At 47.4% G+C, this 288,358-nt stretch overlaps 1 protein-coding gene, 1 non-coding gene and 1 pseudogene across 3 annotated transcripts; 2 read left to right on the top strand and 1 right to left on the bottom strand.

Moving 5' to 3' along the window:
* Window positions 1-33,985: 33,985 nt before the first annotated feature.
* Window positions 33,986-34,059, bottom strand: Trnat-cgu (transfer RNA threonine (anticodon CGU)). Its single transcript has one exon. It is a non-coding gene; the product is annotated as a tRNA-Thr (tRNA).
* Window positions 34,060-68,876: 34,817 nt separating this feature from the next.
* LOC144146940 (4-pyridoxate dehydrogenase-like) lies at window positions 68,877-148,221 on the top strand (annotated as a pseudogene). Its single transcript, XR_013317777.1, has 11 exons — window positions 68,877-69,014; window positions 86,480-86,682; window positions 107,181-107,367; window positions 115,952-116,075; window positions 118,350-118,474; window positions 122,078-122,245; window positions 124,497-124,641; window positions 132,638-132,798; window positions 141,563-141,740; window positions 145,612-145,831; window positions 148,062-148,221. The product of XR_013317777.1 is annotated as a 4-pyridoxate dehydrogenase-like (transcript).
* A 20,214-nt stretch (window positions 148,222-168,435) lies between these two features.
* On the top strand, window positions 168,436-230,100 carry LOC144146523 (alcohol dehydrogenase [acceptor]-like). The gene is made up of 11 exons (XM_077678465.1): window positions 168,436-168,562; window positions 199,477-199,679; window positions 204,181-204,367; window positions 207,239-207,370; window positions 208,455-208,579; window positions 218,806-218,973; window positions 219,666-219,810; window positions 220,195-220,352; window positions 226,519-226,696; window positions 227,423-227,642; window positions 229,965-230,100. Exons 1-11 carry the CDS (start codon window positions 168,436-168,438, stop codon window positions 230,098-230,100), a joined length of 1,779 nt encoding a protein of 592 aa, XP_077534591.1.
* The last annotated feature ends 58,258 nt before the right edge of the window (window positions 230,101-288,358 follow it).

Raw genomic sequence — 288,358 nt, 5'->3', positions numbered from 1 at the left:
TACATCAGCGGCTGACACATATAAAACCAGGAAAAAATGTGGGTGAATGAAATACCACAGAGAAAAAATTAAAAGTGGCATCCAAACTACATTATACGAAGTTATTGTACATTGCACAAACACAGCGTACAATGACCATAGCAATCGGCTGAAGCATCAATTACACAAAAACGTATGAAACAAAGTACAGGAAATGTTTGTAACTATTCACATAAACTGATAAGTTATAGAAACATATTTGTTTCTATAACATTTGGTTCGCCCGGGCCACTTAAACAGATGTATGAAGAGTTGACTACACAAGTATAGCATAGTACATACAACGATTAGCCCGCAGCACTAACATATATGAACATATGAACAACATATGAACACTAACATATATGAACATATATGAACAACATATATGAACAAATGAGAACAGACTCTGTGAAAACAACATACACATGCGGAAAATAACTGAAGAACACGAGAACTGTCGAAATGAAGTTAGTGCGCCACGGCTAACAGCCCGGACAAAAACCGGCCCCCAAGGGGACGGCAAAAAATATCAAGTTCCCCTGAGTGAAGGTTATATAGGCGTTGCAGTCTATCAAGAGGAGAACATCTGCTAAGTTGAGCAGCTGTGTGGAAAGGGTGGTTAAGCCTTGTTGCTTTTTTCGGAACACGAAACCCGATTGCTGCAAGCAGTTCCGGGCATGAAATTGTACCATGAAGCAGTTTATATAAGAAAACAAGATCTGAACGGGTTCGCCGGTAACTTAAAGAGACAGTTATCGGGAGAGGCTCAGAGGGAAAACGATGCATAAATATGGATAAAAATTTGGTTTGTACACGCTCTACACGTTGACAATTAGATGTGCAGGTTCCATTCCAAATGACAGAGGCATATTCAAGTTGAGGAATACAAAGTGCCATAAAAAGTTTTAGGAACGAATGAGGAGACTGGAAGTCTCTTGAAAATCTACACACAGCACCAAGCGAGCGGAGCGCCCGCCGAGTCAGTTGAGTGACATGAGGCGAGAAAGTTAAGGCGCTGTCGAAGAGCAGTCCGAGGTCTTTGATCTCGTCGACTCTAGACAGAAAACCGTCATCAATACTGTAGCGAAAGAAAATGGGGTTCGTTTTTCGGGTATAAGACATGACCTTTGTTTTCGCTGGGTTAAGATTTAGTCTGTTATCTGAGCACCAGTTAGCAAAGGAGAATATATCTTGCTGCAGGGCATCACAGTCTTCGATGGACTTTATACGTCTGAAAATTTTGATGTCGTCAGCATAGAGAAGAAAAGAAGACTTTCTAATTGCGACTGACACGTCATTCACAAAAATGGAGAACAAGAGAGGGCCCAACACGGAGCCTTGGGGCACACCGCTTGTTGATCTATACATAGAGGATGTCTGCCCATTAACACTAACGAAACTGAACCGATTGCTTAGATAGCTACCCAGCAACGCCACGAGTGGTGTATCAATGCCCGACTGCAAAAGCTTATCAATTAACAACGCGTGGCAGACAACATCAAATGCTTTGCTCAGGTCACAGTAGACGACGTCCAGCTGGCCTCGCTCAGAAAGTGCAGCGGAGGCCTGCTCCATGAAGCAGGCGAGATTAGTCGTTGTCGACCTTCCTGACATAAAACCATGCTGTTTACTTGTGAGAATAATAATAATAATAATAATAATAATAATAATAATAATAATAATAATAATAATAATAATAATAATAATAATAATAATAATAATAATAATAATAATAATAATAATAATAATCAATCAATCAATCAATCAATCATGTTTATTTACGTGCCCAGGAACAGCCAGAGGCCTGAGTGCTGGCGCACGGGTAGTTACATGAAAACAAAATACAAGAAACATATAGCAAGAAACAAACAAGCGACAAGACACACACAAATTGAAGTAGTGAAAATGACAGAAATACAGCACAGGCGGAGCCTGGGTACAGGTAAAAAATAAAAAAAGAAGATGCCTATGTTGCTCTGCCCGTCGTAAAGGCCACACGACAGGCAGAGCAACAAAGTTTGACAGTAATACAACAAAAAAAATGGCAAGAGTGTAGAGACAAATGAAAAAACGAACAAATGACAGTAAACAGTTTCAAAAATAGGCAACTATCAGTTGGATAGACACAACCGCAGAGAGATCAAATTCCAGAAAAAAAAAAGAACGACAGACATATTATAGGTGTTTAACATACTGTATTCAACAGCGTTGTACGGTAAACTGTAAAGGATTTCTGAAAGATGTCAAGGCGTTCAAAGAAGCGGTTGTAACAATTCTGCATTCTGCGCACAGGAGAATGATTGGAGTTGCGCGCAGCGGTCAAGAACGGGCGATGCGACCTGGTGGGCCTTTGTGGTACACTAAACTCTAAACAGTTAAGCAGGTCTGCGCAAGAAAGGTCACCATGAACAATTTTGTGAAGAAATGTAAGGTCTGCACGCATACGTCTGCAGTTCAAGGAAGGGATGGAAGGGACTATGGATAAGTCAGAATCAGGATGAAAACTGTGATTGTGATGACGGTGCTTAAATATGGATAAAAACTTCTTCTGCACACGTTCTATTAATTCACTACTAGATTTGGAGATGCCGTTCCAGGCAACAGAAGCATAGGTCATCGTGGCGTTGGCCAGGCAGGAGACTTCACAGCCCGGTAACGGGCGGGGGGCCTCTAACCCTGGTGGCGACAGCGAGGACGACACTGGCCAAGTCTGAAGTCCTAACTTGGACTTCAACCGCAGGCACAATAAATGTTTTTCCAATCCAATCCAATATTCTAACTGTGGTATACATATTGCATTGTATAGCTTTAGAAATGGATCTGGACAAGAGAATTCCTTTGTAATCCGACACACATTTCCAAGGCTTCGGAGTGCTCGCCGGGTGATGAACCTAATATGAGGAGAAAAAGAGAGGGTACTGTCGAAAAGCACCCCTAGGTCCCTAATCTCCTCAACCCTTTGCAGAGGAGCTCCCTCAATACTGTAGGAAAACAGCAGACGGTGGGTTTTCCGGCTGTAGGTGACAATCTTTGTTTTAGTGGGGTTTAAAATTAGGCAGTTTTTCCTGCACCAGACCGATAATTCCGACACATCCCTCTGCAAGGCACAGCAGTCCTGAACACCGCTAATGTGCCTAAATAGTTTGACATCATCAGCATAGAGAAGAAAAGAAGAGTTTGTTAACACTGTTGAAACATCATTGATAAAGACAGAAAACAATAATGGACCCAGCACGGAACCCTGGGGTACACCACTTGTTGCAGGGTAAACACTAGACTTTTTGTAGTTAACATCTACATAAAAGGACCGGTCAAGGAGATAGTTGGACAACAAGGCAACAAGGCTTGCGTCTACACCGGACTTAGCAAGCTTGTTAATTAATAACCGATGGTTCACCACATCAAACGCCTTACTGAGGTCAAAATAAATAACGTCCAACTGGCCGTTTTCGCAAACTGCAGCCGAAGCCTGTGTCATAAAGCTTGCAAGATTTGTGACCGTCGATCGACCCGAGAAAAAGCCGTGCTGATTTGGTATCACAACGTTCTTGACGCAGGCAGCAATAACTTTGTGCAGAGCTGACTTAAAGAGTTTTGAGGCGACACAAAGGAGTGAGATCGGGCGATAGTTAGAAACGGCTGACTTATCACCAGACTTAAATATTGGAAAAATTCGAGCGATCTTCCATGCACGAGGAAATTTACCTAAAAGTAAGCAGTTATTATAAATGGAAGTTAAGACAGGCACAAAAATGTTGCCGTAAGCCTTCATGAGGGCTGCTGGAATTCCATCTGCACCACAGGAAAATGATGGTTTCATCCGTTGAAGGCTATCATTGACAATTTTTTCATCGAACCTAAGTGTGTTAAAATTAGAGTTATTAAACGATAGGCGTTCGTCGTTGCCATCTGGCAGTTGAAAGACAGAATGAAAGTACTGAGCAAAACTGGTGGCAACATCCTCAACCTCTTCACCATCGGAATTAAGCAGGCTAACGTGTTCTTTAGACGCCTTAGAACGGCCGCGTACATACCTCCAGAATTCAGCCGGTTTCTGAGACGCAGCAGCCTCTAACGATTCTATATAGAGCTGGTGGTCACGCCGGTAGAGGATTTTACAAAGTGAGCGATACCGACTAAACTCCGCTTTCCACTTGTCAAGCCCAGAACGCTTGGCCTTTTTATGGGCGCTATCCTTAAGTTTAAGCGAACTTCGAAGTTCTTTAGAAAACCAGTGGGGAAATTTGGAAGGAACAGGCTTATAACAAGGGATATACTTTTCCATGCCACTTCTGACTATTTCGGTAAAACGTCGAACCTGTTCGTCAACATCATTGACATCCAAAACACTAGACCATTCAGCAGATGAATAAAAGTGATACAGCCCAGCATAATCTCCACGCTTGAAAGCATATCGCGGGACTGAACAATTGTCAACACCGCCAGAGCGATGCTGGGTCGCGACCGAGACAGAGACAATAAGAGGGGGGTGAAACTTGTCGGGGTGCACAAGGGATATTTCGGAGGCACACACTTGTACGTTTTCTAAGTTTGAGAAGCACACATCTAGAACATTACCACAAGAGTTTTCTATGCGGCAAAACTGCTGCATGGAGGTGAACGACTGAAAATCTAATAGCATGCTGCAATAATCAATCAATCAATCAATCAACCTTTATTTTTGGTGCCCAGGAACAACCCTAGGGTCTTGGTACTGGTACACCATATACAAGCATTCATAAAAACAAACTAAAATCAAGACAACACAACACAGAAAACCATATATATGAAAGAAACAATAAGGTAAAAATAGTTACAGAGATCCCAGAATGCAAAACAGCAAAAAAAAAAAGGAAGCCTAGTGTTAGAAGCCATAATAATAATAATAATAATAATAATAATAATAATAATAATAATAATAATAATAATAATAATAATCAATCAATCAATCAATCAATGTTTATTATAGTGCCCAGGAACAGCGGAGGCCTTCGTGCTGGAGCACTCAGAGGGGAAAATGCAGCACTGTAGTACATCAACAATTTGCTAATAAACACTCAGTGAGCAAAAAAAAAATGAGAAAAAAAGACAGAAAGACTTACAAAAAACGGCAAAGATTAGTAATAAAATAGTGCAATCCAACCGACTTTACACAATCAAGTCATGCTGGCGCACCGAAAAGGTATAAGACAGCAATGAAATGCATCAACAGCTGGCAAAAGAACAGTGAGCGAGCAAAAAATATGAAGAAGCTACAACTTCAAAGAAGAATAAAAATACCATATTGTAATTTTAGGCAACATTACACAATCAATAGAAACTGTAATGTCTGGTCAATTGCAAGAAGACATCTTACAATAAGCGTAACTATACGGAAGGGTGAGTGAAAAGAAGAAAGTTTTTACAAGATTCGGCAAGCGTACATTTTCAGTTTCAAATGGACGCATGAAGTGAATATGGCAACTTTTAATGATAAAAGTGGCAGAAAAAGAAAAATTCTACGATAATTACAGTCGCAGTATCAGCACAATACACGAATAACAGGAACAAGAACAAGCTCGGTGAAGCCAATGCACACGTCAGGACGATAAGTGAAGAAAAAGAGCACTGCCAAGATGAACCTAGTGTGTCAGAGCTGACAACCCGGCCAAAAACTCCCGAAGAGGACGCTGAAAGATATCGAGCTTCTCGGAGTGAACATTATGCAGATGCTGCATCCTTTGAAGAGGAGAACGTGTGCTGAGAGCTCCAGCTGCTTTAAAAGGGTGGGCGAGCCTTGTAGCTTTTTGTGGAATGCGAAAACTGATTGATTCAAGTAGTTCCGGGCATAAAATAATACCATGAAGCAATTTGTACATGAAAAGAAGGTCTGAGTGGGTCCGCCGGGAACTTAGAGAAACCGTTATAGGGATAGGCTCCGAAGGAAAACGATGCCTAAATATTGATGAAAATTTGGTTTGTACACAATAATAATAATAATAATAATAATAATAATAATCAATCAATCAATCAATCAATCAACCTTTATTTTTGGTGCCCAGGAACAACCCTAGGGTCTTGGTACTGGTACACCATATACAAGCATTCATAAAAACAAACTAAAATCAAGACAACACAACACAGAAAACCGTATATATGAAAGAAACAATAAGATAAAAATAGTTACAGAGATCCCAGAAAGCAAAACAGCAAAACAGCAAAAAAAAAGGAAGCCTAGTGTTAGAAGCCATGACACCCGGCCAGCAAAACGTTGAAGGCACGTGAAAAATTGAAAATACACAAGCAAATACTCAATGCACAAGACGGAGATAGATTATACACATAAAACAAAGGTTTTGTAACAAAATGTCAGGAAGTTTCAAAATGGAAAAACGAAGTTCAGCGTTACAAGCACTGACACTTAAACCGACAGAAATTCAAGCAACACAAAATCAGGAAAAGTGAAAAACAAACAAGCAAGATGATGATTTGCATAAAATAAATACGGAACAGAAATACGGCACATAAATGACATAAAGGCACTTAAGTTACAACAGTTTTCAATTCATTAGAGAACAAAGACAAAGAGCTCTGGAATATATCAAGACGATCGGAATATTCATTATATGCACATTGTATTCTGTAGATGGACGAGCATCGTTTACTTAAAGCATCTGTTCTGAAAGTTCGAAATCTTCGGAAAAGTTTGTTCGGCAAGTTAACATTGATAAGTGCAACCAAGTCATCACACAAAATATCACCATGAAGAAGTTTATAAAGAAAGATAATGTCAGCTCTCATTCGTCGACACCAAAGGGAAGGAATACTTTTGAGACAAGACGTGCTGCCGTTTGCGTCTTCTTGTACATGACGGAAACGATGCCTAAAGATAGAAAGGAACTTATTTTGAACCCTTTCGATGCGGTCACTATTGGACTTGCAAGTTCCATTCCAAACAACAGAACCGTATTCGAGAAGAGGTAAGCACAGAGCCGAATACAACTTTAAGAAAGGAAGAGGACTTTTAAACTCTCTAGAATACCTGCAGACAGCACCCAGACATCGAAGAGAGCGTCCGGTAATTTGTGTAACGTGGGAAGAGAAAGTCAGTGAAGAATCAAATAGTACTCCCAAGTCCCGAATTTCGGTCACCCTCGGCAGTGCAGTGCTTGCTATTTTATAGGAGTATTGCAGCTGTTGAGTTTTCCTACTATAGGAAACAACTTTCGTTTTTGAGGGGTTCAAAATTAAGTCGTTTTTGGTGCACCAACGATGGAATGACACGATATCAGCCTGAAGAGAATTACAGTCCTGAACATTACGCACTTCTCTGAAGATTTTCACATCATCAGCATACAACAAAAAAGAAGAATTTTTAATGGCAGAAGCAACATCGTTAATGAAAATGGAAAAAAGAAGGGGGCCCAGAACGGAGCCCTGGGGTACACCACTGGTTGCTAATAATAATAATAATAATAATAATAATAATAATAATAATAATAATAATAATAATAATAATAATAATAATAATAATAATAATAATAATAATAATCAATCAATCAATCAATCAATCAATCATTTATTTGCGTGCCCAGGAACAGCCGGGGTCGGCCTTTGTGCTGGCGCACGGAAACAGAAACACACGAAACATAATGTACACATCTTTCAAATACAAAATAAAATACAAAATACAAAAAAAAACGAAAGGATAGCTTATGTTGAAGTTACGGAATGAAAGTCATTTGAGTGCATGAACTCAAGGATAAAAGACAAATGCAGAATAACAAAAGTTGGCAGTTACGCCAATACAAACTCACAGACATGTTTGCGAAACAGAGTAGGGCAATCATTAAATATATCAAGGTAATCCGAGTACCGATTGTACGTGCATTGCAGTCGGCACACAGGGCACAAGACACGCAGACAATTGGGGTTGCAAAAGGTATCATGTTTCCTGGTCCACTTTAGCGGCACATAAAGACGAACATGCTGTAGCAGCTCACCACAAGACACTATGCCGTGCATAATTTTAAAGAGGAAGAGAATATCAGCCTTGTTCCGCCTGGAAGTTAAGCATGATAGCGTCAATGAAGAGGGCGATCCAGGGTTATAATTACTACTATCGCCAAAGCGATGGTTGAAGATAGATATGAACTTATTTTGGACCCTTTCTACAAGCTTACGGTTTGTTTTGCTCGTGCTGTTCCAGACAACAGATGCATATTCAAGCTGAGGACGACATATAGTTGTGTAGAGCTTCAGAAGAGAAATCGGCTCCTTGAACTCCTTGGACACGCGACAGACAACGCCAAGCGATCGTAGAGCTCTTCGAGTAATTACCTGAATATGTGGAGAGAAGCTCAGTTTACTGTCGAAAGTGACGCCTAGGTCATTAACCTCTACCACACGTGGGAGTAATTCACCGTTGATGTTATAGGGAAACAAGATGTTGTCAGTCTTTCTTGTGTATGTCATTACCTTAGTTTTAGATGTATTAATGAGGAGTTTGTTGCATGAGCACCAATGCGAGAAGGACGAGATTGCTCTCTGGAGAGCGGAACAGCTGGCAGAGTTGGAAACAGATTTAAATATTTTTACATCATCGGCGTATAAAAGAAAATTACAATCATTAAATATTGTCGCGACATCATTTATAAAGATTGAGAAGAGAAGTGGCCCGAGAACTGAGCCCTGAGGGACACCACTGGTGACCTCATAGGAAAGAGAAGACTGTCCATTTACATGCACGAAACATGACCTATCACATGACCTGGGAACATTAACCTCATCGATGAACGAGGAGAGAGCATATCGGACGTTGCCAATGCCTTTGCGCGACAATTCCGTTCCACTTATGGCAACAACAGTGCAGCTTGCCCCCCTCCACAATCTCTAGGTTACTGTAAAAACTCAGAAGTGCTGGTTTCGGAAAGTCTCGTTTTGAAAGCTCTGAAACAATTGAAATAATAATAAACGTAGTAGTAATAATAATAAATAAGTAGTAATAAACGTTTACTGATCTTAAAAGGCAAAGGTGTAAGGGTGAAAGTAAGGGTGGAGTAAGGCCACGGGCTCGCGGCCTCCTAAGTGTAGGAGCCCGCGCCGATTCCAGGACCCAGTCTAGCAGAGTTTTAGATGCAAAGCATCTTAAGCCCGTTCTACATGGAGCGAAATTTGCCTGCGAATCCGCTGGAACGAACATTCGCACTTGCGAAGTTCGCAATGCCTGGAATTATCGTCTACATGGGGCCTGCGAACGCCGCGATTTTCGCATTTCAGATGTGCCTTGTTTGCAGACTGAATTAAGTTTGCCACCAGCAAAGGTTGTTGTGATTTTATCACGGGCGGTTTTATTTTACTTTCTTGGCAAGTTGTTTCTGCCTGGTTTGCGGTAAATGTAAGTTTATTTGCGGTTTTATATAAGAATCGCCTATTCTTTATCAATATACGCACACACAGGAGAGAAGACAAACGTTTTGGTGTGCCCGCGCTTTTGTCGCGCTCATACAAGCAACGCCATCTGGTTTCCAATCGTGCAAGTGGTGCCGAGCTGTGCTCCTATTGGCCGCAGGGCCGGCCCCTCTACGCCGCACACGCCGCACGAGCGGCGTTTGCTCGACCGCTTCAAATGTTTGGCACTTTGCCGCAGCAACGAAGAAAGGTGGTTTTGCCGCACGAGCGGCGCCGCATCAGCGAATTCGCAGGCGAAATCGCTTCATGTAGTACGGGCTTTAGTCGACCCTCCGTCGTCCGTCGGCGTCCGGCGTCCGCACCTCTCCTCTCCACACCACCTGTGATAACACCACTCTCTGCTCTCCTCCTCTCCACACCACCTATGCGCTACGCGTGGCGTTGGCTACGCGCGCTGCTCCTCCTCTCCCCTCTGCACACCAGGTGTCCAATCACGCGCATGCGCGCTGCTCCTCCTCTGCACTCCCTCTGCTCTGCAAATAAATCCGGTCCGCGCTCCGCTCAGTTGCTTCTTCGGTACTGCGCCGGCCGATGACTGGAAATGGACGCCAACGATTCCGTCAGCGAACTGGCTGGCACACCTTCAACTAGCGTTAGACAGCACACTGTCAGAACCGCGAGCACCTCCGAAGACAAGGCTGCACAGATGAGAGCTCGCGACGCCAAACGTAAACGGCAGCGTCGAGCAGCGGATTCCTCGCTTCGAGAACGAGAAGCCGCTTTGAAACGCCAGCGGCGAGTAGCTGATCCAGATGGCGTTCGCAGTGTGACAACGCTTCGAAACGCCAGCGTCGAACAGCGGATTCCTCGCTTCGAGAACGAGAAGCCGCGAAACGTTCCCCACTACTCGATAAATAAAGAAGACATTTAATACGCTACTACACGTGTCTTTACTCTAACAACCAATTAACACGCTACTACTCCACGGCTTTGCATCCCCTCAGGGTTCCCACGTGGGGAAATGGTGCAATTTTTTGTGGCTCCGGAGGTGAGCTGGTCAGCGCAGACGCCCACTGTCCAGGTGATGATTCGGGGAGGGTTTTGTGGTTCTCTGAGCATGATTGCAACAAGTCGTAGGTAGTTAGAGGGACGTTGAAACTGTGGTAGTCGTGTGGGAAGAAAGATGGAGAAATGTGGAGAGAACAGTGTGGTGGAAGTAAACACCGATCAGTAGCCCGCGCCAGATATGAGCCTGTTGATTACTGAGAGTAGGGTGGGGCGGGGGATAGATCCTTCTGGAGTACAAGTATAGTGAGCTTGACAGAATTGTATTGTAGGTAGGGTTGAGGGGTAATAAAGGGGGTTTGGGGGGGTCGAGCAGCTCGTGGCATTTTTGGGAATATTGTGCCATTTCGGACGTCCATTCTAGTGATATTTAAATTCACGCGGCTTTTATAGCTATTGAAATTGTTACACCAATAGCGCCAACTGCACTAGATAGTTCTCAAAGCTGGGAATTCAATTCATTGAATTCCGCGGCACGAGAATTCTTGCTTCACATTTTTGTAAGACTGCTTCATGAACGCACAGGTGATGAGAAAAAGTGGATGTTTTTTTGTTCTTTTTTACGTAATAATTATTCTGCTGAGGCAGCTTGTTCAAGCAACGCTGAATTCAGTTTACTGCATTGAGGCGTACATGCATGTTCGCTATCTTTTGGTAAAAACTGAAGGCTCAGTTGGTCGTGATATATCTTTCAGGGCTTTCAACATACACGGCACCTGACCTTACACTCTGTCACTGTCTCCGTCCGGCCACTTGGCAATTTACTCCTCATATTACCGAGCTCAACACCTCACTACAGCTATCCCCCCATGAACATCCCACTCACACTACGATCACAGATTGGGATGCCTTCCCATTAGACAGCCACCACATACCACCCCCACAGGGCAGCACAGAGGATGACTTAGAGGAGTCGGTCTCTAACATTCTGCGTACAATACAAGAGCACGATCACCCAATCGATCCGGATATTCCTGCGGAGTATGTGAACTCCAAAATGCTCCACCTTTGGGAAGCATATGGTAGTCTCGAGCGACGGGGGAAGTGTCACAAACACCGCCATCGCTTTCGCCGCAAGTTAAATTTACTTCAGCAGGCAATCACCAAACATGCACCTATGTGGCCAGAATCTGCTGGATCCAACTGTGCGACGATATGGGGGGCAAGCTTCCACGCGTAGCACATAGGCACGACTCCGCCATATCCTCGATCCCAAAAAATCTCGAACGCACCAAAACACTCGTATAACCCAGCTTCTCCTTTCCCAAGAGGCCAGCCTTCGTCAACTCCACACTACATACATTCCGAAGCCTTCTCCTTCTGACTCCACCACTCTTTTCTACGATGGCACCCCCAATTGGGATCTAGATGCTGAAAGTACGCGAGAAGAGGCAGAGGGAGCATTACGCGCCCTTCGCCGGCAAACGGCTCCCGGCCCGGACAAAATCTCGAATAAAATTCTTCGCCATTTCCATGACACATCTATAGACCACCTCACCCAGCTCTTCAATACGCACTTTAACGCTGGTACACTACCTCGGAGTTGGACACACTACGATATCACTAATTACCAAGCCAGCCAACCCTCTCGCACTGCCCGATCTCCGACCAATCTCGCTCACCTCCTGTGTCGGAAAACTTCTCGAACATGTCATCCACAATCGACTATCCGCACACCTTGAAGAACATTCCCTCTTTCCCCCAACCTCAGAGGCTTGCGCTCCGGACTGTCCACACAGGACGCCCTTCTGCAAATCCACCATGACATTCTTAAACACCTTCCCGCCAGAGACTATGCGGCAATCCTCGCCTGAGATCTACATAAAGCATTTTATCAGGTAGGGCACTCCGCCATTCTTAACTCCATCAACACACTATGCCTAGGCGCTCGCACATACACCTACATACGTAGTTTTCTCTCCGATTGCACCGGCACTCTCCGACTGGGCACCGTCAAATCAAACACTTTCGACATGCCCAACAGAGGCACCCCCCAAAGGACCATTCTTTCGCTTCTACTATTCAATCTCGCCATGCTCTCTGTCGCGAATGCTCTAGAAAATACACCGTCCCTATACTCCACCATATACGCGGATGACATTACACTTTGGGTCAATAAAGGGAGCGATTCCCACATAGAGGCCACACTCTCAACAGGGGCTGCCGCAGTCTCCCGACTTGCTGCACAAGCAGGCTTGACTTGCTCGGCCACAAAATCAGCACTCCTGCTCCTTCCTCCACCGAGGGTTAGACCTACTCCCTGGACCTCTATTCAGGTAATGCTGGACGGACAACCATTCCCCCAGGGTCTCCCAGCTTCGCCTTCTCGGCATGCATCTCCAAGCCAATAGGTGAAGCACAGACACTATACCTCTCTGGCACACTCACACCATCCAAACTATTGGTCTCATTAAACGTATCGCGTCTAACAGAATTAGAACGGCTGCGACTTTGGCAGTGCTTCCTGGTGAGCTGTTTTTGCTATCACCTCCCTTACGCAGAGCTCACCCCCTCTCAACGCACCTCTCTCGATGCCTTACTTCGGAGAGCCTATCGCTCCGTGCTGCTACTGCCCCCCCACGCATCCACCCAACGACTTCTCGCGCTCGGTATCATAATACCATAGACGAACTATTCGAAGCCCATCGCTTGGCCCAGCTCACGTGCCTTTCCCAGACCCCGGCTGGTCCGCAAATCTTCGATCGGATTCATGGCAAATGCCGCTTCTACTGGATTCTCCAGCTCACATTCCCAAGCTTCTCCGCGCACGTCTCCACATCTAAGCCGACCCCGCGAGACATGCATCTAGCCTACCACCGCGGATGACGTCTTGCCCGAGCCTAAGCACACCTTTCCCGCTACCCTCCCTCTGAGCACACACTCTACATAGATGAAGCGGCCTACTCCACCCGTCCTGCCTTCTCACTCGCTGTAGTAGGCGCCTCTCCAGCAATCCCTCAGGTCTCAGCTACAGTCGCCACCACCTCTTCGGTAACTGCGGAAGAGCCGGCCATTGCCCTTGCCCTTACTCAATTACCTACGCCTCAGATCGTTTTATCTGACTCCCAAACTGCCATAGGAAATGACACAAATGGCGTCATTTCCGTAGCTGTTCTCAAAAGTGTTCAGAATCCCCATGGTCACTCTGTGATGCTGCTGTGGACTCCGGCCCACACCGGTGTAGGTTGTAATGAGACGCCACAGCAACACTTGCTGCGCTACAGCCTGCCTGTTCTGCAATGGCTGTAGTAAACATGTAAAAAAAAGCTGAATGCGGAATAACTGTCTGCGTACCTGTCTCGGCCTGCCTAAGGGCTCACCATGTGTTGGCACTGTTGAAGAGGCTGGTTGCTTGCATTTGGATATTCTTAGATTGCAGGAAACATTTCCAATATACTTGAGGCATACTCTGCACGCAGAATCCAAGTTATTGGCAGGCATTGTTCAATGCAACAAGAATTCAAGCTTCGCAGAAACTATAAATACTAAAAACATATCTGTACCTAGCCAACGACGACAAATCTGACATCTGATTTCCCGCCTTGGACTCATCACCACAATTCGTAAAATTTAACATGCGTGCAGACTCACCTAAAAATAGTTGTGCCTCAAATTTGCCTCGCTCTATTAACACATGCTCATATAAGTAGCCAATTCTCTCACATGTCCCATATTTTGACTGATGGCTCATCTACGCCTGACTGCAGTTCTTCTGGACTCTTTATTCCATGGACCGGCCAAGCACTCTCATACTGTCTTGAGAGCTCAACGTCGTCCCCATCTGCCGAGCTTCATGCCATTAAACAAGCACTTCGCTCCATTCTCCGCCAGCAGCCACCACAGTTGGTTATCTTTACAGATTCGAAGACAGCGCTACAAACTCTTCGGCGTGCCAGCAGATTAAGCTTTCACAAACATATATACCGTGATCTATCCTACCTAGATCATCTAGTCTGCGTCGCCGGGCACCGCGTGATACTGCAGCGGATCCCTGCACACTGCGGCATCGTAGGCAACGAAAAAGCAGATGAGGCTGCCAAGAGAGGATTACGACTGTGGAACGTGAGGAACATTTTCTTCACGAAGCACGATGCCTCTAGACTAGCAAATGAGCTTGTTTTCAGGGAAAGAATCACCTTCTGGTCTCTCTTGGAAAACCAGACCCATTCCTGCATCATGCCGACCCTACTTTGGCACTGCGGTTACACTGCGGTTATTCCACGTCGGCTAGAGACTTTGCTTCATCGATTACGTCTCAACGTAGCGCTCACAAATACCTACCGGTATCGCCTTGGCCTAAACTGTGGTCCACCGGAAACAGTCTAGCATATTTCACTGTTCTTTTAAGACAATGGCTGTACGCACCAGGCCTATGGCGGTCGATGATGATGCGGCTGTGGCCCCTTCTAAGAGATTCTACATCTTCCCGGCCGGCAAGGACGTGGAGCTAGCATGCTTGTAAAGGGTAGAGACGTTGAGCGGTCAGCCTGGTTCAGTCGGGTAATGGTCATCGAATACGAAGTCAATAGCTGAAGGGTGAAGTTCTGTGCACTAGCATCCTCCGCTGTTTTCTGCGGCAGCATGAGAGGACTCTTTGGTTCCAGGAGACCCCGATGCGAAGAGATCCATGCAGGTTCTCCCCACCACGACGCGGACTGTATCAGCGACTGGGCTCCTATCTCTTTTGCTAGGGTCTCAGTCAGGTTCTCGCTTCCTGAGCAACACTGCCCCTTATCTGGGATCTTAACCAGCTGGTCACGTCTTCGCTCTTCTACATCGAAGTTGTCGGATAGGTCGATGTCCTGCTTCCGAGGAAGAGCGAGTTCGTATCTTGAGTCTACAAACCGTGTCTTGTTCTTTGCGTCTACTGAGACATGATCGTTTGTCGAAGCATGTACCGGATCTTTACTGACTGTGGCCTCCGATTCTCCAAATCGTCCGAAGGCGAAAGGTACACCAGGCAGTCTCGCGTTTAGAACCACGACGTTCTCACTGTGGACTGTTTTCGGTGTAGTCTGAACACGTCCTTGAACTGTCCAGCTCAGTCGTGTTTCTACAGCTTTCATGCTGGGTTCGACTGTTTTTATGTTTTCTGTTACTATGTCCCAGTAAGAAGTCAGAAATCGATATGCCCTTGTCCCATCCTGATCCGCACAATACAGCTGTGGTGTCGATAGAGTGCGACTTTAGAGGATTTATGATCTTCTGGCTGGCTCCCTTTTCATTTATTTTTCTAAGTGGCTGTAACCTATGATAGCTCTGCTGGTGCAGCTGTGTTCCCGTTTTTTATTTAGGTTGTTTTTATTCTTCAGGAACATCTATTTTTTTTTCTTTTTCCTCATCCCCCCTCCCCCCCACCTCTCATCGGGAGCACGCTCTGGGGAGCTCTGACCTTGCAACGCAAGAAACCGTCACGGACAGAGCACTGGACGTCGCTCCGGCACCCAACGTAAAATAAAGTTACCCTACTACTACACAATGGCAACGTTTACGCTCCTTCGTGTGAGTACGTTACTGCGGGGATTTTTCTTACCATAACGTGTCATTGAGTAATTCTTCTATTGCTTGCTAAGCACTTGCATAATTTGAGTGGGAAAACGTTCACCAATGCGCGAAGCATTAAAAGCCCACGTCAGCGTCGGCCTCGGCCACGTCGTCGGAAGCCGAGAACGACTCCCACGCGACTGCGCCACGCATCGCACGAGCTCAGTTTGCATCAATAAGAAAACACACAAGCAAAGGACGAGCTATAGGCAGCGCCCCGTCAAGAGCAGAGAACGAAGAGTGTGGCGCGTTTAACGATATTGGCGGTGAGCGCGAACACAGGCGGCGCTGCGAAGCGCGCCTCCGTGACGTCAGCTTAGGGATAGCATTTGTCGTCTGCTTCACTCAGGATCGCTCTCCCTGCTGTTTCTTTGCGCTCGGTCAACGTCTGATGCTTGTCCGCACCGGAATTGGCGTGTGGGTAAATTTTTATCATAATAATAGGCTTAAAATCGCATACACTAGCTCATGGTGTCAATGAAAGTATAGTTTTGGATACCGCTACGGGAGAAACATTGCCGGCGCACCCCATTCCTTGTGAAGCCGGTCCTGTGCGGAGCGCGAAGAGTCGGAGCTAGGCGTCAGCTTCTCATGTAAGCATTCGAACAAAAGGAACAGTCAGCTGCTAATAACCGACAACAGCTAAAATTGAAGACCAAAACAAATTCTAGGTCTTCAGGGCTGTCGGCTTTGGCAGAAGGCATCACGATTCCCGGTAATCATATGTAAGGTAAAACAGTTTTTGCAACCTTGCCGAACGCTCGAACGCGTTTTGTCACATCACTTTACGTTGTCAAGGCATGAAAGTTTGCCGACATGCACTATAGACAGCAAAAAGTGTAGGTTGAGTTCCAAATAACCCAGTGTGTATATACGCGCGTGCTGATTCTATACCAGGCATCTAACCAGTATGGAGGTTTATTGAGCAAAACGAGTCACGTCTTCGTTAAATTTATTGTAACACATATATGTTTGTTAAGACCTGGAGGGATATTTCGGAGCATTTTTCACAGCCATATCTTCCCGATATTCGGATATGCGTTATAGAAAAACTGCACTAAAGAGGAGGAGGAGGAGTAAGGAGAGGAGGGGAAAACTTTGTTTAACAATTAAATCGATCTGGTTAGTGGGCCGGGTCCTCAGTCCAGGACAAGATAGTAAAAATAATTTTCTTCAAATCATAGAACGCCATCCCGAGTAGAATAGGATTTGTTATTCGCGCCTGGAAGGGTTGAAAAGCAATAAAGAGCTACTTGTAATTCTTCTTCGGTTTCGAGTCTTGTAATATATATATATGCAGGTATACTATTTATTACGTTAGTTAGCGAGTATATCATGCCTTCAACACCATAATCATGTCATCATTGTTAGAGTTGAGAGTCAGTTCGTTATGATAACGATATAATTACGATAGAAATTCGGAGCGCGAAAGCCGCCTTCGGGTACTGTGTACCACGTTGTTTAGGGCGCGATCGCGGTGGCGTAGCACAAACCTTCTCATTGTATTTGCATGTGAATAAACAAAGCACGCTGCGGATATGCACCTTCTTGCACGCAGCCGTAATGAAAGCCAATTTGTGAAGAAGGGAATGTATGCCATACAAAATGAAGGAAATATCCACACGACCTTTGTGAGGCTCCCAAACATCCCGAAACCTCCTAATAAGAAGTTGGTGATGGCGCAGAAAAATAATGCGTTGGGCAGAAAAAAAAAGCAAGAAACAGTAATCCGATACAAGACAACAACGAAAAAAACAGAAGAAAGCCGCTTTATTTCCTGCTGTGCGATGAGCGTGTAGAGGCCGCTGCTTGGTACGTAGTATTACACTGTTCAGTCTTCATAGGAGCATCTCAAAAATACTGCAAGGAAGCCTACGCATTTTGAATACTTATCGAGAAGCTCTGATCGCTGATCCTCGCGAATAAGCAAGAAAGGACGAGCTACACACGATCTTCTGACCGATACTCTGAAGAAAGTTGTTCTCTATCTCTTTGTGTGTTGCAAACTTGTGGGGGATACAGCTTCAAATTATTCAGATGCGTCAGAAGCTGGAAAAATAACTAAGTCGCTAGAAATACGCTTTTTAACGCACTACAGCAACGAAGCGGGCTATTTCTAGCCCAGGCACTGTTGCCCCTCGCAAGCGGAGTGTAGCAGACGACAGCGGCGCGAATCCCTAAGCCGACGTCAGAGCCAGGGGGCGCCACTCAAAGATCTCACCGCCAATATGAATCCCGCGTCCTGTTCACTTTGCGGAGCAGCGCAAAAGGCACATGCGCACCCTGCACAGAAGCACTGAGCGAGCGGCGTTCAAGTGTAAATTAAAGCTTTCGAATTTACATTTCGTAAGATGTGCTCAGGGGCGGTATTCCCGTGTTTTGTCCCTTTTGTGTCCCTTTCAAAAGTGTCCCTTTTGAAGCGAGCACTGATTGGCTAAAAGGGAACACCCGGATGTGACGCCATGCAAGCACGGCGGGGCTATGAGACCTGCCCTTCAGGAGAGGAATTAACCAACCTCTTGGGCGGGTGAGGAGCATCGCTAGGCGGATGTGACGTCACGTTTGCTCGCAGCGTTCCCGCGCGGTATGTTTACATTTTTCCGAGTGCTGCCTACACGGCGTACGTGCCGTAGCGATTCAAGTAGTCGCGTTCGACTTATGCGGTCAACGCAAGAATTCATAAACTGGCGATGGTTGTCGCCCTGTCAGTCGTCGTTCAACAGCTCCAGCGTCTTCTGGCACAACAGCTTTGCAGTTATCTGTTACCATCGGCCGGTTACCAGTTACCATCGGCCGACCAGGTGAGTGTTTTTTGGCGGGTTTGCAATCAGTTCGCATATCTCCTACTGCAAAGCGTGCTTTCTGCTTGCGGCAGTTATATTAGCGACGTTTACGAAATTGTTAACGGCGCGTTCTCACCGTCTTGCATTATTGTTGCTGTTTATGCTGCTCTGTTCGCGTCTGTCGGCGATCGCAAGCTGTTGGCGGGTTGTTGCACGGCGCGGGAACCCGTCTCGCCCGTGGCGCTTCTTTGTCTCTTCTTCAATGTGGCGTCATTAACATCGCTTGTTATCCTTGGGCTAACCTATCTTAATGTTGTAACGAAAATGAACTTGCTGTGCGAACTGAGCGTGACAGAACGCTGTTGGCAAGGTTTTCGTGTGCGCGTGTGGTTCGTGAGGGCGTTGTAACACGCTGCTTTGGCCTCTTGCACCTCTTTCCTGCATCTAGTACTCTTGCTTGCCAGGAGTGCCTGCCAAGGGATGGTTACTTCGTTATGTGTTTTCATATTTAATAGTGAACCACTCAGCGTTCTATAACTGATGCAAATGCAGGCGGAACGACCCCGATAACAACGCAGGGCAGGGGCAGTGCTTGTGTGGTCTTCTCTGTCGTTTGCCCTTCTTTTCAGTCGTCGTAGATTATTTACTGTTGCGTGAACGTTGTTTGATTCTTCACGTTTCATTTTTCTCTTGCAGCATCTCCTGACTGCAGTCGCGGTGCCCCTAGCCTGCGTGCAGCACTCATCCTGCCATTCTAGTGGGAACTGATGTTCGCAGGCCACTTGTCACGACCTAACGGGTTCCCGCCCTTGCCTGGCTTATAATTGATGGTATACTTCAGATACACTGCTGCGTTCTCTCTCTGCATACATTTAAAGCGAGTGTTTACACTAACACAGCAGTGGATAACCATGAAGACAGCAGCGTGTGTACTGGAAATGCCAGTGAAAACAAAACCAAACGATCTACAGATCTATGCCAGCTTGACCATTACAAATCTTTCAGCGAGTGTCAAAGCAATGGACAGCTGGGGATATCTCGTGCGCTAAATTGTGTTCTTCTTTCTGTTTGTTTTCTATTTGCTGGTATAAATTTACGAATTGATAGTATGAGTAAAGTAGACAGAATGTTTTCTATTTGCTGGTATAAATTTACGAATTGATAGTATGAGTAAAGTAGACAGAACAAAGTGATTGCGTTGCTCTTAGAAATGCCTTACACGAAATAAAACTGCTTCCTGCGAGTTCGCACTGCTCAGTGCGGGGAAAAAAGGTTCCGTATAACAAATAATTTGGTGCACCCAAACCCATCTGTGATGAACATATGTCATGCATGGATTATTTAAGGGCATGTTATTAGCTTTGGCAAAACAAGAAAGTGACCTCTTTCTTGTGCAGAAAACTAGTTTAGTTGTAATTTTGGCTCTTATCTGTCCAGTGTCAACAGGAATAGTAGCCTTGATGTGCGACTTTGCGGACACTTTCCTGTCACCTTCCTTCAATGTAACCACAGTGGTGGTGAAGACTCCTGGGCAGTCGAAATCGCATGATGACAGGCAGTTATATTCTACCACGAGAAGCACCCTCCACAAGCCATGAGGCCTTGCTCTGTTTTCAGCTGGGGCTCCTTTCGTTGCCAAGTGCCTTGGTCTTTTGGGGTAAAGCTCCCAAAACAGGGTGGTCTTGTCCCTGTTGGAATTATCATGTTGATCATACTTTTCACCCACAGCTTTCCAGTTCATTTCACTTTTCTAACCCAATTCTAATGTTATTAGTGTAGGGAAATCTGGTGTCCAGCAGCTTGCGTTTCAAAGGGAATAGATGTAGCAACTACATCAAGCACTAGCTGATTCTGATGCTTAGTGGACTTTGCTGTGAGCCGTCCAAAGCACCACAAGGGGAAGCAGTGCTGGTCTTATGTAGTGTACTACTTTGGAGCTGCAAAATTACAATGCACCTTTTTTACCTCAATTTTTTATGCTGCAGTGGAAATCATGCGAATACATGTTTGTAAATGTCCATTCCACCAACAAATTCACGGCATGCCTTGACAGTAGGCGCAGTTTTATGCATCTAGATAATCACCTGTACCCATTTATCACAGGCCTGCAATTTGCACATGGTCGGATTTAAGCACCCTAAATGTGGCAAGTGTAACCGACCGTAACACACAATCTTGAAAACTCTACCTTATCATCGCGAAGGCAATAAGTGGCCCATTGACTAAGAAGCCACTATCCGCTGTCTGTACTAGCACAACAGCTCCTAAACCGGCCGGCAGTGCAAAGAGAGCAAAGAGTGGATTGAGTTCAAAACTTTGGGAAGAGTTCAAACCACATGGGAATCAAACCCAGGACATCCCTAGTGCAAGTCCAGCACCACATCCTTGACACCACTATAGCTCAGTGGGTCTAGCTGACTAAAGGTGGACCCAGGGAGCGCATTATGACCTTAAACTGAAAAAAAGTCCACAGGTACAAGCAACCCGACATACAATGAGTTTTAAATTTCTTGGCAATTCATTAGGCCAGCACATAGCCGTAACATCCCCACTCAGGTGAATTGGCCAGTCACGATGATAGCTGCTGTCAGAAGCTCATGGCTGTTTCACCAATTCCCGTTTGTCTTAAAACAATGCTGCTTAAATTACACACTGGCCAACTGCACCTCATCGAGTATATTTTACGCTCCTAGCATTCTGCAGTAGCCTTGTTTAGTGTTAAAGAACTACGTATTTGATCACATGTGAAGACTGCGATTTCTGTTAGAGCATTTTGTGCTTTCAACCTGAATTGGTTGACGCTCGTCAATTCAACACTGGCTGCAAACTTTTATTGTGGTGTAATAAACATAAAACCTGGATAGAGTAAAAAACCTGAAGAGTAAATTATGCTAGGCTTATACATTGCACAGCGTAGCTGTAAACATCAAAATTCAACTTTTTAGGTTTCACGAGGAAAAGCTCAGCATAACTTGGGCCAGCTATGAAGGGTAACTGCAGTGTAGGGCTATAGGTTAAGTCAGGCCACCTATAAATCTTTGACATGCTTCGAAATCTTGGCACACAGGCATTTTTTTTGTTCTACCTAAACCAATAATTTGGACTTTGGCGAAATGTTTTGTACGGGTTAAACTGCACAATGCAATTGCAAATAAGAATTGAACAAACGTCTGTTGTGTCTATTCGAGAATCCAGTGCTTGCCTAATATCGAAAATTGCATCCAGCAATCGATTCAAGAAATGTACTTGTATGTCCAAGAGACAAGCTCAAATAAAAAGTTACCCTACTTCAACTGCATTCCTTGCATATTTATTTATTTGAAAATATTTAGCACAAAAACAACAGAATGGTACCAACAGGCAGTGCTGTCACTTTTCGTGCTCTCTCTCTCGTGCTGTGTTGTTTTTCCAGTTTATTAATTTTAAAAATATGCCACATTTGCCATTTTAGTTGGTTTTATTTGTTTTGATGTTATGCTGTGTTGCCAACGAAACTTTGTAAATGTCTTCCTAAGAAAAAAATAAGAATACCTAGCATTTGTAAGTGTATGCTTCTTGATGGATAGCAACTCTCACTATATGAAAGTGAAGCCAAGAAAACACCAAAGTCATCACAAACACTGAAGAATGTTTATTGACATGGCATCACATCAATTGCTGGACAAGCAACAAGGCACCATAATGCTGCTCACACAAGAGTGCGAAGTATGCGCCGTGGCTAAAACCACTTGATAAAAATACAAGCAGGCGCTTATCTGCCCCAAGGTGACCCTGAATGAAAATGTGACATGCGCAACACTACTGGAAATCAACAAAAGTTATTGGGTCAGGCATAAGTGAAAAGTGCGGGCAAAAGTCGAGGGCACTTTCATGTGTTGGATGACGAGACTGCTGGCACAAGACAGGAAGGATCGAAGGGTGCTAACTCAGTATTGTATGGTTACAAATACGTGCAGATTGCTACTCACTGGACCAAAAGTGCTTGAAGACCCTGATTTTAAAGCAAAACTTTCTATGTCTCACCAGTGGAATATGCCATGCCAAAAAGGCATTACAGAAAAGCCAACTTTCTCTGACAATGATAATGATCGTGGGTAAAGAAGTGCAGAAAAAAAACGCTTCCTGCAGTCAGAAACAAATCAGGACCCTCGCGGTGTGAAACCAACATCTATTCCGTGACACCATTGCAACATGGTCGAAGTAGTTTGAATCTGGATAGCGGTGCATCGAGATGCAAAATTAGACAAAAATGGGGCACCTCACATTCTAATGACGACGACAGTTTGAACGCGAAGCTTTCGTCGAGCAAAATCAAGCGGCGAAGTTTCAAAGCCACTGCAATCAAAAGTCCAAACAGCATGCAAGTAAGTGATAGCTGAAACAGGCAACGTCCAAGCTCAGATGACAATCTAGCAAGAAATCCCTCGCGAGAAAACTGAGTTAAACTGAAAGACAATTTCTCCTAGACACCCTTCCCACTAACTTAAAACCAAATTCCTTAAATGATCTCTTGCGTCCCTCCTACCACCTAATTTAGCGGAGGCAGTGTGGGACACACTCCTGCATTTCATATACCGACCCACTATTTTTCCCTTGCTATTTCCCACCCATACCCGTCGTGAACTTTAACTAATCGCTACTTCTAAGGGGGTCTGATGCACTAGCAAGAGGCCCCCGGGTGTTTTTTTTTAACAGTTCAAGAAACGTTAAAAAAAAAAGACATTATTGTCGTCAGACAAAAGCGTGCACGTTTTTTTTCCTTGCAATTAATTACAGCAACTAATGAACACATGACAGAACAAGTAACAGAGAGCAATGATGAAACTGACAACCACAGATTTGCACATAACTGTGGAGAGGAACTCTCTGGATAGGAGACTGAGCAATAGAAGAGCACAGTAGCTGCGGCTGAACCTTCCCACGCAGCTGAACAGAGACGAAGAATACGGCAAATGGACAAAATTAAGGGTTGGGAGTCTTAGTAGCCACTGTACTTTCTTATCAACCAGGCGTGTGGCTGGATGGTATAGATGAACAGCAACGTGGGAGCTAGAGGACTGCTTGCTGACGACACTACTACCACCCAGTAGTCTGTACTCCACAGTACACAGTAGGAGGAAACAAACTGGAAGTGGGACTGCGAATTGCCATGATGTTACAAATGAAAAAAGTGCTGCGTGGCTGTCACAAGTCAAGGTCAATCACCCTTAAGGGGAAGTGCCAAAACCCCTTAGAGAGAGGATGAAGACATGACATTTGAATCTAGTGGCTAAAAATGAACCATTCATGTAGCACCCCACCGTAAAAGGGGATTGATCTTCACTCATTTCCTGAAATAAAGTTTAAAAGCAGTTCATCCAGGGCAGTTGCCACCAGCACCCTAGAGTAGTATGGTGGAAACACACCACAATCTTTGCTTTTGGGAGGTCTTTTACCGGGCTGTCTACCAAAAAACTCAAATTCTTTTTTTCTAAGTGGGCACCTGGTCTTAAAAAAAAAAAAAACATGGTTTTTACAGTTAGGACGATAAAAATTGGGTGATGCATGTGGTTTTTCATTGAAATTGTAGATATGAAGTTTGTTTCTGTGTAAAACAACTACATTAAACTTTATTTGGCTTTTATGTTTGATTTTTTGACAGCCTTTGTAAAAAAACTGCTTGAGGGATGCAGCTGAACAAGGTACCGGTGAACTGTGCACAAATCAAGGACTGACTGCCATAAGACTAACATTATCATTCTATCTGGTCTGTAGCAGAAGTGACAGCTGTTTGAAGTTTGGGCCTGGACGGCAACACCAGTTTTCCTGGTTCCCATTTTCTAGGCCCGAACTTCACATGGCTGTAACTTCTGCTACAGACCAGATAGAATGATAATGCTAGTATTATTGCACTCCTTGACTTGTGCACAGTTAACTGGTACTTTATTCAGCTGCGCCCCTCCAGCAGTTTTTTTATAAAGGCTGTCGTAAAATCAAACATAAAAATCCAAATAAATGTGAATAGAGTCGTATTACACAGAAACAAATTTCATATCTACAGTTTCAATGAAAAACCACATGCATCCCCCGATTCTTATCATCATAACTGTAAAAATAAAGTTTTTGATCAAAAACTGGTGTTCCTTTCTAACTTGAAGCTTTCTGGCCAGCTCCGGCCTCGAAGGTCAGCTGCGCCTGATCAAAAGGACTGTCAACGCGGCTTGAGCTCAAGGCATCCTGGAATGAGGACACCTCTCTGAAGCATTTTGCGTATTTAATTAAAGTTTATTCTCGCTCTCTCTCTTGCGACTTGAGTCAAAGTCCAAAATCTAAACTGCTTCGACCGTATCAGAAGGGCGCAGTCTGACAGACAATGGTTTCATAATGCAAGGGACACTGGTTCCATTATGACCATGGAAAGCGTTTTTTCTTGAGGTGCATGTGCTTTTGCTTATCATCCTCATCACTTTGTGAAACTCACTGTGTAAAGTTAGCTTTCCTGCAGTGCATTATGTAGCCACATTGAATGCAATCAGTGAGGTCCTGAAAGCTTCACTTTAACAACAGGAGTTACGTGCTCGTCAAGACCCTCGTCTCACAGCAAATTTCTCTTCACCAGCAGGCACAGGCTAGAGCCCAGTCAGCAGGTGCTGCAAAGACATGATGAGAGTATTTAAGCACGAACCTCAAGATGGAAAGGAGGCGGAGCAAAGAGCAAGAAAAATGCATCAGGAGGAGACTGCAAGCTCTGGGATGAGCAAGCTAGGTGTGGTGCTGTCAGGACACTGATGTCGCAACCCAAGCCTGGGAACAAGCAGAGCCAATAGCGCAGTTGTTCCAGCCTCCTCTGAAACAGTGATTCAGCTGATACGCCAATGACACGCCAACAGTGACACGCCAATTTATAGTTATATTCTATATTTATATTAAATGAAGCCAGTGCACGTGATGCCATCTCCCGAGTTGTGCCATGCTTGCACCGCTCACCCCCTTGCTGGTAGCCATGTGCTCGTACCGTGGTCAACCTCAAGTCTTCACCCCTTTCCTTTGAAATCCTTTGTGTGCACGCACAACTCACCACATGCTGTCGAAAAAGAAGAAATAAAAACGTGCATCACTAGAAAGCATAGCTGCTACCCCAACAACAAGTGGAGGGGGCACCCTTTTGTTTGTTTTGCCCGAGACGACTGTCCAGAATGGCGGATTACCAGCCCGCGCATGTGCAGATTGCTAATAGAAAAAGGTCCATTACCGCAATCTCATGGAGTCCGACGTATCACAGACGCTGCGGCACATACATGGCGGCGCACACACAGGGTCGCCCACTTGTGGGCCACACCAGTGAATACAACCTATGAAGTGCTATACCCACCACCGATATAGCATTATCTAGCTGCAGTCAGCAACACTTTTTTATATGTTTACACGTACTTTCAAGCGTTCGGAGGGTCAAAATGGCTGCTTGTCACTGCTTCTGACCGATCATCCATGGGTCGATCCCACCAATCTGGCTGCCACAAATCACAGTAATAACGCGGAAGTCTTCAATTGTGGGCCGGACTGACACACACGATTCGCGCCAGGGCTGTCAAACTGGCGTGGCAACTTTCTGATCGCGGCGTTAACACGCCACAGTGGTTCGAACACTTGCCCAGTATGAAGGTAGCTATTTCTGTCGTCGTTGGTTTGTCGCATAATGCATGCTTTACTGATGTTTAAGTGCAAGACCTGGCAAGCTTCTCTAGCTCGCCCAGAATTTCTCGATACGCAACTCTGAGCTGACGTGTGAGCACGTCTGTTTGTCGTGTGGTTCCTTGTTAATGAGCCAGACCATGCAACTGAACGGTGCGAATGCAGATTTGATGCTTTCAGCGCACTTCACTCCTTTCTTCGATCAACATGAGAGAAACTGTCAGTAATGCTCGTAGAAAGACGGGGCGAGTCAGAAATGCTGCTTGGACACTTCCTAGTACCATATAAATAGTGTACTTAATCTTACCGAGAGCCAAAGCATCATTTTAGGCTGTAGTGAAGCAGACCAGAAAACACCCCTGCCCTTTTTCTTGTCCTTTCTCTTTGAAGCACTCCTTTGTTTATGTATTGAAAACCAATTTGTGCAGCGGCACACTTCATTAGTTATTTGTGTATATGGCTAATTTTTTACATTTTAACATTTATATGTTCTCATTGTAGTATGATACTAATCTTGATCAGTGCATTTTTGAAGCAGAGGTGGTTTTCTTCAGGTGGCAGTTCCTTTTCTCTACAAAAAAGGGCTTGCTGTAAACAGGATCAAACAACAAAAAAGGAAATCTGTTTTAAGTAAGGAGGAAAAAGGTTCACGTCAATTTATAAGGCTGAGACAAAGATTATGGCAGTCACTACACGTGCTGCGGTTCCCGTAGGGCTAACAAGCGATTTGCAAAAAACTGGACAACACTTCCCATGGTGCGGAAACCGAAGATGTACTCCTGCAATTAAAACACGGAATTATCGCTGCCCCTTCAAAGGTAGATAATTGAGCCATTTTGGCACTTGATCTTTAGAAAGGTTTGATCGTGTATCACACCAGGCTATTTTGTGTAACGTTGCCACTTTCACTCCGTGTCGCCGCACATACAACTATATCTATAACTTCCTTTCGAACCACACGGCTGTTATTCAGCTCGGTGACCTACAATCCGACACTATCCATTTCCCAACCATTGGGACGCCTCAAGGTGCAGTATTATCCCCACTCCTATTTAACATTGCCCTAATCCACCTTCCCAGTAAGCTCGCCGCGATCCCTCGCTTACTCCACAGCATATACGCCGATAATATTACGCTGTGGACCACCAGAGGCAGCGACTTTCAAATCGAGGAGGTTCTCTAACAGGGAGCTGACTTAGTTACCGCCGCCGCGCAAGTTGGGCTTGGATGCTCACCTGAAAAATCTGAGCTTTTAATCCACCCCGCCAAATCAACCGGCAACCCGGCCCAGACACCCACCATTGAGGTCCGCATTGATGGTAGGGATGTTCGCCAAGTGGAAGTCCTGAAAATACTTGGGCTCTGCATACAGCGCAATTTCACAAACATTAAGTACCTAGCACAGCTGAATTCTCAGGTGAAACAGACGATCGCCCTCATCCGCGGGATTGCTGCCCGCAACAAGGGGCTCAAAGAAACGGAGCGTATCCGGCTGATACAGGCATTTGGGCTCTGCCTTCTCACTTACTCCCTCCCGTATCTCTTGCCCTCGCGTACCGAACTCTCTAAAGTCAACTGCCGCATTCGAAAGACCTAAAAAACGGCGCTACAAATCCCTCAGAGCACTACCACTGCCAGGCTCGAGAAACTCGGCATTTACAATACTGCGGAGGAACTCATTGAAGCCCACCTTATCGGTCAGCTAAATAGGCTCTCATCCACCCCCACCGGTCACACTCTCCTTGTTACTCTTAACCTTAAAGCCCCTATCCTCTGTGATGACAGGCCCCCGGTACCAGCCGACATTCATGGCTCCCTCACTATCCACCCTTTACCGCGCAATATCACCCTGTTTTCAACAAGCAGCCTAGGGAACTACGAGCACAAGCACTTACAGAGAAATACCCCATCCACCCCACTACGGTTTACGTGGACGCAGCTTGCTATCGATGGCAGGATGCATACGATGTCGCAGTAGTAATCAACCATCCCAACACTCCTCCTCTTAAATCCCTAACAGACCGCACCAACTGACCGCTGAGGCGGAAGAGGCGGCAATAGATGATCGGTAAAAAGTGCAAATGCTCATGGGTGCATTGTCAGCTCCCGCGGAGTTCTGTTACTTCCGGTTCGAGAGCTCTCCTGGCCTCCCATATGCCGACGGCTTTCACGCGCGCTTGTGCTTGTTGTTTATCTGTTTCCATTGAAAAAAAAAAAAAAAAACGCTCATGCATCGCACATTCAATGTGTAACAACAATGAATTCTACTAGGGGCTTCTCTGAAAGGTTAGCACTCTGTGACAAATAAACAACACGCACACACGCGCGTGAAAGCCGCCGGCGTACGGGAGGCCAGGCGAGATCTCGAACCGAAAGTGGCTGGAGCAGACAACGTACCCATGAGCCTTTGCACTTTTTACCGGTCACCTATCGTGCTAGCCCTTACACATAGGCCGCCCCCTATCACTATCATCTCGGATTCGAAAACGGCCATTCGAAATTACGCCAGAGGCATGATCTCGCCCCTGGCACTCAAAATTCTCCTCAAAAATCCTCCTACCATACAAATAAAGCTGATCTGGAGACTCCGGCCCACATGGGCGTGGGGGGAAATGAGGCAGCACATAGGGCCGCTCGAGAGCATACCGTCCAAGCAGGCCCTAGCCTCGAACCCTTTCACGGAGCCCTATCAGCTTGGGACAGTCTCTTGACCTTCCAAGACATTACGGCACATTACCGCCTCTCACGCCGCCAGCTCCCCCCCGCACACCCGGATTTATCCAACAGGGAAGAACGGCTGCAAGAACTGGTGCAAACCCATATCCTCCCGTGTCGCTACCACCTGCACCGTATTTATCCTTCCGTCTACCCCTCCACCAACTGCACGGCCTGTGGAGCAGTGGAAACACTGGACCATCTTCTTTGGAACTGTCCCCACAACCCCTATCCCCTTTTAGCAGACGGTGGGCACTGGGCTGAGGCACTGGGCAGCTTCGACCTGTCTACCCAGCGGGTGGTGACGGCGAGGGCTGCTGCGGACACCGGTACGCCGGTCACCACGTCCCCTAAGGGGCCTTTAAAGGCTCAATAAAATGTTTGTCCTCCTCCTCCCATGGTGCGGTCACATGCGGTTTTGCACAGATGGCATCTGGCCCCATTTTGTCTGACTGGCAATGAAAACTGCCTGCTTCAAAATAACTAAGACATTTTTTAGCCACATTTATATTCAGGCAGAAAGTGCTGTGCAGCCATTGCATGTAATGTTGCCTAGTATGAAAAATTGTGCTCAATAGGTTTCTGAGGAAAGCTGGTTTCGAGAATTGCATTGTGCCATAGGACAAAACAAAATTAACTATAAATGAAAAACAACACAACAAAAGTCCTGAGTTTTGCCATGCATATTTTTGTGCTCCTTTTCTATCATGTTTACAACCAACATGACCATACTGTTAATTACATTGCACCTTTGGTCTCATAGGTCACCCAGAAAGGAAAACAACTGAAGTCGATTAAGTAGTGTAAGGAAAATTCACTTTATATTGTAAAACAACAACAGTATTAATGTATTCTTGAAAGCGTAAGAAACAACAGCCTCGCCTGGACCTTTTGCAAATGTAAAATAGTTTCTTCTTGTCTTCTTTTTATTTTATGGTGAAGGAATGGGGCTGCTTCTTTTCCTGCAGCTTGTTAAGTTGGCCAATTTTTATGTGATCAGGTATCTAAGCATTCAGGAGTAGACGTGTCCTGATCAGGTATATCTTGAGTCCAACTGAGTAAAGCGTATTCTGATTTTTATCATGCTAAGGGTCATATTCCGAATGCTCCCCATGAGCACAAACGAGTTGCAGTGAATGAATGAAGATAGCACGGAATTCTTTTATCAACACGTAAATGCCTAAGACTAGTTCACATACTTGAGCAAATCACAAGCACCGCATAAACTTAATGCGGTTGCCCAGCAGTTGGGCAACACGCCACTATTTAAACTAAATGCATATGCTACTCGATAGTTTCCCTCCAGCTTAGAGACTGCCTTTTCCATGTATTTTCTAGTTCATAAATATACCATAGAATGCTTGGCTGCAGCAGCTCTCATAAATTACAAAAGGACAAGAATAAGATGGGCATTGCTTCCACAGATGATCCCTTTGTATCATTCCTGACATGAAATAGCCAAGTGAATCTTTGGACCTTGGTAACAAACTGTTTCAAAGCACAGTGCAAACCGTGTTGAACAAACAGCATTGCGTCAGGTGCATAGCCTGCGACACTGTGCAGCTGAAAAAAATATCTATGTCTTTCTGCTTCATTTTCCTGTGTCTACATATGCAAAGTGCCTTTATTAACAATAAAAGCAGGGCGGTAGGAGGGGTGTAAACGTTTAAAGAGCTTACGGCAAAATAATGTGACACGCTTTTTTTAAACATTATGTATGAGCTGCCTCACGTAAGAGGCATTTCTTACAACATTCTTAGCCCTGTATGGCTTTCTCACACAGCTTAGATGTCGTGCGAAAAAGGCAACTTAGTCTAACAGCTCAAGGCGAGGTAGGTGCACCTTCTCCCGTTTGCACTCAAGAGTTTACATGAGAAGGCATTAAGTAATTGCATCATAATCGAGTAAACTGAGGTCACTTCGCACTATGAGGCACAGGGCAGTGTGGTAGACCTCTCAATCAAGGATCTTTAGCGTAAACCAAGACATTGTGTACAGAAGGTTGTTTTTTTTGGCTTTATAAATTCAATGCAGCCCCGGCAGCCAAGAATCGAACCCAAGACATTGTACATCCCTGCAGCCATAGGAAACCATGTGAGATCTGAGCAATCTGGCACTTGAGAAATCTCATTACGATGAATAAAGCTACCGTGCGATATTACTTAGTGTTTACAAAAACCAAGGATAGACAGCATAGGGGCACTAGATACATCCTTGCTTACACAAAACTCAAAAGTAAAATTAAAAAATATATATATATATGACGCGGCCATCCGAGGCACGGTATATCTATGGTGTTGACTAACACCATGTACTGTGCCCTGGCCGACGACGTAATTTATGTTCCTGCCTCCACTGGAAGCTGGAAAGCACTGTAAACAGCCCTGCGGTCAGCCATAACCCATTACACGCCCAAGACTACAGTGCAAACTTTGTCGTGACGGAAACCACGTACGGTGCTGTTTGCACGAAGGTCACGCCAGCCCACCTCATAGATTGTGCTATATCGGTAGTGCATATAACAATTTCTGGTGGGACTTCACTAGGTGGTACATATAGCATCATCCATAAATTTTCAACAGTAAAAAAATGAAGGTAGTAATTAAGCAGTGCATGAGCTATCCCTGCCTCTTCATTGTTTCACTAGCTACTGAAAGACTTGTATTTGAAAATGTCAGGCTGGAATGGATGCATAGACCAGGTTGGTTTTTTGACATTGGCATAAATAACTAAACTTGATTTTTAGTACACACGCTGCTGTCTTCATGGCTATCAACTACCATGTTACTGTAAACCCTCGCTTGAAATGTACACGGAGTGAGAACGCACTGGTGGATCTAAAGTATACCATCAAATAGAAGCCAGGAAAAGTCGGGAACCCGTTTGGTTGTGACAAGTGGCCTGCACTAGAATGGCAGTTCCCACTAGAATGGCAGGATGAGTGCTGCAGGCAGGCTAGGGGCACCGTGATTGCAGTCAGGAGATGCTGCAAGAGAAATAAATGGAACATGAGGAATGAAGCACCGTTGAGGCAGCAGTAAATAAACAATCTAGGATGACTAAAAAAAGGGCAAACGAAAGCGAAGACCACACAAGCAGTGCTCTTGCCCGCCCTGCGTTATCCGGGTCGTTCCCGCTGAATTTCCATCGGTTATTGAACGCCGATTGATGAGATGAAAACACATAACGACGTAAGCATTCCTTGGCAGGCACTCCTGACAGCAAAAGTGCTGGATGCAGCAACGAGTGCAACAGGCTAAAGTAGCGTGTTACAACGCCCTCACGAACCACACGCACACACGAAAACCTTGCCAACAGGGACCTGTCACGCTCCTAACTTCACCAACAGATCGTACTGCAAGTTCATTTTCGTTACAATATTAAGATCGGTTAGCACAAGGCACGTTGTCTAGAAAAAGCGTCGAGGAAAACAAGTGATGTTAATGACGCCACATTAAAGAGACAATGAAACGTCATGGGCGAGACGGGTTTGCAATGCGAGCGAGTTTCCGCGCCGTGCAACAAACCGTCAACAGCTCGCGACCGCCGACAGACGCGAACGAGCAGCATAAACAGCGACAATAATGCAAGACGGGGAGAACGCGCCGTTAAGAATTTCGTAAACGTCGCTAATATAACTGCCGCGAGCAGAAAGCAAGCTTTGCAGTAGGAGATATGCGAACTGATTGCAAACCCGCCAAAAAACACTCACCTGGTCGGCCGATGGTGGACAGTTGAACGCCCACAGATAACTGCAAAGCTGTAGTGCCAGAAGACGCTGGAGCTGTTGAACGACGACTGACAGGGCGACAACCATCGCCAGTTTATGAATTCTTGCGTCGACCGCATAAGTCGAACGCGACTACTTGAATCGCTACGGCACGTACGCCGTGTAGGCAGCACTCGGAAAAATGTAAACATACCGCGCGGGAACGCTGCGAGAAAACGTGACGTCACATCCGCCTAGCGATGCTCCTCACCCGCCCAGAAGGTTGGTTAATTCCTCTCCTGAAGGGCAGGTGGCTATGAGCCGTGGCTACTCGGAGCAGACGATTTGGTGCAGACGATTTTTCTTCGCCTTATTCTTGGTTCGCTCGCGGAACAATAAACACATAAAAGATACTCTGATACGGTTTCAGTTCCTTAAAATGCGTTTGCAAGAACAGTTACGGTATTTAAATCAAATGCCCACTGCTTAACCGGAAGTAGTACGTCACGATGAAAGGGACGCAAAAGGGACGTTTTCAAAAGGGACAGTTACGAGAATACCGCCCCAGATGTCTTCGCAGTTTTTTAACATGCTAATTCATGCTACCCTCAGTTGGTATATTTGGGCAGTCTCAAAACGGCAATGTGGATCTGAGATCGTGTTTGTCGTTTATAACCTTGGCTTGTGCTTTGCCTTTATGGCGTACCTGGATGTAAACTAATCATTATGCTGTGTTAATATTGTATCTTATTTTTTTGTTCAGAAAGAATATGCCGGGGTCGGTCGGTCGGTCAGCTGTTTTGCGATTTCTCGGCGACCAGTAAGAACTGGCGCGATTGATTCAGAAGTCAGCTAGTAAATCGGTAAATTCGTGGGCCTTTATTGCGTGTTCTAGCTACTGAGACGACCACAGAATCTCATCACAAATTCATTGGCCATTTCAAAAAAGAATAGTTGTTCTCCATTACCAGGCCTTGTAGTGAGTCATTGGTAGAGCAATTGTACTGCGGGCTTTGGTGACGGAAATTACGTAAACAAAATATGACCAGGAAGGAAACAGACGTTTCGATAAAAAAAAAAAAAGAACTGCCGCCAGTGAGAATCGAACTCACGACCCCTGGTTTACGAGACCAGTGCTCTGCCGTACTGAGCTATAGCGGCGGACAGGCACTGACTATTTACCGCAGCATATTAAGCGCTCAAAGCATTCTTAAAAAAAAAAATAAAAACACAAATGCTTGCTAGTTATTGTCCATTCGCTTTTACCACATTTGGAGAGCGTAATTGTTTTTTCCATATCTGCCTGTTTTTACGGGAATTTGTGGTAGGCGAAAAATGCAGTGGCTATTTTTTCTGCACTGGTAGTAAAGTGTATCGTGCTTGGGGGAAGAGTAAAAGAATAAGTTCAGTAATAGCCTAAGCGGGGACAAAGTTGTAAGCGCAACTAACTTCTTCGTGTGTTCAAGATGAGTTTATACCCAGCTTGCTCGTTTGTACCGTGTTACCATGATGGCATTTCATTTACCCTTTTGAAATTGCAGCGAGCCCTGTCCCCATCTTCGCGCCTGCACCAGAATAAAGGGAACAAGAGAAAAAATTCACAATCCATTCCACTCCCGTAAGGTGGATGACCAGTGATGCTGAGTTGGAACAGAATTTCGAGCGAAGGTACGAATTTGGAGTGACAGTAGATTTTTTTCTTCTGCTACTGGAGTTGAAGGTGGAACAACGACGACCCTTACCGCAGCACGCGGACCGTACCAGTGTGAAAATTAGCGTCGACGACAACGCCAACGGTGCGGCGCCATTGTCGCTGACGCCGTTTCGGCAGACGTCTTCTTCGGCAGAAAGCAAGCAAGCACGCAAACAAACGAACAAACGCACTCATGGAAGCGTCTCGCGCCATGAAACGCCGATCGCACTTGAAAGAGACGCATTGCCTCGTGACTGTGCTCCGGCGTAGACCGCTGCAGCTAGCTTTGAGGTTCTAGAGGAAATCAGCCTCGCAGGGGATTGAAAAGCGGACAAAGAAAGCACGCGCAGGGTTATTCAAGACGCGGAGCCCTAGCCGTATACAGCTTGGCGTTTAAAAGACGCAGATTTTTTTCCCTGTTTTAGTTTGTGTAACGTGTGTTGTAGCAAACGGTGTTTTTGATCCGTCAGTGATTTGAATGAATCCTCTGTCCAAGTACCCATGGGCCTTGGGCGCAAGGAGACGAGAGGCACTCTAGTGCACATCATAGGGGAGCGCACAAAACTCAAGACCTCCCCCCCCCCCCCCAACTTCCCTTCCGCCCACCCCTATCCCCAGCCCCCTCGAGCGATGGGAGACCTTGCTGTCCAGCCCGCCCTCGCCACTCAGTACGGACTGGTGGCCAGGCGCAGCTGCTGGACACATATGGGTCCAGTGACTAGGGAACCACCCCATCTGGTGCCTGCGCGCACACACCTTCTTTAAAGGGCTCAGTACAAGTTGACTCTCTCTCTCTCTCTCTCTCTCTCTCTCTCTTGGCTGTAGTTCTGGTACTGGTAATCAGAGAGGTCCGGGGTGGAATTCTCAGTTTTGTCAACTTCATGTCTGCTTCAAAGTGTCCGTTTCGAGCGAGCCGTGATTGGGTCAAAGCAGACGATCAGGCGAGACGCAGCACAAGCAAGGCGAGGCGTCGGTTCCTGCGCACGTCATTGGCCAGGCGTCTCGCAAGTGTACCTACGTCACAACTAAAACGGACGTGAATGGGCATTTTTAAAACGGACAAAATCAGAATTCCGCGCCAGGCCAGGATGGGCGGAGTCGGAAACGAACTGCTTACACCCAGTGTGCTCGTTCGCCACCTTTTCAGCCTTCGCGGTTACCTTGCTGACACCGGAGGACGGTGTACTCTTTCCGTGCCGGATGGCGGTGTAGTAATGGCTTAGCGCTCTTGGATTGATTGATTGTAGGGTTTAACGCGCCGACGCAACGAAGGCGATACGGCGCGCCGTAGTGGAGGGCTCCGGATTAGTTTTGACCACCTGGGGATCTTTAACGTGTGCCGAAATGTAGACACGGGCGTTTTTGCTTTTTGCCTCCATCAGAAAAGCGGTCGCCGCGGCCAGGAATCGAACCCGCGACCTCGTGCTCAGCAGCGCAACGCCGCTCTTGGATTCCAAGAAGCGGCAAACGCAGGAACCCTGGAGGGTCTGGCGAGGTATACCTGCGAGCGGATTTCGATTTCCTTTTAAGTGCGAATGCACTTTATAAGCGACCCCAAACCATCCACCGCCGGCGGCGGCGGCGTCCGCAGTGCTCCTCTATATTTAAAAAAGAAACAGCATCCGGCGCCAGGTTTCGATCCGAGGACTTTGCGGCCGCAGCGCGACGCTCTACCGACCAAGCCACGGACGCTTTTTTTTTCTTTAATGCCGGTCTTCGACACAACACAGAAACACAAAACAAACTTATTCACATGAGCAACTCGAGCGACAAGCCACCAACCTATATGAAGGCTGATGTCTCTCTAAAATTCCCTAAGCATAGTCAAGGGTTCTATCCTTGACAGCCACTCAGGAGTGTATGCCTTGCGCTTCTGGACTTCTACGTACTGGGATATAGAATCACGAAAACATTGCCGCGTAGGTCGGGCGTCCACATCACCGTGGAGCCAGGCCATGCGCGAGCGCCATATGCTATGCAAGGCCACCAACATAACGAGGTCCAAGGGCGCCCCCTCCTCGTTTTCGACCGCTAGATAGCGTATGCCATGGGGGCTCAGCGGGAAATCTTTATGAAGGGTCCTCTGGAGGACATCCCACAAAAATACCGCAGCCCAACAATGCAGAAAAACGTGCTCTATCGTTTCTGGTTGTTTACAAATTGAACACTGAGTTCCCCATGGCACAGATATCCCTCTATCCTGCATCCATGTTCCAACAGACAAGGTGCCTGTGTGTAATTTGAAGAAAAAGGTTTTCACACCCGAGTGAACCTCCATTCTTTTGACGCGCTTTAGCACATTTTGGCCTGGCCCAGCACGGTAATTATACCTATACATAGGGACGGGGAAAACAACATCGCAAATGTCCTTATACAGTTTTTTGCGTGTCACAGATGACAGGTACTCTCCAGAAAAACGTGCAAATAGAAAACGGGCCGTCATAACTATTTCCTTCAAATACCCATACACGCCACCTGGCATGCACCATGTTGATACTACATATTCCGGCATAGCACGCGCCAGCCGTACTTGCATGACACTCTACAAGAACGGGTCACGAACATCTCGCCAAAACAAAAACCGGTTTACCAGCTGTCGCACATAAAGGTGCGCCAGCCCCAAGCCACCATCTCGGACTCTCCGAAACAGGTTTGTTCTGCTGCACCTCTCCCATGTTGAGCCCCAAACGAACACCGCAAATACCCGGTGAAGCCTTTGGACGTTGATTCGCGAACAATGCAGTACCTGCATGATATACCAAATCTTCGCTACAAAGAATAAGTTACACGCCGTGGCCCTTGCAAAAATTGACAACCTTGCCCCCTTCCATTTCTCGGCCTTCTCCCTCAACGCCTGTGTCTGGCTACGCCAGTATGGTTCACTATCCCTGTAATATTCCAGTTCAACGCCCAAGTACTTCACTGGAGTGGTGACCCAACTAATATTAGCGAAGGCTGGCGGTGTTGATGACCATTCCCCATGCCAAAATCCTAGGCACTTTGCCCAGTTCACAAAACTATAAGGCGCGTCACTAACACTGATATCACTGTCGCGTCCGTGGCTTGGTCCCGTACAACTACCAACTGAAGAAAGCGTTCAGTTGGTAGTTGTACGGGACCAAGCCACGGACGCGACAGTGATATCAGTGTTAGTGACGCGCCTTATATCTTTAACGCATTCAAACTACGTCGTCAGCGGCGTGCGTTGGCGACTCAGCGGCGTTATAGCGGCTTGATAACTGCGTGGTGTACACGTGATACTACAAACCCGATGGAAGAGATGGAAGAGAAGGCGGCGAGGCGGTGGGCTGCGGGGGCCGAGCGCAAGCGCCGCAAGCGGGCCGACAACCGTGCATTCGCACTTTCACATTCTCCCCCTCGGGGAAATGCGGGGGAATTTTTTTTGTCACTGGCGAAGACGTCGGCTTCTAATTCGCCCAAGCTGATAATCTCCCGGACGCACTTGTCGAGGGACTTCGTTTCGTCGTACTTGATATTGACGGCGCGCGGGTGCGAGCGGATCTGGCCGGTCAGTGTCAGCAGACCTGCAGCTGTGATTGAATAGCAGCCACACCCCTTGTGACGGCCTCAATCACAATGCCACGGTGGCGGCGTAGCTCCTTCATGGCAAGCGGTGCGAAGGCAGGCGACCGGTGCACATGGCCTCGGCACGAGCACAAGCGGTTGACAGCGTTCGATGGCGAGGACCGCAGAATCGGGTTGCTTCCAGGGGATCCCAGGCCTGGCGTCCTCGACGTCTGCGCCGCATGAGGTCACGTCTGCTTGTGGCCTCAGTCTTCCGGGTTTAGCGGGGACAGGATTTCCCGAAAAGCGACTTAGAAAGGGAGCCGCACTTCCGGTCGCCCATTCCCTGCGCTGATCAAGGTCAACTGCCCCGAGCGCGAGGAGCGAGCCATGCCCGTCCCCCGTGCCCGTGCGAGCCGCCTCTTTAATTAAAAGCGAAGCATCTCATGGTCGGGGCTATGTCTCTCCCTCCGCCGTGCGGCGTCCACACCCCCAAGCGCATGCTCGGCTTGCTGAACGCCCGGTGGTGTCTTACCCTTTAAAGGAGTACTGACACTAAATTTCTCGCTTTCAGTTTTTATGCTGTAAAGAATACCTATTGGCCCAGTAATTACGAAAATCGAACCGAAAGCCTTCAGCCGCCATTAGAGAATTAATTATAGCACGTTTATTGCAACCAGTTTCAAAATCGGTCGCCGCGATGGAAAAATGGACGTTTGAAGGCCAGCCTGCAAGCGGGCCAGTCTTACGTCACGGTATCACCCGTGACGTCAGGGACGTTCGCCGCATCGTCTGCTGCGATTTCACATGGTCCGCACTCGCCCGCGCAGTCGACATGTCCTCTGAATCGTTAGACTCGGATGAGTAGCTGCCACCCGACAGGCAGACAGACAGAACAACTTTATTTGGCCAGGCGATTAGGCCGGCGATCTCTCCGCCCTCGTCCATTTTTTAATATCACTGCGGCTCGAACCGGCGCAGACCGTGATAGCAACAGCTTGTCGCCACTCTTCTAATCAATCTGATTGCGTAAAAGTTCCACATGCGAGAAAGTAGATGTTAGTGTGGTGAAAAATTGTGCTACGGGCTGTTATCAGCGCTGAATTCAAAAGCGGCATTCAGATATTTGCCGCGATGGTAAGCCTACGCTGACCGACAGCGGAGGTTCGGCGCTCCGACCCAGCACTACCGGCACCGCGGTGCGGCGAGCGGCCGAAAGATGGCGCCACCTGCGCGCTAGAATCAAAACAGGCCACGGCAGATGTCTTGGTCACCGATCGCTGAAACAGCAATTATCGCCAAAATAAAGCTCCATATGTGAAAGAGGGGATGATAGTGTGGTGAAAAGTTGTGTAAGGGATGGTCATTCGCAGTTGTACAGATACCGGCGATCAAATATTCGCCACGATACTAAGCCTAAAGTTCCCAACACCCAAGCTGACCCGAGCAACGCTGAGCCCGCTGGCTTGGGCGACAGTTCTTGCGGTCGCCGCCGCGCACGAACTCAGTCCACGTTTAGCGCTGCATGTCGTCGCGTGGAAAATAATGCATCTTGGCGTCATCGTCGATTTGCTCGGACAGGCTTACACGACCAGTACTTCGCATTCCGCGAGCTTGCCATAGCACCGCCGCGTCGCCGCGGTGCGCGTCGACATCGCGCACCGCGCAGTTTTCGGCACCAGTGCAAGGGAACACCATGCGGCGGCCACGAACTGAAGAGCAAAGACGTCGAACACGCAAAGTGCGCAAAGTTTAAAAGCATTGCTCACAGGGGTACACCCACGTCTCCTGCCCAAACGAATACCACTGACAGCAGCAGCGCAGGATATCGTTTCCGGTCCCGAAAACGACTATATGACGTCACCCTGAACCGGCTAGACACGCCGGCCAATGTTTCGTCGCGCCGAGAGCGATTTCGCTAATGCTGCCGATTTGTGGAAGCTCACGGCAGGGACAATCAAAATCGATTTTAGATGTGATTCCGGCCTCGGATCGCTGCAAAAATTTCTGTGAGGTGTCTGTACAACCTACTGAAGCCAATTATTTTGACACGGTCGTAGGGAATGAGATGGGCTTTATTAAAGATGGGGCGGCCAGTGAGCAGGGAATCCGCAGGCGGGGAGCGGTGAGCACAGAGCGAGTAGCGCGCAGCACCAACGTCTTTCTCCTCTTTACCACTCGCGGCCGGTCAGTTCGTTTCTCGTCGTCTTCTCTGCAAGTTTCGTTTCTTCCGTTTCCCTCGTAACATTTTCCCCCGGGGAAGACGAAGCTCGCCGAGCGAGTTAAGGGGTGCGAGAGTGACAGCGTTTCAGGCGAGCTACATGCACGACCTGTGTCCTGCTCGAGCGGCGACCATTAGACGTGACTTTGGCGACGACATAGTTGACATCGTTGAAGCGGGAGAGCACCACGAACGGTCCGGAGTAAGTGGAGAGGAATTTTTGGTGCAGTCCTTTCTTGCGCACCGGAGTCCATAACCAAACTTGTTCGCCCAGAGTGAAAGCGACGGGAGGATGTCGGTCATCGTAGCGAGCCTTGGTACGAGCTTGCGAGCTCAGAGTACGAATACGGGAGAGCCGGCGCGCCTCTTCAGCACGGCACAAAGTTTGGGCAAGTGAAAGGTGGTGATGTGGGGAGAAGGGCAAGATACTGTCGAGAAATGTACGTGGAGCACGGACATAGAGTAGGAAAAATGGAGCATAGCCAGTAATTTCGTGTTTGGCGGTATTCTAGGCGTACGTAACGAATGGCAGCACAGTGTCCCAATTCTTCTGGTCGGACGCAACATACATTGATAGCATATTGGTCAGCGTGCGGTTTGTGCGCTCCGTCAGACCATTAGTTTGCGGATGGTATGCGGTGCTATGGCGAGAGACAGAGCCACAAAGTCTCAATAGTTCTTCTAAAACGTCTGCCGTAAACTGTCGCCCGCGGTCACTGATGATAACGCGCGGAGCGCCATGACGAAGGATAACAGAATGCAGAAGGAAGGCTGAGACGTCCTCAGCTGTAGCTGCAACGAGAGAGGCCGTCTCGACGTATCGTGTCAAGTAATCGACGCACACGATAATCTACCGGTGACCTGTCGAAGACTTCGGTAGAGATCCAAGAAGATCTATTCCGACTTGTTCAAATGGTGACGTAGGTGGAGTCACAGGATGCAGAGGTCCCGGCGAAGGGCTCCCAGGGCGTTTATGACGCTGGCATTGCAGGCAGCCGGCAACGTATTGCTTCGCAAGTCGCCGCATTCCTGGCCAGTAAAAATTCTGTTTGAGCCGATGTAGCGTGCGCACAAAGCCAAGGTGACCAGCTGTGGGGTCGTCGTGCGTAGCATGCAAAATGGCGGCGCGAAGGCTAGCTGGAACAACCAAAAGGAAGCGGGCGCCATCCACTGAATAGTTCCTCTTGAACAACAAGCCGTCGCGCACGACAAACGGGCACGATGGCTGCGCTCGCTGCGCTGCATCAAACATGGTTTTTAAAGAACTATCCTTCAGTTGTTCTTCCTTCAAGTTGGAGGCGGTGGGAATTGCAGTCGACAGAGATGCCAGACAGTCATCAAAGTGATCATCGTCACACGGAGGCGCCGGGACAGGAAGGCGTGACAAGCAGTCTGCGTCAGTGTGTCGGCGTCCGCTCTTGTACGACACAGAGAAATCGTACTCTTGTAAGCGCAATGCCCAGCGAGCGAGCCGACCAGATGGGTCCCGCAGGCCAACGAGCCAGCATAGTGAGTGGTGGTCCGTGATGATGGAGAAGTGACGCCCATACAGGTATGGACGAAACTTTTGAACGGCGAAGATCACAGCGAGACACTCAAGTTCAGTAACGGTGTAGTTACGTTCGGCTTTCGTTAACGTTCGGCTGGCATAAGCGATGACGTGCTGCGCGCCGCTATTGAGCTGGACGAGTACAGCACCAACGCCGACTCCACTGGTGTCGGTGTGAAGTTCGGTAGGAGCAGCTGGGTTGAAGTGGCGAAGAACTGGGCTCGAAGTAAGTAAAAACTTTAGTTGCTGAAAGGCGGCTTCACATTCTGGCGTCCGCACAAAAGGGGTGTCTTTCTGTAGCAGGCAATTCAGGGGGTGAGAAAGTTGGGCGAAATCCTTAATAAAACGTCGAAAATAGGAACAAAGGCCCAAAAAACTTCTGAGGTCTTTTAACGAACGTGGTGTGACGAAGCCTCGAACTGCTGAGATCTTTTGCGGGTCGGGCCGAATACCGTCCTTGTCGACGAGAAACCCGAGCACGATTGCTTGACGTTCTGCGAAATGACACTTCTTTGAATTCAAAACCAACCCTGCTTTTTTAATCCTGTCGAGAACAATTCCAAGGCGTTGGTTATGCTCGCTAAACGTCGTGCCATATATTATGATGTCGTCCAAATAGCACATATATATCTCCCATTTAAGGCCGCGCAAAATGGTGTCCATAAACCTTTCAAACGTCGCAGGCGCATTGCAAAGCCCAAAAGGCATGACGTTGAATTCGAATAGGCCGTCTGGTGTCACGAAGACTGTTTTTTCCTTGTCGGATGGGTGCACCGGAATTTGCCAATATCCTGACCTGAGATCGAGAGAGGAGAAATATGAAGCGGAATGAAGGCAGTCGATAGCGTCATCGATGCGCGGTAGGGGATATACGTCCTTTTTGGTGACAGCATTGAGACGACGATAGTCGACACAAAATCGCCATGAGTTATCTTTTTTCTTGACCAAGATCACGGGTGCGGCCCAAGGGCTTGAGGACTCGCGGATCACCCCTTTGCTTAGCATCTCTTGCGCCTGGTCATTGATTATTTTTCGTTCGGAAGGCGACACTCGATATGGCTTCTGGCGTATAGGGGTCGCATCACCGGTGTTGATTCGATGCTGTAGCCGGGAGGCAGGAACGGAAAAGGAATGATCGCCCTGGGCAAAGTCGAAAGTCGAGGCATAAGGAGCGAGCGTTTTCAGTAGTTCGCACTGTTCGACGGACGAAAGGGAGTTGTTGATCATGCGCTTAAAGGCGGCGGTATAGTCAGGTTTTTCTGTCGTGGTATGGTCGGGGTTGTGATTCACCGCTTGAATGGCGACGTTGACTTGTTCGTCGAAGCTGGCTATCTTGAATCCACAGGGAAGGACTACTGGCTCACTGGATGCATTTATCGTCCACACATGACTACGTCCGTCTGTGGCCTCGACCAGAGCTCGGGGCACCAAAATATTTTTCTTGACCATGTTGTTCGCATCGCCTTCAATTAAAATAGTGCAGCTTTTCGAACGAAAACTAGCAGAATTCACCGGAATAAACGAAGCTGCCATAGCTGGTAACAGGGTGTCTTCAGCAACTGAAAGCACACCTGCGCTGGTCTCGCCGGGATCGTCAATTGGTGTGGGCAGAATTTCAGAATTTCACTCCGGAAAGAAATCTCGCCAGTACCACAGTCGAGCGTAGCTCCGCTGTCGCGTAGGAAATCTATACCCAAAATAACATCATGGGTAGCTTGCGCCAGCACAATAAACTCCGTTCGGAATGCCTCTTCACCAAGCGTAACTGTCGTGGAACAAACGCCGATAGCGCGCAGATGCTCGCCCCCGACACCGCGGAAATGAACATTGCGATCACACGCAAACATAACTTTGTGTCCAAGACGATTCTTGAAAGAAAGACTCATAACCGAAACTGCGGCACCAGTGTCCACTAAAGCTAACGTTTCTACACCATTCACACTAACGATCACTTTGTTTTTTGACATTATCACAGGTGGGGGAATTGGTGAAAGCGACCGTCTCGCGACCTCACCCCCGTGGGTCGCAGAAGCTAGTTTCCCAGCGTCGGCGATCCTCGCCTACCCCGCGGCGAGGGTGATCGGGCTTGGTGCGTACGTGGAGGAGAGAAGCTGCGGTCGGACGCGGGCGAGTCATGACGCATGTTGCTTGACTGGCTGGACCGGTAGAAAGTGGAAGTCGGTATAGTCGTGTCGTAAGGCGGGTTGTTGCGCATTGCCGTAGGTGGTCTCGCGAAGTTTCCTTGAGGCTGCCGTAGGCGATAGGGACAAAATCGGGATATATGACCGGGGAGGTCGCAGTTATAACAAACAGGAGGCGGTCGGGGCGCAACATATCCTTGGTAGGGTCGCCTGTGATCATCAGGAGGTCGGCGCGGAGGGTCACTATTGGACGATGCAAACCTCCGAAACGGGGACCGATTAGCCCGGGCTCCAGAGCGTTCATTCCGAAAAGTGGTTGACCGAAACCTCGAACTGTCCTCACACCAGGGCATCGGAGGCTCTTCTGGTGACTCTTGCAATGCACACTGATGGTAGACGGGGCGGACTGGCGCGGGACGATGATGGCAGGGCGAGTCGCGGCAGACGCTTTGCTGGCCGAGCTCTTCTCTGATAATTCTGCGAACCAGTGACGCGATATCTTCGGAAGGGTTCGAATTGAAGTCCACACTCGCTACGGTGGTGACGTTTGCTAGACGACCGAACTTGGGAGCAATTCGCCGCATCTTCAGTGCCTCAAACGCCCTGCAGTGGCGAATCACGTCCTGTGCAGTCACAAGGTCTTCCTTCGTTATTAAAAAGTTGTACGCGTCCTCAGCAATTCCTTTGAGCAGGTGCCCCACCTGGTCCTCATCAGACATGCTACGGTTAACCAAGCGGCACAGCTGGAGCACTTCTTCGATGTACGTTGTGCAGGTTTCTCCAGGAACCTGGGCTCGTCGCGCGAGAGTTTGCTCAGCCTTTTTCTTTTTAGCGCCTGAATCCCCGAAAGACTTCTTAATCTCGGTAACAAAGTTATCCCACGTAGTCAACTTTTCCTCGTTGTTTTCGAACCAAACAAGGGCGGTTTTATCAAGAGAGAAGGGCACGTTGGCGAGCTGTGACGCCGGGTCCCAGTGGTTGTACTTGCTGACCCTTTCATAATGTTTCAGCCAATCTTCCACGTCCTCATCAGGAGCCCCCAAAAACTTGCGCGGTTCCCTCGGGTAGGGCCAGATGCTCACCCTTGATCGTGCAGCGGCGTCAGTAGCTCGGGTGTTCGGCATGCCGGTCTGTCTGGAGGGTAGCCCAGCAATCCGCCTGCTCCGTCAAGAGTCGTCGGTTGTTTCCAGGGGGTGTCGATACCCCGCACCTCCACCAATTGACACGGTCGTAGGGAATGAGATGGGCTTTATTAAAGATGGGGCGGCCAGTGCGCAGGGAATCCGCAGGCGGGGAGCGGTGAGCACAGAGCGAGTAGCGCGCAGCACCAACGTCTTTCTCCTCTTTACCACTCGCGGCCGGTCAGTTCGTTTCTCGTCGTCTCCTCTGCAAGTTTCGTTTCTTCCGTTTCCCTCGTAACAATATCATTTTTTAGGCGTCAAAATTTGGTGTGAGTACTCCTTTAATGGCTCCAGGAGCGACAGTGCTGCCGGTGTCTTCCTGGGCCGGCACGAGACGAGCACGCTTCACGCGCCTTCAACGTTTCATCGTCGTCGGGCCGGGATCACAAGCAGCCCACAAACATCCGGGGAACGTGCATCGACCTCATCTTCAGCAACTTTAGGGTTCATCCACTACAACAGCGCTTGACTTTACATTTCACAGACCATAAGGCGGTCATAATCAAAGTGGAACGTCGACCACAGGTCGACGTCACCTACGTTGAACATGATGATGATAATACCTAAATAAAGACAAACTCCTACCACGTACAACGTCTTTCTTTCTCTCTCTTTAATGCCTCTCCACTCCAACCCCCGCCCCTCCAATAAAATTACACCATCTTCCCGTAGGGGAACCCTGAGTGTATGCGAAGAAGCCATGGGGTCAACGCAATTTACCATTTCGTAGTTCCGGTAAGTGAAAAGTTCGGTAGTTACCATGGAAACCAAACGGTAAATATAACGGTAGCTACGTACCTCAGCCTAACGGAAACGACGAACTGAAAACTAATGGGCACTTGAATCGACCCCATGGCTGCTTCGCATACTACTCAGGGTTCCCCTACGGGAAGATGGTGTAATGTTTTATCAACACACTCACCCCGCCGCCAAGATCCGAAGGTGTAGTGCGAGGAAGCAACTTGTAGGTGGTAGCCGATCACTGTAAATACGCTCATGTCCTATAGACAAAACGGGTGGTCAGTTGTGGTAATACGACTTTCAGGGAGCATGGTGATTACATTGCAGCAGCGATCACGTCTCGGATCGTCGCCATCTCAGACGCACTCGGAAATTGCGGCGTTCAAGACATAATTAACTGAAAAAGCTATCTGTTCACCTTCTCTTGGTCAATGTTGGGCGCAAAATGACTAAACCGTACTATCCGGACTGCGGAGAGGCGTATTGCTCATTAGATCACATGCTCTGGCAGTGCCCTGCAATACGCAACGCCATGTTTAAGTACAAAGAGGATTGGGAGGAAGCCCTCAAAAGCGGCGACTTCTATGTCCAACTCCTGGCCGTCCAGAGGGCCTGCGAATGGGCGGACGGCCACGGCCTTCCTGTCCGTACGTGGGAATGGCCCGCAACTACAATCCCAACGTAGTTCCTCAGGACCAAAAATAAAAGTTATTTGTCTGTCTGTCTGTCTGTCTGTCTGTCTGTCTGTCTGTCTGTCTGTCTGTCTGTCTGTCTGTCTGTCTGTCTGTCTGTCTGTCTGTCTTGGTGGAGCGTTTCTTCGTACCTTGGGCTCTGAGGCCACCACTGTGAGTGTGACTGCCCCTTGCGCCTATTACGTAGCCTAAAACGTAAGCCAGCAGACGGATATATATCTATGAGCACTATGCTGTGGATGTCCGCGGCGTCCGAGTTGAACTGAAAGTCATCGCCTAGCGCGAAAAACGCCACTGTGCTCGATATCTCGAACGTCTTGTCGGTCGAGATAATCCTGCCTGATATTCGGGAGAACATTGTGCCTGTTTCCTATATCTTGGAATTCTCAATCCTGAGGGCGGACTCTGTGTATTCACGCTGGTGACAGTTCTATAGGCGTTCTCTTGTCTTTGGCTGCTGCATTTTCGTGCCCGTCATAGCGCTGCGTATTTCCGTCTATCCTGCGTGGTCACATTTATTACGACCGCCAGCTGCCTACTGCATTCCTCGTGTTGGACCTTGTATACCTACATTACACCTACCATGTATACCTGCTGGGCCTGGCTTGTATACCTACCTCTTTTATATCTACGTTATGTAATCGCACATTGTATACCTACATTATACCTACATTGTATACCTGCTTCTTGCATATATACATTATGTACTCACTCATAATTGTATTCTTGAAATAAACTTTTAACTTTGGACCTTCGCATCTTGGCGATGGGGTAGTGTGTTGATGCTATTAAAGAGGCGGCTCGCACGGACACGCGCGGGCATAGTTTGCTTCTCGCCCTCGTGGAAGTTGGACTGATCAGCGCAGCGAACGGGTGACCGGCTGCTTGGCTCCCGTTTTGTGTCGCATCCGCGACAACAAACAGAAAGCTTGCCCCTTAATTGTTAGCAAAACAGGCGAAATGCTAGATAACCAGGCCGACGCACAACCGAAACGCTTTGAACACGTGTACAGTTCTATACCTTACTAAAACACTTTCATGCAATACATAACATGCTTCCGAAAAAAAGTGTCTACGTGACAACAACGAATGAAACCCGTCTTGATTTCGTGAGTTTTGAGAGTTTCTCTCTAAGTTTCAACTTCATGAGCTGAGGGCTGTGGTGAGCGCATTTAGGCCTTCAGCTCATGCGCAGACAGCATCACGGACACCTTGTAGTGCCTCTCCTCCCACAATGACGATAGGGGCTATGAGAACTTCCTCGGCACCAAAAACTGTGGAAATACGCAGCAAGGCCACTGTGTTTCAATGGAACGCTTGCGGTCTTCGGAGCCGCCTTTCGGACTTACGATGGTTCATACATCTCTGGTACAATACTTACTCGCCGACACTGTTGAAACACTCCTCCACTTATTCAATAGAATATGGCTTTCGGGGCACCTTCCCAGATCTTGGATGGAGGCCATGGTAGTAGCGTTTTTGAAGGAGGGGAAGGACACATCTTCTCCCGGCAGTTATCGTACCATCCCACTGACAAGCTGCCTGTGCAAGCTTCTCGAGAAGATGACAAACAAGAAGCTTGTATACAGCTTACAGTACAATGGTCTTCCCTGGAGAAGCCAGACAGGCTTCAGGGCCAGGAGATCCACAAGGGACCAACTTGTTGATATGAGATAATAAATACATCAGGGATGCCTTCGCGCAGAAATAATATGGTGTTGTGGCATTTTTTGATCTCTCAAGAGCATACGACACTGCGTGGCGCTACCGCATTCTTAGTCACCTCAAATCTTTTGTCATATCGGGTAACATGTTAAACACACTTTGAACTTACTTGCGCGAGAGAAGATTTCTTTTTAAGGTAAGTACAGCACTTTCAGTTCCCGTCCATGACAACGGAGTGCCTGCAGGCGGGATTTAAACTGCGCGCTGTTTAATCAAGATAAACTCAATTCGTAAAGCTACCAATTTCCCATTCTATGTACGTGGACGGGGGCGGCGTCGAAATATCTTCTAAATTGTTAAATTTGTCGATTTGTGAGCGCTCGCCAGTTTCAGCTTGGTGTTAAAAGCTTGCTGTCTGGGCTGAAAAAAAAAAAACGGGTTTAAACGTATTTTTGTGTTGCATTACCCAAAGGCGTTGAATCCGTCCGGGCCCTGGCATAACTTTTCCTGGGGTAGTAATTCTGGTCAGAAAAGGGCAAACTTTTGCGTATAGTGCTTGATGAAAAGCTCACATTTATCTCTCACATAAAACTATTCAAAATGAAATCTTTAATGACTACGAACGTACTCAAATTCCTCTCGCACCAATAATATGTGGCCGATAAAACACGCCCTTTGTTTTTTTTTAATATTTTAGTGATATCATTAATGGACTAGGGGGCGTTGTATACCGCTCAGCTTCGAAGACGGCTTTCAAAATGTTGGATGCAGTCTTACACCTGGGGCTTCGCCTTGCGACTGCATCTTTCGGAACAGGCCCCACTCAAAGCTTGTACGCCGAGGCTGATCAGTGGAGCTTGGAACATCAATGCTATATACGGATTTGATGTATACTGTGAAGTCAACATCCCTGCCCAATAATCCTTGTAAGGTAATTGTGAAGTGCATATCGGGCTTTAATTTATTTTAAATCGTCGATCAATTTATATGGCTTTTTTGCGTGTGAAAGTGCTAACCCAGGAACACGGGCTGGTCTTACACCACTTACAAAGCTAGCATTACAGGCTTTGTTGCCCCTTGGGAGTTGTCTCCTGTTGGCTGCTATACTGTGAACCAGCACACCGACTGCTAGCTACACCTGTCAGCTACGTCAGAAGTTAGCGCCTAAGCCGACGGGAGTCTGAGAGAGTGTGTGCGGCACGCGGCAGCTGGTAGTTCGGATGCTCCTTGAGGCGCCTTGCATTGATAATAAGTTAGTTGTATGCATTCGAGTGCCTTCGTTGCGTCTCGGGAACTCACTGACCCGCGTCGCCACTCACAATACATCTTTCCGCGAAATCGGGAAGCGAAACGCGCCAAGAGGACTTACAACATGTTTTGTACTAACAAATACCCATGCACTGCATTCTACACTGATGCCTCTAAGTCGAAATCCGCGGTAGCATATGCTGTGCATGGCCCGGATTTTAATAGCACAAAAACCTTGAACAGATTTACGAGTGGTTTTACAGCAGAGGATAATGCAGTTTGAACTACTGTTCAAGATCTAACAGAAATTATAACACAAAAACAATTATTTTTACATATTAATTAAGTATTTTCTGGCCTTAAATAGGCGAAATGTAATAAAACACCCTAATAAATTACCTTATTAAAGTGATAGTGCTGACCAGTAGTAAATCCCTTACAGTAATAGTTTGTCCTGCACCTGGACACAGCGACATTTTCGGAAACAAAATTGCAGACCATAATGCCGCTGAACACGCACTCCGCACGATATACATGACCCCAAGTTTTACATGAGGGCGTAAAACCATATGCAAGACAGCTGCGACGCCAGTTATGGCAGCCAGAATGTGCCAAAGAAAGAACAAACCACGTAATAATTCTACTGATTCACGCAACCGATTCACCGAAGCTCCCTTAGCTAGATTGTGGAGAGGCCACCAACATGCGCCACACCCCCACCTAATCACTAGCTCTTCGAGGCCTCTGAGTAGCAGATGTGGACAACATCACGCCTAATTCACACGACAGTAGACTCAGGTTAGAACGAACTCCATGGTTAAGACGAACACTTTTGCTCTCTTGTAACGTCCACAAATTTGTGATAATACGAACAAATGTTCCCGGTCCCTTGGAGTTTGTCTTAAGAGAAGCATGTTGTATAATTCAATGTAAGGTACTCGACACAACACGCCGCAAACACATTCCACAGCTTTAAAAACTGCACCTTCCACTCCACCCATCGTTATATTTAGCCGACAGCCCCACGATATTTTAAAGCAAAACTTTCTACCTCTACCAGCCAACCGTTCTTTCGTGGCATGCGGGACAACAAGCTCCCAACGCGGCGGAGGCGGCGGCGGGGGGGAGGGCGCGGAGGATTGTAATCACGGAGCACACGGTACATGGCGTAGCGAATTTAACCAGCGTTCCCCGCGCGGAAGTGCCTTGTCTCCGGTGGCGGCGTTGGTGGTACGGCCTTGTCGTCTGCTTTAGCGACGGCAGCTTCACGTCTATTGCGCACTGCCTTCGCACGGCTTAACTTGTTCGACAGCACCTCCAGGGTTACCCGCACCCGACGGAATTAAGTGGTCTTACGGCAAGCATACGTTAAGAATTGGTTTGGCGTTGACGATTACGCGGGTGACGTGACTGTTGCAAGAAAGACCGGAAGTGAGTAAGACACCCCAGCATTTGTACGATGTTACTGTTTATAATAGCGTGTCATTAAGGGTGTCGAAAGAATGGCCAGTAATTTTAAACGTGAGAAGTGCATTAGTTTACATTTCTTAGTGTTTAGTGTCATTTTCTATTGGGAGCATTAGTCGGAAACCGCGTCCAGATCTGCTTGGAGTAACACGGTGTCATTAGCGTTTTTAATCTCTCGGTAAACAGCACAATCATCGGCAAAAAGTTTTACGATGGAGGTTAAGTTGCTTGTAAAATCATTATATAAACAAAAAGAGTAAGGGACCGAGGACTGATCCTTAGGGTACTGAAGAAGTTTTTGGAATTGAAGAAGAGTTATAGCCATTGGCATGTACAAATGTGAGCGATCGTTTAAGAAAGATTTAGTCCATGTAAGAACATTCAGGTTAATGTTAAGTCTAATTAGTTTTAGAAGAAGCAAGTTGTGCGGAACTTTATGGAATGCCTTACAAAAACCTAAGTACACACAGTCTACTTCAGAACCACTATCAAGAACAGAATGAACATCATCAGTCAGAATTAGTAGTTGTGTTTCACAGGAATATAATTTTCTAAACCCGTGTGGCGAGGGGGAAAATAAAGACGAGGACTCAGAAAAATTAACTAGCTGAGTATATATGACATGTTCCATGATTTTACAGCAAACACTAGTAATTATATGGGGCGATAATTGGATGTGAGTGCTTGCCTCCGGACTTATGAAGTGGAACCACCATTTCATTTAGAACTTCAATTCAGCCTGATTTGTCCTGCATCGGTATGACTTGGAAAATGAAAGTAAGTTACCAACTTTCCAGTCTTCTGGTCAAGTCCCGTTAAATGATTTTGGATAATTTGACAGAACTATATATTGTAGTATTCTTGAGATCCTTTGTAGTAGTATTATCGGGGCTACAAGATGACGATAGTTTTAGGCGTTCAATGATGGCGACAATACCTGTGTAGTCAATCATGACCGCATTTATTGGAAAGTTTAAGAAGCAGTTATAAACAGGATATGGTGAGCCCGAAACATCCGAAAACGTAGTGCCAAAGGCTTGGTTTAAAGCGTTATCACAGCCACGCGTAAGGATTTGATTTGAATGGGAATCGAAAAGGGATATGTCAGAGTGTTCCTATTCATTAACAATGCTTCAAAATTTCTTCGGATTATTTGTTAACACTGAAGGTAATGAGCTGGTAAAGAAATTGCATTTTACTTGTTTTATTTCTTTCTTGTACTTGGAAACGATTTCTCTAAGCTCGTACCAATGTTCGAGTTTACCATATGATTTGGCTTTTCGGAAATTCCTTTTCTTTTTTTTCGCCATTCGAAATAATGTCTGGTTATACCATGGACACCTGTGCTTTGTTCTTGTGTTTTTGCGGGGAACGTGTAGGTTGAATAGTGGTTGTATTTTATTCCTGAACATGCACCAGTTTGTATCAACCGAACGCAATTCAAAGCCAATGACGAATTTATCCAAACGTTTTTGAAGTCCCTCATTAATAGCAGTAAAATTTGCTTTGCCATAGTTAAAAATCGCTTTTCTTTTGTTTGGTGACGTCCGGGCAGGTACATTTAACGTGATTTGCAGTAAATGGTGATCACTAATGCCTTCCAAATAATTAATCATTGAAACAAGGTCGGGGCATCCGTTAGTAAAAGGTCTAATATACTTGAAGTGGTGCGAGTAAGTCTTGTCGGCTGGGTAACAACCTGAGTTAAAGAAACTTCCGAGCAAAGGGAAGAAAACTGGGAGGATTCAGATAACCTGACATCTGTGTTAATTGTGACGGAATGCCAGTCGATGCCAGGGAAGTTAAAATATCCAAATAAAAAAATAGGAACGTTGGTGAATGTGCACGAACAGCATTTAAAGCATCATGAAGGGCATTACGAAATCCGGCGGGCGTAGATGGTGAACGATAGCAGACACAAAATCCGATCTTTTGGTAGGTAACAGTAGTCTGAATGCAAATAAATTCCAGGGATCTTACAACATCTAATCGAAAGCATTCCAATTTATCAGCCACAGCTATCAATACGCTTGCACCCCGTCTTGAGCAGCGGTCGCACCGAAATACCGAATACTGCCGTTCAGTAACAAATAACTCTGCGTTTTGCACATACTCGCACAGCCACGTTTCGGTGAGTACTATAATATCCTCTACAGTAGTATCAGCAGCAGAAGACGAATCGTCCCGATTCTGGACTGCGCTGCGCATATTAGTGAAAAGAATTGATATGTTCTTGCTTGCGCACGCGCACTGCCATCCGTTATTAGCTATGCTGTGGATGAAGAAGGGCCAGTCTTATCCCCCCGACGTTCAAAGGAGGCACGTGAATTGGACAACTCAGACCAGGCGGCGTTGCTCAGACACAGTATCTTCGACTGGGAATTACTTATAGAATTTTTTGTTTAGAATGAGCTTATTGTAGCGAAGCATGCACGATTCTTTGGGGGTGGTTTCTTTAGCAAATTCTACCAGTTTCTTTCTTGCATGTCGGGTTGATGGACAGAGGTCATCAGTAACTGTAATGTCCGTTCCTTTTAGTGTTGATTTAGCGCTCAATACGTGTTCATTAGTACTGTCATTTGTAAATTTTACAATGATAGGCCTAGTTTTATCTCCATCAGGTGCCCAAATTCTATGCCCGCTTGCTAAACTATGCGTGGGGATATTTAATGACATCTTGTTCACAAGTACTTCGAAGATTTTTTCTTCTGATTGTTGCCAAGAATCGCCCAGCGAGTCAGGAATACCAAAAACACAAGGTTTTTTTTACGGGACCTGTCTTCAAGTTCGTTCAACCAGTCTATTAACATTTCATTTTCTTCTGTCGGCTTTTGAGTGGCTAGAGTGACCGTCGACAATTACGCACGCCATGAATCCAGCATTGTCAGCTTGCTTTCAACCTCCTTCAAGCGTCGTGGAAATAGTAGTCACGGTAGCCTTTAACTCTTCTTGATTTGATGTAATGCTGTTAACAGCATCGATTAGATGTGCTTAACCCTGTTATATTTTAGACAACTTTTCTTTGAGGTAACGCAGAATGGTCAGTATGGCATCACTGTCAACGGCTAGCGGCATCGCCTGGTGTTCAAGATCTTCACAATCACTCTCTGGACCAGGGTACATTTCTACATTCCAGCATTTTTTTGGCGCACTTTGCCCCAGTTGGCCTTGCGCCATTAAAAACCAATAATAAATATTATCACCAAAATATTTAAAATATCCAAGAACAACATGTGGTGTCCACTCCCGTTTGAGCGAAGAAGACCGGTAGACAGCAAGAAATGCTGAACAGAGGATTCCTTTCACCAAGCGGGTGCCATTAACACCAGGAGCCTGTTGTTGAATAAAACTTTATTTGTCATCATGGCTTTATGACGCATTTGTTCAAAAGACATTTTCTTGATGAGAAAAATTATCATATTGTTTCTATCCTGAACATCTGTAAAAATATTTTAGTGATTTGAAATATTGGCATGCTTTCGGCTCTTGAAGACCGATAGCGTTTCTGTTCTGTGCACAAAACGCACAAAACGCACAAAATGTTCAGTGTTCGTTAGAGCGAAGAACCCCGGTAGACTGCAAGTGCTGAACTGAGGACCCCTTTCACCAGGCGGGTGCCCCTAACACCATCAGCTTGTTCTATAAAAAAACTTTATTCATCATCACGGCTTTATGACGCGTTCGTACGAAAAAAAAAAACATTTTCCTGATGAGAAAAATCAGCATATTGCTTCCTTCCTTTATATCTATAAATATTTGATTGATTTGAACTATTGGCACGCTTTCGTCTATTGAAGACCGATAGCGTCTCTTTCCTGTGCACAAAACGCACAAAACGTTCAGTGCACCGGGAAACCAAAAGAAAAAGAAAATCGGCACCAAGCAATGTTCAAGAAATTCATTTCAGCAGTTTCCATTCGATAGAAGGTAGTAAAAAACTTCCAAGCCCCTCACTGACGTAGATGATATAGTTACGCACGCCATGGCCTCAACGAAATTTACGCTTCACAAACCTCACGCTAAGACAGATGGGGTGATTACGTATGCCACAGTGGGCGCCGGAAGTCGTGGGCCTGGGACACAGGGGCGCCTCTTGCGGCCGCTTCCGCTGCTCGGTCTTTTGTGGAGCAGGCTAGCAGGCTACTATACGAAAAAAAGTCAAGGGTAATGATTACATTTTCTGGGTTGCATGGTTCGATGAAGCACGCTCCGCATTGGGAGTGGAATATTTATTACGTTTAAACTAGTCCACATGGCAATGAATGCATGTCGTAAAGTACCGCCGCATCTGAGATATTCCATGCGTGTTTGGAATATACACGTATGGTTCTTTTTGAGGCTGCAAACTACACGTGGGGTTCCAGCTATACTGTCTGCTGAGCGACCGCCATTACAACAGAACAAAAAACTACGCCCACTGATAACATTTTCATAGCTGTATGGCCACTCAAGTTGAATATTTATTACGATTAAGCGCGCCATCATGGCAATGAATACATGTCGTAAAGCAACCTCGCATCTGAGATATTGGTCGTCTGTTCAGCATATACGCGTTTACCTGTCTTTCAGGCTGCAAACCAGCCCACGTGGGTTGGTTTTCACCCTGAAAGTGGTAAGAGCGACAATCGACTCTTGCGACAGGCGCGACAAGACGTCGCTCGGTTAACGCATTGTGCAAATTTTGAAAAGTTCAGTGCCCTGAAGAGGGATGACCAACAAAGCTGGGAGCAGTCGAATGAGTGCGCGAAACAGAGCACATTGCTTTGTTAATCTCTAGCCGAATGAAACTTGGAAAGACTGCGGTTTTTTTCTTAAAGGAGTACTGACACGAAATTTCAAAGCTGAGATAACTATGTAAAACGCTTCCTTTTTATCAGGAGATATCTCCCAGCAAGTTTCAACAGCAATCGTTTAGCGGAACATATTTAAAATCCATTTTAATCTGCGCCCGCACGAGAAAGCCCAGAGCGGGCCGACGTGACATCATCTGCTACATGCCCCAAACTGCCCACGTCGGGGCTCCCGTGACGAAGCCGACGCGCTGGCTGTGGTTGGCGCGCACTGCTCGGGCGTGTGTACACGTCATGGTTTTGGGACTGACGTCATGCTGCCCGGGCCTGTGGGGACGGCGAAGACCTCGGCCGGTCTGGGCGCGCGCGTGCGCTCGCTCGCTCGCGCTTCCAGAGAGGCAGCGATATGGCAAGAATGGTAACGCCATGTGATACATGCTGTCATGGCGGCCGCCCGGCGTTTTTTTGTCGAAACCGAAACTGGCACGAATAAACGACGCCGTAAATGAATGTTTACGCTGCGCTCGACCGTCTAATGTGTCATTCTATGATTAGTGGGCTGGTAGGCACGCATAGCAGCGAAAAAAACGTAACATGAAAATTTCGTGTCAGTACTCCTTTAAGAGGACAAACATGGGGTTATTCCTTTCCGTCCATTAAAAGCGCATGTATATATCAGACGGAAATTCAGTTTTGTTTATAAATTTATTGTGAACTAAGTAATCACTAAAAGTAGACGAAGCTCGGTGTAATGTTTGAGTTGCCTTAGCAGATAATTAGCAGATAATGTGTTTTCAGATAGTGTAGATAGACCGAGAGTTGCAGTCATTTTCTGTCCCCATACTCCCTCCGTAGGTGGACGTGTGTGGACAGCAGACGGCTATTCTGTAGCGTTTGGAGCTCCACTGTGAACTAAATATTTGTATCAAGTAACTGAAACTAGGCGCAATGATAAAGTCTACTTAGCGGAAGCTTGCAGTATGATTGTTTTGAAGATAAGTGCATTAGATTAAGAAGAGAAGAGCATTCACTAGACAGTCGGTTTTGCCGCAAAATTCAGAGTTCTTTGTCGACGCGACTTTGTGCACGGGCACTAAATGGGGAAACCAAGACATATACGGCTTCGCTGTTGAACTGCTATCAAGCTCACCTGCAAAGCGGAAAACTATAGGCCTCGACAAAACGTGTTGCTGAGCTAGTTGGTAGATACTTAAAGAAAGAAGAAAACGTGGCGCAAACTAGACATGGGCGAAGAAAACAAGGTAAGACGCATACAGGCGCCAAAACAAGGTAAGACATACACAGACTTATACAGACATATACAGGTAAGACATATATGTCTAGTTTGCGCCACGCTTCCTTCTTCCTTTTGTAGCCCCCGTGCGCTCGTATGCTGCTGTCGCGCCGCTCCGCATCTTTTGCTTGTTTCGCGCTGAACCTGTTCGCGTATCGCGTGCGCAGGGCAAGCACGGCAGCGTGGGGCAGGCCGCGCGTAGTACTGTGCAGCGGTTTCATATAGAAAGGTTTTGAAATTGAAATATGGTTTCCAAATAGAAAACTCAGAGGAATACTAAAAATTTCTCCAGCTATGACGCAACACAATCCAACACAATCCACTTTAATCCAATCCAATCCAAATCCAAGCCAAGCCAAGCCAAGCCAATCCAATCCAATCCAATCCAATCCAATCCAATCCAATCCAGTCCAATGCCCCTCGCGAGAGAGTGTTCGCTATCGGAGAGGAGAGGGGGTACGTGAGCGGGGGAGAGCGCAGCTCGCGCGGCGTGGAGAATGGGGGAGGGTTGTGGACGGACAACAACAACGCCGTATGGAGGGACAAGGCGAGTGAATGAGATGCAGTCGCATCTAAAATCGCAGCATCTTCACTCCGTGGATGATGGCGAGGGTTCGGAGTACGGGGACTCGAAACGACATCCAAGTTGCGCCCCGAGTGACATCCCATTTGCGCCCCGACCGTCATTCAATTTGAGCCGTGAGTTGATTATTCCCTAAATGAAACTGCAACTCACGGCTCAAATCAAATTTCGCTTGATTTTCGCTTGATGGGGGTGTGCGCACGGATGCACGCGGACGGACATTGGGAGGTCCTGAGGTACTACGCACTGCTACGGGCGAGGGAGTAAGCCGTTTGATTCTCGGGTACTATCACACGATCGTGGCTCAATGGGTAAGACGACTGACAATAAATCTGTCTGGTCTACCAGTCACAGGCTCCAATCCTTCCGGTGCCTGTCTGATTTTTTGCAATTGTAAATGCTATGCGCACAGACGCGGACGGACATTGTGCGATCCTAAGGTACACCGCACCTAAAAAAAATTGCTTCATCCGGGGAAAAAAAGTATACGCCAGAAACCGCATCGGCCCGAATAATGGCGTCTGAAATGGCAAGCGGTATGCCGAAAATGAATTATTTGGACTAAGAGTGCAGCTGAAAGTACGCGAAAAGTATTGAATATAATTTTTAATGTCTCAGTATTTTTTACCGAGTACCCAACAGAACAAATTGCGTAATGCATGAAGTTTAAAAGTTAAAACATTTAAAAAGTTAAAACATTTAATTGTGGTACTAGTGTAAATGTAGATCATGTTCTGAAGGAAATTGAGAAGAAATAAACTGAGAAAGGATAAAACGGACTTGCCATAACAAGAAGTCTACCTTTTTCACCGCCATCACGCGAATAATTCACAAACATTATAAAAACCTGAAAATATAAACACAAGAACGCAAAAACACCGTAAAAAACACCAAATGTTAAACGTTATGCATTTGCACAAAAACGAATAATTAGCGAAGTTAACACATTCATCGTATAATTGCGTAAATGTAGATTACTTGTCTCAGAAAATTTAAGAGTATAAGCAAAGTTAGAAACGAACTAAAAAAAATAAAAATGACCTTATTCGTCGTCTCACCTCACGTTGGTGAGTAAAATATAAAATCAACCCGAAAAAGGAAACAGAAGCACCAAGAAAACGTAGATGAGCTCCAATCTGGCTACAAAAACTCACTATGAACCGAAGCGGCGTAGGAATGCTTACAGAGTAGACAATTTTCAAAATTTGTGTGATTTACTTATATTTGACTTACAGAATCTTTTGTTTTGTTTCTGTATGTATTTATCGGCGAACTCAAGGTGGATTTTTCGAGAAAGCTGGTGTGATGCTGTCTGCCGCGGCTGGTGCTATACTCGTGGCGACGGTGGCTGTTTACGTGAAAAGCCTCGAGCAGATAAAACATTGATTTAAATGTTAGCTCTAAGAGCGCTTTTGAAAGTATTTTTGTACAAATAGCCTGGCCGTGCCAGCACCAGTGACACTCTAGTCCTGAAAAGGTTAAACGCACAAATTCGCGATTGTGGATGTGGTTTTTCTGACGTTCTTGCATGCGAGGGCAGCCACAAAAGAGTAGAACCAGCGTATGCCTTGACAGACGCTGTTGACGAAGAAACGCTGGCATAGGCGTGCGCACAGGGGGGGCAGGGGGGGCGGCCGCCCCCCCTAATCATCTGAAGGGGGCGCCAAATTTGCCCCATGCCTTGCCGATGTAACACATGAAAGTAAAATTTCTGCTCAGAAATATTTTGTGTGTGTTGCAATTCCATCACATTGAAATAAAAATTTTATAACCATCCCTCTTTGCACTGCGTTCGCACCGCAAGGCCTTCAGTGAGAAGAGGTCGGGAGTTGCTCTGGGGGGGGGGGGGGGGGGGGGGCGCAGCGGTAAGACTTTGCCCCCCCAAATTGAGAACTCTGCGCACGCCTATGAACGCTGGAACCACGCGTTCAGGTGACCAAGTCATGTGAGGTGAGGCCTAGCTTCCGCGCTTCCATTAACAACATTTGCTTGGTAACGAACATATTTCATTCTTAAGCTATGTTCCAGCCGACTTTTTGTAACGGTTAAGACATCCGCAAACGCAAAAGTACACATAATTTCTTTCTTTTTTGCACAAAAAGGCGCTATTCTGCTACACCTGGCCCGCTGGCGGCGGCTGGCCTAGTTGGCTCCGAACGAGCGAAAATTGCCGTTGTGGCTGCCAAAGGGCGCTGACTGTGCGGTTCGTGACATGAATGATGAAAAATGGGCCGCGAGAGTGTTTAGGTACCCGCATATGAGGAGCATGGACACGCGGTTGGGACGGAGGACCAGACAGCTGACCAAGCGGTACGGAAAGTCGGTAGGGGAAAGTGGCGTTTACGCAGCAGTTAAAAAGATTGAGGGCAGCAGAGACGACAAAGTGGGCACAGAGAAGAGAATCGAAAAAAAAAAACCCTGGAGACTTATAGGACAGAGAATCTGGAAATTAAGAAGGAAGGATTCTATGGCAATACGACAGGCAGTGCATTGCTCTTCGAAGCACGGGCGGGGTGCCTGAGAACTCGGGCATACACGGGTATCTACAGGCAGCAGGATGAAACATGGGCATACTGCGGCAGTGATCAGTAAACTATAGACCACATTGTTAGGGGCTGCACAGAGATACGACCACCGCGGTGTGAGAGGGAAACGACTGTGGCGGAGGCTTTGGGATTTGGGGTGACGGGGAGCCTCAACTTGAGGTCCATAGAGGTGACGGAGAGGCGGCTGGAAGGGTGGTGGAGGAAAAGTAGGGAAGGGATGGGTACTCAGGCGGAGTACTCATACGGATGAACAGCGGGGGGAGAAAAAAAAAGGGGCTGGGAGCGATGAGAGTTCAAAACAGGGGAGGAGGAGATGGGCGGAGGCAAATCTATTAGGTTAGCTAGGAGTAGGGCAAGTAAGTGGAATAAGACAGGCAAGCCAGTTGCTGATAACCGAGGCTCCGATTCAAAGGGAGAGCTACTAATAATCATCGTCATCATCATCAAGCAGCTGCACACTAGCCACATACGTCTTGGGGAAATGGGAATTCAGAGTAACTGCGGAGTAGGGAGGAACATTGCTTGTAAACGAATCTTTTAATTTGCGAGAAACTTGTTCACATCCGCTTCTTTTGCGCACGTTACTTTTTATAAAAATATTAAACTTAAACCTGGGACTTGTTTCGCAGGTGATGCATTACCCCACACCTATAACTCTATAGGCTTCTGGCCCAGCTCTGTACGCCGCAAAGACCTCCACTTAGCCCAACTGACACGGCTATTTGGCAAACCGACTGGGTGTTTGCGCCACGTTTAACAGTTTAAAGTTCAACTGAGGCATCCTATTCAGGTAGGAAGCAACGCTGTCGGTCTCCGGTTTAACTCTGTTCTATGAAGTGAAGCTTTCTCGGAGATTTCAGGCCACTCTACTACCACTCTTTCTGCTGAAGAAGAAGAAGAAAGAAAGGAAAGGCCGGGAGGTTAACCAGGTGTAGAGCCCGGTTTGCTACCCGGCACTGGGGGAACGGGGCTCAGGGAATAAACGGGCGGGAGAAGAGGAAGAGACAGGAGTGGGAAAGCGCGCACTCTAGTCCCGTTTCGGGCACTATAGTCTTTCACGCGAGTTCGTTTCACTCAGGAAACGTAAAATGGCTTTCTTCGCCTTCTGCGAGGTCGATGGTAAAGACCGATGACTTAGAATATTTTCCACTGTAAATGGCCGATTGTCCAATCGGCTGAGCACGGTGCCAAGCACACTCCTCTCCGACGAGTATTCGGGGCAGCGACACAGAACATGTTCTACAGTCTCTTCCGCCCCACAGGCGTCACAGTGGGTGCTGCTGGCCATCCCGATGAGGAAGGAGTAGGCTTTCGTGAAGGCCACTCCCAACCACAGTCTACAAAGTAAAGTTGACTGGGGTTGCGACAGCCCATACGGAATACGGCGCTGAAGAAGAGGATCCTGAATATACAGACGGGGAACGGTGGAAATCATTTTGTGAGTCCCTCGACCCTCGGAAGCCTTTGTCTTCTCTATGGAGAGTGGTGCGTGACTTGGCGACACCTGTGCAGCAGCGCTACCCATTTAAGGCTTTGGCACTACATGAAAACCATCCGGAGATAGAAGTCGCAGAAGCTTTCTGCGCGATGGTTGCCTCTAGACCTGATGGCAATCGATCTGCATGAACCCGGGAAGTCCCCACGTCACGCGATCAACTCATGGACGTGCTATTTTCCATGGAAGAGTTAGAGGCGGCTCTGGCATCCTGCAGGCGTAGCTCATCCCCGGGTCCCGATGGAGTCTCCTACTCCACACTGTGCCACCTTGGTTCTCAAGCACGTCAAACGCTTTTGGACATCTTTAACAAGACGTGGATGGATGGCATCGTTCCACCGGAGTGGAAAGTAAGCCGTCTGGTCCCCTTACTGAAGCCTGGCAAATCTCCGCTTGACCTTCCATCATACCGTCCAATTGCCCTGGCAAGCTGCCCATGGAGCTGAATGTTTTGAAAGTCGTCTATAAACATGCAGGAGGTCAGGGAAAGCTACGTATGCAGACGACTTCGCGCACACCAGAGCTCCGTTTCACCGCCCACGACTTTGTTTTTATAATGATAACGACTGATTGTGGGTTTAAAATGTTTGTTTAATAATTATTGGGCTTACCAGGGATGATAGTAGCAAGGTTCTGCGTTTCTGCTTCTGCGGAAAATTACACAACGTTTAGTAAAGGATTTCAGTGCTATCCCAGGAAGGCTTCGGCGACGTGAAGCCCAGCTTACGCAACGGTGGGAATTATACAAACTAGACAATTAGCAGTAAAATTCCCACTAACAAATGCAAAAAAAGGAAGCAGATTTGACTTTTGTTACCCGTATGGGCACGTTGTTTCGAATGTACTTGTAGGGCTACCGGAAGGGGAAATCTTGGAATAAATCTTGCGGATCGAAACGCAGCAATCTTGGACAAGGTACGCGCAGAGTACCTAGTCCAAGATCGGGTAAATTCTGAATTTGGCCACCAAGTCGTGGCGAAGGCTGAACGCTTACTTTTGCTGCACGCATTGAAGAATGCAAAGATACTGTTCGACATCCGCTTAATGAGGCCTTCTTCAATAGACGACAACTGGAATTCATGGTGGCAGATGTATTCCATGGAGTGAAACTGGCAACGAACCAGCAGGCTCGCTGCAGGAAGGCAAAACACGAGGCGTCTCAAGGATGCAAGCTACACGCGTTAGTATTGGAGAGTGGGAAGAAGCGCATTAGGCCAAACTTCGAAGTACGGAGCGACAACAACACAAAAAAATGCATTCTGAACAGGGTACCCGTTAGGGTACGGAACCATCAAATCTGTTTTCTTTTATGACTTGGTCAGGGACCATTCTATTGCTAACTTTCTTTTAACCGACCAGACGCTTTTCCGTCGAACGCTGGTCAAAGTAGAGAATTAGGGTTCAGAATATCGGCGGGGCAGCGTATTTCATGTTTTAGGTACCGACAGGAGTCGGTGCTGCGCATAGATCGGCGCACTCACTCGTGAGTGCAATCATTTGTGCGCAAACTCTCGAGTGAGTACGACGACGAGTGAGTACAGACCCAAACGAAAAAAATGAGTGCTATGATGAGTGAATACAGACATGAGTACATGTACTCGTGAGTACAATACTCGTCAGTATGGCACTCGTGAATGCAGTACTCGCGAGTGCAGCACTCGCGAGTACCGCATTCATGAGCACTGTATTCGCGCGTAGTACTCACCACTGCAGTACTCGCGAGTACAGTACACGCGAGTGCATGTTGACGATGCCTTCAACTCCACGACGGTGCGCGATTTATTTGCGGTGGTATCCTGCGCTGCTTGTATGTAAGCGTGTCTCGGCTAGTCTCCCATGAGTTCCCTCGGAAAATTTTGTGATGTGGAGGAGGCGTAAAGGTAAATTTGACGATTGTTGAACTCATGTCCAAAACAATTTCTTCATGTGCCTTTTTTATTCCGCTATTGCACGTTTATAAATACATTAAAAATTAAACGCAATCATCCCCACCTTTCTTAGCTGCGCAGAACTGAGCGTAGTAAGTGCTCAAGCTTTGTGGGGACACTCGTGTTGCAAAGTTGAGTCTATAGCAGCGGGTGGATTGCAAGCGGTTGATTGCGAGTGCAAATTAGTAGAAACACTTTTGAATGCGAGTAAAAGTCAGTACTTCAACAATACGTAGCGTGGTTCCTAGGGATATAGCTGGCTAAATTTGAAAGCTTCGGAAGTTCCCTTTACATCCGGTCACAAGTTAGCGGGAATGGAAGCAAAAATGGAAGTTCAGTGGCATGCCGATCAGCCAGACAATTCACTAAGTCATAGCTTGTCATTAGTCCAGTGGTATTTTCACGAGTATACTATCTATCCTGAAAATTCAACAGCCGTGCTCTATGCAGGCATTACGAAGACGACTCCTGAAACGACTGGTGTGATGACCAGTAGGGATCGTGAGATTTCGATCCACTATACTCCGTATTTAGTGTTGATTACCTTTTATTGCCGTTTCCTTTACAGGCCTACTCATGAAGTTAGTGAGACTGGCCAAATTCAGTCCAACTGTTTATGTAACTGCAAATGGAAGATTGTCAGTGATGCAGCAGGACCACAATCCTTTGCCGAAACTGTCGCAACCACGCACTGGATATTGTGGGGGGCGAGGGGGTTGATACGCAGCAATGGAACTATTGTATTTGATAATTAAATGAACTTCAGGACTAGGTCTTGTCATTTTAAGGCATTTCTGACGCACAACAAACAATCAGCTGGAAGAGGATTTTTATACTCTCCCCTTAGCGTACGTTCCTAGTGCCCCTGCCTTCAACCCTGAAACTCAGCTCTTATGGTCACCCGCAACACTAACAAGGTTTTGCTGCTGAGCTGGCGACAAGAGTGTACGACTGCTAAAACATTTAATGTCTGGCACCAAGCGAGAGACACAAAGAGGGTGAAGGAAATAGTTGGGCGTACTGCCTAATCAGTATTTAGTGGTTACCTTTATCCTCTATGGTTTCTTGACGAATGTCAACATTTTGTGACTACCGTTACTGTTCTATTTCCCCTATACATGAAATACATCGCAGGAACCACACCAGAGGCCCGTAGTCTTACTCGTTGATAGCATTAGGATTAGAATGCTTATTTTACAGGAGTAATAAGAAATGCAGAAGGACGTAGCTGATGGGAAAAATCTCTAGGAAGCAGTGACCGGTAGTGATCGTGCTCATGACACTAATTTGCTGAATTACAGCGTCCGTATAGGGCAATATCTGGAAACTCCTGAAGTTCAGTTGTAAGGTATGTCACAATCTTTTTCAAAATTAAAAAAAATTCTACCGGTAATTTTTATTTCGCATTGGCCTGATAAAGGCCTGTATATTAGGACATTAGAAAGTTAGAAAAAGTAAAATTAATAATATTGATGCTTGTTATTGGCAAAAAACACCACAAACTTGATTGTTACGGGAAAATTCATAAGTATTGAATGGGTTGCAAGAATTGGAAACTTTTTGGCACACAGGTAGCCAACTAACATTACTGTGCAACTAACTAGGATCTTTCCGATACGATATTTAGGAATTACGTTATAGTGAAAATACCAAAGAAAACCCAAAAATGTGTCATTTTTGAGTGCATTCCTTGAAATAAAGCATCACTACATCAAAACTTACCACCCGTTTTTAAAAATCGTAGTTCATTGCACAGTCCAGTAATAAAGAAACGAGCCTGCCACTTTTCATTGAAAAATCGCCATTCATTTTGGAGTTACAACTGTTCACGCAAGAATAAACTGCAAAAAATCGTTTTGAGAAAAACAAGAACAAATTTTTAGATGCGAAGCATCTCATGCTCGGGGCTGTGTCCCTCCCTCCCTCGTTGTCGTTGTCCGCCGTCCGCACTCCACTGCGCATGCGCGTCTCTTCAGCCTCGTCAGCGTTTCGGCTGACGTCAGCGCAGTCCACTATGAAAAGAAATAGTTTGGCGGTGCCCGGTTTCGATCCCACGACTCTCTGGCCGCAACGGGAGGTACGTGGCGCTCTTCCAACTCCGCTGCAAACCGAGACGGGAGCATGCGCTACGAACGCGCCTTATGTCCTTCACTCATTCAAACTACGCCAAGAAGCTACTGATACAACGAAGGCTCGCGAAGCTGAACGTCAACAGAAACGACTAACCTAAAACTAATGGGAACTTCAGTCGACCCCATGGCTGCTTCGCATACTACTCAGGGTTCCCCTACGGGAAGATGGTGTAATTTTTTTGATCCGCGTATGAACCAGATAATCTTGCTCTGGAAAAATAAAATTCACCTGGTTCACATTTAAGGCCGGGCCCTCTTTAGCTGCCAGGAGCTCTTTTTTTGGCCTTTATTGTTGCCTGTATTTTCTTGCGGAGGTTTTTGTCTCACACATTCCTGGCGCTTACCTTTCTTCACGCGGTACTGGTCACTCGTACAACATGCTACGCGAGTGTGGTGGCGAGGTTTGATGCCTGCTTCCCTCAAATTATCTCCTGTACTTCTGTTCCCATCGCTGAAGCGTCACAGAGCATAATATATAACAAAAGTAGAATGAAGAGGCTCATGTGGATGTCTTGGGCAACCCAGGCCAGTTGTACAAAAATAGATTATAGGGTTTTCATAGCTATAATTTTATAACTTTGCAGTAAAGGTGCTCGCAGTGGCACTTCACAGCTGTTCTGTAAGTTCTCAAGCTTTGCAGCAGTATGCGATACGTTCCCGTTCATACGGTCTTGGGTTGGAGCTTACTGCGTATCGATTGTCAGAAAATTTCGCTTCTTTCGCCTCGTTATGCTGGATGTAACTACGCCTGTTTATTAAAAATACCAGACTCTGTTATTACTGTTTCTACTACAAATAATACCGGAATAATGACGAGCCCGGTAGTATTCACAGCGGGATCATAAAGCACGCGCAAAGTAAACAACAGAGACGGTTGTGGTGTCATGCATCCCCGTTATGGACATATAAGGCTATGTTGAGAAAATGTAAGCCTTGAAAATATTCTTTGAATAATCTTTATATGTAACAGACTAGACGATACCAGAAAATTTCCAATATACGCTGCTGATATTCGGTGCGTAAGCAGTTTCTGTTACCGCACCACTTTAGTTTCGTTTCAAGATCCACTCACGAGCTGTTAGAATTTTTGCTATAATTTTGAACTAACTCAGATAAGAACATGATTCTTTCTCCAGAATATTTAAGAATGTTTGCGGGTTCTCAAAATGTAACGAAGAAAAAATAGTATGTTTATAAAAAAACGTCTTTTCAAAGGTGGCGATCCTTTAACTTCTTTAATAACTGCATGAATTATTCACCGCAAGTTTCCCGCAACACAGATTATTGGCTACTCTGATGCAAATGTACTTCCATTTTTCATCGATGTGCACCTGGCAGGAATTCTTTCTGATTGAGTGTAGGGTTTAACGCGCCGACGCAACGCAGACGATGAGGCGCGCCGTAGTGGAGGGCTCCGGATTAATTTTGACCACTGGGGATTTTAACGTGCGCCGAAATCTCGTACACACAGGCGTTTTTGCTTTTCGCCTCCATCAGAAAAGCGGCCGCCGCGGCCGGGAATCGAACCCGCGACCTCGTGCTGAGCAGCGCAACGCCTTAGCCACTGAGCCATCGCGGCGGGTAGGAATTCTTTCTTACGTACGCGCATACTGCTTCTTACAGTACGCATTGCCCCTGTTTTCTTTTTACTTACGATGCCACCCAGGGCATAGCCAGAAAGAGGGAGGGGTGTTGGGGGTCAGAACACCCCCCAAATTTTATAGGAGGCGCATATCCCACCTTTTATCGTTATTTTTTCCGCCTACGCTTTTGTAGTGAAAGCTACCGTACACTACCTCGGGCAGTCTTCACGGGGTGACCAGTTTTGACCTTGAGAGCTAGAGGTCAAACCACACCCCTTCCTGGAGCGCCCGGGTTGGAGCAGCGCCGGATTGGGGGGGGGGGGGGTGGAAATAGGCGAGGCGGGAACAGAGAAACGCGCAGGACCCGTGCCGCCACCTGGCGGTGGAAGGCGAGGACACCGCCGCCTCAGCGATAAGTGCGCGCGACGAAAGAAAACGACGTCGCGACGTGCGCGCAGAGTCGTGTGCGATGGAGTAGGACGAACGTCCAGCTGTAGTCGCTCCTACAGCGTCAACGCTTAAAAAATAACGCCGTGAGGTGAAAAAGACGAAACACGGTACTGTTGTGTCCAGCTTCGCTACCTTCAAGTCCTACGGGATAGTGTGAGCTTCCTCCATTTTCCTACTCACATTATGTAGAATTTTTTTCTGTAAAGACGAAAATACGACAGCAAAACGATAATAATATTGCTTATGCGGAGACTATCTTTTTAAAATTTATTGATCGGTGGGGTATCACACCCCCGAAAAATACCTCCGGTTACGCCACTGGACGCCAGTATTACTTTCGGTGCGAAAGCGGCGTCGCACGGCTCGTCTGGCAGGTATGAATAAGCATATGATAGCTTTTCTAACACGCTAAGGGGTTACATGTTTTCATTGCACAGTAGCGTCACGAAACACCATCCCTACGTTTAGTTAGCTTGGCTGCCAGATGATAAAGTACCTCTTATTGGTCAACAATTGTTCCACATTTGGTTCTCATCCACTCGTGTTTTAGGGCGTTGAAATGAGGTGTTATAATCATCTCTAGAAAGAGTAGGAAGCAAATAACCGCAGAGTCGGTCCGATAAGACAGATTCGATTCCCCCAGAGAGCTTTGGTAGTTGGGTATTTTTGGATGGGCTTGTGCACGCGCGTTTTGCTTTTATTCGCTGGCTTGATTTCGAGGGTGGGAGGTAAACAACTTCCAAAAAACAGACCATCTGCTGCTTCTAATGTTACGTCGTTTCTTTTAATTGTGACCCCGTCGTAGCGGCATTTTCGTCAAAAGATTTATGAATCAAGGCCGAAATACCCTTTGAAAGCGCTTTTGCAATTGCTTTCACTCGAGAGAGAGGGTTACGGGGATCCGACAGTGCTGTAGGTGTGTTTTGGGGTTTATTACTTTAGCACAGATGTAGGAGCGCGCTCACGTTGAACCGGAAGTCGCCTAATTCTGCTGGGTATAAAGCGCGGCTGCTAGCTCATCACCCGCATTCATCGCAACCGGTGGCCACAAAAATAAAAGCACTCATGGCGTTTGTCCAAAATGTGCTGCTTAGTCTCTTGAATGTAGTAACTTTAGTAATGATCTTCGATCTTCCGAGTTTGACCGAATACGACACTGTCCTTGTGGACGAAGAATACGACTACATCATAGGTAAGGCAGAAAATTTCAGTCGGCTGTCATCACGAAAAATCTGGAGGTGCATTGCTTGCATGACGCATGCGTTTTCTACGGCCATGATCGCAAAAATTGCGGTGTCCATTATCCTGGGACTTGTTCCGGTCGGGAAATTGGTTGTTACAGCAAACCCTTATTGTAATAGAGTCCTCGAGACAAGAAGCTATCTTCGTTATAAGCAGCACTTTGTTAAAAAGGGAGACAATTTGCCCTCACTGCACTGCAGTGAGTGTTGTGAAATGCTTTGAATGAAGCGACATTTCGAACCACGCGGTTTTGTTATAACGGGGGTGTACCGTATATTGAACAGAAACTGGATTGTATTTTAACCTCAGTCATTTAAATCAAGGAATTGATCATTCTTGTGACCTGTTGTCAGATGTGGAATATTATGCGGCAGCTTTCCTGCTTCTTGCTACCAGCGGCAGCTACGCAAGCAGCTGACACTGGCGCCGAATTGTTGTCACATATTCCAAAGACAGCAGGGATACGAAAAAATTGAAATATTTTGCAAAACGGAAATGATGTGACGCCTGCAGCCGGCTTGTAAGCAGTGTAGTGAAACAGCACAGATCGAATTCAGCGACGGTTGCAGGTGCACGGGTAACCATTGAAGGACGCGGGAACCTATGCAACTCAAGCATTAGCATCAGCGTAAGGCATTCCGTTTTGCAGAGAACATCCGAGACGCATAAACTGTGCCGTGGTTTTGGTTCCTGTCATTATGCGGCAGCTGTCCCATGCAATGGCCAGTATTCCTTCGGTGGCATGTTGCAGGTCTGCTGACAACTCATGACTCCGTTCTGAGCAGCTATGTATCGGCTCTAGGCTATTTTAATGGAACCAGCATGACAAACATGCATTCTAGAGCGCCAACATTGTAAAAAATTATGTCTGCAACCACCCTGCTAAATAAACAAATAAATAAATAAAAATAAATAAATAAATAAATAAATAAATAAATAAATAAATAAATAAATAAATAAATAAATAAATAAATAAATAAATAAATAAATAAATAAATAAATAAAACCGGTACAGTGCGGCCGGGGAAGTCATAACGGTTTTTCTTTCAAAGCCAGTAAACATACTTAAGTGCACCCCGAAAGCCGTGTTTCGTGTGGCGTGGCTGTATACAGGAGTGTGTACTTGACTGGCAGCGCTTGTCCCCTTGTTAGATTCTCGTCTCTGCCAGGTCGTTTTTGTATTTTTGTTGAACCCGGCGCGGTGGCTGAATGGCTAAGGCGTTTTGATGCCGAGCCCAAGGGTGCGGGTTCGATTCCAGCAACGGTGGCTGCTTTTCTGGTGGCGAAAAAAAGCGAAAACGGCCCGGTGACGGTGCTCATGTTAAGGATTTTCAGGTGGTAGAAATTAACCCTTCAGTACTGCGCGCCTCATAGGCCGCGTGTAGCTTAGGCGCTTTGAACCCCCCAAATCAATATTTTAGTGGAAAGCACGTACAGGTTTGGGGTCTCGCGCCATTGACCACGCGGAATATTTAGCCTCATTGGACACACAACCATTTTCATAAGATAATGTATATCTACACATTAGGCAGCACAGATAGCGATCTATTGTATTCATGAAAATTGGGAAAAGTTTATTTGTATATACACTGATCGATCATATATGCAAGCAAGTCTTGGTCGTCCACGTTCGTATACTGTCATTCAGTCTTCAGAATTTATGCAGCAGTCAAACTTTCACACTCCATATTGTCAACGGTTGTTGATATCCATGCCATCTACTTTGCGCACGCATTCATTACTACAGCAACTTACGCAACATAAATTGGGGATATTAAGGAATTTAAAGGCGTGTTCTGGAGCCCAAAATTTGTTGACGAATTCTGCTCCGAACACAATTTTTGCAAGGCGCACCGGTTAGCACTCGCAAATTAACTCATTTTATTTCTGGGCACATTGTAATGTCTGAAAATTCGCTAGCTCACCATCTTACTGGTGCACCGCCTTCGAGCTCAACGCGTATTGCCCCGCCTTGCATGTGAGGAAGTTCAAGGGTGTACTGGAGGCAGTTGATAGGGCTTATTAGTCCGAACTCAGTTGCGCCGGAAACATCGCGTAAAGTTGTACGAAGTGTACTCCTCGCTCACATATTGCCATGTAGCGAGCTCTCTACACAGGTTACTTTCTGTTACAACGCCTTGCAGTGCCCCGATGTTTATGGTTTGCGCAGGATGGAACATAGCCTGGTTCTTACTGCAACCTGCTGTCTTTGATAAATAAAGAATATAACACACTCCTCACACACCTAGGTTTTTCTAGCTTGATCAACAATGTTCTCGATGTGTCTGAATGCTTCTAGAAAGGACTACACTCCAACATAAATATACATAGGCCAAACTCGGCTGCATTCGATTCACGAGTTCTAGACCGCGCAAGTTCGTTTGTATAACTGATTCTTCAAGATTCGTTGATCTGAGAGTTTGTTTAGGCCGACAGGCTCGTGACAAGAAACTTTAGCAAGGCGATGGACTTGTATGTCGCATTGCGGAAAGAGGCGGCGGCGTCGTATCCGAAAGTTGGTCACACAAATACGTCACCAAGCGTGGGGCGCGAGCGCCGAACGGGATAGAACGAACTATAGACCTTTTCAACTTCTACGCCCTGTAAGCTGCCATTTTATCAGTGGGTTGTGCTAGCGGCCCTATAATTGGCGCAGTCGACAGGAATATGTAACTCCGCATGCGCAACACAGCCCAGGACATGTCCTGATCTTATGAAAGATTAACGAATGGAAAGGTTTATACAATAGCGGAAAAGAGAGAAGACACGTGCGTCAAACTGAAGCGTCTGCGCAGTAAAGAAATGCCACATTACACCGCCACGGGTGCGGCCGCAGTGGCGGCTCCTCCCGCCGAGCTTCTCAATCTGCCGTGGCCTCACCCTGTGACGCAGCAGTTACAAGCGATTCGGAGAACCTTGCTCGGCACCACAACCGCACTCCCTGCTGACGTTGCAGTCGCTTCGGTTCCTCTACCGGGATAAACAACTTTACTATAGGGAGAAAAATTACTCTAAGACATTTAACACGCGGGAACATTATAATTCGTATTTCCTACATGGGAGCAGTGTAAAGTGTCTGCCCCACTGTTGATGGGTACCCAAGATATAGCACTTTTTCAACACCCCTTACACACAGACACACTAAAAATTGGCCGCGTATTAGGTCCTTCCGTTGCAAATATCGACAAAATACGATAGTCTTTGGTCGCCATTTACTAAGTAAATACCTCCTTCGCTTCCCCGCTCACATCTCATGCTGTTCCTCTTCCATTGCGCTCCTCAACACTCTAGAGGTTTTCGTCAGTCAATTCAAATTGACCGCGTTCCCCTGCTCAGGCCGGGTGCATCGATGCCAGCGCTGCCGTACGGTGGGGACGCGCTTGAATCGAGGCACCCTACTTCACCGTTTATAGAACCACGTTGCCCTACTCTACGCGCATTCCAAGCGGAACGTGGAACCTGTCTAGTGGAACCTTTCGTAACTGTTGCCGTTTGATTTCTTAAAATTCCCCCAGAAGCTATGCTGGCGCGGGTGACAGCAGGCGACAGAGTGAATACAATGAATGCAGTATTTAACTTGCTATCGCAAAAATCAATCATCCATAAATTTTTATAGAGGAACACTGAAAATATCACGTATGTATTGATATTCTGCCTCATAGTCGCGTAATGTTTTAGCTTGTTCAACAATGTTCACAGGTGTGAACATTGAAACTGGACCTATGCATGTGCTACATTCAATGGACAATTGGACTGTCGCCCACAAATGCGTCCTGTGTATGTCCAATGGGGCACTAGATAGACAATTTGTTCAACGGCCTTCCGAAGGCCTTTGAAAAAGCCGTGTAGCACAGGAATTTTAAACGTTTATATTTGGCTGTGGGTATATAAACCTATTGAGCAGCTTCTGTGTCGCTATGGCCGGGTGGCTGAATCGAGTCCCAGACCGACCGACAGGCAAACATACAGACAGATCAAAATTTCTGCGTTTAACTAGCTCATGAAAGAGTATCGTCAAGAATACCTGGAATGTTTTCATAACAGTAAAACGTGTCTGCCCAATACTTTGATTAGGTAGCCACAAAGCAACCAAGCAAAAGAGGGAGAGAAAAAAAGTGTCTTTAATTAAACTGAAGATGCTAGAGATTACTGTGTACGCGCATCAGAAAATGTAAAAGCTGGATCAATGATTTTTAAAGCAAAGCTTTTTACCTCTACCCCCCAAGGGTTCTTTCGCGACCGTTGGTGTCACCAGAAAACTCCAGCGAACAAATAAAAGAATTTACTGGCACCGCCGGGAATCGAACCTGGAATTAATAGACTAACAAAGCGAGAGCCCGTTGTCTTACCGATTTAGCTACGAGCCCACGCGAAGACGGGGAAGGCAGGTGGTGTACTCACCAAGCACATCTACGGGTTTACCCCCTGCGTTCTCGCTGAATGCCACGTGAAAGCGTCACGCGACCACTCACGCCCGTCTAGCGGCCCTGTGCGCACCTTGCTCATGTGCTAAGAGTTACAAAAAATAAAGGAAGCGCACCAATGCATGGCATCTCACTTCTAGTACGTCGATGTGCTAAAGCCTGTGGCCTCCAGTGTTCACGTAAAAAATCACAGCTCGTTGTCGTCCGCCCTCACGCCAAACCATGGAATACATTAAAATACTAGTTGATAGCCAGGCCATCACTCCAAGCCGCAGCATCAGGATCCTGGGCCCACATCTCGAGGCTAACACCGAGTGACGTCTCCTTGCAGCGCCTCAAAAACAGCATTAATCAAATCATACACATGATCAGGCGAGTTGCCACCAAGAAGCGAGGCTAAAGGAATCCGGTACCTTTCGATTAATTGAAGCTTTTGCCCTCTCGAGAGTCACTTACGTCAACCCCCTGTGTTCTTCTCGACGAAAAAGACATAGAGATGCTTTATATAATGATTACAAAGGCGGTCGAGCAGGTCATTGGTCTTCTCATGAGTGCGTCCACATAGAGGCTGCTTAGCACGGGGCTCCACAACACGGTGTAAGAGCTGATAAAAGGCCCTCTTTCTAACCAGAAGGTCCGACTCAGAACTGCGATGGGTAACCGAATGCTTCACCAGATTGGCTGGACAGCCCAGAATGTTACTCCGCTTGACGTTCTCCAAGACTCTTGGCGACTAAAACCAAAGACGCTCCCCTTGCCCAGAAATGTGAACCCCTCACATGACGAGGGTCACTGAAAAGCACGGGCTCAAGCGCTAAACACCACCCTCCGTGGGGATCATGCAGTTATCTACACAGACGCCTCCAAACATCGAGGGCAGCAACACGCCATCATCGTGGCTACCTCCAGAACCAACCTCCTTGCGTGTACCTCGCTTAGGACCCAAGAAATGACGGCAGCAGAAGAGGCAGCCATCACCTTGGCTCTCACTCAACCAGGGGTTCGGAGGGTAGTCACCGATTCCCAGCAAGCCTACTGGAATAACCAATCGGGTTGGGTGTTCTGACCTGCACTGCGCGTGATAAAAAACCACTAGCCAAGTGGTTCCATTCAGCTCATCTGGACGCCCCCTCACGCTTCAATGGAGGGCAACAAATACGCCCACCCAACAAGCCTGCGCTTTTACCTCCCGTGCTATGGAGCTGCAAGAGGACAGTCACCCGCTTGTCACGTTCAGGGGGATGAACCAGCATTATCGCCTTCTGAGACAGACCGTACCTTCGCCTTACCCTGACCTTTCCAGCGAACAACAAACTACCCTACGGCTCATACAATCCGGGCTCTTTCCCACAGCCTACGCGTCTTTACTTAATGCATCCGAATCGCTACGACGCTGAATGTAAATTTTGCTCAGAAGTAGGAGCACTCCGCCCCGTAATCGGGGTGTGCGACTTTAGCCCTGAGCACCCTCCTCTCTTTCCATCAACTACCCAACAAGAGCAATGGGAGATGCTGCTGTCCAGGCCCTCTCTACCTACCCAGCTTCAGCGGGTGGACAGAACACAGGCCGCCCGTACTGTCCACAGAAGAAGGAATCACTCCCCAGGGCTGCACTCTGGGCCGTTCAGAAATCTGAACAGAATTATTTCTTTCTCCTCCTTCTCTTTCGCTGCCGCAAATCTCGTCGCCTCCGTCCGCGGCGCAGAGACGGAGAAGTCAGATCGTCTAACACCGGGTTGGAGCTTACTTTAATTTTATAAAAAAAGTTTCCACTCTTGTGCTACACCAATACAACTCAACAAAACACCGTTCATGCATCATGCATTGATTTAACCTTATCAAGAATATCTCTTTGAAGTAATAAATGGTGTGGTTAAGTGCATTTCACTTCTCTCTGGTTTTACTGTTTGTAGAGCGATGTGAGTGAATATAAGTGACGTCGCATGGGTAATTGCTATGGGTGCCGTTTACAGCTTTGCTTTCCAACCACATTCACGGGGTGGATTGGCACGATTTTTTTTGTGCCTTTTCCAGGCTGGGCATTCTTTGTGGGCTATAAGTAGTGATATCGACCTCGTGATAAGATCAACAGGTGTATGGTTACATCTTTCCGCTTCGCAACTGGAAGGGCGCGGGGTGTTCAGTCCCTGTGCCGAAGGAAACAACCAAACCGTACAAGACCACGTTACCGTCTCACCGCCTCACTAAACCTGGTTCGCAATCTGTGATTTTTGATAATACAATCACTGCGGCATGCCCTGATTCCCCCTGCTCGGCTGAGTCAGGATGCTGATATCGGAATTATTCTTCTGAGAGGTACTTGTGGCTCGGCCGCATTTAATTCTTCCGAAAACCAGTTACGTTGTTCCGTTTTTATGGTGCTATATTTCTTTTGAAGGAACTGCAGACTTACAAAATGCTGCAATATTTTCCAGTTATTTTGTTTCCTTAATATGTGTGAGTGCATACTTCAGAAGGGGTAGAGCGCAGATTGTATCGTCGGTATCACCGCTTTTTCTGTCGTCCGGGCGTAAGCTGCTGTTAGGAAGTTTTGGACAGTCGTATAACCTGTAGTGAGTTAATCGCTATCATCAGAATTCGTCGCTTTCATCCACCTGAGTTTGTACAAGAAGCTTAATTGCTTCTTAAAGGAGTACTGACACCAAATTTTGACGCCCAAAAAATGATATCATTAGCTTCAGTAGTTTGTACAGATGCCTCACAGAAATTTTTGCAGCGATCCGAGGCCGGAATCACATGTAAAATTGATTTTGATTGCCCAGGCCGCGAGCTTTCACAAATCGGCAGCACTAGCGAAATCGCTTTCGGCGTGACGAAACATCGGCCTGCGTGTCTGGCCGGTTCAGGGTGACGTCATATAGTCGTTTTCAGAACCGGAAACGATATCCTGCGCTGCTGTTGTCGGTGGTATTCGTTTGGGCAGGAGACGTGGGCGTAGCTGTGTGAGCAATGCTTGTAAACGTTGCGTGTTCGACGTCTTTGCTCTTCAGTTCGTGGCCGGCGCATGGTATTCCCTTGCACTGGTGCCGAAAACTGCGCGGTGCCGGCACCGCGAGGTGCGCGATGTCGACGGGCACCGCGGCGACGCGGCGGTGCGCGTCGCCCAGCTCCCCCAAGTTGTGCTATGGCAAGCTCGCGGTATGCGAAGCCTGTCCGAGCAAATCGGCGACGACGCCAAGATGCATTATTTTCCACGCGACGACATGCAGCGCTAAACGTGGACTGAGTACGTGCACGGCGGCGGCCGCTAGAACTGTCGCCCAAGCCAGCAGGCTCGGGGTTGCACGGGTCACCTTGGGTGTTGGGAACTTTAGGCTTGCTATCGTTGGTATCGTGGCGACTATTTGATCGCTGGTATCTGTACAACTGCGAATGACCATCCCTTACACAACTTTTCACCACACTATCATCCCCTTTTTCGCATATGGAGCTTTATTTTGGCAATAATCTCCGTTTCAGTGATCGGTGACCAAGACATCTGCCGCGGCCTGTTTTGATTCTAGCGCACAGGTGGCGCCATCTGTCGGCCGCTCGCCGCACCGCTGTGCCGGCAGTGCTGGGTCGGAGCGCCGAACCTCCGCTTCCGGTCAGCGTAGGCTTACCATCGCGGCAAATATCTGAACGCCACTTTTAAATTCAGCTCTGATAACAACCCCTAGCACAATTTTTCGACACACAACATCTACTTTCTCGCATGTGCAACTTCTTTTTCGCGATCAGATTGATTAGAAGAGTGGCGAAAAGCTGTTGCTATCACGGTCTGCGCCGGTTCGAGCCCCAGTGATATTAAAAAACGGACGACGGCGAAGACATCGCCGGCCTAATCGCCTGGCCAAATAAAGTTGTTCTGTCTGTCGGGTGGCAGCGACTCATCCGAGTCTGACGATTCAGACGACATGTCGACTGCCCGGGCGAGGGCGGACCATGCCTGTGCAATCGTAGCAGACGGTGCGGCGAACGCATGGAGGAAAGAAAAACGTCCCTGACGTCACGGGTGAGACCATGACGTAAGGCTGGCCCGCTTGCAGGCTGGCCTTCGAACGGCCATTGTCCCGCGCGGCGACCAAATTTGAAATTGGTTGCAATAAACGTGCTATAATTAATCCTGTGTTGGCGGCTGACGGCTTTCGGTTCGATTTTCGTAATTACTGGGCCAATAGGTATTCTTTACAGCATAAAAACTGAAAGCGGGAAATTTCGTGTCAGTACTCCTTTAATATATTAGTATTCGTTGAAGCAGGATTTAAAAAATTCCAGTCATGCCAAATATTAATGCCAATTACCGCTGCTTTTGCCACCGGACAAAAGCAGCGGTAACTTCACTTCCCAAATGAGGGGCGGAAGGGGTAGGGAAAGTCATCGGCTTTGTCAGGGCGGCATTGGATAAATAGTAACTTCGCCGTCAACGCAGCTGAGGGAACGGTCGCCACTTTCGATTGATCAGGTCCTTGTCTTTTAAGGATTGGCCAGTCGACTTGTCGAGAGAAGAAGGAGGAAAGAAATTTATTGAAGCGACAGCTTTTTAAGTGGGTCAGATGGCATTGTGTCGAAAAACTAATGCATTTCCCCATAGACTAGTTGGTCGACGAAAAATCTCAGATAAGATCTCTGTGCACACGGAGCATGCGTGAAACCGGGCTTCCTTGTGTCAAAACGGTTACTTGAAAATCGCGGAAAAGAAACAGTTCTAGATAAGACAATGCACGCATCGAATATGAAGAAGATGTATAGTCATGGACAGATGAAACGCAAGCAAGAAAATATGAACCAGGACACACGAACATCACGATTTCTTTTCATGCAAGTCAACTTGATGCGTGGCTTTATTACAGTAACAAAGTTGGAAATTGTGGCTTTCCAAATATCAGAGCGTGCCATTATTTTGAGTTTTCCTGTATAAGCATTTCATTTGACCGTGACTGTACAATAGTATACCTTTCCCTCATTAACAACGTATCCGTATACATATAGATCGCCCGTGGAAGAGTTTACTTAGTGCACGAAAAATCGCCGCATTGGTTCGTTCTTTTGTTTAAGATGTGGGACTTTGAAGGTTTGAGATCGATTGGACGCACTTTCAGCGAAGGTTTTGACGCACTTTTGACGCAGTTTTGGTGCGAGAAACCTTTCTTTCGCGCTTTTGTCAACCCCCTTCAAGAAGGGATGGTAAATGTTTTGATAATGGTGCTTGGTGGGAGTGGCTGCTGAGGGAGGTGTGCAGTCAATGTGCCGCCTTCGCCAGCGCGGCTCTCTCCACCAGATGAGCCCGGTGGGGAAGACGCAAGCTAGACAGCATGATCTCTCACTGCTCGAGGGTAGGGGACGGGTTGGGGGGTTGTAGATCTGGGTTGTCCTTGCACTCCCAGGTGATGTGACGGAATGCGTCCGGTTGTCCCCAAAATTTACGTAGTGTATCCGCGGTTGAAGGGACAGTCTAGATGTGAAACAGTCTTGTGCAGCCAGAAATTTTTCCTGCGTTATAGAGCATCGGAAGCCATGGGATACTGCGGAAAACTTTCTGGCAGTGAATTCGATGCACAGGAGTGCGTACAGGAGGAATGAGTAACATTACACGCCAGCCGCGGTTGGCCTACTATATTTGCTAGATCCAGTCGGCGTAAAATTGGTTCAAGGCCGCATTAAAGCGATCTACTGCACTACCTGCGCCAACAAACAAAGAACAAACACCGTGCCGAGAAAGTAAAAAGAAATGAGCTATGGTAGGTTAACTCTTGCGGATGTGGTTGCAGAATCATTGCAATACCGGGGATAACAGGATGCACAACGTTGCTCGTTTGACACAGAAATCCCACCTGGTGAACATGACATTTCCAAATGAGAATAGGGCACTGCGCCGCTTTTACTGCACACACAAAAAATCGAAAACAGGTGGCTCGATAATGCTTCAAGGTGGGTTGCGTTTGCTTCATTCGCAGTGCGGCAGTGTCGGCCTACCCAACGGCAATGACTTGTCATTTGACGGGGCGGCGCTCGCCGTGCTATCAATATATGCAGCCGAAAACGAGAAGCGAAAAATAGCAAAGCCTTAGTTCTACGATTTTTGTTCCAGGAACCAGAAAAATGCGAAGATAAAAATAGCTGTGCAACAAAAGTGCAGTTTTTGTTGAACAATCGTAAATAACCATAACTAAAGCCACGAAAAGGTGTGCGTGTGGGGCCGCCCAGTGTGACCATCCATACGGCCGGATTTTGTTTGGAAACCAATTTTTCTACGCTCTACTTCGCCGGCATCATGAAATGGTGTGGAGATCATTATGGTATCGCGATTAACTGGCTAGACGGCTATGAATATCCCCTCTTCTACGGGTACGCGCCACTGCGCCGTCCGGGAGAGAGAGAGAGAGAGAAGAAACATTTAATAGAGCAAACGGTGGTGGTTGAGCCGTCACTCGGTGGGGTGGGTTCGCCTCAGCCCAGGTACCCTTGGGCCTTGGTTGCAGCCCTGGCAAGGGTGACCACAAAGATCTGGTCAGCGTGATGGGAGCTGGTCAGCAGGCCCGGCCCTCCCACTGCTCTGGGGAAGGTCTGGGATTGGGGGTAAGCGATGGGGTGTTTTGACAGGCCCACACCATGTGGTAGGTAGTATTAAGAGTGGGGCAGAAGTGACAGGGGAGGGTGTATTGGGTAGGGGAGATAGCGTGGAGGATGGGTGCGTTGTAATGGGTGTTTGTTTGCAATCGACGCCAGATGACTGCTTCCTTCTTGGTTAGTTGAGGGTGAGGTTGAGGCAAAGTGAGGCGAAGGTTGCGATAATGGTGCAGGATGTCGTGGTAGCTTGATGGAACAGCGGGAGGTGGAGGAGGCTGGACCGTGGGTTCTGTTCCTCAGGGAAATGCCCGGTGTGGAAGGGCGCGGGAAGCGGCATGAGCCGCCTCATTTCCCGAGGGACGAGTGGCCAGGGGTCCAGACGATGTACAGCTCGGGGAGGGGATTAATCGATGCGAGTATGCGTACTGCGGGGAGTGAGACGCGTCCACGTTGAATGTTACGGCAGGCTTGCTATTGTGAGGTATTCGGAGCCAGTTGTAGCGGCGATGGCTATGGCAATTTCTTCGGCAGTGGCGGTTGATGTCGAGAGAGTTCGGTGGGAGGTGAGAAGTGTGCCTTCTGAGTTTACAACCGCCAGAGCATGAGCCTGGCGTGAGGGGTAGAGGACGGCGTCGGTGTAGCGAGTATCGGGGTGAAAGTGGAATTGTGATCGAAGATGCTTAACCTGGGAGAGTCTTCTACCTTGGTTGAATTCTGGGTGCATACTGTTAGGAAATTTGGATACAGTAATTCTGGGACCGGATTGAAGATGGAATGCGTTGAAGGGCTTGTGAAGCAGGTGGGGTCGGGTATCCGAGGATCTGGAGGACGTGTTGGCCGGTGGTGGTAAGGAGGAGTCTGGTGAGTTGGCTGCTGCGCTGTGGTTCCAGGAACCTAGGCGCAAATATCCAGGGAGAACAGAGGAGGATGCTCGATGCTACCCTAGCGCTGCTCCTTGGTGCTGGAGAGAGATAGAGAGAGAGAGAGAGAGAGAGAGAGCGAGGAAGGAGGAGGAGCAGGAGGAGGACGAAGGAAGCAAACTTTATTAATTAAGGATAGCCCGAAGCGGCAGGGAAAGGGGGGGGGGTAGGAAGAACGCTAATAATGTCCAGCCATCCAGGCCACACAGACGAAGCTCCAGAGTGCTGTTAATGTATCCTTGACGTACCAAGAGGGCCGAATCCACTCCTCTTATGAGTGAACCCACTCGCCGTATGAGTGAACTCACGCCGGGTGGTGTTGGGCGAGAAGTGCGACAAGGCCCGGGCAAGACCAGACGAGGTGCGGAGGGTCAGGTTTGGATGTGCCACGGCATGCATAGCAGAGAACAAGGGGGTCTGTGAGAGAAGGGGAGGAACTGGGTGCAGATCTGGTCCGGAGGTGCAGATCTGGCGGGGGACATCAGAGAACCTGCCGGCGGTATGTTGTTGCCTTGCTGGGAGTCGTTGCCCGGGAGCTCGAAGTGAATATGCCGCGACAATGTGGGCGGTTATGGTGAAGCCGGAACGGGCCCGGTTGAGAAAATCCTGTGTACCGCGATTGCGGAGGAGAAAAAACGTTTATTGCTCCAATTGAATGGGAAGAAAGGAGCGCGGGACGGTTCTCGGTCACACATGGTGGGTGGCGTCCCCAGAACGGGATGCCATGGCCAGCTGCAGCTAGAATGGCCATGGTCACCATGCCACGCTGGTTTTCCAGGACATGACTTGTCAGCAGGACCTCCCACTGCTCCGGTGTCGGTGCGATGATTTGTGGTAGTTCGGTGATGCCTTTTCACTCCCACACCTTGTGGTACGGGGTGTTGGACGTCCCAGAGCAGAAGTTGTAGTCTTAGCTGAAGAGCGTGGGCTGTATATATTGGACAGCTGTGTTGCGTGCGGAAATGAGTTTGTCTGCAGTCTCCGGAGTTGTGGGGCTTCCTCCTTGGCTAGCTTGGGGTGTCGCGGCGGGTGTCTTTTTTTTGATAGCCTGTAGGGCTCTAGTATGTCACCAGGTCACGAGTCCTTAGACGGTAATGAAGCGGAAGATACCGCAGCCCGAGGCCACTCACACTGGGCTTCAACCCTCACAGGCACTCGCCACTCGGCCGACAAACACCCGTCCATCCCCAAGTGCAGCAGAGAGGGAGAGAGAAAACTTTATTTTAAAGCAAAGCATTCTACGTCTACCAGCCAACGATTCTTTCGTGGAGTGCGGGATAACAAACTCCCAACGCGGCGGAGGGTTTCACTTACGAAGTACACTATAGATGGCGCGGCGAATTTACCCAGCGTTACCCGCGCGGAAGTGCCTGCTCGCCGGCGTCGGCGTCGGCGGTACGGCTTTGTCGTCTGCTTCACCGACGGTTGTTTTGAGTCGTTTACTGCTCCTCCAGAGTAACCCGCACTCGACGGAATTAGTGGTCGTAAGGTAAATATACGCTCAGCATAGCTTCGCAGTGCGGGAAAACAAAATGTAGAGGTCACATACAGACATCTGGCCTCTAGAGAAATGCCACCTTTTGCGTACTGCTTGCCACGAATGGGACTCCGTTTTATAAATAGGTGAATGCCACTTCGGTTGCGTTTTAAGAGAGAGAGAGAGAATAAGTAAAGGAAAGGCAGGAATGTTAACCAGGCTACGGCCTAGTATGCTATCCTGCACGGGGGAAAGGGGAAGAATGAGGAAAAAGAGGAAAATAGACAAAGAAAGGGAAAGGTACGGACAGAGCGTGGAGTGGTGTGCCCAGCGGTAGGACACTATAGACATTGTCTAAAGTTCAGACAGTTCGTAGAGAGTAGTCTTGCGCTACAGTCTTTTGTGCAATTCCGTCGTTTTGAGGAAACACAGGAGCGCTTTTGTCGCCTTGTCCGCAGACGACGGAGAAGGCCAGTGACCCAGGATTGTCTCCTCAGAGAACGGGCGCCGAGAGTCTAACTTTCGTAGAGTCGCAGAGAGCTGGCTGCGTTCGGTTGAAAACCGTGGACAATCGCAGACGACATGTCGTATGGTCTCAGGTGTTTCACAGACTTCGCACGCCTCACTGACTGCCATTCCAATCAAATAGGAGTAAGCATTTGTGAATGCGACTCCAAGCCAGAGGCGACAAAGAATGGTTGCATCAGATCGTGGGAGGCCTAATGGGAGGGGGCGCTGAAGATGGGGGTCCAGGGCATGGATACGAGCGCTCGTGAACTCTTGGGTATTACAAAAGGCGAATGTAGCAACTAGTTCTGATAAATAGCGATTATAAATGTTCCCTCAGCTTTCTCGTAATTCTCAAATTTACTAAACTAACTAGTTCAAATCGGTATAAATGGGAATCACCAAGCTCACATGCCGAATGGATTCGGTGCCTGCGCTTGTGTCGCGCGCTGAGGAAGCCCCAAGCTAGCACACCAGGATGGCTAGGTTCAACTGCCTTATCCTTCGAAATGCGCTCCTCTCCGTTTTCTTTCTGCCGACGCACGGCCGTGGCCGACGCTGCTGCTGCGTTCGGGACGGCGCCCCCACGAATCCCAGGTAACGGCTGGCAGAATCTGGTTTCACGCTTTGTGAAGGCACGTGTGGGACGTCGCATGAGCAATTGTTGTGGGTGTCGTTTAAAGCTTTGCTTTCCAACCACGTTCACAGCGTGGATCGGAGAATTTTTTTTTTATTTTCAATTGTCGCGGAGGTGGGGGTGGCATCTGTCAGCCGCCTCCTTCGAGGCAGCTGCTGGTTGCACTTCGGATGAAGCTCATCAGGTCCCGTTGATCTTGGAGATTGATTGTATGCGGTGGCCAGCCAATCGTTGATGAGTGTGTTCTGAGTGTTGAGGTGTTTGTGCATTCCCTCAATATGTGTTATTGGTTGCGTTTGGCGTCGCAGTGGCTGCACTTGGGGATGAGGGGAGGTGGGCTTGTGATCTCATGTCGTAGACGGTGTAACCATGCCGGTGTTTGTAGTGTTTTTTGTGCTTGTCTGAGTAGTTTTGTTCTTCTCTGTCCAACAAAAGATGCGGGGGATACTCCATCCTGTTGTGAAGGTACTGTCTCAATTTTATATTACGGGGGAGGGGGGGGCGAATTTCAGCGTACATACATGGTCAGCGGGAGCCCGGATGAGTCCTTTACGGGCGAGTAGATTTGCTCGCTCGTTCTCTGGTAATCCCACGTGCCCAGGTACCCAGTGAATTCTGGCCTGTACTTTTACTGCGGCTTGAAGTTTCAGTGTAGATGGGAAGGTTATTCCGCTTGTAAGCAGGTGACATGCCTTCTTGAAGTCCGTGTAGATTTTTTGAAGTGGGGGGGGGGGGGGGTCGTCATTCGGCTTATTGCGAGTGCTATGGCCAGAATTTCAGCTTCTTTCAGAATGGTACAGCTCGTGGGTATTGAACATTCGTCCTCTTTGAGGTTCGTATATGCTATTGCTCCGGTTTATTTATTTCCAGATACTGCGGACAGCATTGCCGCCCAAGCTGAGATAGGTCCTTTCTTGGCGGCATCCGTGAATATGTGTTTTTGGTGGGGATCTCTCATAACTTTCTTTGGATAAAATGCCGCTCTAATTTGACGTCGAGATGGCTTCTTTTCTTTGTCCATGTGCCGGGGGATGGGCGGCACCTGTATGAGTTTTAAGATGTCTTGCTTGATGGGGGTTGTAATGACCTGGTTAAGGGCTTGGCTGGTATCCGAGTTCTGTGAGTGTAGCTCGTCCCGAGTAACACAAGCGTTATTAAAAAAGCAGGGAGTTGGTCACAAAGCGGAAGCCAGGGGAAGAATACGTTCTTTGCAATTTAGAGGAAGGGGGCATCTAGCGTGTGGTGCTGATTCCACTTGACCAACAGCGGGAGTTTTCCAACGCACCGTACTATGGGGAAGATAAAAAAGGGCATGCGGTACGGGCGGCGGAAGGCGGGAGGCCTTATCACGAAATGCTTGCGTACTGTAACACAAAAAACTAGCCAATTCCCCCCTTAAAGAGAAAAGGGGTGCGCGGGATGCCTGCAATCAGTCAGTATAAACCAAACCAAAGCTCAAAACCCCGAACCAACCCGTAAGCAAACCCAAACCATTCCCAATAAACTGAAATCAATACACATTCAACCACAACCGGACCCCTTACCCAACCCAAACCAAACCTCAGCTGAGCTGAGCTTGACTTGATACTGAAAGAAAGCCATACCACGCGCACACGCCAGACAACGAATCACCTTTCGTCACATAAAGGATCACCTCATCACAAACAGATTCACTTCCCCTGGCGTGTCTGATGTTACGCTATAGTTCTTGGGCACTTTCAAATCGGCAGCCCATCTCCCGGCATGCAGCGCGGCTATCAATGGCAGCGTCCGTGCCAACGGCGCTGCTGTACACAGGAACATGAGTCTCTGGAGCGGTCATTTCAAATTAACCGCTTATTTCCCGCCGTGCATCGCGGCCTAACGACGGCGGCGTCCGTGGCTACGACTCAGTGCAAGGATAACTTCTAACGCTTTGCATACGAATACCGTGTCCGAATGGCGCAATCGAATAGACGTCGGCTTCATAACGCGAGGCACCTAGGTTTTATGCCGACCAAGGGAAGCGTTTTTTTCTTGAGGCGGTTGGTTTTTTGCAACACCATCACGCGCTTTCATGGCGCAAGTCAGTCAATACAGGCTTCGCTTGAAAAGGAACAAAACAAAAGAGTCCTTGCAAAGATGAAAATGAGTAAATGGCTTCAATAGCGCTGATATAGCAGCTGCTTCAGCAGCTTTGCGCAGCGCAAGCTCGAGGAAGATGCCACATAAGTGTATACGGCTATCAGGACAATCGTTGTCGCCAGCGTAGTCAAAGGTTGGGCGAACATCATTCGGAGTCACTTCGAAAGAAATGGGCTGAGAAGTACGGATGCGTGCTCGTGTCTGCTCCATTCAGCTGCCGCCGGCGTAGGTATACGGAGCTAAGAAAAAAAATTATCTTCCCGTAGGGGAACCCTGAATAGTATGCGAAGGAGCCATGGGGTCGACTGAAGTTCCCATTAGTTTTCAGTTCGTCGTTTCCGTTGATGTTCAGTTTCGCGTGCCTTCGTTGTATCAGTACCTTCTTGACCTAGTTTGAATGAGTGAAGGACATAAGGTGCGTTCGTGGCATTTGTTCCCGTCTCGGTTTATAGCGCAGTGGGAAAAGCGCCGCGTACCCCTCCCTTTGCGGCCAGAGAGTCGTGGGATCGAAACCGGGCGCCGCCTAACTATTTCTTTTTATAGTGGACTGCGCTGACGTCAGCCCAAACGCTGACGGGACTGAAGAGCCGCGCACGCGCATGCGCAGTAGAGTGCGGGCGGCGGACAACGACAACGAGGGAGGGAGGGAGGGAGGGACACAGCCCTGAGCATGAGATGCTTCGCATCTATAAGTTTTCTCAGAGCCCGGGCTACCTCTGACAGCGCTTACGTATATGTCGTTACCTCCTCCTGCAGTTGGGGCGGGCTCCGCCGGATGCGCTCTCGCCAATCGGCTGACCGCGGACGGCACTGCACGCGTGCTGCTTCTGGAAGCTGGTGGCCTGGAGGACGGAGCGGTGCAGGTTCCCTTCTTTTCCCCGCTTCTGCAGCGCACCGAAGTGGACTGGGACTACGCCAGTGAGCCGCAACGAAACGCAAGCTTTTCTTTCGATGGCCAGGTCAGTACACTTATCAATCATTCAAAACATTTTAACTTTCTCAATAATTAACAAATGGTACTGAGGGGTTTTTAAACGTCGACAAATTACCTTCAAATCAAATCAAATCAAATCAGTTTATTCCAACACAAAGTGCTGAGGACCGTGAACAAAAAGCCTCAGAAAGGGCTTGACAGGGTCCACGGCCCCTATACAAAGCAGATGCAACCAGAACAGGCATAAAATTTACAACACCTGGTTGATTAGCAGTCATGGTACTTCATAAAATTCACACATTCAGCACATCATAAAATTCACACACACGGTACATCATAAAATTCACATACATAAAACGGATGATACATGAACAGGATTATATACAAGATACATTGTTCAAATGAAATGGCAACTGATACCGTAGCATTTGTTCACCGTAATTCGTTCGGTTCTTCGGTATTAGCCAGCGGTCAACTCGGCGAATATTTCGCGGGTACATTTTAGGCTGAAGTTTGGAAATACTGATGATGATGAAGTGGTTGTTGGGGGGGGGGGAAGGGGGGACAGAGGCCGGTAACTGTCTGGCGTTACGCCGACACCTCAACCGGCCGAACGGAAGCGAGGAGGGTGGGAGAGTCGAAAGAGTAGGTAGAGTGGGGGGGGGGGGGGGGAAGGAGTAGGGAGAAGGTGAAAGGCAGGTAGTAGGGGTCGCACACGCAAATTTCGCAGTACAGTGGGGCAATCGGAGATGACAGGGTGTTACAGCAAGGTTGGTGGGTGGCAATGAGTACAGAATAGGAATACAGGGGGTCACACCAGAGTTAGCTGGTGGCATAGGGAACGGGAACATCGGAACCATAAATAATACCAGAGGGATACCAGAGGGGTACCACAGGAACGGCAGATGACATCGGAAACAGAAAATAATAACAGTGGGATACGACAACAACGGAAGCCAAAGGTAACATGTGAAACTTTCCCATAGAGTTACGGAACAGTTTTGTGACCAGTAAAGCGTTGAAGGACTCAGACAGTACGTTTCCTTTCGCCCGGAGTGCTTCCCTTTGCGTCGTCATGACTCCGCTGGGTAGGACGGCACAAGGAAAACGCTACGATGGAATGCCATCTCATTGTCAAATAGTATGAAAATCGGCGTATGCCCAGCGCATGGTTCGCAAGAAATAACAGCGTACTATGCGCAAGAAATAACAACGTACTATGCAGTATTTCCAAATTGGAAATACTGCATAGTACGTTGTTATTTCTTGCGCATAGTACGCTGTTATTTCTTGCGAACCATGCGCTGGGCATACGCCGATTTTCATACTATTTGACAATGAGATGGCATTCCATCGTAGCGTTTTCCTTGTGCCGTCCTACCCAGCGGAGTCATGACGACGCAAAGGGAAGCACTCCGGGCGAAAGGAAACGTACTGTCTGAGTCCTTCAACGCTTTACTGGTCACAAAACTGTTCCGTAACTCTATGGGAAAGTTTCACATGTTACCTTTGGCTTCCGCATGATGGCGCCTCCATCTGTGTGAGGCCACTCCTCGGGCTTCGCAGCGACGGTCAGGGCAATGAGGACGCCGTCAGTTGTTAATGTTTGATGCGGAAAGGACGTGCAATGAGCTCGTCACACTATGTTCTCTTATGCGAGCTTATCAGTTCTTACAAGAACGATTCCATACACATATTGGACCTCGGGCTGTCGTGCAGTGTACAATGATACTATAAACAAAACTTACACAGCGAAGCAGAGCAGCGTAAGAAATGAAAGCGGGTGATTCCGCGGTAAGAAACTGCCTACTTGAGCTTCGACTCCACGTACATTCGTGTAGACGAGAAACATGTTGGCGCCACTGGCGTCATCTGTGTCGAGGAATTTGAAGTCAAGCGCAAAGCGCTGTCACTGTAGCGTGACCAGCGATTCTGAGGACTAACAACACCTTGAGAAAGTTTGACGGCTTGCCAGCCTGTTTTAAAAAGTCGAAGCCGTGATCCGGGACGCTGATAACATGACGACCAGTAAAATAAAGTCTTCTAAGGTGCTTCAAATTTCTGAAGAGGACGTACATTACACAGTTTACAGCGAACGACATTGTTTTGTACTCGTTGCTCAATATTCGAGCAGTTTCTGCTGCTATCAGCTGCCTTACCAAGGTGGCGGTGGTTGTTTCGTTGGCTTAAACGGTGTCAGCCTGGTTTCGTAAGCCGACAATTGCTCCGCCAGAGCGCCACCTAATGAAATGAGTCAGTAGTATTGCTACTTCATCACGAATCTACCAGTTCCGTCTCCCGAAGGAAGCTAACAAGAATGCACGACACCAACTTAGCATCAATCAATTGCCCCCCTGGGAACATGTCGTGATCCAGAGTGGTGTGTGGGGCTGACAACTTTCGCATCGCTAAGAGCAGTGCCGTCCGTTCTACAGTATGCTCTGGCCCGCACATTACGCAGTGGTGTACATCCTCTAGCACTGCACATGACGAGCACAGAGGTGATCGCACGAGGATCACTTTGAGCAGCCAAGCTTTGGTCCTCGCTGAGGCCGTTCGGATGCGGTACAGCAATGTTGCCTCCGATATTTTAAGTCCCTTTGTGACTCAAGGCTGATGGGGCGCTGTGTAGGCCTTGGGGATTCCAAGGACTTGAAATGGTCGACTACTGCCCGCCCGAATTCGATCCGGTTGTCGCTGAAAACTTTAACAGTCGGTGCAAATGACAGCGTATCCCGTGTCATCTGATCAGCGGCCTCATTTCTCTTGACGCCAACACGGATTGAATCCATTGAGACCGCTCATGGCAACGTCGGCTGCTGAGCTCTTGCACAGGCCGTAAGGAACGCTGGCAGACCCCTTTTGTGGGGATACTATGCTGCTAAAGTTGCAGTGCTGCTTTTCAATTTGTCGGGTTCACGACTACCTGCGTCTTAATTTTTGTATGACGTAATTTTCCTCAAAGCAGACCGATGAGAATTTATTCGGTTTTGGTGGAGACACTACGTGGCCCAGTTGTGTATCCCAGGAACCCTTCAATTCTGGAATGACAAACACCGCGGCACTAGGCCCCTTCTGCTGATAAACTGCGCCATCCGTAAAAATGTCGAGCTGTTTTAGGTTAGTTTTCTCCAGATGTTCAAGCATCAAGGATCTGGCTGTTTCTAACTAGGGTGTCTCTCTTGATTCGTATGTGAGGAACGTGTAGCTGACACTAATGGCTCTTATATAAGACCACGGCGACATTGAGGTATAATTTTTTTCCCGGCTGCTGATGGCACGAAGTTCTCACAGTGTAAAGAGCAGTGTGCGCATGAGAGGCGGTCCTTTTGAGAAGCCGCCTTATTATTGCTCTTCGAGCATTCGTGTACCCTAGACACATTATTTGCGTGAGTAACCTTTGAGTCGAGAGCAAGTGGAGTGTAGGAGACTGGCTCTCCCGTATAACCTTTTTGTTTGCCGCTCCCTGAGAAAGTCCAATTGCTGGCCTCAGCCCTTTCCAGCGCAATGTTTCGAGGCACCCATACCGGGAATCGGAAGAGAAAATCATGGGCAGCTGATAAAGAATCCCACTTAAAATTAGTGCTGAGTGCAGTTTAATCATGGCAGCCAGTTTAATCAAGGCACCAACTTAGCTGCCGCTATTCTCATCGAAGTGTTCACACGGCGAATCATAGTCGAAAAAGTCGCATACGCTGTCCTTCGCCAATACAGTCTGCTGTCCAACCCCAAGGAACCGCTCGCGAGTGGCTTTACGGATAGGCAGGATTCCTAATGGCAAATTAAGGCAGGTAAACCATCTTGGCTTCCCAGGAAAAAAAAAATATGATTCTCGGATGAGAGCGTCAGGCCGACGGAGGACGAATATTTCTGCATGGTGTGAACAGTACGTTGAACCATCACTTCCATTCGCTTGTATTGGTAATCAGAAACCCCTATGCAGACATTGCCAGCGTACAGAGATACATGAGCTAGTCGTCAGTCTTCTATTAGTGCTTCAGGTAGCCCAGTCATGGCCACATTGAAAAGAATAGGGGACAAGAGACTACCACGAGGCAGACCGATTGAGACGCTTCTTTCTTCGTACAGTGCTCTCTCCAACCGTAATTGCATGTACCGGTCTTTGACAAAGTCGTGACCAAACCGAAGTATGTTTCCTGAAATCCATATTGCATGTAGTCTCTCTACTATTGGTCGTCTCCAGGCGGAATTGTACGACTCCGAAACTTCGAAAAACAGGACAGCACTTGACAGTCTACGCACGCGGTTTATTCGACATGGCTGATGCGGTCCACGACGCTATCCTGGGCACGCAAGTGTCGCCGGAAGCCAGTAATGCAGGAAGGTAGTTTATGATGCTCTAGCCACTAGGTTAACCTCAATCAAGGAAGGTTCTCCGTCAATTTCGCCACACAGGATGAGAGGGAAACAGCCGGTATGAAGACACCGCCGTTTGGTACATTTCAGGCTCAAGAACCTGCACCCCAGGCGAGTTTTCAAGAAGGAGGAATGACACCGCTCTCTCAAAGGTAGTTGAAGTACAAGAGGAGGTATTTTGTGTGTCCTGCCGGCAAGTTGTACGGCATTTGATTGCCGATTCCGTCAGCACCTGATGCACAGCGTTTCCGTAAGGTACCTGGCGCAGTCTCGAACTCCCGAAGAGAGATTGGGGCATCCAACGTTGAAGACAAAGAAGGCAATAGGAAAGAGAGTCCCCCATTCATTGTCGAAGGGCAAGCCTCCGCAGATATTCAGTCAATTGGGAGATCGCCACATCCTTCCGCAATGTCAGGGCCACAAACGGCCTTATCGGACGCCATTCACCAGGAAGGGATTTCACGATGGTCTAAAAAAAAGGCACTGGTGCGAACACCCTTAATAAAAAGCAAAACGTAGCCCATTGGGAGCGCCATAATATGATCGTACAGAACCGGATAGCGCAATTCAGTCGGTTGAAGGTGGTCTTCAGGGTTGCACCACCCTTTCTTCGCCTAAGCTGCCGGCCTGCTTTTCGCCTGGTGGCACACCGGTTCTTCAGCTTCAAGTCTGGAGCTCGGAAGTGGCACGGTAGCTATAGCGTTGTTGCATTCTTTTCTTTGCTCTCTGACATATCTTTGAACAGATCACCTGACGCAACCCTCAGCTACGGGCAATTTTCACTTCGCTGTGGTGAAAACCAGCTGCGCTAATGAACATAGGAAAGTGGTAGCTGCCCATGCGGTCGGGTGCTGTGCAACACTGGATTTGTATATCACTTGTGTGGAGAGTAAGATCAGTAGTGCTTGCCGACGCAGGCGGTCGGAAAAACGTAGGAGCCCCATAAACCGCAACAAACAGGTTCAAGCGGTCGATAGTGTTGACAATACGGTTTCCCCTGGTATCCGTCTTTTTGTCGCCTAGGGAGTCTACAGTCACGTGTACGTACACTGATAGCTCAGTGACGGCTACATCACAGGCGAAAGAGATTTCGATCCCTTCGTCGCTCACTACCATCTGCGCCCCACTCCGCCACAAGTCATCGAAGACAGTTACTGAGCTGGCTGGACTGTGCGCTGCTTTTCAGCGCGTTCTAAAGCACAAGTAAATCAAAGGGCTGCCTTTACAGACTGCAAGTCAGCATTCGAGAGCTTAAAATTGCTACCAAAAACAGCTTGCCTGGGAAATGAATCTTCTGCACCTACAAGGAAATCTGCAGTGGCTCCCTGCACACTGTGGAGTGGCAGGCAACGTAACAGTTAACAAAGCCGCCTCATCTGCCCACAGCCCCCGTTTACAAGCTCTGCCGACCAAGTTGAGGAAAAAGGATGCGGCAATAGCCGCATCACCGAGCGTATGGAAAACGCAGATGTCTATCTGAACGAACGCAAGGCAGCAATATGCACCAGTGCACCTGATCGACCCCAAGTGCGCTTACAGGATGCCACCAGGGCTTAGCAAGCGCAATGAAACCGTCCTACATCGACTGCGGTTGAATGTGGCTTACACATGACATCGACTGTACAAAATCCAGCAGCAACTTCACCTGTTGAGCGCAAAATTGAACAGGTACGGTGTAAAAACAGGACAAACGTGCGCTTGTATACATGCGCACAAACGAACGTTGAGGCACCTTCCAGTGTGGCCTATACAGGAAAACTAACATGTCACAGACGTACATAAACAAATTCATGAAAAGTAGAGCGCTGAACTTTACAGGACGACCACAGAATAAAAAGGAAACACGAAATGGTACAATTCGATACCAACAAGCCCAACACCAAGCTTTATTTACCATAAACAACGACTTGAAAGAATTTAACAAACTTATTCCGGTGCTTGATGCTGCACTGTTTTTATTTCTTGGATAGGGACCGGTGAGCGGGCATAACTTTGATAGCTTCTCAGGAGTATAGAGGGCAACGTCAACACCTGTTGTCTTTTACACTTTCCTTAAGTTATGCGATATTCATGGAGATTACAATACAACAGCGACTCTGCCTTGCCCCCTGGTGTGACGTAGATTGAATGGGCGGTCCTCTGAAGGGGCCCCGCATCTGGTCGCAAAAAATGGGTCCCCTTTTTGCAAAACGGTGCTTAAGGCTGTCCGGGCGCTGTTGTAGCAGCTAGCTGTGAGAAGAGGAAGGCTGGCCATCGCGGCAGTCGCGGCACGGGTTAACACCCACGGCAGATGTACGAAATTGTCGTGGTCGGTGAGGTTCTTATATTCACAAGTTGTTCAAGCTTTTCCCGAAAGGAAACCTGTTGCATGGGTGACCGTCGAACTTGGTGTCCACGTTAGGGAGGCAAGCGTCATACGTGATAAACGAGTTTTAAAAGCAGAGGAGGCGGAGTGTGTGTGGTGGTGATGGCGTTTAGTACGTCACCATCGCAGATTGAAGCTCTCCCGCCGGTTCCTCACTGTGGACTAGTGTCACTAGATAAGGTTACACAGTATCGGCACTCTTTTCTCCGATTGTTCCGTGGCGCCGCCGTGATCATTGGTCAACTCGCATTGCGTAACATTTGCTTGTACTTGTACGGTTCATGGGCACCGCCATTTTGTTGCTTATGCGTTTTCTGTTGGTCAACTGTGGTAATCTCAGCTTGTACTCCATGCTAGCGGCGGCGTCCGACTGGAGTCGTTCCGAACGCGAGTCAAAGATAACGCGCTTCGCAGCATTTCAGCTGCAGAAGTGTGTACGAAGATGCCGTGTTGCGGCGTCTTCGGCAGTGTTGCTTACAAATGAGCGGGTTAAAGTAAGCGGTGAGGCCGCATAAGCGGTAATCTCGCAACACTGATGGTCGCCGTTGCTCACTTGTGTGGTTCAGTGACGGTGCTGTGTATCTTATCTAGTGACACTTCTGTGGACGTCTTCGTGGTCGTTTGAATTGTCCGACCCGGCGGTACTCGGCTTCCAAATACGCGTTTGCAAGGAGGGGAATAATAGAATTAGTATAGCGTTTGCTGCCTTTGCGTACTCTAAACGTTAATTTTTGCGGCACGCTACGTCGGCACCGCGAGGAGAGGTTTAATGCAGCGTTTCGTGAGAGAGAGAGAGAGAACGAGAGAACGAGAGAGAGAGAGAGAGAACGAGAGAGAGAACGAAAGAGAGAGAGAGAGAGAGAGAGAGAGAGAGAGGGAGAGAGAGAGAGAGAGGGAGGGAGAGAGAGAGAGAGAGACTCTTTTATTGCCCCAAGGGCTAATTCGGGAGAGGGGTGGGGACCGAAGGAGGAAGGCCCCAGGTGACTTTGGCTGCCCGAGCGGAGATGGCTTCTTGCACCGCCGAATCCGAGCTGCCCAACGCCCTCGCCCAGTGCTCACCTTCTCTCAGATGCGGTGTCGTAGAGACCAAGCGATTCTACACGAGCGGTGGCAGCGCACTGCGGAATCCTCAGCGCAGTCTTGTACACTTTTCGAATTAGGCAGTCCAGCTTTTTGAGTTCCTTAGAGGACGGTGCTAGGTAAAGAAGAGAGTGACTTATGACTAAAGCCTGTATCAGCCGCAATCTCGATCTCTGCCTCTTTGAGCCCTTCGTGGCGGGTGGCGATGTGGCGGAAGAGATTGATGGCCTGATTGACTTGGGACGTTAAGTGAGCGAGGAATGTGGTGTTGGCGCGGTTCTGTTGTATATTGAGCCCTAAGACGTTAAGGCATGGCACTCGGGCAACGGGGTGATCATACAGCCGGATGGTAATGTTCGGAGCTGCACGGCGCGTTTGGGACTGTTGGGAAAGAGACGCAGCAGCTCGGCCTTCTCGGGCGAGCAAGTCAAACCAACATCACGAGCATAGGCAGCAGCACAATAGTGACACGCTAACGCGCTTATTATGTCTTCTGTTAAACCGAATGCGAAGAGACTCGCTCATCTGATGGAACAAGCACCTGGAATTTCGCGCGACTACCCAACTAGTGAAACCATATACCTCCCGTACACAACATGATGCAAAACGTGCACGGCATGATAGAAATATTCACCTAAATAAGGACACTCTATAGATGTCGAACTGAAGCCCGAGGTTACTTGTTTTGGCGATCGCACGCAACGTGCAGGATCAAAGGACCGGGTATTACGCATGCATTTTACTAGACTCGAAAACAATCCAAAAATTAATTTCGAACAAACTCGACGTAAATGCAACTACGTACAGTGGGGGGCGGAAGCACAAAAGTAAAGCGCGATCTTTTGCATCCACCTCATCGTAGACTCACTTCACACGATTTTCGGTGCCCTGCTGCCCGACGGAGAAGACGTCGGCGGCCTTATTGCCCCAACTGAGGCCAAATGAAGCTGTTCTGCCTGTCAGGGTGGAACAGCAAATCGCGTCACTCTCGCGCAAGGTGAGAAGGAATGACTAATTCCGGACATAGCAAGCACAGTCCACCCGCAGGAGCACACCGTCGCCTTCCACTCTGACGCGAACGCGTGAACAGCTCACACAGAGCTTTGGACGCCGGACTTGAGGGGCTTTGTTCAGGCAGCCAGCAATGCCACGTTAGTTTCGCTCACCACGAGTGAAACGTGGCAATTACGGGACTTATTTAAAAAGAATGGAGTGAGAAACTTCTTTTATAAGATGCCAATCACTGCTCACGGAGGAACGAAAGCGTTGAGGTGCTCCGCTCTACTTGTCGGCATGTTGTAAACACAGGTATACGCGATGCAGGGCCGTAGCGTACGCACGCTACTTTGCTAAAGTAGCGTGCGTTCGTTTTTCGAACGCTAAACACAAAACCATCTTCCCGTACTGCGCATGCGCAGTGCAACCAAAGCAAGGGAATAGCGTACGCTAACACTTTGCGTATGGCTGAAAACGCTATGCTAAAACTGTCTAACGTCTTCATCGTGGCCCTAAGTCACAGAGCATGACTTGAAGGCTGTCGTGTTAATTGGGAATATCGGCGTTTGTGTAGTTGCCGGGTGAAAGTGTGGGTTAAACTTAGTTGATCATTCGCGTGAGCTGGGTTCAGTCGGCCTGGCGCCAGTGCCACAAAAATTTCATAACAACCAATGCCATGAGGGGGAAAGAAAACACCAATTATTTTCAAGCCCCTTTCGCTACATTCTTCGCCGTTCCTCTATCACATCCTTGCAGAATGTCTTTTACATTTATTATAAACATCATATATCGAGGTTCCGCTCATTCCTTGTGCATCACATAAACGCAATATAACCAACTCTCTGGTACAAACGTGTCTTCGTTTTGTTACTGCTTCTGCTCGGGCAACGTTAGAGTCACAGGCAGCGATGGGTTTACGGGATCTCTACTAGCTGGCGTAGGGCTGGGTTATGAAAAATTGCCCGCATTTTTTCGCTATCATTGCAGGAGCCCTAACAGGTTGCTTTTCTCTAACTATTACAATGTGATTTCTGGGACCAACATTTGATGCTCGCGGTAACGCTGGTCTTCAGAAGTTTGTCAGGCCTAGTGGCTAGGTTTCGCGCACGATACAGCAGGAAGCTTGCAGTAATATCGCTGCAAGGTCATCGAGGAGCCAAAGAGCCCGACGTAACTTGTTAGTTTGTTTCCGGCAGCTGCGCGCATTAAATTGTTAAAAAAGAAATGTTAGCCATCCCAAAGACAGGATGCTGAAGTTTGGTGGCTCGTTGTGTGGGGGCGTTGTGTGGAAAGCGAGTAGTGGTAACAGGCTCAATGATACCAGATCGCCAGGTGGGGAACATCCTCCAAGAGGGTACCCGCATTCTATCACGGCATCCGGTGGACGGTGTCAGGAGAGTTGCAATAAATTATAAGATACAAATGTCACGTTTTGGGTCCCATGTGTTCTGTACTTTAAAGCCAGCCACCTGCCGCAAAATCATTTGTAGTTTATTTTGCACGAAACGGATACAGAAGTTTTTGTTTTCAAAGCAAAGTTGGTTTCCGACGATTTCGATTCGCGGCATCCGGCAAGGTATCGGAATACCGAACCAAAAAAGTCACATTAAAAGAAAGTGCGAAGTACTTACTACCTCAATACGCTTATCAGGCGTGTCATTTGAAAGCGTGAGCACTTCGACCTTCGCCCTGGAATTTCTTTCGTCACCCGGCGGAAAGCAGGATGTGAGCCAGATACATTGTCACATGAGAGAGGAATGGCGAGGCAAGTGCATCTGAAGTGGCTATGGAGAATGAAAATATGTTGCCAAGACAGGGGACATGCTAAACATTAAGGCACTTTTATACCTTGGTTTTACACACCGATAAACTTGCAGGAATACACCCAGGAAGGGATAAAAAGTTGCAAACAACTACTATCTCACGAAAATGCCATCGAACCTGGTACGCATATAAAGCTTGAGTTAAATTCCACTGAATTTTATTTTGAAAGAACGCACCTCAAAGTTTACTGAATAAAATTTGCGAATGCAGGGTAAACTTGTACAAGGCGGAGCTTACAGCTTGCGCCTAACCAAAGCAGCGTGGATAAACTATCACCATTCACGAGACATGATTAACATGGACAAAAATAAGACGAAGGTAGTATGTATGCATCGATTCGATAGCTATTATCCAAAGGGAGAAGCGCACTGTGTTAGAATATTCGACAAAAAATTGCAACAAAATATATTGCGCACATGAAAACATAAAAATAAAACTGTATAAAATGTAGTTAGACCTGAACTGTAAGGTTCTAGTGAAACAAAAATGACATAATAAGATAACGCGCCAATGACGAAAGATTACTTTACAACTTTGAAAAATGTGTTCCCTTCCCAGCTGCATTTTATTATGGCTTATGGTTCTTTTATGGGCATTTAGTGTTTCCGGAAGAATATGTGATAATGTCTGTACGTTACACTCGGTTCGGAGATGTGGTTTGTATTTTTTTGTTCGTACTGGTTAGATCGTATTCTAATGATTCCTAGAAAATTACTGAACGATTTTCGGGAAAGTACAGTGTATTCAACCGCCGGAATGTGTACTTCTGATTATGTGAGCAACTAGCGTTAGTACCCGGTGATGCGCGGGTGGGCCACTACACTACTGACACTAATAGGTATAACACGTGTTGAAATATTTCTTACTTGTCATAACTAGTTCACCGTGCAGTTGTACACAATTAAAACTCCCGCCTGCTGTCAATGCGGGGGCCCTACCAGAGTCGTACGGTTACGGGAAACGAATGGAACTGGTGTCTTATTGGAACTATCCTGAAACAAATTGTTCCAAAATTATGTGCTCAGACGACTGTGTACTCATGCCGCTGCGGTGAAAGGGCCACAGTCCAACAGCAAATATGGGCTGAATGTGCAGAAGACCCGTTCCTTCGTATTAATTCCCCTGACCAGTGAATGAAGGCACTGGAGCGCTCCGACCGCAGCTTCAGAACGAGCTCGTTACTCAAGTGGCTGAAGTCGTTGTGACCCTTAGGGTGACGCCCTACGCGCCCTAATTCCTCATGTCCTTAAAAATTAATTCATTTTCTCTCTCTACCCATGGGAAGTGTTACCTCACTAGGTGTGATGAATAAACATCACTTACAGGTTTATAATAAATAACACGGGCTCCTACGGGAGGCGTGTGGTTACAGAAAGTCCAGAGATAAAGCGCGCGCTATACGAAAGCGCGAAAATCGAACTGATTTCTCTTCCTGAGGGGTGTAGTTTTAAAAATCCTGCTGGCCTCTTTATACAGTCGAACACGGATATATCGAACTCCAAGGGGATCGCGAAAGAATTCGATATATCGATAATTCGATATACAAAATACGCCTATCTGAAGATTATCTGACAACTCCGCACATGACTGAGAGTTTTCTGAAGTCGTGGAAAACGGTAGTTTACCGTTTTGACCCTCAAAGCACGGAAAATCCGAACCGCAGCATGATGACTACCGCACTTTATTTATCATTGAAATGTCTTTGAGCTTCGCTTGTTTTTTTCTTCTGCGTCGTGAAGTTCGCCAAATTGTCTTCAAGATTACAAACACGCACGAATGAGAAAATCAACGCTGTACACTGTTCCAAAACAGAGACAAATAACGCTGACGTACCTCGGCTGCAGTAGGCGGTTGGGAACGTTGTCAGGCACTGAGTGCCGTTATCTTCAGTATCCGAACCGAACACCTCCCCCATCTCGAGGCGTGCAACGAAGTCGCTTTGCACCCGACACGCTCCGGAATAGCCGGGGCGGGTTGTGCTCCATTCGCCTTTACGTCAACGTTGATGCGTGCATCGCCCTCAAAACTACTGCGAGGAATTCCGAACGCCTTTTCAACCAACATCTTTTCAGCAGCCTGCATGCGCGACGAATTCCGGCCTTCGTTCCTCCGAAATGAATGCCTTGGACAAAACCAACATACAACGCCGCATCCGTCCCCCTGCACGAGCCACCAAACAGCTCAATCACAGAAAAAGAGTGCCTCTGGTCAATTTTTTTTGCTCGTTTATGTCCTTTCGCCCCAACCACTATCCGCGTTCTAGCTATCATGGAGCTGCCCCTCGTGCTAGCGTGAAAACAGCTGTTGAAGGCCATCGAAGCGACATAATGCCGCGGACGCCGCCTCTGTCTCACCAAGCCAGGCAGCTCCTGTGATGAGTCAACATTATCATCAACTCCACCCCATCAGTGGAAGCAAACTTTCAGGGGCACCTTCGGCGCAGAATTCGATATATCGAATTTGCCCGTGATCAGGAGTTCGATACACGCGCACAACAGCCCTATTCGCCCCGAGCGCGAACACAGTCGGCGCCTGGCGGCGGCGGGACGAACCGCTCCTAGTGTGGATGGCGCTCTCGCGTCGTCTGCTTTTTCACGTTGCGTGCGGCGCAAGACGCGTGCTGCACACGACAAAACAACCAATATGTGTGCTCGTTTGGCAGTAAGCAATGACGTATAGTTACCTCTGCTTGCGCATTTCCTCTAGAAACGCAATAATCAGCGGCCGTTGCGGGTTAATGCGCTGGTTTAATTCCACGAAATATCTTCGCCGTGGTCACCGCTTGAGTGTGAAACGTGTTATAAACATTGCTTCCACACATTGCACTTTTCTTATTGTTGAGTGCAGTCGTCTGCTGTTTCGGGAACGTCGAAGGGTGCTGTCCTTATAGAAAGAAGAAACAAAAACATTTACACTGCACACGACCCGTGCGCTATCGCCCATACATTACCGGACACGTATTTCACACCCGCAAGCGCCTGTGTGATTGTGTCCTTCCCGTACCTTTTCTAAAATAAATACCATTTTTGGACAGTCATTGTTTATACTAAGGAGGAGGCATAAACATTTATTCCACTGTATCGAGTTGCTAATTTTACGTATTATTTAAAATACGTTTCTATGGATGCGCAAGAGTATTTAGGGGGGATTTTCCGGCAAAATTAAGCAGTTGTGAGTTTGCGTCTGTCATGTGGCATTTCGTGTGTCATTTTCATATATATCATTTTCAAATCCGACATGAATCCCCTTATCCAGAAACGTGTCTCACTCAGCATAACCAAATGCCTGATATGGTCACGTCTTAACCTCTTAAGGTGGACCTAAGTTTAAAGAAAGAGGAGAAAACGCGTAATATAATGCATGTTGTTGCCCACATGTGTGAGGGGTGTGTGCCATGACTCGCTGGTTTTTTTTTTTAATTTTTTTGCACAATGATTGCTTTCAATACAATTTTGAAAAAGGCGAGCCACAATTCCTGGACAATCTCGGACAAAAGGGGGTTAATCAGTTTTGAAAATACGTGTAGAAGTACTGCTTTTTCACCGCTACAGAACACGACGCCTAGTGTAGTTTCAATTGTAAGTAATAGTGATAACCATAGTTTGGCTTTTCGCGTTACATGCGTTCTCTTCTCGCTGCTCTTGCAACGTTGGCAGGACCCCCCCCCCCCCCCCCTTCTCGAAAAAAAAAACGCATTGCACAGAATTTTTATTTTTTAACCAATCCTCAAGAAGTAAAAGCCAAGACAAAGGCGATATTCAGTTTACAAAACGAAGTAGTTACCGGGAACCCGTTGCGCTGATTCGCAACGAGAAATAAAAAGGAAATGTTTTACTACATCTGCAACAGCGCAACTTCATTTATTGCCATCTTTAGGGTTCGTAAGCGACCTTATACGCAAGAATGCAAACACATCTCGCTGTAGCAGGCACCTGTTACATTTTAAAAGGAACGCAAAGGGTCAACAGAGCAGCCGTAACAGAAAATTTGTGCTCGCTGTGAGGTGTAAACCGGCTTGTCACTTTGCGAAAACATAGCTAAACATGAGATGTTGATTGTACTGCGTGCGTTGACAATTCAATTCACAAGTTCACTTGAGACGAGAGCCGTAAATAAGTGATCCGAAACCGTTATTCATCAAACCCTCGTCGCTAAATTTTCATTTAAAGGAGCCGTTAGAGCGGTTACATTTATATCTCTGCACTGATCAAAATTCAGTAACTTTATGTTACCATTTGAACACACAAAAAATATCGTAGGCTGTTAGAAAGAATTTTGGGGCAGTTAAGTCGTGTTACCCATTAGGGCATCCCACAAACGCAAGAATGCGTCATGCTACCAGTGAAAGCGATTGAGATTGCCGTTGTAAACTGAATTTCAGAGATCGAGGCTTCCTGATTTGTTTCTATTTATGCTTTCATTGAAGGCTCAAAGCCATAGTCTGGAAAGATCGAGCTTGCTACGAGCTACAGCGTACAAGTTCATTGTCACAATTACGGCCATTCTGAGACTCCCGATGAGTCGTCGCTATTTTTGGCGTAGTAATGAAAACTGACTGCCGCTTCCATGCTATACATTCAACGCTGAGGAACCGAACTACAGCATACCACTCTTGTTTGCACCTTTCGTGCGCACATACGGCGAGAAAAAGGCACGAAGCGCGCCCACAGTGTGCATTCTTACGGGCCGCTCAGCGGAGCATCCACACTAGCAGCGCGACGCTGTCGCCACCTACATGTCGAGCTCGCGGCGAATAGTTTTGCATGGGATTTTCAAGGGGATGTTTGCACTGTTCGATATAGACAATAATTCGATATATCCGTGTTCGATATATCCGTGTTCAACTGTATTCTTATTAGGGCGACATCGTGAAATGGGTTTTTGAGTGTTTGTTTTTGCGGCATATGTGAGCAAGGATGAATTCAATGTATCAACGTGGTGAATAGTTACCGAGAAATGTGTAAAAAACGCGTAATTTCTCAAAATTTTGATGCTCACTATCAGGTGTATGCTATATAAAAATCCTGTAAAACAGTTTTTAGACGTTTGTATGCGTTACCTAAAATAAAAAAAAAACCTGTTAGACATCTCGACGGGCCTGCGATAAAAGTAAAAAAAAAAACTGCAACGAAAAGAAAAACTGCAACGAAAAGAAAAAAAAGAAAAAGAAAAGAAAGCCACGAATTAAGCTACGCTTTTTAAGTGGCTGTAGGTTACGTTAGGCCACTGTCGTTCTTTCCCAGCGCGAAGCGATGGAGGCGTTTTCACATTCCCGCCGGTTGAAATAGCCCACTACAGAGCAGCACGGCATCGCTACTCTGTCCGGGGGCCTAAAAACTCACTCTCAACGTGTCATACAGCCGCACTGTGCTTCGAAAATCACGACTTATAGAGCGCGCGCGCGGCAACACAGAAGCACCAAAATGTCTGCGCCCATGGGATAAACAAATGCCACGTGACGCGGTCCGACCAATGGCCGCTGTCGGCGGCATAAAACAATGACAGAAAAGAGTGCCGATACTCTGAAACTTGATCTGGTGGTTCTAGCTGTCCAAGCTGCCGAAACCACCTGCGGCTTCCCTCAGAGCCGGAAACGATGAATGGCTGCAGAATTTGATGGAACCCACCAATAGCGGCGCCGTACTCTCCAGCGCGAGCTGCGTCATAGAGGCTACGTCAGAGGCAAAAAAGCTACGTTAAAGCTCCGTTGATTGGTGTCATGACTTCACATGTAAACAGGGAAAGAAAAGCAGGCTTATCTAGGGATAGTGCACTTGAAATGGCGACCTATTCAAAGCCCGTTTAACGGTCAAATTTGCCAGAACTGTAATACAGTAGACGCCGGTTAAGACGAACTCAAAGGGACTGTAAAAATTTGTTCGTATTATCAAAAATTCGTCTTAAGCGGAGGTTTTTTGCAATTTAGACGTTTTAAGAGAGCAATGTAGAGGTTTCAAGAGAGCAAAAATATGGTTCGCCTTAACCATAGTATTCGTCTTAACCGGGCTCGTCCTAATGACAGTCCACTGTATTATTAAGTTGTCTACATCTTGTGGGAATCCTGACGCCCGATCGATTGCGCAATCGCTGTTCCCGCCTAGTGCAATGCTAAGGTTATGTGTATTGTGAGGTAGGGATACCACAACCTGAACCAGTTGTAAGCACCGCGCTATCATAAGCCGTAGAATGAACTGAGGTATCAAGAAGTAGTGGAATGAAATGACAAAATTTGGTCTTAGACTGACACACACTGAGTTTGATTATTGAGATAAGATTCGAGCAATTTGCAAGGGTGTTCCCTCCTTATGATTTTACAGAGAAGCTGTACACGTCTAACTCAATACGTTGCTTCTCATTCCGGTGAAGCCGCTTTACTCGCCTCCGCCCCTCACCTCCTCTTCGCCACCACCCAAGCCTCTTTCTGAAATTTTAAACCACTCACAACCACCGATGGCTTTTTCAAAAGTTGGGCAATCGGTTGATAACGGCGCTAGGGACCTTATCGCAGTGCACTGTAAACTATTATACTAGCTATATAAGACAGACGCGTCTCGCTGACTCGGCGGAAGTGGAGGGGAGTGGAAATGACTTCATTTCAATAAAACCTGGTGTGGGCTTGAGTCTGTTACGATCCCCGCCCCGACGTGGCCCACCGTTGCATCTTCTCTGCGGCCCTACTAAGCGCTAGCCCCTTTGCGGAGCCCGTGCCTTTCGAGCGCAACGAAGACCTGCTGGATGGCCCAAGCTTTATCCGTCTTGTTGGTTGACTCAATGGCTCTTTGTTGTTCCGCCGCGTACTCTTCGAAACTTGCACCGTCTGGGTCGGAGGCACAGTTTCACATAACGTGCCATCTGTTGGCCGGCCCTTTCTTACACACGCTGCATTTGGCATTGGGATATTCGTCGGGATACATGTGGTGTTGCGCTGCCGGTGACGTGACCGACGCCGTCTGTAGCCTTATGAGATACGTTGCCTCTTCGCCACCCAGCGCCCGGTGGGGCGGCAGATACGCTCTTCTTATCAGCCGCATGTTGTTGAGTGCTTCGCCGTAACCCCTGGGTCTGTCTTTAGTCTCCACCCACCATGAACACTCGGGACGACTCCCCTCACTGCGGGCGCGGTGTGTTATTGCGCGCGCCTTCATGTGGGCTGTCTCGTTGTGGTTCGCTGTGTACGGTGAGCATTAGCCCGCGTGTCCGGGATCCATCCGATTTCTACTCTTTTTTCTTCTTGGACACCCGTCTCCTCGACGATCTTGGCTGCCTTGCCGCTCACTTTGGCCATTCGCCATGTTGCGGACGGCCTCTTGCGAGTCGCTCAGGATCGGGTCGCAAGGGGCTTCGGACATCGCCAGGGCTATGAGCGATCTCTCCTGCCTCGGTGGCGTTCTCGCACTTTGCGCTCGCTGACTTGGCCACACTTCCCGTTCTTGCGTTAAGAAGAGCGGTAATTGAAGGAGCGTCGGAGCGTACAGAAGCGCGAATAGGCGCAAAAACAACAAAGTGGCGCTTCCATGGAACGCGCAGCCCCCGCCGTTGCCGCCTCAAGGACCCTCACGGCGTCAGCCAAGCTCGCGCGTGGGGCTTGAGCCACGTGATGAGCTCGCAAAAAACTACCAAGAAAAAATCCCGCCCGCATCTTCCCACGGGGGGAACTCGAGTAAATGCGTCGCAGAGTGGTGGGGGTATCGCGTGAATGTTGCGTAATTGGGTATGGTTTGGGAATGCTTAATTGTTATTTCGTCTTTATTATTCTTATTTATTGAATGAAGGAGAAGCCAAGGCAAGGAGTGTAAAGTTAAAGTATGTCTTTATTGCTTGGTGCCGTCGTTGTATTGGACGGAGAGGATGACTGCTTTGTGGTCGCTAAACTGCACTGTCAAGGGGTCTTTGAGGAGCGGTCGTGCGATTGCGTAACTGGTGAAGGCGTTGCTTCCATCGTATCTACTCGAGTCAAGCGAAGCGTCAAGTCAAGCGAAATTCAAGCAAAAACGCCCTTGACTGAATTCCGAATGCGCGCTCCGCCGCTTATATACACACCGCCCGCGTTCGAGGGAGAGCAGTACGGGGGAGAGACGCGCATGCGCACACTTCCGTACACAAGCGCGCGAACTTTCCACGCACCCAACACGCCGTTATCACGAGTACACGCCCTGCCGCCGTTACTATTGAGCGCGACGCAGCGCACGGGTAGCTACGACGCATGCGCGCACAGACGCGCTCCCCCCGCACCGCCGCAGCTGTTGTTGAGAGTGACGGAGCGCACGGGGTACACGTGCTCCTCCCGCACCGCCGCACCTGTTGTTGAGAGCGAGGAGGGTACGGGGGAGAGACGCGCACCTGCGCCTCGACGCGACGCGCATGCGCAGTGAGCGTGTGGACGGCGCCGACGCCGAAGCGCGACATCGTGCGGCTAAGAAATGCTCCGCATTTAAAAATACAGAGCGCACGTCAGCGTGCGCCTCAAAAACACTCTGCCCAACGTTCGTTGTGTGATCTCTTCCGAGATCATCTGCTCGCCAGTTCAGCTGCTTTCGCGCCTCAAGTGGGAAGCCCGGACCTCGAGTTGGCGACGCCACTTCGCGCGACTTCTAGCACATGCTAATGGTGTGCGCTTTTGGAGAGATGTGAAAGGCTGCACACAAAACGATCCGGTCCTGCCAGTCATGGAGAACTTTAAACAGCAAGTTGGGAAGTTCATGTGAGCTGCAACAGCCGAGTTTCCTACCAGGGGAAAGGGGTAACCAGCACTGCTGTTTCTCCAGCCTTGCACCACTAGTTCAAGCAGCACCAATTTTGTTTCCATGAGAGTTATCAAGAAGCAACGTCTACACATGTGGTTGGTTGAATTTTAAGGCAACCGCTTAACCAATGACTTACAGAAGGAATTTTCCCATAAGTTTAAAGACTACAGGTGGAAAGTTTCAGGAAATCAATTTTTTCCGACAAAGATTTACTCCAGGACATTCACTGGGATATTTTATGTCGAGCATGGCATGAATGATTCCCCTAAATATCTGAGCCGCGTGCTTTTGAGTATATAAATTGTATCGAACTTTGGGTATAGCCTTCAGCCTTTCTGCGCTTGCGTGAAATCATGTATTCCTTCATGAAAAATTGTAAAAGAAGGTAGCTTGCTGCTTTAAGATGTTGCAGCATTAGCAGCAGGGAACATCTCACATTTTTGAACAGGTCCCAGAACCGTCCTCTCCTTTGCAGCCTGCTGAAAGGAGTACTGACACAAAATTTTCGTGTAAAGTTTTATTTGCTGCTATGGGCGTTTACGAGCCCACTAATAATAGAATGGCGCAATGCACGGTCGATAGCAACGTAAATAATTATTTACAGCCTCGTTTATTTGCGTAACTTTCGGTTTCGACTAAGCTAACACAAAGCCGGCCGCCATGGCAGGAGGGCGCTCGTGACGTCACCGTTCTCGTCGCACCACTGCGCTGTTGGCACGCGCGCGCTCACGCGCACAGACCGGCAGTCGCCTCAACCATCTCCACGCTCCGGACAGCCTGACAATCATCCCAAAACCGTGACGTGATACACACGGCGGAACAGCGTGCGTCAACCGCAGTCAACGCATTGGCCACGTAACGGGAGCCCTCTCGCCGGCTGTTTGGGGTTAAGAGGAGTAGATGGCGTCACGCTGATTCCAATTGCGAAAGGGCATGCGTATGGAGCTTTCTCGTGCACGCTAAAATATGTTATACTGAACAGTTACAGTTAAAACGTGGTGGGAGATATCTCCATATACAAAGAAATCCGTTTACGTAGTCACGAAATCTTTAAAATTTCGTATCACTACTCCTTTAAGGGTGAGGTATGCTTCTGAACATAGTGCCCACGACGCGTCTGTTTCCCCCGTTTTGCAGGTTAATCGATATCCGAGGGGCAAGGTGTTCGGTGGTTCCAGTTCCATCAACCACGTGATATACTCCCGTGGGAACAGACGAGACTACGACAACTGGGTGACTAAGTACAACGCCACGGGGTGGTCTTACGAGGAGGTGTTGCAGGACTTCAAAGACATAGAGACGTCTCATCTGGGAATCGACAACGGTGAGAAGCAGAGCTTGTCGCATGCGTACTACGCACAAGACACTGCACTCCGACTAGCAGAGTGGAGTGAGGGGCTTATGCACCTGCGAGATGCCTTGTGGTGGTGCGTGCTTTCTTGCTTTTATAATCATGAGCCATTTCATTCTGTGAAGGTGGTTGACTAGCGAAGCGAATTGACAGAACTTTGATTGCTTATGTGGTTTAACACGCCGAAACTATACAGGTTACGAAGCGCGCCGTAGTGGGGGGCTCCGGATCAATTTCGACCATCTGGGGATCGTTAACCTGCGCCACAATCTCGAACACAGCGACGTTTTTGCTCTTCGCCTGTATCAGAAAAGCGGCCGCCGCGACCGGGAATCGAACCGGCGTCCTTGGGCTCAGCAGCACAACGCTTTAGCCACGGAGCCACCGTGGCGGTTCAGAATTTTGAACAGAGGCACGAACTCATTTTTTGTCTTGATCGGTGGTCATCATTACAAAATATACACGCTCTCGTTTGTTGTCTAGAATTTTTAGTTTATTATACATTGGCGTGAGCGACTACCGCTGTCCCAAGGAGCCGGACGAAACAGGCACACGTCACATGACTACGTGCCCGTCAACCGGTGACGTACTCGCCGCTATGGAGAGCGCACAAGCAAAGAAATCTTGGCGCACATGTGCAATAGAGCGATGATATCCTTAGGGTTAAAGCAAACTCGGCGTAATGAGAGATCCGTCTTAGTAGGGCAGTTGTCATCTAATTGTTTTTGGATAGTTTCGATAAAATGACATTTGCAGCCAATTACTGCTGGGCATTTGCAATAAATTTTGTTTCACTGCAAGGTGGTTTCTCCGCCTAAGATGCGTTGCTGGACACAAATAATCTACGGAACCATATCTATAGACAGCTTCGGGATAAAAAACATTCACGCCAATCCATCCCGTGGAGGTGGCTGGAAAGTGAAGCTTAGACGACGCCTAGAATGATTACCCATGGGACGTCACAGATTCACATACGTGGCTGTACGAAGAGTGAAACTGGGGACAAGTGAAATGCACTTAAAGGAGCCATGAAGACAAAATAGAAGTTGGATTTATTAGAAAGACTGCTTAGTCCCGATAACAATGATACCAATATCATCGCAATCTTCGATATAACGGAGATATTAACGAAAACGTGTGAAGCAGTCGCGACCCCTTAGCCAATTTCCCGCAACTTTTCTATGACGTCCCGGAACCTTGTTTGTGCGATTGGCTGACCTGTCGCGGTGACACATGACTGGACGTCTGTAATGGGGCCTCTAGCTCCATTTGACCGCATCACTTGAATGCTAACGTGCAGTTAACGCACTGAAAATTATGCTTTATTGTTGGCCCGTATGACGTCATTCTTTCTCATAACACGTCAATGTGGCGCAAAATTTGAAAGTTTTTAATTACTTCTTGCTTTTTTCCGTAAAAAGCATCTTTTGTGGCTGTAATGGAGCTGAGTGAGATACTGAATCCTAGTTTTTTCAAATTAAACGAAGTTGTATTTTCTCTTCATGGCTCCCTTAACAACGCCGTTTATTACTTTAAAGAGTTCATTACTTCAAAAAATGTTGAGTTTAAATCAATGCATGATTCATGAACGGTGGTTGGTCGAGTTGTACTGGTGAAGCACATGAGTGGAAACTCTTTCGTAGCAAAAGCTACACTACGCAACCTCGGACCCTCTTCGCGGGGTGACCAGTTTTGACCTTGAGAGCTAGAGGTCAAACCACACCCCCTTCGCACGTGCCCGGCAGGGAGCAGCGGCCCGATGGCGGGGAGAGATAGGCTTGTACTTCGATGAAATCAGCGCGAATCTAAACAAAGATAAAGGAAGTGGAACGCAAGGACAGCCCCTGGTCTGAAACCTAAAGTGTAATATCAATAAGGGTGAATTATGAACACTTAACCCCCCCCCCCCCTAAAAAAAACATTGTGCATGCGCGAAACAAGTTTACAAAGCCACGGTGATAAGGCAACTAGATTGACTCCGGCTACAGTCAAGGCCGACGCAGATATGTATTCTCTTTGGTATGAAAACGCACGCTTGCTTGGCTGACAAACTTGTCTACTCTTTCTGCTATGTGGAACGCTTCCATAATTTCGCAGAGCGTTTCTTGATGGTGCCTAATTAAATTTCAGAGGCAAGAAAATTAGATTTATAGCCGCGGCACTTAGTACAATGTGAAGCAAGATGGGATGATGGGGAGCTCTTTAATTACAATTGATGCTCTCAAACGCACCTTGATACAACTTGTGTTCCACTTCCTTTGTCTTCGTTTAAGTTCGCGTTGGTTTCATCCAAGAATGTGTCTTTCCAACTAGCCCAGCCTGCTACTCTTTTGGCGAGAGATAGGCGAGGAGGGAAAGGAGACGTGCGCGGCACCCGTGTTGACACCTGGCGGAGCGTAGGCAAGGAGCAGCGGCCCGATGGAGGGGAGGGATAGGCGGCAGGGGAGAGATAGGTGTGTAGGGAAGGGCGACGTGCGCGGAACCCATGTCGCCACCTTGTGGAGGAAGCCGAGGAGGCCGCCGCCGCAGCGATAAGCGCGCGCCGCAAAGGAAGGCCAGAAAGCCACGTGAGGCACAGAGCCATGTGCAATGGAGGAAGACGAATATCCAGCTGTGGTCACTCGTACAGCGGCGAGGCTAAAACGCCATGAGCGAAAGAAGATGATGAAAAAACAGTGTATTCATTGCGAACATGTCTGTATATCATTGTGAGGCCACACGTCGACCACACCTCGACAATGGGCCTAGCCAGGGCAGTGAAGCTTTCGCTATCAACTAGGGTTAACCAGGCTAAAACACAGAAAATTTTGTTTTTGGTCTGGCCCGAAGGCGGCCATTGAGATTCAGAGAAATTGCGGAGAAAAAAGCATCGCTTGTCGCTTGAGTATGTCGACGTTCGTGGCGCTTGTCGGTCAGCTGATAGTGGCAAAGGGCTCAGCAGGTAACCGCGGCAGTGTGCGGGACGTGGTGTGGTCGTCTCAGATGAACCGAAGAAACAGTGCGTTGTGGTCGAATGTCCGGGTCACCAACTGTGGGAAAGTAAATGCTACGGAGTTCCACACATGTATTCCCCTAAGAGAGGAACGGCCGACGAACCGACCGTGGCTAGCAAACGGCTGCACAGCACATCTGGCCCTGGAAAGAGAGGTAACAAACTTTATTGTCCGCAATCAATTTATTGCGGGCAAATAAATAATTTACTGTCCCCAATAGGTCTTCAATTCACCGGGTCCACGTAGTGCTGAAGAATGTTCGTGCGGATCCGGTGCACATGTTTACAAATAGCTTCCTGGGTAACAAAAGCTTGATGTGGGGTGTTGGTACATTATGCTCAAAAAATTACTCGGCGCTAAAACAGGGACGAAGAAGAAACACGCAATACACACCGCAGTGCCGAACTTCCAACTAGATTTTATTGAAAAAAGACGCTGCTTAAACGCACAAAACTAAAATACTAAAAGCATTGTGACGTCAGAATGCATGATATTTCTAAAAAAAGATACTTCTTTATCTGACAGTGATATGGACGGAGTACTAACACAGTTATCCCCTGCCTGTCTGATAAAATGAGCTTTAAGAATTTCGCGCTCAAGCCTTCCGCTAGCATAGTGTACGACGAAAGTGTACATAGGGCAAACGGAAACGTGTTTCAATGAGAGGGCGAGGGAGCATAACTGGACAGTTGCAAATAATGCTGGTGGCCACCTTTCTGAGCACTGCAAAAGATGCAATTTAGCCCCCTGCTACATAGCACAAAGTTTTTGCGAAGATCAAGAGGGAAGCGGGTAGACGTTTGCGTGGCACTTTTCCCGCCACATAAATTGCTAGGCCTGTGCCGAGGGAGTAGTGGAGCCCCCAAGCAACCTCTAGGATGTCAGACCAAGCATCAAAATCATCACGTGAAGTGTGTTAAATGTATCGTGTAACCGTATTCCTCTTCCATGTGGAAGTGCTATGTAGGCCAGAGCGGCCGGTGCCTAAATGACCGCTGGGGGGAACATGTTTGCAATGTGAAAGGGTGGCTGACAGCATAGAGTTTCTTAGTAAGTATACTAGAGAGGAAACTGCGCCTCGTAAGCCATGTCATCATGGGGGTTCATGGGAAGCCATCCTTTTTGGCTTGGGCTTGGCATGACAACTGGATTCTTAAGCGGTTTTTGGGATTTGCTTTCTTCACTATGCATTCACACGTTTACGAGCTACAAGGAAGCCGAAGTCCTCCCGTTTCTGTGGTAGCCGTGTTCAGTGAAACAGCAGGCAATGCGTGATCGCACCTGACGTTGCTCATGCCGCAGTCGAAGGACGTATGACTGAGCGGGTAATACGCCGCCGCAAAATTAGTAACTGACGAAAAGAAGAAACAAAACGTACTTCGACGAAGACAAGATACGGCAGATACGGGCGCTTGTATGCGTCCTATCTTGTCATCGTCCACGACTGTTTAACGCCACGTTTTCATTTTAATTGCAGAGCATTTCTTTAACTCACGATGTCACCCGGCGTTGTCGGCGTGCCTCGGCGCCCGCAACAGCCGTTCCAGGTGCGCCCTCTCCCCCACTCCTCCTCTCCCGCATCACGCTACCCTCCTCGCTCTCAACAACAGGTCCACACCCCTCCCCCTACGCTATATAAAAAAATAATACCGGCGCCTGGTTTCGACCCCACGACCCTGCGGGCGGAACGCAAGGTACATGGTGCTCTACCCACTGCGCCACAAAGCCGACACAGAATGGAAGGCTACGAACGCGCCTTATATCCTTGACTCATTCAAACTACGTCAAGAAGCTGCTGATACAACGCATTCACTACCACCAACTCCCCAAACACTAAACGTCAACGCAATACACCCACCCCCTATGCGACGCATTTACTCGAGTCCCCGTCGCGGGGAGATGGGCCCTTTTTTCTTGTTAAACTAGCTGGCGGTCGCGGTGCACCGGTTCACCACGAAGGCAACGTTTTCATAGGCACGCTCAAAAAAGTTTCGAAACTCTGCAAACAACCTATTTTTTGAAATAATGTTTAAATTAATAAAATCACAGTCTCTAATGAGTTACCCCTCAAATAATAACATTGTTCGTAACTAATTGGCCTGCGGAATAGCAGGCACAACCGTTCCGGCAAAAATACGCTTTACTTTTTTTTTTCTTAGTTTTAAAACAGCCTGTTTTTATTTTCCACTTACATAATTAAACACAATTCTTCGCGTTTTTGTGGCACTTTGTTTAAATTTGCGGTCACTAAAACATTTCAATCCAAGCCAATGATGAAACTAAGGCGAGCGCGATGTATAATGGCGGTCCATGACGACACAGACGACCTTGATGTGAGCCGCATAGACGCTAGCGCCAGATTCCTCTCTAGTGTATACTGTAAGAAACTCTATGGCTGGCAGGGCACTGGCAGCGCATTGTCGGCATCACAAGTGCTTACCGAAGTTTGACGAATGCACGGTGTTGAACAGAAGTTCCAATCAAACTACAAAGAAATAATTGAAGCAGAAGAGATTGTGCGGTTAGGGCACGACTGCGTCAGTGTTCCTTCAATCTACGTAAATGCGAAGGAAATAGTTTACTTAAACGAAACACGTGTTGGCGCTGGACAGTAACGGCGGGCGGATAAACCGTAGCGCGTTTGATATCTTTGTTATCTTGCTTATCTGCTTTTAAGCTGTTGTGTCACTATATCTTTGCATGTGCAAATGTTTCTCGCGCTAATAAAGTTTCAATTGAAAGTCAGCGCTACGTACGTCCCTTACTTGTCCGTGTGTGTGTTTTTATTGCACTGTAATTTTAACATGTGGAACCAACTAGCCCCCAGACCTCAACCTTACCACCACGAAAGGTTGCCCTTGCCTCGAATAAACAACAAGTCTGGGGAGGTGTCACGTTCGACTGAGTTGCCGCGGCTTGTCGTAAAGGATGTATCATCCAGGAGATAAAACCAGCCTTGTGTACTTCTTCAGCGTGCCCGTACACTTGTTCAAGTTGGGCTGGCTTTAGTAAACCCTAGAAGGAGGTGGGGGAAATTGAAGTCCCGAATAGCAGCGTAACTTGATCCTTGGGCGGAGAGCGGGCAAAATAGGGTGAAAGGGAGGGTCGCGGTTTGTTTGGGCGATGATGGACGTTGATTATTTTCATGGCATGGACAGAATTTCGGCCAGGTTTAATGAGGACGTCATGGGCATGAAAATGTGGGGTAGTGTAGGAAATTAGGTCTTCGGTGGTGTAGATGAGGCGTTTGGGAATAAGCGTGATGAGATTGAGGGTGGCGGGATCGTCAGCAACGCCTTTTGTGAGAGGTATCGTATCAGGAAATTTTGGGGAGGTGAAAAGCTTGGTGAGGAAGAACCAGGTCCGGCTAAGGCGTTTGTGAGGAAAGGAGGGCTCTGAGAAGGGGAGTTTGCGGTGGAGGCCTCGGCAGTCCCACTGCCATGAAAGGGGAAGATGAGACAGAATTATAACTGATCTCCGGTGTCTGACGTGAAACTAACGTCTCGGGAGCATGGTGGACGGGGCTGTTCTTGATGGGTGGGGGGCGTTTAGAACGGGTCCGGCAGCGAAGGGCCTCCACGATGGTGTCAAGGTGGCAAGGTGGCGACCAGAACGCGACAAAAGATAGATAATCAGAGCATAAAGCTCAGGGATTGTCTGGCGCGGTGTGTGGTAGCGGTAGGGTAGAAGAGGTGGGAGGACCAGGCGGAGCGACAGCGTGAGCGATGACGTGATTGGCGTGGCAGGGGGAGGTGCATGATTGGTAGGTGCCTCGAGGTCTTCCCCTTCCTCTGTTTTGGTCCCACCATAAAGGCTATTCAAATACTACCGTATACTGCAGCCGTTGTGAATAGTCATGACGCTGCGGTTATATGGGTACATGAGAGGGTGGATGTTAAGGAAGCGGAAAGAAAAACAGGATTGATTAGCGTAATCATTGCATTTGTGAGCACAACAATTAAGCGATGTCGCACGTGCAGGCGGATATCTGAAATTCTTTAACTACGACCAAACCCTGCCATTTATAAAGCGATGTATTCATGCATTCTGTGGTTCACCCCCAGACCTTACGAGGGAAGGGGCACGCACTGTGAATATTCACAGCATGGACTTCATATGGATTTACTTCCGGCTTAGCTATCACTGCGAAACGCTTCTGTAGCTGGAGTAACTATTGGCTAACGGTGGACCGATGCTTGCATTGAAACCCAGACAATGCCTCTGTACTTGTTTAAGGAACCGTGCCGCAAAGTTTGGCTCCACCAAACTAGCTGTATTGTCATATGTTGTAAACATGATCTGAATCCTCCACATTATCACTGACTTGCCAAGCTTCCCCCGAGTCGCTTGAATGGTTATACATGTGATCAGCTATGACCAAGAGTCCTTTGCCGAGTATGGCATAAATGCTCGGTAATTATGCAAAGTATAATATTTTCACGAATAATACCAGAAAGGGTCCAAAACAGAATAAAGGTGAATAGTGTCTGTGATATGATCTGTGGTGTCTGTGATCTCATCTGATCTAGTGGCTTGCGCATCTAGACGGCGTCATTCAGTTAGCAACCCAAGCCAGGCTGTCCTTCGTGCTCACGTAGCTCGCAATCGCTTGGCTGTTCTCGTCCTGGTAGGTGGACGGGGCAGCGTTACTGGTGGCATCTTTTGCACTTAAGCATTGTGTTTTTGCCTCTCGATGTCAAAAATGACGAATAAGCCGTGCGAACCAAGTTGGCGCCACTGGTCTTAAAGGGACCCTGCAACGCTTTGTGAGCAACGCAAGTAAACCTGCGCGACGTTTAGATTACACTGCCAGGAATAACTGAACCAAATATTACACGTCACGTGAAGCGGTGAGCGCGTAAAAGACGCGCAAAAAGCAACCGCGCTCTCTTTAATTTTCCTTTTTATGCACCCCTGGCGTGGCCCAAACAACGTCATTGCGGCCATGGCTGTCCTAGTGGCTGTCGCTGGTGAACTTCGTGGCTTATTTCTAGCATTTCCTGGGACGATCCGCCGCTGTCGGCTTTGTGTACCAATCTCTTTTATGCATGAACATGTACTCACAGTTTTGGCGTTTCTTTTCTGTTTTGAGGGCACGCGGAGATTGAGTGACCAACTCAATACTTTCCTTTCAACGAGACCACTCGACAACAAACGTTTATTGCTTCAAAAGCGCCCTACCAGCCTGGGCACACGCTTGTGAGCAGGCAGTCATGCCTGCTTTTTTGTGGCACCAGACTGGACCCCTCCACGTTGCGGAGAAAAGGAGAAACTTCGCGGCCTGTGATATATCGAAGGCCGCCGAAGAGAACGCCGCGAGCCGCCCCCCTCTCAGGGAGAGAGCGCGCTGCTTTCGTCGCGTTGTCCCCCGTCGAGTTGAGAGGGAACAATTATGCGTGATTTCTCATCGCGCGTAGTTTCGGTGATACTGAACGGATTTTTATAATTCCTGGGGGAGGAGACTGTTGGTACAATAGACTTTACCGGAAAATACATTCCGAGCTGTCGATGTTAAGTGCTGCAGGGTCCCTTTAAGAGCGGAATTTTGTTGTTATAATTTGCAGGTTTCCATGGGAGCAGCGGAGAAGTACCAGTCACTTTTCCGACATTTCATACGAAGGCCAGCGATCTTTTTCTGGAGGCAGGCCGAGAGCTTGGCTATAGACTACAATGGCCCGAACCAAACAAGTGAGTATCCTGAAGAGGTTAGTGTGTGCCCATGTCAGAAACACTGATGAGTGGACAAACACCCTACGGAAGATATTTGCCAAAATACACAACGGAACCTTTGCTGAGGAGCATAACATGGGTGCCAACTTAAATTGGCTGCCTCGCAACCATCCTACTTGGTGCGTTTCTTTGTTTCACTTTTACATTGGGTAACCAAATGAAACACATCTACTCGTAAAAGTATACAGTATGATTTCAGGGTTTTTTTTTTGTTGCGGAGTACCTTAGAACCGCATAATGTCCGTCCGCGTCTGTGCGCATAGCATTTACAATTGCAAAAAATCACACAGGCACCGGAAGGATTGGAGCCAGTGTCTGGTAGACCAGACAGATTTAGTGTCAGTCGTCTTACCCATTGAGCCACGACCGTGAGTTAGTACCCGAGATTCAAACGGCTTACTCCCTCGTCTGTAACGGTGCGGAATACCTTAGGACCTCCCAATGTCCGTCCGGGTCCATCCATGCGCACACCACCATCAAGCGAAAATGAAGCGAAATTCGATTTGAGCCGTGAGTTGCAGTTTCATTTGGGGAATAATCAAGGTGCAACTCACTGCTCAAATCAAATGACGGTCGGGGCACAAATCGGATGTCACTCGGGGTGCAACTTGGATGTCATTTCCAGTCCCCGTACTCCGCACCCTCGCCATCATCCACGGAGTGGAGATGCTGGCATTTTATTGTTTGCTAGCTTCCCAAGTGTATCGCATAGTATTGGTTTGGCAGAGCTCTCGCACTGAAGTAGAATTGTCAGCGGAGAAGCTACGTCAAATCTCAAATCCGTTTATTTAAGGCATACTCTAATCACTTGTTGAGATGCGCAAAAACAATCCTGGGCCATCTCCACTAACGTAAAATCTGGGGAGGGCTGAAGCACGCAGTGTACAAGTCTTGGCGTCTTGGAGTCTTTACCTACCGAGATGAAACAGTTGGGAAGTAGAGGTATACAGCTGTGCTGTAAAAGTCTCTTGCCTTTGAAGCCCGATGCCCTTCAGCGCAAGACGTAAACGGGTGTCCCAGTGTTTTTAGATGCAGAACATCTGATTCACTCGCCTTGTCCCTCCGGCGTCGTCCTCGTTGTCGTCGTTGTCGTCGGCGTTCTCCATCCCTTCCCCATTCTCCTCGCCGCGCCAGCTGCGCTCTCCGCCGCTCACCTCCTCTCCTTTCCGATAGCGAACACTCTCTCGCGAGGGGCATTGGATTGGCTTGGCTTGGCTTGGCTTGGCTTGGATTGGATTGGATTGGATTTGGATTGGATTGGATTGGATTAAAGTGGATTGTGTTGGATTGTGTTGCATCATAGCCGCGGCACGTTGCGTCATAGCCGCGGCAGACGCGCTGGGGCCGGCGCATGTGCAGTACTACTCTCTCTTCCGCGGTTTACTCTCCTTCGGGCGCGCTGCGCATATAACCGGTGTGCCGTTCTCCGGCGAAGCAACATGAACGCTTGGCTCAAACACCTATAGAGTCCACGCTGCTTTACAAGTACGCCAACGTCGTCATCGACTGGGACCGGCTTACGCAGTCCCCTCAACGTTATGCGCGCTATAAAACGCGGTCCCTTCGCCGCTTCGCCTATGCGTCGCATCTACACAGGGGTTCCCTCGAGGGGAGGTGAGAGTTTTTTTTTAGTACGCGTTCCGTTCTAGTGCGAGGCGTAAACGAGTTTCCCAGTGTTTTAGTACCGCGACTACATGAGGCGACGATTACGACCACAACCTGGGACGCCAACAGCCCCAGCCCCTATGGGGCTGCGCCCCTAATAGGCATTCACTAAATAAATGTGGGGCATACAACAGCGGATAACGTAAAACAGCGAATCACAGTGATGCCGCGATACGAACTGTAAGAAAGACTGGCGTGAGAGATACTTTCAGTGGTGTGGCGTTAAAGATTTCAGGCACTTGGCTCATAACGTGGGCTGTAAACGACAGCCGTGTTTTTTAATTACATGCCATGAATCCTTCTACATGAATCAGCCGTGATCTGCTAACGGCGGGGGTCAGCGTAACTGGTCAGTTCTCTCGTATGGGTTGGTGAGGATGTGGGGTGCTTATTTTCGGGTCACCGCCAGTGTAGAATTGGCTTATCGGGCGTGAACTTTTGACAACTTGTCACCGTCGTTGGCCAAGTCGCTTGAGTGATTGTACACCCGGTCACTTTTCACGTTTGATGCTGCGCATGTTTTTGCTTTACTAAAATGTTCATTCGTTTGCTCTCTTTCTCTCTCAGGTTATTCTCGGGTTCAAAACAACATAAAAAATGGCGAGCGCTGGAGTTCAAGCAAATCATTCATTCCTAGCGACGTTCGCAGCAGAAAGAACCTCGATGTGGTGCTTTATGCTTTCGTCACAAAAGTAAGTACGCCATGACCTGGGCCTATTCATTGGTGCAAAGCATAGCCTGTTTGAAGACTGTTTAAAAAATTTTGGAATCGTCGTGAAATTTGTTGGCGATGAGTTTTGTAGCGAGAGCTACAATGGCCGTATTCTCGCCGTTTCGCTGTGACCGGTGGCCGCATCTCGGTTCCCTAGCTGGCAGCGGTTTCTAGGAAACCTGCGGCGGCTAGGGAACCGGCTGGCAGCGCCGCTCGCCGCGCCAAAAATAAAATAAAATAAAATAAAAAAGAGTGAAAAAATAAAAATAGGAAAATAAAAATAAAAAGAATAATGCCATAAAAACCGAAAAAAATTGTTTTTGTACAACGGGTCGCTTGGTTGGATTCGTCGTCAGGCTTCGTCTCCGGAACGAAACCAAGAGAAGGCAGTGAGCCGAGAGACGGAGGAAGAACGAGCCGCAAGCCTCGAGAAGCGTAGTAACCGTAGAGAGAAACAAGCTAAACAATAGAGAGTTTTAGCATAGCGGCTCCCGTACGCTACGCTAAGGTTAGCGGGTAGCGGGACCGGACTGCGCATGCGCGCGCGGGGAGTGCGAGAAGGTTGCCCCTCAGCGGAGGGAAAGAGCGGGCATGGCGAAGGCAGGCCGCGCGCAACTAATCCACCCCACCGTGACGAATTTGCTCTCCCCAGTCGCGCCCCGCTACCCGCCGCCATAGCGTTAGCGGACGGAGCACGCTATAGCGTGCTCCGTCCGCTAACGCTATAACGCTAACGGTGGGGTGGATTAGTTCCGTGCGGCCTGCCTTCGCCATGCCCGCTCTTTCCCTCCGCTGAGGGGCAACCTTCTCGCACTCCCCGCGCGCGCATGCGCAGTCCGGTCCCGCTACCCGCTAACCTTAGCGTAGCGTACGGGAGCCGCTATGCTAAAACTCTCTACTCTCTATTAACATTAACCGTACGTACCGCTCACTACGCCCACCCAGGCATAAGTGAGTTAAGCAACAGCCAAGTTTTTTGGATTTGTCATTGATTTTAAATTTACAACCCATAAGGGGTCAAGAATTTTAACTATTGTAATTAGCTCAAGGACGGCCTCGCTCTACCAATTTATATGCCCTGGCGCAACAACCTAGTGTTACTGGTTGATACTTTAGTGTTTTTTGCCGGCCATGTTTGCAATATTTATCGCTCGCACACCGGCAATGAACTGCTTCCGTATTCATCTGCTGAGTCAGAGACAGTCAAGTGGGCTGTAGCTAATTTGGCTGTCGGGTTTCTACTCTAGACAGTCCCGTGAAACATAGAGTTTCATACCAATATTAACTAGAGGGAAATCTGGCGCCACTGTCTAGGGGAGCCGCGTTTCGGCGAGCGTTCTGTTATGTACCGGCAGGCACGTTCCACTTGTCCTTGGCTATGGCTTATAAACAGGCTGAAAAGTTGCCTCTGGCTGCAAAAAGCAACAATATTAGTGAAGAAGGTTCATCAAATTTGTTTTGTTATCAAAAATTTAACCCCCAGAAAGATTAATTTGTCAGTTATCGTGTAGAAGCTTCATGCAGGATGAAGAAGACAAAAAATGTTACCCTTTTTTTGTTGCTTTTGGCTTCGAGACAAAAAAGAAGCCATGTTGTTAGCTAAGCCAAGTGGGCGAAGATCGTCGCTAGCGGCAATGGCGCCGCCCACGGCAGCTCGCATGTGCAGCGACAGATTTCCCTCTAGTAAATTATTTATTAGTATGAAATGCTATGCCGTGAACATGACGTGGAGGAGCGATTTCACTCTCAGTCAAAGCGAACCCGTAGCTGGCTATCTGAATTTTATTTTGTTGTGCGTAGTTAAGGCCTTGATTCGGAATTTTAAGGGCATGTACGCCAGGAACTAGCGGTACCATTCTAGCGACACCTTCGCTATCGTCTTCATCAGCATCATCATCATCAGCGGTGCCAGGACGGGCGCGACAGCTGTGGCCACGGAAGAAATGGAACAGGAGTGCACACCTGGGCGGCCGCTCATCTTCGGTGCTCTCACTTCTGCTCGACCGTGCGCTTAAATAAATGCAGGGAGTCGCATCCCCTACAACCGCGTCGGCTTCCTACAACATCTTAGACGATGGCTGATGGACTACCTTATATACAGTCATGGACAAACGAAACGCGATCATAAAGCGATGAACCAGGGCACTGAAATGGCGCGATTTCTTTCCACGAAGGTCAAATTGACGCGTGGCCTAATTAACGGAATCGGTATATAGGAATCGGCAAAACTCTAAAGTCAACATGTGCAGCGAAATCTGCAGCGAAAGGAGCATGATTTGCGGCTAGGCGGCTGTTTTGTGGGTGTGCTTAGCGAGCGACGTCCTGCTGGCGGGTGGCTTCGGCAAAGGTGCGACCACTTCGATCCTGCTCCGTGGCGGGTACGACAGACGGTGGCGTTGCGACGAGCTCAGCTCTTGGAACGCGAGAGGCAGAGTTACTAGCTTGGACTGTGAACACGCGAACGCATTCCGCTTCCTGCTGCCGTTTCTCTTCGCACCAAATCAGTCACGTTCGCGGCATCGCCAATCGGCGTCGTTGCCTTTTTGCGGCGCGTAATGCAAGCTTTCTTACGCGGGTTACCGGTTACCCTGCCCGATCGAGGCGCCAACTGTCGGCGCTCGTTAGCCTCATGACGCACTACTTTGCTTCACCTCTCGTACACGGCCGCACCATCCGCGTCAATGAAACTTTTCCCACCGTTTCTCCTGTGTTCGTTGAACTGGCGTAATTTTCGTGACAGGTATGACGTCAGTGAAATCTTAGTGTACCCGGCATAAAACAGTTTCGCGCTAAAAAGCCACAAAGCAAAGCAGAAACGGCAGGAGCAATAATTCTGCTGAGATGAGCAAATTACGCAATGCTTCTCCGTGCTTTTGATAACTATAGCTTTGTTAATGCTTCCAGACGCGAAGGAAATAGTGAAAGCGTTTATCGGATGTGTTGCAGAGTTTCTTTAACTATGGATACGTACCCGAACATCATCATTTCCTTGTTCGTGCCGACTGCCCTTTCGTCCCGTGAAATTAACTTTGGCGTTACAACGACAGCAGATCTCACTCGTGTACGCCTGCAGGTTTTTAGGCGGGAACCCCATGCGAAAGTGTAAGGGAAGCGAAGAGGCCTCAGATTGCTGTTTCAGATGACGGCTGAATGAGTAACGCGGGTGCGAGGCTTATTTTGAACCCTCAGGACGGCAGTCTTGCAATGCAACTGAAATAACTGGGAAAATACAATAAAGCATTTTTTGGGTATTCCAGTGTTGAGAACACGTAAAAGCCAGCCGAGTGGCCCCGATTGTGCGTGCAAGAAATTACGTGAAACTAATTAGTTCACGACGCGGCAGGTGCTGTCGGACAGCTGTAGATCTAAAAGGGAATCTGCGGGGGCTATCCCATATTCAAGGGCCCTGGGAGCCAATGAGTATAAAATCTGTAGTGCGTACCATAGAAAGTTTTTAGACTACTCGTTCCAAAACGGGCGCATTAGGGTCTTCGTATTGCTCCGTTCCTGATGATGTAAACGCTCTGCAGCAATGACGCTTAAACGATTGCCTTAAATTCACCGAATGATGCTTGTTTTGTAGATCGTCTTCGAAGAGAAAAGGGCTGTAGGAGTGGAGTACAGACGCAACCTCAACACAAGCATAGTTCGGGCCAAGCGGGAAGTTATTCTTTGTGCCGGCGCCATCGGTTCAGCGCATCTTCTGCTGCTTTCTGGTATTGGACCTCGGGAGCAGCTGGAATCCTTCGGGGTGAGAGAACGCCTACTGCACGTCTCAGAAAAATGAAACACACGGGTATGCTTCAAAAGGGTCGCACACACAGTCGTGTGAACCCACGTTCATAAACGTGCGTTTTCTTAAATCAGCGTCAGCTGTTTTTTTATCGGCTTGAAATGTCGGAAACAGTGTCTTAATGCGTGGGTTTCGCTCCCGCTGTACTTGGTTCAGTTCGGGAGAAATGCCCCGTTCCCAGATTCACGTACCAAGAATGTGCAGCCAAGAGTCATCAGCAAAATTTCCATTTGCTGTGCACGCGGGTATGCGCTGGTCTAACGACCCCATTGCCTGCGATAGGTCATGTGGCGGATGGGAAAACGGCCATGATGAAAAAGGCGAAATATAGCCAGCACAATTGCTAAGCGCTCCCAAAGGGGGGAAACGCGGGCATGATCCTCCATGACGTTAGGCCTAACTTTATGCTTTTCGGTCCATGACGTTATAGCAGCGTTAACCGGAGCCTAAAGCTTCTTGACGTGTAACCAGTTTGACGTTGCATGGAACGCCGTCAGGTTGAATGTTTTGTTTACGGAATGTTCGGGCTGAATATAGGTCTAACCAGGGCCATTCCATGGGCAAAGCTCTTAGTCGTACTAACGGAGCGAGCAAAGGAAAGAAGCAAAAAAAAAGGATGATGATTAAAATATGGAAATATGGTCGGTTTCTCTTTCTCGCGTGTGCGCCGCATTGTGCAGGCAACAACTAAAAGCTGTGCTGCACGACATTTGAAGTAACTAAACGCAGTGACATCACTCGCAAGACAACTCAGAGACAAGTGATGCTCACGCTTTCCCACATCATAACAGAAGGCTTAGGCGCGGAAATTTTGAGTGCGGGTTTATAGGTGCGGTCATTGGAATACTTTTATCCCGAAAAAGAAACAACATTTTAATACAGACATTACTTACATACAGGGTGGTACATCGATACATGGGCGTCTTAAAAAAAATTTCTGAACGAACCGTTGCTGTGTTCGCGCTAAAAATATACACGAAGGTCGCATTTTGAGGTCTTTTTTGTTGAACGTCCAGAACACAAACGGCGCGCACGTACTCATTTAAAAAAACAAATAAAAGCGACTTGTGCTGATGGGAAACCTGGGCTTCATCTTGGCAATTTCGACCGCACTGTGGCGCCACGCCGCGTATTCAGCACAAAACACCCAATGCCGGTTCGCGGAGCATCGGGTGTTTTGTGCTGAGTACGCGAAATGGCGCCACACTACGGTCAAAATTTCGAAGACGGCCCCGAGGTTTTCCATACGGTAAAACTGCTTTTAATAGTTTTCTAAATAAGGAGGTAAACACCATTCTGGTTCTTGGCGTTACACAAACTAGATCACAAAATGCGACCTTCGTTTAAAGTTTGAGCGCTAATAGACCGCCGGTTCGCTCAGAGGTCCTGTAAAAGACATCCGTTTACCGATGCACCACTTTGTATAATAGTGATGCCAAACAGTAGCAGGGAGCTAGAATTAACATCTGATCTTGCTAGCAAATTTGTCGATGAAAGCCGTAAAGAAGTGTGTCGACAAGACAAGGCAGCTAAACGTCATTCTCTTTCACTGTTTACAACTTCCCTTCGATGGTTAAGAAAGGCGGTGTGGGTAATTGCTGGTCATTTGAAATAAAAAGGTTATTTTAATGCCACCTTGAATCTTGTTGAAAGGCGGTGTGGGTAATTGCTGGTCATTTGAAATAAAAAGGTTATTTTAATGCCACCTTGAATCTTGTTGAATATCATTAGGGTAAATTTGTAGTGGCAAGAAAAAGGGAGAAAAAGAATATCGAAAACAAGTAAGTATCAGTGAGATTAGTTAAAATAACACTTGAGGCATTCTGAAAGGGTTATTTAAAAAGGAGGCTGGGGGGTGGTGCTGCAAGCTTATTTACTGGTGTTCTCAAACACCCTTATTAAACATAAGAATAGTTCTTTAGGTTGGTTACACGCTTATGTGAACGAAAAGGGCAAATATGGATAGGAGCACATATTAAAAAAAAATACGGAAGCCCAATAGGACGACCCTTTCCCACATTACGGATAAGTAGCCTAATAAGTATATTTTTTCTCGATAAATTATCTTTGGCGCTGTGACCGTATAAAGATACTAATCCTCAGTAACTAGTTTTCTTCAGAAATAAACGTGTTTTACTATTTCCGTTCGTTTCGTATTTCTGCCTTTTAACTTTTACTCGCTGCGTTATGTTCTTTTTCGCCTTTGCAGATAAAAGTCGTGGCAGATCTTCCCGTAGGAGAAAATATGTTCGACCACCTTACTGTTAATGGAATTGCAGCGACTGCAAAAGAAGACATAATTATCAACTATTACTCGCTGTCTACAATTACACAATACGCCATTGACGGAACAGGTACAAGTATCTGGTCATACTTATCAACTATCACGCGCTGTCTACAATTTCCGATTAGGCGCTTGGCAGAAGAGCTACAAGCCGTCATCGATGTCTGAGGCGAGGCGTTCATTGCCGCCTGTAAGCTAGTCGCTATCGTCTTTCCGCTTCCTTCTCCTGGCGCTTAACTGGCCGAAGCCGGTTCTTCACTCGTCTCAGGCTGCCGCTTACGTTTCTTAGGTACTTACTTACGTGCCGCTTACGTACTTACGTTTCCGCTTTATCTCATTAGCAAGCCGAGCGGTTTCTGCAGGATGGTCTGACGCAGCTTGTCGCTTTCGCCGCTGGAACCGCGCAGGCAACGCAACATTGGCACAAATGGACCAGTGTCCTCACTCCCTTGTTCCCCCTGTGGCTGCACTCGCCTTTTTTACTGCCCTACGCCCTCTTCTCTTCCCCACTCTCTTTCCTTCACACCACGGCGTGGTATACAGGAGGGCGAAGGAGCGGCACTCGAATGCCGCACACGCGGCGAAACTAGCTGGAGTAGGCCAATATTGCTTAGTAAATTAAAAGTAAATAGCCAACTTTGACGGCAACACATCGCACCTCTAAGTATTGCCTTCGACGCGTTTTAGCCGACCATTCGCAGTTAATGGATCAATTTGCAGCGAACTTCTTGATGGCTATGGTTGCGTGCATTATTTATGCACGTGCGCAAAAACTCTCGGCGCTTCATCTGCCTTTAAAACACGAAGTGTTCTGTAGCGTGAAACGTCTCTGTTTACTTGCGTGCTTTTGGTTTGGTTCGTACTTGCTTGAACGCGAGAGGTTTTCTAACGATATGCGCTTTGCAACCAGTGCCAGCCATTATCTATACGCTCGCACCACCCTCTCTTTGTCATCGACCGAAGAGCCGGATGGCCTCGTTTTAAAGCGAAAGCTTCTTTAGTGGGACCGATGGCGTCCTGTCAAAAAAACTAACGCATTTCCACATAGACCAGTTGGTTGACCGAAAAGCTCTGATAAGACCTCTGGACACACGCAATTGCGTGATACCGGAGTTCTATTGTGTCGAAACGCCGGTTACTTGAAAATCGCGAAAAAAGAACGGTTCTAGAGAAAACAATACACACATCGACCATGAACAAGAAGTACAATAGACGCTGTTATCTCATTAACCGCGTATAGGTATACATTTACGTCGTTCATAGATGCGTTTACTTAGTGCGCGAAAAATTGTCGAATGGGTTCGTTTTTCATTTGCGATTTAGGACTTTGGAGGTTTGACTATCGATGAGACGCCCTTTCAGCGAAGGTTGTACACAATTTTAGCGAAAATGTGAACGGACTTTTGACCTAGTTTTGATGCAGTAAGCTTTCACGCTTCTTTCAAACTTTTTTTTAGGATGGAATGGCAAAGATTTCTATCTCCTATCTTATGCTCTCTGAACATGACAACAATAAAAACTGGCACCGACCAAGAATGTTTAAAAAATCAAAAAAAGACGTTTCGGCTATTGTACGGGTGCCTTGGTCACAATTCACGGGTGCCTTGTTCACAAGATTGTAAACAAGGCACCGCTACGGGAGCCGAAACGACTTTTTTTTTTGATTTTATAAGCATTCGTGGTCAATGCCATGGGCTTCCGTCCAACCCTCCATTTCCTCCCCTAACATGTTGAACATTACCCGTGCATATTTTGGTCGGGCTCCTTGGTACGGCACCAGTCATCTACGCGAATATATATACGTGTGATGCGAGACAGACAAAGCACTAAATTCGAGTGCATACATTTCGTCGTTGTGGCCATGGATTATGAAAACAAATTAGTTCCCATATTTGTTCGAAACTCTGTCTCATCTCAGCATCCCTGCTGATCCACCTTAAGTGAGGGGAGTGGCTCACTATATTTTTACAAGTACCTCTGTTGTTTCCGCTAAAAACACGTTAAATAAAAGGCGACTACTTTTTTTCAGTTGAAGGTCTGGCTAAGCTGGTCTATATTCAAGGCAGGAAAAATCCATAAAAATGGTTGCGTCTCTTTTTGAAAAAAGTTCGTAGACTTCCATAAAGGACCAGGATGCCTGTATAAAAGCTCGCACGTAAAAATGCGCCTAGAATACGCACTAAAAGAGTTTTTTTTTCGGTTTGAAGAGTCCCCGAAATGGAATGCTGCCGACGAGGCAAAATAAATCCTTATTTTGCCCTTAAAAGTAAAAACCGAGAAAATTAAAGCAGTTCAACTCAACGTCGAAGCTGTCAAGGGCGGAGCAGTGATTTGCCGAAAGGGCTGTGACGCCCTCTCTCGACTAGTTTCAGTATCAGCCTGTCGTTGATGTCGAAAGTAGTCGAGCGAAGCCGCCGTAGCCCATGAAAACGCCTGTCAATAGACACTGGATTAAGCTTCGATTAATGTTGGCTAATTAATGCGATAATTTCTGATTTTTAAATTTATAATACTGTGTACTCACTTGCGGCCTAGCCATGGCAGCCTTTGTGCGGCAACGGCGGAGCGCGAAGATCACCCCAGTACTTTGATTAACATGTGCCTCTGTGGCGCCATGGGATCGACATCGGCTGCTTAACGCGAAGTGGCCAGGTTACATCCCGACCAGGGGAAACGTTGACCTTTTTCGAAGCCCCTGTTGGACGAGTATTTGCTTGCTTCTCTGCAAATGTCTTCGAAAGACGATAATTGTCTGTCGCTGCTGGCGAGTAATCTGTTCTGCGCTCTTGTCCACCGCCCCTCATACCATTCCCCTCGCTGTTCCTCTCCGCCTTGATGAATTGAACTCACGTTTGTTCAACGCAATTCAATTTTCCCGCCTTTGCAGTGCTCGCGCGCCTTCTCCTGAGACAGCTAGCATCCTTTTCTTTATCTTTTGTTTCTTGTTCTGCCTGGAACAGCATGCGTGAGCAGGAGCACGAGTTCTGTTCTTTTAGATGCGAAGCATCTCATGCTCGGGGATGTGTCCCTCCTTCCCTCGTTGTCGTTGTCCCCCGTCCGCACTATACTGCGCATGCGCGTCTCTTCAGCACCGTCAGCGTTTGGGCTGACGTCAGCGCAGTCCACTATAAAAGGAAATAGTCAGGCGGCGCCCGGTTCCGATCCCACGACTCTCTGGCCGCAACGGGAGGTACATGACGCTCTACCTACTGCGCTACAAACCGAGACGGGAGCACGTGCTACGAACGCGCCTTATGTCCTTCACTCATTCAAACCACGTCAAGAAGATACTGATACAACGAAGGCATGCGAAGCTGAACGTCAACGGAAACGACGAAATGAAAACTAATGGGATCTTCAGTCGATCCCATGGCTGCTTCGCATACCACTCAGGGTTCCCCTGCGGGAAGATGGTGTAATTTTTAATTGCAGAGCATTTCTTTAACTCACGATGTCACTGTTCTAGTTGTCCATCGTAGTCCGCACCCCCCCCCTACACTATATAAAAAAATAATACTTACCTGGTTTCTATCCCACGACCCTGCGGGCGGAACGCAAGGTACATGGTGCTCTACCCACTGCGCCACAAAGCCGACACAGAATGGAGGGCTACGAACGCGCCTTATATCCTTGACTCCCCCTACACTATATAAAAAAATAATACTTACCGGCGCCTGGTTTCGATCCCACGACCCTGCGGGCGGAACGCAAGGTACACGGTGCTCTACCCACTGCGCCACAAAGCCGACACAGAATGGAAGGCTACGAACGCGCCTTATATCCTTGACTCATTCAAACTACGTCAAGAAGCTGCTGATACAACGCATTCACTACCTGTGGGCGGAACGCGAGGTACATGGTGCTCTTCCCACTGCGCCACAATAATCAAACCCACCTGCTAATAAATGATGTCACGTGACCACGTAATTACGTCTCCTCATTTAATTACAATACAACAACCAACAGCAACAAGTGCAACAACATTAACGTAACGCAAACTACTTAACGTCGTGCGCCCCCGGAAATGCTCTGCATTTGATCGCGCCCCTCGCGAGGGGGATGTTTACTTTCCGTGCCGTACACTTTCTGCGGTGAGATTTGGCCTTGTAGCTAGTTGCTTTTTTTATTCTTGCTTCAATCTCGCACACGCTGGAGCCTTTCTGCGCCATTTTGAACGCATCTTTTTTTCTTCTACGGCCAATTTTTTTCGTTTAGTATCGTAAAAAACATACCATCGGACATTACTAACCTAAAGAATGCGGGAAAGGCCGGTTAAGTACATATATTTTGCCTCAAATGTACCTACAGTTTCATGTGCGTTAAATAATGGGGACATGTATGACCAGTGCCAGCATTTCCTGGAGGTTCGAATGGTTCTGCCTATAGAAACCTCTTGTTCAAGTATTCCTTTACCTTTTGCACGGAAGGCTGAATCAAGAAACAAGCGGGTATCTTTTCGGAGCCTCTGTTTAGGTACAAGTGAGAGAAAAAGTAAACGGAGCATGGCATGGGAATTTTGTGGGGTTTTCTCCGCCATGAAGTCACTTGGAGGTGCACGTTCTTCAAAATAGTTCTTCAAAAGCCCTTATGAAGTAAAATCCAGCCGCTCATAGTGTATTCATGCTGGCAGCTGCACAAAATAGAAATTATTCTGCTTTCACGAGGAGGAGGAGGAATAAACGTCCCTATGAAGAAGTTCGCCTTGGGGAAGAGTCCTTATTCCAGGACCCCTTGAGACCGTCCGGCTTCTTGGGCTCTCTTCACCAGCCAAAGCTGGTCATCAGGGTCCGAGCTGGACAGTGCTCTCTCCCAGTGCTCAGGGGAGGGGAAGGGCAGAGGGGGTAGGTCAGGGTTTTTATCACAGCCCCACACAATGTGGTAAAGCGTGCCCGGAGCCTCACAGAAGCGGCATTGCGAGGAGTAGAGGGTGGGAGCCAGAATGTGGGCTCTAGTTGGGTGGGGAAAGGTATTGGTTTGGATACCTCGAAGGTGGTGTTCTTGTTCTTTGGTTAGATTTTTGTGTGGAGCAGGGTACATGGTTCGCTGCAGGCGGTAGTGCTGCGTGATTTCCTTGTAGGACAAAAGGGGACAGTCCCGCCGCTGCTCGCCGAACTCCTGACTAGCCCGGTGTGTCAGATCGCGGGCATGCTGATGGGCAGCTTCGTTGCCAGGCACGTCGGCATGGGCGGGAGCCCAAATAATCCTTACGCGGTGTTGTGGAGGATTCTGCAGCAGAATTTGTGTGGCGGGGGGTGAGACGAAGCCGCTGGAGAAAGTTCTGCATGCTTGTTGGCAGTCCGTAATAATGATCTCTGCAGGGGTTTGAGCAATTGCTAGGGCTATGGCCGCTTCTTCTGCCTGTTGTGCATGGGTGGTAAGAATTGATACACTTGTGAGGAGGGCTTGAGCTGTAGTCACAACAGCAGTCATAGCTCTCCTCCCGGGATAGGAGGCTGCGTCTGTGTATACTGTGGTGGCGTTTTGGCCGTACCGTTTGAAGATAGCTTTAGCTCTGGCGTCTCTGCGATCCTGATGGTGCGTTGGATGCATGTTCCGGGGTAGTGGGGCCGCTGGGCGCTGTTTACATTTTGTTGCCCCTTTGCGTGACGCCGCGTTACGTGTTACTACGGTGGCTTGATACCGCAACCACGGATGAGCTACGTCGGTAAGCCGGTCCCCTAAAGTGATCCGCATTTAAAAGAAAGTGACCCCAAAGAAGAAAGCACGTGAGAAAAAGGCCGTGAGAGTAGGAAAGCTTCACCTCCACCGAATTTTAAAGGTCAATGCGGCGCCTTCCACTTTTAAAGCGAAGCTTGCTATGTCCCAGGCATGGTGTCCAGGAGCGCTTTCTCTGGCGATGATGATGTTCGTGGGTGAAACGGACACGGTCAAAGCAGTTTGGACTTGGAGAGGGGCGAGTGGACCTGCAAAATTGGAAAATGCACCCGTTCGTATAGCGACGACGATAGTTAAACGCGGAGCTTTCTTCGTGAGAAATCAAGCTGCGAAGGGCCAAAGTCAATGCTGCTGCTATAAAAAAAATGTCCAAACTGCGTGCGAGTCAAAGTCAAAGCTTAACATGCCGAAGCAGTAGGAACCTTCTGCGAGTCACAGTTCCAATTCAGACGACCGCCAAGGAATCCCTTACGAGAAAGCTTCTCGTACAAGCATCGCCGTGTTTAGACGGAGGGTTGCATGATTGCAGCCGTAATTGGGATGAAAATTTCGTGACTCAAAACCTCGCTTCGGAAGATAAAGATAAGCCGATGATGTTCTGGCGTCGGTTTTTTTCATGGCCTCTTTCTGAGCGCCACAAGTAGACGCTGCCGCCTATTTCATAGCTAACGTTAACACACGAAAGCCCCTGAAAGCTTCAGAAAGGAATCAAAGCCGTCCTCTTTTCGTGAGGTCGTGAAACGGGCCACTGTAACGGCAGCTCCCGCAGTCCCGAACGTGCTGTAGGGAAGCCGCATACAAACAGTGAAGCAAAAAGAAAAGAAAACAAACAACAAGAAAAAAAAACAAGTAATGCCGTGAGCTATTGTGTAGATCAATTACTTTTTTTGTCCCGTCTTTGTGGCACTATGGCAACCTAAAGTGGTTTAGACCGCCTTCCGGCGACCTATGTTGCTCATCGCACCAAATTACCAAATTTTATTTCACATTGCCGCGAAATATACCTTCTGTGTTGTTTTTTTGTGGATTTTGTCGTCCGCGGCCACCTATTATCTCAGACGTGAAGCGCGCGTTCTCGTTTATTTATTTCGTATGCCCCGATCGAGTGTATCGCCTGTCGTCACTATAATAAGAGGTTCGTCTTTGATCGTTAATGTTGTAGGTCTGATTCGATTGTTCTCGAAGTATTAACGCAGAAGGATAAATGCTCGCAAGGCAAAATTAACACCGCGGAATTTGATTCGCCGACAATCACCTGTGCGCGTTACGTTGTTGAATGCTCCGTCGCCGCTTGTGTAATCTTTTTAGATGCGACGCTGAGAGGAGAAAAGCGAAAAACGCCCGTGTGTACGAGATTTCGGCGCACGATAAAGATCCCCGGGTGGTCAAAATTAATCCGGAGCCCTCCACTACGGCGCGCCTCATTGCCTGCGTTGCGTCGGCGCGTTAAACCGTACAATTAATCAATCAATCCCCTTACACTCAAAAAATACACAGGCGGCGTTACAGCAGTCAAGAAAATGACGTGCGTAGGCGAGCGTCGAGAGTCGAATGCCACGGCATGTGCTCTGCGGGAATTTATCACTCGGCGCTAGGGTTTCCCGAATAGTCGAATTGTATCCAGAACACTGTAGATCAACGAAGATTATTCTAGGCTGTTCACATTAGTTGGGAACGCTGTCCCTATCAGAAGAGATATCACATGCGGCACAGAAAGAACGGAACTCGCGTCTCCCTTGGCACACAGACAACACCGATAACACAGACCGGCGCAGCCGGGCGGAAAAAGCAAAACACAAATAAACAAACACTATTTATGGTTCGCGGCAATACGATAGTGTGTTATTCCCGGATACACGAAGATTTCGTTGACGTCATATCCGTCACGGAATTGACGCCAGTACAATGAAGCAAGCGGCCTGTAAAGGGTGCACCCTGCACACAGGGTCTTCTTGCGGAGAAGCAACCTTTAGAAATAAAGAGTACGCTATTCTTAGGGTTGTTCGTTTTGAGGTTTTTTATTTTAACAGGATAGTGTTTTCACTTTCGTGTTTTACGCCGGGATACCCCAAGATTTCCCTGATGTCATATCCGCCACGGAAATGACGCTAGTACACCTGTAGTGAAGCGACCCGCCTGCAGGACGTCGCTCCTCAAGCACACCCACAAGACAGCCGCTGACCCGTAAATCTTGCTCTGCTGCGGATTTCGCTGCACATTTCACTTTCGTGTTTTACTGATTCCTGGGACAAAGGAATCAACCTCAGTTTTTTTCACCAAACGGGGCCGCCAAAAAGGCGTATACCTTTTTGTGTAACTTCTACAATGCTCGGAGTACTGAAGCGAGATGGGGGAAGTTTAACAGCATCTTTATGCATGTTCTCTTGCAGGACCACTGACCCGTGCATATGGAGTGGAAGGCGTGGCTTTTGTGAGCACGCGAAACGCAGAGCCCGATTACCCGGACATACAATTTCTTCTCGTCACACTGAACCCAACCACCGTCGAAGCGGAGTACTTGGCACGCAGCGTAGTGGGAATATCACAAAAGGTCCGTCTGAGTTTAGTTCTCTAGAAGTGCGTATTTATCTCGATACAATTGCAAAAACATGCCCTTTATTACTTCCGTAACGCCAGTACGAGCGTACCTGCTTTCCTGCCGTGGGGCGTGGCTGTTGAAAATGTATTAGGGGTGAAATACAATCGGCTTTTGTTAATACGACGTCCAACGAAACCGCAAGAAACCGCAAACTAACCGAACTTCCAATTAAACGTAAGGCACAATAACTCATCGCCGTTAGTCCGCAACACTCTTCCCGTCTTGATTTTGTTCATAATCTTGGCTTTCGTCGAGTGTACGACACACTTTTGCCGTGGTAGTTAAGACTTATCGCGAAATTTGAAGCCCGAATCGTCCACCACGCACACTGGCGTGGGCAACAAAGAAGGTTTAGGACCTACAAAGAAATATGCGTACTCTGGCGCAAGTCTCAACTGATCTGCCGCTTTATCGACTGTGCGCTGCCTCAGTTGCCATGACGCCGACATAGTGCAAAGCACGGAGGGGTTTTGGTGCTAAAAAGTTTAACTTTTGTTGAGAAATAACGTCCACCTCGATGCTTTTATTCGAAAGAACTTCCATTTAACCGAAATACAGTAAACGCTCGTTAATTCGAAGTCGAAGGGGACCATAATTAAGCGGAGTTCGAATTAGCGGGCGGGCGCTTGAATGGATGGAAATAACGCCACATTGCGCGGGGAGAACAGAAAGAAGCCACCTCTGGACTCGTTATCACGAATTAGGCGCTACTACTTGTTTGTGGGAGGTGATTTTGTAAATAATGTTTCGTAAATAATCGTGGCATGCGCCGGAGCACTGGCGCCGGTGGCGCGGTGCCCTCTGAGGACGCGAAATAAGCTCTAGTAAATTTGCTTTGCTTGGATGTGCAACACAGTATCATCAGTCTGGGCCGACTTCTTCTGCCAGGAGCGATGGAAACCAGGGGACCATAGTTCGAATTAACCGTTCTGGATACCGACGCGTTCGAATTATCGTGAGTTTCTCATTTAAATGTAGAGGGCTGTGCCGGGACCAGGGCGTGAGTTCGAATTAACCGGAAGTTCGAAATAAATGGAAGTTCGAATTAACCGAGTTCGAATTAACGCGCTTTTACTGTAACGGGTGCTAGCTTGGAATAATCGAGCGGTTTCCGTCATTTAATTGCATAATAATTGCCGGACCAGATAATACCTTCCAATTCAATTAACCAAAAATTCCAATTAAGCACGACTTCGAATGATCGAGCGTCGACTGCATTGAAATGACAATTTTTTTGAAGAGGAGGGACAAGGGGGGGGGGGAAGGTTGGGGGGGCTTCCGCGAAACGCACAAAAAAATGTATCCGCACCGGAAAGTAGGATATTTATATGGGCAGCATTCTGGGCACGTTGGCAGTGCATTAAGTGAGTACGATCGCGCAAAACGAGAATACAGACGAAAGAGTTCCATTTCTCTGCGTGTGTCCGCTCTCTATTTCATCCGTATTTACCGTATTGCGCAATTTTACTCAAGTTAAAGGGGCACTGACAGAATTTTGAAGGCGAGATAACTTCGGAGATAGATTGGTGGGAACACATATACATCATCTGCAAAATATAAGCGGCGAATACAGCCTAGAACATATTTAAAATCAATTTTAAAGTGTGCGAAACGCAACCGAGCAGCCAGCAGAGGACCAGGCGCAATGGACATCCCGAGGATATTGTGTAAATAAACAACATCTAAACACGTCACGAGTTCGTGTTTGCCGCTTCCGCACTGCCGGCGTTTTTCGCCGGCTCACCCGGCTCGCCGCTCCAATCGGAGGGCCGGAGGGCGGAGCTTCTGCTCTCGAGAACGAACGACCCGATCGTTGGCGGCGGAGGCGCCGTGATTTCGTCAGCTCATCGGGCAGCTGGCCGCGACCAAAGTTCTACAGCGATTCCAGGCACTCTGTTTCTATTACTGTTTATTACCATTGGATGCGAAAACGCGGCGGAGGCACGAAAAGCCCACTGAGGTAGCCGCACGGTCGCTGTGCAGGCGGCGGCCACGGCCGCGAAGTGGCCCAGGCCGGCGCACGTAGCTCGAGTGATAGCTTGTTACCGCTGCACGAAATTGTCCCCAAGTCCCGACCATGGTGGCTTACATGAGAAAGGAGTTAATGATGCGATGGCGGGTTGCATTAAAAATTGTCATCTGCACCGCTTATGAGAGCGGCACTCGAATATTCGCCGCAGTGCTAAGCCGAACACATCTGTAGGCGGACCTGTAGGCAGACCGGCTGGCTGCTCCTAGCGCATGCACCGTCTCGAGCGTCGCGCGTCGTTCTTTAGCCGCGGTAGCATTTGCACTCGCACGCCTGCGTCACACCCACGGTCGCTTTTTAATTAAGCGCCTCACGAGATCAGTACGTGGGGGCATTCGGAGAAACTGCCGTCGATACGGATTCGACAGTGCTACGGCGTCTCTCTCTGTGATATCCCTCCGACGGTCACGTGGCCAGCTTTGTTCACACAAAATCCACAAAATCCATCGTTTCGCGGCACTCGCTGAAACCGAAACTGCGACTGGCCGCATTGAAAATGCCTCTAATTAAACAACCGTCGCACGCTGAAGCAAATGAGGTTTCTACAGGTTATAAGTAGGTCACTAGCTACTTATCGCAACAAAAAAAAACAAGATGCAAAATTTTTGTGTCAGTGCCCCTTTAAGACATTGGTTCGAGCATTGGAAGTCTTAACACAGGTTAAACTTCTTCTGATGCGTAAATATTTATATACATAAGAAGGACTCCAGGTGGCCTTTCCTAGACAAACGGATTAACTTGATGGCACTATGAGAAAACGGAAATTGGTAGAGCAAACTAGGAGCAGGAAATCGCTGAAGCTTTAAAAAAGTCCGCGATTTAATCATGGTGCGCGCAGTTGGTATGTGTTCTGTAGATATATTTTGCGTGGGTGTGGGACATGTACGTTTAGGACGTGGGAAGCGTCAAACATCCAAAGCTAACTTTAGAAAACGTGGATTTATTTCTTCATTTTCTTAGTGTCTCAATTGTTCCCTTGTTTTGCCAAAAACGCACTGCATGAAAGCCAGCCTACACAATGGGTTTCGACAAAGGCGCACCAAGCGCCACAAGAAAAATTACCCCACCTTCCCGCGAGGGGAACCCTGTGGAGATGCGACGCCACAGCGAGCATCGGCTGCTCGCTTCAACCGTTTGCGTTCGGTATCACGTTTACGAAGTTCGGAATCGGCTGCTCGCTTCAATCGTTTGCGTTCAGCATCACGTTCACGCCGCTTCGCAGCCTTGTCTTCAGTGGTGCTAGCATTCCTGTTATCACAGTGATCGGTGCTTGTTACGGTTGCGCGGGCGATAGCAGAATTGTTAGGCTCCATTCAACGCATCGATGGAAATCGGAACGCCGGTGCTGAACGAACGCGGCTATGACGCAACGTGGCGCGACTATGACGCAACACAATCCAATACAATCCACTTTAATCCAATCCAATCCAAATCAAATCCAATCCAATCCAATCCAAGCCAAGCTAAGCCAAGCCAAGCCAGGCCAACCCAATCGAATCCAATCCAATGCCCCTCGCGAGAGAGTGTTCGCTATCGGAGAGAAGAGGGGGTGAGCGGCGGAGAGCGCAGCTCGCGCGACAAGGAGAATGGGGGAGGGGCGGACGACAACGACGCCAACGCTGCATGGACAAAGGCGAGTGAATGAGATGCAGTCGCATCTAAAAATAGGAGTGGCTTAGCTAGGCTATGCCAGGATATACGTAGCGTGAGCTAAGGTTCAGCTGGTTATTCTTAGCTTTCCCGGTTACCTAGGATTAGCTTATTATCATGCTTACGGCTGCTAAAACGATTTCCAATCCAATTCAATTCAAATCAATCCAATCCAACCCAATCCAGTCCAGTCCAGTCGAATCCAATCCAATCCAATCCAATCCAATCCAGTTCAGTCCAATCCAGTCCAGTCACTGCTCCTCGCGCATGCGCAGCACGGCTCCCCAGGAGCTACGCGGAACGGCTATCACGCGGCTCCGGCGCAGCGTCAGTCTTGGCTACTGCGCAACGGAGGCGCACAGCTGGGCACGCACCGACGCCAGTGCGTCTGCCACGTCTATGACGGCACTTCTCTGGAATGCGCAGACCGGCGAATGTGCGGACCCAATTCTCTACACACCCGTACTCCAATTGGATTGGATTTTCAATTCGATCCAATCTAATTTATTTCAATCCAATCCAATCCAGACTTAACCAAATCCAACCCAATCCCATCTAATCCTATCTAATCCAATCCAATCCAATCCAATCCAATGCTTCTCTCGCTTGCGCAGCACGGCCCGTCAAGGGTCACGCGAAACTGCTCATCCTCGGCCTGTGTAGCCTACGCTACAAAAGAAACGCTTCCCGTGGTCGGAATCGAACCTGGGTCCCTCGCGGTGTGAAGCCGACGTGTGTCTGGTTGCGACATTCTGACACGCTCAAAGCAGTTTGGATTTTGTACTCGGACTGACTTTGACTCAGGTAGCTCGGGACGAAGCTGTGCGGTTTAACTATCGTTCTCTTCAGAAACGGGATTTGATTTTAAATAGGATAGTTTTTCGTGGGCTACTTAACCGCAGAAATTTTGGTCTGTCTGTATGTCGATCTGTCTGTGACTAGATTCAGCCACCCAGCCAAAGTGAAACAGAAGCTGCGCAATAGTCTTTTGAAACACACAGCCAAATCTAAACGTCTAAGCCCGGGGTCAGTGTTCATACTTGCAAACACTGTTGAACAAGAACAAGACATTATGCAAATACAAGCAAGGTAGAAAATCAACACATAAGTCATATTTACAGTGTTCCTTTATTAAAAAAAATCATGGATGCTTGGTTTGTGCGATAGCACATGAAATACTATAAACGTTGTAGTAGGGTGCCTCCGTTCACGCGCGTCTCCGCTGTACGGCAGCGCTGGCATCGAGACTCCCGACTTAGAGCAGTGGAAGTCGGTAAATTTAAATTGACTGGAGCAAACCTCTAGCGTGTTATCTTGGGAGTAACGAGACCTGAGAGGAACAGCATGGGAGGTGAGCGGGAAAGAGAAGGAAGGCCTTTCCTTTGCAGGGTCGCCGGTCGACTATCGGCTTTCGCCGACATTTGCAACGAGAGGAGCAGATACGCGGCCATTTGTTTCACTCCAGATGGCGCTCGTAGTGTCACGGGAACTTCGAAAGTATCGCCATTAGCGAGCGGTTGTTGTTGCGAAGTTGTTGCGAAGTTCGCTCTAGTGCATGTGGCGTGCCGTTTGCTTCGCAAACAAGTGGCGATCGTAGCTGTGATATGCTTCAATGGGGAGCGCTAGGGTTAATAGATAAGGTTACAGAGTATCGGCACTCTTTTCGCCACCTGTTCTGTGCCGCCGCCATGATCATTGCTCAGTTCTCATCACGTGATATTTGTTTACATGCAGCGGTTGATGGGCGCCGCCATTTTGTTGTTTTTGCGTTTTAGTCGGTCAGCTCTAGTAGATTTAGCTTGTCCTTCCTGCTCTGCGGCTGCGCCTGACTGGTGGCGTTCTGAACGTGAATCAACGATAACGCGCGTAGATGCATTTCTGCAGTAGTGTTCGAAGATACCGTTTTGCTGGTGTTGCATTCGGGCAGCTGTTCCCGAGCCGATCTCTGTCGCCTTGAGCGTGCGGGTGGTAGCGTGGTGGTTGAGCCCGGCCAAGCAATGCTGTTGCGTTCAAGATTACAAGAAGCCGAAGGAAAACTTAACTGGTTTACTGCATGGCGAGAGATGAGCCGAAGAAAGATAGGAAACAATGCCCTGACGGGCGAGGTTACAGTACAGGGGTGGTATTCGAGAAGGCCCGAGATTAAGCGGAACTCGGGAAACACTAGCTCTAGCGACGCCCACGTAAGGTAATGATAAGGCGGAGTTCAAGTGCTTTAAAAATGAAATTCATGATATTTGCTGATTATTGGGCTGACGTAACCGGTCAAGGGCAGCGCGTTCCAAGGAGTCGCGACTAGGGCGTGCCGCATCTTCCACTGCGTTCTCTCGCTCCACTGCTGCACTGGTGGCTACTGGGGGCAAGCTAATCCAAGTACATTACTTTATCGTGGTTTTATTTTATTAATCTGTATTTCACTACAAAGTTCATTTATTCTTTCTTTTAGGCGTTCTTATGAGCTTTTTGTATTTAATTTGACGTCCTAAGAAGCAGTTTCTCTCCGTTTGTGCCGTCAGTAGCAGACAATGCAATCACGTGACTAAGGCCGACTGGCAAAAAAAAAAAAAAAGCGGGTGATGGAAACGCGCCACATTAAAAGAAATTTCTGCTCAGTGTTATCCAAACCGGCCGTCTGCTTTCAGATTCAAATTTCCGCAAGGGCACTTAAGTCTGCTTACGTGATTTTAACGCGAAAGCTTGGCGATACTTGGTAACAAATGATACATTGTACTTGCGATACTTAACAACTCATAATTGTACGTGCAAAAATTCTTAACTGATATATTGCACTTGCCAATTTTTTCTCGCTGTTATTTCTTTGTCTTTTGGCATGACTTTTGGCATTACTTCGACCAGCTTGTTTTCTGAAATACCGTGTTTGCGTCAGCCTCTTCTCATTTATTTCGTAGTCAACTCGTCAGCAAAAAGAATGGCTCACACCACAGCCACCCTATAATCGGGGTTCTGCGCGGCTGGTATGAACCTGTCCTACTCCCTTGCCATCACGTTCACGTGTCACGCGGCACGCATTGTTCCACAACTGCGCCGATGGCTCAGAGGTACAGCACCCGCCTCGTATGCGGGAGGTACCGGGTTCGAATCCACGTACCACCGGTCACCCACTGGTTTTTGTAATGGGTACAGACGTCCCTGGTCGAGTGCGGACCTTTGAAAGGGTAATCCACGTCTGGAAAGCTGCCTTTACCCTTGCGAGGGGCCCCTTACCCTTGTCCATCTGGCGGGGCCCCGGGCCATCATTCCGTGTTGCACCATTTACAGGGTCTAAGTAGTTTGGCGGATGACCTTCCACAGGCGGTTCTAAGTTGAGCGTCCACCGTGCACTATGTGCATTCGTGTGCCTTCGTGGCTCCGGGCCCCTACCGGTAAAATAGGTACAAGCGACTCCCCGGCCTGGCGTTTGGCCCTTGTATGGGTATACAACGCTTGGGAAGTTCACCCGTCTTGTACGGGAAAGCTCCTCTGTGGAAGGGGTGGCTGCACATATGCAGGAACTTTTTTTTCGAGTTCACAGTTTTGTGAATTTTTGAAAACCCATTCGCTCCTCAAAGCTCCCAAGTGCGGGCAAGCCACGCAATTGGGCATGTGCTACGAAGAAAGAAATATCGAAAAACACATCTTTTCAAATTCGTTTCTTTTATTTCACTTTGCTCTTCACAGCTCTTGTTCGACGAAGCCCACTACAGACGTTTCCCTGTTTTTTTAGAAACTCTATACCTTCACGCTGCTTCTCGCGTCACGCTGTTTCTATCGGTCAAAACTCTTCCCTTCACAAGCTTTGCATGCTCCACTTCCTGCCACACGACAAAGACGCAGGACAGAACCCGTTGAAAGGCTTAAAAATGCGCGCTAATTCACCCTGAGAATGTGCTTAGAAAGCAAAGCTGTAAGCGGTACCCACAACGATTACCCATGCGACATCACTTAAATTCACTCACGTGGCTCTACAAATAGTGAGAGCAGAGACAAGTGAAATGGACTTAGCCACACCATTTATTGCTTCAAAAAGATATTATTTACTAAGGTTAAATCAATGCATTATTCATGAACGGTGATTGGTTCAGTTGTATTGGGGAAGCACATGAGTGGAAATTCTTTTTTTATACAATTAATGGAAACTCAAAGCCGGTGTTCAACGATCTCACTTCTCCGTCCATGCCGTCGAGGACGCAGGTGACGAGATCGGCGGTAGAGACGGATGAGGGGGAGGAGGAGGAGGAAATACTTCTATTTAGATTTCTGATCGGCCCAGAGGGCGGACCAGGGCAGTGGTTGGAGCCCATATGCATTCCGCGCCGCCTCTGCTCTACACCAGCTGAAGCTGGGTAGGCAGAGAGGGGCTGGACAGCAGCATCTCCCATTGCTGTTGTTGGGTAGTTGACGGGAAGACACGAGGGTGCTCAGGGCTAAAGTCGCACACTCCGAATATGTGGGGGAGTGTTTCTATTGCTCAACAAAATTTACATTCAGCGTCGTAGCGATTTAGTAACGTTTACGTTAAGCCTTACGCTGGGCCAGCCAACGGCAGGTCCGCACAAGGACCGGCGGGTACCGGTGGATGTTAAAGTTCGAACATTTAAACTAGGCCTCACTTCGGGCGTTCGGATACCTGCGTCGTCCATCTGTCTATTGCGCCGTGTCCCTTTGCAATCGGTACCGGCTGACGACAGCTGGCGATAAAGAGTGTTGTTGCGCCTGACGTCGTATGTTTAGGCCCAGTATTAAGTAACTTTCAAGTTCGTACTTACGGCGTGGCAAGCAACGCCTAGCGTCAGGCCGTCGAATGCGCGCGTCGCACGCTCCCTCTACTGCGTGTTACCGTTTGCGCCAGTGAGTCATAATCTGGAAATTGCGGGTGCGGTCATAGAGCGTCACGCCTACATACGTTACAGTTACACACTTACGATTGTGCCTGAAAAACGGGTACACTTAAAGTTGTCACATGGTGTAAAAGCTTTCGTGAACACGCAAATACATTCTGAAGAGCAACTATGCTTCGTGTCTTCTCTCTTCTCCCAGACCTTCGATGGATACTACAAGAAAAAACGCGGGAAATACGTATTCATGATAGTACCAATACTTCTGCACCCGAAATCACCGGGTTTCGTAAAGCTCAGAAGCGCGGACCCTGATGAGTACCCAATCATCGACCCACAATTCCTCTCCAATCCTGAAGACCTTGACACTTTAGTTCAAGGTGAGTAGTGGAGCGTACCTACGCTATATTTCACAATTCGTTAGCAACCTGGTTCCACTTTCACTCCAGAGAAGGGGAAGTCATTTGCAGAGTGACTGCGAGCGCGAGATTTTGGTGAGCATAAAGTGATTTCAACTGCAGTCGTTTTTGGTGCATTCTTTTACAAATGAAGCGTCAGTTCGTTTTCATCAATATATTTTTATGCGTGATTGGGGCTACTCTCCAATGAAATAAAAAATATGAGACTATCTGATGCAGATTTGGTCTACGGGAGCAAGCGAGCTTCCGGTTGTCCATTTGCGTTGATAGAGGGGTCCCAATGATTTGTTGCTCTACAGTAGATGTTTCAAAGTACATGCCTGGGCATGTAGAGCTGTGCTATGCTTCAGACCGTGCACACAGAGTTTCGAGTTCACCCCCAAATACATTGCGGTCCACCCTCCCAGTGTTCGAGGTCTAATTTATTGAGTGACGGATGGATGGACCTTGTCGACTGACTTAAATGACTGTGTTAATCAGCTGTTTACATAGCGTTGTCAGATACCTTCTAAGGTATGCGCTACTGTGTGGGTGTTTAACGTTGGGTTGCGCTTTAAATTACGGGCAGGGATTTTTGTGTATGAATTGCGTAGTACTTGAGCACTAAAATGACTGTTTCTTGATATTGCTAGTAGGCAGCACTCAGCACTTTTGGTCATTTGGTTGCTGTACCAGCGACCAAACATGTCTCAGCCTCAGTCATGTTATAAGCGCCTGCAGATGATTCATAGCAAATGACTGCGAGCACCCGAAACGGTGGCCGCTTAAAGGCGCTCAGAGAACTTTGCGGGACTAAATGCAGGCTTTTCAACGTCGTGTAGCGGAACTTGTGACAGCTGGACAATATATGGGAAGTGAAAGCTATTCGTCAAAGGTTGGAATCTCGCATGTACTGCAAGTTGCGGTTGCTGATTGGTGCAATTTACCATCTGGCTATTCCTGTGTTCGGCAGACGGCACAGTGCCCCTCCCCCAATTGTTTGTTCCTATTACAAACGGCAACATTTCGGTGGTGGAAGCAAAAATGACGCAGTTGGTGACAGTTTGTGTTTGTGCGGGCGCGGCTGTTTTCTCTTTTTTCAGACCTAGCAGTTAAATTTTGTAAAAGCGTCATGTCCAAAAGCGAACTAATTATTATTGAAACCAAAAACCGATGCTCTTGAACAAGCGCGTCACTAAAGTCTCGCAGCGGGTAGCCGCAATATCGTCGGGCAATAAGAGAACAAAATCAAAACCCCCGAAATACTAACATCAGACCGAGGTAATGCCTTCACTGCGCAACAAGACATTACATCTGAACACAACATGCAGCTTCAAAGGCGAGCTCTATGGGTACGGTACTAACATCTGCCACGGAGAACCACCCTGTGCTAAATACAGAAAAACTGACCATTTCGCTGGAATCTGCCCAGCGACATCCCAAACTTAAATCTGCAATGCACCCCACCCAGCGTGCTTCCACTCTCATAAAAAGCTTCCACTCTCTGTCTCACCATCAGAAGAGAGGTTGTAGCAGGAGACATAAATGAATAATCTCAAGGTAGTCCAGGTCTTATTGTCAAAATGGAGAAAAAAGTTTCACCGAGCTTCTCTTGCCTGTTTCACGAGCCTGCCGTAAGGCGGACCGGTGTATGTATTGTCTGAGTGAAGACCCAAGTCCGCGAGGGTGTCTCGGGGGAGGGTGTTTTTTCCGAACGTGTTTTTCGGCATTTATTTCTTGGCAAAAGTTCTGTGCTATCGAATACTTTTGCCATAAATCCACAGTTTCTCGTAAATCCGAAATTTCAATTCGTCTTTCTCAAGTGGAATTTCAATTTGAATTCTCAGTTCTTATAGATGAACTTATACATAAAACGACACGTTAGTAGTTGATTTGATTTGACTTGAGCACAAACGCATAAGAACACACAAAGTAAATCCTAATTGTCTGGAAAATTCGATGGCAGGTACCCACAAAACAGAAGCACTTGACTAAAAATTAAGTACGTTTGTGCGCAGTACATCCCTAGAGCTTGTCGTAATAGACTCCCCCAAACTCTTTGATTTCTTAATATAATGGAAGCACTGCATTTTTACTGAAGATTCTCAGCATTGAATATGCCTTTTAACGTCGCCGCTAGAAACAGAGAGAGTGAGAAGCATCAGCGATTACGAACAAAGCAGTAGACAGTGAGAAGGTTTCAGAGGTTTATTGAACGTTTCGAAGGTTTATTTTATTCCAAAAAAACTCTGTCATACATGCGTATATACAGGCGAGGGTCCCGAAGCCATACAGCTAAAACGGGACCCTCGGTGATTCATTACGAAGGTAGAAAATCGCAGCGAAAACAAAATTGTTTTTCACAAATAATGACGGAAATAAATGCAACACTTCAAAGTTTAGCAATTTCAACAATTCAATTTCACAAATCTATAAAGTGAATTTTTAATACCTACTAACACCTTAAAAACTACTACAAAACATTAACTCCTTTCAGTAAAAAACCTTGTACCGTGTCTTTTTTCATTTCACACCAATGAATAAAATTTGAGAAATACGTAGGTTAGAAAAAGTAACAAAAATATCTAATTGCGCCCTAAGAAAACAACCTTTAGTGCTTTTTAAATGCAGTTAACGACATGGATGATTTCATAGTAAAAGGCAGACTGTTCCAGAGTTAAATAGCGCTGAAGTGGGTACTTTTTTTCCTGTTATTTGTATGAACAATCGGGAGTCCCCGAAACGACAGGGATTCAGCAGAGCTTGGTATTTTATAGTGCTGCTTGTTGGCAAAATGACCCGAGCTCCATTCTAAAGGGAGCTGGATACATAATATGAGTTATGTACCTTGGCAGAAGAGATAAAGTTATCATCCTGTTGTCATGCCTTCTGCTCTTGCAAGGAGGAACAGATGCATGTTCCCCAGACTTCTGGCTGTTTGCACTTATCCTACAGTAGTGTCAATGACCAGCGGTCTTGATAAGATATCGAACATTTTAACGTCAGAACTTCCGCCATCATTTTTTTTCACCGTGGCCTCCAAAATTTGTGCTTATCTGATAATATTGATTAAAAGAAAAATTCATGCGGTATGCCGTTTTTTTATTTTTCAGGCCTATCATAACGCAGGGCCGCACAGTCACAGATGAAGCAACATCTTTACGGAACAACATGTCTAACCAGAAACCAAAAAACAAGTTTAAGATGCTCACAAAAAGTAGTGCGCGAGACTCCTAAGTAGTTCTTGTTCATAACGTTTTCATTTTAGAATCCTTTTAATGTAACCATGGCCGTAGAGTATTTCAGCTCTACTGAAGTCTGAGAAATTTGTTCATTTCGGTTCAGCGTGAGTGGTAAACACTGCCCCTTTTTTGTTGTATTGTACATTGTATTTCGGAAAAGGCGTGCTGTTTCATGGAGTCGCTCACAGAAGTATACATCGGTTTATTTATTTTTTATTCATAGAAACCTTACAGGCCCTACTGGAGGGCATGGAGTAAGGGGGGCGTGTGAAAACGTAATAACAATACAAAGCATAAATTCAGCACATACTAGCACATACTAGCACATACTAGCATTGAGGTTCTAGCACATACACCCCATTCATGATTTATATAGTTTACACCATCTATATTTACGATTTCCTGTACTTGCGTAGCATAAAAAATAGCGTTATTTCGTAACCTTTATCGTAAAAATGAACGCCGCTTGAAACTTTTGCGAACCTTTATTTTATGGCCGTTAGTGTAGTTATATCTGAAGTGCTGCATTAAAAAACAAATACTACCATGAAGGAGACGCTTCAAAACCGCGGTGCCACGGGTGTATTAAAAATTAGGCTCATTTATTTCAGGCTCCCAGATCGCCGTACAAACAATAAGAACTGAAGCCATGAAGCGAGGAAATGTGACGATTTTTGACATCCCCCTGCCTGGATGTGAATCGGCCGGTCCATTGTGGAGCCACTCCTACCTGCGCTGCTTCGTGCAGCATGCCACACAGAGTGGTTGGCACCCTTGTTGCACGGCTCCAATGGGAACTCATGCTGAAGCGGTGCTCGACGCCAGGCTGAGGTGAATTTTGGAGCTTGAACTAATTTCATTTCCTTTCAGTGTTCAGTTTAAGGTGCCAGTTTCACTGAGCTTCGTTTGTTTTACCTTTTGTTTAGTCAGCGTAATTTAGACAGATGGACTTATTTTTGTGTTCAAGGCGCATAAGTGTTAAAAAAAAACTGCAGTGCGAGTAAATTGGTTGAAACGAATAAACGAGAAAAGGGCTAAAAAGGACGAAAGAGTAAAAACTCGGTAATGCAAGCGCTGCATTGACAAGAAGGCGTAGCTTAAACACTCTGTTCTGTAGCTTTCGGATTTCTGGAAAAAAGAACCTTTTTTGTTGCCTTTGTCAGCACGTTTTAAACGGCTTGTATGTGTCCCATTTAGCCGTTTCAATGTGCTGCACATGTTCAAGTGTCAAGAAAAAGAGGTAGGTCTGGGAGGCCCTCTATAATCCTAAATTTCGGAAACCTGCGACTGCAAAAAGTGATTGGTATTATTGCAACAGAAATGAAACTTCCTGGTGTGAGTTAAAATAGGAATGGTCATAACAAGGTATATGTTTCTGCGAGCTCGTATATCATACTTGAAGTTTGAATGCGCAGTAGTCAACGCGGAAACTCTCTCTTTGTGACAGCTATGTTCACTTGTAATGCTTCAATTGAAGTTTGTGTGCAAGTACATTGCCGTTCCTTGCCAGCCAACTTACAGTTAGCAACGAAAGTACAAGCCCAGTGCTTGCGGTTTAACGTCTTTGCTTTTTGTGTGTTTCCTCGTTTCGCGCACTGTTTGGAGGGTCGAACAACTACATTTAGCGGAGTTATCAATGATAAAACTTTTAGCAGCAAGCAGCATCGTTCTTAAAAAGATGCCTGACATTGCTGCACCGATAGTGCAGAAAAATGTTCGTTGTCTTGAATGTGCGTGGTACGTGGCTAAAGTGTTATCAAGTTTGTAAATACCGTTTTAGGTATCCTAGCTGCAACTAGGCTACCAGACACGGCGCAGTTAAGGGCTATTGTACATTAAAAACACCTTCAGTGTGTTACATGAACAGCAATCTCAAAACAAAGTTAGAGCATTGTGTTCGGCATGACAGGTAACGTGACGGCATTTGAGCAGAATATGTGGCCGCGAGCAGCGAAGAGCTTTCATTCTGGAAAAGCTGTCGCGTAAATGATCGAAATTCTGTCTGTAGAAGTAATTGGCAATGAAATAAAGCGAAGAAATGCGCGAACACTTTATGGCAGTACAGAAGTCTGATTATCGCTACGATGTCTTCTTTAAATGACGCGAGCTTGTAGGACTTTTTGTGTATCATACAGCTGAACTGTCCATCCACCTTCGCAGAGTGAAATGCCTGAGAATTTGTTTTTTGAAGTGGCGTTACACGAGCTGCAGATGGCTTTCCCTAACCCATCGTCGTGAGATCGTCTTACTCTCCACTTCAGTCAATATCAGTCTCGAGTCGCCAGAGGGTCATTTACGTGCATACCGACGTGGGAGTACTGGAGGAGAATTTTAAGGATGTGACACATCATTACTAGTACAGACGCAGCACGATTCCCTTGAGTGCTGAGCCCACTATGCAGCTCATGCCCTTGTTTAAAGGGACCCTGCAACGCTTTTTCTAATTTTAATTTCTAAATATTTAATGCTTTCAGAAAGTAGTCAACAAACACAACCGGTTCTTAGAATAGGTCGTCGCAAAGTACCTCAGCCAAAAATTGCTGCTCCATGCATATAACTTGAAAATATGCTCAAAAGATTTATCTCTCTCGGAGTCCTGGCTTTATTTCAGCGCTTGAATTGCGTAATTACAGCAATTTAGCGGCCATTGGACGCTTCTGTTCTGTTGCAGCAATAAACGCATTCGATAGCCACTTGAGAAAAAAGCCACAAAGCAAATCGGAAACGGACGGCAGATAGTTCTGCTACTACGAGTAACCATCCAGTGCCGCTTTGTGCTGTGGGTAACTATAGCTTTGATAATGCTTCCAGACGGGGAGGAAAGAGTTAAAGCTTTTATCGGAAGTGTTGCAGAGTCCCTTTAATGGCCTTTTAAAATTGCTGAGTGGGTTGTTACCTCGAGTTCATGGCTGGGAAACTCTAGCGCAACCAGGCAATCGTTCATTGGTAAGTATAATATTCCGCTTGCTTTCTAGATTGTTTCTTCCGAAGAGAGGTTGTCACCCTGGATGTGACTCCATGGTTTGTTCATGAAAAGCTAACCGAACATTTTTTTCCGCAGAGTCCTTGGTGGCGTTGAAGGATTACGGGTCGTCGACGCTTCATCGATGCCTTATCTCCCCACGGGAAACCTGAATGTTCCCCTGATGATGATGGGGCATCGAGCAGCAGCTATGATCATCGAAGACAATGCGCAATAAAAGATAGTTCGTATTCATTTACTATATCGTCTTGTAAAGACATAGTGCGTCTTTTTTTCGTCCAGGTATGACTGCATTATCTGTTTGCGGATTTACGACGGGATTACACGCGAGTTAATTCGAGTTCTCGTTGCAGCTGATAAAATAGTTGACGAGCCTAAAATAGTTTATTGCACAACGCGCACAAAATTATTGTGGCACATTCTGAGGTGTACATGCTATTATTATTATTTCCAACAAACGTATTTAGCACTCCCCGCAATCGCGTTCCGACGACAGGAACAAACCGCCAAGACCAGCTGCTGATGTAAATTAGTAACCATCCCTTAAATAAGTGGGATTCTTATATTCGTGGCCATTTATTTTTTTGATGTTTCAATTTCGAAGTTGTGGCGGAAAATACAAAAAGTATTTTCCGTGGCCAGTATGATCTGCAGTGCTTTGGAGATATAAAATGCAAGAACGCAATAAAGACCATGTGCAATGATCCCTCAAGCTTTTTAGGTGGTCTAGGCTACGTCATTTATCAATGTAAGAAACAAGAAACAAGCACACGCACATGTAATTATTGTAGGAAACGGTATATTCCACGTAGCATCATGCTTAGCAATATTCGAAGGAGATGACGCACACAGCCTGTCACAGCCGTGGTCGTGCCAAGAAGGCTGCACCAATTGAATGCATCTCATCATCTACTATGGTTCTGTGTCGCCTTCATCGCACCTTCATATAACAATATTAATAAAAGCCCACAGGCCTAACATAAAAGGTCGCTCCTTTGATAGACTTGAAATTAGTTTAAGCAGGTTGCAAAATTTCGTAGAAGGTGAAGTTCCTAGAGTAAGTGAAGTGAGTAAGTGTGAGTGAGTAAGCGAGTAAGTGAAACTTCCCGATAAATAGAGAGAAAGCTGAACGAGACCACGAAATAACCGCAGATCTTAATGAATGGGACAGACATTTTGCTGAGCAAACTGGGAAAACCAGTGTCGCTTCGAAGAAAGTGAGTGGTAGGTGTGATTTTATCTAAAAAAAAATTTCAGAACGGATGGGAAAGGTCTGTGGTCTGCCGTTTATACCCAGAGCTCGCCTTGCTTCCCAGTCAACTAAGTACCCCCCCCCCCCCCAATTCCCATTATTTATGTTTTAAACTTGAAAGGAAAAGTAAACAATAAGCACCGAAGACATTTGCAAGAAAATTGTCTAGAAGGGGCATATTTTTTCAAAAATCAGCGGGCAGGTCCCACTCACGCCATCTGTCAAAGTATAAAAGCCAGTAGGCTTGCAAGACTGCTGATCTTTCTTCAAGCCAAAAACATTGTTTTTAAGGATTCAAAAAGCTGGTGTGCACAGGTACCGCATGCTCAATTCGCGAGAATTTAGGAGCAGAAAATCAAAGTTTTGTAATGAAGATACTTTGCCACCATCATCGAACCTCTGGTGAAGCTCTTCAATGGATCCTGTAAAGAACTTGTCTACTGGTCGCCTGCCTGCGAAGCAGCTTTTGTCTTTACGGCGCTGGCTTACATCGTCCACAATACTGCTCAATTTGTTCCCCCACCTGCAAACTTAGGTACACACTGACGTTAGTGGTGTCGGCCTTGGCGCCGTCATCGCTTAACGCAAACAAGGCGTCCAGGAGTACGCAGTTGCATATGCCAGCCGTACTGTCACAAAAACGGAGAGAAATTACTCGGTCACACAAAAGGAATGTTTGGCGATCATTTGGGCTATACACAAATTCCGCCCTTACCTTTATGGACGCCCCTTCAACGTCGTCACGGACCATCACGCGTTGTGTTGGCTGTCGTCACTAAAAGAGCTGTCCGACCAATTTGGCCGTCGGGCTCTTCGCATCTAAGAGTACGACATTCTCGTTGTGTGTCGATCCGGACGCAAACATACGGACACTGATGCCCTTTCTGTATGTCCCGTGGAGTCAGAAAATTATTGAATTTCCTCGATGGACTGTGCCCTGGCGTCACGTAAAATACACGACATGGCTGCAAAGCAGCGCCAAAACCCCTGGATCGCTTCCACTACCCTTCGAGTCCGTCCTCAGTTTCAGCGTCCCGTGCACTGCATCGCCAGGCTTCACATTGCGCCGTTCGGGACGAAATCCTGTACCAGCGCAACTATTTAGCAGGCGGCCACAAATGGTTGCTAGTCATTCCTTGTCATTTGAGTTCTGCTATCTGTTCAACCTACAACGCTGATGCGCAATGCGCCCACACTGGCGTCCTCAAAACATATCAGCGTCTCCTCATACGGTACTAGTGGAGCGGGATGTCCGCTCTTTGTCCCGAATGCCAGCGCCGCAAGTCTCTGCCGCAACATCCTACCGTACCTGTGCAGCCAGTACCAAGCCCTGCGTGCCCTTTCAATCGCGTTGGAATCGACATCTACGGACCCTTCCCCAGCACAACCGAAGGAAACCTTTGAATTATCGTTGCAGTGGATCACCTTACCAGGTATGCGGAAACAGCCGCACTGTCCACCGTTACAGCCTATGAAGTGTCAGAATGCCTGCTGCAGAGGTTTATTTTGCGCCACGGCACGCCCAGGGAGATCTTGAGCGACAGAGGACGCGTTTTTTGCCTGATGTAGTACAAGCCCTGCGAACCCAGTGCCAAGTCGTTCATAGAAAAACAACCGCGTATCACCCGCAAACCAATGGGTTGACCGAAAGATTTAACCGCACGCTTGGCGACATGCTTTCTATGTAATTCTCTCCGGACCAATGAAACTGGGACATAGTTCTGCCTTTTGTCACGTATGCGAGTAATACGGCGACACAGACTACGACGGTCTTCTTGTCATTCTTTTTACTTTATGGGCGTGAGCCTTGCGGCACCCTTGACACCATCCTGCCCTACCGTCCTGACATCTCCGTGTGCAGGCCCGTTTCCGAGATAGCTAAGCATGCCGAAGAGGGCCGTCAACTGGCACGATCCTTCACCGCTGCGGATCAAGGGCGCCAAAAATCTTGTCATGAAGCTTCAGCCACCTCCCCTACCTATGCCACCGGATCCCTCGTGTGGCTGTGAATTCCGTACTTTTTCCGCAACTGCAAGCTAAATACCTTGGCCCCTACCAAGTTATCAAAAAAAAGAAAAAAACGTCCCCCGTCGGTTACGTGGTTGAGCCGATAACGACCACAACCGACCCTCGCCACCGTGGGCGCGAAGCAGTTCACGTGCAGTGTATGAAGCTTTTCTGTGAGCCCCTCGCTGTCACATCGCCCTGGGTTGCCAGGATGGCTGCTCTCTTGGCTGAGGAGTGATCTTAAAGGAGTACTCACACGAAATTTTCGTGTTACGTGTTTTTTTTTTTGCTGCTATGCGTCCTTACTAGAGCACTAATAGAATGGCACATTCGATGGTCGAGCGCAGCGTAAACGTTCATTTACGGCGTCGTTTATTTGTGCCAGTTTTGGTTTCGACAAAACGAACGCCGAGCGGCGGCCATGACAAGAGGTATCACCTAACTTCACCATTCTTGCCGTACCGCTGCCGCTCTGGACGCGTGCGCGAGCGAGCGCACGCGCGCGCCCAGACCGGCCGAGGTCTTCACCGCCCCCGCGCGCCCGGGCAGCATGACCTCAGTCCCAAAACCATGGCGTGTACACACGCTGGAGCAGCGCGTGCCAACCGGAGCCAGCGCGCCGGGTTCGTCACAGGAGCCCCGACGTCGGCAGTTTGGGGCAAGTAGCAGATGATGTCATGTGGGCCTGGTCTGGGCTTTCTCGTGCGGGCGAAGATTAAAATGGATTGCAAATATGTTACACCGAACCGTTGCTGTTGAAACTTGCTGGGAGAAATCTCCTGATAAAAAGGAAGCATTTTCCATATTTATCTCAGCTTTGAAATTTCGTGTCAGTTCTTTTTTAATGAAGATACTACCGGCAGCAAGCACTTTGATAAATGCGTAAGTGCAGTACGCGTCTCAAGACAAAGACCATCTATGTGCATGGTTCTCAAATCAAATCAAATCGAATCAAATCAAACCAGTTTGCTCTAACACAAATTGCCGAGGACTGTGAGCAAAAATCCTCAGAAATGCTTGACAAGGTCGACGGCCCTATACAGAGCAGATGCGACCAGAACAGACGTTCAATATATAAAATTTACAAGCAGTAACGCATGGTTGATTAGCAGTCATGGTACATCATAAAATTGACACAATCACATATCATAAACATTGTGGTGAAAAAGTGCGCAAAAACCAGGACAGAAGGAAGAGGACAACAATACGAGCGCTGACTATCAACTGAAATGTTTATTACACAGTGAAAAAGTATATAAGAGCGTGGTGACTATACCAATCTTGACGTATATCTCACGTGTGCACAGAACAACCACTGATTCAATATCTGTCCAGATAGGCTACTTCGCAGTCCAGTAGCGATATGGACGGGCAACTAATACAATCTTCTGAATTCTTTTTCATATAAAAGGCTTCAGCTATCTCCCTTGTTCTCCTGTCTTTGTGAGTCTTCAAAACATGGTACTATTAAACAACGGATTGCAGTCGAAACTTCTACAATGAGATGATAAATGTGACGTGGGCGTGCCCTTGAGGGTGTTTTGATATTCGCGCAAGCGCTCATTGAAGCATCGCCCCATTTTCCCGATGTACTTTCTTTTGCATTTCAAAGGAATGCAGTACACGACATTGCATCGGAACTCAACAAACGAGCCTTGTGCTTAACACCACAACCCTTTCTTTGGGAATCACCTTTTCTGGACAGGTTATTGTCAGTTCTGCGTATGAGCCTCTCTAATTTATTGCTCGCCGAGAATACCACATCAACATCAAACTTGCCTGCTATCTTTTTTATTCTATGCGAAATTGCAAGAACATAGTGTATAACCGCACAGTGTTTCCGCGATTCTTTTTCAATTGCAAATCTTCCTTGATGCCTCAACTTTGTTAAAACCCTTTTGGCAGCAAAACAAGGGCATGATCAAAGAAACCAGCTTTTTTCAATCATCCATCTGACGCGCAAAACTAGTACCTATGGTGTGGACGTAAGACTTTGTAAGAGATGAGTTCAGGCTATTGACAGCAATACCGGTTTTTACCACTTTTGAGTGGCAAGACGAGTAACTCAACAGAAGCTTGTTAGACTTCGTGTCATACATCCAGCAGACGCGCTTATCCTGGAAAGTTCAACAGGTTTGATGACTCACAAAGACAGGAGAACGAAGGAGATAGCTGAAGCCTTTTAATTAAAAAGAATTCAGAAGATTGTATTCGTTGCCCGACCATATCGCTACTGGACGGCGAAGTAGCCTATCTGAACAGATGTTGAATCAGTGGTTGTTCTGTGCACACGTGAGATATACGTCAGGATTGTTAAGGTCACACGCGCTCTTATACACTTTTTCACTGTGTAATAAACATTTCAGTTGATAGTCAACGCTCGTGTTGTTGTCCTCTTATTTCTGTCCTGGGTTTTGCGCGCTGTTTCATCACAATGAGTCTCTACCAACTGGCGCAGTTCTCGATACTTTTGAACACATCATAAAATTCACACACATGGTACATAATAAAATTCACACACATAAAATAGATCATACATTAAAATTCCTGCATACTTGGCAAATTGTTCAAACGAAATAGCGACTAATAACGCAGCATTTGTTCACCGTAATTCGTTCGGTTCTTCGGTATTTGCCAGTGGTCGAATCGGCAAATGTTGCACGGGTACATTTTAAGCTGAAGTTTGGAAATACTGCATAGGACATCGTTATTTTTTTACATTGGTTGGTAGCGTTTCAGCAGCAAGGATTTATAGAAATGGGTCACTGGTAATTAATAACTTCATATCTTCAAAAAAGGAGTCTGTATGACTATCGCATGCTTTGTTTCAGCCAAACACCCAATATGGGCATGGGCCTGAATATGGGACAATCTACCACGAGTGGGAATGTGCTTGGATCTGGGCTAGGCAGCCCCATCCAGAGTGCTGTGGGCGAGACCGGCTCCTAGACCCGAGCTCACTTCGACGCGTTTTGACTTCAAAACAGTCAAGCCTTGCTACAACGTCCTCCAGAATAAAACCTACTATAGTTTGTACAGTACACGGGCAAGGGTCGCACAGATGTTAGAGAGGAAATAGCACTCGAGGTGTTCCTTTAGATGTTGGCAATAAAACTAACAAACGGATGTTACCTATCACAGAGGTGGGATAATAAAGTTATTTTTAATGGCTCGCGGTTTGGTGGCACTGAACTCCGGAAGTTTCCTAGTTTCCTCCCAATTGTTTCCTGGGGCCCTATTCTCGACTGCACAAATTGCCGGCATTTCGCCCATGTTTTTTTGCGTAAGCACGACGTAAGCAATCAGTGACGTGCTGCACCTATAGCTATGACGACATGCAGTGTAATTTGACCAGTCACTCATAAAGATCGCTACCATGGTATCAAATATTGTGCAAGAAAGATATAAAAACACTTTTCATGTACTATAAAAATTAAGACGGTAGCTGAGGCTGACAAGAAAAACACATTTCTGGAGGTCAAATTTGGCGCCAACACCACAAGGCGATCGAGTAACGTTGATCCAAAAGCGAGCGAAAGGCGGATGTAGAGCTAAAGAACATCACACAATTTTTTTACCGTATCAATTTATTTCTTTCAATCGCTTTTATTAACATAGCTGGGCTCTCTGCTTCAATGCAAGCTTTGTTGCGTTATCACCTTCCCTGCGACCACCGCCGCCACGCCATCGTCTGCTGCTATGTTGTAAGTTTATGGCGTGATCACAGAAAAAGACGGCCGCGACTATCGCTTCTATGACACATAAGAGCAGCGAAGCGCTACGCCTGATAACCGCGGAGCACACCGATGTCACCGATTCACTCATTCGTCAAGCTCGACTGCAATCAGCGCTGTAATGAACTAAATAGTCACTTTTCATTGTTATTTTTCTCTTGAGTTCGATCATGTGACCCAACAGCTTACTAGGACAAGTATGGACAAATGCCATGCATTGGGTTCTCTTTGTCATGGAGAGGCTTGTACTGCCCTCTTATGTTGCGGTTACGCCAAACAAATATTTTTTATTTCATTGCCAAACATAAAAGCAATATACTGCATGTTATTTGTATGTCGCATGATCGCTGACTTGGAAGCAGTTGAAACTATAATTTGTTTGGGTAGGAAACATGCTTTAAACAGCGCGCATGCGAAACTGCGCCTGCTGCAAATTGCCGCACATTTCGCGGCGCCGTAAGCCGGGGCAATATTGTGCCCTATTTTGCTTGTATTTTGCGACAAAAACAACCGCCATTTTTATGCTGTTACGTAGCATTACGTCACTTTTACGCAGGCTGAAGTTGCCAATGCATGACGTAATCGTTCCCGCCAACTGTTTAAATTACGTCACGCCTTCTCAGCCAATCACAGAGGGGGTGTGTATTACAAGCAGTATTGTTGTTGAATAGCAAAGACAGGCTTACGTTGTCATGTCCGCCGCATTTTGTCTGGTTTTTCATTGCCGGCCAAGAATTATGCGCCTTTAGTAACGAGAAATAAGGCAAACTTTAGAACTGGTGTCCGTTGACGACATGAAACGTCAAAATGACGACACCACACACAACCGCTTTGTCAGCCGGAAGCACGTGACCAAAATTGAAAGCCAATCAGAAAAGACTTCCGGAAAATTGCCTAAATTGCCGGCAATTTGTGCAGTCGAGAATAGGGCCCCAGACATGATCTCCAGGTGGCAAACATTCTCTGTGAGGGCGGCTTCATTGTCACCTTCCGGTACAAAAAGTTGCGAGAAACTCAATAAAAGAAAAGAAAGAAATGCCGGCGTAATTTTTTCCCTGCATCGGTTCGTTCGATTTCAAGCTTTCCTCTCACCGCCATATCATTTCAAAGATTTTACTAAATAAGTATGGCTTATATAACGACAAACTGAGCAAGCTGGTATCTGTTGATAGTGAAAAACTGCGCGAAAATAGAAACACTTCAGTAAGGAAACGGACAACACAAACGCAGACTATCAACTACAATAAAAAATGATAGTTGATAGTCCGCGCTCGTGTTGTACGTTTAATTTTTTGAAGTGTGTGTGTTTTCGCGTAGTTTTTCGCTATTTACTAAATAAATTAGTAGGTGTTCTTGTATTCCACAGATTGATGGTCAAACGTCCGGGCGATGTAAGCTTTCTTTAACTCACACAGATATAGGACGCAAAATATAAGCAAGAATCAGGAAACCAAGCAAGATCCATTACCATTGGGGGTCCAAAACCCGCGTATCAAGCAGCTTGGCATACGAGACCGTTGCGGCTTTGCCGATACGCTAGGATTGCTGACAAAAAGCAGGAAGGTGTCACACTTCACTATTGCACAGAGGGGCATTTGCGCGGGAGGAGAGAAAGGCGAACCTGAGAATGTAAATTGGCTGAGGCGGACAACCCGTTTTGTCGCAAGATGAGGGACGCAGAAACACTAGACGCTGGTGTAAGCTTCAGGGCCACACACCTGTAATGCTGTGGCCACATAACGTGGCAGGGGTGGGCCCGGTAAGGGATATCGAAACACCAGTTACTACGTGATTCCCAAACAACGCCGTGCAGCGTGGTGCACTAAAAAGTTGATTGATTGATTGTAGGGTTTAACGCGCCGACGCTACGCAGGCGATGAGGCGCGCCGTAGTGGAGGGCTCCGGATTAATTTTGACCACCTGGGGATCTTTATCGTGCGACGAAATCTCGTACACACGGGCGTTTTTGCTTTTCGCCTCCATCAGAAAAGCGGCTGCCGCGGCCGGGAATCGAACCCGCGACCTCGTGCTCAGCAGCGCAACGCCTTAGCCACTGAGCCACCGCGGCGGGTTGAACTAAAAAGTCTGACTTGTGTAAGCGGTGGCATGGTAAATAAACGAGCAAATTAGAAATTAACGTGGCACAGACTTGCATGCCGTCTGAAGAATCTCAGCAATATTGATTCATACTTCCCTTCAATTATAGAAGTTTAGAGAGAGGTTTTACGTACCGAAGTGCACTTGTATGGTAGGAAATGCCGAAGTAAAGGGATATAAAATAATTTGTATCAGTTGAAGATAAGAAAAATATTTACGCTTCCTTATGTTTCGCTGCGAAAGCTATTGCACGGATCTTAACGAGCTCTGGAGGGATAGAATGTCCGGTGTCATCAGGAAACAGCACCTGTGGAGAGAGTAGGACCGGGTGTGAGAGGAGGCTGTTAGAAATCAGCGCGAAGTACTTCGCCGTTGCCCTCTGCCCGCGAAATACTCCGGCTACAGCCACGTTTAATGCATGAATGGAAAGCTCCCTGTGTGGGATGAAGCCACCTTTAGAAGGATACAGAGCTTTCAGTGGCTGCCGCGCGGCCGCTGTGGGCAAGTGAGCCGCTGTTGCAGTTGTGGCGAGAATAGGAACAAACATGGCCCAGCAAACGAGAGTTCGAGTTAGCCTTATGCACACTGAGGCCGCCTGGTCGACTCCTCCCTTCCGCTGCTCCTACCGGCGCAGCGTGCACCGGCTTCTAGGGAGACCATCACAGGACCAGCTGGTGGTGTTCGGTGTATTTGTAATGGCTCGTGCCGTGCACAACACGCCGAACACCTGATGACGGTTGGGGTTTCAGAGTAGACTAGGTCCGCGATAATTCAAAGTCGAAGGGACCCCAGGATTTTGTTTGAATGATTAAGTTCTCATAAATATGACTCGGGGCAACATAACAACTTGGGTTGTAATGAAACGTTAACATATATTTATTTATACAATATTCACACACAATACTAAAATTTAATTCACACTTGGAGATGAAAATAACAAATGGATGACTGCTTTGCCTTTGCATGAGAGTTCAAAACAAAGTTTTGGATGCCAGAAAGGGGTGTCAGTTTATTGCGAGAGTTTCATGCACTGATCAATAACTGGCGGATCCAAGCAATGGGCTGAAATGGTGCAAACGGGCAGCTAAAAGTAGCAAACTCAGATTTTCCGGTAAGGACAAGCAAAAAGTACGTGTCAATCAAATGTACGCTATGGAGCAGCTCGAATTAGGCGGCTCGAAAATGCATTGAAAACATAGCGGGCCCACCAAAATTTTAAAATCTGTTTCAATTAACCGAAAGTTTGAATTATCGAGCTTGAATCGTCGCGAATCTTCTTTATATATTCTCGCCTTTGCGCGTGCGGGTCAGGACGTTTTAGGTCTGTGCGCAGGACGTTAATCTGGGCTCTCGACTTATGTTTTGGTACGCCGATGGTACCGTACCGCTCTTTTCTCTACTCGCCATGTATTAAAGCGTTTTGGCTTTAAAGGCCTTTGGCTTTCCGTAGTCGGAAATGGGGTAGTTATCTCTGGGAAGCCGCTGACCAGCCACATTACCGCGACATGATGCGGGGCTGCACTCCTACGCCGTCGTCCTGTAACAAGGAGCTGGGCGAGGTGAGTGAAGGCGGGCCTGAGGTGTTTTGGAGAGGTGGAAAGCAGCAGTCGAGTGGTGATGACTTCATTTCAGAGAACTTTCATGTTCGAAAAACGATAAGAGAAGAAGCTTTGCAAACACGTATGTATTACCCGAAACACCACATGAAAACTCAGCGGACAGACAACAAACTATGGGGAAGTGTGGCAAAGCGGTAGCGAGTGCGGCAAAGATTTTGAATAAAGGGGATATTGTTAAGTCAACAAGTAAAGAAAAAGTACCGAGTCGGTGAGTTTCACCTGCACGTTTTGGTTCCTGATAGTCCCCGAGCACAGTCGTGGCGTGGCGGTGTCACATGGGCAAGCCACCTCTTGGGGCACAAGGGGGTGCAGTGCACTCCAAGCTCCCGTCGCTGTCGTAGTGAACGCAGCTCTCCTGGAGGCGCGGCTGCCCGCTTCGGAGTGCGGTGCAGTCAGCGATCTTCGGAAAGTGGAATGCAGCTTCTGGTTTCCAGTCAGCCTTGAGGTCTGGGTCAGGTTTCAGCATTCCGTTCCCCCCAAAACAACCGTTCTTTTTCTTTGGCGCCAATGTGTTGCCTTGATAAAAATTCAACCAAGCTAATTCTGTTCGAAAGCGGTTACCAAAAGCATCGAAGGCCTCCGCAATTATCATGGAGGCCTTCCAGGATGTTTATTGTCGTCGCCGAGCAGTAAGCGCGTGTCACGCTTCGTCCACTCGCCGGGGCTTCGTATTTTCGGCCTTCGCCGGCCATGCGCGCCCAGAGCCCTTGGCTTTGACTTAACTCTTTCGCTACCGCGCCTATCAAAATCGATCAATTTGATCGATACTTTTGGGAGCGCCTTTTCATAGCGTTCCAGGCGTTTCTTGAACAAGTAAAGCTGTTCGGAGTTAGATCAGAAAATGGCCTTTCAAAATCAGTTTTGTTTTCATTTTTGCAACGAAAACGTGATTTTTGACACGCTTTTGAATCACCTGGTTGTGGAAAAGGGGCGTGGTCATCGCGCCTCAAGGCTACCAACGAAGAATGCGTGCAACTCCTAATTACTCTGCACCAGCGCTTGTTTTTTGCTATCAGGGCGTGAATGGGGAACTAGCAAACGATTTTCAATCGTCAGGTTCACGCTCTGACAGTAATAATCCCAGAAATCGGCTGAAAATGTCAATCAGTGCCTGGTTGCAAAGCTACTTTATGATTTTAGGCAGTTTTATTGCCTTTGCGCAAGTTGTCCTAAGTACTCTGGTAGTTCTACTTACCCCAGGACCATTCCCAAACAGTTTACAACAGTTTCGGTTTCGTTTCTGCATCGCGAAATTCATATTTACTGCAACTACGCAGTTACCCAACTTCAAGGCTAACTGCCATGGCGCCTGAAGCGTCCGCGACTGATCCTCGAACAAAGCACGCCGCTCCTCATTTCCCCCCACCCTAACCCGATTTCTGCGATAAGAACTTCAGATGCAAGTCAAAAGGTCACACCCAGTCGCCAGATATCTGTTCCGCCGAGGACAGCGCTTCAAACCGGCCTTACACTGCCAGCTGTTCGCCTTCCAGTTTCGTTTTCATGCGAGGGTATATCCGGGTGTCTAATGTTGCTGCTTAGTTGAACTGTCTATTCGGACGGAGTCTCTGATAAGTTTTTGTACTGTTTCATTTGAAAAATGTTAGGTGGCGCTGCAATAGAGGAGGCTCGTTGTGCTGATCTTTTTTAGCGCGCGACTGCTACTCGGCCAAAGATCGCAGGGGACGATTCTAGCTCATCGTACCTCATTTTTGCGAGCAAGGCTACATTTGCGAGTAAGAAGATGATAATAAAGCTCAGCTTTATGTTTTGAGAGATAACTGACCGTGAACGACAACAAACATCAGCCACGGCTTTCCGTTTTCAACTTCATGCATGTTTTTTTTTTCTGCATCGCGTGCCTGTCCCAAATATTGTGCTCGCTGTAAATGCAAAGTCAGCCATTGACAAGATGTTTTTACGTTATGTGGGGGCAAATTGGTGCCTCTGATAATGTCAAACCGCCAGATTTATTCCAAGGAACCACCCAAAATTGCACAGTTTGAATTAGAGGTTGGGCTTCACCGCATGACACGAGCACCGTGCGTGCTAACATTTTTTTTTTATATCTGAAAAACTGTTCCGCGCAAGTCGACATTTTTTTTAGGGTGTGCTTTTGAAATGTTTCCCTGCAAAATGTATATTCTAATTTTTTTCTACTACCGGTGGTTTGATATACACAACTCCTTTTTTATCATTTTTTTCGACAACTTGACAAAACTTTTGATTTTGATATTTTTTTTCACAACTATGATATATGAAAACCTTTAAAAAACTGGTGTTATTGGAAAGGCCGTGAAATAATCTGCATTTTGTGCTCCTGCAATTAGTGCCTAAATAATTTTTTAGCAGAAAAAAAAATGTTTTCTTGGACCCCCCAAAATTGGTCAATTTTCTGCGGTAGCGAAAGAGTTAATGCCATGGGCGCGGGGCTGCGTGCGGCCCTCGAGCTCCAGCTCCTGCAGGCGAATACCCGTTCATCTGCTTGAGATGTTTCCCAGCAATCTCGGAGGTTCGGAATTACAGTGGACAGTTATCCACTTCACAAGCTCGGCTCGTAGTTTCATGGTTACCGACAAGACTCAACCCCGGACGCAGCATAGTGCTAGGCCAATGATCGTGGTGTGTACTGTGCGTGGCAATTTCAACCATTGTGGCAAATGCCATTTACATTTTCAACCCTTTATGATCTTTCCTTTACTCTGTTCTATCCTGTTCCCTCCCCGTTTTCTAAACCCCGCACTCACATGAATGCCAGCGAGCTCTCACTTGAGCTCAATAACATCCTCAGTGCACTTCCTTCCCTCTCCATTTCTAACCTAGTCACCTTCCCTCTCTCTCTCTCTCTCTCTCTCTCTCTCTCTCTCTCTCTCTCTCTGACACCAGATGTTTAAAATTACAGTTATTACCATTCCCTTCGTGGGCACTTGGCTTGTGTCGACAAGGTCGCAAATCTGCGATAGGTTTTCGGAGTTAAATAATGAACGCTGGCTGCATTTCTTAGGTTCGTTTGGAAGATCCGTGCGTGAAAAAGGACAGTTATCACAGCCAGGATTTTTCAAATACGACATAAGTAAAGCAAGCTTGACAATGCCCGCAGACGACCGAGCTTGACATGCTAAACAGTAGACGCCATTTCTGTGTACTGAATTGGTGTGATCGGGGAGTGCCGCATTTGTAATTTGCATTCGGGAGGTCGGTGGTTGGAATCTCACCCGAAGTTTATTTTCTTAGAGAAAATTTGATACGCTTTTCGTTATTTCGCTAACTTTTACCAAGACCATGCGCCTCTTTTCTGCCTTTTTCTTTTCGACACACGCTTGACGTGCGACTGAAACCTGAATAGCAAGGTGCCACTGCTCTTGGTTTCACACTTTAAACTAAAAAGCAATCGGTACACAAGTGACTGCCCCATTGAATTGGCTTGCATTACCTCAGGGCTTGGAACCGAAGTAAAGCGTGCCTATGAATTTGCTTCTTGGTCTCATCACCGTTCGAAGGCTACGAGTACATGTAAGCACGGTATGCAATGTTCTGGTCTAAAGTGCATTTTCTGTAGGCGCGTTAATAACATAATAAGCGTTTAGGTCCGGCTGTCCTCATAACACGGGCACAATGTGAAACAATTTTTAAGGCCCTCTTAAGGTTGAATAACGATTTGTTTTAACTCTAAGATCCTGCGTTTTGTAAATATCTCGGTTTTTGTTCAATGACTCACGATGGCTTGTTTACAAAAAATGAATAATAAAGGTGGCATTTCCCTCCGCGGTCACACTTTCATTGTTTTTGCGACGTAAAGGACCCAGAGCGATCTGAGTGGGATTTTGCTCCATCGTCACCATCTTCCTGCAAACCTGTCCTCATTGGCTTTCACTTTCGTCGCAGAGAATCAGAAATGATCATTTCAGTGTGGTGCCATGCAAGCAAATTCGGCCACCAGGTGCGACGCTTTATGGGCGGGGTTCGTCGCCGCCGGAGGCCCTTAACAGAAATGCTCAGGGCGCCTGGATGCACACGCTCACCAACAGAGCGGCGGCGAACGCATGCATCCAGACACCCTAACAATGCCCAGGCCGTGCTGCCACCTGGCAGCAGGAATTGAAAATGCATGTGCAGTTGAGCAAGTAAATTGACGGCTGTTTCGTTGCATGTCTGGCCAATGAATATAAATGTGCTAGTGCTCAATAACTACGGTAGACCATTGCGTTCACCCACATCCACCCGTCTTTGGCTGCGCCGAAACTTCGAGCCACGCAACAAATACTAAACCTTGTGGTAAACCCGGAGTCCCGGCGCTTTCCCCATTCCTCGCTGCCCGCCGCCGGGGCGAGAGGGGAAGGTTCCCTCTCTCTCTTTGGCTGCCGCGCGCTGCTCGCCGGGGCGCAGGCGTGTCGCGGCGGTGTCACGGCGGGCCCCTTTTCACGTGACCCGTTTTTAGGGGGGTCCCGGGAAGCCGGTCCGGGAGTGCGGCACAGGGGAAGGGGTTTTTGGGTTGCAGCGGTCGGGCACCAAAGACGTGAGTACCGGAGCTCCGGCTTTGCCTTCCTTTGTATGCCCCCATGGCGCCTTTCTCCTGATCTTCGCCAGTCGGCTGGGCCAGGACGAGCGAAGAGTCGAACTACGTTATTGGAGCACCCAATAAACGCGGGTTTGGCCATTTCATTGTGTCTTGAGTGTTCGTTGCTGTTCTCGGCCGCTACGCCGGTGGGCGGTCCGTGGCGGAGTTCAGTGGAGCAGCTAGCCTTGCGGCCGTCTCGAGTGCGAGATAGGTCGCCGTAAGAACCGCGGTACCCATAACCTAAATACCCATAACCCATAACCATAAGCAAAGCCGCGCTGAGTAACGTTTTTGTGTGCTGGTTTGCACGTCTTTAAAAACCGCATGACGTGCAAAAGCTCCCACATACATCTATTCAACATTTACGTGTTTATAACGGCTCAGTGTTTGTTTCAGAAAAAAAACTGGCGAAACTTGCACTAAGTCGCGCAAGGCTTGAACCATAGCGAAGCTGCAGGATTTCTTCTTACGTAAGCACTGAAAGATACATCATATCGCATTTGTACAAATTAGAGATTGTTTACTAGTTCGAGATGGTCACTTTGCACTGTGGTAAAAGTTGTCATCGACCCGCCACGGAGGCTCAGTGACTAAGGCGTTGTGCTGCTGAGCAAGGGGACGCGGGTTTGATTTCCGGCTGCGGTGGCTGGTTTTCTGATGGAGGCGAAAAGCAAAACGCCCGTGTGTGCGGGATTTCGGCGCATGTTAAAGATCCCCAGGTGATCAAAATTAATCCGGAGCCCTCCACTACGGCGTGCCTCATTGCCTGCGTTGCGTCAACGCGTAACTCATACAATCAATCACATCAATAATAGTAGTCATCGTCATATACATCGATATCGTCGTGTTCCACATGCCAAGCATCACATGCGCGGTAGCGCTTGACCACAGCTGGGGCGCAGCGGCGGCGCGTACATGCACGATGCATGCGCGGCGTTCCTGGAGTCGTGTCGAGGTTACGTGGAGGAAGTCTTGCGCCAGCTGCGGCGTTGTTGGTTGCTAGACAACGCCAGGCGCTCTTCGGGGTTTTCGCCAGTGTTTTCTTGCTAAAGCCACAGCGCGAGCCGTGGATGATCGGCGGTCGCCGCGAAGCACTGCTCACGGGCACTCTCGGCATTTCGCCACACATCGGTCTTTTGGCAACTTTTTTTTTGTTAAAGCCACTGCGGGTGCCTGGGCGATCGGCAGTAGCCGCGACGAACTCCGTCACGAGAGCTCGGTACTTTATTGGCATTTTTAAACCATTATGCATTACAGGCCTTACCTTACGGCCAGCTACAACAGCTCCGCTGCTCAAAAATCAAAGCCAGCCTGCACAACGGTGGAAGCCTGATGTCACAGTAGAGCTGTTTTCGTCTTACTAAGCTAAACTGGACTAGCGCCATATAAGACACTCGGAACCATTTACCCTCTGTATATATATGACGCTCGTCAGAAGAACAAAACAAGCGCAAAGTATATACGTGTTTTATATGTGCAGTGCCCTCTTCAGTCCCCGTATACTTCGTCGTCTACCACCGTATAGTTTCTCCGATCGCTCCCTCGCCTTTTAAGGCCTGCACAACGTCTTGTTCTTGTTGTTGTGGGACATTGCGTTCTCACCTGGAAGCGTGGTGCGCTTCCTCATAAGCTGCTTGTTACTCGGGCGTCCGGATCTTCTTTGGTCGCCCCTTCCCACATTTGCACGGTACAGAGTCAGATAGACTTCTGCCGCCGCGGCCACGGCGGTCCGAGTTGAAACGGCGCAGGTGGTCGCCCCTAGCGATGCGGAGCGAGATGTCAGGAGCAGACGACAGTCGTTTTGTCGGCGGAGCTGTTTGCTCAAACGCTGGCTGGCACGTGCGCTCGATTTTTTCTTTTCTTTGTGCAAGCCCCTCACGTGGCGGAAGCCCACGCGCGAGCCTGGATACGTATCTGAGACTAGCCGCCTGCTCCGTTAGCCTTTATTGTTTTCCGGTTCAAAAAAGGTAATTCTTTTGTTCCAACCTCTACATCCGATATTTTCGCCGATTCACCCAAATTTGTTAAACGCAAAGAATTCCAAGAGGCAATGTGCGCAGTTGAGAGCTCTTGAGGTTGCGACTCACAAACAGTCACCCCGTGCAGCCAACATATGTAAACCGGCAATGCATGCATGCACGCACGCACGTATGATCGAACGTATGTATGTATGTATGTATGTATGTATGTATGTATGTATGTATGTATGTATGCATGTATGTATGTATGTATGTATGCATGTATGCATGTATGTATGTATGTATGTATGTATGTATGTATGTATGTATGTATGTATGTATGTATGTATGTATGTATGTATGTATGTATGTATGTATGTATGTATGTATGTATGTATGTACAGTCGCGCTCACTATGACTTACACCGCTCATTAGTATTCAGACGATTATATCGTCAAAACAATGACTATGGGCATATACGTTAGGATAAGGCTTGATTCATTAGGACATTGTTCTCCTAATGCGCACTTGGTCTTTAACCCCGGGTGCCAGACAAAGGTCATATAAAGCTGTGAATGCTAATGACCGGTGTAGGTCATAGTGAGCGCCACTGTATGTATGTATGTATGTATGTATGTATGTATGTATGTATGTATGTATGTATGTATGTATGTATGTATGTATGTATGTATGTATGTATGTTTCTGCCCCTACGGGGCAGAAACTTGGAGGCTCACTAAGAGGGTTCAACTTAAATTGAGAACGACTCAGCGGGCAATGGAGCGGAAAATGATAGGTGTAACATTAAGAGGCAAGAAGAGAGCGGAGTGGGTCAGGGAGCAAACTGGTGTTAAAGACATATTAGTAGAAATTAAGAAGAAGAAATGGACGTGGGCAGGGCATGTAATGCGAAGGCACGATAACCGCTGGTCATTAAGGGTAACAGAGTGGATCCCTAGAGAAGGCAAGCGTTGCAGGGGGCGGCAGAAAGTTAGATGGGCAGATGAGATCAAGAAGTTTGCGGGGATAAATTGGTCACAGTTGGCACAGGACCGAGATAATTGGAGAATAATGGGAGAGGCCTTTGCTCTGCAGTGGGCGTAGATAGGCTGGTGATGATGATGATGATGATGATGTACAAGAAAACTTCGAACAAGGTAGCGACCACGATTGTTGCCAACGTTTCAGCTAAAAGGCTTGCCTTCGTCAGGGCGATGTATGTATGTGTGTGCGCATGTTCCACGATTCAGCCGCGCGACCAAAAGTTAGAATGATTTTTCAACGAGACGTTTATATTGGCAAAAGATAAATCAAACAAATAAAAAGATCCCACCAAAAGAAGTCTTTTGATTGCACTAGAGATGTAGTTTTTATGGTTGCCTTGAACTACAAAATTCATGAATTTTGCAACTACTATTTTTTTAATAATAAGGTTAGCGCAACAGAAGCTGCTCGCCATGTTGCGCTAAGCCTCCTTCTCAGTGCGAACAAACTAGCGCAACACCGCATTTTATTGTTGCGATTTGAAGCAGTGAACCTATTTGTTGCGTTCCGTAGTCGAACCGGAATGAAATAAAGTAGCTCGAACCAGATCCGTAAGCGAACCGCACTTTGCACGTCCATGTGTGTGCGGGTTCGTGTGTTCTTGTGCGTGCGAGTGTGCGTGCGTGCGCGTATGTGCGTGCTTGCGTGCACCACACGAGATTCAGGCTATTTGATGCCGACTCGTGCGTCGAATGCATTCCACATATGAACGAGATCACGAAGGCCAATGCCACTCGCGCTTAAGGAAAACTGGTGTGGCCCGCGAAAGCCGGGTGGCATGAGACCTGATTTTTTCAACACCGTCATTAGTTGAAAGATTTGAATTCACGGACAATTACGTCGCATTTTGGCATCTAGAGCATTTTCTATTTTTCTTAAATGCAACCTGCACGTGGCAGTTGCAATCGATACAAGGAGCTGTTGTGCGGTATGTAGGCATCACAAAAAACAACCCAAAATTGAAATGCGGAAACTATAGTTGGGCGGCACGCGTTAACAATAACAATAAATTACCGAAACAAATGCACGTACCACATTAAAAAAACATTAAAAAGTGAAATAGGCATCAGCTTACGAAAAGTCGTTAAAAGAGCAATAGGGCAAGTTCTGTGAAGAAAAGTATGACAAACTCATTATGGTGGGAAATAGCAAAGATGCAAAAAAAATTAAAAAAACGGAGCATCTCATGCTTGCGCCATAGCTTGTAACATATATGCTCAAGTTTTAGGAGTCATATGCTGCGTTCTCCTCAGGTAACGAAAGTGGAACATTTTTACCCGAGACAGAGTAACAGAACGCGCACAGAAAGTCATAGAGTATTTTGCACTGTCTGTCTTACTATACATGCCAAAAACGTAAATAATTTAAAGGTAAATTATAATTTAAGCGTTTTTTAAAAGCGCGCTGTTTTGTCGATCTGCCGTTTCGAGACTTTGCTCTTTGCCCACTGTGGCCTTTTGTCGCCGTCTGCTTTTGACGCGTGCTCTTTTGACGTCGTGCTGTTGTGTCGTACTGTTTAGCCGCGTGGTTTCGTGTTGCCGCTTTTTACCAGAGGTAACTTCAGATTTATTTAAGAATGAGGAATATATGTGTCAGATTGCCCACACCTGGCGCATATGCGCCAGCACTTTGAGGCTCCTTGTCAGGATGAGGGGCACGTTCTCAGTACCGGCCTTTTTCCCGCATTACCCGTCGTCATCACTTCTCCCAAAGGCCATCTTTACGTTTTAGATCACGGAATTTACACATCTACTGCAACTTTTCCACTGGCTACATGCACACACAGTATTTGAGACAGGACCGGCACTCCAAATGACCCCACCACTTAGTTGGCACGTTTTGCTGCTGTCATCGTCCCAGAAAACAAACACGTGTCATGATCACTGCGGTTTATTGTAGTAGCATTTCCGCCGTAAGCGACAAAAACAAAGCTGCTTCGCTTAGTATGGTTGAACGCCCTGCTGTCAAATCGTATTAATAGCTACTTTGATTTGGCCCAGAGAGTGCGGATTTTACGTGCTTCTGTTTGCGCTCTAGGTCCGTTTTCTGGACTGACTCATTGCGGTAGATATAGCTACGCACATATAAAATGAAATCTGTTGAACCGGATGTTGACATTTTGGAGTGAGTATAAAACGTCTCGCATTCCTAGAAACCGCTAGGCAGAGAGAACAGAGCCCTCATGGCGCTAACAGGAAACGTGTTCCTTGTTCTCCTGAATGTAGTAACAGTAGTGGTCTTTTTCGAATTGCCGAGTTTGACCTTATACAACACTGTATGTGTGGACAAAGAATACGACTACATCATAGGTAAGGTGGACAAGTTTAGATATCTCACCACTTAGTTGGACTGTATACTCAATACGCGTGCACTGTTTGCGGTCATGCATAAGAAATTGGTGGTGTGCCTCCTACGAGCTCTTTCTTGCCGGAGAACTTGCTATACAGCATAAAGGTGGTTACTTTGTTATTCTCAGGGAAGCAATTGCCGGCACGGTGCTGCGAGAAATGGAGTCAATTTTGCAGCAACTATCTTGTTCACTGTGTCGCAGCTCCCTTCGCCTCACTCGAGAGGCACTCGCCGCACTGATGTATCAAAGTAATGCTGGCAGAAATGATCAGTTTTATCGCTTTAATGGCGGCTACAGACGGAGCTTGCTTCAGAAAAGTTGTTCAGTGCGAGTACATTACAAGCAGCAGGCGCAGGAGGAAAAGATACACATTGCAAGCTGAAATACTCTTAGTGTTTGGGTGTGGTAGGAATATAAACAAATAACCTTCTAACAGCAATAAACACCGATGCGACCATTTCATTCCTGCTGTCCAATTTACCGAAATATGAGATGCACGAATATGTTTCCTATTTTTCTTTTTATGTATCCGACTACATTATCAGAGCACAAGCCGCAATCTAGTTAGCGCGCTAAAAACACCTCTAGGTCTTATGTGATTGTAAATTTCTCTTACAAAAAGATTAGCAATAAGAAATGAAATACCAAATACTATGAACATTCAAATACGATTATGGCGACTCCTTGTCTTGTATGTGTCAAGAACGCGAACTTCTAAATACGGGAGACGAGTCACAATGCATAAGCAAATTGATTCGTCCAGATGCTCGTAAAATTTTGAATATTCCGTTTTAAACAGAACGAAAGAGACAGAGAATGCCCTTCGATAAGACTTACGAGCTCAGCCTGGGAACGACGCCTTGCTTGCTATTCCAGATGGTTAAAAAAGGATGAAAATCAAGCCAACAGGAACAGCAATCCCAAAAACCCAGCAACTGTAGGAACTGGGCGCCTTTCCTGCCTTTTACTGCCGTTCAGCGCTAGGAGAACCGTATTTATAATTGACTTAAACAGCGATCTCTTTCCAAGCATTTATTTACGTCGTAATTGGATATGTGGCATACGAACGGACCGCAGATATGGCCGAGGCTGCCGTGTGGGAGCCTAAAAGTCAACACTTAAAACTTACTTTTCGTGGTCGGCGTCATTGCCTTTAATTCCTCAACGTGCGGCCCATGCCACACGGGCATCTGATTTCAGACTGACCACATCTAGCACACATTTCCCATCGAGGATCCCTCGTTTGCCAATATCAACCGTGCGTAGCTCGCCAAATCCCCGTAAACGTGTGCCCATAAATGTGCGGGGTTGTGGAAAACTAAAAAAAAAAAAAAAAGATTCAGAAAGAAATGGGGACGGCCGTGTCGGCGGTTGGTAACTGTGCTGTCGGGAGGGGTAAGGAAAACTTGTTCCGCCACATTTGTGGGCATCGTTGGCACGTTTTTCAAGCTGTAAACACCTGCGGAAGTACCGAGAAATGAGCCCGCAGATTTACGCAGTACCAACACACTGGCTGGTTGAGCGGCGGCTCCGGCCGCTGCGGTCTTGACGGGGATGGTAGAATTACGGCCCGGGGCGCGTGACCCTTAGGCGGGAATAGATGGTGTGGTAATGGGTGCTGCGGACAGAGGTGCTCTCCAAGCGACTTCAGAACAAGCAGAGTGGATGGGGGAGCGGTAACTTGGGGGCGCCCACCCGGGCGTAGACAGGTGAACAGCTCTATAATGATGTTTCGCTTATTCGGTAAAGCTTAGTAGTGAGAAGCCGCAGAAGCACACGCAGGGGTGCAAAATAAATGCCCGTACCGACGTCCGGAGGTCCCCATAGCCCATACATCGATGTTTCTTGTTGGAGACAGATAGACTGAAGGTTGTCTAGGCGCTGACAAGTAGTTGTCACATCACGAATGGTTCTTGGATTCTGAATGGCAAGCGTAGTGAAGACAAACCGTTTGATCTCTTCCAAGATGGGGTAAGCCTCTGTCGGGTCTTTGTGCACCTTCCGGTACAGGGCGAGAATACTTTAAACGTACGAAGTGTAGATCTCACAAGGATGTTGAATGCGATCGTAAGGTATCTTTTTCACGATGTCACGTTGATCACTGTCCGTGTATGGCCTTGCCGTGAAGCAATTGTGTGTAAATTCACTGCGAGCTCCAAACGCTAAAACCTACTCTTTGCCAAAAAGGGCGAAAAAAGGAGTAACTGCCATTAGTCCTCGTGACCGGCCGTAGCTCCTCAAGAGAAGTAGCTCTGGGAGAGTGTGTGCCGCGGGCATAATTCGCGGAATAAATGTTCGTCCCTGCCGATTTAGCGAGCAACGGGAAGACTAAAAGCCGTATTTGCTGAGCAGTTAGTCCCCCAGTAATGGCGTCACCGCATTGCGATCTGGGGCATGTCTGTTCACATTTTTATGATTTGCAACCAAACGTAGTTGTGAATAGAGGGTCTATTATATAGTGACATAGAAACAAATCTTAGTTTTGAAAATTAAAAAGGAAGCCCCTTGTCTAGGTGCAGACGCGGCTCGTGGCAAGGAGTGGCGATGTGTGATAGACAAACGCCTCTTGTTCAGGCTGATACGCCGTGTCATGCTGATCTCGGATCGATAGTACAGACCAAAGAAAGACTCCGTGCACATGACAGAGTGAGGCAGCTGTTAGCAAAAAATTGCGAACGTTACTCACTAAGTGTGAATACACTTGGTAAATACACATGTTTATACCGGACGACGTCAACAACAACAACAATAACGGCAAATTTTAAGTGCCAACCTCAGCACTTTGTTGCTAGCTTTCGTTAGCGGGATATAAATGCCTTGCACACAAAAGCAATGGCAATTGGACGCAACTGCCGTAAGAGCCGGCTGCAGTTTCCAGCCAAATAACAACGCCAAATTAAAGAAGGCAGCAGCGCCGAACTTCGTTTCTTCTACGCAGGAACATACGCCCTGTTTCCCTAATTTCTCTCATGCAGACAACCATAAAGCCCTGCATATGAGACCAAGGACATTTGGGATAAGTTGCCAACATTAAACAACTTGTTAGGGGCGCTTACTTTTTGCCGAAGTGCGCCGTTAGACCACTCAGCCTCCTGTCACGATGAGGGCGGTTGGTATTCTTTTATTTTACGAGGAAAAAGTGTACTTGTGAGCGTCTACGTGCAGTGGAAGCCCAGCATAATGCCTGGAGTTAGCAGAGCGTAAATTACAAGCAGCTGCATCATTAGAAACTGCCGATGCCAGTAATAAACGCAACGACGCTTAGTGCAGAGTACGGCCGGTTTCAGACTGCCGCCGCAACTGTCGTAATAGCTATTACGTAATTTCACGTCTGAGCCCCCCGAACTGCGTTACACGCCGTATTTTTACGTCCATAGATCACGATATGGCTTCTGCGCCAGTAGTCTGAACATAGCCTACCAAACGGTTTGCACTTGACTACCCAATTTCTGCCCATTTCCCCATTTGGCTTTGTGGTCTAGCAGGTAGCGTGTCCGATTCGTGTTTCTGGCGCAGGGGTTTGATTACGACACAGCTGATATTTTTTCCGCCGCTCCTAGCTCGTCTCCGGGGGCGTATCAGAACGCGGCAACGGTTTTTCTGCTAAAGACGAATGGTGGGGGAAGTAACCGTTCGTCCTCACGCACTTACCCGCGCAGGGAGTAGTGGTTGTGGCAGCGCCGTTCGTCCCCCAAAGGAGAAATGACACTCCCCAATTGATCACTCCCCCGTTGAACTCCCCCGCTGCTGGATGCCTGTTTCGGGTGTTTGTTTAACCTGTAATCAATAAACAACTACCATCCGTCGTGTTTCATTTTGTCACCCCACGTTCGGTACACAAGCTAAATTATCTCTATCAGCTGCATGGTCGGTTTTATTACAAGAAGGCTTAAAAACACTGAAAATAACTTGTGTCTTGAGACAAATAAGGTGGAACATCAGTTTTTCAGGAGAAAAAGGAAGAGATAAAGGGAACGTCATTATATCTGCCAACATGGGTTCGGAACAAAAGCAAAGTTGCCGCCATGAAAATCTTAAAAATGATTGTAGTTCATCGCTCGGTCACTTGATCAAAGTCGTGTCTCCAAAAAGAAAAAGACCGCTCGTAATGACGTGGTCGACGGATAGATGGGCGGAAGATATTTACAGCCGCAAGTTAGTTCGGCAGTAGCGCAGCAAGAAAAAGGGCTGCGGGTTAGCTCAGCTAATCCGGGATATGCCAAGCGAAACCTTGGCTTAGCCTTGTTAAGTCTTGGTTGCACTTGGTTAACCTTTGGTTGACATTGCTAACTTTGGGGAACCTTGGTTAACCCTTGGTTAACTTCGAGCAGAAAACGGCAGGCTCAGTGTAAGAATTGAAGAACTCGATAAGCACTCGCGAGCTAACAACTTAGAACTAAAGGGAGTGCCGGAGGATGGTGACTTAATAGATGCGCTCAGAAGAATTGGAATTCACGTACGCGAGCCGATAGCAGATATCGACGAATGCCACCGTGTACCGACTTTTCAACCGACTGAAAAGAATATAATTGTGCGCTTTGTTCAGCGATCGAAGCAAGATAACTTTCTTCAGAAATGTAGAAAGCAGAAAGTCACAATGACCGACTTGACTATCGCGGCAACAGCACGACAGTGTACGTAAATGAATACCTCACCCCATCGAATAAAAAGCTGCTCGGCACAGCAGTCGCCCGAAAAAAAAAAAAACTGCCGGCTGGAAGTTCGTCTGGAGCACTGGGGGAAAAATCTTTGCTAGAAGGATGAGGACTCATGTGCTCTCAGAATCGCGCGCCTGGGCGACATTGAAAGGATGGCAAACTGAGCAAAAATAAATACCCCTATAGCGTAGTCTCCCGAAAAGGCCACTATAGACACAAGTTTTTGCTATTATGATAATGAGGCTTTAAACAAAAAAATTGGTGACAAAAGATAAAGTTTTTTTCGGGCACTGAATCTAAACATGCAAAGTGTACGAAATAAGAAAGATCATCAAGGAATGCTCTTCAGTTGTTTCACTACAGATTTTGATTCAATTTTACTTACAGAGACTTGGCTGACAGATGCAGACCTCACAGGCTAAAACAGTGTAACTCTGAACAGATTAAATAACAGAGGTGGTGGTGTAATGATATATCTGAAAAGTAATCTACAATACCAGGTTATTGACGATATAACAAAAACAAATGAAAATGTCGAATGTAGGTTTATTATCACATCTAATGTTGTTGTTGGCGCCTTGTACGGGCCAACCTCGGGCAATGTGTGTGAATTTATTACATTTCTTGACTGCGGATTTTATTGTCTTCATCCTATGAATGAACTGTTTATGATTCTTGGAGATATGAATATTGATATGTCAGAATGCCGTTCTGCAAGGGAGTTTAGAGACGTTATCAACGCCCATGCCTGTAATAACGTGATCAACAAACCAACTTGAATCACCCCTAACACTGCCGCATGTCTTAATAGTTGCATAACTAATATAGATATTGTGACTGTTTCAGCAGGTGTTCTGCTAAATGGTATTAGCGACCACCTACATATTTTCTGCCTCGGGTACTTGACAATCAAAAATCATTCCCCCAAAAGGTGCTAAGTTTTGGGTACGAAGTTTAAACGAGGAATCATTAGGGCATTTCCTTTGACTCATAGAACAAGTAAATTGGAATTGTGTATATGCAGAGTAGTGCGCGAAACGTACATACAAATCATTTTTCACAACGTTTCAGGAATGTTATGACTGTGCTTTCCCTCTTAAAGAATGAAAAAGACAACACAAAAAGATAAGGAAGCCGTGGATAACATTAGCCGAGGATAAAAAAATGATGGAAAAAGAATGTTTCGTAATTTTCTTCAGTGGCGTGATTCTGCACTGTTCTAGGAGTTTAGAAAAGTGCGGGATAAGATAAATTCTGATTTACGAAAGGCGAAGAGCGATTACTATCAGAGCAAATTTTTAAATGTACAAGGAGCCCATATGAAATTATGGGATAGCGTTAACGACTTATTGAACAGGAAGCAACAGCAAGGCTCTGTGCAAGAAATAAATATAAATTCTGGTGAAGATCTCGGCGACACAATGAACAGGCACTTTAAAAGCGTTGAGATAGATAGTGGACAAATTCAAAGCCGGGATTACCCTATCGAATACAATAAACCTCCAGACTCAGTTTTTCTTCCACCAGCTACATATGTTGAAATTGATAGTATAATTGACAGCCTTGATAATGATGCAGCCGCTGGAGATGAGGGAATGAAATCCCTGCAGGTATTCCTGAAATATAATTAGCCCAGTGCTAACGCACATAATAAACAGGATGCTTGAGAAAGGCAACTTCGCTGATGAATTAAAGATATCCGAAGTCACCCCCTGTACAAAAGAGGCGGCAAAGCCGAGATTAATATTTATAGGCCTATTTCAGTTCTTCCCATTTTGTCAAAAGTATTTGAAAGGTTTGTCAACGATAGGTTGAGCCACTTTATTGAAAAACATAACATAATAAGCCAAACTCAATGCGGCTGTCAGAAAAAAAAGTCTACTGAACTAGCTCTCGTGCACATTAAGAAAAAAATAACCGAAAATATTGAAAATAAATTACTCATGCTCGAAATTTTTCTGGAGTTGCCAAAAGCCTTCGATACTGCACAACATGACATCTTATTAACAAAACTCCAGAGAACAGGCGTAGGAGGAATAGCTATAACCTTACTTCGAAATTACATCACAAACCGGTACCAGTACGTTCAGATAGGCGATCAAACCTCTTCCAAAAAGAAAATACAATACGGCATTCCACAGGGCTTCATTTTGGGACCACTGTTATTTCTTGTTGATATTATGATGTTGCGATAATAACATGTTGTTCTAATCTAATAATGTATACTAATCTAATACACTGTATCTAATGTATCTAATACACTGACGACACAACCGTTTTTTTTCTCGGGACAAACAAGAGATTTTTTAGAAAAAAGAGCTAACGAGTATCTTCTGAACTTATCGTACTCGCTGCAGCAAAATCACTTGAGCCTTAATACAACCAAAACGAACCATATTTTTTATACCAGTATAAAAGGAGAATACACGGACATCGTTGTAAAATATGAAGGTATCTCACTTACACAGGTTACACAGTTAAAATTTTAGGTGTGTTGTTTTATGCATATACCTATCACATACCGTTCAAGTTTACAAGCTTAAATCTGATTGGATGTACTTATAAAATACAAAACCTGGTACTAGCTGTATTGTTTGTCGCCCGCAGTTTGTTCCTATTGGTGGTGGCTTTCTTTCTTGATGACGATTTGCTTATGTACTTACATTTCCAGTTGACATTTTGTGAGTCCTCTTGTTGTCTATCCATTGCATGAGTTTAAAAAAGTAGACTTGGTCTGCTTTCAATAAAAGATGTGTCTTAAAATGTGGCCCCGTTCTTAGATTACGTCGGTCCCCTTTGTAATTCTCAAGTATACGTAGAATTTTCTTTTGCAGGATAACAAGGTTGTGATAATTATAGGCCGTAGTAATGCCCCAAACCAGCATTCCGTAACTTCATTTGGAATAAAAAAAGGGAGTAATATAGTACCCGTTTAAGTCAGGTATGGAGCTCCGAGCAGGACGCCTGGATTTGACAGTAACTGGTGAGCCGGTGGGTGACGCAGCAGCATCTTCGCGAAACTCACCTGGTGGAGCGCGATGTGTAGTCTGCCTACCCTCTCCCGCCAGCTGCGGTGGCGCGTCGCGTGTGGAAAGCACGTGTCATCTTTTGCTTCTCTCTTGAGGATGTTAGGCAGTAAAAACACGTTTATTTCAATGTGTTGCGCGTGGGAGCTACAATGAATGAGCGTAGGGTTGGCAGGAGTATTTGTAGAGGCGAAAGGAGGAAGGGATAATTATCGCTCCGTATACTGTGTCAGCGGCCTGGTGAGGACACCTTGATCGCGTAAAGTCAGAGCCGTCGTCGGCTCCTGCGAATCGCCGCATAGCCAGTAACCAACGATTGGCGCTGCAGGAACTGAAGGTAGAGTAAGAGCGCACGTCACAAGAAAGTAGTGTATTCAGAATAAGCTTTGGGCAGCGGGCAAGATCAGTACTTGGGAAGTGTGGGCTACGGCATCGCCTCCTGTATTTTACAATGCCGAACGCATCGCTCGCTTTCTAATGGGAGTGAGTGGTACGCCTGAAGTGCCCACCTGTCGTAAGGTGGAGCCCCGAGCTGAACCGCGATCACCAAACCGTAACTGAATTCGAGAGCGGCTTATGCTTGGTTGCCAAGGCAACCGATATTTCTGATTGCCAAAGTAATGGCGCTCGTGCCAGCGTTAGAAAACTCAGAGGCGCGTGGAGCACGTTTTGCCAATGTTACCGCTTTCCACCACGCGTTACCACCGAGATAAATCGGTCACGTGACGGTCAGGCACGTGCTCGGACGTGACGGGTTCGGACGTGGCTCGTTCGGCTCCTGCTTTTTTGCAAAGTTTCCGGAGATTTTTTGATAGTGTTCCCCTGAACTTTCTGCATTTTTGGATTCGTGAAGTCAAGAGGAACACGCTGATACCCGACTTTTATGGGTGGGTGGACGCTTGTGACTTTTATGGCCGCTTTTCTAGCGACCACGCCGTGACTGTGGAAACGCTAACCGCGCTCGTGCGGAGAGGCATCGCTCGCCTGCCTTTTCTCGCCGGGAGCTTTTTTCACGGACTTTGTGATGGAGTGCGAGGTGGAAGGGGAGCCCTTAGCCCCCGAGAACTTTACTAAAGACTTCGGGTGGCAGCACGTTGTCTCCCGACGTTCTTCAGTGCGAAACTCGGCCATCAACCAGATTGGCGGCAATGCGAGCGGGCTTAAGCCTAACGCCGATTCGAACGCTATGGGCCGCGCCGACCGCGCCGACCTTAAAAGCAAGATCATTCGAGGGGGCAGGATGCCTCCGCTGCCCAAAGAAGAAGCGAAGATCGTCGTGCGGCCCCGGGGAGGCCTGTGTATCAGCAAGGTCGGACCTACTGTCGTCGCCGACGCCATATGGCAAGCTGCCGGGCTCGGTCTGGCGACGCGGGACACCGACACGATGTGTCCCAACTTTCAACAAAATATCAGGGTGATAAGCACACCCAGCAGGGACAACGCTGCATGCTACGTCGGCATCGAGGGCATCACCGTCACCGGTCAACGCTTCGAGGTGAGCGCTTACGAGGCAGCACCCCACTCCACGTGCAAGGGCGTCATTCGAGGCGTTCCTCTTAGCGACGGACCCGCGGAGATCGAAAAAAAGCTGGTGAATTCAAGAAACCCCGCGGCGCTCGGCGCCAAACGAATCAAGAAAACTACCACCGTAGTGGTCCTGTTCGACGGGTACAGGGTGCCTAATTTCGTCTCCTACGGCGGCACAATGATCAGGTGCACTTTATTTCGCAAGCAAATGGACGTGTGCTACAGCTGCGGCCGCCTCGGGCACCGCTCCGATGTCTGCCCTTCGCCTAACGATGCCGTCTGCAGGGGATGTGGAGAAGCAAACCCCGACGCTCAGCACAGATGCTACCCCAAATGCAAGCTGTGCGGAGGCGGTCACCTTACGGCCGCAAAGGAGTGCAAGCGAAGATTCCAGACACCGTACCTGGTCAGGCGCAGACGGGGGGAACGCTCCCGCGCCGCGGAGAGTTCGAGACAGACCGTCACATTCAACGACGACGATTTTCCGTCCATGGAGACCTCGAATCAAGCTCAGCAATCACCGTCTCAACGCCCATCCGCCCGCAGCCGCTCCCGGTCCAAGGGGAGATCCAGATCTCGTAGCCGCTACCGGGGCCGTAGCAGGAGCCGTTCCATCTCCAGGATCCGGTCCAGGTCGAGATCCCGAATCCGATCCAGTCCCAGGTCCCCATCCGGATCCAGGGGCCGTTCGGTTTCCAGAACCCAGCCAGCATCCGGACATCAGCCCGTCTCTACACGTGGCGGGAGGCAACCGTTCCTCGCTTGGGCCGATTTGGTGCGTCCCAACCCCAGCGCCAATACTGGGGCCGCTCCGGGCGCTCGTAACAACCCGCTCCCAGAGCAAGCTAGGGACGCGGAAGTCATTCGTTTACGCAAAGAGAACGACGACCTTAAGAAAATGATCAACAGGGTAGTTAATGAAATGGCAGAAATCAGAAAACTCGTTTCGAATACGTCGGGTAACGGTGAGGCAGTCAGGGCCACCGAGACTCCAGTCGCGGCTCCGGTAGACGGTACTGCAACATCCTCCAAACGCAGGGCAGTGGTCGATCACACATGCGAGTCGGGAGTGTTGACTGCAGAAGTTGGCGAGATTAAGCAAACGCTCACTGCGCTCGCAGACGGCCTCAAACAGGTCACCGCTAACGTCAGCCTTCTTAGCGACAGCGTTCGGCAAATTCAGGTTGCGCTCGGGGATCCCAACAGGGGCCTCGGAGCTCTCGCAGATCGCATCGACGCCAATGAGGCGCGAATGGCTTCACCTGCCACTGTCGTACATCCTCTAACCGTTCCCACCGTACTGAGGGAAGCTACGCTTAAGTATCCCACCAACGCGGTGACAGAATGTCCCATTTTTAGCGCAACCTTAACTGCCCCGCTAGGCGGTAGTCAGTTCGATCAGCCCCATAATGGCTAGGTCCAAAGAAAGTTTTCGCATTTGGCAATGGAACTGCAGGGGGTATTCTACCAAGAAAGCCCCTCTGCAGCAGTTTTTCAGGTCTTTAGCGGTTAAACCTCAGGTCGTCGCACTCCAAGAAACATTAGTCTCCGCCGCATCGCTTCAAGGCTACAGAGCCGTATCGGGCCAGCCTGGTGGCCGTGGTATTTGTACTTTGATCGATAAAAGGCTAACTCATCTCACCCACGACCTCAAGCTGGCGAGCGGTAGACTCGAATACGTCATGGTGGAGGTACTGCTCGACGCGCCACAGCGGAATCAGCGAAAAAATAGCGTCTTCGTCCTCAATATCTATAGCAACCCTAGAGACTCGCGCCAACAGTTCAAGACCATCCTCAAAAAAGCGACCGACCTGGCCAGCCCTCGACCCTTGGTCGTCGTAGGTGATTTCAACGCCCCGTACGGCGTCTGGGGTTATGTCTATGACACTACCAAGGGGCGCAACTTGTGGCAAGACGCCAACGAGATGGACCTTACTCTGGTAACAGACAAGGCTTTTCCCACACGCATCGGCAACTCCGCAACCCGAGACACTACACCCGAGGACGTGGGATGGGAGAACACCGCCATGGAGTTCGGCAGCGACCACTACATTCTCGAGACGCATTTCAAGGTCGCTCGGAGTAGGGTCAGGGAATTCACGTTCGTCGATTGGGACCATTTTCGCAAGATTCGGGAAGAACCCGGGAGAGCGAGTGCACCTGCCAGCCTCGAGGAATGGTGTGAAGGCATCCGCAACGACGCTTCCGCGGCCACCAAGAAAGTGGTAACCGATCTCGACGTCGAGCAAATGGATAGTAGGCTTGCCCACCTGATCGCGGCCAAAAATGCCCTGATCCGCCGATGGAAAGGCCAAAGACTCAATCGCAGACTTCGAAAGAAGATTTCGGAGCTCAACAAGGTTATTGATGACTACTGCAAAGTGCTGTGCAAGCAGCAGTGGGACGAGCTGTGCGAATCCATCGACGGACAGATACGTAACGGCAAGTCCTGGGGCATGCTGAAGCACCTTCTCGACGTAAGCGGCCCCAAGTCAAACCAGAAGCACACATTGGCCCGGGCCCTTCACGAGGCCACACGGACTCACACGGGCGACGAACTAGTCTCCAAACTCCTTCAGAAGTACCTGCCCATCCGGCACAACGGGGATGTGGTGACGCAACTCCCGGACTAGCGAGGCCCCCCTCGCCCCGTACTGGATGAAGACTTCTCCGTTGCCGAGGTCAGACAGGCCATCTTTGCGCTCAATCGCAAGTCTGCGCCGGGTCCCGATGGGGTCACTAACAGAATGCTGCGAAACCTTGACGCCCCATCGATTGCCTTTCTGACCGACAAGATCAACGAGGTCTGGAAGAATGGCGTTGTTTCTGCAGAATGGAAAATGGCCTGCACGGTGCTCATCCCAAAACCCGGCAAGGCCCCGAACATCAAGAACCTCAGGCCGATTTCTCTAACGTCTTGTGTCGGCAAGGTAATGGAACACGTCGTCCTTAATAGGATTAACAGGTACCTCGAAGACAACGGGATTTACCCGTTCAACATGATTGGCTTCCGAGTCGGACTCTCGACGCAGGATGCCATGAAACTAATCAAGCATCAGATCGTGGATGGCCGTTCCAGGGACGTAAAGGCCCTGCTCGGCCTGGACCTCGAGAAGGCTTTTGATAACGTGCTCCACACCTTCATCGCCAAAACAATTTCGGACCTGGGTCTCGGTTCCAGATTCCACAGGTACGTTATCTCTTTTCTAACTGACCGGAAGGCCACGCTTCGCATTGGAGACTTCCGCTCCGACGAAGTGCCCCTCGGAGGACGGGGAACTCCTCAGGGCGCCGTAATCTCCCCCATGCTATTTAACATCTGTATGATTGGCCTTTCGGAGAGGTTGGCACGAGTCGAGGGCGTCAAGCATACCATCTACGCCGACGACATCACCATCTGGTGCTCCGGCGGCTGTGAGGGAAGAGTTGAAGAAGCTATGCAGGAGGCGATCGATGTGACCGAGCAGTACCTCCGCCCCACCGGACTTCGTTGCTCCCCCGCGAAGTCGGAGCTTCTGCTTTACAGAAAGGAGAAGGGAGGCAGACCCAAAGACTGGAAGCCAGTCTCCGAAAGCAACATCACTCTTCGCACCAGTGACGGGGGGCTGATACCCAGGGTCGACGTCATTCGGGTCCTGGGCATGTTTGTCGAATTCAATGCCGGGAATGGAACGGCTCTCCGCAAAATCATTGCAAAGACGGAAAACGCTTTCCAGCTCGTTCGAAGAATTGCAAACCGACACCGGGGCATGAAGGAGGACAATCTCCTCAGGCTGATCAATGCCTTCGTACTGTGCCACTTCACGTACACGATTTCCATGCACAACTGGCTCAGAGCGGAACGAGACAAGCTCAACGCTCTCATCCGTAAAGTAGTCAAAAGGGCTCTCGGATTGCCCATCAGGACTCATACAGAGGATCTCCTCAAGCTGGGGTTACACAACACCGCCGAGGAGATTGCCGAAGCCCGAGAACGCGCACAACTCGCTCGCCTGAACACCACAGCAGCAGGCAAACGCATCCTCGAAGAGCTAGGCTACCCTTCAGCAGGATACTCGAGGAGCAGTACCCCGATCCCTAGGTGCATTCGAGAGAAGTTCATAGTGGCTCCCGTGCCCCGAAACGTGCATCCTGTCAACAACGAGGGCAGACGCAAGGCAAGAGCAGCAGCGATCCTCAAACAGATCAAGCAAAAAAACATTATAGCAAGCTTCGTTGACGCTGCGGAGTACAGCAATGTGAAGACCTTTGCCCTCGCTGTGGTCGACTCCAGCGGAAATATTTCTAACTGCGCTTCCATTCGCACATCAGACCCCCAAGTCGCTGAGCAAGTCGCCATCGCCCTCGCCCTGCTAGACGGTCGTGGGTCAGAGATCTACAGTGACTCCAAAACGGCAGTGAGGGCTTTTCAGAATGGCCGCATAGCTGAGCAAGCTGCTCGCCTTCTTAGCGTTTGGCGTACAGATGCTCTCACGCATCATTCAATTCACTGGTTCCCCGCTCATGTAGGATCTCTCGCAGGTCCTCCCCCGAACCTCAATGAGTCTGCTCACGAGGCTGCGCGCGACCTCACTGACCGCGCTTCCTCTGTAAGGAGAGCTGACTCGCCCCCCCCTTACGGCCACAGGGATGCTCCCGCTACTTATAACGAGGTCACGAAATTTTTCTACATGTCTAGAAGGGTCTTTCCACCCCCTCACCCCAAGTTGAATAGGGCGCAAGCCGTTTCCCTTAGACTATTACAGACCTGCACATATCCGTGTTTGGCAGTTCTACACGAAGTTTACCCCGACGTATATCGCGACGACACCTGCCCGTCCTGCGGACAGACCTCTACTCTAGCTCACATGCTCTGGGAGTGCGGGTCCGCACACCCCAAGTTCAGCAAGGAGGAGTGAGACTCTCTTCTGCGTAGCCCCGCTCTAGACAAGCAAATCTTGGCAGTCCAGCGTGCCCGCGACCGGACCAGTGGGCTAGACCTGCCGATCCCGACGTGGGACTAGCCGGGTGCGCGACGAGCTCGCGTCATCGCCGGACCCTCAATAAAGTTCTTTCACTCACTCACTCACTCACTCACTCACTCACGTGACTAAAGCGCTGGGGAGGTTACAGATTGGGGGAGAGTGACCGGAGTAGAAGGAGAGGGTTTGGTTGGCTGGTCCGGGCTGATGTGTTTGGCATTGTAAAAATACAGGAGGCGATAGCTACGGTCCCAGTCGCTCGTTGGTTCCTGTAGTATCATTTGTGCTTCGTTTTCTTTAAGTCCCCTTTGCTTTAATTGTAATCCTTTTACATTTTCGTTCATAATTTGTGCACCTGGAAGGCCGTACGTAACACACAATTTCGGTTTTGGCTACAACGCGGTGCACAACTTACTGAATACCGTGGGTAAACGACATAACACAGCAACTCCAGTCGGCAACACAGAACAAATAACGTGTGCGAGGGAAATGAAAAAAAATGAGGTAGTGTGACTGAGCACAGCGCAAGTGGTAGAAATGGGCATCTGTTGTCGACCTCGCTCCTCCATCGAGCTCCTGGGGCGGGTAAGAGTGTATGACAGGATGCGCAAGGTTGCTTGCAGTTAATGGGAGCATCCTGTTTGAAATAGATATTAGCACACTGCCCTGGTTTTAGAGCACAGATGCCGACAACACAGGTGGGTTGAGTTTGGGCGAAGTTGTTTGCTCATGGCAGTCGCTGTGCAGCAGATGTAATGCCGCAGGGGAATTGTCTTATTACGTCAGACTGTGTCATTTTCCACGACCTTAATGCGACCAATACGAGTAGAGGGACGTATTCGGCAATATTGTCGCAATGCGCAACCGAAAATAACAATGTAAGTGCTATTGCTGGATCCTTGTGAATCCGAGAGCATCTCATCCCTGTCACTGGCGAACTTCAGGCTCGCACTAACGCCCACGGCTTGCTCCAATTTTAGTATCCCGTTACAAGGCATATCTCATACGCCCCTCAGACCCGGAGACCACTGCACTTCGCGTTCACCCGCAGGGAGCATCTGTAAAGCAGATGTTTGCGTGTACTGTGCGACACCACGGACCCCGAGCACCCTCGTTTAGCCGTGCGTGGCAGCGCCGTGGCCGGGGAAAACAGGGTCCTGGTGGTTGAGCCGACGGCGAGTGCTTGGACCTTTAAGGCCCCTTGGCGAAAGAAACACACCACTTTGGCCTCCGCTTCTTGTAGCCGGCACCTACGGTCTGACCCGCCCGGGGGAAATCGCCAGTTGCCTTTTCCGGCCCTCCCCTTCACCTTTCGCTTTCCTGTCTCCTTTCTAACGACTTTACTGTCGTCTCATTCTTTCTTCGTTTCCTTTTTTCCTGGCGGCTGGGGTTAACCTTGTGTGGCGGATGACCCTGATTTCAGCCATATTAGGTTATAGTCGTGGTGTACAGCTGGCGTGGGCAGGACTTGCTCGCAAGTTCCTGTCCCGTCCCCTTGTTGGGATCCATGGTGGGCGGCTGGCACCACGACCGAAGAGATTTTTCATTTTATGGCTTCTTTTTTTCGCGTAACTGATCCCTCTCGTTAAAGAGGGGGCACCGACGTAACTGCTAAGTTCTTCGGAAAAACGTCAACAACTTCCCTGGGTTCCACGTAGTGCACAGCAATCGCGCCGAAAAAACCGCACGACTCGTCTCACCATTTGTAGTTACAAAGACTCTAACATCCACCATAGGTGAAGGCTACAAAGTAAAAAAACTAGCCACCCGCCGTGGTGGGTCAGTGGCTAAGGCGTTGCGCTGCTGAGCACGAGGTCGCGGGTTCGATTCCCGGCCGCGGCGGCCGCTTTTCTGATGGAGGCGAAAAGCAAAAACGCCCGTGTGTACGAGATTTCGGCGCACGATAAAGATCCCCAGGTGGTCAAAATTAATCCGGAGCCCTCCACTACGGCGCGCCTCATCGCCTGCGTTGCGTCGGCGCGTTAAACCCTACAATCAATAAAAAAAACTAGCCAATGGAGACCTCCTACTCAAATTGCTGTACAAACACCACTGTGACATACTGCGAGGACTAAAGTCTTTTGGTTAGATTCCTATCGGTGTAAGTGAACACCGGTCGCTCAACAACGTCCGCGGAGTCATCTCCAATGACGACCTGAAGTACGTGTCTGAGGAGGAACTTCTGGAAGGTCTGAAAAAAAAACAGAATGTCACAAATGTGCATAGAATCAAAATCAAAAGGGAAAACAATGAAATCCAGATTTCCCTTTGCATCCACCATACTTCCAGAATCCGTGGAAGTAGAATACACAAAAATGAAACTGAGACCGTATATTCCAAATCCTAGCCTATGCTACAAGTGCCAACGATACGGTCACGGCTCGCTAAGCTGCCGGGGGCAAGACACCTGCGCCAAATGTGCCTCCAATGAAAACCTTGCTGAGAACTGTGAATCCGAACAACTCTGTGTGAACTGCAAGGGAAACCACGCAGCATACTCTCGTGTTTGCCCGGCGTTGAAAAAAAAACAAGACATCATCACACTGAAAGTAAATGATAACCTTACATTTCGCGAAGGAAGGAGGCGAGTGACACCAGCGCATACCCGATCCTACTCCGTTGTGGTGCAACAGGGCGGGGCATCACAGCTGTCTTCGGCGCCTGCGGAAGCCACACAGAGGGAGACGGAAGCAAGGCCTCCCGCGCCCCCAATGTAAGTAACTAACTCTGCTCCAGCCCTCCCCCCCCCCCCCCCCCCAAAGCGGTCTGCACGGACCCGTGGTTTGGCAGTCCCGAATGCCTCACCCCACACGGTGAGGTCCAACTCTTCAACACCCGTGCATCCAGCACGAACCTCCAGCGTATCTGAAGAGACAATGGACACAACTGAGAGAGGTTCTCAGCCATCTACTTCGGTGGTGCGGCGGAACTCCCTAGATAATGGAAAGAAAGGCAAAAACCGTATCACGGGACCGCAAACATAGTTTTAACCTGATACAAATATAACATGGCATTCCTAGTCCACTGGAGTTGTAGAGGACTTTTAAATATTTTAAATGACGTCGAAGAAATATTCGCAACTCATTCACCAGTAGTCTTGTGCATTCAGGAAACGAACTTGGGTCCTAAACACAAGAACATACTTAAAGGATGCCAGGTCTTTCGTTGTGACCGAGAGCAGGCGAATAGGCTGGTGTCGCCATAATTGTTCGAAATGGTATTGCAGCACAACAACACAAACTGAAAACTAGGCTAGAAGCAGTGGCTGCCACCATGCTTGTATTCAAAACGATCACAGTCTGCTGTGTGTACTTGGAACCACAACTCAGGGTAACACTGCTTGATCTTGAAGACTTAGTAAATCAGTTACCAGAACAGTTCTTAATAGTAGGTGATTTTAATGGCCACTCATCTTTTTGGGGAAGTAAAAAAAACTGATGTAAAAGGCAAGATTGTAGAAGATTTGATTTTGACCAATAATGTCTGCTTACTGAATGCTGGCAAGCTTACATACTGCTCCCCAAGCTCAGGAAAGCTGAGCTGCTTAGATGTATCCTTTAGTTTACCATATGTTTTTAGCGATTTTAAATGGGATATCATAAATAACCCACATGGGAGCGATCATCTACCTCTACTCATTAGCGTAACATCATCACCAAACATTATCCCGACGAAACCACGCAGGTGGAAACTTCAGTTTGCGGACTGGGGACTTTTGACTTCCGAAGGAAATTTAGACCAAGTTCTTTTAGACACTCTTAGTATTGACGAATTGAATGAAGTGTTTACATCCCGCATTGTTAATGCTGCACGCATAGCCATCCCACAGTCCACGGGAGTGGTGAGGCAAAACCACAAAGTATGGTGGACCCAAGAATGTAAGGAGGAAAAAAAGCAGCAAAACAAAACAGTCTTTAGAAGGTACCCAACACAGCAAATTTAATAAATTTTAAAAAGGTACGAGCTAAAGCAAGGTACATTCGCCGCAAAGCTCAGAAAGCCCCATGGCAAAATTAAGTCTCGTCCATAAACAGCTCCGCATCATCAAAGAAGGTATGAGAACAAATTCATAGGCTAAAAGGGACGTACTCCCCTTACACACTTCCCTTGTTAACAGCCCCGCATGTGCAAACAAGCATAGAAGAACAGGCAGATATACTGGGTGAACACTTCGCCAAAGTATCAATTTCCCCTTACTACATACAAGCTTTCTTAAAGTATAAAAACACCGCTGAGAAACAACGACTGCCAACATGCGGTGGCAAAAACGAAATGTACAACACTTTAATTACAATCCAAGAATTAAAAAGAGCTCTTTTGGCTGGTAAGCAGACCGCCCCCGGGCCAGATGATATACATTATGAAATGATCGCTCATCTATCTGGTCTTGCTGTAGAAGCACTTCTGAAGCTTTTTAACAAAAGTTGGGTATCGGGAAAAATGCCGGGAGCTTGGAAAAAGCTCTTATTGTAGCATTCTTAAAATCCGGAAAGCCGCCAACCTCCCCTAGTAGTTGTAGACTAATAGCCCTTACGAGCTGTCTGGCCAAAACATTTGAAGTAGTTGTGAATATCAGGTTAAGTTTTGTTTTACAGTCAAATGAACTTATAGTCATTCACCAGTGCGGCTTCAAAAAAGCATGCTCAACACTTGACCATCTTGTCAGCCTCGAAAATACCGTACGAGAAGCATTTGTCCACAAACAACACTGTCTTGGTGTCTTTTTTTATCTTGAGAAGGCTAATGACACTACATGGAGGTTTGGAATAATGCGGGATTTAGTAGAATTGGCATCCGTGGAAGAATGCTGAACTGCCTGAATGACTTCATGACAAATCGTTCATTTCAAGTGCGCCTGGGCTCAACCCTCTCGAGGAATTTTGTACAGGAGAACGAGGTCCCTCAGGGCTGTATTCTTAGCACAACACTGTTTATCGTAAAATTGAACTCCATATCCAAAATAATTCCAAGGTAGATTATGTATTCTGTTTATGTTGATGACCTTCAAATAGCTTGCACATCATCCAATGTAACGACATGCGAGAGACAAGTACAGTTGACTATAAATAAACTGACAACATGGGCAGACAGAAATGGTTCAGTTTTCACCACACAAAAAAGTCGCTATTCTTTTCTCACTAAAACGAGGCCTGCAGACCGACCCCACCCTACACCTAAAAGACAAATTTGCCCATAGAAAGTGAACACAAATTTCTAGGCATAACATTTGACAAAAAACTTACTTTCCTGCCTCACATCAATATCTTGAAAAAGAAAGCATCCCGAGCTTTAAATATACTTAAGGTTCTGTCGCGCAAATACTGGGGCTCCGACTATCTACAAGTTTATCGCTCCGTCGTGCGCTCTTGCTTAGACTATAGTTGCATTGTGTATGGCTCAGAAAGGCAGTCCTAATTAAAACGACTGGATCCCGTGGATAATTTAGGTTTACGACTCTCATCTGGTGCATATAGGATATAATTGATTAGAAGTCTGTATATTGAAGTCAATGAACCTCCACTTACATACAGAAGAACCATGCTCACGTGCTGATATGCTCATACATCCTAAAGATCCGTTCACTACCGAAGCATCTGTGCTACCTCATAGTTATGAAATGGCCGTCTAGGACACTGTTTAATAACAAACTACAAGCTATTCGACCCTTTCTCCTTCGGTTTGAAGAGAAATGCCAAGAACCTAGTATGCTGGACACATTACCTGGGACTGCCCAAAGAACAAAACTACCACCTTGGTATACATTCCTTTCTGCGTGCGATTTTACACTGACACACTTTCAAAAAAAAAAAAAAAGAAACACCGCGTGAACACATAGTATAGGAGTTTTTGGCACTGAACGAAAAATACAAAAGCTACACCTCATTTTACACAGATGGTTCCAAAACATCATGCTATGCTGGGAGTGCAATAATACAAGGTAAATGGGACAAGGTGATCAGACTACCTCAAGTGCGCCTCGGTTTTCACAGCGGAGTCTTATGCATTTGCTGTCGCTGTAGAAAGAATAACGAAGGAAAGCATTCCGAAAAGTGTTATCTACACAGACTAGCTCGTCGTGGTTTGACCGTAAATTAATCGAAAAGGTTAGTGATGCGCAAGGGCAAAATTACTCTGGAAAATTTGAAAGGACAACGTAAAAATGTGCCATAACAGGGCGCTGTGCTGTATATTAACCGGTAAAACCATGGAGGAAAGAAAAGCTTTCCAGATGCCCTGATATCAATTCTACTGCCACCGGAAGCGCCATTTCTGTAGGCCACCCTTTTTTTGCTTGTATTTTGCTCGCACGCGCCACCTCCTCTGCCTTCGCTCACTCCAGTGCCGTCTGCTTTGTCTTTGCCCGCCGACCATTGGCTACGGGCTGGCGCGTGCAGTGATGCAGGGCCTCTGTGGGCCGGCCTTCACCGGCGTTGCTAGGACGCGGTTGCCGTCGGCCTACATTGGCCGCTGAAAAACTACGTCACTTTTTCTACACTTCTCCAATGCGCCTGTGGCTAGCCGGACCTCTCCTAAGCCTTCTTTCCTCCATAGGTGAAACACAAGGGAAAGTTGTGCCGAGCGGAGAAGCTGCGAGATGCAGGCCCGGCCCATCCGACAAAGCAATTACGAGGGTGCTAGCTGAAGGGGGGAACTGATTAAAAAAAACAACAAAAAAAAAACATCACCCCTCCGTCTAACGACGACGATGGTCGAACGCGAAGCTTTCTCGTGAGGGATGTTTTGGTTGTCGTCTCAGCTTGGACGGAGATACGAGCATGCTGAAATGACGCAGTCGGATAGACACCGACTTTATAATGCGAGTGACCCAGGCTCAATCGCAACCTCGGGAAGCGTTTTTTTTCTTTCACTTCTTCTGTGGTTTTCGCGCTTCAGAAGCCAGCGGTGAGAACAAGAAATCTTCGCTTTAGTAAAGGCACGCTTAGCCTGAACGAAAAACGTGTTTATTGCAAGTTTCTTGCCCGACACGAATATGACGGCAGTGCATGTTTGAACCTGCTGCGAAGGGACTGATGGAGGGGTCGCAAGTCCAGCAAGGAAAAATGGCTATGTCCAATCATATTCAATTCAAGCCTCCGGTGGCATTTATTCTCGCAAATCCTTAGCAACTTGCCGCAACGGAAGCGGCGTTTCGGACGTTTTCGCATCGTGAGTAGTCTCGCCTCGAAATGCGCGGTGAAACAAGTCTACGCGTTGGTCACCTTTATGGGCGACAAGGCACAAGGCATCCTTACCTGATTCAAGTTGACAGAGGAACAGAAGAACAGCTATAACGATGTTTTGCAGGCGTTCTAGAACCACTTCGTAGTTCGAAGAAATGTCGTGTACGAAAGAGCGACATTCTTCAGAAGAGAACAGCGGGAAGGTGAAGGTGTTGAAGAGTTCGTCAATGAACTACACTGACTGGCCAAGTTGTGAAGTTTCAGAGAACTGCATGACAAGATGATCCGGGACCGGATAGTATCAGGGACCGCAAGCTGTCGGAACGAATCCACTACTTAGAGCTGCTGTTCCAAAGGCCACCACCATGGCGCGACAGTCTGAATTTGTAAAAGGACAGGCTGCTATGCTCCACAGCCACAAGCAAGAAAACGTAGATAGAGTCGGCCAGTCTGATAAAGCAAATTTACCTCCGAGAAATTGAAAGGGGTCTGGAAGGGGTCGAGATAAGTAGCCGCCTAAATCCAATGAAAAGCAGTTCATATTCTAGGGATACTCGCAGCACCTTACAGGGAAGTGCTCTGCAGAAAAAGCGACGAGTAACAAGTGCCGCCAAAAGGGGATTTTCGCCCGTGTCTGAAAAAGAGCACCAACCGCGAGATCGCCAGTAGCAAAGATGCATTTCTCAGAGCCGCCACATCCAAATTCGACAAGTGGGTGGTCATTAGGAACGTCAGTGGGTTCACCGCCATCTTCAAAGAGGACATTGGAGCTGATGTGTCTGGGACTCTTTTCCAAACGTAGCGGATATATTTCAAGGATTTCCATCTCTAGAAGCCAGAAAAGGTTTTGGAGGGGCCCAATGAGAGAGAACGTCTTGTTTACGGCGTGATAACGGCAAGCATATTGTTGAGTGGCGGCAGGACACAGGAAATGAACCATTAAAGATGCGAGCGATGTATTTATACTATGAACGCGATGTCGGCCATGAGGGAGCCCGCGCAGCTCGGTCTTCCTCTTCTCCGGAGGCTGGGCCGGTAGCTCTTTTCTTCTTCTTTCCGTGACACATCCCCCTCGTCAAAAGCGATCGTCCCGGTCGATGCCGTAGCAAGTGTACAGATGCGGTGACGATGAGCGATGAGAGAAAAAAGGGTGTCCCCGCCGCCACGGATGAGGATGATGGTGGTGGGGAGCACTGGCCCCGAAACAGCAATGTCGGCCGACGCAGTGAAGCAACGTCCAAAGTCCTCGAAGGCGCGCCGGAGTTCAGGGCAGGGGAACGCCGTCGTCTTCTGTTCAAGTCGCGGCTGGTCACGTTGGTTGGTCTCGGCATTCATAGGCTGGGGACACGGGGCTAGGGAATGGTGCGTGCATGGCTCACCGGGGCTGGGGCGGGCCAACGCGATCGAAGAGCCTTTGAGCGATGTTCAGAAGCCGAGACGAAGGGAAGCTGGGGCCAGGATGGGGAGGACCTCCGCAACATCCATCAAAACACGTTACGTGGTGGCAGGACACACAAAATGAACCATGGAAGATGCGGGCGGTGTATTTACACTATGCACACGATGATGATCATGATGATGATGATGTCCTCAAAGATTTTGGCGCGTATCCACAAGGACGGATTGGCCAGGGCTAAACCGGTTGTTGAAATACGTGGGAACCTCAAAATACTAAATTATTTCTGGAAAGAGGCCGCAGAAGGTATCTTAATTATGACTAAAACCCGAATTACCTGTTAATTAGCATCCTTCAGTAATTCAAACGACCTGAAGCAGAAAGGAAATTTTTAATGCAATTATATATATATCCCTTTTTCAAACCCTAAATTTGATGCGCCAGTAGATAATTTCATTTCATTTTCATTTTTATTTCCTTAAGGACCTCACTGCGGAGTATTACATAAGGGGCATACACAGGAAAAGAAAACATTTGAACACATTAATTTCCGCAGCACGGGTGATTTGTAAAATTGGAAATGAAGGATGATGGACAGGTGGTTAAAACAATGGAGAAGGTAAGGTCGTTCCAATCCTTGACGGCGCGGGGGAAAAAAGAAGCGGAAAAAGTGGCAGTTCTGTTGCGATAACGGGACACTTGAAGTGGATGGCTTGTGCAGTGTGAAATGTATGTCGGGGGGAGGATGTAAGGAGCTGCATTGAGGGAAGAATGAAAAAATTTATAAAAAAGGGAAAGGGTGGCGATACGGCTGCGAACAGAAAGGGGTGATAAACCGGATTGTGCTTTCAAGGCTGAAACGCTGATGTCGTACGAGTACTGGGAGTGAATGAATCGAACGGCGCGATTTTGGACAGATTCGAGGTCATTATAGAGGTATGTTTGGGGCGGGTTCCATATGGGGGAGGCATATTCGAGTTTCGATCTGATTAAGGACTGATATGCAAGCAACTTCACATGTTTTGGTGCATGACGTAGGTGACGCTTCAAGAAGCCCCGAGTTTTATTTGCCGATTAAATGACGTTAGTAATATACGCATTCCAAGTAAGATCGCAATGCAATGATACACCTAGATACTTGAATGATGGTTGTGACGGTACAGGGACGTTGGCGATATGATATGAAAAAATGAAAGGATTTTTGCAGCGGGAAAACGTAACAAGTTTGCATTTGTTAAGGTAAGAGACAGAAGCCAATTATCGCACCATTCTTGAATGTGGTTAAGATCTTTCTGGAGAAGAGTTTGGTCGTGAGTGTTAGGTACTGTCCGATAGATTACACAGTCATCTGCAAACATGCGGATTTTGCAGTATACGCTGAGGGGTAAGTCGTTAATATATATTAGAAACAGGAGGGGGCCAAGAACGGAACCTTGAGGTACGCGTGATGTTACTTTGAGATACGCGGAAGATTTATTATTGACATGCACGAACTGAGAACGGTTAGTTAGAAATGCTTTGATCCAATTTAGCACACATGGGTCTAAGTTTACCTGGGATAGTTTTAGCATTAGTCTTTGGTTGGGTACTGTGTCGAATGCCTTTGCGTAATCTAGAAAGATTGCGTCAGTTTGTAAGTTGTTGTCAAGGTGAGCATGCAGATCGTGAAGAAATATTGCTAGTTGTGTTTCACAGGAGAATCCTTTCCTAAAACCATGCTGGCTGGGGTGAAAAAAAGTTGTTAGAATCCAGAAAGGTTACAATCTGAAAGTAGATGACATGTTCCATGATTTTGCATGGGACGCTTGTTAAAGGAATGGGACGGTACTTCAATGGACAGTTCTTATCACCTGATTTGTAGACGTGAACGGCCTTCTCCGGTCATCTGGAAGAATGCCTGTGGAGAGTGACTGCGCATACATCAAGCACAGAAATGTGCCGATGGTGTCATGGATGTTCTTTAACACTTTTGAGTTAATATCATCGACGCTACCTGATGAGGACAGTTTCATGTTTTGAAGAACACATGAAATACCATCTGCGCAAAACACAATTGAACACATACAGGTTGTCAACAGCACCGGGGCAGGAGGGGAAGGTACGCTAGATTCGTTAGCAAATACAGATGAAAACGCGGTGTTAAAAACATCAGGACATTTATTATCTGAAAGCACGTGACCGAAGTAATTAGTAATGTGGATGGTGCTGGTAGACCGAGGGTTCACGATTTGCCAGAATTTTCGTTTGTTATCGGTTAGCATGCTTGGTAAATCCTGGTTCAAAAACGTGTATTTCGCGTGACTAATAGCGGTGGTATATTCTTTTTGGGCTGTGTTGTATTTCGCCCAAGCGTCAGGCGTTTCTTGTGCTTTTGCTGTGCGAAAAAAGGCGCTTTTTTCTATTCGCTAGTCTCTTCAGTTTGTTTATAAACCACGGTTTTTGTGGCGTGCTACGGAATGATACTGTGGGGATAATTAAATTTGCCAGTTAATTCATTGATCTTTTTAAAAAAATCTCCCAGTTATCGTTAACAGATCGGGAATGAAAGCTATGTTCCAAGCCTGGAAAGAAGTTTTCGAGCTCGTTGTTTATGGCCTCATAGTTACCTTTATCGTATAAGGTAATTGTTTTCTTGAGTTTGTCGCGCCGCTCAAGAGGGAAGGAAAACTCTGCATGTATTACTTTGTGGTCACTTATCTCGGGTAGGTATGAAAATGACGATAAGGAATCCGGACGGTCGGTTAGGATTAAATCTAGGTTGTTAGCACAGCCGCCTGCTATGCGCGTGGGCTCTGACATTAGTTGAGATAAGTTAAAATTCAAACAAACGTCTATAAAAGCTCTCGTTTCGACATCGCATGCCGACGAGGGTGCAGGGATATGCCAATCGATTTTCGGAAAATTAAAGTCACCAAAATGTAATATGTGAGCGTTAGGGTAGGTGGTCGCGAGTGTGGTCATTATATTGTTTAAATCACGTGAAAAACCTGTGCTGGTGTTCGGTGGCCTGTAGCACACCCCGAGTAGGAATGTTTGAGGGGAAGCGTGGCAAATTAGCCACAAAATTTCAAGGTCAGATTTTATGTCGACAGCAGAACAGGGTATTTCTGGGCAAACAGCGATTAGCACACCACCTCCCCGGCCGCGTTTGCGGTCGGTGCGAAATAAGTGAAAATCTGGTAAATCCGAGAGCACTTCGGCGTCAGTAACTTCATCGGTTAGCCACGTTTCTGTTAGTACCAAAATATTGCTGTTGGAAGACGCCACAACGTCAGACACGAGTTGGAACTTCGGCATGAGACTACAAATATTAGTAAAGACAACAGAAAAAGAAACTTCCTTTCGTGATTGGATTTGTCGGTGGTGCGGTTTAATCTGCGGGCGCGGTGATCGCTATGCGACTTCTGTGACTGATTGTGATGCTTGGTGAAAAATGTGAACATCTTCGACAGAACTCTGTCTGGTTGGGTTAAACTTAAGAGGCAAATACACCAACCAAGGGCGTTTATTCAAAGCGGTCCCAACGTTTCGGAGCCAACTCGGCTCCTTCATCAGGGGTGACTATGTACGACAAGAAGCAGCGGTTATATAGGTGTCTTCTTCTTTTTCTTTTGCACTGTTTGGAGCCCATGTGCAAAGTTTTGAAGCGTATCTGGAATTTTTCTGATTTCCGCTTGGCGAAAGCAACGAAATGATGACGGGCAGTACGAACCGAGAGGGAATAATCTTCGCCAATGCTAAAATCTGTTCCTTTCAACTTTTTGGCATTTGAGAGGGTGTTTTCGTTGGTTTTGTAAAATGTGAACCTGACAATTATCGGGCGGCAACGATCATTGGTGTGGCGGCCGAGGCGGTGCGCTCGGTCTACCTCTTTCGGGTCAATTTTTATTTCCAAGTGTTCGAGACAGTGGTCAATAATAAGTTCTTCTGTTTCAATATTTGTTTCTTTGGCGTTAGTATCTGGAAGGTTATAGAAGATTAAGTTATTGCGGCGAGACCGGTTTTCTGCGTCATCCAGCCGTTTTTTTCAAGTTCGGAAACTAAGTGTGTGTTTGCGGTTGTACCGGCTTGACTTGCGGCGATGTCAGCTCGTATGGGCAAAATATTCTGGTAATGGCGTTCTAGTTCGGTCATGCGCTTCCCCAGATCTGACAATATTTTGTCGGTTGTTAGGAGCTGCTTCTTTATTTCTTCGAAATGGGATATTAGTTTGTTTTGTCCAGCGGTAATTTTTCCGAGTTCTGTGAGGATTTCGTTCATTTCCGGACCAGGGTTAGTTTTAATGTCGCCGGATAACAACAAGAGTACAGAGTAAACAGCATGTAAACACTCGGCAATGATAGCGACAAGACACTGTGGGCCTGGCAGCTGCACTAGAAAGTAATCACTTGATTTTTTCGCGTAGAGACTGCTGTGCTAACTAACCTGCATTCTCGGGATGAACGGGTAAGCGAACTGCATTGTATCACAGCTGCCAAGCCCACAAGCTGGCGCCGGTGACCGTTAGCGATATATAGGTGCTCGGAGTGGTGATGCTGACTTCGATGGGGCTGTCCAAGGTGAAGTGGGGGAGAAGTATTCCGGCCACGGCACTGGCAACAGTGTCGGAGCGGTGGCGGAGGGGGGAGGGCCAGTGCCTGATTCGCCATTACCAGGCAGGAAGGTGTATTCTGACGATGGGTCCACCGGAGTGATTGCCAGGCCAGGCAGCAGCAGGCGATAACGACGGTTACAAGGAACACCTGCATTGTTGGGATGAACGGGTAAGCGAACTGCATTGTGTCACAGCTGCCAAGTGGAATAAAAAAGTGAACCCCGAACGCTCAATTGGGTCCTTCAAAAGCAGTTGTCTAGCTGTTGAGAAATGGCGACAGTCGAAAAAAAAAATGTTCGACTGTTTCAGGGACCTGGCACCCCACACATAGTTGTTGGCCATGAGGGGAGCCCGCGCAGCTGGGTCTTCCTCTTCCCCGGAGGTTGGGCCGATAGCTCTTTTCTTCTTCTCCCCGTGACAATATCATACCGCGACACGTCATAGAAAGGAAACATATACTTCGTGGATGATCTTGAGATGCCTCTCTTGGCAAGGAAAGCTAGCAAAAACTAGGCATAGTGAAACGTCTTGATGAAGACATCATTCAGAAAAGCAAAGCTGTTAGCCCAAAAAGTTAGTTTACGAAGCTCTTCTCCCGCTTCGGTTAAATTAGGCTCGCATACGGGGTTATGCCTAAAGAAGATGCTGTACCATTAGCGTTTACCACTCCTCAAAAAGTTTCCGTATTAATCAATGGGCATTGAAGCCAAATAGAAGTTGCCCTACATCGGTAAATAAGCTCACAGAGAACACGAAGATACCACTCTTCCACGTAGTGTTTTTTTTTTGTAAGTGAAGGAAGCTCACACGAACGCGTAAGACTTGAAAGCGGCGACGCTGTACGGAATCTTCACGACCATCACGACGGTTTAGGTCCACGATTGCACCCCATTTTGCTCTTCGATGCCGCAACGGCCTTTACTCCATCATTGTTGCAATTTTTCGGAAGTGATAATTTTTGGACATCGCCTTGGAGGGGCGCAGCTATGACGCGTCTTACTCGTTCCGAGCAAATGGTGTCATGATTACGGTGAACACTGGAGTTTTTCTTTTTCCGTGCAAGTGTTGTTACGATTACGGCGGACGTCGGAGTTTTTTGTCCAATCTTGGCCAATCTTTCTAAGTGGGTATGCTTAGCTTGACAAATGTGCGCCGGGGATATTGGAAGGTCACCCCGAGGAACACACTCACTAGCGCTCGGCATTTTCTTGTTTTTTTAACTACCAGGTGGTCGCCGGAATTTGGCATATCTTGTTATGTTTTTATGCTTACCGTGACAAACGTACGGCGGACACGCTGGGCGCGGATGCTGAGCGGTCGCTCGCACGCATGAGCGGTCGGTATTTTTGTCTTTTTAACTGCCACGTTGTCACCGCGAGGCACACGCTCACGTGCGCGCGCTCACATTCGATCGGCATTTTCTTGCTATTTTTAACTGCGGACATAAAAAATAACGACTTTCTAAACAGCTTCACTGTTGAAATAAGGTAGAAAACGAAAACGTGAAGAAATCTTCCGCCGCCTCTAGCTATACCTCGCCACTTGCACCGGAAGTCCTTAAATCATCTGGAGAGCTCAACAACTTTCCTGGCTGCCAGAGGATGGCGCAAGTCGCCATACAAGGGTATTACTTTTCGAGGAAACGTACGAGCTACGCGTGAGCGTGTGGTTGGAAGCCAACATTCGCAGTGCCTGAAAGAGTGCATGTTTTTCTTCTACAAAGCGTCAATTCTGACCATGGGTCCAATGAGAGAAAATTTTGCTTAGGGGCCGGGAGCTGCAAAGGACGAGGGAGGTGGGGAAAACATGGCTTATTTGACCTAAACTAAAAAACCAGTCTATACGTGGTAGGGTTTTATTCGGTCGCTTCTATAACGCTATACAGAACGGCTGCCTCGCTTTCTTGCGGCTCATCGTGACGCAAACAGCGACTACAGTCACTATTTTCTTCACGTTTGATCAACGTTTTATTCATTATTTCTCAGGAATTAAGGCCTCTTGCGGCACCGAATCAACGCTAAAATGGCTATGGCATAGTTACACTTTCGTTTGAAAACAACTGTGTGGTTACCTTAATGGCCCTTTAAGGTCGAAGACCCACGCAAAACTTAAAGAAACGGTTGCGCTTGACGTTATCAAGCCAGTCGAGGAGCCAACACAATGGTGCTCTGTAATGGTCTTTGTTCAGAAACATGACGAAGGTGTACGCATATGCGTAGACCTGACTCAGCTAGGCAAGATTGTAGAGCGAGAGGTTCACCCTCTGCCTGTCTGTGAATATGTCCTTGCGCAACTTGCCGGAGCTCAGTCATTCTCCAAAGTCGAAGCCAATTCGAGGTTTTGGCAGTTGGAGCTTGCGGAAGACTCCCGAAGCATGACCACGTTCATAACGCCATTCGGCCGATACCGGTTCAAGAGACTACCGTTCGGAATCATTTCAGCGCATGAAATCTCCCAAAGGAAGATGTTGCAGTTTCTGGGTAACTTAGAAAGCGTCGTGTGTAGCACGGTGAATATCCTGATCTACGGCAGGACGCAAGTAGAGCGCAGCGCCAGTCTTAGAGCGGACCTGAAAAGATTAAAGAAACATGGCGCAGGTTGAAGAATGAAAAGTGCGAGTTCAATGATCAAAGGGTAAAGTTCTTGGGCCACATTGTTGATAACCAAGGACTTTATGCTGACCCTTAAAAAGTGCAGGCTATTTGACATGAGGCCACCGTCAAGCACTCAGAAGCTGACGAGATTTCTGGGAATGCACAACTACCTGGTGAAGTTTGTCCCGAACATTACAGAAATAGCCCACCCCACGAAATTTACTCTCAGCACGAAAAGCGCGAGGGTATGAAACCCAATCCAACAAAAAAGCGTGAAATTGTTGAAGAAAAAAAACTGTTTGAAAGACCTGTTCTATGAGCATTCGACCCAGAGAACATGACAGTAAGCTCAGCGGATGCCTTATCGTTCGGATTTGGTGCAGTTCGGTCAGAGAAGCAGAAAGACGGGGCTATCGACTGGTTGCGCTCGTATCCCGTAACCTGTCAGAGATACAAAGGAGATACGCTCAGATTGAGAAAGAACTCCAGCCCAACTTTAGGGGACCTCAGAACAGGGAAGACAAAATAACGTGCCCTTAGCACGACGTTCCTTGCTACCGCGATAAAAAAAGGGACACGTGAAAGAGCTCTTGCAAAAAAGAAAACGAATGCATTGTTTTCACTGCGCAGCTTTCGCAGCAGCTTCTGCTCGCTTGAAGCTTGACGGAGATGTAGCCATCACTGCATCGGCTATCAGTGCCATGGAAAACTTCAGCGCAGAGCCTGAAATGGAGAGAGCAATGCACGAAGACTTCACGAAAGAGATGGGTTGAGAAGTATCGGTGCACTTTCCCCGTTGATATTTGAATTTGAATCGTGTGGTCATTGTGGTTACCACTGGTACGGCTGCGCCACGCGGCGACATTGTTCAGCCACCAGTCATGCGTTGCAGTTACTTGTGGCAGCACCTGTACGCGTCGTTACCCTCTCCTGCAGTCGGGGCAGGATCGGCAGGATGCGCTCTTGCCAATCGGCTGACAGCGGACGGCACTTCACGCGTGCTGCTTCTCGAAGCTGGCGGCATGGAGGAGCCGGCGGAGCAGGTACCCTTCTTTGCCCCGCTGCTGCAGCGCACTCACGTGGACTGGGACTACACCAGCGAACCACAAAAGAATGCAAGCTACTCCTTCGATGACCAGGTCAGTTGACTATACACTTAACCTAAGTTAAAAAATTCAACGTCTTGCCCTTAGTTCCGAAAGAGGTAAATGGACACTGTCGGTAGTTAACGTCACCGAATTGCATTTGTAGAATGAAGTCTACACTGCGGAAATCTTGTTAAGTCTTCGCGACCAACTTGCATAAATTTTGAACGACACATTAAAATAGATCAAAAATACTGTTTAGCTCCCATCATCCGCCCTACCTGTTAAGGGTGGCGGGTACGACGACAGTCTTGTAATGCCAGATGCAAGTTCAGCGTACTGTCGACTTGTTCAACCCGTCAAAAATCTGCTACAGTAAAAGAAAATATTTGAGGAATAAAATGAGTAAAAAAACGCTCAGATAGCATAAAAATGCATTGCACACAAGCGCAACCTAATTGATACGGCGCCATAGGCCGGTTTCAGGACGTTTTCACTTCTGCTGTATATTAGAGACAATGCAATGCTCCAGGCTCCTGATAAATAGTAAAGTAGTAAATTACAAAGTTTAAACAGAACAATAAAAATGTGTATAAAGATGAATACCCTTAATCAGTGCCCCTTTACCTTGCAACTGATTACACCTGTACGATAGCTGTATTATAGCTGAGAGCGAACTGAAAGGACTGGCCGCCAACATAGCCTTATTTGTAACTACAATGGAGAGAGAAGAGTAACAATAATTTGGGCAGCTTACTTCTGGGGAGCATGCAATAAATGAGTAAAATTTGTCTGCGCTATAATGGCACATTTGTTTGCAATTCGCTCTTAAACTGGAGTCACTCGCGTGTTCCGGAATTCGATGCGGCTGCATGAAAAGCTATGGGACTGTACCTTGCGCTTAAACGGGCACGAAAGACTTAGTAACGTTTTGTTCCAAATGACGGATCGTGCTTTCTGCATCCCTCTCAGCATTTGTTCGACAGCCAACGATTCCTTGTTTGCTGAGAAATAAATAATTAGGACCCGCGTTGCCATCTGCAGTTTCCGGTCCATTTTTTCGTGACGGTTAGGAGAACGTCAAAAAGCGGCCCGAGCGAGCCGGGCCCGGTGTTCGCCGATGTTCCTAAACAACAGAAAACAGCGCACAAGACAGGATACAAAGCAAGAAGCTACACACACATAGTGCTGTCAAAAGAAGTGTTTATTTGCCTCACGGCAATATAAACAAAAGGCTGCCCCAAGATAACAGCGAAAAGAGAGAAAACACGCAAAAAAAAAAAAAACATTTATTCGCATGCAAGCTTTTGACTGCGCTTGGACGCAAAATTGAGCATTCCAACGATATCGAAACTGAAACACAACTGCCGTTGGGGCAGTGAAATAATATTTTGGATGTTTGCGTGCATCAGTTTGTGTCTTTTAAAAGCGCGTGACTATAAAGCCTTCCCGCATTGATTTATTTTGCATTTATATATCCTTGCTGCCTACGCGTTTGTTTTAGAAAACGCGTAGGCAACTGCACCAATCCTCTATCACCATGCATTCACCGTGTTTGATGTCACTAAGTGTAGCGCGGGAACGTGGATAGGGCATCACACCGGTTTTTACGCTTTTGGCATTTATTTCGTTAATTAGGAAGCGCCGCTGCAGCGAGTGGTATATTAGCATTCACAACACTCCCGATGTACCGATAAAGCCAACGTGCTTTTACACTTTGGTTTTCCTTTTGGTGTGGTAAATCGGTGGTCCAGCTGCGTCGAATGAAGGGTATTTAATTTCTGCCACGATGAAGGGACTCGAATGTCAACATGTGGGAAACTGTGGCGGGCCGTAAATCCCTTTGTTTTGCGCCCCGTGGAATCGAGACTGCCTGATCCGAGGACCGCATGGTGCAGTCGCTGTAATATTTTATAGGACGAAAAATGAAATGGTTATTTACATATGATAACCGAATATCGTAAAATTTGGGATGGGGAAGAAGAGTTCTGCAATGTCCGGCCATTTTAGTGGTAGAGACAAAGGTAAAGCGCGATGTCAAAGTGTGTTACCGTTAGTAAGTAGGGCAGATTAACAGGCGGTGGAAGAGAGAGAGAGTAAACGTGTTTATTGCGAAAAGCAATGGGGAGGAGTCCTCAGTCCAAGACCCCTTGAGCTTTCCCCGCCTCAACAGCTCTCAACACCAGCAGGCGCTGGTCATTGAGGTCGGAGCTGGTCAGAGCTCTCGCGGAACGCACTGCAAAAATAAAGAAAGAAGAACCACAGAAAAATCACCCCCTTCTATTCTCTCTTACACTGAAAGGTTTAATTTTCAGGAATTACTTTAATCGACATTGATGTGCCGTAAGCGAAGTGTATTTGCGGAGCGCGGTAATGCGAAACCATTAAAGGAACCCTGCAACGCTTTCGAAAACACCCACTTTTTCCTACGTGTCGGGAGCATTGTGAAAGCTGTAGTTATCACCAGGAGGGAGCGGCACTGTGATTTGCTCTTCGCACGAGAGCCACCTTCTGTTACTGCTTTGCTTTTGTGGCCTTTTTTTGTCAACTGGCTATCGAAAGCGTTTATTGCGGCGACTGAAGGAAGCCGGCCAAAAGCATCTGCAATGCTGTATTGATGAAATTCGAGCGCTTGAAGAACCACTCGGAAAGAGAGAGAAATTCTTTGAGCAAGTTTAAAGTTATCTGACGTTTAAAGCCGTCATGTTTGGCTGAGGTACTTTGTGACCCCCTAATCTAAGTACTAGATGTGTTTATTGAGTACAACCTGAGAGCATTTTCGACCTACAAAAGATTAAGGAAAGTGTTGCAGGATCTCTTTAAAGGCCACATTACTCGGGAAGAGGGGTCCGGCATTAAGATGACCGAGAGATTGTCTAAAAAATGGCCGAAAGCGCCAACAGAATGAAAGCAACGAAAAGCAAATGTAGATTGCCTGAGATTCAACACGGTTCTTTAAAAATGCGAGTCCAATACAAGTGCCCTTTACCATTGTCCAGCCTTGGCTGCAGCCAACAAAACATGGACTCACTGAGAGCGTGCCGCCTTTCACATAGAAACTGTGGCCAAGCATAGCTTTATGGCCTCTAGTCGAAAAGCGATACGGCACCTGGTTCTTTTCGGAGTCATACACATTCGGCGTGGGGCGGCCTCATAGATGTTATTTAAAAGGTGCGCTGGGTAAAACGATGTTACGATGCATGTGCCCGATTCGATGACATGACCTTCGGAGCGACGGCCCGTGAGAAAAAGACGTTTATTGCTTTCAGGTGTGTGAAGCGCGCATCCAAGGAACAAACAATGTGTACGACTATTCAGAGAAACTAGTTGTTTCATCGCTTCGCCACTTGAAGCAATTAAGCCATGATTCGGCACAAAACGTCCGTCAGAGACATGTTTTGGGCCTGCAGCAGTAATCTGAGAATGCTTATACAGAATTAGCAAAGCACAATAACGCTAACTGTGGATATTTAGTGCTTACAAGGGTGAAGAGGGTGAAAACGAACAACACGAAAACAATAAATTTCTAAGCTACACGCTGGTACCCTAAATAAGAAGAAGGAAACCAAAGAGCAGACTAAAGATACGGTAAAAGAAAAGGATAATGATAATGGTACTGAGAGGACACGTTCTCATCACTGCAGGCGTGCGAGGGGGCTTGCAGCATGCTAAACACAAGAGCAGCGGAGCAGAAGCGTATGTTTCCGCTAATACGTATATGTAGGGGTAATATGGGTGATTGGCCGGGCCTTCCACTCCAAGTAACATAAGGGAGGAAACGAAGCAACCGAAAAAAAGGAAATGACGATGGTAATCGGACGACGCAGTTGCAACACTAAACACGATTAAGCTGTCGCTTCTGCCTATACGGCGATAAAATCTGATGCGTTTACGGAAGCGGTAGCAATACAACATCTTGAAAGTTTGCACGCCGTTGCCAGACTACGTGCCACGAAATCGTAGCTGCCTGATGTTGAAGAAGCTTGGTACAATGTACGCCAGCAAACTTCCCAGGATTCGCATAGATACGACTCACACGTAAAAGTTTTTTTCATTTATTGTTTTCAGGAAGGCAATTCACACGTATGGCTGGTTGGCGTTTTAGGCAACCACCAAACGAACGTTTGAAGCAGGTAAAGCTCGAAAACTTGAGCGACAGGCATGGCTGCGTAGCGAAAGTTAGTCCGATATAAAGTTTTTCGTTCAAAGGGTTACTTTGTACTATTTATTGGGCTGATTTAGGTTGAGCCTGGAACATGTTTTCCCCTAATGTTTGAGTTATATGTACTTTTGATTATGTGACGTTTTATCGATGGTTGAGTTGAACGTTTGAAGTCGTACCTTTGTGGTCTTTGTTGCATTTATTGATGCGTCGGAAGGAACTCACACAAGGAAGGTAGCTTACTTAGACTGCGCCCATGACACGCCAGCAGCAAAAACAAATCTCACTTTGGGGAAAAGGTGCCATGATGGTATTCGCGCCTGCATGCTGCTTAGAAGTGAGTATGCTTCGTGACATTCTGGTTACAGGTGTTTTGTTTTACTCGTTTTGCAGGTTAATCATTACCCGAGGGGCAAAGTGTTCGGCGGTTCCAGCTCCATCAACGTAATGATATACTCGCGTGGAAACAGCCGAGACTACGACAGCTGGGTGACGAAGTACAACGCCACAGGATGGTCGTACGCAGAAGTGCTGCCAGACTTTATCAACATCAAGACGTCATACCTTGGGATCAACAACGGTGATAAAACGAGCTGGTCACTAAAATAAGACACAAAAGACCCTGCTCTAGGACGTCTGGATGACAGTGAACCTGTAATTTCTGCACTAGAACAATGGCTGATGGTGCATCATATTTAAGGGGGGATGAAGGGCAAAACCGACTAGAAATTGGATTTTTTTATTTTTGTCCCAAAATGTTCTAACACTCTTCGCGAACGTACCCACGAAGTGGCATCCGCAGATGCACACCAGAAGTCATTCAAAAATGGCGCCAAACGTGCCCTCACGTGACCCCGCCTTGTCACTGCAAGTTTTGTGTGGCGCAGAGTGGTATTTAGATTGTTATATTTTCCTTAAAAACACGTGATAACGTTTATTTTTATAATTTCCTAAAATTTAACGCATAGGGACTTCAATTTTATTGTAGTTCATTGTATGCCGCGATGCCGCTGCGTTAGTTGAAAGAACATTGCACATGCACTGAGAAATGGTTGTGTACGTACAGTAAAGTGGAACTCCAATAATACGACTTTCAAAGGACCGCGAGAAAGCGTCGTACGACCGGGGTGCGTGTTAATACCGTCCTAGTAGACGGCCTCACGCGACAGGTGGTCTAAGAAATTACTTAAACTACTATATTTCGCGTGTTCTCGCGTGATTTTCGAACCCTTAGCTGAAATCCCAAATTAAAAAAAAGTCCCGCCTACGTTGTGGCCCCCTCCCTTGTACGGCGTTCAGCTAGCCTGCCAGCCAAGCGCAGCGGGCTACGCGACACTCATGCCGTCCGGCGATATATGTATAGCGCGCAAGCGCCACGTCTTGCGCGCATGAGATAAGGCCGACGTGGTCGAGCAAAATGAGAGACGAAAAGGCGAGTGTGAAACTGCCAAGGGCAAGCGAAACGATAATACATAGCGGAGATGAGCAAAAAACGGCATTGCCCTACATGGTGGAGACAACGTTTGATTGATTGATTTTGATTGTAGGCTTTAACGCGCCGACGCAACGCAGGCGATGAGGGGCGCCGTAGTGAAGGGCTCCGGATTAATTTTGACCACCTGGGGATCTTTAACGTGCGCCGAAATCTCGTACACACGGGCGTTTTTGCTTTTCGCCTCCATCAGAAAAGCAGCCGCCGCGGCCGGGAATCGAACCCGCGACCTCGTGCTCAGCCGGAGACAACGTTTGAACGGTCCATTGCGGTCGCTATTGGGTCATAGGGCTCAACACATAGCCGTTTTCGTTTTCCACAAGACCCAGAAACCTGAAATAGAGAAGGCGATTCAATCTTAACGAGTAAAACGTATTGTGGCGAAAATTTTAGCGTGGTCTTGCTACAGGGACCTGCTGCGGTGGCCAGCGAGTGACCCAAAATGGCGGTGCTAATGGGTACGTGTCTCCAACCTTAATACGAAAGCGCCTGAATTGAGGTACTCTAGCAAAGAAAAGGGCGGAGTGACAACGGGGCTTTGAAAGACACTGATAACCAGAGAGCAGAGATATAGGGAGAAAGAGCGTCGTGAAAGGAGAAAAAAAACTTGGATCAAGAGGGCGGGGAAGTGGCTGTTCGGTCATCGCCGTGGGGTTACGTGACCGGGGTGATACGTTGTAAGAAGCGGGTCATGATAAGTCCGGGGGACGTATCAGTATGGTTCCAGTGCACCATTGTCTCGCTTTTCTCAGAATCCGCTCATGAAGCCACAATTCGAAAAATAAAGAAATGAAACGAGAACATTGAAGCGCTGTTTCTCGAAACACCATTTCCGCCGAGAAAAGGGACATTTTCTGTTAAGCTATTTGACTTTCCGAAACCATTTTTTTTTGTGTTTTTTATCAGCGATATATACATATTTTGAACCAGAATAAAACTTTTTTCACCAAAATTTCTTTTTTATTCACTCTTTTTCCTTTTAAAAATGAATACAAGTTGTGTTTGTGCTTTGTATATGCTTTTTTAAAAATAAGCAGTTAGAGCCACCGTTATTATTTTGGTTCAGATGAAAGCCTGAGGCATGTAACACATATAGAAAATGTTAGAGCCTAGTGCCTCTAAAATGATTTCTGAAAATGTTCCTTAAGCCAAGAAAAAACAAACTCTGGATTCTTATTGCAAGAACTTTTACATATTCGTCTATAAAATTTCGCCGACGGTCAGGTAGATTGCTCAAAAAACAGCGAAGTTAGCCGGAGACCTAGTTGGACACCTACGTCTGCTATCCATCCCCCATTACAGCAATTACAGCAAAGCTTTACTAATCTCCCCGAGCGGTTTTGCCATCGCGGTAAATTTGACCTTCATTTGACCGCAGCTGCGCCGTATCCTTGGCACCGCATTACGTGACTCGCCGGGCCGCGTTTGTCGCTATTGTCGCCGCTGACGGCTGGACGCAAGCGCTCTACGCAGCTAGTTCGCGCCTGAGCACATGACTCGCCGTGTGCACGCTAACGTGCGCATGAATGAGAGCGAGACAGGGCAGTCTTCGCTGAGCTTTGCGTGGGAGCTGGAAGCTTTTAGTCGTAGTCTGCAAGCGCGTCTGACTAACCACGGATACAGCCTGGCGAGCCGTTCGGCAGGAAAAACGCCGGAAGCGGGACCACCACCGTAGATAAAGGCAGGCTTTGGACGAATAATATAAAAAAAATACAGTTAAATTATTCACGACTCAATTTGAACGGTGTCTGTCTCGGGTAGCTAGATGCCTCTATTCATTTAGACAGCGTGACGTAGCTCACCAACGCTTGACTGTCCTCGGTTTGATACGCGGAAGAGTCCACGTTGGTCATGATGGCTCACTTTATACCTCCGTTGCACTGAAGCATGCCAACGAAGCATACACTGAAAGGTGTCAAAAAGTCAGTGAACCAATTGTTTAACTTTTCAACTTTGCAGGTTTCCATGGGATCAGCGGAGAAGTTCCTGTCAGTTTCCCGACATCTCACACAACGGCAAGTGATCTCTTTCTGGAGGCAGGCCGCGAGCTAGGTTATGGCAATGGCGACTACAATGGTCTCAACCAAACAAGTAAGGTGTCTCCAAATAGTATAGTGTTTACTAACGTCGCTAACAATGCTACGTAGCGCAGCGTCTTCACCTCAGAGAAAAATATTTACCATACTTCCAGGTAGAGAAGCTGCGTTGAAGTCGTGTTCTCGGCATGTACAAAGTGTTCGTCCACTCAGATGCTGATGCCACAAGGTCATGTTTTCTGTAAATAATTGCCGGTATAGAGGAAGTATACAATATATTGATGCCGCCGTACGTTATTAAATAATTACTGACGTAGGCAACAATTTAAATAAACCTGGCACCACTTTTATCATCTTTTTTCGAAATTTTAAATGGGTGCCGAACGTAGTCAACACACACACATGTAATACCTTTATTAGAGAAAGAGAGAGACAACTGTTTAATATGGGCTGGAGAGGTCAGCTTTGTTAGCGGCAGTGCCTGCTTCGCCAGATGGTGAAGATTATAATGCAGTGAGGTGAATGTGATAGACAGACAAGCCATCAATTAGAAAGTAAACACATAAAAATGACACGCAATGAAAAGCACGAAATAAAGCTCTAAATAAAGTTGAGTAAAAATTTTAGGCGAATGGTGGCGAGGGAGACGGGGTCGCAAAGCACGTTGGCCAGAAGATGCTCTATGCCCATCAAATAACTTTTAAACTTGCTCGAAGGTTTCCCTCTTTCCGCTGTTGGCGTCGTTCGACCGCTGGACTTACGTCATTAAAGAGGCGTAGCGGACATTGACCGGCTTTCCTTCAGTTCCAGGAATGAACGCATTCTATAGCCACTTGAAAAAGAAAGCCACAAAAGCAAAGCACAAACGGAAGACGGATCTGTTACGACGAGAAAATCACGCAGTGGCGCTCCGTGCTGGCGATAGCTGTAGCTTTTGCAGTACTTCCAGGCGCGGACGAAAGAGAGAAAGCGTTTATCGGAAGTTTCGCGGAGTCCGTTTAGGACAAGTTGGTTCAAATATTTCAATTTGATTTTTAAACAACTGGGCAGATCACAGGACGTGACGAAGTCGAAGCAAATAGACCCTGAAACAAGAGACCTACGTTAAGCTATGTTTTATTTCCCCCCGTGCCCCCCAGGCTATTCTCGTGTTCAAAGCAACATCAAAAATGGCGAGCGCTGGAGTTCGAGCAAATCCTTCATTCCGAGTGACGTTCGCAGGAGGAAGAATCTCGATGTGGCGCTTTACGCATTCGTCACAAAAGTAAGTACGCTTTGTATCTCACCCATCATTTGATGGGAAGCGTAGGCTGTGTGAAGAGACACAGAGAGATAATCTTTATTTCGGCAGGGAGATTTTAAGTCAAGTGGAGGAAGTGGGCGTACAATGCGGGTTGTTTGTGGCCTGGCACATCTTGAAGGTGGACAGTTTAAGCAGAAAGAGGTGGGCTGCTTGAGAAGGCGGAAGAGGCTGCGTGGGTCGAAGAGAGCACGCTCGCGACTCTGATGTGCTCGCGCTAGACCGCGTTCTAGAGCATAGTGAGCAGTTAAGGCCAGCGTAGGGGGTACAGTGTATTGGCGCCGATTTGGAGGCAGGTTAAGGGGTGTTTCAAAAAGACGCGTTTCTTGAGTAGTATACTTGTTGTAGGGGTTTATCGTGAGTTCATATTTATAGTTAAGTAATAAAAATGTTGGGCGAATGTTTAGATATATACATGATGAGTGAGTGGTTTTAAAGAGCAAGTTGCTATCGACTGCAAGACGCGCGAAGGTTATTTTGTACTCTTGTATATAGCACGGGAAGGACCTCTTAGAGACGTACGAGCTTCCTAACAGTGATATCGTACTGTTCTTAGATTTAGTTATTGAAATTTTGTCCTGCTGTATTTGCTAAATATATTACCCCCAAACCTACAGGCAATTGCTCCCGTATGCATTTCCCCTTCCTAGACAGTCAGAGGGACTAGAGCTTGAGTCGTGCAGCTTGCTGGGCCAGATGGTACATTTTGAAGCTTGGGCAAACAAGTGAATAATGACGGAGAAAGAAAACGAAGTAGAGAGCAGAACACACCCGCTGGACAAGCAGCCGATATATGCTTGAAAAGACCGATGTAACCTGCGAACGAACCCAACTAATGCATGCACCAAGAAGCACACATGTTATAATAAAAAAACGCTGTCCTTCTACATAACCTATTTTTTCTTCTGAACAGCCTTCCAGGAAAGCTGATCTCTTTATCGCTGAGGGAGAAGGACTGAACACTGATGCAATTTCCTTCGTGCTGTTCTCCGATTTAGAACCCTTCAAGTATTTCCCTCTCTGCTTTTGTCCTGCCTTTTCCCAGAAGCGCCCCACTTCCGAACAATGGCTCACGCTTTACCAGAGTCCTTCAATGCTTCTCTGGTCATGAAACTCCCGGCCAAGTTTTGTACGGGGACAATGGCTACCGCGAGTGGCGCAACCGCAGATCGGAGGGCATCGGGCGGCCGCCGCTGCTCTGTAGCCAGAACGACAGGCAGGAACCGCAGTAGCAGAATGCCCGTTCGCAGAAAATTTTCTCGTCACTCACAAATGGATTAGTCCATTTGAGCGGCCCACGACACGTAAAGCGAAAGCGCACTGCTGATAAGGCGGCTAGCGTCTGTTTTATATCACTCCGTGGTCCGTTGCCTGCCAAACGCGCCCTGACCACGCCCCCGGCTGCCCTCCGATCAACACTAGCGCCGCGGCACGGCAGCGTACAAAGCTCTCCCATAGCGTGATGGCGAAGTCAGGAGGAGGGCAATCTCCTGACTGAGGAAAACGAAGCAGTGTTTTTTTCGGCTCTGTGCTCGGAACGCGTTTTTTAGATTCCCAGGCTACGAGATCGCCAACCACCACTACGATCCATCGCCGGAACATCTCAAGCATCGTCGGTGAGCGCACCAGTCTTCTTTTGAGGCCATGCAGTTGTTTCGCGGGACTCCGATGTGCGGTTAGGCTTAGTACACGTGCTGGCTCAGTGTACTTCGCCTAGCACGTTTTCCCCTACAAATCGGGACTCTGGACAGGACCTCTTGTCGACTATAATATGACTTCCGGGCACTCTCCTACGCTCCGCTCTACATCTCGAGGCTCACTTGTAGCCGGCGACAGCGCGCTGCTTTCTCGCGAGCAAGGATCTTTACCAAGAGACAATCCCCTTGATACTCATCATGAGCTGGAGGGGGACAATTCCCCACGGGGACATGCCTCAGCTGGTACCAGTGGCGGTGGAAGTTCTCCGGTATCTTCAACACACCTTTTGGAGGGATTATCCACAGAAAAAGAGGAAGATACCTCTCTTCTATGTGACAAAGGGAAGCTACTAATTAATATCCTCAGCGACAGCAAGCACAAAGTGCCATGTCCCTCGCGTGAAAGAATCATGGAAGTGTTCTTTGACATTCAGGCAATGTTCATGGCGCTTCGCACAAAGCTTTCTCGTGCCGAAGGAACAATTGACGAACTTCGTTCACAACTAGCTGAGTGTCGAGAGTGTGAAGCCACCCAACAACCTTCTATGCCGCGGCGGTCCTATGTGAACGCTGTTAGAGACCACCAGAATGTCTTTCCTGGCTCTCAGGGTCCCGCACCATCGCTTGCTCCTCCTCAGCCCAAGAAACAACACCCAGATAACGCCATCAGCTTCGCCTCGGATCCGAATCATGTACTGCACATTTCTCCGTTGCTTCCTTCTGTTCATCCCGGCTCCGAAACTATCACATTGTTAAAAGCGACTTTCGGAAATGATCCATCAGGAATTGGCGTCAAACAGGTGAAACTTATCCCCAACCGTTCAGGGCTCACAGTGATATCTGCAGACCGCGCATCCATTGACAATTTGGAAAAAGCAATTGAAGGAAATGTACAATTGAAAGCTGCAATCAAAGTCACCCGCCCTCCACGCCGCCTTCCCCAGTTTAAGATCAGTGGAGTTGACCCAAGCGTTGTTCCCGGCCTACTCCGCACAAACATCAATGCTCGAAATGGATTAGAGATCCCAGAAGAAGACTTCAAACACAGGACTTATTTCAAAGACCGCACGGGAACAACGTACATATCGTGGAAGTTTCGCCTTCTGTGTGCAACATCTTGAAAAGGAAGGACCGTCTATTGGTTGGATGGACGTCATGTCCCATAAAGGAAAATTTTTACGTGGCAGCGTGCAGCCGCTGCTGTACTTACGGTCACGTAGCGGTACGATGCAATTCAGAAAGTGTATGCTGCACATACTGCGCCGAAGAGCACGCCACTGCAGACTGCACTTTGGCTGACAAGGAAAAGGTTGTTTGCAGGGAGTGTCGCGCAGCGGGGCGTCGTTCAGATCACGTCTTCAATGCGCCTTGCTGCTACACTGTAGAATCGAGAGTCTCACGCATGCGTCAAAAAACCATTTATGAATGCACCCAGGCACCTTGCTCTTCCCCCGTTGTCTCTGCATAACATAACATTTTGTTTCCGGCTCACTGTCACAAGAATATATCAAATGACTTTCTTAAAATTTATTCAGGCAAATTTGGATCACACCCGTGCAGCTACTTCTCACCTTGTTGATTTCATCGAAGCGGAGCACATTGATGTGGCTATTGTGTCTGACCCTTACGCTCGTGGATCAACAGTGCCCGGAGTCCCGCCCAATTGGCTCTGTTTCCTCAACTCAGCCACCCCACGTTGTATGGTTCTCATACCTAAGCGCAGATTCGACGTATTCCCCTTGGCAGTGTCTCCATACATCGTGGCTCTCCGACTTCAGCACCAGGAGTTCACCTTTCTCCTAATAGCCGTTTACGCGGCTCCATCTGTACCTCTTGACTTTACGTTGTCCGGTATTGAAGACGTTCTTCAGCGCCACCGAGTACCGAACTTGCTGCTGGCGGGCGATTTTAATGCGAGGAATCCTCTTTGGGGCGGCACCGTTCTAAACTCTCGTGGCATTCAACTTGCTCATTTCATTCATGGGGCGCAACTCCGAATATTAAACGACCCCATGTCCATAGCCACATTTCACAATGCATATTCAGAGTCTTGGATTGATCTCACCCTCGTTTCCGGAACAATCTGGGATGGCAACCCCTTGTGGGAAGTTCGAGACACACCAACTCTATCTGATCATAAATATGTGGTATTTGGTCCCAGAATGGTGCAATTACCGCAGAAAAAACGCTTAAGCAAGGCCGCATTACAACATCTGGTTGAAGAATTAGCAAGTGATGACTGGGTTGAAGGTTTCACTCATCAAGATATTGCTACACCAAGCGCCCTCAACTCGTCATTGGAGAGATTTTACTCTAAGCTGGACTGTCTCAAAAGAAAGTTTGAGCGGCTTCCGAAGCAGCACAAGGGAAACATGTGGTGGAGTGACGCCATTGCGAGAGAGAGATCAGCCGTGCGAGTGTTGCGCCGCCGGTACCAGCAGTGTCGCGACCCCTTTTTACGAGCGGATTACAAATTCATTTACTATCGGCGACTTGCTGCGTACAGGGAAAAAATTCAGCTTGCAAAAGACAAGGCTGTGCGACAGGCATGCTCGAGAGCGTCCGGCAAGAACCTTTTTGGACCACCTTTTAATGTGGCGTTTAACCAGCTTAGAGCGCCCTCTGTTTTGCCTTCACTACATGTGACGGACGACACTTCGACAACATCCACAATACAGTCGGCGGATCTGCTTATGCGGACTCACTTTCCTGTTGATGAACGTGATGACACCCTGGCCCACATGGCAATTAGAACCATAGTGGCTTCAACTCCATACCCCGCGGAAGAACAAGATGATGCATTCACGCTAGAAGAACTGCAATTGGCCTCTCGAAATTTAAATGCTAATGCAGCGCCAGGTCTCGACGGTGTCACAACTCCCATGGTTCGTCTTTTCGTTCATCATATTCCTAATTTTTTACTGTGTCTTTTCAACTGTTGTCTCGCGAACGGTCACTTTCCCCCCCACTGGAAACAAGCACGTGTCACCTTTCTGTTAAAACCAGGACGCTCACCCACTGCACCTTCTTCGTACCGGACAATATGCATGACATCTATGATTGGCAAGCTTTTGGAAAGAATGTTAAATGGCCGCTTATATTATTTCCTACAACGATCTCGCTCACTTCATCCGCAGCAATATGGTTTCACTATCGGTCAAAGCACGACGTCTGCCTTATTTGCTTTACGCAATCGACTGCAGCAGCATAAAGACAGTGGGGGACTTTCACTCGTAATCTCACTAGACTTTACAGGCGCATTTGATAGCATCTGGCATCCCCGATTATTATATTTTTTCCGATCTCATCATTGCCCCCGCAACATCTACCAGCTCCTGGAATCGTTTCTAAAGGGTCGCACCGTCTCCTTTGACACATTTTCAGGAAGCACTACCCATGCCACTTCAAAAGGCTCTCCTCAGGGCTCTCCTATCAGCCCACTTTTGTGGAACGCATATGTGTATGATATGCTTTGCCTGCCCATGCCTCAAGATGCATACATCCAAGCGTATGCGGATGACACCGTGATCATTATTCATGGTCGTACGCGTCGACAATTGGAGGCGACTGCTGACGTAGCCCTCTCTAGGATAACTGCTTGGGCCGGAGCCGCAAAATTAAAGTTGAACCCCGCTAAATGCTCCTGCCTTCTTGTCTCCAAAGGTGACCGCGGGGCTATTAGGAAACCAACCATCAAGCTCAACGGCGCAGTTATCAAGCAGGTGACGGAAATGAAACTCCTCGGAGTGATTTTCGACAGTCACCTCACATTCGTTGCGCACACAAACCACTTGAAATTCACAGTTGAAAAGATGGCAGTTTCGCTCACAAGATTTGCCCGCATGCATACCATAGTCAGTCGATCTCATCTCCGTCAGTTACATCACCTTGTGGTCCTTCCAGCAGTCTCATACGCAGCGCCTGCATGGTGGCACATCAACCAACACCATCTGCTGAAAGCCCGCGTACACTCGCTGCTAAGATCTTCATTATTCGCCGTCACCGGGGCGTATACTACCACACGGACCGCCGCCCTAGAAGTCCTTGCCGATGCGCTTCCGCTTCACATCCACCTAGACATCACAGTGCGCATGTTTCTATTGTTTCATCACCAGCAACCAGTGACCTTCAACACGGCATCGTTCGATCCTTCTGATGTGGACCTGCCCATCAAGGTCGACACACACCCTGCGCGACGACTTCGTGTCCGTTACGACCGTCTCACCAGAACGGAAGCAAACCGCAGGCTGTACTTCTCCACTCTGCACGCCTTCACAGACGGATCACACACGTCGACTGCATCAGGAGCAGCCTTTGTTATTTTGAATGGGGCAGACCATGTGTATGCGGTGAGGAGGTTCCGTCTGGCGTGTCCAACCACCTCCTTTGATGCCGAGGTGATTGCCATGCAACAACTCGTACTGTTTCTCTTGGACGACAGACCTTCCTGCCCCGTCAGTATCTACTCAGACAGTCTTTCGCTTTTATTGGCTCTCAATAATCCATTTAATCAGTCCGCTACCATTCATCGCCTAAAAGAGAATATTTCCCTGCTCTCAAATTTACTGCCTGTATCTATATACCACGTGCCAGCTCACTCTGGTGTGTGGGGGAATGAGCTTGCGGATACTGTCGCCCGCAGTGCTGCCACAAGAGGAGAGGAGGTTCGTGGAAGGTGGTCGAGAACCAGAGTGCGTTCTTTGCTGATGAAGGTCGGTCGCTTGGTATGGCAGGAGACGTGGAGTACTAACAACTGCGACACTGAATTATATCGATGGACTCCCAGTGTATTGGACCTTCCTTCCTATTTCCCGCCTTCCAAGAAGCTAGCTCACCTGATAACTGGACACGGTCGATTTCCTCATTACTTTCACCGTCTACAACTCACGCCAAACTGTCAGTGCTTCTGCGGTGCGCCTGCCACTTCGGTTGGGCACTATTTAACAGAATGCCCGAAAACGGCCAGCTATATTCAGAGACTTCGTCGGCTGTCGAATGCACCGTTACAGCCACCACAGCTTCGTCACCTTTTGGACAGTTCAACAGCCGTGAAGATTCTCATGGACCTCACCGATTTTATTTCCCGATCTATGCCCGAGGTGTGACGCTTACGTGTGTTCAGTGTTTTTTGTTTTGTTTTGTTTTTTCTCTCAGTGTTTCTTTTATACCTTCACCCCCGCTTGCCGCCTTTTTAGTAGAACTAACACCTAGATACGTGCCATCCATGGACTGCACCTCCGCGATATTGTGTGCCCAAGGTCCTTGTGCTACAGCGTGTGACCTGGTGTCTGTGAGAGTTGATAATGCCGCCTCAGCTCTGACTCGGGCTTTCTTTGAGGGTGCTGTACACACTTGAGAGTGGAACTGCTACGTTGTGCGATCTTTTGTGCCGAACTGACTTGAGAACGTTCTTCCCTATGCTTTGTTTGATGTTCCTTCGCGCTTAGTTAGTCTTTTAAACTTTGCTTGGTTGTCCTACTGTTACGTACGTCGGGGTATTTTTTTTTTAATCATCAAATTGGTTTTTCTTAAAAATGTTTGTTTGGCTTTTCGCCCTATTTGTTTATTTTATATTGGCTTTAAACCTGCCATAGCCTAGCTGGAGCAGGTCTTGTTCCCCACATTTTTTTTTCTTTTTTTTTCTGACGGGGAAGGGGGGGAACATGGAATTGGAATTGGAATTGGATTAGTCCATTTGAGCGGCCCACGACACGTAAAGCGAAAGCGCACTGCTGATAAGGCGGCTAGCGTCTGTTTTATATCACTCCGTGGTCCGTTGCCTGCCAAACGCGCCCTGACCACGCCCCCGGCTGCCCTCCGATCAACACTAGCGCCGCGGCACGGCAGCGTACAAAGCTCTCCCATAGCGTGATGGCGAAGTTTCATGACCAGAAAGGCATGGAAGGACTCTGGATTTACTGACAACTGTGAGGGGAAAGATTACGAGGCCAACGCGCGGTGCTCCCGTAACCAGTCATTGATGCATCGGCCCGTTTGGCCGATTAAACACTGCAAATGGTTCATTTCTCACACTCTACGTACACCTTGACACGCTTTTTTTTGCAGGCGCGTTTCTTTTACCGCGCATTTTCAATGCGGGCGCACAGTTTGAACAGCTTATCTGGCGCGGAAAGCACTACTTGGACACCATACCACGAAGCAAGTTTCTGAATTTTGTGCGACACTTTACGAACAAACGGCATCGCGCCAACCGTTCTTTGGACCCGTGCGCACTTTGGTTTTGCCTTTCAAGCTCCACATGGAAGCACTGAGCGACTGGTGTAGAAAAACGCGCTGCAGTTAACCTCTGAGCCTCACAGTCAAGGCTTTCCGAATGACCTGAACGCAGCTTTTGTGTAGTGCACTGGCGAAATATAACGGGTCTACGCTTGTTTTTACTATAAAACGGGAGCAACGCGTTGGCATGGTTCATTCGCGGGTTGTATCGGCTTTTTCAAGCAAATGTCAGTTAAGCGTCAAGCGTGGGCGTTCTGTTCTCCACTTTTCGTTTTTTAGCTGGTTTTTCAACCGACTACAGCTTACTTGACTTTTAGATCCGCCCCCCGAAAATTGGGTGAAGACGCCACTTGGGCGCGCTTGGACTCTGAGTTACAGCACCTGCGGAGTCCTGGCTACCCGAGGTTGATCTTGGTTGGTGTAGTTGAGGCGTCGATGCAAAAGTTTAAAACTGACAAACGCCATAAATTAGTGGCCAGTCTGAATGTTTGAATAAACCCAGATTTACAGCCGTTTTTTTGACCGTTTATTTTGCCGCAGGGCGTGGATGAGAAGTTCTAATTAATGAGAAAAGTTGATTAGATGAACACGAAAATATTCGCCTACCCGAAGAAGTTTTCTAGTGGGAGTTTTGCGGCCCCAGATTTGTTGACGAACGCGAGAACTCCACGGAACCATAGTCATCAACAGGTTTGCTGTAAAACTGTGGAACCCGTGACGTTGGGGTGGACTGCAAGATTTCCCTTTACTGCGTGCAGGCCAATGGTGGCCGTAACGGGCAGATACGTCAATGACTGGGCGCGTGATTATGAAGGCGAAGTTACCAGCCAGTAGTGAACCGTGCAAGCTCGAGCGTTTCTTTGACCGTATGAGGATTTTGGGCAGAACCTCAAACCTTGTGCCGCGAGAGCTTTCACAACCATTATTTACCATATAGGAGGGACCACATTAGATTGGCAATTCGTCGGTGCTGTTGCGGGTCAATCAAGTAAAGTGCTCATACATTTTGCTTGAGTTAGGCTGGTTGACTTGCATCGAATGTACTTGTATCCAATGTTTAACTGATTGCAACCAATCAGATAAACATGAGGTTGATACCACATGGTAGCTCCATCGGAACCATTTGCCTGTCGAGCGTCGCCCCGTCCTTCCCTTTGCTCGTCGTTACTTCTTTGGCTCTAATTAAAACAAATTACGTGCGTACACATCTGCAGGAGATATTGTAGCCATATCCTTTTTTGTTGGTCGTTTTTTCTCGATTATACACGTGTAAACTGATGTCCTACCCGCACAGATTAAACACAAGGCAGAAAAGCGGTAGAGCGAATGTTTCCCCCCGCCACTTTGCCTTGCACTGTTTCACGTAATTTATATCCAGCCATGGAACCTGTTCCCGAACTTCTGCGTAGACTTTTTGGCAGCCGGGATGCAGTGTTCTTAGATTAATAAAATTACGGGGAACACAGGTGAGGTAACGCCCATCATATGCTGTGTTTCTCTCATTACCTCTAATAAGCCGATACACTTTTCCCTGCCAAAACTTACTGTGGCCTTGCAGCAACACCAGACAACAACAGCTGACGCTGGGAAATATTTATGTTGACACCTACGGGATAAAAGGTTCGGAGAGGGGAGGGGGCAAAACCGATATAGTAAGTCCATCCATCCTAAACGACGCTTAACAACACAATGACGTTGTGTTGTTAAGCGCTGTTTAGGATGGACGGATACCACCTAGCCCGGCTGTCGATTCTATAGTAAGTCCATGTTGAAGCCCGAGGCGTCAAGAGCTAGCGTTGTGAACGGCAACATTTCCTCGCAATAACATATTGTTTCGAAAACACTGTTACGAAAACACTATTACGAAAACGCTGTTATAATTTTTGGAATTTTTCAACACACGTGAAAGCAATTCGCGCAGCTCCGAAAGTCACTCGCGCGAAACTGATGTTTAGAAATATTTGAACGCCTTCGCCTTGACTCGGCAGATACACAACTGTATTTAACAGTGACGGATCTCAGAAAAGTAGGCGGGCTTTGGAAGTTCCTATGGCAACGGCTCTATAGCCCTCCCACTGCCAAATCTCTAGTGCATACTATAGTAGCCCCCCTCCTACCCAGACAGGAATGTATCCGCCCTCCGTTTAGCCAGTCAAAAGGTCACAAGAACTCCGCGTGTAATTTTCGGAAGCTTTTGTTGGTGCAATTGAGTGAAAATATCTGCCTGAAGATAACTTAATGAAGCTTTTGTTCCAGATTATCTTCGAAGGGAAAACGGCCGTGGGGGTGAAATACAGACGCAACCTTCTAACACGCACCGTTCGGGCGAAGCGGGAAGTGATTCTTTGCGCTGGTGCCATAGGTTCAGCACATCTTCTGCTGCTTTCTGGTATTGGACCTCGGCAGCAGCTGGAATCTTTCGGGGTGAGAGAAAACCATTCGAGGTACAAAAGCTTGAAAATAAATACTGTTTGTGCAAGCATTTAGGCAACAATAGATTGAAAAATATTATTGATAGAAGGAGTTATATTGCAACGGCTAAATTCAAAGTATTTGCGAGCCTTCCCATTTGTGTTATGATGTACATATAAATTGAATGATGATTGTACGCTTTAATGCGCTGACGCAACGCAGGTGATTAGGCGCGCCGTAATGGAGGGCTCCGGATTAATTTTGACCATCTGCAGGGAATTTTTATCGTGCACCGAATTCTCGAACACAAAATAAATAAATTTAATTGGCTATAACACTCCGCAAGCTTGTTCACACGTTTTCAGAACGCCATTTCCGAACTTCAGAATTGATGGTGGTTGTATGAAACCTAGACGGCACTCAATTTAAGGACTACGAAGTTCAACGTATAACGCTTCAATGAATGAAGCAAACATCAGAACAGTATTAGCGGAGCCTGACTTACTAAATTCCTAATAGAGATATGCGGCCAAATTATCTCAATATATTTCAGTTTTCTTGTGCTCGGGCTTTTTATAAGGTACGAGCTAGCAAGGCTAAAGATAGCAAGGTACGAGCTTGATAACGTTCCTTAATGGTTTGAAATGGTTGAAAATTGGCCCCACGATTTTTCAGCTGCAACATATGTTAACTTGTCTTTGCAGATAACAGTTATCGCAGATCTCCCGGTGGGAGAAAACATGTTCGACCACCTTACTGTCAATGGAATCGCAGCGACCGCGAAAGAAAACATCATAATCAACTATTACGCACCATCTACAGTTCCCGAATACTCTTTTGACAGATCAGGTACAAGTATCTAGGGACAAGTACACATCGTTATTTGAACTCCGTTAGCAGAAACCTACTTAACATTTGTATAACGCTTTTGTGATATTTTAGGATACATTGCGCATAGAGTATATGGCATTTTTACGAGTACCTTTCTCACTCGCTCAGAGTACTTTGGCGCCGTCGCAAAATGAAGTTGTCGGGACGTGCTCTATGTTTGCACTTAAGTTCTTTTTCATCCAGTGCTTCAAATTTGCATTTCGCATAATTGCACCAGCATTTTTTTGGTAAAAACCGTGCCGGCATAATAGCCAGAGTTTTTTACTCTCAATTGAGCCATGCGTGGTTTTTTGAGCAAGATTACCATGGTTTTACAGCCTCTTTTTGTGTGTTCGCTTGCAGGACCGCTGACCCACGCGTTCGGAGTGGAATGCGTTGCGTTTGTGAGCACTTCACACGCAGACCCCAGCTATCCGGACATACAATTTCTTCTCGTCACACTGAATCCAACTACCGTTGAAGCGGAGTCCTTGGCACGGGGAATAGGAATATCCCAAGAGGTTTGCTAGATTTTTATTTGTACAAACATATCTCTATCTATTCACAAATCGTGGCAGATTTATAATGTCGGATTTTGCAGCCTCGTTTCTCTTCGAAATCGCTGGGTTCCCTTGACGGTATTAGTGCGAACCTCATGGGGCGTTTTTTTTACGCGATTTGCGCGCGCCGGCGTTGCACGTGCGTTTTTTCGACGCTCACGTCGACGATTCCGCGCCCGCGGTAGCATCTCCCTTGGCTGGATTTTGACGCGCCTCGCGCGCGGCAGTGGGAGCAGCCTGGCGACTTGCGCCAATGGAAACGCGCGCCTCATGGCGGCGGTTTCGAAGCGCTCGAGACAGCCGGCTGGCTCCACCGGGGATGTTTAGGCTTGCCACCCCAGCACATATTGAATGGGCGCTTTCACTAGCGGCGCGGATGATGTTTTGTGGTACCGTTTTCACCCACATTATAACCTCATTTACCGCACAAGCAACTTCGTGCGTGCCTTGAGCGGCATTTTAGAGAGCGCTTAGAAGCGGTCGCTTGAGCTCCCGACACACCACTTCGCGGCCGAAGCCGCCGCCTTGTTGCCGGGGCCTGCCGTGCGCGTGGCTCCGCGGCAGCGTCAGGGCGCCTGTGGCGTGCGCGGCGCGTTTTCGCGAGCAGAAAACGCTCCTTGCGGTTCACGGTTTAGGCAGCCGGGTTTTGTTTTTCGGCACTGCAGTGCTGGAACATGAAGTCGTGAACTATATGCAAGTTGCGAGTACCGGAGAGCCTATAGGTGCAGGAAATATCAGTTGACTGGGAAGGTCGAGAATCTGACGTCGTTGGGTCATACCAGGGCGATGGCAGGCAGACGAAATGGCGATTTGCACGATGAGAATAGAAGTAAAAATAATGGCATGGAAAATAAAAGACTACAGGTACTCATAGCACTCTTGCCGCTTCAGACGATACGCCTCCGCCTTACGAGTTAGCCCTAATTAAAACAGCCGTTTTTCATCCTGTCACGTCACCGTCTTCCGTCATGGGCGGCGGTTTCTCGGGCGATTTCTCGCCGAAAACAGCGCCACGTTGACGGGAAGCCGAGCTGTACGTTTCCGACGGGACCACGCCCCGTGCTAACCAGCCAATCAGAAAACAAATTTTTATGGCTGAATTTAGTGAAAAGTGAGCACACGTTAAAATCTAAGCCATTTTCTTTACTTTTCCCATTAAGCACGCTCAATTCTAGGCTAAACTGATCACCAGGCAGACGACCCTGTACAATGACCGAGAGCTCAAGTACGAACGCTACTTCGTTTACTTCTCCTTCGCGGTTTCTTGATGTGATGGTGCCGTGACGGAGAAGGTGACGGCTGTGTGAACGAGGGCTTAGGCATCATTCACACAGCCGTTTTTCTCCCCGTCGCGTTACCTTCACGTCACCGACTTCCGTCAAGGGAGACGGTTTCTTAGGCAGGCGGTTTCTCGGCGAAGAGGGTGCGACAGCGACGGTAAGCCGAGCTCCACGTTTCCATTCCGTCAACGCGACGGGAACACGCCCCGTGGTAAAGCAGCCAATCAGAAAACGCTAATTTTTTCGGCTAAATTTAGTGAAAAGTGAGCACACGCAGAAATCTAAGCCAATAATTGTTTTTGAATTACAACAGTTATGGTCACCTTGTATCGTATATATTACGACATTTTCTTTGCTCGTCAGATTAGGCGCGCTCAATTATAGGCTAAACTAATCACTAGGCAAACGACTCTCTACTCTGATCAGAGAGTTCCAGTACGAACCCTACTCCGTTACGTCTCCGTCGATGTTTTCTGACGTGACGGTGCCTGGACGTAGAAGGTGACGGCTGTGTCAATGAGGCCTTGGACGGCTTTGATTTGTCTGTTTCGCTTTGTGGCGCTGCTCGATCCCGGCGCCATGTAATGCGAGAGTTAACGGAGGCGGAAGAGTTCGCTGCCTGTCTGTTGGCTCGCTGGGCTGGGTTTTCTCTCCCTTATTTCGTCTGCGGTTGCTGGCGTGCACGGAAAGCTTCCGCTACTGCCGAGTTGAAAAGCGTGCTAGAAAACACTTTGCGCTAGGAAGCACTCAAAAGTGGTTAATGAGCTGTTTCTGTATTACAGGCACCGGCGCTGGCATCTTTTGCTCAATCGCCGTTTGTACGTTGAATAAAAATGGCGGCGGCTTTCTTGGGAATAACAAGAGGTCCGTCGAAGATTTTGAGGTGCTGGAAGAGGTTAACGATGGCAGGGAATTGTAGCTAATGTACTTTTCAGCCCTGCCTAAGAGGGCCGGCGAAACACAAGGGGCATCTCTGTACTCGATATGCGTCAGTTTGTACCAGGGGCTTTGTTCGTGTGCGTTTGGACGTCGAGCTTCCGCCGCGTCGTAGCTAAGCCCTGTAGACAGGCTTGCGGTTTTGGAACTCGCTAGAAAAAACAGTCGAGGTATAGGCATGAATTCTAGCCAAAATTTGACAAACGCACGATAGGCCTGAAACCTTACGCGCCTCTAAATAAATCATTTTTGGGGACTGTGAATGTGTAACAATAAAAATGGTGCGAAAGTGACGCCATATCCTAAAGTATCACGATGTCATTGCCTGATGTGATTATCGCTAAATTTTTAGGACGTCAGTTGCAGGAAAATAGATAAAAAATTCGCGCACTTATGCCAAATGCACGGCTCTTAGTACGGGTAAACCTCACAGTAAACCAAACAAAAGGTACTCGCCACAACCCCCTAGCTACGCGCACTGTTGCAATTTGGTCGCCACGTCCCTGGCGTAGTTTATTGTGTTCTCCAAGAACCAACATCCGAAGGTGCAGAGCGGAGGAAATTTATGAATGTGGTGCCAAGTTGTTCTTTGCGTACTCCCCGAATAGGTTATAGCAAGGTGAAAATAAAGTGTACGTCTCGCTGTTGAAAAGGCGGCACGCAACATCGCCTCAGGGGAAGCCGCTCTTTTCCGCGCACTTAAGAGAAGCACCTGCGATCGACCAAAGCGTGTGGAGTGATACTACGCTTAAGGAAGGAACCTCAGGCTAGCGCATATAGAAGATGGGTCGGGGGCCCTGGAATGCATATGCGCGGAAGAAAATGAGCGAAAGGACAGCCTGTGTAATGATCATATGTGGTTTGTATGTAGCAATTCAAGCAATAAGGCTTGAAAAAATAGCCGCTGAAGCAACAGCGCCGGTGCATTGGCGCCCGGCCACTGGTGTCATTACACTTTAGTTCAAAAGCTCGGAAGGAGGAGCGATGCATGACATCCAATGCATTCGTTCCTTACACTACATCACCTTAAGCAACAGCGCCGGTGCATTGGCGCCCGGCCACTGGTGTCATTACACTTTAGTTCAAAAGCTCGGAAGGAGGAGCGATGCATGACATCCAATGCATTCGTTCCTTACACTACATCACCTTTCTTTTTGACGCTGCTTTATAACGGGGCGCAACAGCTGTTTTGCGTTGGCGAGTAACATAGTCGGAGGCTATTTTCGCATTGAAAAATACGTTATCAACGGCACGAATTCATTACTACAAAAACCGCTGGATCATGGGAACATCGGGGATATCATCTAAAATCTGGTCGCCATTCCGCCCTGCCAAAGTGAATGCCCAGCGAAGCTGTCGTAAACCACTATAAATGGTTTCTCGTCGTCTCGGCGGGCGTGTTGCTTGCACTCGGTTTCTGTGGAGGCAAATGCTGTCTCCTGCCTAGATTTTGAACAGAATATCCGGCCATAATCTTTACCAGGAACACATGCGGGGAGGGGGGGGGGTGGTGAAGGGAGGTTCTCACCATTTATAATGCAGGTTTCGATGCTTGTTTTGTGGTTCTTTTGAAGGATGTGAAGGAAGGAAGGAAACAAACTTTATTTTCCTAAGCACCCAGTCAAGTTCTTCCCTTCTCTTCTTTACGTTCGCCTTGCTGGTTGAGCGGCAGATGGGTGCCGCTGACATGGGGAATGAAGACGAACTCGTTATCTGCTGGCACCTCGAGGATCAGACAACCACGACATCTGAGAGAAGAGAGTGTTTAATGCGTCTCCTGCTCTATTTACAATGCATTTACAAGAGGTTATATAGGCTTTCTAAACACAAAGGATTCCCTGCATCCCAATCAAAGAACAGCACTTTCCCTTTCGTGAACTTCCCATTGGATGCAGACGAAATGTCCGGCCCGTGTTCCTTTCGGCCAATTATCCGATGCACAACCGCCTCTCTCAAGGCGATCATTCGTCGCTTGCGGTCTTGCACGGTTCTTGCCTATTTCTTCGTAATTGACAGGGCCACCTCCTCCGCAATGTGGTGCACTTTCCCATTGTGGTGGAAACATCGCGCCGCCTGCGAAGGCGTCATAACACACACCTGCGTGCGCTGGCATTGTTGGCCACGTAGCTCCGCGCGATCTGTTGGGATATCGTATGTCTAGGGCCGCTCGCACGAGTTCCTCGCAGAGCGAAAACACTTCATGTGATGCTAGGTTGCGCGTGGTTCGGCTCTGAGTGGCTACTCCGCCTCGTGGTCGCCGCCGCTTAGTCGATCAGTGTGCAATGTAGAGGCAATGATGAAACCGCACATTCTTCAAGTGGTTGCGGATGTTTTCGAACCCAACACACCCTTAGTCCAGGGCGCCATATCGGGAAGCTGTGGCTATGGCTTCCTCCGCTCTGGACGACAGCAGGAGCTCTGTCGCAGCGCTGGGATCAGCCAGACTTGCCTCCCAGGATGCCGGAGATGTATTCGGGATGCGGGTCAACTTTGGATGTCGATCACAGGCCCATATTGTGCGGAATATGATTAACCTCCGCAGAACGAGCAGGTGACGCGCTCGTTTCGACGACTACGGTGACGAAAGTGCGGCAACGTGACTATGACGGGATTGCCCGCATCCGGTCTTGCCGAAGGAAAAGAAGTGGCAAGTCACACGAGGGGAGGACGTGGACCAATAAGAGGCGGGCAGAACAGAAGAGCTAGGGAGGCCAGGCGAGAACAGAGGAGAACGCCGGGAGGAGTGGAAGAGGAAGGTTCAAGGAGAGCCGTGTCCAGGCGAAAGGTCTTGAGCTCGCCGGGGTTTTTGGACCTGAGCTATCGAGAGGTCTACTTGACGCCCTACGTTCCTGCGGCCCCCGTCCGGTCCTCCAGAATCCTGGCCCGCGGCAGGTGCACGCAGCCATGGTCTGCCCTGCTCCTGTCCCGCTGTTTACCGAGCGTCACCTAGGGCCATCTGCCAGTTGCCTGCTGTTCGCGACCTGCTGTCGCTGGGCACCTGGTCGTTGCCGGGTGTCGAGCACTATTGTAGCTGCAGGAGCTATGACGGGTTGACCTCGGTGACGACTCAGCACGTGGGACACAGCTATTGCTGTGCCTGTCGCGCCCTTCACGGCACGGAATCGCATCGCCTCGTAGCACCAAGCGCCGACCCCCTGACAACACCTCCCCGTCATGTTGAACGTTTTCCATAAACTTCTCTAACTATGCTTTCTTGATAGTGTATTTCGTGGTGTTGAGTGGTTTGGTTAGTTTTACCGTTTGTCATTCCGTATGCAGTCTTGTTTCATTTCCTGGTGCTTGTTCAAGAATATATGTTTCGTTGTTCCATTACTAAGCGCTCTCGTCCAGTGACTCTCGTCCAGGTGACTGGGACTGGCACTGTGGCCAGTCCCAGTCACCACTGAAGTCCTGAAGAAAGAACCTGCGGGCGGGTTTCCCTCACAAAGGAATACTGCGCTCTACGTCGCATGCCAGATTAGCCTGAGGCATGCACTCGGCGTGTTAGGCGAGCAGTTCTGGGTCCTGCCTTGTTTTTTTTTTGTTTGCGACATGACATGTTTCGTTGAAATAAACGCTAGCAGCTTGGCTGTCGAAAATAATCCGAGAGCCTATCTATGGGGGATCCCATAATGCCAAAATGAGCTCCGTCCACTTCCCCTGCTTCTACAACGGAAGAATGTTAGAACTATCCTGCAAGACAGTCAGCTGTACGTCGTAGAACCATAATCTCGACTGGTGAGACTTAGGTCTGGGTAAGAGTTTATTTTTCGAAGTGTCTAAGCAAAGTGTGCACAGAATGCATCCTGCTGGCCGGACAGTTTTATATCTCGCACGGCGTAAAAGCTCTCGCGAAATATGCAAATATACTGGAAAAGAAGCTGGGTGTCATGCGTTTGGTTTTCTTTCAGATGTACGACGGGTACTACAAGAAGAAACGAGGCCAATATGTATTAATGATAATACCAATACTTCTACGGCCCAAATCCCGGGGCTTCGTAAAGCTCAGAAGTGCCAACCCCGACGAGTACCCAATTATCGATCCACAATTTCTCTCCAATCCCGACGACCTTGACACTTTAATTCAAGGTAAGTTGTCGGGTATGGTTTTGATACTTTTTCATGGCTCTTTCAAACTTGGTTCCACCTTCGCTCATAAGGAGGCAGTGATGTAGAAAGTATCCGCAAGGGGGCTGCTGTATTCAAAATAGGCTGATGTCAACTGCACGTTCCTTCACGAGTTTTGAAATGCTTCTTCCTGAGTAATGTATTTCTACGTATGACTGACGCTTTTCAGTTATAAAAAAAGTCTCACGATCTGTAGCAGTGTCTTTCGTGGTGCGCATGCAAGGCTTCTTTGGGTAATTTGCGCGTTTGTGTGGGTCCAAAAGAACCTGTTCTCCGTCAGCGTGCCACTCTGTGGATATTTACATTGTACTTGGCTTCATAATTTGTTACAGGCTTGAGATTTTCGCAGAAGATTTCTTGTGCCCGACCATAGTAGGGTTTCAGACCCAAATTATTAAGTAACTGAGTGGTTGATGGAGTGACTGAAATTAATAAATTCGTTGACGGAAACCAAGGCACAGCGAGGTTGATTTTCATAGTTTTGCGTGCACACGCACTACGCGTTATGTCTCTCGAAAAATGAAGGCGGCCTGCAACAGTTACGAAAAATTATTGCTCGGTCCTGAGTTTAGTTATAGGTCATCATCTCATCAAGAAAACGAAACAGACGCTAGAATAAAGAGTACGCTTCAAAACCTAAAATAACTGTGCCAAAAAGAGTGAGAAATCGGTCTGTTATTTTTTCAGGCTCCAAGATTGCTGTGGAAACATTCAGAACGGAAGCAATGAAGAAAGGAAATGTGACACTTTTCGACATCCCCTTGCCTGGATGTGAATCGGCGGGCCCCTTGTGGAGCGATTCCTACCTACGTTGCTTCGTGCAGCATACCACGCAGAGTGGCTGGCACCCTTGTTGCACAGCGCCAATGGGAACTCACGCTGAAGCGGTTCTGGACGCCAGGCTAAGGTGAATTTTGGAGTTTGTTTCGATTGCATTGTAGCAATTTTTAGTCCTATTATTCTACGCAAGGATAAAATTTGACTTAGCATAATTCATTGAAACTTTTTCTCATGGATTGGTAAAGGAGAAAAGAACTCACATTGCGTAAAGCAAACCTAAGTGTGCAAGGCCACAGCAGCGTAGGAGAATTGGTGCAAATGCATTTTTCGAAACAGAGCACAAAAGCCCGACATGGATTAGGGGGAAAGAGGACTGACAGTCGCATCCGCTGGAATAAGGGCAGCGCGAAGCTGAAGCGTGCGGGCAAGAAAGCTCGTAAGTCACGCGAAAACGGAACCGTTTGTTGGTGTTGGTAGGGCAAATGCAATGTGTGGGGATTTACCCCGAAGTTAGTTACAGTAAATGCCCTGCCCATGGAAAAGGGCCAGAAAGGAACAGGGCACATGGAGACTTATTTTTATGAGGTTTTGTAAGTTTGCGGCAGCCAGACGGCAGTAGTACTACATAAAAAGAAAGGCGCGTTCTGATATAACTTGAAACAAGTATTGCCAGCGTGGCAAATATCTGTTTTTGATATCTATCGCTCGATTGTAGTTTTGATGCCAGTCTTTAAATTTAGGTAAAATTTTGTTCCGTGCTAGGAAAGCTAATCCAGCCCAGCAAATGCCGTATTTTCTTTTTTTTTCCAGTGAAGTTTATTCACCTTCTCTGTACGCTGGTAGTTCGGGGTGGTTAGAAGAATGAATGGGCAAGTTTTGCGCAGTAATCAACGATGAAACTGATAACAGTGTCCTTGTGGAGAAAAAGATTAAGCAAAATCGCTGCAGGCATATTAAATACAATTGTTCGTCTTTATTATGGGTCGTATGTCATAGAATGTTAAAGTACGTTCAAGGAACCGAAGTTAGCCTGTGGTACCAGGCACTCTATGGAATATTCTATGGCATATTTTAGAAAACCGTTCAACCCCTGATGTGATACCTATTAAACATATTGTTCTGTCACCTCCATTTTAGGATCATCATACGGATGATGATGATCAGCTGTCCACATACTCTGTAGGGCGCTGTCTTAGAGACTGAGGATTGGGGTCACGTAGAAAAGTTCTTCCACTGGCTCACAATAAATTCCAAATGTGCGCGTATCATTTTTGGCTTGAGAAAGCGGTCCACGCGAGACGTTCCGAAGTCTGAAGTACTGCTTATGCAGTCGTGTAGGACGCGTGTAAGGTGTGCCACGCAAACAAATCGGAATAGCACGTGTGGCCGAAACATTTAGTAACTTCAAGTTTGCAAGTGAAGTCGCACCACCTGCTACTCTAATAAAATCCAGTTTTATACAAGCAATTGAGGGGGCTCATTCCACAGCGTCCAAGCAACCATGGAAATTACAACTCATCACGCGCAGACATGACCTAGCATCAACTAGGGCTGGAGCACCCGCGCTTTATTTAATCACCGATTTGAAATTACATGATTAGCCCCCTTTTTGCAGCAGGGCGTAGGAGCCGCTGCTTATACAGTCATCACCGAGTGTGGTTTTATTTTGGAGGGAACATTGCACCAGGTACACGCGTCTCTTGCTCATTTGCCGTCATTTCTCTCACTGCATCATCCAGTTTACTCTCTCATCGTTGGGTAGGACCATATGCTTACTCCTATACTGACATGAAGTTCCCGGGGAGTATTCGACAAAAAGTTTGCATTTACTCATACCCAGCTTTCTCGCTCAAAATTCCGACCATTCAGGAACATAGCAAAACCACTTCAGGAAAGTGATATTTGGAATAAAGTAAAAAGTCAACGTGAAGATGAAAACACGGAAATATCATTCCAAGATTCTGAATACTTTTTGTGTAGGTCGCTATCAAAGCTTACTCCCCACGCATTTTTATGGGACAGTTTCTATGGCTCAGGAACTTAGTCGCCCAGAGTGCGAGTATTGAAACTGTGCACAAAGCAAGTTGTCACCCCCAATATTAGCTGCCCAAAAAGCTTTACATCTCTCTAAATAACTACAGAGTAATCACTGTTGAAAGGACTGCCATAAGCGGGAAAGCTGCACATGAATACAGGAATAGCAAAGCTCCATTTTGTACGGAATCTGCGTTTTAGAACAGGCCCTCACTAAATGTCAACTGCCTAATTCCTTCGTGGCTGTTACCTCGAGTCCGATACTTTGGAACATGAGCGCTAGCAGCGGGTCGTGTATTCACTAGTGCGCTTGTGCGCTTGCTTTCTGGGTTTCTTCTTGGGAAAGAAATATTCCGCCTTTAATAGGACTATACAGTTTACTCATAAAAAGTCATCAAACATTGTATATTTTCAGAGTCCTTGGTGGCGTACAAAAACTGCGGGTCGTAGATGCTTCATCTATGCCTTACCTCCCCAATGGAAACCTCAATATTCCACTAATGATGATGGGGCACCGTGTGGCCGCTATGATTATCGAAGACAACGACTAATAAAAGATCGTTTATCTGTTTATTGTTGATCTTTTTTTAAACATAGTACGTCTTTGTTTCACCTCTTTATGACTGCAGTAACTGGTTGCAAATTGGCGACAGAATCATACGAGCGTTGTAGTAAGAGAAGCTTTAATAACAAACTGTAGTAATGGAACCCACCAACAAGGGAGCTTGCGACTTCAGGTGGGGGCAATCATACGAAGTTTAAAGGGATGAAGCAGGATTAAGGTACGGTGTAAATTTCTTGGTATAGAAGAAATATGAGTCAAACTAAACCATCGCTTTTTCAACCAAGACGACCGCTAGGCCTATCGTTATTTACGAAAAATTCAACCGGTCGGATCAAACCTCCAAGTGCTAAACACTAGTGGGGGCATCTTGTGCCTACCTTGTCAAAATGTCTCGTAAAGCGGCAGCGAACGGCATTACTGTCCCTTTATATTGGACTCCCGTAACCAGGACATTCAGGACAACTAGACAGCTAACGAGGTGGCGCTCGCACTCTCCCCCGACAGCGTCACCCGAGGTCCCTCACCACGTCCTGACCCCATCACACACGAGGTGACCATGTCCGAAACGACATGTCACTCAGGGAGGACACGAAGAATGGGCAAGAGCCCAGGTAACAGGAAATTACGATCCACCATTTCTCTATAAGCGCGCACGGACTCCCTCAAGGGCACCCTAAGGCTGGGAAGTTGCTCCTGCACACACTACGTTCAGGATTGGCCCTCGTGCTCGAACTGGGGCGCAATTACCAGCCACAATCGGGACGATGAGGCCATCATCTCCTTTTTCATGCTTCTAAATGTTGGCCCGAGACATACGACCCGTTTAACTAGGCCCACTGGGCCACTCAGGGGGATCGCATAAAACGATCCGCAGGAGGGGGACTCCATTCAGCGGAAGAGGGGTGTTTCAAGCCTGAGGCAGGCCCGAACTCGTTTGCCGCCGCCGGGCCAGCCTGAGGCCGGGCGTTCGACAGCAAGGCGATATTCCGTCCGGCAGATCAGCGCTGCACCTGGCTTCAGCAGCATGCCAGCCGGGAGATGGGGCAAAAGAGGCCCCTGCACCGAGAATTCACCATGGAAAACGAGCTGCTTCCACGTGGCTCGGACACGCCCCACTAGGGCCGAAGAGTTCCGAGACTGTCGGGCCTATTCTACGCTTTGATGAAGTTACCTACGGACGCTTCAGTTGTCGTCCTATAATGCCTGGACCCGGCCGCATCAGGCTCACAGGACTAAGACTGGGTCATCCTGGAGTCGGTTCCAGCTTTCGTCGAAGACACGGGCCTCTTAGAGATGCTGTAATTTTTCTCCCCCTCCCCTTCGGTTCTTCGTTTTGACATCGTGCTTCCATTTAAAGTAACAGATTTCACAACACTTGAAACAGAACATTATTTTGTGTTTAGGGAGAGGAGTTCACCAAGCCCTGGAGTCTTGAAAAATAACAGGGATATTTGTACACAGCGCAGCCTCATCATAGTTACTGTAAGCTACAAGGACGGGAGTAAGCCTAAATGCTGCTTCTCGTGAAACTTGCAAAACTGCTTCAGAAGCGGTTGTACATTCCCTTGAGGAACGCGGGAAGTAGCAAAAGATGGGCTTACTTATCGGTTCACTGATGGGCTCCCTAATGTCCTCACGTATAGAGTGTCCGAACCCAACGATTATTTTATTGAACTTGGCCTAAGCAGGAGGCTGCTGGCGATTGCGAGATTCAGTCTCTGGCGCTGTGGCAATAGTGGCCAGATCGCGCGGAAGCCGAATATTGCGCTTGTGGTCCATCTTATTGAGGACCCGACCAAGCTGAGAGCTTCAGTTTCTTTCCAAGGTAAAATATAGCTGCGTATGTTCTCGCTGGGAAATTGCATTTTCAAGGGTGTATTGTACGTCATAGATGTCTCTGGCCGCCGTATCAGAAACGGCGTTGACCACCATACGAGAATGACCGGTAGGCACTAAAGGAAAAGTTAATGCTTTCGTGCGCTCTGCACTTTTGTTCAATTCATTCATCCGTTAGCCATTAGGACGGCTTATTCTGCGCTTAAAATGGTGGTCGAGAATACAAAAGATTACACTCCGCCTTCTACAATTCCTTCAATATAAGGGCTCGCTGCTCCGACAGCTGCTGCCGCAGTCGTGGTGGACGGTGTTTTGCAGTGGAGATTCCTTTTAATACAACATCCTGCCCACAGAATTCACGCATAGAATTCCGAAGGGGTTTATGTGAATTATCAGTACACTTTGGCTTTGGTCTCGATAAAGGGGGTCAATATGCTAAGCATGAAATTGTTCAAGGTCGACGCTAGCATAGGTGACCTTTCGCGTATTTTTGGTACCGTGATGCAGACAGCCCACAATGTGGACACGCACGGCGGAGTATGAAGTAGGTTTGGGTGTACATAATTAGCCGGGAATACAAGGCGGTGGGCACATGAGATGTGAAAGTGCCAGCCAGGAGAGGAATTCCAGTGACTGTAGTGTGGGACACCCGGTGCTTTAAACTGCAGAAACAATAGCCAAAAGATCTGACGAAGCAACACAGTCCAACTAACGGACGCTAACTTCCAACTAAAGTTTTATTAAAAAAAACAACAACAACAACAACAAAGGTTTATGTGCATAGGAAAGGGAATTAAACCGCATGCAGTCGAGTCCAGATGATTTTCTTATTGCATCAACAATGAATCCCCTTATCGGCAACCGCCAAAGACAGGGAGCTAACGCGCTTGTCACCGGCTCTTGCGTTATAAAAAGCTTCCAGTATCACCACTCTCAAGCGTGTCACTGGAACGTGCAAGGAACTTCGTATCGAATAGGTTTTGTCACTGGAAAGTGCAAGGAACTTCGTATCGTTACGACTCGGTTTCCACTTGCAGCGCTGCAATGGTCCGCCAAATGTGCCCCAGCATTATTATTAACTGCCCAGTTCTGTTGACGTGCCCTTTCATTGTAGCAACGGCCAGCTTGCTCAGTATAAACACGTTGCAGTTCACTGGGATTTCATAAACCACACTCCTCGTTCACTGCCTATACTGCACTGCGTATTTTTTATAGCAAAGAAAACCTGTTGACAGGAAGAGTGTGCATTTGATCCCGTATTGAAACAGCGTATCTCACAACCTCAAGTAGGTTGCACGAAGGCATAACGTTAATGTTGTTTTGCAGTGCACCGTGAATATTGGCCAAGATATGCCTGATGATGAGCAAGGGCAAAGCCTTTGCTTTAAAAAACACGCAGTGCAGTACATCCAGTGTACGAGGAATGTGGTTTATGAAATCCCAGTGAACTGCAAACGTGTTTATATTGGGAAAGTTGGCCTCGTGTTTATATTGGGCAAGGGTGACAAAGGAAACCTGTACAGTGGGCAAAAGGCTTGTCTATAAGACTCGAGCGGCGTACTCCGGACTGCGCAGGAGACATCTAGTGATAACGCCTGGTTTGAGACCGGTAGAATGTGAGCATGCACGACCCGCATCAGCGCGATGACTGTTTTCCTTGTCGCTGTGCCCGTCGACTTGGCTGTCGTACCTTCTTTCGAAGTGAGAAGCGCTGTCTGCGCTTCCGGGCCGGGAAACAAAAGCGGAGATTAGCGATTGTTAGTACAGCGTTGGCCGCATTTACGTGCAACGCCGCATAATATTCGCAGCGCCATATGGAATTTAGACAGGAATTGTTTTTTCTGTATGCGAAAAAACGAACAACAATAGGCGAAAAAAAAACGCATCGCTACCGGCGTTCTGAAGTGACTAGATATCGGTCCGGGATCGCTTGCGCAGTGAATTAAGTATTGTGGCGTTAGCCCGTGAGCAGTGACGTGAAAAACCAAGCGCAGAAGCCGTGTAGTGGTGCACGCGGTATTCATGCAGTGTATTGGCAGAAGGATGACGTAATGAACAGCTGTGCGTCAAAGCTTATGCAGCAGCCGCGCTAGCGCGAGTAATGTTCCCTTTCGTTTTCCGGCCGGGCAGCGCAAGCATGCAGCGCTTATTACGGTCAAAGAAAGTAAGGAAGCCAAGGCGACAGGCACAGTGAGGAGGGACACAGCCATCGCGCTGATACCGGCCGCGCATGCTCACATTCTACCTATCTCAAACCAGGCATTATCACTAGGTGTCTTCCAAGCAGTCCAGAGCACGCCACTCGAGTTGTTACAAGCCTTTTGCCGATTGTACAGCTTTCTCAGAAACTTCGACCTAAAAAATCCCGCCATCTCCACGAAGTTAATGATAATGAGAGGGGCGAAGCTAAAATGCGTATCGGTAAAACCGTGAAACATTCGTCCGCACATCATATAAAGACTGGACACGTCAAGCTTACCGCCGCTCCGTTGACAAGCCCGTCGACGACGTCGGTGTTTGTGGTGATTATGTAGGGCTTGTTTGGGACGATGACAATCTCCGTGGGTAAGTTGGCGAATTCGATGTGTGACATTTTAGCCACCTTGGCCGTCGCTTTCTGCAGACCGTCTTCTATCGCGTACCCCCAGTAGGTGTCTTGAGGTCGCAGGCGACGAAGGACAACCTCTTCTTCTTCCTCTCCTCCTTGTTGGGTAGCAACGAACGCGTTGAACGTTTTGACCTCTTCGGCCAATCTTTGGTTGACCAACCCTTACGGGAATCCTGCCACAATCATCATTAATGTGCCGGATACAGCAGCAACGAGGGACGGGACAGGGTCCGAGCAAGAGGAGCTTCGCCCCTAAAAACTTCTATTCTGAAGCAGGACGAATTTTTCGTCGTCTGCGAACTTTATGATAAAACTGGAAAGCTTTTCTTTGAGGCCGTAAGACTGCATTGAGGCGCACATCAAATAACCCCCACTCACAATTATGAGTCTTTTCAAACGTCTTTACGAAAACATAATTCTTCTGGTCCAATGCATTATCTTCTGACTGAGCAAAGATGCTTTACAAATCTGGCATGCGCTTGGTTAGGATGCAATGTGTGCCTAGGACGAAATGAATGTTTAGAAACCAACGAGCGTCGCAGCGTTCCACGAGTTTCTCATTACCACAACCGCCCATTTGTTGTACATGCTATGATTGGCCGAAAGGCAGGTTAAAAGCGAAAGCCTGAAATGGCAAATTACGCGAGCAACTGGCGTTCGGTGTCGGTGTGGCTAAATGACTGGCAGTGCAAGAAACCAAAGTAGAGGAAAGAAAACTCGTGGGTATGAGATGCGGAATGCGAGACAAAAAGTAACCTCTGCACCACAGCCGCTTCGTGGGCGCTTCTGACAAGAGATGAACCTAACTGATGCGTTGCGGACTTCTATATGCAGACTTGTATAGTATCGCCGACTGCTCGCGCTTTCCTCCTCTCTCACCCTGTCAAACCCCTCTCCCAGCTGCTGTTGTCTGGTTACACCACTTATGCGCGCTCTCCCAAACACCAAGGTTAAATCGATAGAACAGCATCAACAACTGTAGATTTTAGCCTCGTGCGTCAACATTTTTCGGACGGCGGAGTTTCCGATGCGGTTCCAATTAATTCGTATCCTTTAGCTGCTACATTGCTTACAGTCCAGGTGTCTTCGATCCCACAAAATACCTAAGATCTTTATGCATTGTTTAAAGGACAAATCAGAACTGCTAATTCTTTTCACCACCTTCAGCGCAAGTCCGTTCTGGAAATGTTTTTACACCGTACCACTGCTCGAATGTGCAACCTTTTTGAAGGAAAGCCACATTGTCCTCCCTGATGCCGTTGTACGCCAACACGCTCTGCAGAAAAGTCAACTTTCTGTGACGATGGTGATGAATGATCGTCGGCAAAGTGAAAGAAACACTTGCCGCTGCCGTATTCGAACCTGGGTATCTCACGTTATGGTATCCGGCGTCTATCCTATCGCGCTATTTCGCCATGGTCGAAGCGAACGCCAAGCAGCAGGTACCGATTCACGCAATACATCCCAAACCCAAACGTTGGGATTACGGAGTGCACACCCGAAAGTTGCTGTGGGTATTCTAGAAAAGAGGTGCGTACCTCCAGAGTAGCACATACTCGCAGTGTTGGATTGGTCAACCAACGAATCCATCACGAGGAAGCTTCGCGTTGTCGTCGTAGAAAGAGGGTGGCAAGATTTTGCGTACCACGCTCGACCACTTCGCTTGAGGGGTGGTAGTTGTTGGAACCAGTATATATGATTCCACTTGGACACCCTCCACGTCATGTGAGCCCAATAGTCCGGTGTGTGGCACCGGAAATCAGAACTGTGTTTACTTTTACTTCCCCGTCTCGGTACAGCAGAGTTTCAGTCACTTCAATTACACATGCCTCGCGTTCACCTTGTCACGTATCAATGTCGCTCTCCGTAGACGTTTGGTATATGTAAGACCTACCTACTTTTTGTAAAAAAGACTCAGCAATCTAGCGTAGTAAGCGAAGGGCCAAAGGTCTTGTATAGAAAGCTGAATACGTGGATTCGATCACCACTGCATATCTCCGTCCTGTTCTGATGCTTGCTTTTACTTTTCATTCCATATCTGTGTATAACTCCACGGCTCGGACTTGAGCTTCCGAATAATGTTTCATCTCTCTCTCTTCTCTCTCTCTCTCTCTCTCTCTCTCTCTCTCTCTCTCTCTCTCTCTCTCTCTCTCTCTCTCTCTCACTCTATGCTTAGTCTCCTCCTGAATGTGGTAACAGTAGTGGTCTCCTTCGAGCTACCGAGTTTGACTTTATACAACACTAACATTTTTGACGGGGAATACAACTACATCATGTGTAAGAAAAAAAAGCATCTTATGGCATGTCATCTTTGATTTGCATTTGCGATGCCTGCATGGCGCGTGCGCTTTCTATGGCCTTAGAAGAGATATCTGTGGTGGACACGTCGCTCGGACTTGTCCCAAACCGTTACATGCGTTCTGATAATGATTTTATTTTTTTTAAACACTGTTATTCCCAACAAACAGGTTGTTTTTAGATTGGTGCCAGATGTGGAAAATTATGTGGGCTGCTTCTTTGATCCAGTCGGAAGCCATTCCTAGGAGAGGATTGACTTGTTTTCTATTAGTCCGATTAATTAGAAACGGTGCACGAGCACGGAGACTGCGAGGTGGATGTACCGTGCATATGGCACCGCAAACGTAAAATTGTATAGGGACCGGGCGGCCGTTGTATGGCACCACCGACGCTTCAGCGAACAGCGCCGCTGGTGGCGAACCGCCAGTCAGTGGAATGTCGGTGCCGGTCACCGCAACGTAGTGGTGCATGGCTTTTTGCATAACTACGCTGCACAGCGCAGCGTAGTTTTGCATAGAGTAAATAATCAGAAGGACTTTTTCAGATCGGTAAATCTTGGAAGTAAAGGCCACATTTACGAGGCATGCTATGTCTGTGATTTACACCCATACCGAGTAATTGCAAATAGCAGACGACGCTCAATGCACCAAGCTGGAAGTCAAGCTGGAAGTGCAAGTCCGTTCCTTCGTGCAAATGTTTCATGCCTGAATGCAGTTTGGCGTATCGAGGAATATATTGTGGCTAAACGCTCGTACGAAGCCGGTGTCTGCACCCAATAAAGGAATGCTGCGACGCTGGCCCTTGGCAGTTGATGACGAAACGGCGTAATCCACAAGCGAAAGAGAAAGCTGTGGGTGCCTCCTAAGATTTACCCCAAAACAGAAATTGTGAAGGACGACGCTCCGTACCTTGATTAACAATAGTAGAAACGTGTTTAAGTTCATAGAAATATGTTTACTACAATCATCGGGAATCGCGATAGCAGAGCGTGATTGCTTGTCATGTAAAAGCATTGCTTTACAAGACGTGCAACGATTTCCTGCTAGTTGGTTAATGGATTGTCAAAAAAAATCCTCGTGGGTGAAAGACGAGTGAAAGGAGGGTGCCAGAAATATGCCCTCAGTTCCACAACTGAATGCTGTGGTCGAGGTTTACAGGCTGACACCTACGCTTGGAAAATCATGCACTCCTCCGTCTAACGACGATGATGTTTTATCGCAAAGCTTTCTCGGGAGGTTTTCCTTGGCTGCCTTCTGATATAAGCTTTGACTAGTTCAGCTTTGAACTTGACCAACGCGGAGTTTGGTCTTTTGGTCACAGCGTCTTTGACTTTGACCTTGTGCCCTTATCTTTCGCACGAAGAAAGCCTGGAATTCAACCATCGTCGTCGTTAGACGGACGGCTGGATAATTTTGCACTTCTATGCACTTTTCTCCAAGTCCGAACTGCGCCCATCGTGTCGGATATGCGTTTGTGCAGGAGTACTCGGGCTGATGCACCTCTATTTTATGCGACCCGCCACGGTGGCTCAGTGGCTAAGGGCTTGTGCTGCTGAGCAAGAGGACGGTTCGGTTCACGGGCGCGGCGGCCGCTTTTCTGATGGAAGCGAAAAGCAGAAACGCCCGTGTGTGCGAGATTTCGGCGCACGTTAAAGGTCCCCAGAAGGACAAAGTTAATCCGGAGCCCTCCACTACTCCGTGCCTCATCGCCTGCGTTGCGTCGGCGCGTCAAACGCTCCAATGAATCATCAATCAATCTCTGTTTGAGGCAACTAGTCACGCGTTTCTGGTTTCTTCTCAAGGCATTGCACAATTTTTTAGGTACTCGGCAAAGGATACTTCAGCATCAAAAAGCCGAGGCAGACGTTAAGGCTCCGTCACACATTTAACTATCGGTACCGACCTTTATTCCACGCAGATGGTAAAATGGAAAGGGGAAGGGGGACGGTGGACAGCTTGGTCTCTTGGGTGGTTGAATAATTTTTGCACTTGATAAAATGACCACTACAAATGTGCGAGTCCCGCTTCGGCTCTCTGGCTCCAATGCTCTCAGTGTCAGTCACAAAAACGGAACTCACGGTTACAGAAAGTGTAAACTGCCGCGACGTTTCCACGGACACACGGTAATCGATCTCGTACGTAAGTGCCTTTCTTTTCAAAGCACACGTATCGACGTACCCCATCGTTAAGCCTGGCATGGGAACCGTTGTCATTGAAACGAGTGAATATAAGGTGGTGTAAATGAATAATAATATTAATAGTTTTATTCCTACTCGGATCGCGTGGAGCCAGGCGCCCAGCGCGGCGAAAAGCGCTGATGTAAACGTAGCCCATTCCCCACATAAGAAGCGCCTAATATGTTTGCGTAGCCATTAGTGCATTTAAGAAGAAAGGAATACAGTAGAACCCGGCTCTTGCGTTCCTCCATCATCTCACTGTGGTCACCCAATCTGGAGTAGCAAGCCCTACCGTGAGTGGGGCCGACCTCTTCAGCTTTCATTAAAGCTTTCCTCTCTCTCTCTGTTGCATTTTCCCGGCTGCTACGTTGTTTTTGTCTAGTCGCGGCGCACCTCACATAGAGTCCCATGCATTAAAATTGCTGTTACATCGTGGCTCACAGTACGTTCCCGGATCATTCGTCGCCATCTGACACTCCAAACCCGCCCGGGAAACATTTGCGGACCGCCATTCTGACGTTTGACGAGCCTTGCCTAGGCTTGGCTGCGGAACTGACTGCAAGTAGCCGCACGCGGGTGCGAGTCGGCACCACTAGATGGCCCTATGTTATTCTATGCTATCACCATCATCACTGCGCTTACAACGAAACTTTCACTTCGGAATGGCGGGAGTGCGCGCTTGCCATAAAAGAACCACCGCAAGAATACCACGCGCTCTCGTCGTCATCGTGCGCTTCAAGCTTTGAAAGCACCGTTGAACTTGCACTTTTCGTGCCTTGATGGCGTCGCGAAAACGGGAGGCACCTCCCCTTGAGGAAACGCTTGACGTACAAAACGCAGTAGACAAGCAGACAGCGCGGAAGAGAGTCGACATCGCTAGGGACCTTGCATTGCCACGCGTGGTGTTTTCCAGTGGTCGCAAAAAGCGGCAATCCTACATTCTCCAGTTTTTTAAGGTTCCAAAGCCGAAGTTGCGGAAATGCATGAAGTCAAAGCTACGCTGTTCTCGTTCATTTTGGAAGGTTTCCTCCCTGCAGCGTTCTCCTGGTTGTTACGCTTCGTTTTCGCGGTGTGGTGAAAAACTTATACTAATAATAGTAGTTTTATTCGTACTCAGTTCGGGTTGAGCCAAGCTTAGACCGCTGCAAAATGCCCTGATATCATTGTAGCCCATTCCCAACTTTAGAAGCGTCCGACAAGTAAGAACCCAACACATCGGTCTAGACTTCGTTTCACCGCAGAAATCCGCTCACAACACCACGAAAACATTCAAAACACCGAAGCAAACACGGCAAAAGCAACCGGGGACTGCGTAGTGCAATGCAGCGGCTCATTCCACTAACGAGGGGAACGCCGACTGGTGGCACCACCCGCCCAACTGCCCGGTTCCTATACTTGTTGCATTTTATAATTCATAAGTTAGTGAGGGGTATATGATGCTTTTTCACATTGACATCAGACGGCTTACATTACCGCTGGTAGAATGTCGTCGGAGAAGTGCACTTCTGTGTATTGGTGATACCGACTTTAGAGAGGCTGGCATATCAGAGCGGCTTGAAAGAATATTTGCGCATTAGGGGCTACGACACGAGCGCTTCATGACGACGCTCTCGGGCATCGCGTAAACGTGCGTAGAACTGCGCGCTGCCACGCACTACGTCTGCGGGGGCGAGCAACCCCGTGGCAGCCGCCGTGACTACGCCGACCGCCGCACGGCCTTGGCCTAACTCGACGGATCGGCTTCAAACGATGCTTGCTGACCATTAATCGCATCCGCACCCAGAATGACATGACCAGTAATTGGTTTTGTATGACAACCTGTTTTCGCTATGGGAAGAAATGCGTAGGGGATACAGCAATTTTAGTTCTCGCTATCACATGCACCAATCAACCAGCCGTCTATTCATACGCAACGGCAGAACTTGTTTCAACGCAGGGGGGCGCATGTGTAGTGCACGCATATGTACCGACTTCGGCTCACCATACGTCAACTAATGCATTCGCCGTACGCTGGAGAACGCCCATTTTACGTGCACTTACGCCATACTACGTCAAGGCACTAGCATGTCGTTATTACGGGTCCGTATGCTGGGAACTTAAGTCAGGAATCGTCGGACTGTTGGTAGCATTTTTGTCAGTGTTACAGGGTTTAGGTAGAATTATTTTTTTTTCTGGGCGAAAAAGACACTTTGTTACCGAAGTCTCTTAAGTTATTGGTTGACGCTATTCCTTTCTGTGCGGCGTCTACATACACGCAATGTCTAAGACATAAACGGAACCGTGAAAACAAGATACAACCTTGCTTTGTGGCAAAGGAGTAGCCTTTGGAAACTTGTTCAACTCTACCCCGTCCTCGTAGGGCGTCGGTTTCCCACCAAACGATAATAAGTAATATAAACCGTCCCAGTTTCATGCTACTCAATATCACCAGCGGTATAATATGAAAAAGCAAGGTTATGAGTGCGTTAACTTCATTTTAGCACTCAAGCTGTTCAATCAAAGGGTATTGGAGGGCGCACTGAATATCACGATACCGACTCTGTTTGGTCGGCGGGCGCATAGATTTATGCTAATGATGTAATAAGGACTGCGCAAGCGCAAGAAGTTTAATTTCCCGGATTATCTAGCCAGATTGTTTAAATTTGGCTTTTAAACTAGTATCCTTGCTATTGGGACAAAGCTGTCTTCTGAATAAACCAAACGCATTTTTGCCGTAATTTCTTCCGCCTACACAGTTCATTTTCCCTACGTTTTAACTGTTTTAATGCAAATTACCGTGTCGGGTAAAGAACAGGTTCAAAGTGCTTATAGACCGGTTCGCGAACCGGTTCGGTAGGTGGTTACGTCAAACCTGAACCGAACTGGTACTTTTGACGGTACGACACACACACGCACGCACGCACACACGCGCACACACACACACACGCACGCACGCACGCGCGCGCGCACACACACACAAACACACGCACGCACGCACACACACCAAACGCGCCACACACACACACACACATGCACACGCTCACGAACACACACACACACACACGCACACGCTCACGCACACACACGCATGCACGCACACACACACACACACACAAACACGCACACGCGCACGCACGCACACACACACACATGCACATACACACATTGCTGTTTCGGCGCCAGTTGCGATATTGAAAAAAAAGGAAATTTGCAGAGGACAAGAAATTTCTCTAACTTTAGGCTTTGGCGCAAAAGCGGTTGTTCGATCCTTCTATATTACAGCACCATGTCATAATACGGGGAAACGTTTTCGTGTAATGTTTCCACAGGCGTCGGTGTGCCGCGCGGCGCGTAATAGCTCGGCGGTAACTACCTGCGGCGCTGGTGGGGTACCGGCAGGATTGCGAAGCTGGGATGGAGGAGCTTGACGAGACAGCTCCGGCAGCGAAGGATTGGCCGTTCCGGCACTGTGTAGGCGCAAGGCATGCTGAAATCACGTGTCCTCTCTTTTCCATTGATCTACCATTAGTTCTCTCCTTCAGTATTTCTTGAGTCTTATTTTTCCTAATGAATGGAACATTTCTACCAAAATTTACATCAAGATAATGACTTCTTTGTGTACGAAGAAGTAAAAGGTTATACACTGCACACGATCCGTGGCAGAGCTCAATGGTTGCGAGTCAAGGCGGGGTCCAATTGACCCCTCCCCGTGAAATAACAAAACAAAAGCAGCTCTCATCAGTGAACGAGGAACGAAGATAGTGGGAAGATGAAGGAAAGAAGTAAGATACGTCAAGTTGGCTCCCGCGCAAGTTGTTCAGAGGCATTGCATTGTCGAGCTCCTTGCTCTATTGACCTCCTGGGCGGATGACCGAACTCCCAAGGTTGCTAGCGACTAATGGGAGTTGCACCTGTGGAGTCTCACATTGCCAACACATGCGAGCACACTGCCCTGCTTTCTTTACACGAAGGACGAAGCACAGGTGGCTGGATATTGGGCCAAGCTGTGTTGTGCTCGCCGTACTCGCTTGGCAGCAGCTGTCCGCTTATGTGTGGCAAAAGGCTCAACACATCACGCTGTAGAACGTTCCGTGGTATCACTGCAACAAAAAAGGGAAGGGGTAGAGGGCTTTGTTGTTAACATCTTTTTCACGAAAAAAAAAGGAAAACTGCCCCGTGCCAAAACACTCATGTTTATGTCATGAGTCCTAATGAATGTATATCAATCGATAAAAAGACCGGGTACACCATGAACATGAAGTGAACCAGCCTGAGAATAAATGGAGAATAAAGCGCACCACAGCGCCAGCAACAAAGAATCACCACCACAAATATTAAAATGTTGCATAAGACCACATCCCTCTGCGCACAGGGTGTACACTTCACGGGTACCTGTGTGTTGTTTTCTTTGCACCGCAACACTTTCGAGCCCCGTTCTAAATTGTGGATGCGTATTATGGCGTCGCACGAACGGATTCTATAGGGAAAGAAGAAACAAGTTGCGGTGACCCCTACCTCACCACCGTATTTCAGGCCACTGTTACGTGACCTAGACATTGAATGTAGTTTTTTATGTAAGTAGTATTTCTGAGATGAAAAACCACATTTAGAATTCTTGACATCACGGCTGTATACACGAAAATGGTAGAAGCTAGAGCTCTGGCTCCGCTGATACCCGAATTAGTACCAGTCGTTCCAAGAGCTTAGTTGTGCCAGGGCTTCCTTAGTTAAATTTTTCCCGGTACATATTCAATTCAATTCAATTCAATTCAATTTTATTTAACATCACACGATGTTGGGAGGTACGGGTAAAAAGCCATAACGAGGCTTGACTGGGCCCGTACCCCCTGCTTTGCAAACAGTACAAAGTTACACGCGATACATTATTAGCACGTCTGCGGTACAGTGCATAAAAGAATACAGATTCGGATTCCGAAACAGAAGAAAAAAAAATCTATACAGTCCGATTGCTGAAATAGGGTGAACACATACAGGGAAAAATGCGCAACTTAATCTGTACGATTTTCAGCAATATACATAATAACTGACTCAGCAAATTGCCATGAACAACAACTCAAAGACCGAAAGGAAGGAAGCATATCAAGCGAAAAGAAAAAAAAGAAATAAAGAAAGAAAAAAACGAAAAAAAAAACAGACAACAAAAAAGTGGGAGAAAAAATTCCCGCATTTCCCCGAGGGGGAGAATGTGAAAGTGCGAATGCACGGTTGTCGGCCCGCTTGCGGCGCTTGCGCTCGGCCCCCGCAGCCCACCCCCTCGCCGCCTTCTCTTCCATCTCTTCCATCGGGTTTGTAGTATCACGTGTACACCACGCAGTTATCAAGCCGCTATAACGCCGCTGAGTCGCCAACGCACGCCGCTGACGACGTAGTTTGAATGCGTTAAAGATATAAGGCGCGTCTAACACTGATATCACCGTCGCGTCTGTGGCTTGGTTCGGTAGCGCGTCGCGCTGCGGCCCGCAAAGTCCTCGGATCGAAACCTGGCGCCGGATGCTGTTTTTTCTTTAAAGAGCACTGCGGACGCCGCCGCCGACGCCGGCGGTGGATGGTTTGGGGTCGCTTATAAAGAGCATTCGCTCTTAAAAGAGAGAACAGCTCAGACACAAGAAAAAGTGCGCACATGGCAAAGAACTTGGCGCAACGCAAATTCATTACAGTCATACGTCGCAAATAGAAACAAGTAAAAAAGTACGTTTTTGCGCAAGCGCAAAGAAACTACAAGAAATTTTCCCGCAAGCGTTTGAATGAGATGAAAGCGATATCTGAGTTGCTTTCACGTGATAACTTATTAAGAATGGACGGCAGACGATGTTTCAGCATCTGTGTGCCATAATCTGTTCGGCATGTATCAACATCGTAAGGTTCAGGATGGCGAGTGCAGTAACTTGGATCATTTATTCTTAGGTTAGCTAATTCAGTCAAAGTGTGTTCTCTTTTGTTCAGTTCAGTTTTGTAGCATCGAGCCCGATTCCTAGAATTTCCCAGCGCTACTCTGATGAAGGCGCATTTCAATGCCAATTCTCTCACAAGCCCCGAAGGCACATCCCAGCTGCGCAAGGAGGCGTTTGGGAACAGAAATGCCTTACCCACCTAAAGAAGCTCAGCCTAGGAAATTTATGGGGCTTTGGCAACAGCGGTGATGGTTTGAACGGTGCTTCAGGCCAGTGATGTTGAGCTGCGGGGTATTTTCTCTGTTTCATAAAATTTCCGGCTGTAATTTTGGCCAAAAGGAAAAAAGAAAATCTTTAAATGATGCAGGGAATTTTTCGAAATGTGGAAGCAAAAGAAAAAATAATGTCGATAACCCGGACCTCGCATCATTTCTTAATTTGTTTTTAAGGGAGCCATGTGTCCAGGATGCATCCTGGACCAGGACGAATTTTTCTTCAACTGCGAAGTTTCTGAGTAAGCTGTATAGCTTTCCTTTGTAGCCGTATGGCTGCATTTAGGTGGATGTCAAACTTTCCTTCAAAGATGTTTATGCGAGAATATTACCTGTTTCTTAAGACATTCACAAAACATGAACCATGCTCTAGTATGCTACGCACGATTATGTAGGCTGAATTGTTGACGTTTACTTTAGCGCTCCTGATAGTAGAGAACCGTTAAAATCAAGGTCATTATGACGTGCAAGTTGAAGACAGTTCCACCCTATGCCTCAATTGATAGCTTTGTGTATGAGCCTGTAAACGAAAATTTTAGGGGAAGCTCGATCGTGGCTGATCGCACATGCAAATAAGTCAAGTTATACTCGATTGTGGTAGGCAAAATGATTGCCACGGTAGCAGAGAGGCAGATAGAAGAATTCCTGCAGCTGAAGGTTTAAAAAAAAGGTAGCCAGAGTCACCCATGGTACGCATAAAAAACACCAGGCCAATAATTGGCCCTTCTTTACGGGTTAGAATATTTAATTAAACAGGCAATAGCCCATTGCTATATAAAAACAAAAAACCAAATAAAAAAAGAGAAGGTACCGAGTAGTTCATGGATAAGGAGCAGAGGCTTTAGGGTGGTGGCACCACGTGATTTCCAGCGCGCCTTTAGAGAATTCAGCAGGAGTGCAGGTGATGAGATACATCCAGAGCCTGTGTTACGAAATGGCTTGGTTCTGGTATAAAAGAGGAACACATATAACAAACTTCCTCCATAGAAATGAATCAATATTTTTTCATAGTGCTTCATTCACGCCCTATTGAGCAAATTTTGTACACTTGAAGCTTGAGGTAGACACAGCCGCAGGGCATTGCCTATCAGCACCAATGCGGTCGCGAGAGTACCAGCTAAAATGAGGCGAGCAATAATCGCAGCCACACAGACAGATATCCGTCGGACTGCACGAATCGGCTGTCTATGTCAGCTTGTGGAACAGGGTCCGAAACTGTGACTGTTCGTATGCATTTATAATGGTAGAAGAACGCAAACCTGACTAAGCGAACAGAAGATATCAGAAGCACCTTCTTGCAAATGAAGATTTTTCAAAGAGCGGAAAGCATATGCAGAAGCGCGTCTACACATACCACAGCCGAGTCGTAGATAACGTGCGACACACACTCACCCCTCAGCCAAAAACCCCCCAAGATCGTGTTGTCGAGTCGGGAAACTTCACAAACAACCAAGGACACGGAGCTTGCACTAATACAGGTACCAGAAGTATTTCCTATAAAAAGGGGGTTTCTGAAATTCCCCTGGTGGACACATCCTTGTTTGTAAAAGGAACAGTTCAATAAAACTAGAGTAACAGCCCCATGCAGAGCAACGCGCCGAAAGGTGGATCATTGGGGTGCCCTTTACCGTATTTCGATGTTCACGCCGCCGTACATTGATGCACTGCCGCGTCTTTACTACGTACATATTTTCACGCGACAAACGAATGGAATTTACTATGTTGCTTTTGCATCAACAAACTGTCTGTACCTCAGGGTAAAAAACCATGTAATACTGCTAAGCGGAGCTTTGACGAAGTTCTGACACCCTCCTCGCGTTCTTGTTACGTGTGAAGACGCCTGCGCGCGTAGCTGCCCCTGCTTGCAGTTGGGGCTGGTTCCGCTGGATGCGTTCTAGCCGACCGGCTGTCTGCGGACGGTACTGTACGTGTGCTCCTCCTCGAAGCCGGTGGCCTTGAGGACGTGGCTACGCAAGTGCCCTTGTTCTTGCCGCTACTGCAGCGCACGTCGGTGAATTGGGGCTACACCAGTGAGCCACAGAAGGACGCAAGCTTTTCTTTCGACGACCAGGTCAGGTGACGGTACATTTATTATAGATTCACAACATTCGAAGTCTTCGCCCTCAGTGATAATTATGGTAAAGGGGCACTGAATTTTATTGATTTATTTATTTCTACAATAATTCGGGCCATGCGCGGCCCAAGCAGGAGTGGTTTGTTGATGTGGTTGATGTGGTGAACTCGTTGTAAACAATAAGAGAAAAAGAACAAAAAAAAAACGCAAGTAATAATGAAGCAACGAACACTGGAAGGGAAAACAAGGGAATAGGCATACAAGTCCATATGATAAATGCAATACTAATAACATGGGAAACAGGAAAGTCAAAGAGCGACTCCACAAAGCACTCATCCCTAGCATAATTACGTACATTTTACACAATAGTAGAGAAGCGGGCCCTACCGAGGCCGAGCACGGGATGCTAACATCGTAAGATTTTGTTTATTGAGCGATTAATCAACTGATGTTTGCTATAGGGAGGTTTCGACCGGCAAGACATTCCGCTCATTTATTTCACGGGGGAAGAAAAAAAAGTTGAACTGCTTCGTGCGCCTAAAAAACCGAGCAAACTAACGTAGTTGATATTTAGTTTTTGGTAGGTTAGTTGTAAAAGTAATGTTAGTTTTTTCAGATTGGTTTACACGCAATTTTTTACTATACTACCGCCCCCCCCTCCCAAAGTATTGCTTACCTCACACCACCCTTCCCACCAATCCAGTGGTGTCGGATATGACTACACACTTGGAAGTATGGCGGACAAAATTGAACGTACTGCTAGCACATTTACACTTTACACCATGCGAACTGAAATGAGAACTGAAATTCTGAATTCTGAGATGGCGTGCAATTATGTCGAAATGAGCGTTACATGATGACGTTGGCTAGCACGGTGGCCACAAATATACCAGGGCGCTTGCGCTTCTACCGGATGTTACTCTAAAAGAGGGTTCTGGGCTTCGGCGAAATGCCACAATAATAAATGACAGAGGCTGGACTGCACAAGGCAGCCACAAATAGGACTTCGCGGAAGTAAGTTCAGTGTCCTTGTACCCCAGCGGGCCATGTAAATGTACCGCACGTGTGGCGACCTAAATGATCTGGGTGCCGTTGTAGCCTTATTTATAACGAAATAGAAGGCAGATGTAACACAAAGTTCGCTCCTAAATTCGCTGTCAAATCCAAGGTGCTTGCAATATCTGGAACTCCACGCGGCCGCATTAACGGCTTGCAATTGTGCATAGGGGTGTTATGTGCGCCCGGAAGTTGAACCAAGCGGCGGTCCGACTACGTCACGTAAAGGAGTTCATTTCTGTGTTACGCTGACGTGAGTCAAACGCCTAGGACTGCTCAGAAGCCCGCCACTGGCTCCAAGCTCTCTTTCGCTGCCTGTTTCACAGAGTGCTTGAACTCAGGCCCTCACACTGTAGATATAGATGGAAGGAAGGATCAGTCTTACAGTACGGGCGATCGAACAATGACTTTAAGGAGACGCTGTTAATAGCGTCCCGCCATGGCAGCGGTTGAGTATAATGCCAAGAATCTGTTTCAACCTTTTTGATTTCAAACCAAATATAGCATCGCACCGCTGGGGCTGCCGACAAGCCTCAGAATCGAACCCAATGTTAGCCAAACAGGAGAGCGCCGCCGCCTAGGAAGGCGCGACAGGCAACAGATATTGCAGGGCACTACCGCAATGTGAACCCCTAGTCCACCAAATAGAAAACGAGGCTTTCATTCATTCAGTACCGGTAGGCAACACAAACTAGGTCGATTCCGGGTATGCCGATGTCGATTACGCAGTGGCGTCATTAATATATGTAAAAACTTCGACCGAGGGCCCACTTTTATCATGTGGGCAAGTAGTGCCTGTTCGTAATGTATTGTGGCTGAGTAAAGCTCTTTTCCTAAAGTACTTCGGCATCTTTTTTACCATCTTCTTAGTTTGTAAATTATTCTATCTCACGCACAATCCCGAGCGCAAGTCTGAAGTCCTTTGCCTGAAAGCAAAAGGAAAGCCTGTCAAGATTTCGTCAGGCTTTCCTGTTGCTTTCAGGCAGCGTAAGCAGACCCGAACTATTTTGGTTACTATCATTTTTAAAATGCAAACTGAACAAATGTGCGTGCATGGATCGACAATTTTCCTGAAGCAGTCTGCCTTGGTCATAACTTCTCATGCATAGCGATAACATATATATGGCCGCTTCAAATCTCATGAACAGGTCTTAAGCGTGCAAACAACCATACTATTTTTATCAGCCGCACATGAATGCATACATGTATGTTGGGAGTAGGGTAAGGGCTGTTGTTACTTTGTATGGTGTTTTTGATACTGCCCATGGGGAATATTTCTCTCTTTACCCTGCCCTTATGAAAATTGACTCTGGGTTTTAATAGACTCCCTATTGTGGTTCTATAAAGTCAATGAAAAGTAAATTAAACGCATTGCTTATAGACTGTGCTCGTTATGAAGTCAACAAAACTTTTACTGCATAAACGCAACCAGCATTTTATGGCCTTCAAGGCATTGGGTTTTATTACACTTCATATCCCGGTTTTATAGAGTGAACCAGAACTCTCACCCTAATAACAACGGCCAATATAAAATCAATCGACTTTTTATTGCAAAAATGCAGCAAGCATTTTATTGCCTTCATATATTGAGTTTTAACAGACTCTGTATTGTCTTTCTTTTGGGACAATCGAACTCCTAATTTGTGAGCTGTTGTCATTCGACAGGCAATAAACTTGGCATTACGAACACGCGGCAAGCATCTTATGGCTTTCATTGTGTTGAGTTTCAATAAACTCTGCATTGGGTTGCTGTAGCCCACCCCCGGAGGTCTGGTGGGGTACTGTGGGGTACTATTGTATATGTGGTATATGTCTATACCATATATACATATACCATACACACACACACACCGATATATATATATATAAATATATATATATATATATATATATATATATATATATATATATATATATATATATATATATATATATATATATATATATATATATATATATATATATATATATATATATATATATGGTCTAGTGTATATGGGGTATATGTGGGGTACTATTGCGCCGCGTGTCCCGCCGCATAAACTGAGACCACGCGATGGACATACCGTCATTTCGTCTTGGATCGCCGGACAGTTCAAGCCGCTAAAAAGCGCCGCTGTTAAAACCTTCCAAAAACCCTGACTCGCAGGCAACAGGATATTACGACTATGCTCAATAAGAATTTTATAGAAAACTAATTGACATAATTTTAATAAAAGCTCATCAGCAACTCTGTTCAAGCTTAGCTCATATGCAGCAGGATGTCATGACGTGGCACAAAAAGGATTTTATAGAAATCTAATTAAGATACATTTAATAAAATCCCGTCAGAAACTGTGTGCAAACCTGACTTACACGCAGCAGGAGGTTACGAGGATACTCAATAATTTTAAGAAAGCTAATTGAAGTATATTCATTAAAAACTCTTCAAAAAGTCAGTCCATTCCAACCTTATTCAAACGCAACAGGATGTTACTACCATACTCAATAAAAGTTTTATAGAAACTAATTGCGATAAGTTTAACAAAAACCCGTCAGAAGCTACATTCAAACCTCAACGACACGCAGCAGGCTGCTACGACAATACTCAGCAAGAATTGTATAGATAGCGTATTGAAATATTTTTATAAAAACCCCACAAGAAACTCATAAGAAATTACATTCAGATCAGGCAACGTGTATTGACATGGCTCTGTAGACTTTTGATGAAAACGCGGTGGTCAATTTTAGTGGAAACTCAATAGAAATATTCTACAAAATGTCAAAATGTTTGTAGGATTCTTTGGAACAATCTTTATAACAAGTTTATTAAGTCACGGTAAATATTTTTATGGGGGCTTGTTTCACAGAGCCCGCTTTACTGTTTACGTTGCTTAATCCTTAAAGGCAAACTGCACTCAAATTTTCGACAACGTAAAAATAATGACACCTAATAATACACATAAAAAGAGTGCGAAATGCGAAATACTACGTTTCAAACATGAACGCGAGCGACGCAAACGGATCACGAAATTGGCGTTTTCGGAACCAAAACTGAATAGAAGAGGCGCGGCCATTACCGTCGGCCGGCCGCGGCGTACGTGATAGAACGGAAGCGGACGCGCTAGAACCGGTGGCCGCTCAGAGCCGCCTTCAAATGAGCGTGGTGGCGTGGCGTTTCGCACTGGTATTTCCACAGAAGAACTCCCACTCACGTTTACCCAGCATAATGGAGTTGGGCGAAATTCCGACATCGCGTTGCTATCAATCGCAATTAAGTAGACCGTACGACAGTTATTTTTCTATCAGAAGAACTGCCGTTATAGCAATCCTTGGCACTGCGAGTAAAAAAGCCGACCCTGATTTACAAAGCTAGTTGCTCGTACGATACCGAAAGAAGTAAAGCCGTTCCACTCATGTGGAAGCTGTCGGAAGTGCAGAGCAGTGATTCGCCGTAATGGTCTGTACTGCCGTCATCCGCTCACTGCTACCACCCAATGCTATTCAAATTTGCCGCCTTCGCAGCACTCGCGCGCCCCCTTCCTCAAACTGCGCAAGCAGGAGTTCTATTCTCCTTGTGCTTTTCTTTCCGCACGTGCCGGCGTTTCACTGCCACATTTTGCGTTTACTATCGTAAAAACCAACCCAACGGGCGTCCTTAACTAAAGGAACGCGGGCGCTGCCGGTTAATTACGTATATTTTACCTCAAATGTACCTATATATAGATTTCTCTGCGCTAAACAACGGGAAGATGTGCGAAAAGCGCGAGGGTTTCACGAGTTTCGAACGATTACGACTATATAAACCACTTGGCTTTCAAAGCCTCTGGGGTACGCCGCGAACAACAGCGTTACCCCGGGACGCCGCCTTGGTGCTCTATATACTTGGGTCGAGCGAGCGAGCTAGGACGACAAGGCGAGCACCTAAAGTGCTCTGCACTTAAAACAGCTTTGGTTAGCCGGCGCCTCGGCTGTCACATTGCTCTTTCTGAAGGGAGTAAACCGCGGGCGTCTGGCGATCAATTAATATTTTTACTATACATTACGTGCAAACAGCTTCGTGAATATCAGCCCGGGTATTTTTGGCATTGCTGCACATCGAGAATAAAATTATAAACAGGATCTAAAAGTTTAAGCTGGCTTCCACAGCTAAATGATGCATTAAAACATGAAAAAAAGTTGCCTATCTACCTCTGTTTTCCACTGTCACCAGAGACGTGTGCTGTTGAAAACATTTTACTTTGAAGTAAACGAAATATAGCGCTCTACAAAAGTGAATACTTCATTTGCGAATTGAAAAAAAATCAAGTTGATTGTTTATGAGAGGAGCAGTTTTGTAGATTTCGCACGTCGCGATGACGACGGCCGATATTTGTGTGGATGTATTTGTCACCACGAGCAAAGCTGCATTTGGTTCATTAGCGAGTGAGGCAAAAGTCGTACAAATGTTTATATCCGCGTGTACAACTATAGTTAGGTCGCAAAACTTTGGGCAGGTCTAAGGGATGGAGGTGGCGTTGGCCCAGCCCACAAATTGCAAATATTGGACGCGGAAGTGCAAATGGTCAAGAATTTATAAAGCATCCTTTTTTTCTCTGATAGATGGAATACGAATGGCAGATGTAAGGCAAGTGTGCGTGTCGCACTACTTTCTTTAATAGAAACATTTTTTTCAAGTAAAAAGAGTATTGCTAGCTCCAGAATGTTCGCAAGCTCGCGTATAGTTCGTAGGCTTCCAATCTCTTTTATTGCACTGAAAGAAAAGGCGGATGTTGCTGCCTATGCGGTTAGTTTGAAACACGTGCTGGCAACGGTGCTACAGCGCGGTCGAGTAGCAGAGAAACCCCGGGCGAACGCGTCCCTGAGCCCAGTGGAGCGCCGTGCAAGTCGCCGGAGACGCGCGAGCTCCACGGGACAGGTTCCCCAACCTCAGTTACAGGCCGCTCTGAACTTGTTTCGGTGACTCTCCGCCAGGTGCAAACGTCGTCTACATGGAGCTAGTTTGAACGACGGTATCTAGTGTGCTGTGTGCTTACGAAGCTTAGGATTTCGCGAGGGTGATTTTAAGAGCTTAGAATGCTTATTTGGATCAAGTTTTGACAAAGAAATATTCGAGTGCAGTTGGCGCATTTATGCCTGTTAAAAAGCCTGTGGCCGCTACCAGCAGCCGTCCTCTGGTAGGTTCGACTGCTTCCTCTTTCTGGAGTACCCCTCCGTGCAGGAATACCACTGATATGAAAATATAGCGCAGGAACCGCTGGGTGCGAATGACTGGTAAATCTACTGCGTAGCATTCACGTTGTCTGCAGTAAAGGACATTTTTACGCGACTCCTCGGTGCTTAAACATCCGAAATTATGCACAGCGTCAGACACCACTGAATATTCCGAAATCGCTCTCCCTACCCGCGTCGCCCTTTGCCCACCACATTTCTGCAGCCCATTTGTTAACCCCTTTATTACACCGCTCGCACAAGGTACGGGTTTGTCACGGTATATATAGAAACGCTGTAGTTGCAACGGTCAGGTACACACGTGCTCTGCTTGTCTGATTTTTCCCAAGCCATGTTAGAAGCACGAATAACAAAAACTGACGCTCCACGCGCTCTTGTCGCTGGCGTGGGCAGAGTTCATGGAAACTGGGCCGCGCGCACCTACTATCCCCGCACCAGCTATCACAAGTTGCTTTTCTCAACCACCCACAGCATGAGTTATCGGTCCAACATTTCAAGTTTACGCTGAGAGTTGCCTGTCAAAATTGGGCACAACAAAAGCAACTGTTTATGTTAGAATACACGCAAGAAAGGTCGCGTATATATCAATGCAATGTCACGTGCTGTAGTCGACAAAGCACTCAATTTATTAGCCTGTCAACGTTCGCTTGCTGTAGGGGCGGGCGTTGACTTTTTGTCGATTCCGCCAGCAGGATGACGGGGTAAATATTTCTGTTTCGCTCGTGGTTGGGTGGCCTTGTGCGCAGGAAGCGCAGTTCTCAGGGACTCCGAGATTCGCCACCCCCTCCATGTGGTGAAGATCCTAACTCAGGGTACCAGGGTTGTATCCCGCCACAGTGCGATTGAGTTAAGTGAACAAGAATGAAGGAAAAGTGCAGTTGTGAAGGCTTGCGTGCATCTGTTCGTGCGCTTTCAATCCAGCCACTCGCAGCAAAAATATTTTGATTTTTCATTCCCCCAAGAAAATTTTTGAAACACCTCGATAACCAACATTTCCGACGCTTTGTCTTAGCTACAGCTGATACAGCTTGGGGGTGCGACATCGAAAGATGCATTGGTAATGGTGATTGAGCCCATGTCACCACTGTACTATATGAGAGCCTTAGATCTTGGACCATTCGATTAGTATTGACTTCGTCTATGGGGCAAGTACTGGACGGGGACACATTGTAGAATACAGCTACGGATCGGCACTTGAACATAATGGAGGGGAGGCCAGTCAGGTGCATCGTAACTGGCTGAGGCAGAGGTAACTTTTTAGTTCCTTTAAAGCGGATGTCATAAAATAAGCGGATTCTGAACTTCGGTGCCACACACCAGTGGGGTTCTGGAAATAAACGTAAGAACGAATGTATAGGCATCAGAACTTATGGCGTCGCGAACAACGCCATTTAGCTTGCTAAGAAGAAAAGTGGTTGCATTAAAATTCGTTCAGGTTTATTCAAAAGCAATGCACCGAGGGGTTACTTCCACAAAAGTTGCAGGCACCATTTGACGAGGTCCAGAAAACCTGAACATCTATGACGTACAGCCTGCCTGCGGCCAACCACCCACCGAACGTTTGATGCCCGAAGTTTCCGATAAGCTTATTTTACGGACAGCTTTGAAAACTGAAGCGGAAAAGCGCATTTGGGATTTGTCAAAATTTCCATCCGAGAAGCCGAGCTAAGGGCCATCCTGCTTGCTTTCACTGATCATCGGCCCTCCCGAACGCATAATAGTTTACACAGACTCAATGGACAGAATGCGAGCCCTTGGTTCACGCAAAAAAACTAGCCCCACTGTCCGCAGAATTAAGAAATTTATTGCTGAATGCCAACAGAGTGGCCTGCCATACCAAATCCGATGGGTCCCTGGACATGAAGGGAGTGAAGGCAATGAAGAGGACCACAGAATCTCCCAGGAGTAACTTCGTATTCGCCCCGAGTAAGACTGTTTAGAATCCGCTGATTGAGATGCGGAGGTCGACATCGACACAAAAGACGGTGGGGCTTTGGCGAAGGCTGAGCGGAAGGCCGTTTTTCGAAACAAAGTTCCTCAATACTCCAACCCGTTGTCACCCGTATTCAGCCGTTGGACAACGGTACGGCTAAGGCGCATAAGAATGGGCACGGCCATTACCCCTAGTACGGCTCACTACTTCTTGGTGCGTGGAAACTCGCACAGAGCTCTTAGCTGCCAAATGTGGTACCGGGGCCCTGTGCAGTGCGCGACACTTCCCGTGGGAATTTTCGGCACGCAGTGTTCCTAGAGAACGCTGCCTAAGGGCACTTGGCCCGCTACGACAGGGAAACTACGAACTTTGGGCAAATCCACTTGGAGCCCCACCTCATAGGAGGCACCTGCTGGACAATCTGCTGATATTCATGAGAGAAGCGGGCATTGAGTACTGCTTGTAGCTGCCTTTATTTCCCTGTTCTCCCTACTCCTTACTTCCTATACCATTTCTGACTCTTGACCGAAGCCTCCGGTCTTGTCAAGGGGAGTTCTGTTTGTCTTTTTTTTCAGTAAACGTGTGTTTATTCATATATTAATTTGCAGCAATGGCCGCCGACAGAAAGTCACTTTTCAAAAGATTTTCCAGCAGAGGTATACTTCGCGATTTTATCTAGACTGTTTTATGTTGAGGCTGACAAAACTTCTTTCTTATATGTTCGAGTTATGTGCAGTTTTGACCTAGTAAATGGCGATCCAGGTCAGGTCACAGCTTCCTAGAATTGGCCGAATTCAGAGATGAGCCTGCGAACTTTCGCAAAAACGATGTACCATAGTTCGCGGCAGCTGCTGAAACGCCAGCGGCAGAAAACAGCTTCCGTTTGTTAACACGTGCGGTGATGGGTATCTGAGCTGTACGCCGTTTGGAGGTTAGGGATGCTTTCGGAGAATGCAGCTTCAAACTGCCTGCTTTTCTCGTTCTGCAGGTCAATAGATATCCAAGGGGGAAAGTATTTGCCGATTCAAGTTCCATCAACCACGTGATATACTCGCGTGGAAACAGGTGAGACTACGACAGCTGAGTGACACAGTACAACGCCACGGATGGTCGTACGAGGAAGTGTTGCCTGCTGTCATCGATATAGAGACGTACTATCTTGGAATAAACAATGGTGAGACGACAAGCTCGTGTCTCAACCCTTACAGAGAGAGAGAGAGAGAGAGAGAAAACTTTAATGAATACGGCTACGCTGTACCAGGATGGGAAATACCGGCTTATTTTTCCATCAGCCTTATTCCTGATCATGCGCAGTTCTTTTAGCTCTTAAAACGTTGTACCGTCTGGCCCCTCAGACAATGTGATGATTACCAGGTGCGAGCGAACTGGCTCAGCTCCGGACCACATTGGACTCATTAAAATTACTTGAACGCATTGAAACATTTTAGAAAATTAGGGGAAGAAACAATTTTCCAAAAAACAAATGTGCAGAAATTCGCGCAAAATTTATACCGTGGTATTATTTAATTTGACATAATTTACAAATAATTTAGATTCATGTAGCTTTCCGAAAAAAAGACCTGTTTACAGGGTTAGCGCATAGAGGTGACTGTAGAGAGGAAAAGTACAGTATTTTGGGTGGCAACGCCCGTTCTATGTTGCTATTTTCTGTGTCAATAAAGGCTGCTGCTATAGCAATCTTTACCAGCAATAGGTCATCTTAATTTCTCCCTAAGTACATTTAGCCCTAATCTACCCTTAATTATCTAAGAAAGAATTAGGGATAGCCTAAGAGGTCTATGAGCACGTTTTTGCTCTGGCTTGCTTTCCTTTACTGGCTACGGAAGTTCGAATTCCAATTAGCAAAGCTGATTTTAATCGTTATCATTTCTGTACATTTTCTGTAAGTTTAACAATGAAATTCGGCTCACCTGCAAAAGACGGCAATGACACACAGGGAAAAATATTTGCTGTACCACACGTTTATTCGGGCGCAAAATGAGACCAGCCAGACTATCACAGCATTTGGCGATACCTATAAAGGCGCTCACCAGAGCATGCCAGAAGAGAGGTCACGAAGCAAAGTGTTGAAGTTAATATCATTTGGCGGGGGCGCGAATCGGACAGGGTTGATTTCGCTTACGGTATCAGTGCATGAGCAGTGCGCGTATAACTTTCGGGTAATTGCAGTTTGATAAAACACAGCGAGAAAGTTTGACCACCGTAGGCTTCAAAAATCATTCGCTTTTTCCGAGTGACAGGTGACATCTCACCCTAAATGTACTCGCTTAGCAATATGCCAGCTAATTTCTTTGTCAAAATATAAACTTTAGCAGTTTAAGGATGCGTTTTTGTGGATAGTACGCGACTAATCGGCGGGCGTACGATATCAGGATATCTTTTAATTGCTATCTCAAGGCGCGAACAATATTGTAGTCTAATTATCTGACTCTGGCCATGGTAAGGACGAAGAATGAGGGCTCGTAAAATATTGAGTCATATTTTTTGAAACTCTACTGACGATGTCATTCTATGAATTTCCATCGTCTTATCAGTGCGCGTTCTGCCGGATGCCAACTTCGAAACATTGGTTATGGTGCCATTTTATAAACTTTTCGAAAAGGTCGCAGAGCACTAACTTTCAACCAGAATCGGCCCTTGATTCACAGTAATTAGCAGGGCTTCATGCCTGCCCTGTCTGTACATTAGGACCTTGCCTTCTTTCTGAATGCCGCTAGCAAATCCGTACTCTCACGTCAACAAGTCGATGCCATCTACTTCGACTGCATGAAACATAATCGACTCTTTCGTAAGCTCCCTGCGTACGGACAACCTCTGGTTTTTTTTAAGTGGTTGGCTACCTACGGGGAAGTTATAACAATGTTATGTACCGCGGCGCCTAATCTCACAGCGGCGTCTAATCTCACAGTAACGGTGCTCCCTGGTGCGCCATGTTCAGGGCCTTGTGCTCTTTAACGTATTTTTACTATTGGCATACAGTTACTTTAAACGTTTCTATCTCCTGCAATGTACTCGCAACAAGTAACTATATCGTACTCTATAATCGCATGTGTATTGTGCCCAGCTTGAAAGCGACATACACACGAGTTTTTCCCGTAAAAAACTAACTACCTGAACCTGAATTGTCCGAGAGCTGCCGCTGTGCGTATTACCTCGCGCTAACCTCCAATTCACGTTAAACACCGCCAGTTGTTCTGGAAAGGTGCACTAACATTCGCATGCATTTTTTTCTCTATTACGTTTTTTTAATCAAAGCCAGTGTAAGTTTGCGTTTTTATCGTAAAATGATTCCCAAAAGCAAGAATAATCGGTTTCCATTTTGTTCTGCGAAACTGTGCATCAAAAATTGCCCCCTACTTCGTACTGGCTTGAACATTTAAGAATACATCACAGCATTTATACAAATTAGCGGTAGCAATCTCAATGCTTTTTTTTAAGCCGGAGAAACGGCGTATAGTAGCGATAAAGGTGGCAGAGGCAGGGCCCTTTATGGCGTACTTCGTAATGGTGTCTGATCGCTGGAGTGTGGAGAGAGACATAAAAATTGTTCACGCTACCGTTATCTAACTACGTCGTGCGCCGTTCCCATCCAACGCATCTGCGAGTTCAGAAGGAAGGAAGGAAGAAAACTTTATTAAGAAAGGATGGCCCGAAGCCGCAGGGGAAGGGGGAGGGCAGGAAGGATACTAGTAATGTCCAGCCATCGAGGCCAGTTCAGATAATGGTAGCATTAACAAGCGTGAAACGCGGCGGTGGGCCCAATCAAGAGGCTCGTACGTCAAAGGATACTCTTTCCACACCAAGGTCGAACACGCATTCATGTAAACGTTTCCATACTGTGCATACGCGGATCGTCGCCCGGATGCGCAGCAAGTGTTGAAATCCACCCACTACGTGTTTCGTAGTTGAATGCAGCTTGATACTACGTCTGTACTTGCGTAACAAAGTCATTCCCTCAAAGTTCATTGCTGCTTGTGAATGAACGCTCTGGCTAATGCCGGGTTCAGTCAGTTGCCGCGACTGTCGTAATAACTTTAAAGAATAACGCCATTTCACGTCTCAGCCAACCAAACTACGTGACGCGCCGTTTTTTTTTACGTCCATACATCACGATATGGCTTTTGCTTAGGTAGTCTGAACATAGCCTAAGCCGCAGTAGCTGAGGCCCGATTGCCCTAGACTCCCTAGACTGCTACGTCGACGATCCTCGGGGGTTGCCAGGACAAAAGAGATTTCGGCTCCTGTGTCGACTAGCAGGCGTGAGTTGCTTACGCGGTCGACTACGAAGAACAGGCGTCTGGGTGGAGGGCGGATGTCGTAAGCCGCCGTTAACGACTGGCCGGAGCGTTTCCCGGAAACGAGCAAGGTTGAGTGCAGCGGCTAGCACCCGTCCCGAAACGATGCTGGTACCAGCAAACTTCAACCTGTCTATCTCGTGACTGGCTTCTGGAAAAAACTTGGCTCTCTTGAACGGGGTCGGTTGCGTCGTTGCTCGCCCTGTTGGGGAGCGCCAGGCAGCAAACGTTGCTGCATGGTCTCGGTAAGTTGTTGCATTTTCTCCTCAAGGCGCGACAGTCGATCTGGTTGTTCGTGTGTTCTTGCACCAGCTATGGGCGCGAAGTTTGGAGCAGAGTATTCCGTGATGCGATCGGCAAGTTCCGCCAGTCGATCAAGGGATGTCTCATCGAACCGACGAGAACCACGCGCACCGACTGGGGCAGCCGTCGCAGAAAAAGTTTATGAAGAAGTGGGAGCTGGCCGTCCTGACTCGCATGCACACCGAGTAGTTGCCGCATCCGGTGCAGCAGTTGGGAAGGTCGTTGGTCGCCCAGCTCTTCCCGACATAAGAACTGCTGAAGTCTGATTTCTTCAGGTGCATCGAGGCGGTCCAGCACCGTCTGCTTGAGGGTGTCGTATTCCCCTTGTGTGGGGGGTGAAACCAAAATGTCGTCGATAGCGTCGGCGATTTCTAGGGGCAGAGCTGCGACGATGTGAAGGTACTTCGTCGACTGCGAGGTGATGTGCCGGAGCTGAATACGGGCCTCCACTTGGCTGAACCAAACTCTTGGATTTTTAGGCCAAAAATGTGGTAGCTTCAGTTCTGTAGCGAAGACAGTGTTGTCGTCGGAGCTCATCGCGGCGTGTTCGTTGAAGCGTTGTTCGGGTGACCAATTTTGTAGCAGCCCGGAATGTTGGCTGCTCAAGGAGGCGAGAAAGCAGACGTGGAGCTGGTTTGCAGTTTCAAGACAAGACTATTTACTTTCAAAAGATGCGTACGCGGAGAGCATCCCCCGACAAGGGAAAGAAGGGGAACCCCCGCGTTTTTTAAAAAGACAGGAAAAAGGCCCCCCAAGCGAGCAGACGACAACGGCGCCAGGACTAATGCCAGGACTCGGCCGGACAAGAAGTTATGCCTCCCCCGACGACGACCGTTGAAGAGGGCGGGGGATGACCAGCGCACTAAGCCGGCCGTGACGTCGCCAATATGCGTCTTCCACAAAGACGCACTGTCATCAAGCCGGCGGCAGACCGGAGAGAAAGGCAAAGCCCCGTCTCGCGGGAGCCCTTGCGCTGGGGTGCCGAGCAACTTCCGCTACAACGCTGAACCCAACCCCCGTCGAAGCGGAGTACCTCGCCCGAGTAATAGGAATATCTCAGAAGGTTCGGGAGAGTCTCTTTTCGCAGAAATGTTTCTTATTCGTTTGTTTACAAATGCACACATATTTTCAACGAAGGAATGCGTATTGTACACGTATTGTATAGCGCCGCTAGAAGTGTACAAGCTTTCGTTAATTGGCGTGAAAGTGTTCAAGTATGAATTGACAAAATGTGAATTTGTGAGCACTTTATAACCTATTTTGACATATGTTATGTGGCTTCCGTAAAATTCATAAAAAATACGCCAGGATGAAACGTCAAGTTTGTTTAAACCTGCAAAGGGAACGCCGAATAAGTTGCTTCAGGATATGTACATTGAAAATGATAAATTTATAACCTGCACGAAGGGTGACCAATATTGAAACAGCAAAGCAGCGGCAAGGATTCACAAAAGCTTACAGACAAAGAGTAAGGCGGGAAGTTCGGATGTGTTCTTCGGTATTGCCCCCGTGGGTATGCACTGTATCTAGGTACGCGTGATGGCCGTATACGTAATTCTTTAGATGTGCCTGCCTCCACGTCTTTGTATCATACCGTCACGGGAACATAGAAAGTCGTATCAGGGGGAATCGCACGGGCAACATTCGGTGGTTGTTGCCTAATTCGGTCCAGCGCAGCGGGGGCATCATCTCCTGCACATTGCAAGTGGCAAATATGGGTTTGACAATATTTCATGCTCAGCGTTACCTGTCTTTTTGCGGAAAAATCGTACCATCACCACAAAGATGTGGCACATGAAAGGCACACAACGTTCCATCGGCAGGGACGCTTCATACGATTGTCTTGGGTGCTGCCTAGCTCGCGATTCACTAGATGGCAGAAGTGGGCCGGAAAAACTGAGCGACATAAACCAATGACCTACCCAGCGACAAGTAATTCCCTCGCGTTTCTCTTTTTTTAAAAAAAAATTGTTTAGGTGAGGTGATAGTGCTTAGTCTGAATACACCACTAACTGTCCCCGCAAACTTCGTTTTGCCTTTGTTTGTGTGAGTCCTCATGGAAACTAGTGGAAAGCAAAAGTGACAGGCGTTTTGGCTTCGATAAGCGCTGAATGGCGCACTCCTGCTTGTATCTCAGAGTTGTTCGACACTCCACCAAAGGTGTGTGCTTATTAAGGTGGGTACACGATAGTCTGCTACGGTTCAGCTAAACACACCGGGTTCAGGGGACGATAACATATTTCTTACGGTTGATACTCTCTGTGGTTTTCTTTACGTTGTTGATTGATTAACTGAAATCTGTTCACTATCTTAAATAAAAAGTGATGAATCAATGAGGCGACAGGACTGTTGTACTAGCCCGGAAAGCGCTGTTTGGAGAACAGAGCTGGTTTACCGAATGTTGCGTACGCCGAGCAGGTGATCTAGCTGGAGCAATAAATGCAGCACTTCGCGTAGAGGCGAAGAGAAAACGAAGCCGAAACTTTGCTCGCTCCAGTGACTTAGCGTAGCATCCGATTCCTGACTGATATCGCGTGGTGGTTATGTGCGTTTTGCGGGCGGAGATTTCAATCAGTTTTATTTCTGCCGGTGGTCGGCCCTGCTCCTCTACCCGGCAACACCTGTGTGCTTGTCGTTGTTAGTTACACTGAAGTCAAGTTCTGTTACCCAGGATAAATTATTCGTCTGCCATCGGGACTTTTACTTCATTTCCATCGCAGCAAACGATTTGTGGATTAAAAGTTCTGACTGCTGCCTTTAAATTATTGAGTCGGGCTCTCTTGTTAGCCCCTACTGTTCCGACTTTATAAGTTTGCTTTAAAAATGTTAAATTACACATGCAAGAACACACATTTGTAGACCACAGTGCCAAACACCGAGCTAAGGGCTTGCGTGGTTAAAAAAGCAATGTTACATCAGGCGCTCTTTGGAAGCAGAGAGAGAGGGAGAGAGAGAGAGAGAGACAGAGAATGGTGTAATGGTACTGACGAGGTTTGCCAGCAAAGGGCCTGACATGCTACGTCAGGTGAAAAATGAAACAAGTGAGAGAAAAAACAAGAAAAGAAAAAGAAAAGCAACAAGGAAAGAAACAAGGAAAAATATCAAAAAAGAAAAAGGTATAGTGAGAATTGGAGTCGGAACCAAGTTGAGTAGTTTGGTATAAAAAGAAATATTGAAGTATACTCGAGGAATTGTTCGCGTCACGTTGAACAGAGTTCTGAGACCGCGGAGTAGACTCGCGGGAACGCGGCACATTCAGCGTCAGCCATGCTAAACACACACACGCGAAATTTTCGCTTTGACATTCCACAGAGGTTAAGAGTTGAAAGATGAGGAAGGCGGTCTTGTATCACACGTATCATCGATGTTCAGCACTGTTAAAGATTGTTGACTAGACCTGAACTACGGAAAAAGCTGAGAAAGGCCTTCGACACACGTGAGGCCATTTTAGCACATGACCAGGCGCCAACCACACCATGCAACGTAAGACGTGATATGGGAAGTTTGCCCAAAGTAACTGTCAAGGAGAGTCTGGGTGTATCATATCGTTGACACACACAGATGACATGGTGGATATCTTCTGGTCAGTGGCAGTCTTCGAACAAGGGTGAGCAGGTTTGCTGAAGGTTAAAAACGGAAAAAAGCTTGTGTAGGCGGCGTTCAGACATATGTAGTGTATTACAGCTGCGTCATGCCTGTTGAGACGAGGCGGTAACTTGAAAGTACATTCTGGGTCGAGGGGTATAACGGTCCATAGCGGCGTAATGCAGCAGCCCATATAGAACGCTGTACCTGCCGCTCAACACGAGGCGGCGGTGCGGCCGCCTCTTTCCTGGAGAACGGCATGGCCGGAGTAGGAACCTCGTCTTTGGAAGCAGTAAATCTAGCCGGGTTGAGTGAGAAAATACAGCAGCGTTCATGCCAATTATAACAGGTCCGTGGAAGGCGTTCAAGTGCTGTTACACCGGCAAATGACTTGCTCTGGTATGTCACATAGAACGGCTGGCAAAACAAAGGCGGGTTCCCGATATGCGTCAGCATTGTTTTGGGAGCCCTGTTTAGATATTTCTATTCCTGTAGAAATTCAAGGGCGTCGTACCACGGGATAGCGTCGTACAGCACAAAACAGTTTTTGGTAGCCAAGCTAATCTCTACACCTACGCTTTCGGCAAATGTAGCTCGCTCCCAGCAGGTGCAAGCGGCAGATACGCATACAGAAGAACGCTTGGTTGAAACCAGATGTTTTTAACTTTTTTCACACCATGTATTGTTTTAGGGACTGTACACGTCAGCTACACATACCGTAACTCCGACGTTACACCTAATTCATCATGACGTCACTGGTGAAGACGACTGGCGTTAAATTATTTTTTCCGTCCCTGGCTAGGCAAGTTTGATGTAAATGGGCCTGCTCATTTTAAATTTAGGGACACTTAACAGCATGGTTAAACTGCATGCTGGACCCAACAAACGCAATGGAGGAGAGGCACGACAACTGTGTGGCTAGGATCACTGCTGCCGCTCATCTGTTGTGTCCCTCTTATTGTTTACCGCTCTCTCCAAGAACGAACCAGAGCAACCAAACAGCGGGCCGGCACTTTAAGCGTAGTATACAAGGCGAGCTTATTGCCGCTTTCAGGCGATGCATACAGCTTTTAGGAACCGAATGACAGCATACCACAAAGGTGGCATGCTGTCGTGTGTGAGAGGAAAGACGAGCTGTCTATGGTTTCATGCGCACATAAGGCGCGAAATAGATACGCCATGCGCTCACACACGCACGCACTCACGCACGCACGCACGCACGCACACACGCACGCACGCACGCACGCACACACACACACGCACGCACGCACGCACGCACGCACACGCACGCACGCACACGCACGCACGCACGCTCGCACACACATACACGCACACACACGCACACACGCACGCACACGCACGAATGCACAGGCACGCACGCACGCACACGCATGTACGCATGCACGCACACGCACACACACATACGCACACACATACACACACGCATACGCATACGCACACACGCACACGCATGCGCGCACGCACGCACACACACACACACATTATGATCGGCACTCTGACATTGGAATAAAACATGGCGGGATGATCTGGTGCAAGTTGGTTTTAGGGGCGCAAGGAAGTGTCCGTTGGCTCATCTGCTTCATGAGGTGTGTCCTAACAGAACCGTTTTAGAGTCTGCATTTACCTGTTGCAATTCACCACGCTGGTGGGCTTCCGGCCGTGCGCAGAGGCTTCAAAGTGCTCACACACATTCCGTGTAATCGACTCTCCCAGTACTGCCCAGCTAATTAATTGAGCGAAAGCTTGATTTATTGAAATTGTTGGCTGCGAGGAATGATTGAGATAGTTCAAAGAACTCAATGGACAGCCAGTCTATCTTTCAGAGTAGCCTGAGCACGTGCAGTAGACCTTCATTTTATCGCGTCGATTGGGGTGCAGCATATCCCTCCCAGATTCTTTGAAAGAGACTGCGTAGGCGCTACTGCCTGTATCTTTGGCTATTTGTTTGCTAACGAACATCTTTCTGCGAATAGCATGAGAGTGTGCAAAACCAAACAAGAAAAAATATGGCAGCGTCTCCACTCCGTGGATGATGGCGAGGATGCGGAATACGGGGACTCGAAATGACATCCATGTCGCGCCCCGAGTGACATCCAGTTTGCACCCCGACCGTCACTCGATTTGAGCCGTGAGTTGCACCTTAATTATTCCCTAAATGAAACTGCAACTCATGGCTCAAATCTAGTTTTGCTTGCTTTTCGCTTGATGGTGGTGTGCGCACGGACGGACGCGGACGGCCATTGGGAGGTCCTAAGGTACTCCGCACAGTTACAGGCGAGGGGGTAAGCCGTTTGACTCTCGAGTACTAACTCACGGTCGTAGGCCAATGGGTAAGACGACTGAGGCTAACTCTGTCTGCCAGACACAGGCTCGAATCCTGCCAGTGCCGTGATTTTTTGCGATTGCAAATGCAATGCACACGGACGCGGAAGGACATTGCGTGGTCCTAAGGTACTCCGCACCTAATAAAGTTCGCCGCGTCTGTGCTAACTTTGGTGTCAATATCTTTGAAAGGCGGTGATCTTCTGCCATGCTTGCCACGTTAATGCCTTTCCTTTGTCCCCTGCTCACCTGTAACGCTATTCTCCCCCGTCTCGCTCCTCCATCAAGAAACAGGTGGAGGTTCGCTCAAATTTATTAAATTCTTCCGCGTTCTACTGCTCCAGCGTCATTCATTAGAACCTTTCGCTACAGTTGAACTTGGAGTGCCGGCACGACGTCTCCGTTTGGGCGTGAGGTTTTTTGGTATTCTTGGAGAAGCTATTGTTTTCAACGCGAATTTCGTATTGGCTATTTCAAATATCAAGCGCACGTCTATTTTCAATTCAAAGACCACCTCGTAGTACCATTTAGGTGTTGATGTTTTGCCTCAAAAACGCCAAATGTATTCCTTTTGCTCAACAGCGTTGAGAGATGTAAATTACAGAACCTGAATTAGTGATTTGGAAAGGCTTTGCTTATATAACTTCTCGTCTCATATTGGTTTTTAGGTTTTGGTGGGGTGGCTGAATTGGGAGACAGACAGACAGACAGACAGACCGACAGACAGACAGACAGACAGACAGACAGACAGACAGACAGACAGACATACAGAGAGATAGACAGACAGACCAACATTTTAGGGTTTAAGTGACCCAAGAAAAATATTGTCTTACAATTCGCAGCGTATGTGCTTGCTTCGCTGGAAATGTCGCCGAAAGACAATAGTCACCTGCCGCCTCTGCCGCGCAACTCCTTTTCCGCTCTCCGTTCCGAACTGTCAGCCTGTTCCCATCCCTTTTCACTCCTTTAGTGATGATTTTAGGCCAGCTTTGATTAATGCAATTCAATTTTCCCGCCTTTGCAGTGCTCGCCCGCCATCTGTTGGGACACCGCACATCTTATTGTTTATGTTTTGTTTCTTGTTCTGATGCAACAGCATGACCGAAAGCCCTGTTTTTTTGTGATTTTCCACCTCTGCCGTCGTAACTTTTGAAGGACCACATGTACCTTTCTACATCAAGGCCTACGGTCTCTTCACGCGGTGCCGCCCGTATCGACAAACTGTGCAGTGCTGTTCTCTGTGTGGTGAACTTGGACACAGACAGGACGTTTGTCCTAACCCTGATGCGCCTGTATGCGCCCAGTGCCACGCCAGAAACCCCACACCTGGTCGTGAGTGTACACCTAATTGCCAACTCTGCGGCCTAGATCACCCCACGGCCAGCAAGGACTGCCGCAGAAAACTCCGCCCTCCGCCTCCACCTGTCCGGGTCCGGGAACGAGCATCCGCCAAGCAGCAGACCTTCCATAACCCGCCGGATCGTCAAACCCAGTCGATGCCTCATCCACAGAACGTTCATCGCCCAGCCCAAACCCAGGTGAGCTGGTCAGCTGTCGTCACCTCACAGCCCACTGCTCTTGACCAATTCCCCTCCCTGCCCACACACCCCAACCAACCCCCTACCTCCGTTACCGACACCCGCATCCACACCCTCGAAGAAGAAAACGCGCGCCTACGCCAACAGCTGGAAGCTACGGAAAAGCGCACTGCCACCTTAGAACAGCGCATTCACGAGCTGCTAACTAAAATAGAACTCTTGACTTTACAACGTCAAGAAGTCACAGCAGCACCCTCTGCACCGCAAGTACCCATACCCACAATCGCTGCCAACATGCAAGGCCCCTCCCTTCCCTCTTCGGATGTAGGCCGCATAGAAACACTTATACGTGAAATGGGCAACCAGTTCAACAGCCGCTTTGCTGCCCTAGAAGAACGCCTAGTCGCCATCGAAGAAACGGAACGCCAAGCCCATAAAAAGCCCAAACAACACACCGCTCCCCAAGACCCCAACAACGCAACCCCTAACCTCCCATCCCACGATGACACCTTCTAATCCACCTATGCACGACTCAACGCCTCCGTCCTCGCTACTTGTATGGCAATGGAACTGTCGATCGTACCGAAGCAAGCAAGCCTCACTCCTTCCACTTACACAGCAAAATTCACCTGACATCATTGCCCTACAAGAAACTGACACCGACCACATTGCATTACGAGGATACACAGCATACACCACAGACCCCAAATCCAGAACGGCCATCCTAGTCCAAGCCTCCCAAACGGCGCAGGCACATACCCTTCCCACCACAATAGACTACACATTCATCGAACTGCTGCCCCGCCGGAAGTCCCATACCAGCCTTTACGTTCTAAATATATACAGCTCACCCACCTCATCCCTCTCTGGAATTGACCGACTACTAAAACACGTACGCCAACGCACCAAAGGACATAAACTCGTTGTCCTCGGAGACTTCAATGCTCCGCACACAGCTTGGGGTTATTTGAGAAATAACCGGAAAGGAACTCGGCTTCAAGAAGCCGCTCAACAAAATAATCTCTGCCTCTGCAATACCTACGGCACCCCCACCTGCATCGGCAACAGTGTTTCAAGAGACACCTCCCCTGACCTCACGTTCACCTTTAACATCAACGATGCCATGTGGTCCTGCCTGGACGAAACCTTAGGCAGCGATCACTACATCATCCAACTTCAAATCCCACACCGCAAAAACAATCAGCAGCGAATCGGCACGGCCAGACTGACAGATTGGAAAAAAGTTCGTGAAAACTCCCCCCCCGATCCCATCGACGATATAGAAGAATGGACCGCACAGCTCCTCACAGAAGCCTCGAAACATACCAAAGAGTTAGCGCTAACTGAAGATAACCCAGCCATTGATGCCCACCTGTTACACCTCTGGGAAGCCCGAAACGGACTCCTTAAACGATGGAGAAAACGCAAGACAAACCGTAAGCTCCGGATTCGCATCGCCAAACTCACGGTCGAAGCAGAAACTTACGCTCGTAATTTAAGCCAACAAAACTGGTCGGAGTTTTGCAATAAACTTCAAGGAACCCTGGGAACCCGTCGTACCTGGCATCTTCTCCGCTCCCTCATGGGAACAAAAGAATCCAAATCGACGACGGCGCATCAACTACGTAGACTGATACACAACCATCCGGGCACTGAGCAAGACCTCATACAAGAACTAGAGAAACCCCTCAAAGCAACATCGGCAAACCAAACGCAAGTTATCCCACCATACACCGGTACCCCCAATCTAGACTTAGATGAACCTTTTTCAATAGCCGAAATGGAAGCCGCAGTGCGTAACCTCACAAGAAACACCACCCCAGGAAAAGACAAAATTCCGAACAAACTACTTCGCAACCTCGACCCAATAGCCCTCGAAAGCCTACTACAGTACATCAACAACCAATGGACATCTGGCTCCCTACCACCACAATGGAAACACGCAGAAATAACCCTCATACCCAAGCCGGGAAAACCTCTGAATACAAAAAATTTGCGGCCCATCTCATTAACCTCATGTGTTGGAAAACTCCTAGAACACATGGTCCACAACCGACTTTCACCCCACATAGAGGACAACGGTTACTTCCCGAATACGATGTATGGATTCCGCTCACACCTCTCACCCCAAGATGTTCTACTTCAACTGAAAGAAGATATCATTGACAAACTTACCAATCACCACAAATTCTCGATCCTGGCTCTAGACATCAAAGGAGCATTTGACAACATCACTCATCAAGCAATCCTACAAGGTCTCGCCTCTACTAACTGCGGCCAACGTCTCTACGACTACGTTGCCTCATTCTTAACCAATCGCACTGCAACGGTGGGAATCGGGCACCTCCGTTCCGACGTTTTCAAAACTATGCCTAAAGAAACCCCCCAAGGCTCAGTGATATCTCCATTACTGTTCAACATCGGTATGAAAGATCTACCTCCTCTGTTGACAACTATCCCCAACCTGCGACACGCCCTATACGCCGACGATCTGACACTCTGGACTCCTACGGGCTCCATAGGTGACCAACAAGACGCCCTCCAAAGTGCCATCCAAGTAGTACAACAATACCTGCAAGCCCGGGGGTTGGAATGTGCCCCAGAAAAATCCGCCTTACTTACACTGTGTAAACGAACACCTAAACAGCGCGCCAACTCTATACCGGATCCTGAACTCAGCATCAATAATCAACCCGTTCTTAACGTCCCCCACCTCCGAATTTCGGGACTCACTATTCCCAAAGACGGGTCGGGTGCCCAAACAATTTTGCCACTCCAACGTACTCTCTCACAATTAATGCATCTTATCCATCGAGTTTCTCACCGAAGATTTGGCCTCCAAGAATCAGATACTCTGCGCATAATCCAAGCCATCCTTATCAGCCGGATTGCATACAGTGCTCCTTACCTAGCCCTGAAACCCTCCGAACAAAACAAACTGAACACCGCGATACGGCAAGCCTACAAAACCGCACTAGGATTGCCCCCTAAAACGGCAACAAGCAAGTTACTACAACTGGGCGTCCACAATACGTGGGAAGAAATCCAAGAAGCGCACCGAATTTCTCAATTCACACGCCTCCAACTCACCACCACGGGAAGAGCGACCCTCCGCCGGCTAGGGTATTCGACCCCACAACAACCAGACGAGAAGACACGCATCCCCGGACCAATTCGACAACACATCAGAGTGGCTCCAATCCCACGTAATATGCATCCGACCTATAACAAGGCACGACGAGCAGCAAGAGCACGAGCAATCCATGTGCAGTATGACCACCTCCCCTTCAGTCGCTATGCAGACGCCTCTCCATACCCCCACAAATCTGCGCACGCTGCCAGTGTGACCGACGCCAACGGAAAAGAGTTAACCGCAGTCACGACCATTACAAAATCTATAGAAACAGCCGAAGAAGTTGCTATCGCCCTAGCTGCCACCACTTGCGAAAACTACACAGTAATACTGACAGACTCCCAAGCTGCATGCCGCAATTTCTTGATCGGACGAATATCCTTACCAGCATTGGCTATACTAAAACAAATTAAGCAACTTCCTGAACTACAGATTGTCTGGACACCTGGCCACGAAGCCCTCAAAGGAAATGAGTCGGCACACGCCGCCGCCCGCGCGCATACACACCGGGCCGTTTCCCGAGAGGGTGACAAACTTCAAGATGGCGACATCCTCAAGCCCACGCCCCTGAGAAAATATGCCGATATACTCGCCCACTACCGGCGCGGGCGCCAACAATACCCAGCACCCCACCCACACCTATCTAGAACCGAAGGTACAATACTCCGGCGACTACAAACAAACTCTTACCCCCACAATACCCTACTCCATGCAATGTACCCCACCCTCTACCCCGCATCTTGCAAATACTGCCCCCATCCTGGCACCCTATACCATCTGGTATGGGGGTGTCAACAAACCCCGTCCCTTACTCCCAATCTCCAACCTACTTACGAGCAGTGGGTGGCACAACTGACCAGCTCCGACCTCTCCTCCCAGCGTAGCCTGGTAGAGAGGGCCCGGGTGGCCAGTGCAGGCCAGGGTATCCCGGACTAGAGGAAACCCCCCACCAGGCGGGTGCCCAGACAGCAGCACCTAAGGCTCGCATAAATAAAGTTTATTCCTCCTCCTCCTCTGTTATCTCGTTCGAGCTGCAGTGTTTCAGCGCCATTTTTGAGGCGTGGTTTTTCACTTGATTTTGTAAAATACAACCCCACATTTATTATTATTAACTAAATAAACGTTGAGACGGCCAGGTAATTACTTACTTTTTGCCTTAAATGAGACTAAGGGTTCTTTCCCGCTCAATGATGAGGACATTCATGAATAACGCCAGCAGTTTCAGTAAGTATCGTTGGTCGGTTTGGCGAGTATAATCTTTTTGAGGAATTGCTTGAGCTTTTTACCAGAAGGCTGAGTGGAAGGACAGGCAGAAAGACCAGAATGTTCGAGTGCAGGTAGCACAACAATGACTATCATCTTCATAAAAATTGCGCAAGAAAGCAGTCCTCCTTATTCGCGCGAATTTCGTTTCGGGGAGGCATATGGGAGCTCGAGTCCGTAATTCAGCCTCCAGATTATGTCATTTACTCTACTTGTGTCTACTGATGAGGAAAGACGACTGTACGTGGAACAAAACGTTCGCGAAGCACGAATAAAGCTCTGCCCACGATAGGTGCGTTGGATCAGAGCATCTCTTTTACTCTCAATGAAATGGATATTTCCTTTTTCACCACTTCCATTATTCGGTGCCTTCAAAGCAAAAAACTTGCAAAAATTCAGATACTTGTCTACTAATGCGCAGCATTCTCATGTCGCTTGTATTCAGTGCGAGTTCTTTGCAGTCACTTTTTTTTTGTTTTTATTAATCTTGTCCGACACATTATTTCCATTCACGCTATTATAACGATTATTGGTGTTACGTCCGTGAAATATGCATTATTCGAGAAATCCAGGGCGTTACACGAATCCACATTTCCCGCATTTTTCACAGGTGTTAGTTTTTCAAAATTGGGTTAGACCAATTATCTCCACTTACGCAATTATAGCGATTACCGGAGGAAACTCCGCGACATCTGCATTATTGTGCAGATGCAGGGCGTTACGCAGTTCCACATCCTTAATTTTTTTTTTCTGTTTCTATCTCAGTGCCCCAACTCATGCAAACGTTTTCCCGTCCGTTCCCGTGGTAGTTCTTTCCTCCTGGATTGTGTACCGCTAGAGGCTTAAAACACCATTACTACGCGCTTGACGCGCGTTTATACATTAAGGCCATGCTTCCATTCTCAAGGACGTAGGAACCAAAATAGCGCAAACAGCCCGCTCGCAGTCTTTGAAATTTGTTATTTTGGAGACAATGCAACACTGTTTCAATGTTCAAAGCGGATGTTTCGAAGTATGCATCCTGCCGTAGCCCCGTGGCGCTGTTGCTGGCACGTGCACTCGAGATAAGACAGATTTCGTGTCGTCGCTTGCGATCACGGATGTCTGCTCGTACTGCTCGGTACCGACATAAGGACTGCCCTCTTCAACAAATGACTGGAAGAAGTTAAGTCACTCTTTCGGTCGCATTAGAAAGCACTGCGAAACGAAATAGCGGAGAGAAACAAGGCCACTTCTCTATTTAGCGAAGCACTGCGTCAATTGGCCGCGTCTCTGCGGAGCAAACTGAAATCTCAAATGGCACAACACGCGCTTTCGTCGTGCTCACTGTCCAGCCCCTCTATAGCTCTTTCAACCACAGTTGCTCAATCTAGTGTATGCTGAAGAACTCTACTTTCAAGTTCTTCGTATCCCAGAAGTAAGGGATGGGTTTGTGAAGCGAATAATCTATCCAAATATGTGCAAAGCTCTTATGCGAACATGAGCTCTGCTTTGGAGTACGTGGACATGATGCTGCCTGGTTTGCAATAAAAGGCCCCATTGGGGAGTTTTTCTTTTTCTGCATGAGTACAGCAGCCAAATAATTGTGCGTAAATTGGGAAATGTGGGCTGTATTCTCAACTTAAAGAACTGACCAAGTATCTGCTTGCGTCTCTGAAAATGACATCAAAACACGATTATTTGCTGCCGCCCCTGTCATGCAACACGCTCTCCAATTCCCTCACCTTATTCATGCTCTTTCAATTCCCGCCCACTTGTCACATGAGGAATACTGTCAATGCGTTGGCGTTCAGATAATGGTTTGCCATGAGGGTATAGCGCTAGATAGGCCACGTGTTAAGCTACATCAAATGGCGTCTTTTAGAAAATGCGGGTTGCGTGGTTAGGTTCGTATGGTTGAGAGAATAGCGTGTTTTAGCTGACCGTTTTTCACGGTCCGTTCCGCTCCGATACCATGCGGGAGCGCCATTGCGCATGCGTGGCGCGCTTGGCCGCGAACGGCATTGGCTCCGGTTGCTCTGAGTGGGCAGTCGATACCGGAGCGGACCGTCAAAAACGGTCAGCTAAAACTCTCTAATTATGAGGGGTGTATCTGCTTTCGCGGGGAAATATTTGTTGGAAGTTATGGTGTTTATAACATTGAAACATTAAGATGGCGGATATTGTTTTTTGCTTCAAGGTAAGATGAATAAGTTTTGAGGTGATACGCCTGTCGAAAAGGACGACTAGAAAAAGTTCTGTAGTTTTGTCGGATTTTCGCCTGTCGTACTGTCTTCTCGTATTCTTGCCGTGTCGGGATTCTGTTGTACTGTGGTCCGTCGTATTCCTGTCCTTATTTTGATGCTCCGTCGTGCCGAAGCCCTGTCTTGTCGGGATCCCGAGGTTCCATCAGTAGTTGCACATGGTTTGAATGTTATTGTCCATTGTGAAGAGTCGCGTAAATGGCAATTCTGTTGTGACTACAGAAATGTTCGTCTTTGAGAAAATTGCCTCTGTTGTTACGACAGAAATGTGTGTCGTAAAACAGGTGGATTTGATGGAACAACATGACTTCTGCTCTCACAACAAAGTTTTTTGGCGTACGACAGAAATTCTTGTAAGGTTTTTGCGGTATTCATGTTGTGATTTTAGACTGGGATATGTCTTAGCTATATTGTTTGCCACGAGTTTTCTAACTCCATGGAAGGGGCCGGGGACTTCGTGGGAAGGGAATCTGGGCCATTTGGTGCCAGTAATCTGCGTTGATTGCGAGTGGAACTCCGCGGTACGTTTGCGTTGATGCCTGTTTCGGTGTTTTTCTGGCGTGTGTTGCTGTCTGCGTGAAAATGGATCGCGATGTCTTTGGTGGGGTGGGATGTGTTTCACCCACGTGGTGTTCAGTTGGTGTTGTAGTCTGCGTCTGGCGCTTGTGGGCTCTCTTCGCATGTATTATTCGTAGTGCGACGTGGGAGTTCGCTACTGTTGTGGATGTCAGGTTGGTTCCTCCATCTTGTACTATCCAGAAAGGGGAGGATGCTGCGTCAATAGATGGTGTCACCTTAAAAAAGTTGACCACCCCTGTACTTGAGGTTTTCAGCAGCTAACCAGACGCCTCGAAAGGGTGCAGTCTTTCTTTGGCCAGATGTGGAGGAGGGAAATGGTAGATTTCTGTGGGATGGATGATGTGAACGTTTCGTTGGTTGAGTTCTAGGTCCAGGAGGATGTCGTTAAGTTTAACTGCCCTCTCAGAGTGAGCTAGGTGTTTGTGCGTCTCGGTTGTGAGTGGCTGGTATTTGTATTCGATGTCTGGAATCACTCCTGCGAGATTTACCTTCCCTTGGTGATATTGGTCTGAACGTTGTGTACTAGAAGTTTTACGGCATCGGAGGTACTTTCACTGGCATTGTATTTTATGTCGTTAACGCTAAGGTTAAGGATGAAGTGCGTGATCTTGCTATGGGTGGCAGCTATTATGGTTTTGATGCCATTAGTCATCGCACCGCATTGACGCCTAATGTATGGAGCATGTTTTGTGGGTCAACATAACAACCTTCACAGTTTCTGATGGCAAGTGCGATATTCTTACGCAACTCACGGGATGAAGGGTTCACCGTAGCTGTTATGGAATGGGGTTCCCACCGAAGGTGACTGTAGTCAGCGCAACACATCGCCCTTATGTCCGCCAGATTTGTATAGATTGCCTAACGGTGGCGCGAGAGCTGTGACGGCTTGTGCAATACCTCAAGCTTGTGTGTAATACCCTACAGATTTTATTTTTAATTATGGCGTCTACAAATGTTATTCAAAGTGAGCCTACATCTTTCTATAAGCACGTATATCACTAGCAACTTCAGAAACGACTTTAGGATGCTCACTAAAAGTCGTGTACAAGACGTCTCAGTAGACGTTTCTGAACGAGTAGGCAGCGTAATTTTACCTATTTTATTCCACTTTAGCTGAGATTGGGAAACCCGTCCGAAGAGATGAACTCTTTGTGGTCTACCAAACCTGTATTGTGCCGAAGACGGGTTGTTTTTTACACAAGTTAGAAAACTATTTGTCAGTTCTTTTACGAACCTCCCATTAATCACTTGGCCCTTTTATCTCAACTTAAGTGTGGGCTGTGTCAGTTTATGTTTACCTGTACCAGTACAACGTCACAAATTGTTGGTCTATTTTAGGAACCTTAGCCATAAAACCTGCTTGTAAACGTAGGGACGATTATTGTTTATCTTGATTGCAGTATAACCCAGTTGCTGACCGAACAAACGAAGGAAGCACCACAATACCGAGTCATATAGTTTACAACTGCCATGGCACGGAAGTTTCACGTGCTCGGGTCTTGTTTCCAGGTTCCCAAATGGCGGTACACACATTGGGAACGGAAGCAATGAAGCTAGGAAATGTGATACTTTTTGACATCCCCCGGCCTGGATGCGAATCGGCGGGTCCCTTGTGGAGCGACTCCTACCTGCGTTGCTTCGTGCAGCATGCCACGCAGAGTGGGGCACCCTTGTTGCACAGCGCCACTGGGAACTCACGCTGAAGCGGTTCTGGACGCCAGGCTAAGGTGCTTTGTCGAACTTGTTCTGATTTGCTTGTCGTTGCACGTAGCATTGAGTTTATTTACCCAGTTTTAATGACCGTAGTTCTTTCCACCATTTATTAACCCAGTATAATTTGCAAAGGGAAGACTCCTATTTGTGCCTAATTAGGCCATGTTCGAAAGAATTGGAAGGTGTACGCGCGATGAAATGCATTCTCCAAAACAGTGCATAAAACGAAGACAGGGGAAAAGAATACGTGACGGCGCAAGTGCTAGACTAATAACCGCGGGAAGCTTAAACGAGCGGCAAAGTGACCTTGAAAGTTGGTGAAACAAGAAACATGGTTTCTTCGTGTTTGTTGGTCGTTCTTAAAAAGTATGCAAACCGCTGTTCGATGTCGCCCATTTGCTGCATATCCCCGGAGGTTAATAAAGAAGAAGCTCGTGGAGGCCTTACGCTATGTTCAGACTACCGACGCAAAAGCCATATCGGATCTATGAACGTGGAAAAAAAAACGGCGTGTCACGCAGTTGACTGGCTGAGACATGAAATGACGTCACACTTTAAAGTTATTACGATAGTTACGGCAACAGTCAGAACCCGGCCTTGCATCTCGCTTAGCGACCGGAAGCTTGCGAGAGACAAACTTCAGTGGTATTACAAAAAAAATGCATGTTTTCCCGTTACATGAAAAAGAAATAGGGTTAACCAGGGAACTACCTGTTCAAATATGCATGGTGAAAGCACGCCTTTTCGTTACGCTCTCTCATTTTATGCGTTGGTTTGGGAAAGTGACGGCTTGATTTGGCGGTGTTATCAAGGAAGAAACTGATGGCATATTTGTAGAGAAACGAAATGGTATTGTTTATAAAATATTACCCAAAATGTGTTGCCCTAAATGTGCGTGATACGTCGCAAAATGTCTCAATTAGTTTTTACGCATATAAGTTAAACCTAGGCTAGATGTCTCACCGTAATTGAAGGCTATGATACATCTGAGAACCTGTTTGCATCATGACGTCGGCAGAGATGCCTTATAAAGGGACATGCTTGGTTCTTGCTTCATGATAACAACATTCTGCACGGCTGAGAATCAAAAGTGCCAGGTCCCACCATGCTAGGCAGCATCTTAGAAGCTACGGCGCCGGTATTAGCAAGTTCCTCCGGCTTTTCACAACACATACCAACTTCGGGCGTTCTGTGTTTGTGCAAGAAAAGCCGTCCGCGCATTTTGTAGCGGGTTGCAGACTGATGAATCATAGGGGTACAAATTTACCCGCAAGTTTATAGCAAAAATATTAGCATTAAAAAGAGTTGCTGAAAAGTTAATGTGGCTGGGATATGTTTCTGTATTTATTGGCAGATTGCTGCTATGAAATTGCGCAGGATATGTTCAACACATACAAATTGGGATAGCTTATTTAAATTAAACCATACGACCTTTGAGGGTCCCTGTTGCCTCATACTGACTGCTACTCTAATACAGTACAATTACATACCCAAGCAAATTACGGGCTGGTTCAACAGCATTAGCGTGCTTGCAACCACCCATCCACGTCAACATGCAATGCCTAGATTTCACATAGCTAAACAGTAACAACAGTGCAATGTCCATTGCATCGGAGGATCTCAAATACGCGGTCAGCCGGCAGCGTTTGGTACATCATAGCATTCTTTGTGTCCACAGTCGCGTTCGAGAATGTTCCCGGGGTTTTTCAAAGAAACGGAAGTCACAGCAGCTACGTGCAGCTCTTCCTCAGGGGTCGCCTGTTTTAAATTTGTAGGTGGCCGATGAGGCGGTGCCGCCGAGCCCACGTTTATTTCGGTTGCGTTCGCCGTGTCATGGTCAGGACGAGAGAGAGAGAGCTCTTTAATGTGGGCTGGAGAGGTCAGCTCTGCTAGCGAGGCGCGTAGACGGCGGGTGCGGTTCCCGAGGTGTGCTGGGTGCTGAGTGTGTTCCGTGCCAGCTGGCCAATCTGATGAAGGTGGCGCTTAAGAAGATGATGATGGTGGCGCTAAACATTCATATCAAGGAATTTTACCATATTTCTACCCTTCTTCTACCGGGAACCACGACGTACCTGCATACGGACGCGGAAGTGCTGGAAGAATCGTATTAACACGTTTCACGTTGTTATTGATACATACACAGCCTTAATACTTTTACCATCGAAGCTCTCCGGAGCGCGCAGTTACTGACTAGCTGGTTTTCAATTGCTGCTTGGCTTCTTACCCCGAATCCTGTAGGGGGAGTAGACCAGCGCAAGCAGCCGCTTGTTAAATTGCTGAGAGTGTACTAACGTTGCTTTCTACCCCCGTAAGAAAAGTTTCCACATTTGTTGCGACTAGGCTGTGGTGCTGATGATAAGGTAATCGACCATTTTACTTTTGCAGAGTCCTTGGCGGCGTAGAAAGCTTTCGGCTCGTAGATGCTTCCTCGATGCCTTATCTCCCCACTGGAAACCTCAACGTTCCACTGATGATGATGGGACACCGAGTGGCAGCTATGATAATCGAAGACAATGCCTAATAAAACATAGTTCACGTTATTATCAGTTATTCTTGTTTCAACACGGTTTGTCTTCTTTCCCTCGGTGTATTACCGCTGTATCTGTTCGCAAATTGGCGGGATGGTTACATGGGCTGTAGTGTGAATTTTTTCTGCAGCTTATAGGATGTAGCAGCATGGGCTGAGTGGTTTTGGCTTTAATCGCACAGTCATTGATTGCTGCTTGTCTATGCTCTGCTATTTATTAGTAATATTCCATACAAGTGCATTATATTTCCCGCAATAGCGTCGCGAATGCGGGAACGGACGAGCGGGGTTTCAATATTTCATTCCATGATCGCGTACACAACTCACAAAGTAGTACGCACCCTGCATGATCACCCAACCATAATGATTGAGGTCACGTAACAATATTGCTCGGTTGGCTGCTCACACAGTGCGGGAAATGGGAAACCTGGAGGTAGAAGGAGAGTTATCACCCTATTTAAAGGGACACTAAAGGGTTGAAACGAATTGGCCGGTATGGATGGATTCTGGTGCCGAGAATCTAAATACAGCATTCTGGCAAGCAGCAGTTGTTTAGCAAGACAGAAAATGCCAGAAACGTGAATACGTGGGACGACGCCCCGTACGCTTTTGGGTACCACGGTTTGTGACGTCACAAAAGTGGTGAAAGGAGAGAGCTCACTGGAGAAGCATGTACAGATGTTTTCCTGAAATAAACGGTTGCCGAAGGAATCAGCACGTGAAATAAACGTAAATCAAAGCATTCCGTGAGCTCACTATATAAAAACACAGACTACAGCCGTTATATACTGCGAGGCAGGCTGCTTCTCTCCCTATTCCGTCAGCTATCAAGCTTTCATTTCGTTTTCAAAAAGCGTTGGTGTGCAACTAGCGAAGTCAATATCCTACGACGGTCGAGCTAATGCAAGCAATATACCCGGCAGGAAGCAATGAAGTCTCCTAATTAGAATCGGCAAAAGGAACAAGATGCAGTGCAGGTGGCTTATCGAGCCGCCCGATCTTCCTATCTCCCGTTTTTTACGCGAGCGGTGGAAGAGGAGTAGAAGGAGAAGTAACAATTTGTTTAAAGTGTTGCTACCGGTAAAGTGCGCCCGTTTCAAATATATTTCCCTGTGAAATGAACTTACTGCGAGCGGTTAGCTGAACGATACCGCTTTTTGCCTCGAGCCGCCGTTGATAATCCGTAAAGCGTGCGTCACTGTGCGCGGGCAACGTCGAGTACTGGACATGGCGGCTGTAAAGAGGGTTTTTTTAAATACGATAGTCTTTCTTGGGCTACTTATACCCAGAACGTTTGGTCTGTCTGTATGTCTGTCTCTCTGTGACTCGATTCAGCCACCCGGCCCAAGTAAAATGCATACTGCGCAATAGTCTTATATACTCACAGTCAAATGTGAGCGTCTAAGCCCGGTTTATATGTTGATACTTACTTGTCAAATTTGTTAAACATGAACACGAGATTACGCAAATATAAGACCGAAAATTATACACAAGGGATATTTACAGTGTTCCTTTATTAAACAATTGTGGATGCATGGTTTTTCGATAGCAAATGATACTCTACATCTACTGCTGAAAACCGCCGCCTGCTGTTGCACGCGCCACCTCCTGGCGGCATATGAAAAATCACGCGGCTACAGCAACGAAAAGTTTCACTAGCTAGGTTCCACATTCTGCTTGGAATGCACGTGGCGCACGGCAACGCGGTTCTATAAACCTTGAAGTGGGCCACCTCGATTCCCGCGCGTCTCCGCCGCACTGTAGCACTGGCATCGAGGAACCCCGCCCGTATCAGTGGAACGCGGGAAATTCAAATCACCTTGCGAAAACCTTTGGTGTGTTTACCTTAGGATGAGCGCGACGTAACAGGAACAGCATGAGAAGTGAGCGCGAAAGCAAATGTCTACAAAGACTATAGTCTTTTGACGACGACATTTGACAAGGAAGGAGCAGCAGATACGCGGCCAATTTTTAGTACGCGTTACGAAGCGTTTCAGCGCGAGGCGTGAACGAGTGTCCCGGTGTTAATATGAGATAACATGAGATGACTGTGATGACCACAAGATTTTATGTAAAAGCGCAAGCCTGAACGGCGCCAGTCGGGAGCCCAGAACGCTGCGCTTGATATTACAAACAGCGCTTGTTGCTTCAAAAGCGGCTTCGCTGCAGCCCTCTATGCTTACAGCCGCCTCGATGAGTTCTGGGACGCCGGAGTATGCGGGCACACCGGCCGCTTGAGCATCTAAACCCGTTTCTCATTCCGTCGGTCAAAATTCAAAAGTCCAAGCCGCCAGCCTCGTCGCTCAGAGAAACGTTCCCGTAGTAGACTTGCGCGCCGCCGCCGCCAGCTGTTTTGCTCGCGCCGCTCTGCGTCACCGCCGAAGTACCAAGAGTGAATACGTCGCTGGGGTCTCGCTGCTATTTTGTGACGCAATGGTTACGTCACAAAAAAATGAGAGGGAAACGGGTGAGGGAAACTCCAGCTTTATTAGATGCGAAGCATCTCATGGTCGGGGCTATGTCCCTCCCTTGTCGTTGTCGTTGTTGTGCCGTCCACACCGCCACTGCGCATGCTCGGCTTGCTGAACGCCCTGTGGTGTCTTACCCTTCTATGGCTCTTGGAGAGACAGCGTTGCCGGTTACATCCTGGGCCGGCACGAGACGAGCACGCTTCACGCGCCTTCGACGTTTCATCGTCGTCGGCAGCGGCGTGCGTCGGCGAGTCTCGGCGGGCCGTGATTACAAGCAGCCCATAACCATCCGGGGAACGTGCACCGACCTCATCTTCGGCAACTTTAGGGTTCATGCACTACAATAGCGCCTGACTTTACATTTCACAGACATAAGGCGGGCATAATCCACGACTGTTTAACGCTACGTTTTCTTTCTTCTTGTTAAACTAGCTGACGGTCGGTGCACCGGTTTACCACGGAGGCAACGTTTTTCATAGGCACGCTCAAAAAACTTTCCAAACTCTTCAAACGACTTATTATTTGAAATAAAAGTTAAATTAATAAAATCAGTTTGTAATGAGTCCCCCCCCCCCACCAAATATTAACATTGTTCGTAACTACAACCTTGGCCTGCGGAATAGCAGACACAACCATTCCGGCAAAAATACGCTTTACTTCCGTTTTCCTTAGTTTAAAACAGCCTGCTTTTATTTTCCACATACATAATTGCACACTATTCTTCGCGTTTTTGCGGCACTTTGTTTAAATTTACGGTCCCCAAAATGTTTTATTCCAAGCCAATGATGAAACTAAGGCGAGCGCGATGTATAATGGCGGCCCATGACGACACAGACGGCCTTGACGTGAGCCGCATAGACGCTAGCGCCAGATTCCTCTCTAGTGTATATTGTAAGAAACTCTATCGCTATGAGCAGATGCGTGTTTAGGGGCCCTATTCTCGACTGCACAAATTGCCGGCAATTCTGCCAATTTGCCGGAAGTCTTTTCTGATTGGCTTTCAATTTTGGTCACGTGCGTCTGGTTGACAAAGCGGTTGTGTGTGCTGTCGTCATTTTGACGTTTCATGTCGTTTACGGACACCAGTTCTAAAGTTTGCCTTATTTCTCGTTACTAAAGGCGCACAATTCTTGGCCGGCCATGAAAAACCAGACTGAATGCAGCGGACATGACAACGTAAGCCTGTCTTTGCTATTCAACAACAATACTGCTTGTAATACACACCCGGGCCCCTCTGTGATTGGCTGAGAAGGCGTGACGTAATTTAAACAGTTGGCGGGAACGATTACGTCATGAACTGGCAACTTCAGCCTGCGTTAAAGTGACGTAATGCCACGTAACAGCTTGAAAATGCCGGCTGTTTTTGTCGCAAAATACAAGCAAAATAGGTCAAAAAATTGCCCCGTCCTACGGCGCCGCGAAATGTGCGGAAATTTGCAGGTTTCGCATGCGCGCTGTTTAAAGCATGTTTCCTACCGAAACAAATTATAGTTTCAACTGGTTTGAAGTCAGCGATCATGGACCATACAAATAACGTGCAGTATTTTTCTTTTATGTTTTGCAATGAAATAAAAAATATTTGTTTGGCGTAACCGCAACATAAGAGGGCAGTACAAGCCTCTCCATGACAAAGAGAACCCAATGCATGGCATTTGTCCATACTCGTCCTAGTAAGCTGTTGGGTCATATGATCGAACTCAAGAGAAAAATAGCAAAGAAAAGTGACTATTTGGTTCATTATAGCGCTGATTGAAGTCAAGCTTGACGAATGAGTGAATCGGCAACGTAGGTGTGCTCCGCGGTTATCAGGCGTAGCGATTCCCTGCTCTTATGTGTCATAGAAGCGATGGTCGCGGCCGTCTTTTTTGTGATCACGCCATAAACTTGTAACATAGCAGCAGACGATGGCGTGGCGGCGGTGGCGGCAGGGAAGGTGATAACGCCACAAAGCTTGCATTGAAGCAGAGAGCCCAGCTAGGTTACTAAAAGCGATTGAAAGAAATAAATAGATACGGTAAAAAAATTGTGTGATGTTCTTTAGCCCGACATCCGCCTTTCGCTCGCTTTTGGATCAACGTAACTCGATCGCCTTGTGGTGTTTACGCCAAATTTGACCCCCAAAAATGTGTTTGTCTTGTCAGCCTCAGCTGCCGTCTTAATTTTTATAGTACATGCCAAGTGTTTTTATATCTTTCTTGCACAATATTTGATACCTTGGTAGCGATTTTTATGAGTGACTCGTCAAATTACACTGCATGTCGTCATGGCTATAGGTGCAGCACGTCAGTGATTGCTGACGTCGTGCTTACGCAAAAAAACATGGGCGAATTGCCGGGAATTTGTGCAGTCGAGATTCACAATTCCTATACCCCACACTGGAACACGTACCTCTGACGTCATATTACGACCTCCCGCCCGGTTTTCTTTCTCCATTGCTAATCACGGAAACGCCGAAACTGCATGAGACAAACACTGCGGTACCCCCTTGCCATGCTTTCTGGGACCGTTTCTCTAAGGAATATTAGGGCCGAGGACAACGATGAGATCACGCGCTTTATTCTCGCTCGCCTTGGCAGCATTTGTTGAAATCGGGTTGCCATCGATATATAGCGATGTGGAAGCCTTTGTTAGATAATTTCCCTCAACTCTTAAAATGTGTGTTAGGCGAAAATGTCTCGTTTTCAATTAGAGTGGCCGTTAGAAATGTGTTACGGATAATGGTAAATTTTTATTCTAGGCTAGTGAGAAACCTTTTTCTCCCACATCCTTACCTTCGCGAGTCGAAAGATTCTCCAACCTATGTTGAAATGCTAAGTTTATTTTTTTGTGATAAAACAGTGTTCGCATTATAACTTACGCTGCTGTTTTCCAGGGCACGGTAAAACATTTCCCCTCTGTGTAGCACTAATTGCTGAAGACGAACTTGCCTGACCGCCTAATTAATGCATTTGTAGAAATTTGTAGCAAAGCATATGGCTCTTACAACAGGGAAGATAAATAAGTCACGCTGGTTATATAGAATTTTAGCAGGCTCAAGCGAAGATCGTGGGGGTATTGTGTAATGCAACTCCCCTCTGTTTTCGGTTGAAACGTTTTATGAAAAGTCGGCTTTTGGGAAGCTTTTGCTCGAAAACGTTGCACAGAAGTTGGCACAGTGAATGTACTGAGGTGTCCTAGGAAGTATGGGAGGTCAACCGGCCAAGGTTTTCCAAAACACGAGGCTGTCTTCTGACTGGTCGAACTAAGCTCGGTGCGGTTCAAAGTAACAAAAATGTTGCAACATTTGTTGTGGTAGTCTTTTTTATTTTAAAATGAGAATTAGGAAGCGTTATCAACCCAAAAACAACATTGCCTCTAAGTACACTTTTCTGAGAATATAAGCGGCTAACGCTGATGCACTCCATTTGGGCAGGAACAAGGTCGTAGCAAGGTATCGAGGCCGTAGTATCAAGGGCGTAGTACGACCTTGATACCAAAAGTTCGGTGCGGTTCAAAGTAATAGAATGTTGCAACATTTGTTGTGGTGGTCTTTTTATTTTAAAATTGAGAATCAAGGAAAAAAACAACATTGCTTCGAAGTACACTTTTCTAAAAATATCAGCGGCTAACGCTGATGCACTTCATTTGGGCAGGAACAAAATGCAATGAGCTCTCTAGATTACTGATTTCTCTACAAGTACAACGCCATGTTTGAAATAATTGAAGAATTTATTGCTTCCAACGTGTACCGTATACTGAATCTACAAAAATTCGCAATACAATGTCACGCAAAATCATGTTTTTTGAACCTGGCACATAATGGGTTACACAGGTATCGGAACAACGGCTCGTGACAAAGGTAAAAAACTGGAATTTTTGCAGCGGCAACTTCTGCTTTCTCCAACGGCTGCTATTGCAGATAAACCGGACGCTATCTATCACAAATGGAGGATAAGGAAGTTGTCCATTTTATTCCGTGTGGCAGGCTTAAACACCGGATGTTTAGTCCTCAAGGCTTTGTAATTACACGATTGCAGGTTGTGAACATCCCGGGTGAGTACGGCAGCATTGTTGCCACACGGCTCCAACTGCTACTCGAATAGCGACGAATGTGAAAAAAAAAATACATTCGTTAAGTTTAATGCATAACGTTATTTGCCGAGTACACCCACAGCCAGGACCATGTAACACCCTGGATATCCACAAAAATGCAGATTTGTGCGAATTAACCTTTCCAATCACTATAATGGCGTAAGTAAAGATAATTGGTTGAGCAGAATTTTGAAAAACAAAAATTAAGAAAAATAGACGCAATAAAATTTTCACAGAAATGATCTGGCAAAATCAAAATAATGCATCTTACACATCCCCCCCGCCCAAGAAAAAACTCCAGAATAAACCAAGAACTGTCCGTAAGTAAAAGTTCAAAGTACGAATAAAAAATAGCGAAAATGGGTAACGGTGTAGCGCCCCTCATTTCTAGAAACATGCAGATTTGGCGAAAGTAACATTTCTGTTTGTTATAATAGCGTTAATGGAGATTACTTGTTGAACGGAATTCCGAAAAACCAAAAAAATTACAAAAATAGAAAAATAAATTTTGCACAAAAATGATCTGACAAAATAAAAAGTATGCCCTTTATACATACGCAATCGCCCCTAAAAACCCAAGGAAAAGCAAAGAAGGTCCGCAAAGAAACGTTTAAAACACAAATAAAAAATAGCGAAGAAGACGGACCCTGTAACGCCCTGCATTTCCACAAAAAAGCAGACCTGGAGAAAGTAACCCCTCTAGTTTTTATAATACGGCAAATAGAGATAAATTGTCCAACAACATCGTAAAAAACAAAAAAAGGAAAAATTGAAATGAAACTTTTCAAAAATTATCTGACCACATCAAAAATTTGCATCTTATACATCTCCCCCGAAAACCATTAAATAAACAAAGGAAGTCTCGAGAATAACGCTCAAAATACGAATAAAAAAGAGCGAAAACGGCTAAGCGTGTCACGCTCTGCATTTCCCAAAAAAGCCAGATTTGGTGAAAGTAACACCTGTAATTGTTGTAATACCCTAATGGAGATAATTGCTGGAACAGAAGTCTTAAGAACGAAGCCATCAGAAAATAGTATGCATAAAATTTTTAGAAAATGATTTGACAAAATCAAACACCTTTATTTGATTGACCTCACCCCCCAATCCCAAGAATAAACAAAATGTCCGCAAAAGAACCGTTGAAATATATATACAAATAGCGCATATAAACCGACTCCGCCGTACGCCTTGCTTCTTCCGAAAAAAATACATAATTAGTGATGTAGCGGCACTTCATCGCTGTAACGGTAGATATTTACATCGGCGGTGCAAAGGAAGAGAGGAAAATTTAAAAAAAATTTCACCATCTTCCTGTAGGGGAACCCTGAGTATCAGGGTACGTGAAGCAGCCATGGGGTCGGCTCTAGTTTCCATTAGTTTTCCGTTCGATAGCGGCGTTGCGGGATGAGAATGGGGGGATCGGAGCGCGCGCGCGTCATTTCTACCGTGGAGCTATAGTGGCGCCCCCCAGCGGAGTATGCAGCGGTTACCGTCGCGTCTCTAACCCTAAGCTGCTTCGCATTATCGCGCGCGGAGCCGCAGGTGTTGCCATTCGTTGCGCAATCCCGGAGAGGAGAGGAGCTTCCTTCGGAAAGTAGAGGAGGAGTGCCAGGGGGATAGGAGCGTCGGAGAGGAGAGGAGGACTGCCTCGCATACTACTCAGGAATCCCCTACGGGAAGATGACGACGGTGGTTGAACGCGAAGCTATCTCGTGATGGATTCTTTCGTTGGCCAATCCCTAGGGGCATCCTGCCACAGTCATCATCAGCGGTGCCTGGCCAGGCATGCGCAGTGGGGGTGTGGACGCCGTACAACGGCGCCCACACAACGGCGGAGGGAGCAGGCTTGACCATAAGCTGCTTCGCATCTAAAAAACTGTATTTGATTCCTCTGTCATAGGAATCGGTAAAACACGAAAGTGAAATGTGCAGCAAAATCTGCAGGTGAGCACGATTTGCGGGTAGGCGGCTGTCTTGTGGGTGTGCTTGGTGAGCGACGTCCTGCTGGCGATTAGCTTCGGCAAAGGTGCACTGGCGTCTTTCCGTGATGGATATCACGTCAATGAAATCGTGGGGTTTCGCGGCGTATAACACTTTCGTGTTAAAATCTAAAAACCGAAAACGAACAATCCTAAGCATAACATACCCTTTGGTACTGCCGATTGCCTTCCCACAAGAAGACCGCATGTGCAGGGGTGCACCCTTTGCATGCCGATTGTTTCATTATACAGGCGTCACTTGCGTGACGCATATGACGCCAGTGAAATCTTCGTGTATCCGGGGATAAGGCACTTTCCTGTAAAAATAATAAAATTATCCGATGTCTTTCACTGCCGATAGCGATATTTTAAAGAGCTCGCACTCCAAACAAACGGCACAGGAACGCTAAGCATTAGGAGAGAATTCTCTGAATTTCTGGATATAACTTTAGTGCATTAATTTCTGCGCTTCGAAGCCATACACTCACTGCTAGTTGTTTACATGTTTTTCCTAGTAAAAGAAGAGAGATTGTATTACCATTTCATAGCTGAGGTTTAAGGCGTTTTGGTTTTGTTGCAACGAAGCCACAGGACCGAAGGTCAGCTCGTATCGAAGCTCAAAGAAAAAGCTCAACTCGGTAACCTCCTGCCACAAGAATTTACCGAGATCAGCGCCTACAATGACGGTGAAAGTCATGTGGATTCGTGTGCCTTGAGGGCGCTTACACCAACTGGTAAAATAGGTAAAAGGAGTCACAACACACCTTTCTTGCTTCTATTTGGGCAGTCGCTTTTTTGTTGTGGACCCATTTCAGTGTTGTG

The sequence above is a fragment of the Haemaphysalis longicornis genome, unplaced genomic scaffold (genome assembly GCF_048455015.1).
Source record: "Haemaphysalis longicornis isolate Haplotype H1 unplaced genomic scaffold, Haemaphysalis longicornis Haplotype H1 scaffold_7, whole genome shotgun sequence".
Lineage (NCBI taxonomy): Eukaryota > Metazoa > Arthropoda > Arachnida > Ixodida > Ixodidae > Haemaphysalis > Haemaphysalis longicornis.
The sequence above is the reverse complement of the archived record's forward strand: the minus strand, read 5'-3'. Positions and strand labels throughout refer to the sequence as shown.

What these genes read in the sequence shown, in the direction of transcription:
- LOC144146523 (XM_077678465.1), top strand. Translation starts at nt 168,436, where the DNA reads ATGGCGCTAACAGGAAACGTGTTCCTTGTTCTCCTGAATGTAGTAACA. An exon ending in ATACCTTGGGATCAACAACG is followed by an intron (nt 204,368 to 207,238) that starts GTGATAAAACGA and finishes TCAACTTTGCAG; the next exon opens with GTTTCCATGGGATCAGCGGA. An exon ending in CCTTGACACTTTAATTCAAG is followed by an intron (nt 226,697 to 227,422) that starts GTAAGTTGTCGG and finishes TTATTTTTTCAG; the next exon opens with GCTCCAAGATTGCTGTGGAA.